The 202,511-nt window shown below is 35.3% G+C and overlaps 1 protein-coding gene across 1 annotated transcript; it reads left to right on the plus strand.

Annotated features, from left to right (window-relative positions):
- The first annotated feature begins 26,626 nt into the window (after nucleotides 1–26,626).
- On the plus strand, nucleotides 26,627–155,007 carry LOC106663840. The gene is made up of 5 exons (XM_014388995.2): nucleotides 26,627–26,763; nucleotides 76,674–76,705; nucleotides 108,786–108,812; nucleotides 116,297–116,367; nucleotides 153,925–155,007. Exons 4-5 carry the CDS (start codon nucleotides 116,332–116,334, stop codon nucleotides 154,468–154,470), a joined length of 582 nt encoding a protein of 193 aa, XP_014244481.1. The 5' UTR covers nucleotides 26,627–26,763; nucleotides 76,674–76,705; nucleotides 108,786–108,812; nucleotides 116,297–116,331; the 3' UTR covers nucleotides 154,471–155,007.
- The last annotated feature ends 47,504 nt before the right edge of the window (nucleotides 155,008–202,511 follow it).

The following is a 202,511-nucleotide window of genomic DNA, read 5'->3' on the forward strand; positions in this document are numbered from 1 at the left end:
GTGGAAAGGTTTTTGTACTGTTTGGTTTCACCTCGAAATGAGAAATTTTTTTACGATTAATATCTCCGGGTAATTTTATTGGTTTGCTCGGGTCCGGTGGGTGAAATAACAGGGACGCGACGCCGTGGACTCATACGTGACCGGCACACTTAAACTCTGGAAGAATGGACAGAACATTCGCTATTTTTTATCGTACACACAAACTCATTCATTCGCACGCTGGAGTGAGAGGTGTAAGAAGCGAGATGGGACGGAATAAGACGGAGAGAGAGAGAGAGAGAGAGAGAGAGAGAGAGAGAGAGAGAGAGCGTGAGGATGCTAGTGAGAGATGAGAGATAAGAGGGGGAGATATATACATAGAGATCGGAAGAGACATAGAGCCCAAGCGAGAAAGAGAAAGTTATACGGGATAATAGTGAGTGAGTGTGTGTGTGTGTGTGTGTGTGTGTGTGTGTGTGTGTGTGTGTGTGTGCGCGCGCGCGCGCGTGCGTGCGTGAGAGAGAGAGAGAAAGAGGGAGGGAGCGAGGGCGAGTTAGATATATAAATAAATAGAGAGACAGAGCTGGATAGGTTAGTAGATATATAGAGAAAAAGTGAGAAAAAATGATAGACAGATTGATAAAGAGTGAGAAATGGAAATATAGATAGATAGATAGATGGAGAGAGAGAGAGAGAGAGAGAGAGAGAGAGAGAGAGAGAGAGAGAGAGAGAGAGAGTGCGAGAGGGAGGGAGCGAGGGCGAGTTAGATATATAAATAAATAGAGAGATAGAGCTAGATAGGTTAATAGATATATAGAGAAAAAGTGAAAAAAATGATAGACAAATTGATAAAGAGTGAGAGAAAGAAAGAGAGAGAGATAGATTGAAGAGAGAGAGAGAGAGAGAGAGAGAGAGAGAGAGAGAGAGAAAGAGTATCATAAAGAGAGAGAGTGAGGGAGAGAGAAAAAATAGTATGGAAAAGAGAAAGCAAGTGGGAGTGAAAGAAAGTGAGAAAGGGAAAGAGAGAGAAAGAGAAAAAAGAGTATGATAAAGCGAGAGCAAGTGAGGAGCGAGAGAGAGAGAGAGAGAGAGAGATATAAGAGAAAAAATATGAGGATATGAAGAGAGAATAAAGGAGAGAGTTTTTAAAAAAAAATTTAAAATAATGGAATTGAATGCTCCATTTTTTTTTGGGGGGGGGCTCGCAACACAAGTGTGAATTTGAGCCCCCGGTGTGCCAGTGTTCTTCCGTCTCATTTTTGAAGGGGGTTGGGACCAAATTCAGGGTCGCTGAGATCGACCCCGCTCCTTCCATTGATGAGTGCAGTGTCAATTTCTTTCAATTGCGGCCACCGGTCCCCTTAGGCGTCAGACAAAGTCCAGAGGCGACGATGGGGATCGAACCCACGACCGCGGGATCTACTATCCGAGCGTGATCCTTAACCACTCGGCTACCGCGGACCCCGCTGGGAGAGGGTTAAGAGAGGACGAGACAGAAATCAGGAATTGCAGTGAGAGGGTGAAAGAGAGGTTGAAAAGAAGAGAGAATGGTAGAGGGATATAAAGAGAAAATGATGAAAGAGAGAGCGAAAGAGAGAGAGTGAGAGAGAGGGATTTCATTTTCATTTATTTAGTCAAGCATTGTAAGGTCTCGCTCCTATCATTTAACGTAAAAGGGGAAGAGTGTGATAAATATTAAATTATCCCTGTTTTATCCACATATTTACGTATACTTCTTTCTGGGAATTTCATTATCATCTTCCTTGTTGCCAATCGTTAGCACATCAGCAAAATTGACGCCTTTGCGATGTCATGGAGAAAAATCTTCACGAGTACAAAATCACTTAGAAATTGGCCGCATCTGGTTACAGTTAAGACTGAGTATTTTACAGAAATCGTTACAGCACTTATAATAATTAGCACCAATTAGCGCTTATTACTGTGAAGTAGTTCAAGAATGGGATATCAATTCAGTAAAACGCTTGTTTTTATATTGGATGTATCCATCTCAGAGCGGTCAACGTAGTTTCACTTGGTCTTTTTTTCCGCACTTACTGTAGAAATTTCACATTTCGTCTACTGACACGAATCGTTTAATGGGTCGTTATTATTTGCACTTGGAAAGGAGATAAAATAGAGAAATTCGGTCAGTTAATTTTCTTTCATCCAATTATTAAATATAGGGGGTATAAAAGTTAAGTAAATGACATTTACGGTTTCAAGCTATTTCCACCTCTCCTGGGAGAACACATTAGCCTTTATTTTCTTTTTCAGGAATCTAAGCCGTTTCTTCCAAATGTATGGGTCTGAAGATCAAGCAAGTACATCAATTAAATCAATTTTAAATCTGAGCGATTTATTTTCTAATTAAAGTTATTTACATCGACTGTTTATGATATTGATTCTTAAGAATTTTCCTCCCTGCTTTTAGGAAGCGGGAAAAAGTTTTTTTCTACGAATATTCTATTCCACGTAAATTATAGAATGTATTGATAAAATTTGTGATGAGGATATTTATTTTAATCAAATGTTAACTCTAGACGAAATTTTTTAAAAATTTACTTCTTACCTATAAATGATAGTATACTATACAAATATGGACACATGATTAGTGTATCACACAGCACAACATTAGCTCTAATGCCAGCTCTACACCGATAGAACACATGCTTTGAGAAGTCAGTCATTGATGGCACTCAATGTGTTTTAGATGTAAAGGAGGTCCCGAGGTGGTGGATTGTCAGGATGGGAATGAGAGGAGAGGGCTTGAGCAGTATGGTTAGAATGGGTCGAAAGGTTGGTGTGGAAGGTTTGGCATCTGGACCGGATCAGTTCGTCGACAAAAGGAATTTGAGGTCTTGATGGATAGTGAGGTTAGGATTTAATAAGGTGCTTTGACAATTTGTCTATGGACTTTAGATTAGAAGAATGCGCTGGATATTGGAGGCTTGGCAGTGCCCCACAGTTCCACTCCGTATGTCCATAATGGTCTTAGTAAAGTTTTGTACAGTAAATTCACTAATTTCGTGGTCCGATTGAACAAATTAATACATTACAATTAATTAAGTGAGTTTAATGATTTAAAAATGAAGTATACTTCACTAAAGCTCTCCGTGGCCATTTCATTTGTCGTCGAGAATCCAATCCGATTACACGACATTTGAAAAATGGCAAAAAAGGAGGGAAAATTCAAAAGGTGGGGTTGAGATGGGAAGTTAGTGTCCGAGTGGATCGAGGTCACGATAGCTCAGGTGGTAGAGCAGCGGCGTATCTAGCCGANGATAAAAAAGTCAGTGTCACGAGCGGTATTCGAACCCACGACCCTTGGCTATAACGCCGCTGCTCTACCACCTGAGCTATCGTGACTAATCCACTCGGACACTAATCACCATCTCAACCCACCTTTTGAATTTTCCCTCCTTTTTGCCATTTTTTTATCTTAACCAATACCTTGGGGGCCGCGGTAGCCGAGTGGTTAGCATGAGAGACACTCACGCCGCGGGTCGTGGGTTCGATTCCCACCGTCGCCTCTGGCCCTTTTTTCACGACCCCCCCTCCATTTGAACACACATATAAGAATTCGTCGTCATGGCTAATATGCATAGATCATAACGCCAAAAAAAATATATATATATTTATCAGGGGGAATAGATACGTAGATGTTCTTGTGAGTAGCTCCTTGAAATACTTATAAAATAAGGCAACTTTGGTGAAATCCCAGCCAATTTTGATGGAAAAGTCATTGCACGAGCCACAATTTAGTATTTCTAAAAGAAACTTGGGTTTTGCCATTTGTTATTCTTTGAGCGGCTACTGTCTATTCGGAAGCGCAAATTTTTCAATGGAAATTTTATGTTGTGGAAAATTTATTATAATTTGCGAAATAAATAAGAAATTACGATTTTATGTTAAAAAATCTGATTTTAGACTAAACTCGCAAAAATGTTTTTATCTGGAGGAAGAGTAACAATAGAAACCTCGTTCTGGTTGCATGGAACTAAGTTTTATATAGTAAATCCACTATTGCAGTGTTGACTCTGTAACACCCTGTATATTTAGCGGCCAAAAGTTAAAAATAATATAAATAACAAATTGACCATTTTTAATTTTCTTCATGCTTTTAATTTGGGGTGTGTTAACGATTTACACCGTCACAGGAAACAAATTTTTAATTTGATGTCAGTAAAATAAGAAATCTTCTAGAAAATGGGGAAGAGCTTAGTGTCTAATAAGAGGATTAAAAAAATCACCTTAAAATTATAGGAGTTGAATAAAATTCATTGCTCCCTTCTGAGATTATCCAGCCCAAGATCGTGGGTTCGAATCCCGCTCGTGCCATTGACTTTTTTATCTCAACTAAAAACCTTAATTAATTGTCTTGTAGTGTTACCTTTGTCTTATTGTGAAAGTCGATTTCGGTCTTAGAAGTCTTCGTAGTTGTCCAAGTCTTGTTTTTTAAGTCTTGTGTGGGGATTCCATACAGTCCCAGGTATTTGACTTGAGCGGAAACTGGTATCTCTTTTTTGTTGATGTACAGTGGAGGGTAAGACTGTTTTTTTCAATTTAAAAGTACATTGCATTTTTCTTCGTTCAGTCTAGTCCTCCATTGTTTACACCAATCCTCGATAAGCTCAAGGTGTACCTGGATGTTCGAGGATAAGATTTTCTGTTTAAAAGTGCCTAAATAGTTTTGACCTTTCTACTTTTATGAATGTAAAAGACCACTAAACTTTAAATTTTTAAATTTCTTGAATTTGGCACTAAGCTGTGCGATATTGTGTTGAGGTTTGAATCGACATGTAATGTTTAATGGTCCTAGTATTTCCACATCTTGACTAGTTGATCGGTGTGACATTCCGTTAATTTAATCCTTTTTACAAGTGTAAAAACCATTGCACTTTAGATTTCTACCTTTCTAGGATTTCAACTATCTAAGATGTACGAAATTGTGCTGAAGTTTGTCATTGTCTATTATCGACAAGTAGTTTCCGATCGTCCTGTACCTTCGACGCTTTGAGTGGTTGGACTGCGTGTTTTCCGATCAATCCTGTCCTTTTTTCAAGTTTATATCATCACTGCAAACTCCGACCTAATTTTTCAAACAAAACTTTATCAAATAATTGAATAATTTCAAATAGGGTTGTTTGATGCTTGGAATATAGTTATTAAAAGATAATTACATTTTGTTCGACTATTTCGGAATGAATAAACGCAGTCAGCTAATAATAAAGAGAATATAAGAATAGGATGTTCCAACAACAGAATTCTTGAAAGGGTTAAAATTGAATTGAATGAAAAGTCATGCGGCGTGATGTGTAGAGAAAACCCGAAAATAAAAACCATATCTCATTCAATTTTTAACTATCGGCAAAACTGGGTTACCGAAACGTGACATTAAAAATAAATAAATCTTTTGGCTATACAAACAACGACAAAGGGGACAAAAGGAGACACGGAGAAACTCAAAGAAATCTACTCGTTTTCAGGACTGTTCCTTTTCATTACAGGAAGCTCGGAGGGGCGTCGTTAAAAAATTCCAAAACTGAAATTGTCGACGGACTGACGGAGTAAGAGCTACCAAATCGGAATAGTTTTAGCAAAAACAAGCATTTCCGATAAAAAAAAACCATTAATGGTTTATTTCAATTATTAAAAGACTGGGACGTGTGCTCTAAGTGTATAACCGAAAGGTCAGCTTTAATTACGAAAAAATACCCGAGGCAAATTGAACCACGAGGAGAATTTTAACAAACTCTCTCCTAATTGTTTATCGTTTAGTTTTATATTAACAAATAACAAATCGAACATACCAATTAATTAAACCGGCCCCCTTTCACTGAAAAAGAAGGTTACTCAAATGATTCCGTTTTTTTAAACTAAGTGCAAAATAAAACGAAAATTCCATCGACATTTTCACTTGAGGTGCCATCAAAAAATTGGGTTAAATTTTAGAAAAAGTGATCTAATCTCTTGTTGAGATTTATAGTTGGAAGAGTTTAGTTCGAGTTGGTGATCGTAGCCAGATCAGCTTTGACGATTGAGTTTAATTACATTTAATTACATATATTTTTAAAATTACGGGTTGCTTTCGTGTGTTGACGTTCATAAACCTATACATCCTGGAACTATTATCCTATTTCTTACATCGACAAGTGCGTTCGTTTTCTTTCGAAAACTGTAATTTTCAACTCGGATTTTTATTACGCTTATGATATTTAAAAAAAGTCACATATGCCAATTTGTTTTCACAGTGAATTTCAAAAGTCTAATTATTACTGCTCATCCCAGGGTCCGCATGTTCTCGCTGTTTGCACTATAAACACTTCGTAGTTTTCTATGATGTTGAAACCTGTCTAATGTTTTATTTCTTTTAGTATTAACCTATATAGTGATAACTATGTGACTTTGTTTTATATTCTATTTATTTATTTGTTATTACAATTTGTTATATGTATAACGGCATTATGTTTAATTTCTCTCAAAAGCCGTTCAATTTGATTGTATAACATGCTAACGATTACAGAATCCATTTGTTTGCTCTATCAAAATCCTTGAGTTAAAATTGAATTTAAAAAAAAATTGTTTTGTCTCAAATTTTTCAATTTCAATTTAAAAAAAAGACCGATTTACAGGAAACTTTACAAGGCTTTATATTATAAATTTCATGTAAATGCTAAAACGACGTCTCTGTGAATTATTGTTGATGTCATCCTTACTTTTCTTGCTTATAATGTCATAAAATTTTTAAGATAAAGTCGAATTTGGATAAAATCCAAAGGAGTTATGAATTTTTAAGTAAACACTGTACGTCATCGAGAAAAAAATTGGCCTCGAAAATTTGAAATTTGAGAACTCAGGGTCGAGATTGCCCAACAAAGCTATTTGAAAGTGTGAGGAAGTTGATACGAGTAGCAGGGAATATATTGAACGTAATGCAGGGTTCTGTATTTGAGCCGATCTTATTTTTACTTTATATAAATGACATGTAGGCATCATAATTTTAAGGGATCATTAACTTATGTTGTTTGCAGCTTCACTTCTTATTCGTCCTTAAAACCTTAGAACTTTTAGATTCCAGGATAGGCAAACAACAGCGTTAGAAATCATGCGGTCCAAGGCTTCCTGGTATGCTGGGTATCTCTATTTCTAAGTACTCCCGAACTGCCCCAACCGTTGATAACCTAATAAATGACCAGATATCTTTCCAGTTTTGTTGCCTGCACTAAAAGAGCAGAATAGAACCGGATGCTTACGTCGTGCTTAATCCTCAGTTAATTTCTCGTTGTTTAAATATCTATCTCATCCATGAAGTTTATTTAATTTGAAAAAAAAAATCATCGGACTTAATTTATCTGAGTTGCGTTGGTTTCTAAAACTTCGTTGAAGTTGAAGCTTCCCCATTTGAACTTTTTGGATTAGAGGGAGGAATGGGATCTGTTCTATTTGCAACTCGCTGTCAATCGAATCAGTTATTTACTTCTTAGTTCAGTTTTCGATTTTATGAGAGATCTTTCGAACCTCGATTCTTCTCTTTTAGGGTCCAAATCATTGAGCTGTTGAATGGTTCTCCTAGCTCTCATACTGTATGCTCGCCACTCTTGGAATAAAGATTCAATTTAATCAAGAAATTTAATTTTTAATTTTGTATATACAATTCCTTTTTGAAATAGTACAATTTAAACGATTTAGAAGACAAAACACATTATTTTTCGGTGTATTTATTTTTGATTATTTTATGCTCTATCCAGGGTTCTATGTTTAATTTTGAGTTTTTTTTAACGATTTATTAAATTACAACATCCGGCGACATACATTGTACTAATATTTATGTTGTAATTAATTTAAATAAATTATTTGGAGGTCGTGAGATGCGGTCTGGTGTGATGTAGGTTTTAGAAAAACATTTTCTTTATCGTGCCAACGTTTCGATCTTTACTGACATCATCTTCAGGGCCCGGGGTTTATAAACATTGTTTAAATTTTACAAATACATGTTGGATGTGGAAAAAAATGAATCTATACAATATTAGAAATTTTCTTAGATTAAACAAAGAATCTATACAATGCTAGAAAATTTTAGATTAAAAAAAATGAATTTCTACAATGCTAGAATGTTTTTAAATTTTCTAGCATTGTATAAATTTTTTTTTTAATCTGCATACATTGCAAACATTTATATCTTTAATCTAACATATTTAATCTTATACATTTATAAATGTATGAATTCATAAGTATAAACATTGTTTAAATTTTACAAATACATGTTGGATGTGGAAAAAATGAATCTATACAATACTAGAAATTTTCTTAGATTAAACAAAGAATCTATACAATGCTAGAAAATTTTAGATTAAAAAAATAAATTTATACAATGCTAGAAAATTTAAAAAATTCTAGCATTGTATAAATTCATTTTTTTAATCTAAAATTTTCTAGCATTGCATACATTTATATCTTTAATCTAAAATTTTCTAGCATTGTATAAATTCATTTTGTTTTAATCTAAAATTTTCTAGCATTGTGTAAATTAATTTTTTTTCCACATTCTACATATATTTGTAAAATTTAAACAATGTTTATAAATCCCAGGCCCTGAAGATGATCGCAATAAAGATCGAAACGTTGGTACGATTAAGAAAATATTTTTCCTAAAACCTACGTAAAAAAAAACACAAATAAAAGAAAGTGGCAGCGTCGGTGGATTGGATCAGCATCTCGCATATCAAGGGCAATGGTGATAAGTGGCCCTCGGAGGACTCGTTGAAGAAGGGCCATCCTCACCCGATTAAGTTTAGGCCATACAAGATTGACACACGAACACTTTTGAACGAAAGCCGGCGTTTTGTCCCAATTAATTGAAGAGTGCAATTCCTTGGGTCTATATAGTAATGATAGTTTGGCCTCCCTAGTGTTGAGAGCGAATATATATTTATAAGCGTGAATGTATATTGTGAGAGGCTCGATGTTATACGATTATACAGATATTTCACTATAATAGACAAACGTTGCTCGATGCTCGATTGAAGAGTGTGATTCCTTTGCTCCATGTAGAAAGCGAGTAGGAATTGTGAGAAATTGTGCTTGAGTATGACAGCGAACAATTTGCCCTACTGTTCCGATTATCGGAGGAAACAGGGCTGTATTTTGAATATTGAATACTGCTAGTGAATGTATTTCTTAGCGTAAGTGTGTACTGTGAGAGAGTACTCAACATCCTTTTACAATAGAGAAAGGTTGATCGCTGTGCCACACGAGAAAGGTTGCTGTGCTCCATTTAATTAAAGAGTATCATTCCATGGCTCCATATAGGGAACTTAAATTGTGCTTGGTGGAGCATGTCAGACAGAATTTGGGTCTCTTGTTCCAACATCTCGGTTTATTTATTGAGATGGAATGTGTTCATTAGCTTGAATGTGTAATGTGAAAAGCTCCTGGCGGTTTATTGAGTATTCCATAGATCTTCAATTAAAATGGTCATGTAAGATGTGTAAAGGGTGATGGGGTAATATCGAGCACTCCACCTTGAGTGAGTGGTATGTAAATGGGAAAGTATGTATTTAAGGGTGAGTGAATACATTTAGCAACTGATTTCGGAGGCTGAAATGACTTAGGTGTTGATAGTACCCCAAGGCCGAGCTTTGACCCCGGATTGTCAACACTCCGGGTGGGTGAATCTCGAGGCCTGTCGGTAATTCATTGTAAATTTAAAAAAAACTGGAATTTCTGGTGGACTGCGAGAACTGATAGGCTCAACTAAACGCGTGTATGTAACGATTTGAGCTTAAATCGGTAATCAGTAATCAGAATTCGTGTTTAGCATAAATGTCATAGCTTTGAGCGTTTGTCGGTGCTCTTTGAATGTGATAATCTATGCCAGCAATGCGTCTGAATACGGACGGAGAAAATAAAAAATGCATTATTTGCATAAGTATTGGAATATTTAAAGACTCGGTAGAGATGTTGAATGGAGGGGAATGGTTTGTTAAATATATTACACGATTTCTCAAATTTGTCATGGTGGATACATCTTTGACAACATTATAATGCTTGAAAGTACTTAAAAATTCGGAGATTTATTCCCGGGATATCTCTCTTTGCGAATCAAGTTTAATTTGAAATGCATACTCTCCAAGATTGTTCAAATTGAACCGAATTATCGTCTTAAAAAGGAATTCACACTGATTTAAAAAAAAGTGGTGTTCATTGTTGGATCCCTGACGTATTCGATTAGAAAGTTCAGGCGCGAGACTTTTTTTTTACCTGTTTGCAAATAACCTTTGAACCCCTTTCGCGGGGCTCGTAACAGTTTTGCCAGGTTTCCCGGTCTCATCTGTCTCCAGCTGGAAACGCATTTACATATCTGATTAAATCCGAAACGAGCCTGATGCCTCAATTAAACTCGTCGATCACGTATTTACCGAAAGCGGTGAGATTTCAAAAAGATTTCTAAATAATTCATCAAGTAGTTTGCTTAACTAAGTCCTTCCCTTGCACAAAACCATCATCAGGGGATTCCTGAAGAATATTGATTAAGAAGTAATATAACTGCATACTAAGTAATTGTACCTTAATTAATTTACATTGATGAACAAAATAGAAATTGAATAAGGCTTCAGCACCTGACCCTGGCGTGGGTCAGCCGGGCATAGAGGCAAAGACGGGGCAATATGGACTCTTTAGGTTCTGAACCTTACTGTGGCTTAGCATCCTGCCACAAAAGAGGATACATCTTAAAGTCAATCCTTAATGAGTCCAAAACCTAGTGGAACAGTACCACAGGGCCATCCGAAAAACATACAAAGGCAACCGCGACCGAACCAGGATTCTTTTTGGACTCCTGACAGGGCAGATGTTCCCATCTTTACTCATGGATGTTGAGACCCATGAAGATTTTTAATGTCCGGACTTCTCCCCGAAGGGACTTCTCAGACGACTAGTGTTCTCAAGGAGAACCCCAGGAAGATTTTACATGCATGGACATGTCACATTCCTTGGATAGCGAGTTGGTTGAATGCTAACCAAGTTCAGAAGTGCCCTGAAAAGGTCATTCATACAAATACATATGCCTTGAAAAGTAGTTTTGTGGTTTCTGGCACAGCCTTTGAGCCGTGCCTTTCACCGCCTTCTGAGAGCTAGGAAAGGCACTCTATCTCCGGTTTCGGTAAGCCAGTACCCTCCAGCTAAGGTACATGTTTTTGCATACCACGACCACCACGAATCCATCCTTTAGTAGTGCTGCTTGGATACTCAACTCCCGTGGTTCAGTATTATTTTTACGGTGGGACCCATCGCCCACCCGTGAGTTCGAACGTACCTCCTACTGCTGCACCCGTTGCCTGAGGAGTGCGGGTTCAGCAACCCAGGAAACCTCTGCCAAAGCAGAGAGTGTAAATAAGAGAAAGGAAAATTGGGAAAGGAAGGGTATAGGAAAGTAAGGGAAATTGCCTCCATCATTACCCCCAGGCACCATGGTTTATGGTAGGACATATTGCCTGGGCTCACAAAGAAAGTGTCTAAGAGAACACCAGGAAGATTTTACATGCATGGATTTGTTATATTCCTTGGCTAAGGAGGTAGTGCAATGCTAGCCAAGTTCAGAAGTGCCCTATAAGGGGCATATCCTTACATGTGCTTTGAAAAAGGCAGATTTTGCTTTCACCACCCCCTGAGAGTAGAGAAGGCACTCTATCTCTGGCTCCGGTTGGCCGGTACCCTCCAGCTAAGGTACACTTTGTGTGCAACCTCAATTAATAGAGACGCTTAGATACTCTACTCCAGTGTTTCAGGATTATTTGTAAGGTGAAACTGATCGCTCACACGGGAGTTCATAAACCCCGTACTGATGCACCCTGAGGAATGCGGTTTCAGCAACCCAGGAAACTTCTGCCAAAGCAGAGGGTGAAAAGAAGAGAAAGAGAAAATTGGGAAAGTGTATAGGAAGGTAAGGGGGAAATTACCTCCATCATTGGTAACCCCCAGGTACCAGAGTTGTGAGGTCGGACTTTGCCTGGGTCCATAGTGAAGCGCCCCTATAGGCGAACTCCTGACAGAACGCTGCTACATAAGAAAGCACATGCGCCGGATAAAAGTACAGACAGAAGAAAAATTGTGCAAGTACTGTCAGGAAGAGGAAGAGACCGCAGAACACATTTTATGTTTCTTTGAAGGTAGGTATCTTGCAACTATCCAGGAAAAACCACAAACAAGATCCTACACTTAGGAGCCGCCGGCAAAGTTATGGAGGTTGATTAAACCTGAAGCTGGCCAATGAGTTATAAAACAGGGGAGCACAATAGATCCATTCAGGTCGAGATATAGAAGGCCTTGTGGCCGCCTCTTTTATCCCTATCCATAGGCTTCACCAGAACTACTGATATCCAAACAACCTGCAAATTTTATTTATGTACAAAAATAACAATCAAACAGGTTAAGGTGTCTAAAACTGATCATTCAATATTGCATTATATCTTCTTGACGGTGAAGTTAGAAAACTCTTTTTTGATGCATTCTACTACATTTACAGTCTACTATCGCCCAATTTTTTATATCTGTTGGCTGCAGTTGTGGTAAATTTTATTTTTATTAATTTTAAGAATTTATGTATTGTCAATACACAGATTTTTGTTTAATATCAATGATTGTTATTACGCGTTATGTTTATCATTATGCAAACAATTAATCACATAACGTGCAATTTTTATACCGTTAGTGACTTCAGCTAGGATAATTTTGTAATTTTTACCTATTTCTATAGTACGTTACATAGGAAAAAAAGGTCTCATTGCAGAGTCTTCTATAGCGACCGCAATATGGCAAAAGCAGTACATTCTTTCGTTTCACTGGCACGACAATAGGAATCACACAATGGCCTTAACATATAAGTTTCTCCTAAGTCCAAAGTGTAAAAAACCAATCTGCCCCTCTTGGGCTCCAGGATATAAATATTTCAATTTTTATTCAAGAGAATTTTTTTAACACCCTGAAACAATGTTGTAAACGAAGTTCTGAAGAAACCATCTAAAAGGTAGTTGGTTTATTGTGGTTCTACTATAACTGAAATTACTGTTTTTCATTGACGGGATTGGTACTTAATAACATCATTTTCTCTCCAAGCTGACAAAATAAAAAATTTTCGGCAAACTTTACTTCTGCAAGATCTATGCGCATTTTGGTCGTGGTGCAGGCGTTATAGCCTAAAATGAAAGAATTTTTTAGGTTTTATTTATTTATTTGTTTAAAGGCTGTGAATGATAATAATAGGGGGTTGGTTGGCAAGGAGGGTAACATGGAATGTTCACGGATGTAGATGTAGATGTAAAATTGATTTGAGTAATATATCGCGCCTTTTGAGAACTATTGCATCCCCCGTTCTGTACCTATACAGTTCCTAGATTCACAAGAAAGTAAGAATTAATAGTACACTAATCGAGCTATTTTTACGAGGGTACTTCAACTTTTATGAACCCTCGGGGTGCCGGTCTTTTTGAAAAAATATCCCATTAGTAAGTATGTCGATGTCAACGGCTCTATCCTTGGTTAACATTTTGGCTAACTTGGCACTTCACAACCGTAGAGAGAGAGGTCTTATCATTGTCTAATAAATTAAAAGCTTGTTTTCAATGTCAAATTTTTATCGTGAGCCAAGTATTCTTTTTAATAATTTATAACGTCGGTTTGTTTTTTTTGCGTGGGATACCAAGTCAGTCGTTTATCGACGAAAAGTCCCTGATAACGAACAAAGACAACGGTAGGTGATGTGGCTCCATTTACTCACTGGGAGACAGATACTTTAGTCCGAATTACGTGTAAGAATCGGTGTACTATATGTGTTGAGTTTGAGTTTGAGTTTATTTATTAGATACTTTTACTTAGACAAGGGGAAATGTCTAAGACATTATACATCCTTGTGGCAGAGGGTTTAAGTAGATTTACAATATTTGTTGATTTGGTCTAGAGAAATAAGAACAGTGGTGAAAATTATACTAAAAACCACTTGCAGAAAGAATACATTAATAAATAGGGAAGTTAAAAATAATTACATATATTACAAATTATAAATCATAAGTCATTGACTACATATGTACAATAGATAAGTTTGATAAACAACACATTTTTTTAGTATTAGCTAATTTCATAAATAAACAAGTTAATAAATAATTACTAATTATTATGAGTTAAAATCATTGAATAGACTTGTACAATACATAGTCTGACATTTACTAATTTGGTAAATAAATAAATACATATATAAACAGTAAAATTAACAATTTAATAAATAATTTCACAGTGAATAAATATACAAAGCAGTCATACTAAAATGTGTTTGATCCTCCTGTGTTTCCAATTTTTGTTGAGGTTATAGTTTCCTACATTCTTTACTGTCATATTTGTACTCTCAGCGCTACGTTCATAAAAGGAGCTAGTGATCCTTTTGATATCATCCTTAATGTATGGGATGTTTAAAATTTCGTGCATATAATTTATACGAACACTTCTTTTAGAGGATGTAATTAACCTTAAAAATTTATTTTGAATTGTTTTTAGGCACTTTATATTGGTGTTACTTGTGTAGCTCCATACCTGACAGGCGTATAACAGCATTGGTCTGACTATATATGTGTTGAAATGTTAACATGTGTAGGAATATCTACGGTGTATATTGAAAATAGAAATAGACCAAATATGCTTCCCTGAGAAACACCTGCCCTAATGCGTACAAAGTGGAAATTCAATTCCCTGGCGGACTCGGCAAAATCCATCTGATATGATCTCATTATGAGTCAGTCCGCAAGAGGGAGGACATTCTTCAGTTTCAAACCAAGTCTGGGTGACTCGATTGAAGGCCTGTCCTAAATCTAGAAAACACCCAAGCAATAAAGTTTTTTTTTGCAAGGGAAGGAAGAAGATAGGTAAGCAACACGATCAGTTTGAATTCAGCTCATTTCACTCGACAAAATGTTATCAATTTACTTAAGCGCACAATTGCCGGAGGTATAAATTGAATAAAAAAAGTTTTTAAAAATATATCATGATTTTATATTTTCTAGATTAATTAAATGATCTAAAATTGTATTGAATTTCAAATATACATTTTTACAACTGTATTTTTTCACGATCCTGACGTGAATCGATGGTTTTCATGTCTCCTCTCATATCAGAAAATGGATCATTTGCGAACATCCATTTCCCGATGAAATCAAGATTTAAAATTCTAAGGAAAAATCGTGTTTTTCTATTTTTCTAGATTAATTAAATGACCTACTATTGCATTGTATTTCAAATATACATTTTAACCACCGTATTTTTTTTTCCACGATTCTGATGTGAAACGATGGTTTTCATGTCTCCAACCATTTCCAGATGAAATCAAGATTTAAAATTTTAAGGAGAAATCGTGATTTTTTAATGTTTCTAGATTAATTAAATGAACTAATATTGTATTGCATTTCAAATATACATTTTTACAACCGCGTTTTTCCATGATTCTGATGTGAAACGATGCTTTTCATGTTTCCAGCCATTTCCGATGAAAACAAGATTTAAATTCTAAGGAGAAATCGTGATTTTCTATTTTTCTAGACTAATTAAATGATCTAATATTGTATTGCATTTCAAATATACATTTTTACAACCGTATTTTTTCTCGATTCTGATGTGAAACGATGGTTTTCTTGTCTGTAGCCATTTCCCGATGAAATCAAGATTTAAAATTCCAAGGAGAAAGTGAAACCGACTGAATTTTAATTATTTTTTTGGGCAGAATCCCCAATTAGTTGTCAGTATGAAACAGAGCAAGGCGGAAAATAATAAGACAATTTTAATTTCAAGAGTGAAGAAATAAGCGGGCCGTATATTTACCGACCTTGTAAAGGTCAGGAATTGTAGAATTTACTGATTTCGTTAACTGATCGGACGTCACTATTTCTATAAGCGGGAACGAAGAAGGAGAAAAAAGTCAGAGCTTTCCGTGAAGAAAGTGTGGAACGAGATTGAGGCCGTCAATTACACATTTATACGAACAGATCACGTAAATATTTTTAAAGATATTAGGTTTGCTAAAATCAAGGATTTCAGGTTCTGACCCCTGAAAGAAAGTTAAAGGGGAGAAAATAAGTTTTTCCCATCCGACTGGAGATAACCTCAATTTGACCCAACGTATTTTAAAATAGGGGTAACGTCATCTGATAGGTTCTATCAACCGTGAATTAATTTCTCAATTGAATTTTATAAGGCAATTAAAACTCTATCTGTCCGTATCTCTAACAGGAAAATTTTCAGATCCTTAGTTTATTAATTGAACCTTTTAAATTACTACGTTAGTAGAACAAATATTTTACGACTTCCTCGTACCTTCAAATAAATGAAACAACTCGTAAAAGATTGGTCATATCAAATTTAGCTTTGTGGCAAGAGTGACAAAATGAAAAATATGCTTTTATTTTTTCTATTTTGTGTCCCAGATTTTTTAACATTTTGTCCACATGGCTTGATTAAAATCAAAACTTTAATAAAGATATCAAGTTATTAAAATTAAGAACTCTAGGTCAAATTGACGTCGATAAAAGGACTTTTTAAAAATAAATTCTATTGTTTTATGTCATTTTTATTGTTATTTTTAAGAGGGTTCGCAACAGCAGAGGTCATTAAATCCTCAGGGAGCCGGTGTTTTTGAAAAAAAAGCTAATTGGTAAGTATGTCGGATTCGAACCCGGGACCTTTACCTTAGAGTGATGAGCGCCGTGTCAACGACTAAACCGTTGCGTCCACCGACGCTCCCTTATATGTACCTAGGTATCCCTTATACCTAGCCTTATATGGCTAATTCATGTTTTTATAACTCAGCAGCTCTCTGGAAAACCTAACACCAAATAAAATGACGGATGACTAGAAATGGAAAGCTACCAAAAAATTAAAAGACCTTTTACATCATTATTACATCAAAAGAAGTGGGTCATGCAATAAAATGAAATCTTTCAATCAATTAATTTTTCCATGTAAGGTTTTGATCGAAATGAAAGTGAATGTCAAGAGCGGGATTCGAACCCACGACCTTCGGCTCAATACGCCGCTGCTCTAACCACTAGATCTATCGTGATCGATCCACTCGGTCACCAACTCCCCATCTGAATCATTGGAATGGATCGAAGTCACGATAGCTCAAGTGGTAGAGAGCGGCGTATTTAGCCGATGGTCGTAGGTTCGAATCCCGCTCGTGACACTGACTTTTTCCTTTCGACCAAAACCTTACATGAAAAGATTAATTCATTGAAAGAATTAATTTGGTCAATAGACCACTAAATATAATGGATTTAATAAAATTAAAGATAAATCCACGAAAAACCCCAACATTTGATCTCATCTCTTTAAAAAAAAAAATAAGGAAAAAATGAAATTTATTTATTTGCGTGATTCTAGAATTATACTTAACCGTCAAAGATGATTGGTTGGTCTACTAATTTTCTATTTGTGAAGTTAGCAAGTCTTTTATTTTGGATCTTCAAACCATCAGTCCAGTCATGTGACTGTCATCTGCAGACGGTTCTTAGAAGTCTCACTCTGTCATTCGCAAATGCGATGGGTATTTTTTCCATCTATAGTTGATTACTTGTGTACAGCTATCAAATTACGGGGCTTAGGATGCTACCTCGTGATACGCCTTGTTGTGTAACGTGCTGTGACAAATGGTCCCTTTTAAACCAGGGTTAAATAATACTTTAAATACCTTTTTTTACCATTTAATATTTATTAAATAAAATTTAACGTTTATTAAAATTATTTTATTTTAGCATATATTTTTTTGAATGAATGAATTCCTTTGAAAGGAGGCAAAGATAATGAGCAACCTAAAAATATGGAGAGCCAATAAATACCTTAATCAATGAATGGTCTTTTCTAGAAGAATGTCCAGTTTACTCTATCGCTGTTTGTGTTTTTCCCTTGAAAAATCCGTGTAGGGCATCAGTGATAAGGGAGAATGTCAGGGATTAGTGAGTCAATGAATCAATCCTTGACATCACCTCCAAATGAATACGCTATCCTCCAAGGTTTGTATGGACTCAGCTAATGTAAAACATTTTTCGCTACTACTTCGTAGTTGGACTTGTAAGACCAGGATAGAAAATCTTCTCGGGATTGCCTCTTCTAGGTTCTCTTGGTAGAGTGAACGAAGAAACCTCGTCAACATGGTAAGTTGATTTGAGCTCTGTCAAATCGCATAAGAACGCGAGTCCTGGCTGGTGCTGGAGGTCTTCATGGGAGATGACCCTTTCTGTCACGATATCAGTGTACCTGAGGACAGTGTGGGTTGTCTTGTCCTTGTGGCGAACCAGGTTCTACTTCCACTTCTGGAGCCAGACATGCAGCTGAATGACTCCTCATTCTTTTTGTTCTTCGCTGCGGGATGCTGAGTGACGTCGCAGAACTATGTAGAACAGAGATTTTCCGTGGACGATGCTGGATCCTCGGTGTGGATACTTGTTAAGACCTTGGGGTTCCTTTAATGAATTGTGTATTACGCAAGTTTAGCTCTATCTTTACCTCCTTATTATAAAAAATCAAGTAATTAAACATACATTAATTAAAAATAGTTTAAGCCTTGTTACCTTGTTATGCGTCAATCCTGCAAAAATCATTCTTGAACTCAAGAGGGCAAAAGTTCAACACATCGTATTGAGAATGTTGTCTATAGGTTTACTATGATGTCTTGTTCAATGTTTATTAATTAATATTGAAACAACCTCATCATAAGGGGATGTCTGGTAAACGAAACGTACTTTTCCAAAGACTGCCCCTGCTCACAAGATTACCCCGTCAAACTGGATCACACTCGACAGTTCGTTTTCGACGATACATTCTACCTAACTGTCTCTTGAATCTCTGTTGTCTGAAAATTACAGGATCTCTCAGTTTTCCGTAATTTAGACCGACATGTTGGGACGTGCTTCCGTTTTTCCATCGGCTCGTTGCCGCAACGTCAACCTGTCAGAACGCTTCTGATGATGGCCTGTTTTAACGATAGTTGTCCTTTCCTCGTGAAGGTTTTTGGAAAATAATTTACTTACGGATTGCTTACTTGTATTATTGATAACAAAAGGGATAATTGGTTTAACCGATAAGGTAACATTTTGGTTCCTTTTTTGTTTGAAAAATTATGATTAATTAAGATGATGATGCTTATTTTCGTTTCTACCTACTCAGAAAGCTTTATATTTTTCTTACAAATACATATAATGTCTATGTAATCATTAATATGATTGATCATGGAAATGAGTTCACATTGTATATTTATTTCAGATAGATCTGTTTAACCCAACACAATTACTCAAAATATTAAGTCAAACGTTTTTGTCATAAATATTTTGAAATCGGACCTAGGAATACTTTTTCGATAAGAAGGTTGGTTGTTGTATATGTGTACTTTCCAAATAACCAGGGCGATCTGGGCGTAATCGCTTGTTGGAGGTGAAACGAGCAACAGTTGTTATATCACGTGCCGGCACTCTCGTGGTACCAATTACTCCTCTCCTTTTACAATCTGATAGGACTATAATTCATGAAATTTATCACCTTCGGGTTTAAATCAATACAGTTTCAAAATCTCAGGGAGTTCTAGGACAAAAGATAACCGACAGACTAGGCACATAATAAAAACCGGCAGGTACAACTTTGATAAAGGTAATAGGTTCAAATATCTAGAGACAGTGGTAACGGCAGATATGATATAAAATAGAAAGTAACGCTAAACTCATCTCTGCGAATTAATGCTGAAATACAATACAAAATAAATGAACTGAGATACAAGAAGAGCTGTCCCTCTATAAAGTTCTCATACGACTTGTCTTGAATTAAGCATCGGACGATGACTAAGGTCATAGAAAGGAAACTATTAAGCTGGGCGCACACTAGGTGCGGCGGCGCGGAAGCGACCCCCAGGAATAATACATGGAAATGAATGTAACCCCGCACACTAGGCCGGTAGGGCGGCGCGGCTCGGAGCCGAAGGAAGTTGCCCGACTTCTGGAACCCGGCTCCGAGCCGCGCCGCGCTCCAGCCTAGTGTGCGCCCGGACAGTCGGAAATCGTTGAGTTCGGGTACATTTGGCTGCCCTCGGACGCCATATTTGTAAAGACGAAGTCAACGATTGTGACGTGGGGACTCCTGGAAATGCAAAATCAACACTAAACCGCAGCTCTAGTCAGGTGGATTGGAAAATTCGACCAACGCGGCTGAAAACAGTTCCTACGTAGTGTGCGGACCTTCACAATTCCGCGCCGCGCCGCCCCACCGACCTAGTTTGCGCCCAGCTGTAGTGTTTGAGAGAAGAGTAGTAAGGAAGAACTACGGTCCAGTTAAAGAGAATAAAATAACTATGAACTCATTAACTTCTGTAGAGAGTTGGACGTCGTGACATCATGGGCGGGACAAGTCTTATTGATGTTGAAGAAGAAAGTATCCATCAAACCGGAAGGAGGAAAACAAACAAAGCTAAGGTCGATGGATTATGAATGCGATGCTACCAGAACTCTGGGCATGCGAAACTGGTGGGCAGTTGCTCGTGACAGAGAGCAATGGAGGAAGATGCTTGAGACAGCCAGAACTAAGTAATGGATTTTAGCGCTAGGGATGGTGATGAAGATGATAAGGTTGGCAAGGAGAAAATATTGTAATTAACAGTCCCCAACTTCTTCAGGTTCAGGACGAAATATACTTTGTATCCTAGAAGTTTTTAAAATTCTCCTTCTTCACTAGTTACCAGTCTCCTAAAAGTCCTAAAAGATTCATTGTAGAATTGACCCTTCTTTATTTCCAGATCTCGAAAAGTGCACTACTCTTGAGGTAGTTTTAGACGTTACAGGGTTTCCTCTTTGCTCATTTCTTAACGTTTCTGAAGTATACTGTTTGCAGTTACATAAGACGTGGTTCGATGTTTCTGCCTCTTCATGACAAAGCCGGAAAGTTTCTGTCTCGGTTTTACCATTGTTTGGAGTTGTTTATGGCTAGTATAAAAGGTTACTATTTTCCTTAATTCTTGCCAACTGAGAGAGAGAGGTAAATAGTTGTTTTTCTACTTAAGAATTTGAGGAACATATTTAATTGTCTTGGACTCAGTAAATTCATCCAGTACTTGGTCATTTCTTTTCCATCCATTTGTTCAGTTCTGTCCAAAGAGTGTGAGTATCCTGGTACATGTACCGATTTCACTGGAGCTGGAAATTTGGCATTCCCATTGAGTTGAGGATGGAAGTGTCTAAAGCCTTAAGTGCTTCTTGGTTGTCTGGGAACAAATACATATAAGCACCTTTTAATCCTTTCTCAAGTATTACTTGTGCTCAGAGTTTTATTGCGTGAATATGGGCTAGGTCAAAATAGGGGCCTTTAACTTCTGCCTCTACTCCATTTTTCCATTTTAGATCCATCTGTACATCATAATGAGGCTTTATTAGTTCAGTGCTGTGATTTCAGTGTGTGATTCATTTAATCATCTCATGTTGTTCTTTTTATTGAAAAGGCTATACCAAAATTACATTCTGTCATACATTTTGTACCCATTTCATTTATTTAAAAAAATCTTTTTTACGATTTTATGATGGCTTACTCTTAGGTCTGAAATAGGCCAAGTATGCATTGCCCGTTATCTTACGACATATCAGTGTTTGTAATTTGTTTAATAGATCGTATGTCTTCTTTTCTAAGGTTTTAGGTACCAGATTTGTCCTTAAATTTTGCTTGCTAAAGGTGGAAGAGTTTAAAACCTTCAATGCTGCTGGCTGTCTGAGAGTAAATGCACATTTTACGCGCTATTTGAGTATACCTTCTGCACAGTATATTGCATAAATTTCAGCTTGAACAATTTATGGTGTGTGGCATAGAGATTCAACTTGCGAAAATGTTGGCATTTAACTCCTACCCTCACTCCATGTTCCACTTTGGATGTTTGCATGCAATCGTACCAATCCCACTTCCATCGGTGATGTTAGGCATTTGCCCCTGTAATGTTAAGACATGGCAATCTTTGTATTTTTTTTTTAAATTCATTTTATAACTTCTTTTACCAGATTTTTATTTAACATAGGGCTCCATATGTCTCCAGAGGTCTAACTATGTTGTATTCAGGCAGTAGGATATTTTTGGATTTATACCTCATGTTGTACTAAAAATCATTTGGCCCATAGTTGTATTGTTGTGTCTACTTGTTCTTCCATAAAATACTTTTATATTAAGTTTAAATAAAATTTCCTTCTCTTTGTGAATGGTACTAGTGTTGTTTTCATGCTCAACCGGCATTGGGCCCGTCTTCATTCGCGGATTTGGTTGTTGCATTTGCATGTTGATTTGGGGTATTAACCCCACCATTATCATTGAATTAGGGGAAAGATGTTTATTGTTGTTTTTTTAAACGGGTTTTTGGTAGGATCTCTTCCTCTTTGTGTGATTTTGGCTTTGTATAAATAGTAAATTTTTTAAAATGTTTTGTCATGATCAACTGTAGCGTTGCATTTGTCTGCTTTTGTAATAATGAAGTAATTGTTAGTTGTTTCTTTATTCGTTTTATTAGTTTTTCTTCTGAGTTAGATTAGAATGGAGAATGTTGCGAAATATTTTTATTATGGGGGCTGCAAGGTGTCTTGTTCGGTCTTGTAATGTCCATAAGTAAGAAACCAATTGATGTTTCTGTGTCTATTATGGAGTGTGTTTTGCTACGTTCTGTGTTAATGGATTTTATATACCATAAAACTATACAATAAGTTCACTACTTTTGTGGTCCGCTTGACCAATTAATACATTACAATTAATTAAGGTTTTTAGTTGAGATGAAAAAAAGTTAATGGCACGAGCGGGATTCGAACCCACGATCTTCGGCTAGATACGCCGCTGCTCTACCACTTGAGCTATCGTGACCTCGATCCACTCGGACATCAAGTTCCTATCTCAACCAAACCTTATGCGTTTTCCCTCCTTTTTTCCATTTTCCAAATGTCGTGTAATCGGATTGGATTCTCGACGACAAATGAAATGGCCACGGAGAGCTTTAGTGAAGTGTACTTCATGTTAATCATTAAATTCACTAATTTCCTGGTCCGCTTGACCAATTAATACATTACAATTAGTTAAGGTTTTTAGTTGAGATGAAAGGTCACGGTAGCTTAAGTAGTAGAGCAGCGGCGTATCTAGCCGGAGAACGTGGGTTCGAATCCCGCTCGTGCCATTAACTTTTTTTCATTTCAACTAAAAACCTTAATTAATTGTACTATACAATAAGGTTATTTTCATTCATCAGCCTATGAAAGTTTGAGGGTGAGAAGTATTTTTTTTATCTTGTCCATCCTGTCTACAAACGAATTTTAATTTTCACCATAGAATCATTTGTCACATTAGCGTTTTACAACTTAATATTTGTTTTTTTAATGATTTAGATAGTTATATTTTTTTGATACCTGACGAAGAGCTTGGTCACGCAGAGCCATCGGATAAAATAGTTAAATGTCGGACCTCGTAAATTCCGGTCCGAGACCTAGATCTAAGGCAGTCCGCTTTAGTTTGAAATATTCTTCTTTCCAGACTTCACGATTTGTGGGAGCCGAGGAGTTTAAAATGCTAAAAGGCCCAGGAATGCCCCTATCTGCCGTCCAGGAGCTTATGAAGACGATGGGTATCGTGTTCTTCCCTCTTTCGTCACACCGAGCTTGCTTAATCTCCTCCCTCGTCCATTTCCATCCTTCTTACAATGCCCGTATCGGCAGTTTTATCATACTTACCCGGCTATTCTCATTTGGCAGATTCTGCATGAAAAACGTCCTTACAGGGGGATTTTCCCACCTTCATTTTTATCCCTATTGGCAAATCGTAAATTTTAATGTGTCAAATGATGCTAGTTATTTAGCCTGGTCGTTTCCGATCATCCTTGTCCGCCTATACATGTTTGTTCGGTCAGTCGTGTTCCAGAATTTCAACATCACCTTGAGATTCGTGCATATGTTGTCGGTTCTTTTCTTTTTATTGTTCTAGTTATTTACACATATATACACATATAAATAAAATAATCTTTTAAGCAAAATTACCATTTACAGATCACGTTTCTTACTATCTTAGTTTAGTCTCTTAGACTCGTTTTAGTATTTCACGACATTGTGCCATTAGTCCATAAAATTGCACGCATTTACGTATTTATTCTGGAGGACTGCGGGGTGGTAAAGTTTATGAATGCATTGGCCAGTCAGTCTCGTTTTTACGTTTATATCAATGTTTTTTTGGAAATTGACCTGAATCCCCCCAAAAAGCTTTACTTTTACTTGAAATTGGCGAAAGACTTTCTTTACATTTGTGAAATACTTCCATTTGAATCTGGTCTATTTCTCGGTATATGTTTTTTTAAATTGACCAAACTTCCCCCCGCAAAAAAAACTTTGCTTTCATTTGAAATTGACGAAAGACCTTCTTTATATTTGTGAAATATTTCCATTTGAATCTGGTCTTATTTTTCGATATATCAATGTTCTTTTTGAGAAATGACCTAAATCCCATAAAAACGCTTAATTTTACTTAAAATTGAGGAAAGACTATCTTTATATTTGTGAAATACTTCCATTTGAATCTGGTATTATTTTTCGGCAATTTTTTTTTTGAAAATGACCTAACTGCCCCCCAAAAAATCTTTACTTTTATTTGAAATTGAAAAAGGACTTTCTTTACATTTGTGAAATGTTCCTATTTCAATCTGGTCTTATTTTTCGATATATCAATGTTCTTTTTGGGAATTGACCTAAATCCCATAAAAACGCTTAATTTTACTTAAAATTGACGAAAGACTATCTTTATATTTGTGAAATACTTCCATTTGAATCTGGTCTTATTTTTCGGCAATTTTTTTTTAAATGACCTAACTGCCCCCCAAAAAATCTTTACTTTTATTTGAAATTGAAAAAGGACTTTCTTTACATTTGTGAAACGTTCCTATTTGAATCTGGTCTTATTTCTCGATATGTCAATGTTCTTTTTGGAAATTGACCTGAATCCCCCCAAAAAGCTTTACTTTTACTTGAAATTGGCGAAAGGCTTTCTTTATATTTGTGAAATGTTTCATTTGTACTTGGTATTATTTTTCGGAAATGTTTTTTTTTTTAAATGACCTACCTGCCCCCCCAAAACTCTTTACTTTTATTTTAAATTGACCAAAGACTTTCTTTACATTTGTGAAATGTTTCCATTTGAATCTGGTTTTATTTCTCTATATGTGGATGTTCTTTTTGGAAATTGACCTGAATCCCCCCAAAAAGCTTTACTTTTACTTGAAATTGGCGAAAGACTTTCTTTATATTTGTGAAATACTTCCATTTGAATCTGGTCTATTTCTCTGTATATGTGTTTTTTTAATGAACTAACCCCTCCCCCCCCCAAAAAAATAGCCTTACTTTTATTTGAAATTGACGAAAGACTTTCTTTATATTTGTGAAATATTTCCAATTGAATCTGGTCTTATTTCCCGTATGTTTTTTTTTTAATTGACCTAACTTCCCCCCGCAAAAAAAGCTTTACTTTTATTTGAAATTGACGAAAGACTTTCTTTATATTTGTGAAATATTTCCAATTGAATCTGGTCTTATTTCTCGGTGTTTTTTTTTTAATTGAGTTAACTTCCAGTTCTATGTTTTTTAAAATGACCTAAAACCCCCCCCCCCCCAAAAAAAAGTTTTCCTTTTATTTGAAATTGACGAAAGACTTCCTTTTTTATTTGTGAAATGTTTCCATTTGAACATGGTCTTATTTCTCAGTATATCTATGTTCTTTTTGGAAATTGGCCTAAATCCCCCAAAAAGCTTTACTTTTGCTTGAAATTGGCGAAAGTGTCAAATGATGTTAGATATTTAGCCTGGTCCGCCTATACTCGCTTGTTCGGTTAGTCTTGTTCCAGAATTTACCAAACCATTTACAGATCACGTTTTTTTACTATCTTAGTTTAGTCTCTTGGAATCGTTTTAGCATTTCGCTAAATTGTGCCAATAGCCGTAGCATGTGCACCAATTTACTTATTTATTCTGGAGGACTGCGGGGTGATGAAGTTTACAAATGTCAGTCTATCAGCCTCGTTTTTACATTTCGCTTCATTGGTTCACCTGTGCTTTATTTTGCTAGTATTATCATTTACGTGCTTAATTTTTTTCAGTATACATTGAATTTAGACTAGATTTGCAGAGTACCCAATATAAAATTTAGCCTGAACGTCTGTTCCAAATTAGGTCTATTTTAAAGGGTGAGAAAAAGAAAGGGTCCTCACGGTGGAACAGGTTTTAAAGATTAGTTTGAAATCCACAAACATATAAAGTTTTTTATTTATTATACTTAAGACAAATTTAAAGGTTAACCTTTTTTATGACTTTTTACTACTCTTGCCAGAGCCGACGATGCCGACTTTTTTTTATTTCGGATCGTCCGTTTTAAAAAGCCAAATCGCAAGGGGAAAGTGAGTTAACACCATAAACGACAAGCTAGAGACACCAATAAAGAGTCTAATTAATTCAAATAAAGTAAAAGTAAGATGTGGCCGGTCGGTTTCGGGGGCGTCTGCGGGGGTGGGGGCTCACGGCGGGCGGGGAGAGAGGAGACTACTAAAGCCCCCGGCCGCCAAACTCGTACCATTCCCAACTGAAACTCGGTTGTGCGCTGTGTGGAATTATTTTTCTTTTTTTTTTCTTTTCACAATTTCTTCCGACACCTAAGACATCGTTCGACGCCATCGCCTTCACCCACATACCACCAATTTTGATATACAATCAAGGAAAAATTACTGTGAGTACACTTCAAAAAAATTTACAAATCATGATTTTTAACAAAAAATTAATTTGAATAGTGATATTTAAATTTTCTGTATTTTTAATATAGAAAATTTCCGGTTATACAAATTTTATTGCTAAATTTACAAAATTGTCCCAATGCACTCGCCTTTCAAAAGTCAAAAATCTATATTAGACATCATTAAATATAAAATTTGGATAATTAAAAGCAATTACATTATTACAAAAACACAAAAATAATATTCTGTATTATATATCGTCAAAGTCGACCAAATTCTTCCTCAAAAATTTTCTTATTTTAATTCTCCACAATATGTCATAATAATAATTTTAATTTAATTTAATAATTTGTACCGAGGAACGTAGCAAAGTACGTTAAGAAAATTTCCTAAGGAAAAAGTGGTTAAAAGTTTAATGAAAATCGATGATCCCATGTCCGTAGCCATCCCCTTCAAAAATTTTTAGCTTAATTTTATTGAAAATAGGTGAACACGTTATTTACAATTTTGAATCATTCCATTTGCCTTTATATCAATGACAATATATTTTTTCAACATTTAAACAAAATTGACGTATTAAGATTACACCAAAATTTTCCAACCGAGTTTTTCTTATTTAAATATTTGAAAATCGACGAAGGTTATTTTTATATTCATCGTTTTAATCGAAATTTATTAAAAAAAATTTTGTGAGAAGAAAATACAAAATTGGATTTTTTAAATTTCCCTACAATGTTTAAAAATTTTCCCACCAAGGTTTTTACTTTTAAGTTAATGATAATTGGTCAAATACTTTTTTATATTCGTGAAAATTTTGAATCGGAATAAAGACTTATTTCATAGTATATTTTTTACAATTATTTTTTTTTAATTCTCAGTTTTGGCCTAAATTTCCGTGGCCTGTTTTGCCAAAAATATTTTTTAATTTAATATTAAATAATTATTTATGAAAGACTTTCTCTTTTGGTGAATCTTTTAAATTAAAATCAAATTTTATTTGTCATCTTGGGAAAAATAGGCATTTTGTTATTCTTGATGTTTTGACGTAAATTTTTCCAAAATGTTTTTTTTTTGCTTTGATTTAACTGACAATTTGTGAAATACTTTGTTTACAGTCGAAATGCTTGAATCAGAAACTAGACTTGTTTTATAGTATTTTATTTCCAATAAATACCAAAAAATAATGTTTACCTTAATTTGAAAGTCCTATTTAACATTGGTGAATAATTCAAATCAGAATTTCGTTTTATTTATTTATTTAATTTTGGAAAAAAATACGAAACATTTTTTATTTTTCAATGTTTTGGTATAAATTTTTTCCCAAAATTCATTTTTTATTTTGATGTGATTTTAAATTGGCGAAGGGCTGGCTATGAGTCATGTAGTTTGCCGGCCCTAAAACTAAGAAATAAAATTGTGAAAGACTTTCTTTATATTTTTGAAAAGTTTCCATTTGAATCTGGTCTTATTTCTCGGTGTATTTTTTTGTGGGAAATTTCCCTAACTCCCCCCCCCCAAAAAAAAGTTTTACTTTTATTTGAAATTGACGAAAGACTTGCTATCTATTGACTATTCGTGAATCTTTTGATTTGCAATCTAGATTTTTTTTCATGACAAGTCGACATCGAATTACATTAATTTGCTTTCAAAACATCAATTTTTAGGCAATTTTTATAGGTTTTATTCCAAGTTTGATTGAATTTGTCTTAACAAGGTTTTCTAGCTTGTATCCATGAAAATAAGTGAAACATTTATTTTTATATTGATGCGTCTTTTGAATTGGAATTTAGACTTATTTTTCAGTATGGGTTTTCCAGTTTTGTTCTAGAAAACATACGCCTAGCGCTTTTTGATAATTGTTTAAACTTGTCCAACTGTTAAGAAGTTAAATTGAAAAAAATTAACTTTTAAAATTCACACCTACGTCTTCGGCCCAAATTCATTGGAGTTCGTCCTTTTCAGTCGTTTCACAAGTTCCGGTTTCCCTTGTATCCAGCTCGTTTCGATATTTGGTTTTCTTTTGGGTTTTTGGGCACATCGTGATATATATGATAACTATTGTGAATGAAAAGATTTTTTTCTGTATTAAAAAATTGGATTTTCTTCCCAAAAACCAGTACAGACTATATTGCAGAGCCAGTTCTATTATTTTATTAATTAAAATAATTATTTTAATTGTGAGTTCTCTATTCTAGTTTAGAATTTTTCCGTTTATATTATACTACTGTGATTTTTCCGTTTGTAAACATGAGTATAAGCATCGAATCTTTTATCTATTTGTCAATCCTATTGCTCATTTTTTGCACTTTCGTTGTTGATACTTAAATATTATTTTTCCACAGACGAATCTGCATTGTAAACCGCGAACGTTGCTATAGTGTCAATGTCACAAGTAAAAAGAAAATAAAGGATTGGTCCCTAGGACGTTTCTTTCAGTCCATCAGCTTTTATTTTAAAAAGTTTGCAGTATTTTTTATACTTGGAAGTTGGAATAGTATCTAAGAGAGGTATGTGGAGAGAATTACGTTCTGGGTTGGGATGATTTTTTGGAAAAAGTTTAAACCTTCAGGCTTTATCAAGGCTTGAGATTCGCCGGGAAAAATGGCCGAATCTCCTCTAAAGCTACCTCTATTATATCAGTAATTCTGTATTGAGCTAATGTAAAGTGCTTTATTCAAGACTTAAATTGATGATTTTGTATGAGGATCTTTCTTTACAAGAGTTTTCTCGAAGAGTCTTAAAATCACGCATTCTCATCCGCGTGCGTTGCTATAAAATGTCAGTATGGAAAGTCACCGGTGTAAAGCATATAGAGGATCGGTCTTAGGATGCCCCCTTGGTGAACACCAGCTTTTATTTTAAGAAGTTCGGAGTAATCGTTCTTTTGCTTTATTGGGAATATTATTTCTGAGCGGTAGAAGGTGTGAATTCAGTTCTGGATAGGGGGGATTTTTTGAAAAAGTTTAAATCTTCGTACTTTAATCTAATGCTTGAGATTCACCTGGAAACATGGCGAAAAAGTCAATCTCTTCTAAATTTGTCTCTATTATATGAAAAATTGTGCCAACTTGGCCTAGTTTTCAGGAGCTAAATTGTTTGTTTGGTATGAGGATCTTTTTTTACTAGAGTTTTTTTCGAAGATTCTTAAAATCATGTTGTCATCTTTGCTATAAAATGTCAATATTGCATCTCACAGGTATAAAAGAGATAGAGGATTTGTCTTAAGATGCCCCATTGTGGAACACCAGCTTTTATTTTAAAATGTTCGGAGTAATCGTTCTTTTATTATTATTATTATTATTTTTTCTGGGGTTGGGGGATTTTTTTTAAATTTTAAACGTTAAGACTGTATAAGGCTTGAGATTCGCCTGGAAACATGGCGGAACGGATAATCTCTTCTAAAGCTTTCTCTAATTCATCAGTAGTTCTGTCAACTTGACCTATTGTTGCATGTATTTTTCTGGATCTAAATTGTTCGTTTGATATGAGGTTATTTTTTTACGGGTTTTCTCGAAGTGTCCTAAATTCACTGGAAGTGTTCGTCTACCAGGGTTCGTTATTGTGATTTCGACCACGTTCCAGATTTCAGGAAAATGTTTCTAAACTTATTGCCTCATTAAATAAACAGGTTAATTTTACAATTCGTTTTTTGGAAGTGAGAGTTTAGCAAATAATTATATTTAAGTTCATTTTCAAAAATGGTGACTTAAATTTGTGCAGGTTTTACAGTTTAACATCGTTGAAATTTGGCGTTTTAATATATTTTTATGAAAAAAAATTCTTGGGATTCAAAATTTAATTTTTTGTTTGTTATCGTGTTGTTTGTAGACACAGCTACGATATTGCTTAGAGCTTCTTAGTTGCTATCGCGAATCTCGATTTCCTCAATGCATGAAACGATGTATTTATTAAAATCTGAAGACAGTATCAATTTGAAATCGACGAAATGGGCCGAGGAAGCGCGCATCTTGCATTATTAGCGTGGCCTTTAACCTTCCGTCAGCGCGTCGTGTCACACTCCAGTTGTAGCATTAATGACGCCTTCCGCTCCTGTGTTACATCCTAGAGTGAATTCAATTAAAAAATCACACCCGTGCATCTAGTACATCAAAGAGATAACATTTATAATCTCGTCGCTAACGTTATTCTATAATTTTCCAACAATCGGTAGTTTCTCTCGTTGAAAAAAAAAACAACATCCGTCATAATTCCGGGTTGTCTAGAAAAGTGCAAAAAGGGAACACTGGGAAATAATAAGCCGTCTTGGATAAAGTAATGGTTGGAATTATCTGCTCTTGCGGAAAGCCTGGTTGGTGGTCGCATCATTTCCTTTATGAAATATGGGCCATCCCGGTTCTTTGAGACAGCTAAAATGTCCTCCCTCGGTTTCTCCTTCCCGGTTCTAACTGCTGAAGCTAATCCTATTACAAATTAACCGAAAAAAAACTTCTTTTGCACATAGATTTAAAGTAAAATTACATTATTACAAGTTAAATCATCATGAATATGTTAACCAAAAAGAAGATACATTTTTATATTTTCCGACTAGTCCAGAATTCGGATTATCTGCTAAGTTCCGCCTTAAATTCTCGTGGTACTATCTCAGCCCTTGATTTATTGATATCTTCGAACGAACATGTCAATATTACCATGCCATTCCAGGAAAAGGGTGGGTCTTGTGGCCCGAGAACGTTTATCGTAAAAGCTTTTAACCAGTATAAAAAAATTCAGAATTTCGTTCAGATAAACATGACGGAGAATCTAATAAAACATTGGTAAAACATTTTTAACTTTTTTTTTAGCAGCGGTGCGGTACGCTTTTGATCAAAACGTTTAACAAGAAAAGCAAATTAAGTAAAATAAATTAATTAAGTACATGATTTAAAATTGACTACAGAACATAAAAATAATTTAAAATGAATTATTGAATTAATATTTATAATATTTGACATAGAATTCTTGCCAATGGATCGTAGGAGCTAAAAAAATATATTTTAGCTAACATAAATAATATTTAAAAACATTTTTTCTGCATTTGTTGTGCATCTGTTTCTAGATTAACTGTAGTTATATATCATTCCATTTTTTTAGCTAATTAATTTAAAATAGAAAAGTAGCTAATTGAAAAATGTTTCTGCTTATTTAAGTAGCTAATTTAAGTACTATTTTGAAAGTTACAAATACAAAATGATGTTTACAATAAAATGAAGGCCAAAAAGTTTTTTTTTAATTAAAGCACCATTTGAAGACCACAACCACCCGTTTTTTAGGCAAACAAAAATAGACTTTTTGGGCAGTATTAGCTTCAAAATATTCTAGCTAACTACAGCATTTTTATTCAGAAATCGTGAGGTGTGGTCTGGTGTGATGTAGGTTTCAGAAAAACATTTTCTTTATCGTGCCAACGTTTCGATCTTTATTGAGATCATCTTCAGGGCTCAAAGTGTTNTTCGTTTTGTTAAGATAACAAAATAACAAGAAAGATTGCGTTAAAAGAGAATGAAAATAGAAAAAGTTACATAAACCAAAAGACGCTGCAGGTAAAGAAAATTAAAAATATATTTTTTTGAAAAAAAAAAAATATAGAATTCGTGTTAAGCACCCTGTAACACCCTTAAACACGAATTTTCAGAGGGTGATACTTGATGTTCTATGAACTACTTAAAAATTCATAACTTCTCAACATTTTATCCAAATTGGAAGTTTATACAACCGCTAGAAAGCAGAATGTCTCTTCTTTTAGGGTATGCCAATGTTTAAATATAATTTCATTATAAGCGATAGAAATGAGGAAGAAATAAACACAAACTGCTCAAATTTTATTTCTCCGGTTCTAATTTATTACCGGAGGCGCGTTTATACCTACACGTATAGTTTATAAGTTTCTTAAATCCTTTAGATTTATCGGTAAATCATAAATTTTTTTAATTTTGAAAAAAAATTCGGTAACATTTGGAATGCAAATTTATTGGTTCTAAAAAGTATGTACAATATTCAAAGATAATGAATATCAACTGCTTTTCTTGCTATAAAAAATATTTTAATGTACTATGTTAAAAGTAGGTATTAAAATACATAATTTTTGAACTTGCAACGTAACACTGTATGTTAAAATGTTTTGTTCATAAGAAACAATGATGGTAGATTTTACTCTCCCTAAAATCCCGGATCTCCAATTTTTGGCAAAACCAACAATTTTCTCCTCTCAAAAAATCCGTATATATTTTCCTCGGAAGTAACAAGAATGTCGATAAATTTAAAACAACATTAACGATCTACCGTAAACTTTAAATTGATTTAAGGCCCTATAAACTACACGTAATGAGACAATTTTCACCTCAGTAAATAACCTAGAACCGGAGATATAAAATAAAACCTTTCGGGTGTTTTTATTGATTTCATCTTCATTTTATTCACTTATAATCCTATAAATTAAACATTTTTGACATAAGCTGGAAGTAGAACAACCCAACTTTCCAGCGGTTGTCATAAACCTTGAAGTTGGATTAAATCCAGACACAGGAATTTTTAAGTGGAAAAATAGGACACAGGAAGAACAAATGCATATTTCTATATTTGTCGTTTACCATAAAATATGTATTTATATACTTTAAAGGTGATAAAGATAATTGCGGTTTAGTTTTTGAATTTTTTTGACCTATTTTATTGTAAAATTCTTTTTTATTTTATTTAACTTTTATATATCTATCCTTATTAGTTCCTCATCCTAGAAAACAAATCGAATGATATAATATCTTTGAAATACATGCTAAAATATCTTTCAAAAAATTGTAAATTACTTAAAATATTTTTTTTTCTCGGTCTCTAAGGCTAATTGGCAAGCGCTCTCGGACCAGTGTATAATATTTTTAGAGCTAGTGTCACCCAAAAAAGAGTAATGAAAATCGGTTATCCCACGTCCATAGCATTCAAAAAGTTTATGACATCTCAGGTATAAAATATCTTAAAACTTTCTCACAAGAAATCAATAAGAAAACCATTTTAATAGGAATGAAAACAAGAAAAACTATTGAGAAAAGTGAAACGTTGAACTCATTGGAATTTTAACTATTATTTGACTAGACTCAGTAATAAAGAAACCCTTAGCCTTTCTGCATCCGTCTAAGCAGGCCTTTAAGCTATTAGTTTCTAAACAAGGTGCTAAATTTGAATAATAAAATTACAAAAAAAAAAACAATATTCAAAAAGTTAAAAATGGTTAGCATCAACTAAACTAGTTAAGTCTCTTAAACTTACAAAAATGAATCACCTTTACCAATTTTTTTCTCTAATAAAATATTTCCAACCATCTGTATAAAATAATACATTCTCTAATTTTATAATACATATTTACAATTCACTAGACAGATCATGTTAGACATGGATTGGGCTAGTGGCTTGGGGCGAGTGGAGATTTTGCTATGGAGCTTAGAAAATTTGGTGGGGGTTAATTTATTTGCAAAGGGTATTTTGAGGTCGTTGGGAGGGTTGACTAAGATTCTGAAGACGGTGGATTGGATGGACTGAATTCGTTAATAGTAATAGGTTTACCGTTGTAGTCCATATGACCAAATCGGTTTGAGTAGTGTTTTGTAGAGTCTGTTTTTGTCGATTTGCTAGATTTGCGTGCAAGTTTATAAAGAAGTCCGAGTAGTTTGTACAGTTTCTGTCTTTTCATTTGTAGGTGTTAAGAGCGAGTCAAGATAGATCCCAACGTATGCCGTCCGTTTTAGGGATAGGGATGTTGTTGAGTAAAAATGTGTGATGGTTTCTCCTTCGGAGGGTAAAGGTAAAATGGGTGCATTTTTCGTTAATATTTATCCTCCAAGCCCATGCTATTCGTTGGACGTGTGCCTGGACATCCTCCGAGGTAAGTGCAGGAACGGGATCAGAGGAAAACACAGCTGTGTCAAATTGTGAAAAGAGGTTGTATTGCAAGGTGTGTTGGGAGTCTGAGTTGTACAAGAGGTACAGGAGTGGTCCGAGCACTCTGCTCTGTGGTATTCCCGCTCCAGCAGGACAGTTGTAAGAATATTCGACCCTTGACGAACGCGGAACAATCGTTGGTTTGTACAGAAGACCCAAAACCACACTCGGCCGAACGCTTGCGACACCTCTAGGATGGTCTTCATACAGTATTCCAAACTAAGACCATATTTTTGAAGGATGCAATCCTATGTAAATTATTTAAAATCTTTTTAAATTTATGTGGGGACCATCTGTAGTTATATTCTCTACTAGGTGTCACTACTGCTTAAACAATGGCTTTACCATCCTGCAGGCAATGAGCTTGCAGTAATTCTGTAAATAAGCAGCGGCCCTATCTGCTTATTTCAGACTCGTCGACGAGGTCTCAAGATTCACGAATGTAGCAAACAGTCGGCATTAGCTACAGCAACGGGTACTCGCCCTATCAACAGCCGACGTGTCTGCCTGCTGCACGAGTCCATTCGCCCTTTACTCTCACTGCATCGACTCGGCTCATAAACATCAGTCCAGTTCGATAATCGGCTCCACCCATAACACCGGCCTTTTTCAGGGCCACAAAAAACTCCGGTCACTACATATGGCAATTTTCTTCTTAATGTTAGGGAGAGGATCGACCAGTTTGTTCATTGCTGAAGAGGATCAGGTTTATGGTCTTGAATGAAGTTACAAATTTATGCAAACAATTCACCGAGCTTTCGCGACTTATAGTCGCATCATCAGGGCCTGCATCGATTTTTTGATCAGTTGATGTTTTGATAATTGTTCGCATAAATTTGTAACTTCATTCAAGACCATAAACCTGATCCTCTTCCACTTCTTAATCTGTCTCAAAAGAAAAGTTTCTGTATCTTTTTATAAAGTCGTAAAAATTAACACATTTTGTACCAAGAACACAATTTTAAAAACTTTAAAGTTAGTGTGACTACAGTGCAACTGTCAAGTTTTGCCGCAAAATTTAGAAACCGAATAACTTAAATAATATAAAAAAGCGAAAACATATTTTTCGTCTAAGCGTGCGTAAAATGTAGAAAAAACCGCGAATAAAACGCATTGAGAATGCAATAAAAGTTGATTATTATTGTCTGAAACAATAAACTCCCCATCTTTGTGGGAACGCCGGGAACGCAAAAAATACGCGGAATTTCCCTCTATCTGTCTTTTTTTTTCAAATTTGACTTGTCGTGGAAATGTCTATTTTATAAGACTTTTATGTCCGCCCCGGCCGATTATCTTAAGCGGCGATCATTAGTCACCTTCTCCGTCATTAAACGGGCGAAGCTGTTCAAGCCTTCAGATGGAATTATACGCCATATGTAATTATATGTTCTTCCTAAACGAATTCACCGTCTGACCGACGTTACAACTCAACTTTTCCTATCGAATATATAATCAAAATAAATCACAAAACAAACATATATTTTTGAAAAAAAATCTTCTTTAACCTTTCTCTCGTATAAGACGTGACAACTTTCTTGCTCTCTATTTCTTCTTTTTTTCCTTTTTGTAATATCAATGATGACATCGAGTTACAACGTGATTATTGGGGATATGGGGCGAAATGTATTCTTAAGCTTTTGTCTTAACGAGAGGGAATTTCGATGACACAACTGATGATGGTGAGGATAGGTTGGCCAGCTTTCAACTGCTTTCCTACAGGGTGTTAACAATACCGAATTTTCTTATTTAACTTTGGTTAATTTCTAAGTTTAGGAAATCTCCAATGATAATTATAACTGATTGCAAGGTTTTGTACATGAGGAGTTAAAGTAACTGTCCATTGGATAAACCGTAGAGAAAGCCATATTCTTTACACGATGCTTATAAAAACTATAAACTCTGACTACAAAATTATTAACTAGCAAACGAATAAAAATTTAGAGACTATACAGTGTAACAAGAATAAAGTCTCACTTTGGTATTCTACAAAAACATTCAACCTAACTAACATTTAGGCAATTTCCCACAAATAAGTTGATGTGCCAAATTTATAGCCATACTCCCACCAAATTATGCCATGGTCAGTACTATTATAAATTTAACAGATTCAGATTTATGCGAGCGTTGCATAGAACTATATTCACGTTTAATTTTTGTTTATCCAAGATATGGGGAAGAAAACAAAAAATTTTAGATTGCTGAAAAAAATCTCTATTGCCGATGACTCATTCTCACAATAATAGTGGAAAGTTTCATGTGGTTCAAGATGTCTTTGCACGGCTAAAGAGAATACAACTGGATTAAATTGGAGAAAAAACGAGTGTCTATTTGCAAAATGAGTAATCTCCAGGTTTTCTCTTCTTAAGTAAATCCGTTATTAAAAATGTGGATTAACAATGGTTTCTTTTTGGTTTATATTTTCTATTTTGTTTTGTCCAAATAACAAGAATATTTCGATTAATTTAATTAAAATTAATAGAATAAGAATAAATTCGAAATATCCCTATTCATTTTTGTGCAGTTTACATAGCATTGGACAGTTTTTGCTGATTGATTTTAGGTAATAAACCTCTTTATTGATTTATCACATTATTTTTTATTTGGAAAAATTTGTTTATAGCCACTGGATACTCGCCAAAACTGGGAGTCACATCGAATACCAAGTTGGCGGAAAAGGAATTTTTTTATAAGCTACTTCTTTATTTAATGAAATTGACAGTAATGAAAGTATCGACCTGATTTCTCTTTTATTTTTGACATCCAATCACATCAGTGAAATTAGATTTTTGCAAGGGGGACCCAAATATTTCGGAGATCAAGGCTGTCGAATCTTTAACTGTTATTTATTTAATTATAGCAGTTCAGAATTTAACAGTAAAGGTTCAATTTTATTACGAGTAAGTTAATTAATTAAGTGATCTGTAAAACTGAAAGTTTGTGGTTTACTACAATAATATTCTACTCTATTCTGTTCAATTACGTCCGTCTGTCATTAAGTCGAACTTTCTCTCAACATGCATAATGCTCTTTCCTGGACATATTCTTTTGATAACACCTCATATAAATTATTAAAACAGCAAGGAAGGGTATAGACCCTCTACGGATAATCATTGTATCTGATGTAGTGGAATGTGGCCAAATAGTTCTTTTTTGTTTTTGTTTGCCTTTCCACGATTTCGATCTGTGTAAAATAGATTTATGATTTTTTTAATAAAATAAGTGAATATTGTAAGTTGTGATTTATCTATAATAGAACAATTTTATTAGCGTGTTTTTTTTAAATATAGGGAATAAACTATCTTCGGGATGGCCTTTATATGCTAGGATAATGTTTGGGTGTAAACATGAACGCTGATAATTTGTGATCACCATTTTCTAAACCTAGTTGTATAGATCTAGGGTGTTCGAAATAAACAATTTGCATAAAATGTAGGACAAAAGTTTCGTGATCGCATGACGGGCCTTTTTCCCAAGCCGTGGATCCCCGGGCAGACTGGGAACTCGCGGTCCTCCGAGGAAAACACCCGACAAAGTCCGTCCTAATAGTTTAGAAAGTCCCCGCCCGTTTCGGAATACAATTAATTTCTAGGGCCGGCCGTTTCTGGACCTTGAGAAGAAAAAAGTGAAAAGGCGCGCTTATTAGTGAAATGGGAATGTTAATTTTTCGACGAAAGCATTCGAGAACGCGGCTTCAAGGACACGATCATTTTTATCGTAATGATTACCGTTTAAATTGGATTGTACTGCATTCCAGTTCTAGAGAAATTAAAAATTATTATCAACTAAAATTGCTAGCAAGTAGGATTTCAATGCCTGCTACTGTTCTAGTCGTCTTTCATACCCACCCGTTGAAATCTTCGGTGCCTTTTCAAAAAACAATTGAATAGTTTACATTTTTCTCATCCCAAACAAAAATGAACAATTATTATTATTACTAATTATTTATTAATATTGATTAAAAATGAATAATTATAATATATTTTGAGGTTGGGGGTTGAATAAGGATTTTAAAATTCCTTTCCTCCACTGCGATTTGTATAGATCTATTGTGGAACCCTTATCAATTATAGTCATACCATGGAAAGAGCACTTTTTCCTATGAGCTAAAGAACTTTCCTCTTCCATCTTAGTGCATCACTTTTGGTGTGAGAATTGCCTTAAAATGACCGTACGGACGGGCTATTGCTTTCACGACGTGTATGTGCTAATATCTATGGTTCCTCCTTACAAAGTCGGCATGTTTCTGCCTCTTTGGTCTCTTTCTTTAGGTGGTAGTTAATATGACACTGGCCGTTATAATTTTCCTCAAATCCTGCCTGTCGAGAGAGAAAAGTTTGTTCGCTTACCTTTTTTTTGAGACATTTATAAATCTCTTAGTTTGCCTCATATCTTTGCTTTTGCCCAGTGCTTGAGTTTTTCTTTTCCAGCAATTTTTCTAGTTCCAAGTTAAGCACACACTCAGTTGCACGTAGTTGTGGCTGTGAACTCATGGATGAGACGGCTGCCACATTTTTGGCTTGTGTCAGACAGTTCGTTTCCTCCTATACCTTCATGTCTTGGAATCCACCTGAAGAAAACCTAGGATCATTAGGCAATTAGACCAGTTTGGAACATAAATTTAGTGCCTTTCATATTTTTCCTTATTAATTTCTGTTCTCAGAGTTGGATTGTATACCTAAGCTTGTATGATTGATGATATTAGTCAAGGGGCTAGGGCTTCTTTGGCTCCTTGAATCCTCATATCTGATGCTTTTGTTGCTGCACACTTTCCTGTGCACCAGCAGCGGTTCATTATTGGTTGGTTAGTTGGTCAGCTTGTTCATTTCCTTCTTTACCTTCATATCCTGCTTAAGGTAATCGTGTTGTTTCCTAGGCAATTTAAGCACTTCCAGCCAAGGCTGGAATTGAAAGCCTGAGCATTTAGTGCTTTTATATCGACCTGAGTGTCTGGCATAAATCTGTGCACCATTAATATTTTTCTTTAACTCATGTACGCAGAGTTGGAACTTGAGTACTTCAGCTTGGAAAAATTGTTGAGATTAGTCCAAGTAGCTTTGCTAGAGTTTAGTTCCTTTGTATACCTCCACCTACTCCACGTTCCATTTTCGATACAACTGTATACTATATTAGAGCCTCTTCCTGAAACATTATACTACCTTTCTGCCACTGGTCTCTGGTATCTATGACCCCTTGGAAGTATCTGTCAAATTTTTTTCTTTAATGTTGTTTTATCTCAATTATTTTAATTCTCTTCAGAATGTTGTGATGGATCCTTCTTAGATCTGGCTTTATTTCATGTTTCTCTCCGTTGGAGCTCTTAAGCCACATTTTGTACATAAATATGTAAGGACGGAAGGTTGAGCGCGGTTTCCAATGTTGTAGTGGAACAGGTATGCGTTGCCCCTGTTATGTTAAGACATAATAATTCTATACTTTTTAACTTTTCTCTTCTCATGTAGAAATAAGAGAAAAAGCGTCTTTTCAATTATTTTCTATTGGTCATGGTCAGAAAAGTTCTTCCCGTGAAAAGGCAGATGTGACGGAGAGTTCTATACGGATCGTTACTTTCCTTGTCAAGATAGGAGAAACTAGGTGTATAGGAGTGTGAGTGTATTACCCTCATTTCTCATTAGGAAAACTACTCTTTGTTATTCTGTAAACTTCTTTCATTACAAGAAATCCGCTATTTTTAATCAACAGGCAACGTTTTTCTCTTAACGTTCAAACCGTTCTACTTCGAACGTTAATCCTTTTTTTACAGGTGTAGTTATATCTAATTACCAATCTTGGCCCCTTCGGTTCTGAACAAAAATTGATTGTGTTGTTACTTTATATTACAAAAGTTATTAAATTTATAAAACTGTTGTACATTTTAAATAAGGCACAATACAGCTGGAATTTTATAATATCGACAGGTTTATTTTGAAAATTTAAAAAATGAAAAACACCTTAATAATTTACATAGTTGATTTCGTTAGCTTAGTTCATTTTGACTGTTATTATCCGAAATTGGATTTCTGTCTTTTCCCCCATTAAAAGTTTCCCCTTGAACAGAAGAATCGGTTAATAAATCGTGCAAGATTAGAAAAGTGGAGTGAATGTAGAAAGACTAATCAAAAGCCCATTAAATAAGCTTTCGAAAATCGTTGATCATCTTCCAATCCCTATTTCGCCTTTACGGCCCGAGACGAATAGCTGATGCCACCGTTTTTTCTTCCATTACAAAGAATATTCTGCCTATACAGCCTAATCAACCATATTTTACATAATTCATTACGGTGGCAGACAAATTATTACCCGGGACTAATTGAAATTAAAAAAGACAGAAAACCTTTTAAGCTTATCAGACGGGAAACCATCCTGAAACCGCCAAAGACTTATCAGGATTATGCCATTACTTAACCATAATGAATCTTCGGTGATTTTCTCTACCATCATTCATACACTCCTTACCATATGTTTAATATCCAGGACACTATGCATAAACATCCACTGTCTTTAACCAACTCCGATAACAATAACTAGGTTTTATCGATATCATGATCATCTCAGCTCTACGTTTCTGCTTGAACCATCTGCTTCACTCGAAGAATGTGTGATTGGCATATTTTAGTGAATCACGATTTTTAGCTGGGCCTCCTACTTCGCCTATGCTATATAGATAGAAATTAAAGCACGTCCCGCTAAAAACGGGGTGAGGCACCAACCTCTGGTGTACCCAATTATTCAGTTTAGATTCCACTGTACATTTTCCACTCGGAAAGGTATTCCATTCCTATTGCTAGGGCATAATGATCCAGCACCCCTGTCTCCTTCACGGTTCTTTCCATTCTATTTAATCAAATAATAACAACTGACGACAATATTAGGAACAATAATAGTTAAAGAGAAAGACAACATAATACAGGCAGACTCAAACGTCCTACCCAATCGTCCAGAACTTCCCACATAAGGATAATTGCAGAACGGTATTTAATGTCTACTGAAAAGTACAAACCATACTCTGAAAAAACGAACGGAAAACCTTAGAGGATGCGGAGGACCTCAGTGGCCGAGTAGCTAAGGCGTTCGACTCGTCTTTGCCATGGTAGAGGTTCTGAGTTCAAATCTCGTCGCAGCCTTTGGGATTTGATTGCGTATTAATTTAGAGAAAACGTTTCTGACACTTCTTTTGCTATACCCAACAGAGATATCATAAAACCGTTCAGAGGGATCAAAAGAACTAACAGCCAACACTTTTTACACATTTATCAAACAACACGACTGACAAAATACCACACAGAAGATGGCAAGATGCTAAAACGCGTCAGCAGACCAAACGAGCGCACGACGGCAGACCTTTGATAAAAATGGAACAAACTACCATACAAAATAACATAAACAAGAAAAGGAGACAAACTGGCATTAAACATTTAAGTTAAACAGAAAAACCAACAGGAAAGTAAAAATATCATATGACTTGTGAGGTGCCGGCAGACAGCAAGTGGTTAGAGCGTCTACTCATATTTGCCAAGCTAGAGGTTCTGGGTTCAACTCCCCGTATAGCCTATAGAATTAATTTGAGATTAATTAGGTAAAAGTGTTTTAGCTGGTTCCAACCATTCGTCCACAACACCCAACCGGTAGATATATGTTAGACCCTTTGTACGCCAGGAATTAATTCATTTAACAGTATCAGGCACAAGTAAATATAGAAAAAAACATCATCAATGAGATCAAAAGAACCGAAAGGTTGTACAAATTAAAAAAAAATTGACAAAATACCAAGCAGGCAAGACTTGCCAGACAGACCAAGCCAGAAAGATTGGATATGGCTTAATTAAGCCAAAACTCACACTCCAAACAATATTACGATTATTTCACTTGGTCTTTCCGTTCAAAACATATACCAGTCCCTTTTTGTCTTTATCGACTTTAACATGGCATATGACCTCGTCAACTGTGTTTATTGTAGTCAGCACCCAGGCAAACTGATCGTTTTAGTTAGATCTCTGGACAGTCTAGATCTCTGGAAGATTGTCTCCATGGGTTTCCAGATCAAGACTGTCCTTAGGTCGTTGACATGTTTTTTAACATTTTCGATATATAGTGATGGTGAGGCATTATTGGACCAAAACTTTATCTCTCAATCACTTTTTCTGATAGCTGGTTGTAACGCTTCAGTCTGACAGATATTACTTTATTTTACTTAAAAATAACCGATAGAAACAGCTATCGAAAAATGTGACCAATGTGATCAATGAAGCCAAAAGGTACAGCCCTACAATGTTTGCACATTTAAAAAACACCCAGAAGATGCCAAAATGGCCAGATAGAGCAAATGGAGGATAGTCAGACCAGAATGATCCGAAACGACCTGACTAACCCCGGAAACCTCAACGAGAAATCTCACGCTATGCACTCCGACTCTCCTTGATACGTCTGGATTTATTTTTGATCTCAAGCCCGTTTCTATCTTAACCATGTATCTCGGGATGTTCAACATTGTGGAAAACATACGTCTTTATGTCGGCAGTATCAGATATTCAAGTTTTATCGCGTCAATCACCGAAGGGCGAACACGAAAGTCAAGTTCAAGGCCGTCTCCAACGGGCCAGAGATAGCCTTTTGACCCCCAGGACGTGAGGATCACGCGTGCTTCCCCTTGGGTGCGGGTTTGATTGCGGGAAAAATGAAAGTCATTTGCTCGAAGGGGAAACATTGTCATTAGACACGAGATCGAATGAGAGCCGGGATAATTGTCGTTTTGCGATCGGGATCAAACTGCCTTCGATTGAAATCGAGAATTGATATGTCGGGTGTCACTTCTGAGAAACCCGTCCGAACCGCGTGATGCTATTCCAAAAAGTTTTTGAATTGAGGGGCGACACAAGTGGCCCATCAAATAGGGAAATAACCTGAATCGAATGGTAAGATATAATTAATGACTACCTGATTATTTTCAAGAAAATCACATGGAAACCACAAGTATCGTGTAGGGAGGTTAGGATATTCCTGTATGGCAGGAATTTCTTTACCTGACTTACATTAACATTAAGAGAGATAAAAAAATGAATGTAAGAAAAAAAACCCGACACGTTTAATAAAACAACACGATTGACAAAATCCCACGCAGAAGATGGCGAGAAGTCGAAACTCGCCAGCCAAAACAAACCGGCGACGATAGGCAGAACAAAATGATAGAAAACGACCAAATTACCAAACCAAATCACATAAAAGAAAAGGACGAACTAATTAAACATTTAAATTAGGCATAAAAACTACAAAGAAAAGAACAAATATCTTATGAAAAACTGAGGAACAGACCATAACAGACAGAACAGAATGACCTCCAGTGGTTAACACGTTTGACGCGAATTTGCCACGCTAGTGGTTCTTGGTTCAAATCACGGCTTTGTCTTTGGAATTTTATCTGAAATTAATTTAACAAAAGTATTTTAAATTGGCGTCGGTCGCCTCATCACTGCACGGTAAAGGTCCCGAGTTCGAATTCACGGACGCTGGACATACTTACATATGGGATTTTTCACCGGCATTCCGATGGTTTATAGAACCTTGTAGTTGATATATCCTCGTAAAAAAGTGGTTCTACCTGTTTTTCTGCAAAACTCAATGGTAGTTCGACATTAGGTCATGCTGTATGACAGGTATTACTTTTACTTATCAATAACAGACAAAAATAAATATCAAAAAACCTAATCAATAGGACCAAAAGAACAAACAGCCAACAGTTTTTACACATTTTTAAAACCATACGACTGACAAAATACGACGCAGAAGATGACGAGAAGCTGAAACGGGCCTGGCAGACCGACCGAGCGCAAATAAGACAATTAATAAAAATCGAACAAACTATCATACCAAATCTCATATAAAAAAAGGCAAAGAGTTAATTAAAAATTTAAATTAATCATAAAAGGCACACTGGAAAGTACAAGTATCATAAAACCTCTGAGGAACAGGGGGACCTTGGCAGAAAGAGGAAATACGATGCAGAGGATGGTGAGAAGCCGAAACGTTTGGCAGACCAAACCACGCAGACAGGCAGACCAAAATGATAGGAATCGGCCACATTACCATACTCTTCTGTCTGTCTGATTGTAATCGAGAAGATTTAATAACGTCAGGAGCGTCTTTTCTGAAAAACCCTTCCATTTTTTATGGGCCACAAGCAGTGATTAGCAATTATCTGAATCTGATGCCCGAAAAATTCATGTTTTCAGCATTAGAAGCATCGACCCCCCCTCCACTAACGAACACTCTGGATCAAGTAGATTAATGGTGTTGAAGAAGAAGAAAGCAAATTTCGTCGCTAATGCCAAGATTTCGACCTATTTTAAGGTCATCATCAGTGCCTATACTAATTTCACATTATGAAAAACATATTTGTACAATTAATCTAACAAGCAATATAACTATATAGAACTTACAAAACAACCTTAAATATGCCTACAGATTGACATATTTCAGGTTTTTTTTTTTATAGGCGATCTCAAATTTCCTTGAAGGCCGATTCAGTCCAAACATTGCCAAGGACTGTAACAGTATTATCAAAAAAACGTAAATATGTCAATCTGTAGATATATTTAAAGTTGTTTTGTAAGTTCTATATAGTTATATTGATTATTAGAACAGTTGTACAAATATGGTTTTCATAATTAATAAGGCACTGATGATGACCTTAAAATAGGTCGAAAGCTTGGCATTAGCAACTGAATTTGCTTTTTTCTTCTTCAAGACTATACCTTGATCCAGAATGTTCGTGAAAAAAATTCATAGTTATTTAGAAAAACACATTGACATCCTCAAAGTATAGAAAATTTCACTATCCTCAATAATAAGTAGCTGGAATATGCTCAAAACCAATCCGTTTTAAGAAAATGTCTTCAGTTTATTTTTATATCTTACATTAAACTTTTGACCTTTTTTTATACCTGGAGAATGTTCACATATAGTTTTTATTTCGTATGTACTTCGTTCTCAGATGAGAAAAAACCCATCAAAATATTCGGTTTTAAATTTGTTTTGAAAAAAAGAGACCATAAGTTTATCACGAATTAAGACCTCCCCTTTTTTTTCAACAAATAACACACTTTACTGTAATTATGTATGATTCTTTAAAAAGGTTAGAGGCCTAATCGTGACTCCCTACCGACTTTTAATGGTTTTAGAATTATTTCCAAAATATCGTACTTTATTAAACTATTATATTTGTTCAAATAAACGATATCGGTGAGATCTTTTTATAGAAAATTAAGAAAATGGCGTCACAAGATAAAACGGTCGAATTATAAAAGAAGTTGATGTCGATGAGGACAAGTTTAGAATGTTGTTAGGTAGCAATTTAGTAGTTAAAAAAGTGCTTTTCTCTAAAAGATTTCGTTCGAAAGCTACGCTGAAATCGCGGACTGGTAGCGGTTGGATAGTATTTTCTCTCGAGCACGTACAATTGTAAGTACAAGTGTTTCAAGATGGGCCGACGTTTCAAGTCGCAACTTAATAATACAACGGTTTTTGACGAATGTAATCTAAGGAAAAGAGTGGCGTCGAGAAAACAACCGTTGAGACAGAATGAGAAGTCGGAGCATTTGCAAGTGATCCTTTTATTGATGAGCGTTACGAAGCGTGATGTCATGTAAGCCACGGCGGCCTTCTGAATATAAATGCACCTGTTGGAAAAAGGTTCCCAGGATCTTTAATTTTTCGACTTGTGATGTACGAAGATAATGTGGGTTTGGTCTAAGGATAGGCCACAAGACCTTCTCCACTCGTCCTGAGAGGATCTATTGCGTTCTAATTTTATAAATCACTTGCTAGCGTCAGGTTGTAAATTAATCTCTATAGCCTTGCCACGGCTTGTCTCCTAGTTGCAAGAATCTACACCTACCTAGACCCTAACAAAAATGTAAAATGTATTCTGCCGTCTACTCTTCTTCCTTGCATCTGTGTTTCCTTCTGTCTGTACTCCTATCCGGTGCATGTGCCTTCTTAGCCGGTAGTGCTATGTCAGGAATCCAACCAGAATCCGAGTTCTGTTGCTGTTACTCTCATGTAATTCCTTTATAAGTCTTGCAGATGGCCCTTCTATGAATCTCTTCGCATGTATCATACCAGGAGCATTGTTCCACCAGTTTTTGGACTCATTAGATATTTTTGGACGTATACTTTTTTGTGGCGGGTTGCAAGGGCACAATAAGGTTCGGAGTCTAGGGAATTCATATTTTGTCCGACATCTGCGTCCTAGCCTCTATGCCCGAATGCCCAGGGACCCATGCTAGGGATTTCATACTCTTTTTCCCCGTCTTTTTCTTAATTCTCGCCTAACGGTGTTCCTAGCAGTTTTTTTTTTCTAGTGGAGTGTTGAATTTCTATGATCACAAACTGGAAAACTGTACATATTTACCTTAGTCTAAAGTCCGTTCGATCTTCGGATTTATCTCGAGGACTCCGGCTCCCGTACCTCTATCCTTTTCTAAGCTGTCAATATTGGCATTCACAGGTATTCCTCTCTTACCTTCTTATCTGTATCTTGTACTTGTTGGCGAGGTTATATTTTGGAGTAGTGTTGTATTGTTCGTTGACATGGCTTATCCTTGCAGACGATTGAGCCGTTTATGAGTCTGTGAGCTGCTTCTCTGGCTTCTTGGGTTAGGATATGCAACAGTGGAAGGTTTAACTACATCTCCAAAGCCGCAGTTCGCGTTGAACTGATAGCTCCAGTGACACTGATGCAAGCCTGATGCCTTAGCTTGAAAAGTCTTGGTCCACCACACTGCGTTTTGTCTAGCACGATGAGCAGGTGGCCGGCGAAGAATCAAAACTCCTAAATCATACCTGCAAACACTTCCAATATTTTAATACCACACGGTAGCATAAATTACATTTATAATTAAAAGTTAACATCTAAGATCATTTATAAAGGTGTTTACTACCAGAAATCCAGAATCGCTTTTAGGCTTTATCGTATGACGGAATAATTGGAACTGCATATTCCATTTAATGGTTAAGATAAACTTTTCCGTTACTCGTTTATAGTAGGAAACGAAATAGTTATCTTGTTAGCCTGTTTACGACTTTTTCGGAGGCTGAAATATATTTCAAGTATAACGACTAGTAATGATACCGGGCAACATTTAATACGGTATTTTATTGGAGTACTGTGTTAACAATAAATTGTTGTTTGTTCCAAGATATCTGAAAACAGGAAGGAGGCATTTTATTATAGCCGTAACATAAATTTAATGTTAGAACATGGTCATGACTCATTGAGGAGTCTGGAAAGTCACGCAAACAGACTAGAGCCTCATTTTTAAATTTTTGACTGCTTGTCTATGCCAAATACAAATAAATAAACAATCGCAATCATAATATTTCCATGATAAATTGAATTTAAAGTATTGTGACCAAGGTAGGAATTATTTTACATAAAAATGTTTAAGCTAAAAAATATTATATTAAATAATTTATGGCTATTATGTTGTATACGTCATGCTCCTTGAGCCGAACGTGCGATTACTTCGGCCCGCTGTTCTTCCAAATTTCGGAAGTTGTCAAACCGCAGAACCGCAAGCTATTTATATCAGAATTCTTGTCCATGGTCCTCTTTTTCCTAGGCGAAAGAGAGTGAGAGAAAGAGAGAAAAAAAAGAAACTGTATCATGCATCCTCCTGACCCGCATTGCCTCGCATCATTTAACACGGCGTCGGTCACACGAGAAATCACGGAACCAGATTGTCCGGCAACGGTGTTCATTGACGCAACAAGAGCCGGGTCGGGCCGTTGGAATTCGAATTTTGGTCAAGAGTGAAAATTATCTTAAGGTGGCACCTTCGACTATGAGGTTCAATGAACCATATGGGTTTTTTCTTTTTCTTCCAGTTCAAAAACTTTTTGAATTGATATTGAAATACAGTTTCTTTACAAAACTTTCGTTTTCAATAAGATAAAGCGATAAATTTAATGGCGTACAACCAAAATTTGAAATTGCATTTTAAATACATACAAAATTTTGCCTTTAAATTGACCGGAATTTTGCACTGGCCCAAAAGCTCAACGCATGTATTTTCGCTAAACTAAATTTTGTCGTTATAAAAGAGGAATTTTAATCATGCCTCTTCCTGCTTATAGGCCTGACATATCGTCACCTGATTGTAGCCCTCCAGGTCTATTTCATAATATTTTAGGATTTAGGAAATATAAGATAATCGGAGAAACTTTTGTCCCACTTGAAACAAGGAGGGTTATAAATCTTCCGACAGAAAAGTAAACGTGTATTTATATAGGCAAATAGATAGATATATACACTGCACATTAAAAAAAAACATAAAAAATAAAATAAAAAACCTAGTTTTTGCATGAAAAAATGGCCAACTTTGAAAAACGCATATTTTCTCAGCCTTTTAAGTCACAGACCCGCGCTAGGTCTCAATTTTTAGAAACTTTTACGATGAACAAGATGGCGTTTTAAAATGTTTTCCTAGCTTCAGTCCTTCATCAATATATTCAAAAATTCGGGAACATGTTAATTTTTGCACCTTTTACGAAAACTGGAAAATGGGCTGTGGAGCCAGGAAATTTTCCTGGGTGGCACTCTATGGCAATCGATAGGAAATTTTAATGAGCTTTCAATTGGTTCCACTTTGCTCTATGTCTCAACCGTTTTCGAGTTATTCGCGATTTTTGGGCAAAAACGGTTTTTTTTAGCGCTCTGGAAAAAAACTTATCACTCTTTCTCCCGATTTTCAAGAATGCATAAATTTTGAACCGTCATGTTTTCGCAAATTTTACGCTCTTCAACTTTTGTTCCGAGGTTTTAAAAAAAGTGAACAAGGGAAGAACACAGGGAAGAGACAATTCTTACTTTGATCTTTTGAGATGTGTAATGCTTCTGCTGTATATAACCACATTACCTAATCATTTGTTTCATCAATCAATAATTTTCCTTCCAGGTGTGTGGCAGTTTGGCTTCGAGTAATGTATTGAAACTATAGGTTCATATATAGCGAGAGAGTGGTCGGTTTTTGTCCATTAGCAAGTAAACAACCACGTTTTTTGTCCAAAAATCGTGAATAACTTGAAATCGGCCGAGAAATCGGGAAAAATGGAAAATACCCACTTTATTTATTAGCTTATTAGAATTTCCTATCAATTGCGCCCCTCCAGGATGATTTCCTAGCTCCACACATTCATGGCTCCATTTGAAGATTGCGTAAAAACTGCAAAAATTATTATGTTCCCGAATTTTTAATTTACTGATGAGTGACGGAAGCTAGGAAAAAAAAGCTGTCTTGTTCAGAGTAAAATTTTCAAAACAATAAGACTTAGGTCTGTGACTTAAAAGGCTGCCAAAATATGCATTACCGAATTTGGAAATTTTTTCGTGCTAAAACAAGGTGCTCTGTTGTTTTGATGGGCAATGTACATAGAAAAAAATATATATAAATAGATAAATTAAATAAATAGATAGGGAGAGAGAGAGAGAGAAAGAGAGANGAGAGAGAAATGACTAGATATAAAAATAGGTAGCAAGAGTGGGAGAGAATGTGAGAGAGAAATAGAAAGAGGAGTGAGTGAGTGAGAGAGAAAGAAGAGAGAGTGAGAGGGAGAGAGAGAGAGAGAGAGAGAGAGAGAGAGAGAGAGAGAGGGTGAGAGAGTGAAAGGGAGAGTGAGAGAGTGAGAGGGAGAGAGAGAGAGAGAGAGGGAGAGGGAGAGTGAGAGGGAGAGGGAGAGAGTGAGTGAGAGGGAGAGAGTGAGTGAGAGGGAGAGAGTGAGTGAGTGAGTGAGTAAGAGAGAGAGTGAGAGGGAGAGAGGGAGAGAGAGTAACGCAGCGATAAATAGAGAGCAATAAGTACAAAATGGTAGACAGAGTGCGCGAGAGAGAGAAAGAAATAGAAAGAGAGTGACTGAAAGTGAGAGAGAGAAAGGGGAAAGGAATATAGATAGATACGAACATAGATAGATATAGAGAGAGGAGAAGAAAAGGGGAGAGAGTGAGAGAGAAAGGGTGAGAGAGAGGGTGAGAGTCGCATCTGAAATATTACATGTAGTTATTTTGTGATCAGCCTTCTCACATTCTAACACATTCTAGGATTTGTCCTCATCCTCGATCCTTTTTCAATCAACGTTAGAATCTGATTAGAATATTGTTTGTATGCTCCAGAGGAAACGAGGCTGCTTCGAAATCTTATAAGAAAAAACAATCGGTTGTAACTGTTCTCAAAAAAATTAACGTACAAGATTGATAATAATGAGTGGAGGGAGAGAGAGAGTGAGAGAGAGAGAGAGAGAGGAAAGAAGGGAAAGACTGTGTAAGAGAGAGAGAGAGAGTGCGAGAGATTTGTGTGAAAGAGAGAGAAAAGGTGAGAAAGAGAGAGATAGAAGGAGAATGTAAACAAGCGAGAAGGAGCAAGATTGTCTAAATTGTGTGTGGTTGTTTCATGTAAACTCAAATTATTTCAAAACGTTTACACGACAAAACAGCGTTGCGTGTGTTAAATCGATTCAAACCCTGTACACCAGAAAAGATCAACTCTTTCTTAATTACCCCTGGTAAAAGTCAGTTTTGAGAAAGTGAAAAAGAACAAACGGAGCGTACTAATTGACTAAATCGCCAGCCGTTTATCGTAGAAAAAAAATCTATGAAAATCCAACCCGGAGTTTCATTCATTCCAGGATTAGTATTTTATAAAAGTGTCCCATTTACCTGTTGAGCGTATCCGGCCAAGACTTTTCGCTTCGCTTCAACCGATCTCAACGTAGAATTATGTTTATACATTTTTTTCATTCAGTGGGTTAGATAGTAGTCCTTGGCATATTGTGATAGTAACACATATATTTCCGAGTCCTCATCGTGTAGTGGTTTAGTTTTAAGAGCGATTTCATGAAGTTTTTTTGACTCGAAACTTGACTTTTAGTTATGCATTTCCCTCTGATGTTTGTTTATCGATTTTAACTTAGTCATTAAATTTGTACATACTTTGTTACTTTGTTTGGATTTGTACATATTTTCTACGGGCTGATGAACCTGAATTTTGGTTGTTATCGATCACTTACTTGGACAACCTTCAAGGAGAGACACACTAAAATGATTGGTAACGATCCAAAATTTGGAGGTATTGTTAAGCCAAATCTTTCGCCCTCTTGCTACCATTTTTCTCATTCTCTCCCCCTCTTATTTTCTTTTACTCTTTTTCACTAAGAGATTATCAATTCCGAATTGTTTCTTACTCCTCTCTCCCTTTCTAGAGACCTGATAAGAAGAGACTTAATTTTTGCGTGTATTTTAATAAATAATCATTCTCTCTTTCTACCCTATTTTTCACTCTCTGACTCAGTTTCTGCTTTTTACATCTTTCTCCTCATTTCTCACTCTTTTCTATTGTTTTCTGTTATCTCATTCATTCTCTGTTTTACATACTTCCTCTTTTTCATCTCTTTTCTTCATCTTCCTTTTCCTTGATCCGCCATACTTAGATTCTTGGTTTCTAATTTTATTCTCTTGTCCTCTTTATCCCTGTTTCTCATGATTTATATTTTTCTGCCTGTATCCCTTTCTTGAAGGCGCTTTCTGTTATTTTTAATACTTTTTTTTCACCTTTTTACCTTTTCCTTTCTTTCACTTTCTCTTTATAATTTTTTCTCTCTGACTAAGTTTCTTATTTTTGATCATCTCTCTGTTTCTCACTTTTTATAGACATTGTGTCAATCACACTCTTTTTTATTATTTTTTGTTATGTTGTTCTTATCACTATCTCTTTTTTTCTTACTTTGTCTCGTTCAGATTCTCATTTCCTGACTTTTTTCTATCATCTTCTTTATCCCAAATTCTTATTATTAAGAGTTTTTGCCTCTCTGTTTTTTTGGACATCTTTTTGTCATTAATTCTCTCTTTTTTACATTCTCTCACTACTCACGCACACTCTTCCTCCTCATTTTTTCTCATCTTCCCTTGTTATCTGTATATTTCTTACCTTCTCTTCTTAGATTCTCATTTCGTATATCGTCTTTTGATACTGTTCTGTCCCTCACAATTGTTTTTCATAGATTTCTGTTAATCTCTTTTATTTTGTCTGTTTTACATTCTCATTCTTTCTCCCTTATTACCTTTATTTTTTTAAATCTCTCACTCAGTTTCTTATTTTTTTTGTCTTTCTCTCCTTTATTTCTCTCCCTGCTTCTGATTATCAATATTACTCACTCTCAACACGACAGACGAGAATAACACATCTACGCGAAAACAAACACATTGAGCCCTGAAGATGATGTCAATAAAGATTGAAACGTTGCCACGATAAAGAAAATGTTTTTTTAAAACCCATCTACGCGAAAACAAACACTTTGAGCCCTGAAGATGATCTTAATAAAGTTTGAAACGTGGCACGATAAAGAAAATGTTTTTCTAAAACCTACGTCACACCGCATCTTACGATCTCCGAATAATTATCAATATTTTTATGTTTTTACTTTTTCTAAATCGCTTTCTGTTGTATTTCATTTGCTTTCATTCTTTAGGTTTTAGTTGAGCTCGAAATGTAATTTTTACATTTATGAAACAACTACGTGTGAAATTTTCTTAGTGATCTCTGATTTAAGCATGTTTATTGTGGATTTAATCTTACATTATGATTTATGAATTCGAGATATTTTGGTTGAAAATTTTTGCTGCAACGGTATGAAAATTGCCATGCCATGCCTTCTTCAGAAGGCTCTAATCTCGATCGCCAACCTTCCGATTTGCTCATTTTAAGATTAAGCCTTTACAGTCTATAATAGATGTAGATCGGTAGTTGGGAAATTATTCGATGCAAGTTGTAAAAGTCAATCTGCAAGGCAATGATTTATTTCCTCCCCGAGGCGGATATGCCAAGGTAATGGAAGGTCGGGACGTACGTGATATGCTCTCCCTCGACCACATTAAGACCTGGGAATTAATATTGCATCTGTTGCACATAATCCAATACATTTTATCCCCGATATCATACGTTTTAATCCATTTGCTAATATGATTGTAATTTATTTAGCTGGAGGATGGAAATAAATAAATAGGAGAGTATATTCATGGCTGCGGATTTATCACGTGGAATTTATCTCAGTATTTCTTGTAGTAACAATTTGCATTTTTTTAAAGATAAAGTTTTCTGTTTTTTATTAACCCTTTTTGGCCTAACGTTGTATTAGAGAATGACGAACATTTGTTAAAAGCTTAGAAGACAATCCGGTAAGTTTAATGAAAAAGTTTAGTTTGGCGGTAAATAAATCAGTGTTAGCAATACACGCACAGGACAACACTGCGCCCGCCCTAACTTCACGGACCTAACCTCAAACAAAATTTTTAAAGTTGGCATTGCTCTAAAGAAAACTTTGGTCAAGAAAGGGTTAAATTATAAATGAATATGAAAAAATTTATGTTTTGCAAATATAATAATCGATACAAGTGGTGGGGTGAAGAGCCATTTCAAGAAGGATATTTAGATTGGCGCCAAAAAAATCAGTGTTGCCAATAAAACGGGATAAATATTGAAGGAAATACATTGCAAACTAAACTCATGGTGTTAGCTAAGCCTTAGTAAATTTGCTAAATTTGGTTTTGTTGGGCAAAAAAGGGTTAACGAATTGTCGCAGGAAAAAAAATAATTGCTCAGAGATTAGATTATTGAGGAATCAGGTTAGATGACCTATTTGATACTAGCTTTTCCACTAATTACGCGCATAAAAAAACCGTCTGTTTTCTCGAAGATCTCTGCTCACCTTCGCAATCTCCAAGATCTCGCGGGGCAATTAAATTTTCTCATTAGGTCTTTAACAATCCGCCTATGTCCGGCGCAAACAAAGCACCTTTTCACGGAACGACGCGCGCTTTTACAGCCGGTAAAGCGAGGATTGTACGTTTTATCACGGCACGCTTTGGAAAACAGGTAAACGAATTACAATCCGACCACGTCTTCTGGTTTATAAACTGAAGAAATCAAAGTAAAAATGTGTTGAAAGTTATAAGCTAAATTGTTATCAAGCACGCTTTAATCGGCTCTTAAATCGTGGGCAATAGCTTATCGAAATTATACGAAACGAGACCGAACATCGTTCCCGGTTGTTATGCACGGTCGGGAAGGATGAACCGGGTGAGGTGGGATTAGTAAAAGTAAGAGAGTTGCGGACGCTCACGACCTTGTACGGCCTTGGGCTGGATAATCTCAGAAGGGGGCAATGAATTTTATTCAACTCCTATAATTTTAAGGTGATTTTTTTAATCCTCATATTAGACACTAAGCTGTTCCCCATTTTCTAGAAGATTTCTTATTTTACTGACGTCAAATTAAAAATTTGTTTCCTGTGACGGTGAAAATCGTTAACACACCCCAAATTAAAGCATGAAGAAAATTAAAAATGGTCAATTTGTTATTTATATTTATTTTTAACTTTTAGCCGCTAAATATACAGGGTGTTACAGAGTCAACACTGCCATAGTGGATTTACTAAATAAAACTTAGTTCCATGCAACCAGAACGAGGTTTCTGTCTTGACTTTTCCTCCAGATAATAACGTTTTTGCGAGTTTAGTCTAAAATCAGATTTTTTTTACATAAAATCGTAATTTCTTATTTATTTCGCAAATTATAATAAATTTTCCACAACATAAAATTTCCATTGAAAAATTTGCGCTTCCGAATAGACAGTAGCCGCTCAAAGAATAACAAATGGCAAAACCAAGTTTTTTTTTTTAGAAATACTAAATTGTGGCTCGTGCAATGACTTTTCCATCAAAATTGGCTGGGATTTCACCAAAGTTGCCTTATTTTATAAGTATTTCAAGGAGCTACTNATAAAATATAAAATTTTCACCTTAATTAAGTTACCTTATTTTATAAGTATTCCAAAGACATACTCACTTTTACAATTTTTTTGTGAAATCTCCTTTGTAAGGTTGAAAGACATATCGAACCCAAGGAGAGCAACAACACAAGAATATCATAGATGGCATATTTCCCCTGATAAATAAAAAATATTTAATAAATATATATTATATATTAAATATATAATATAGTTTTTTATTTTTTTTATTTTACGAGGGTTCGCAACAGCAGAGGTCATATAAACCCTCGGGGTGCCGGTGTTTTTGAAATAAAGCCCATTTGTAAGTATGTCGATTTCGAATGCGGGCCACTGGATTCGAACCCGGGACCTTTACCTTACTGTGTCAACCCTTGCGGCCACCGACGCCCCAATATATATAATGTACATTATCTATACATTATTTAATAGTATATATTAATATATATATATCATAATATAATTTTATAAAATATTTTAAATATAAAAATGAAATATAAAATTTTCACTTTAATTAAGTTTCCTTATTTTATAAGTATTCCAAAGACATACTCACTTTTACATGTTTTAGAACTTTTTAGTAAAATTTCTTTGTAAGGTTGAAAAACGTGCTATCGAACCAAAGGAGAGCAACAACCCAAGAATATTGAACTTGTCATATTTTTATTAAAAACATTTATTATTTGGTAACAAAAATCAGAAAAATTACAAAGAAAACGAAATTTATTAAATTATGCATTTTTTGCAAAATTAACTGATGAATTGTTCGAAATGTTTTCTTTCGTATTGGATTCATAAGTGCGAACTTCGAGCAACCGACGTGACTGCATGGAGGACTTCTTCTCTTTTTTCCCTCATGTCATTTCACGTGATTTCAATTTTCCCTGAGAGCTGTTCCTTCGTTTCGATGGGTGTGCTGTACACTGCATTTTTTAGATTTCCCCGCATATATTTGCTGAAAGGATAATTTACAAAATCTAAATATCCAATTCTCACTCTTCGAATTAATTTTATTGCCAAAAACTATTTAGAAAATTCCTCTTTAATCCTGAAATAAATGTCAGTAGGAAATAAAAAAAATCATTTATTAACGGTCGGGTTGCAGACTCGTAAAAAGGCCGAAGAACAAGAGCACAAGAACGACCAATGGCCGTGGTTAAAGGGCCATAATAAATAATGGCAGTCGAACCATTAGAATGATTAAACTAAACGATGTAATACCCAAGGAGCAGGAGAAGATAATGATGGTAATATTACTTAAGCCACTATTGACCGGATCGTCTAACAACACTATTAAAAGTGACAGCTTTGCACAATGTTTTAAGCGTGCTGTTACTATGTAAGAAAATCTATTTTCCAATGGTAAAGTTTTTTAGCACTAGAATTCGACAATAAAATTTGATAATTGTTTCAAGAACAATAGAAAGCTTAAAGTTCTTGCAACTTAGTTTCATATATGTACATTTCTATAGGTATATTTTTAGTTAGAAAAGTGTTTTGTATTCGAAATAGAAACTAGATCTAGGATGGAATAGCTTCAGGGTAAATGCAACTGCGTGTTGGTAACGTTTGACCGTCGATAGTTACGGCTAGAAAACTTTGCGCCCGGGGCTTAAATGCACTGTTACTAAAATTGCTAGAAGTCCGTTAATCCAAATAACAGAACAGCCGGTGGAAAAAAATAGACATTGAAACTTTATATTTGACGATACATTTTCAAGGTTAGCTGTTAACAAATATCATAAGTTACAAAATCATGCAGTGATGAATAAGAATAATCCGATTGAGTGAAAACGCTATGGACAGAAAAACAGCAATAAAAACTAGTCTAAAGTCCAAAAATTTTTACACAAAAAGATTACAAGAAAATAGAAGGATCCAAAGACGAGTGTTACTTACAAAATTTTATAGTTAATTTTTGTTAACATAAACTGTCAACAAAAGAAACCATAAAATGAAATCAAACAGACAACAGTTGGACAAATTAATCAATTGAAATACTGAAAAAATAAACACAGTAAAGAAATATATTGGAAATTTATATCAATCAAAAGAATTTTAACAATTATTTTGTAGCAAAACTGAAAGTGAAAAAAGTGCTGTGCAATGAACTATTGACATGAAATAATAAACGGGTCTGAAAAAAGAAAAATAGCCAAATAAAGCAGACCAAGACTCACTCTGGAGAGGCCATTAGTCGTATAATTTTTGAAAAAATTATTCATAGAAGACTTTATTCTTAATTTTTTTGTACAATTTTTTTATATATATATAGTATTAGTAATTTCACGTCAGCCGGTTGAGGCTGGAAAAGAGTCAAAGGAAAGATCAAAATGGGCTGATCCAAAGATCGTTTTTCCCCAAATTATTATGAAAATTGTTATTTTATTTTAAACGTTAATGGGAAAAATACTAGAAATTCATTAACAGAAATTTGACGACAGCTGGACAAGGTTGAAAAAAGCCAGTCTAAAGAAGATTTGTGAACTGAAAAGCGGACAGAACGAAACATAACAGACCCAAAGATCATTTGTCGCAAAGTTTTTGTATAAATTGTTCATAGAAGATTTATGTGTATTTAATGCTTTTTAAATGTTGGAAAAACCGCAAAAAATTCGTTTTTAGGAATTTGACGACAGCTGGTCAAACAGAGCTGGAAAAGATCAAAATTGGAAGGGCTCAAAGATCACTTATCCAAAATTATATTGAAATGACTCTTTAAATGTTATAATTTTAATTTTTTCTTTTAAAGTTAGAAAATAATGCAAGCAAAACGTTGTTCGAAATTTTGGAACGACTGGATTATCAGGGCCGAGAAACAGGAATAGAAAATTGAGAAAAAAGGAAAGAACGAAACTGTCCGGACCCACAGACCATTCCTGAATTTGTTGAATAAAATAAAAATCCTTCTTAGGAAATTTTAGAATATTTTTACTTTATTTTTGTTTTAAGAACTGCCGCTCAATTAATTAGAAATGCGTTATTATTAATTTCAGAACAAAAGGACAAAAGAGGCTAAAATGAAGCGCGAAACAGAGCGGAGCACAGACGATACGAAAATAATCCATTTGTTTTTAAGTGTAATTACTATGGGCAAAATTTACAGAAATTCAATTTCTACCAAAAATTCTAGAATTGTTGGACAAACGAGACTGAAAAAAGGCCAAAGAAAAGTGCTATAATGAAGTTAGAAAAGAAAAGGGCGATACAGAGCGGACCCCTCAGCCTATTCATTACAAACTGTTTGAGGAAAGGTTTTTAGACGATTATTCATTTTACTTTCTAACAATAAGTTTAAATTCCTGTCGGCAAAATGTCTAAAATTTCAATATTTATTAGAATTTTAAATCAGTTAGACAAACGAGGCTGAGAAAAGGAAAACAATATATGAGGTGAGGGATGAAAGGAGCGAAACAAGGCGGACCCATATAACTTTAATCACTACAGAAATAAAATTCGAGAAAGGCAATATTAGAAATTATATATCAACTGGACAATTGAGGCTGAATAAAAGACTAAGTAAAGAAAAATAATGAAGTAAGAAATGAAAAGAGCGAAACAGAGCGGACCAACAGAGCCTTCATTGCAAAGTAATTTGAGAAATAAAAAGTAAAAGCAAATATACAATCTTCTTTGCATTTGTTCTTGAGTTGTAATTACTATGGGAAAAATGCCTCATAATTCATTATTTATTAGAAATTCTAGTATAAATGCCAATGTAAAAAAAGTAATGGAGTGAGAGAAGAAAATAACGAAACAAAGCGGACCCACATAATTTTTATCATTGTAGCCAAAAAAAATCGAGAAAGCCAATATGACAAACTGACTGATATGCGAAAAGAACAAGCCTAATGAAAGACATAAAAGATGGAAATAAGCGGGTCCAAGACCATTGCAAAGTTCTTAAAGAAATATTCTAAATAAATTAAATTTTCAATCTGTTGTAAATTAGGGGGACCGCGGTAGCCGAGTGGTTAGCGTGAGAGACTCTCGGCTCATAGACGCCGCGGTCGTGGGTTCGATTCCCACCGTCGCCTCTGGCCCTTTTTTCACGATACCCCCTCAAAAATATGAACACACATACAAGAATTCGTCATGGTTAATATCCATAGATCATAAGGCAAAAAAAAAAAAAATCTGTTGTAAATTTATAATTACTGCTTAATTAAATGAAAATATTGGCTGTTAGTGAATAAATTAAAAAACGTTAGATTTTTGAAAAGATTTAGTTTTTAATTAGAGAACGAATTTATAAATTCAAGAAGCTTGAATGATACAACTACGTACAAATTGTTACATAAATTCCATCCGGGGGGCAAAGTGCGACAATGTGGTTCTCTTTTTGTGGTTTCTTTCGAATTGACCACTAGCAAATTCGTTTTTTTTATTGAGGTGCAGCGTTAATGGTCCGCCCGAACAATCGGATTAGGTGCATGCGGTCGGCTGGAATGGTCGAAGGATTCACCAAAAAATGTCTGCGGTTCACGTGTAACGATCTGTCTAACAGGCGTATGTTAAAAAATTGGATTTACAACGTCGATCTCGATAATTACCGAGGTGCGAAAAGGAAGCGTGTATTTAATTACAACTTTCCTACCATTGATCATCACTTCCCCCACTCAAATTTACCTTACAGATTGCACTGTTAACATAAATATGAATATTTATACCCGTCCCTGTGAGTAACGACTCTTGCTGAAATACATATTAGCAAAAAATTTGTTATTTTGGCCGAAAACTCATTCATGCCGTGTAATGATAGTCTTCGATCGGTAACTGCCAACCAGTTGATTAACTGGGGGCCCTGAAGACTATAATTTGACTGTTGATCTATAAAGACGTGAAAGAATATGCGATTCTGTTGACGAAACACGATGGGCTGAACGTTCCAAAAAAAACCTGAAACTTATTTTACTTTGGGATTAAAAAAATACATACATTACATTATTTACAACTGTAATTAAGCGTTAAAACAATTAAATTAAATTGAAGTTTAGCTGTGCTGTCTTGGAAGCGTCTATTGTCAGCTAAGACGATTTAAATTTTTCTTCCAAGACTAGAATGTCGTCCTGAGGATAGGATGTCTGACAAGAGTATTGTGCTACTAGGTCTTGGACTATTGGAATCGTTATTTGTGAGGATGGTGAGGTTACATGATAGGTTAGGAACTTAACGCGACTTCACTCATCGTGACCGATATTCCTCTGGCGGCGGCCTCATCATTATATAAGGCTCTTCGTTGAGCTATTGTATTTTTAACTCCCAAAAATTTAGGGAGATTCGTGAAGTTTCTGCCCCTTTGCTAATATCCAGGTGTAGGAATCGCAAACTTTGCTCCTCCGACTCCACACACAGACTTTTGGAGTTTGATGTGTCCAGTCAACAATTTTACTGTCATTCTAGTCATAAGTCAGATTCTGGCATGCTTCTATGAATTTTTTCGCCTCTGTCCTGACTCATTATAACCCAGTGTCTAATGGATCTGTGTTTTTGATAATTGGTATTCCACAAAGAGTTCAGGGTCAATAGATGTCCTGAAGGAACTTTATTACCATTCAATTTGGAAGATTCTTACATTTGGTTGAACCCCAGGGCGGAAGTTGATTAGTTTTCATTTTGCTTTGCATGTCGGTTAATATTTTAAAGTATAGTTCATCGGCCACGAAGAGGAAAGGAATAAAAGAGGCGACCACAAGGTCTTCTGCATCTCGACCTGAATAAATATTGTGCTCCCCTGTTTTTACAACTCACTGGCTAGCTTCAGTAGTCAATCAGCGGCTCCTTACTGTATGATCTTGCTTGCACTTTTTCTTGTCCTGTTTGCAAGAACCCACACCTACATAGACCTTCACAGAAACATAAAATGTGTCCTGCGGTCTCCTCCACTTCCTGGCAGGATCTGCACAATGTTTCTTCTGTCTGTACTCCTGCTGTAATCCGCTGCATGTGCCTTTTTAAGTGGCAGTGCTCTGTCAGGAGCCCAACCAGAATCCTGGTTCGGCTGCGGTTGCTTTGCAGTAATTCTTTTGTAAGTTTGGGATGGTCCTTCTATGAATCTCTTCGCGTGCCTCATACCTATGGTTTTGTTCTACCAGGTTCTTGGCTCATTAAGGATACTAAGCGACAGTAGGGTTCAGGACCCAGAGAGTCCATGTTGGCCCCTTCTTTGGTCAATATCAATATCCGTCAATCCAATACTCAGTCCCCAGGGACCCACGCCAGGGTCAGGTCATTAGTGTTACTGACTTCCGTCAGGGATTACATGCAGTTCCAAACACTCTTTGCCTTCACCTTCGCAGATGCTAGGGCCTTTAGTGCTGCCTGAGTGCCAGAGGAGATGGCTATCTTCCGGGAATGTGTTCCTAGCATTTTTATTTCCTTGGGCCCAAGTCGGCCACGTAACACGACGTTGTCTCTTTTTTATGAAACATCCCAGGTAGCAAATACTGCTCATCAATAAATATCACCTATTTGTTTATTGATTTCCACAATGGATGAATTTCCCTTTTATGGAAGCAATCTAAAGTAAGGGAAAGAGGAATAACCCAGGTCATCATGGTAAGGTGCAATACGGCTGTGAAATTGGGTAGTTGAACAGACAGTGAAAAAACCTGACGCTCAAGATTAGAAGAGGTCTCAAATGAACAAATAAAATAAGAAATAAAGGAGAAAGGGAAAATTGGTGAAAGAAACAGTAGATCCACTAAAAAGTATGCCAAAATTATCGTCGACCAAAACAAACCATCTGGCTTCTGGCGTCAAGAAAAAGAGGACGATAAAAAACTCATGCTTCCGTTTAACTCCTGATCATAATGAAAGTGCAAATGGCTGTGTTTATACGTAAATGAACGGCACATTAAACTTAAAAAATTACAGTCGCACTTCATAAAAGTGATTTGCAATTCAACTTCAGATCAGCCATAACAAACCAATGATGATGATGGATACTAGGATGTGTTTTTTGTTTCCTAAGCACTGCATCCTTCTGGCTTATTTTACTCTCCTAGTTCCTTAGTTCAATGCAATCAACTCGATCCTTCTCTTAAGAAGTACTAGGTTGTTGCTACATTTCCTGCCCCTGGGTCTTTGTACCTCACGTTATGTCTCTATTGAGCTGTTGCTTCGCATTCGAAGTCGATATGGGTGGCTTTCTTCCTCTACATTGCATAACCTACAAATAGGTTCATCGTTGAATACTCATATTATGCACCTCTGAGTTTATCCTTGTCTAAATGTAACAGTGAAGTATCCAGTTTTGGTGAAGGGTGTTTTAGCATAAGCTTTTTGTGTCTACCATCTCTAAGTTTATCCACTTCTCATTTTTTTAATCCATTCAGTGATGGAGGGTTCTATGTTGTTTTCATTATCCCATGGATAGGTTCAGGTTTATCCTCCTCTGGCTAGTGTATCTGTCTTTTCGTCACCAAACTTCCCTTATATTCTGGTGCCCAAGATAACAACAGGCCAATGTTTTTCTTCAGGTTTTAGAGATTTTGGATACATCTACAGACCAATTTAGATGTGATTTTGATATATAATAATATTTTAATAGCTTATTGGGGTTATCCGATCTTACGACTTCTAATAATGTTTTTTCGGTCTAACCTCTTTTAACATTTTCCGGCATTGATGGCATGTATTTCAGCTTGAAAGACAGAGGTGCACTTCACTAATGAGTTTAACTGCTCATGTTTTTGGCTTGTACAGGTTCCTTGATGTGTTTTGGAGTCATCTGTATGACATATCACTGTATTTATTTAGAAATCGTGAGATGCGGTCTGGTGAGATGTAGGTTTCAGAAAAACATTTTCTTTATCGTGCCAACGTTTCGATCTTTATTGAGGTCATCTTCAGGGCCTGGGATACAAAAATGTCTTTTTTATACCGACATCCTTCCCCACCCCTTCAAATTCCAACGTATATATACACAAAATAGCAAAATCTCACTGGCACTCTCGACACGACCCGCAAGAATGGTACAATTACACAGAAGACAAACACTTTGAGTGAGTAGAAATACTTTGATTGAATATATAAAAAAATCTATTTTGCATTGTATAAATTCACTTTTTCACATCCAAAATGTAATTGTTATATGTAAACAATGTTTGTAAATCCCAGGCCCTGAAGATGATCTCAATAAAGATCGAAACGTTGGCACGATAAAGAAAATGTTTTTCTGAAACCTACGTCACACCAGACCGCATCTCATGATTTCTAAATAAATATCGATTAACGGTCACTAATCACCACACATATCACTCTATGATTTCCTCCTGCATTCTTCTTCTTTGTAGTCTGTTGAGACTTTATAGGATGTGGTAAGGAGTGTTTCCGAGTTGACGTAGAAGTCCTCATTTCTAGGTTTTAAGTCTAGATTTTCTGATTTATTATTATTGTATGGCCGAAGTGTTTAGTTCCCGTCCATTTTAATTTTGTCTTTAGGATAAATAAGCTTTTTTCCTTTCTCCTTGCATAAATATTTCAAATGAAGTTTAGCAGTGTTTCTAGTGGCATATGTTCGCCGGTCTTAATGTTTGGGTAGCTTATTTTTGCTGAGCTTCGGTTCACTAGAGGGAATTTTGAGTCTTATAACTGCCGTACACAATAATCGACCAATAATACAGTCTACTCGTTTAAATGTTCAAAATAAATTTCCAACCTAAAGAAACTCTAGTTTTATTTTAAAAACTTCTTGAATGAGTTTCCTCTTGGAATAGCATTCAACTTTAAAAGTTCAATTGAGTAATTATGGATCCACGCCTAAGGGGCCAACAAAGTGTAAAAAGAAATATTAATTGTCTTAAATGGAGTTTTTTTTAAGCAGTTCGTCCTTAAAAAAACGGAAAAACGTTACTTGCGAAGCTTTTGTACAATGAAACAAAATACATCATAGATCCATTTTGCGACATAACATTGTTTTGTTTTCAGTACAAAATCAATTCTAACATACACTATGTTATAATTATAAACACTCGAATTACAAATTTTGAGTTTATTATTGAGAAAAATATATTTTATGGAGAGAAAAATTTTTCCGTTACTCGATATCAGACGTCCTAGAGGCGACCTTGTCGGACGAGACAAAGAAGGGAGAAAGCAGACGTTTTCTAGGTGACTTTTTCTGTGTCATTTGAGGTCTATTTTCCTGATAGTCTTTCTTATATAGAGAATAAATATGACAGTGCGAAAAAAAATACGAATATGTAGTCGAATCAATGCGAAATGGTTGAAGAAAGATTATCACAACAATGAACAACCGTAGTGTGAGAAACTTGGAGAAAATGAACAAAACAAAAATAAATGTGTGAAAGTTAGGAAATGAATTTTCTCCAGAGGCTTGATTTTAATGTAGTAAAAATTCAAATTGTGGAAAAAAAAAGTTTTTTTGTGTTAATATTTACACAATTAAAACAAGAATGGACAAGTTTGTCATTAAAACTTGAAAGTGCTCGGTATCGTGTAATAATCTCTTGTCGTTTCATCGGTGTGAGATTCCATGCTGTTCACTCAGTCCTAAGTACCGTACTTTATGCACAATTGGTGGAGGGATGGTATGGTAATAAGGATACGTAGCGTACGATGCAACTGAGCAAGCGAGAGCCCAAAAAATCCTGAATAAACAAATGCTAATTAAGCTTTTGATTCTGAGAGGTGATGGACTTGTAGTTTTGTAAGTTCCGATTATTTTAGACCTATCCTTGCTGTTTTGGTAGTCAAGTTTTTTTATAAGAATACTAGGAAGCGGGGCTTGTACCTTCCTAGTTCTCTTGTTCAGTGCAATATACTCAATCCTTTTTTTTAGAAGTATCAGGTCATTGACTGTTACTGCTACAATTTCATTCTCTGATTTTTATTTGTATGTTAGGTTAAATCTCCTTTGAGCTGTTGCTTAGCATTCGATGATGACATGGGTGGCTGTTTCCTTCTCTTCAGTGCGTAATCTGCAGATGGGGTCATCGTTGTATATCCCCATGTTGTGCAGATGTTTTCTTAGATGCTAGTGACCAGTTAGAAGTCCTATCACTCCTCTGAGTCTAGCCCTCTCCGTTTGCAGCAGTGAGTTTGTCAGTCTTGGTGAGGGTTGTTTCATCATAAGTTTACTACGTCTAGCACCGTTGTCCGCCAGTACCGTACCTTGTCCGCAGTGGGGAGAGGGATATTTTTTCCTAGAGTGAAGATGTGAGAGTGGAATTTTATTATCTTCTTTTCATACCATGTTTCCAGTAAGGTGTGATGTTTTTGAAGGTTCCGAATGGAAATGACTGAAACAGAGTTACTTTGGAGAATGGCTGTATCGTCTGCAAAAGTTAGGGTGGTGGCTCGAGGATGAGGAGGTCAGCTGGGCACACCAGGTGGGGACCAGAACACCTCCCTGAGGAAATACAGTGAGGTTAATTTAACCTATTTAACCTTTAATTCGGAAGGTTAATTTAAAATCAATGATAGTACTTTTTTCAATTTAAAATATTAAAACGCGCCAAACTAAGAAATAATAATAGTAAACAGCCTTTATTAGTTCCTGGGTAAATGTCCTCGACCCATTGAAATGGTTTGTTTTTTCTGTGTATGTCTTTTTGTTTTCTTTACTATTTGTTTTCTCATGTATTCGAAATCCTGACATTCTGCTTATCTGAAATAGAACTTGACATCACTTACAGGATATCCAAAACAACTTGGTCAACCGCAAAACGAGACTCTTAATTTGTTCCTTCTATCTTTAACTCAGAAGGCTTTCTCACAGTCTACAAATGATAAGTAGATGTTTAAATTATATTAAATAAATGAATAAATATTAAATACTTCAAAGAATTACACAAACACACAGAAGAAAGTAAGTTGGTCCGTCTGACAGACAAATCCAGCAAAGATAGGCAAACCAAACACAAAATTGCTTCATCCCTCTGCAGGCGACATGAAATATCAGAAATTTATTTTGTTATACGATAGAGGTCAAAATTCGGAAAACTGTAGTGTAATTTGTCCAAGATTTATTCCTAGTCATACCATGATGAAATCAAGTCAGTGAATAGTGAGCAATCATCACAATCAAAACCTGTTTTCGTTTACCTCTCTGTGTGGGCTTATTTGTTTATTTATCTCGTTTTGATTCAACAAAACCAAGTGGAATCAGCAAATAAAACTGTGACAGTTCCACCCACCTCCATAGAATTTTTCACCAGTCAAAAAACCTTCATGCAAGTCTTTTATACATTTAAATTGTGCCTTTACTTTCATGATGTAAGAATTTGCTATATATTAGATCGTCGATGCTGAAATTGTGAAAAAAAATCGAACCTGAGGAATTTTTCAATAATTGTACAGTAAAAGTTATATTTTTGAGGAAAATGTTCTTATTTTGCAAAGGCAATTGAAGGCAATTTCACTTTTAACATTTTGAAGATCTGCATCCGGGAAAATCTAGAACGAAACGATAACCAGATACGACGATTGAACTTGCTTTACATAAAAATCGTTCGGTTGGAAAATGATCGCTGATTCGAGGTCCGAGGATGAACTGGCTCGATAACTATCGTCGTGCGCCTTCTCGGTCAGGATGCACTGTCGATGATAACAGTCGGCCCATTGTATTCAATTTAAAGCATTTAACAGACGAGACAGGACAGCAAAAAAGAGGTAACTGGACCAGAAACGTCTGCATCTGGGAAAAGCCCCAACCGTTAGTGACTCTGGGTCATTCCTGTAAAACTTTGGAATGACAAATTTAAAAATTTAAAAAAAATTCTATCACACATACTACTATTAGTAATAAAATGTAAAGAACTATAGCCCTGAGGGAAGGTTAATTAATTTAATTCGACCTACTACTAATGACGCTAATTTTAATTGGCCAATTTTCCCGGTGAGTTAACAAAGTGACTAATGATGATCATCACTAATTCGTTTAAAATGGCATAAAACAGTTCATTTCTTTCCTGCGAGCAGACACTGGATTCCAGTGGGCCTGAAAAATTTAAATTTAACCCTGAACTGCCTCTAATTTATGCAAATAAAATTTGCCTACCTCCGATAGCCGAAAACAGAGAAATAAGTCGGATTCCAAAGGTGAACGTATTTTTATTAAGGCGAATAACTTAAAAAGCTTTCTCGTCTTGGCTTTTAATAAGACACCCCAAGATTCCTCGCTTCCTTCCTTGCTAAAACAAAAACGCCAATCTGAACGTCGAAATCGTGACATACCTGTTGTAAAGTAGGTTGAATTTTTCAAAAATGGGCGCGGTTGATGTTGAAACGTTGGGACAAAGTATTCTTTATGACAATCCGCAAATCATTGCTATAACAATGATTTGAACATTCCTACTTGTTTTGTTCTCCATTGAGTGTTTACCTCGTTCCGGATGGAACTCGTTGTAAATTATACACATGATGCTCCAGAAAATGGTGACAGCTAACATGGAATTTAAAGGCAAAATTCAATGCAAATATGTTCGCAAATAAGTACAGATTAATTTGGCATTTTCACACAGTAAGCGTGTGAGATCTGTTAAAAACGTGGGGGTTTCTGTGAGTGTGTCTGTGAGAGAGAGAGAGACAGACAGACAGAAGGGGGAAAAGAGAGAGAGAGAGCGAGAGAGAGAGAGAGAGAAATATGTAGTTGTTTAGAGAAAGAAGAAGAAAAAGAGCGAGACGTAGAGAAACAAATAAAAATAAATATATAGCTATATAGAGGAAGAGGAACAAGGAGAGAGAGAGAGAGAGAGAGAGATAATATATGGAGAAAGAAGGAGAAGAAAATGAGAGAGAGAGAAACACATAATATCGGGTTGTCCGGAAAATAATGCAGGATTTTAAGTTTTCATTAAAAAAAATCTATATAAAATATTCTGTTTACGTTTACAGGATTACTCATTTGTATGAATGTCAACACTNGAAAGAAGGAGAATAAAAAGAAGAAGAAGAGAGAGAGAGAGAGAGAGAGAGAGAGATTGAAAAGAAGAGGAGTGAGAGAGATACGCTTATTAAGAGTTATTATATTCAGATTATCAGAGAAAGTGTAAGGAAAAAAGTAAGTGAGAGAAAGAGCGCAGAGAAAGTGAGTAAAAGTGGAAGGAGAATAAGAGAACGAGTGAGAGGGATATGTAGGTAACGAAAGAGAGAAAGAGAGAATGAGAGAGAGATAATATATGGAGAAAGAAGGAGAATAAAAAGAAGAAGAAGAGAGAGAGAGAGAGAGAGAGAGAGAGATTGAAAAGAAGAGGAGTGAGAGAGATACGCTTATTAAGAGTTATTATATTCAGATTATCAGAGAAAGTGTAAGGAAAAAAGTAAGTGAGAGAAAGAGCGCAGAGAAAGTGAGTAAAAGTGGAAGGAGAATAAGAGAACGAGTGAGAGGGATATGTAAGTAACGAAAGAGAGAATGAGAGAGAGATAATATATGGAGAAAGAAGGAGAATAAAAAGAAGAAGAGAGAGAGAGATTGAAAAGAAGAGGAGTGAGAGAGGATACGCTTATTGAGAGATAATATATACAGATTATCAGAAAGAGTGTAAGGAAGACAGAAAGTGAGAGACAGAGAAGAGAAAGTGACTGAAAGGGAAAAGAGAATAAGTAAAGAAGGGAAGGGATATGTAGATAAATAAAGAGAAAGAGTGAGAGCGTGAGAGCCAGAGAGAGAGAGAAAGGGAGAGGAGTGAGAGGGGATACGCTTATTGAGATAGTCAGCGAAAGGGAGAAAGAGATACAAAATGAGAGTGAGTGAAAGGGGAACAGGGATATGTAGTTAAAGGAAGAGAAAGAGTGAGAGCCAGAAAGAGATAAAGAGAGAGAGAGAAATAGTGAGAGAGGGAGAAAGAGAGACGGAAAGAGTGTGGCGTAGAGATATGGAGGATGAGTGTTTGTGAGTGGAAAATAATTTTAACAGATTTTGTAGACTAAATGCTTGGAGATTATTTTGTCTTCTGTCCATATAATTTATTATATTCGGAATTTTGTTTTTAACAGGGCAACATAAAACATAAATAGAAGTTTCAACTTGAAGACAACGCCATATTAGGTTGTTCTGAAAGAAATGGAAACAGGTTTCCACTTTCTTAAACCAACATTTGACAGATTTAGCATTTCGTTTGCAAAAAAAAGGTGAGAAAGTTCCAGAGGATGAAATATGTTGAGTTTGTGGGCCATGAACCCGACGGTCCGGTCGTGTGAAACGGGATAAGCTACTCGACTGCTGAAGGCGATTTGGACTGAGTAGACTGCATCCAGGATTGCTGCAAAGCACTTCATCTCCTGCTCGACGACGCGTAGCGAAAATAACCGATTCGCGAAAAACCGGTCCTTTTGCCATGATTTAACCTGTCAGTTTCCAGAGCCACCATTTCGCGGCCGGTATCTTCATTTCATCTCGGGTCGACTTTTTTCCCTTGCCCTCGGCTTTCACCGGCCGCCTCCGGAAACACGATAATCCGCCACAATAGATTCGCAAAACATGAATGCAAATTTTGGAACGGGATCTCGCAACCCCACTTGGATTATGTTAGTTTCCAGGCTGTCACTTTTAAATATCAACACGTGAAAGTGTAATTGCAATTACCTGTTCCGATTTTCCTCTACCCTCTTCTCCTTTGTCGAAATTACTGTTCTATTTGCTCTACGATTTTCACTAATTATTTCCATTCCCACGGTATCATCAAAAGAAAGGCTTTTGTTGAAGGCTAATAGATTGTCAAGAATTTTGATCAAACAATGCATAAAAGGAATAGCAAAAATCTCTTGGTACTACAAACTTTCAATGTCCTGTTCTTAATCATATATACAAACAAGGTCAAAAATGGTTCGTCTCATTTTTGTTAACGTTTTACAGTCAAAAACATGTTTTTCCTCTACATCTTTCTAAATTTTACACTATTAACAATCATGAAAAAAAAGGAAATGTTGTAGATTTATTAAATAAACTAAAACATGAGCTCTTTTAAATATTTCTAGGCTTGGGTACATGCTGATCATGTAGTCATAAACTACCCATTTGTTTTTGTACTTTCTGATGAAGTCGTAGTGTTTCCTGGAAGTCCAAACAGTTTCCTGGAAAAAGTGTTTTTCATAATCTTTTTATACTGCAAGGCCTATTAACTCTCTGAAGTCATTGTCGACATTAGTCATCTGTTGATAGTCTCATTTTTTAAGTAGTATTTTACTAGAGCACGCCCTGTTTTTTCAGGTTTTTATTCCTTTCTGCTGAGCAGGATTTGCATTTCTTCTATTGGGTTGGTTTTGCATGTAGTCTTTTTGTATGCCTGGCATATATTTGCCAGTATCTGTTCTATTGTCTAGAAGCCAAATTTTCATGTTCATTATTGTTCCTCCTGTTTATGACACAAAATCATATTTGTGTATATGTATTTCACGGTTCTCTTTTTAACATTGGTTGCATTTTTATCTTTCCCTCAAGTCCAGAACGCACTGTAGTGTTAAATATTTATGGATCCTAATTTTTTGAAGGAGGCGACTTTTATTGAACTGATCTTGTAGGATTGAAAAGCCTCAAGTCCTGCCTGACGATCTGATAATATTATTATAATCGCACCCTTGAGTTTTTGTTATTTATTTCATGTGAAATGTTTCTAGGAGTAAGTAATTGGGCTTGAAAGTTGGTGTTGAATACCTGAGCCCATTGGTGCTCATACTGAAACCCCTTTATGCCATTTTTTTCCATTTTTTATCTTTGATCAGCCATAGAATTAGAATTAGAATATACCGTAGAAGAGCTCCAAATGTTTTTCCTTTACATTATGTTCTTGTTCCAATCTTTTCGTGTTTACAAATAGTACCAAATTGTCATTAAAATTTGTTCTTTTTAGTAAAATAAATTGTTACCAGCAAGTCAATCATCGATTGAATCAATGATCGAAAGAACTGTTGCTGTGATGGCCACTTCAGAATTCAAAACCCGGTGCCATAAGCTTACCCCTCTGCAATTCATGGAGGTTTTAAAAAAAATTTAATTCCTGTCAAGTTTTATTTCGTCACCTTTTTTTACTAAAGTGAAGAGTTTTTGAGATATTTGCTGAACAACAGACAAAAACATTTTACTAACCACTTGAATTACTGTAAGTTCTCAAAGCTTAGTTAGAATTTTCGGGAACATCCTGCATATACAATTTCAAAAAATCTCTGTACAGACAGATTTGTAATTAAAAAGAACTGATAAAAAAATCTGAGAGAAAAACAAAACAACTATATATTATGATAAAAAAACATGGTCTATCTGCTACAATCGTTTTTTCCGTCTAATTAAACCTTATTATTTTCAAATTAACATTTTCTTTACTTTAAGTTCATTCCTTTTAACTTTTTACCATTTTTAATTTCGAATTTGCTCTTTCTTACTATTAAAATAACTGTTTATTTATAACATAAAAACCTAGAAGACTGTATGAAATGTAAGCATGTAAAGTAAAATTCCTACGTTTGAAAAAACAAAACAAAAAACAATTGGGCTCTTAAAAACTATTTGAAAATTAATTTCAAATAAAATTAAAAATTATAGAAAAGAAAATATAAAAATAAAAAAAATTCCTTTTATTTTTTTAAATATATAATAATTTTTCACATTTCTTAAATTAAGGTTAAAAATTATAATTTAAAAAAAATTGAAGAAAAGAAAAAAGAAAATTAATAACTTTATTTTATATAATTTTAAATTTTAATTGAAGTTAATTTTCATGTAGTTTTTAAGAGCCCAATTAATTTATATTTAAAAAAACTCAAATTAAAAAAAAAGAATTGTAATTAATTTTTATATGGTTTTCTAAACAACCTTTTTCTATTAAAAAAATCTCAACGATACGAAAATTTTAGATTACATGCATCTATGTATTTTATACCATACCAGGGTTAATTTGAAGTAAAAAAATGAAAATTTTGAGAAATAGTTTACGTTTTAATAGCCGTATTATATATATTTTATAAAATATATTTAAAAAAAATTCAAATTAAAAGAAAAATTCTTTATTTTCTATATTTTATAATTTCAATTAGTTTTAATTGCATATCGTTTTAAAAGCTCAATTATTTTTATTTTAATGTTTTTGCAAATATAGAACTTTTGCTTTACGTGCTTACATTTCACACCTCCTATTAATTTGGAATAAAACTCGTAAATATGAAGGTAAATGGTTAATTTAAAAGTTTAAAGTAAAGAAAAAGATAATTTGAAATTAAAAAAATGGTCAATTTGAAATTTTAAAGGGTGAATTGGACGGAAATATCCTACAGCGAAAAAAAAATTTATCAAAATTTTTTTCCTATCCAAATTTTACTTGACTCAATACCAGGCTTGTTTTGTAAAGTTAAAACGTTCCAATAATATTTGAAACAGTTCAATTTGATCATTGAACTAACAAAACCATGTAATAAGATTCGATTTTTGAGTAATTTCAGTAATTAATCGTGACGGACGTATAAATTTAATTAATTGCCAAAGCTGATTAAGGTATTAGAAAGTCCACAATAATATAATACATAATGATCAGATTATAAATCTAAATAATTATAATCAATCTTTTATTAAAGAAAAAGACTAATCGTGGGGCGTAAATTTTATGCATTTTAAAGTTATGATAAATTACGTTTCAATGTAAATTATACAGCTATATATTTTTTTATTTTGGTGTTCAAAAACTCATCAAACACAATTTTAATTTGATTTTAGGGTTGTATGTATTTTGTTTCAAGGCTGCTTAATTATTTGTAATTGATGAAGAAACCATCCAACCCTAGTGCTCCCCTTTTCCAGAAACCGCGTAAACGGACACTTCCATAACTCAAAACCGACTTCTGGCAAATCACTCATCCATGCCGGGTAACGGCGAGGCGATGATGTAAAAAGCGGCATACCTTTACGTCCGAGTTGTCACATTTCTAGGTTTGGGATCAGACAAGAAAGATCTGGGTGAGCCTTCGTGCGAGCCTAATCGGACCGACTCGCTCAACATTATCTCCGCCACCCCCGTGACCCGTTTAAAATCCCAAAGAACCCCAAGAACCCAGGGAACCCGACCTGGTGCACTCGGGAACAAAGAATCATCGCCGGCTTTCAGCACACATGCATATCCGGCCTGATGGAATCCGGTCTTACCCATACTTGGGTACGAGTAGAAAACTAGCAATTTTGAATTACGATAATGTTTGGCAACCTCAATGTCAACTGCGTTAAGCTAATAACAACGCTATTAATAAGTAATTAAATGTTTCGAAAGAAAAATTATTGTAAAGCACTACAGAAATCCGATATATTGTAATTACTGTCAAAATTGTAATTAAATGCTAAAAAACGATCAGGGATGAGGCTTGTTATTAAGAAAACACAATTTGATAACACGCAGCCTTTTTCCAGCTAGGCTTAAATTAATAATTTAAAAGGTCAACAAATATGACCATCTATTAACAAATTTGAAACAATGGTTGTCATAAAAAAATTAGTTCACCTATACACACATTTTCTACTACGATAAGCTAATTCGAACAAAGTAACTGAAATACCTTGTAATAAGGCGGGGTACTAAGATGAAGTTGTGGTAGCAGATAAGCGCAGTTTATGAGAGAAAAGCGGAAATAGGTATAGAAAGAGCACCAAAGGAGAGCTGAGCATAAAACACTGGCAAGAGCATCGATCTGAGAGCACGGACAAACTGATCAGTAAATAGAATGAATGGTTAGATCGGAGTTAGCTAGGGGATATGTCACACTCTATTTTTAACTGGACAGGGATGCTTCAATTATTTATACAAGATGGTCAATGTAGATGATGATGATGATAAGGAAGCTTGGGTTTGGTATTCTCCATGTCAGCCATCAAAGCACTAAGCTCAAATATCATTAGTTCAACGATGGTGTTGAACTGCAAAACCAAATTAAACTTATTAGGTACGCAGTACAACGACAGAACAAATTCAGTCTCTGCTGGGTCCCAGACACATGGGAGTAGAAGGCAACGAGAAAACGGACCCCCTTGTAAAGAAAGGGACTGCTATACCGCTAACCCGAACCCTTTTGTGGCATAAGAACCCACACTATTAATGAGTACCTAAGACTAAAGGACAAAAAGAAAACGAAGGAACAATGGAATTCACTCATTGAACACAGACAATCCAAGAAACTGCTAACAAATTTTGGAAGAAAAGAAGTTACGGAATGTGTCAAAGGAAGAAGGAACAAACTACGAATCCTATCGGGATTCTTAACAGGACACTGCAAGCTAAATTTACACTTAAAGAAGATTGGAATAATCCAAGACAGCACATTCAGATTCTGCAAAGAGGAAGAGGAGACACCAACATACCTAGTAACAAACTGTGGTTGCCCGCAAGAGGAAGTGTAACCATTGTGGGATGTACAATGTGACATGTCAATTTCCTCGATGAAATAGGACGCATCGGTGTGCTTTAGGTAGAGAACGGGGAAACAATACAATCTTAAAGGGCGCAGTATATTACACCCCGACTAATACATCTACAACTACAACTTGGTATTCAAGTACCGCAACCGTTTGGCTCATTGCAGTTTTTCTAGTTCAGCTCAATTACTCCTTCCTTCTTCTATTCTATTCTTTTATCTTTAGTTCGTTTTATAACCTAAAAATGGGACCGTTGAATATACATATCCATGTGGTGAAGGTATCAGATGCCGTTGACTAGTATAGCTCTATCACTCCCTCAGTTTTACCTTGATTAACTGTACCAATACGTTTGCCAGTTTTGATGAGAGTCCTTAAATCGTGAGTTCAGTCAGTCTGGCACCACTGCAGCCCATCCACTGTTCCTATTAATTTTTATGGACCCATCACCTTAATCTTGTAATTTGATTCAATGTTACGTACTGTGCATGTAGATAGTTTTGCAGATTTTCCTCTGGCCAGTTTGTCTGCTTGGTCATTACCCCTTTTCTGCCCTGGCAAGGTTTTGCCGACCTTTGTAGCAATGTATTTGTCAGTTTTTGTGAGGGTTCTTTTATCATCAGTATACTTTGTCAGGGACCTCCTCAATTACTCCTTTTGTGCTTTGTGAACCCATTCTTAATTTGAGGAGTCTATGTTTATAATGTTTAAATTGTTATTCAAATTATATGTTCTGGGCCTTGCTCTTACATATCCTCTGGCCAGTTTGCTTCTCAGGTTTTGGATGTATTCACTGATTATTTTGGGTGTGAATTTTCTGTATGCGAATGCTTTTAGAGCTGCTTGCCTGTCTGATCTTATACTATTTTTTTTGTCAGTGTAACCTCTATTGAGGTTTTCTAGGGCATTCTGCTTGAAAAATCGAGGTGTGCTTCCTTATTGATTTTGATTGAACCTGACCCAGTTCCTTCATTGGTTTTGGAGTGTGTGTACCATGAAATTATATTTGATTCTGATTTCTTCTTCTCTGCAGACTGTTAATACTAAATGGGATGTTACAGAGGAAGTTTCCGGGCTGATTAATCAGCCTCCATTTCTGGCAATAGGTGGGATATTTTTGGTTATTGTTGAATGCTCGAAATATTTATGTGCTCGTTCAATTTATTTGTTTTTGGGGTTTTTCTTTCTTTTCCTCGCTTCTTCATGTTAGCTTAGGCTTGCATAGGATATATCTGACCCGGTTTTTCATTTGATTTTTGGTTTTTCTTTTTTGACCCGGTTTTTCATTTTGATCTAAAGATCAAAATAATTTAGATTAAGTTGCCAATTTTTTTCTAAAGTAGTCATGAAACGAAAAGAAGAAATCGCCAAGAAATAAGGTAAAAGGGAAATTTAAAAGCAATTATTGTTCCACATTAAGAACCGTCGTATATGCCAAACCTTTATCCTATCTCTATTACTGAAATGTCTGGCAGTCCCAAAAGAAGACGATTTTTTCGAATTCGATCCAAGATGAAGTGAAAACTTCACCTGGAAAAGTTCCAGGTTAAAAGTCTTATAGTGAAAAGAGAAAGTCAAATAGAAAAATGCTTAGTTTAGCCTCATGTTTTAATCATTCCAAAGCCACGACTTTTTGGATGACTAATTTTTACTGTTTTTCTACTTTAAAAAACAGTTCTTGACCTGCTTATTCCTAAAGACTTCTCGAATTTTAATATTTTTATCAAACCAACTAAAAACACCACATTTTGCACAAGACTATTTTTTTTATTTATGTAAACTTATATATTTTTTATTGTTTCAGATATATCAGGAAAGGCCGATCTACAAGTAAAAGTAAGTACCGATAAAAATTACTTTTAAGATATCAAGGCAAGAAAGATTGTATGTACATTCCTAGGTATAATAAAATCGTACAACCGGTAGGATTAGTTTAATTAAAAAGCAATAATTCGTAGGGTTATAAATCTCTATAAAATAATGGATTATTAATTACTGTTTCGTCATGAATTTTAAAATATCCAAACGTTTCTTAAAAAAATTAAATTGACTCTTAATTGATAACTAAATGACTTGATTTACCACTTAAGCCTCAGATTTTTCTTTATCCTTTATCCAGATCAGCTGTTTTTATGAGCGGGTTTCCGTTCCTCCGAAGTGGACTTTCTTAGGCAACGCGTTCGCCTAGGCCATCATTTACACACTTAGAGAAAACGTGTTCGTCCCAGTCCCGAGGACTTAATAATACGATAAAAAACAAGCTTATTATGCCATCTAAGTTTGAAATACGCCTAATTTTATGTGTCTAGATCCCCCGTTAAAGGAAATCCGAGCGATTTATTTAAACAACATTGCCATTATGTCGTGTTTATTAGCATAAATCTTGATATCAGAGTACAAACAACACCTTCCAACGTCTGTGCCTGATTTGTTGCTGTTCCTGTTTTTCTATTCGATTCTTTACTACAGCATGTGTTAATTTGTCATGTGTCTTTTTTGATATGCTTTTTACGGGGAATTAAATTATTTTTAAACCTTAAACACCAGCTTGATGAAGATGATACAATGTCCAATTTTTTATTTTGATAGGCCATAAAAATACAATAATTTCTGAGATTTCTTATTGGGATTAGCGAGGTGATCAGGTAGGTAGTTCGCAAGTTCATCCTGGTCCGTCAATCCTCTATGTTTGTCTGTCAAACGCGTTTCTGAATTTGGCAGTCTTCAGAGGTGAGTTTTTGCATTTTCCCAATCTTGTCCTGTTTGAACAATCTTGGATTTTTTTTCGTATTCTGCGGAGTGATAATCATGTAATTGAATCGTTCCCAGTCATCGTGGTCCGCCTATCCTCGCCGTATATCCCTGTCTTACGCATTTCGGTTTCTCACCAACTTTACTAGTAGGTTTGTGCGCTATTTTTACAAAAGTGTGTCGTATTATTTTATATATTTTTCTAAAATTGAGAAATCTAGATTCAGCGAATGTAATTATATATAAATAAGGCTACGGGCATATAAATATTTACTACAATTAATATCTGATAATTCACTGTTGTTAATTAATTTACATTATATTGCATTTTTAAGAGTGAGTTTTTTTGCAATGAAAACTTTGGCTAAATTCACTTACTTTGTTTAGTAAGTTATATCAACTGAACAGGCACTGTTTGATGGTGTTAACAATATTTCAAATGAAGTGGGTAAAGGTTATCATGTTTTGGGGATCTTTCTAAGGCTGGGATTGAAAAAAGGCTTTTGACTCGTCGATCATCGATTGCTATTTAAAAAAAAATTAAAATTAATAGGACTTGTTGAGGTTCCACTTAAACTTAATGAGACTTATTTAGTGGGTAGTACTCAGACAACAAAAGTTGGAACAGTGTAGCAATCCATTGCCTATCGTCTCTGGCGTCCCTCATGGGACGGTTTTAGGTCCCCTGTTTTTCCTTTTATATAATAATGATATTTTAAAATTGAAAATATCCCGTAAAGTTTAAAGTTATGCTGATGATACGTGCTTGATTTTTTTTCTGGAAGGTTAACTGGATAAAATTTGTTTGTACCTATTGTTTGCTTGTTACAACATGGTTATCCCCTAACTGTTTATTTTTAAACAATGATAAATCATTGTTACATTTTTTATTAAGTACATTTCATTTTTCATTAAGTAAAAGATTATTTTTAAATAGCTTTAAATTTTGTTTCCATGCGTGTATTAATCCCATTCCAATTACAAACAATAATAAATATTTGGGAGTTATATTGCTATTTGCAATGGTTTTTTTTCTAAATAAGCTGAAAGTCGCTACCGTGTCCGAGAACCATTCTTAAATCCGGCAGCATGCCTACACGCTCTCTGTATGGAGCCAAGGCATGCCACGCCTCTGTTATGTAGGACACATCGACCAATCTTTCTCTGCGTAAGGGGCACGGCTTTTTTTTTAGATTCAACACCAATAAACTATGATATTTTTCAGGTTCTAAAATTTATACAGTTTTTAAAATGGTCTTGGTTGTATGTAGTTAAAAATAACCTTTTTTGCTGAACCACACAATGACTATCGAACAAGACAAAAAGTAATTACTAATACATTTATATTCAAAGTAAATACTAATTTTTACTTTAATTTTTCATTAAACGTTGTTTTTAGGATTCTTTACAATCATAAAATTAATTTTAACAAATTTAATACTCATTATGATTTCAAAAAATTTATTATTGTAAAAATTTTAAATTTATAATTTGAACTTTCTTTGTTGTATATTTGGCATCATTTGGCGATCATTGTATTATTTAATTTTTATTTTATCTTGAATTTATTGCATTTTATTTTATTTTTCTCTCTTCGTTATTTTTCTTTTTTCTTTTATTTATTTTGTCTTATACACCTTCTAAATTCTTTTTGATTGAATTTTTAGCAATTTTGTTGACTGACATTATTCTTGCCACCTGTTAAAAACGCTGCTTTTATGTCACAGGCGAAATTGTGCAGATTGGTTAAATGACTTAATTTTTAGTTATTCTTTTGTTATTTTATCCTTCAATTTTTTCTCTTTTTATGTTTTATCTTACTATACTACTGTACTTTTTGCAAATAAAATTATTATTATTATTAATTATTATTGAGATCGTTAGATGCGGTCTGGTGGGTGTGACGTAGGTTTATAAAAACATTTTCTTTATTGTGCCAACGTTTCGATCTTTATTGAGATCATCTTCAGGGCTCAAAGTGATCGTTTCTGTGTAGATGTGTCATTCTTGTGTATCGTGTTGCCAGTGCCCTTATTAATATACAACTTTAACTATGCAATTAATTGACAAATAATTTAAATAGAAGGCAATTAAATAATTAATCTTAAATGTAGTTAGTCATCCCTGGAAGTCCAATAGCACAGTAGAATTTCCAACAAAACGAGCACTCCTACCAACCATTATTTAAAGGCACCAACCTTCATCCAGACAAATGGATTCCACAAATTTTAGAAAATCTTCCTGGATCCTGTAGATCAGTATTTTTTCACTTGTAGTGGCCAAATGTTTCTCCTTCATGAACAACTTTTATATCAGAGTACGCATGCTTCGGAACATTTCACATCTATAAATGATTCCATTTTGCTGTTGATGAGAGGGTTGTTAATTTTCCAGAATCTTTTGAGATATGCTCTGTCTTTTTAGCATTCTGGAGGAAATTGTTGGAAAAACCTTTTTTCCTGCTGAGCCTTTTTCTGGATTAGTACATGTTCCCATTGGGTTTCTTCCTTATCTCTTTTTTCCGTATACAATTGGCACTTGGGTGAATGAACCTAGCAATTTTTCATCAAGGGCTGTGTTTTTTGCATATCTATCATAGGTCGTTCCCAAGGATACCATTATGAGCTTTTACCCAATCTCTTGTACTTAATTTGTATTATTTAAAGTATATTTGTTTGACGTACTTATTATTCGTAAAATGAGAAACTAGGGAATGTTCATACTTTGGATGGAGCTTAACTCGAAACGGCACCTAATCCCAGGTGTATGTATTTTGTAACCCGGCTGAAAGAACTCGCGGCAAACTGTGATTATCGGCCCCAGAGCAAGTTTCACTCATATAACTGTAATGGGAAAGGGAAAGAGAGAATTTTTTCCCCGTATCGCGAGCCCGTCCAGTATCGGGCCGGTTCTATTCGGCCGGGCGCCTCGAACCTGGAGATTCAGTAGGTTAAAAGGATGTTGTTATTAAACGGCCCATTTTCCATCCCAAAACCTTTCTCAAAGGGGATCTAGCAGGGCCGGCGGAAGGACGTGGGCAAATTGAAAAAAAAAAATTACGTTTAAGTAGTCTCGACCCCATTATGCTCCTGGTTCCGGTCAAAACGCACCACTTTGTGCTTTAATGACGGCCTACGGCATAATTGAATTTATTTTCCGATCGAAAAATCATTATTACCGATTGAAAATTTTACATTTCCTTATTGGTACCACAGGCTTTCTGCTTATTGATCGATGGGATGCTTAATCGATGGAAAAAATTTTGTCTCTTGCAATTACGTCTTATTACTCCTTTTAGGGTAAAATAATTCATTCCTAGCACGTGGTAGCGTTCCTATTGTGATTTTTACCCTCACTCTGACCATTGCCAACACTGTATCGAGGACACATGTGGCTGTAAGGAAACGCTGTCACCCAAGAAGAGGATGAAGGACAGGATGTAATTCGGGAGCTCTTAAACCAGCTATGTGACTTTTTTTACGCGGGTTAGCAACATCAGAGGTCATATAAACCCTCAGGGTGCCGCTGTTTTTGAAAAAACGTATGTCCGGTTGGAATGAAGGGCCGCTGGATTCGAACCCGGGACCTTACAGTTATGAGCGCCGTGTCAAAGCCTAAACCGTTGCGGCCACCGACGCCCCTGTTACAATTTAAAAAAATGGATATGTCACGTTTAAAAATTGATATAATCGGTTGATTATAAAATAAATAATCAATCGTAAAAAATGTTTAAGATAATAATTAATTTCAATAGGTAAATAATTTTGTTACTATGCTAAATAGGAGTTATTCCCTTTATTACACGTTTTTGCACGATTTTGAGGCGTTTTTACCCGTGACTGCACATTTCGAGGTTTTCAATGCACGAAAATCCGGTCTTTACTGACGACTAAGGGAATTGGGGTTTCGATTAAAGAGATTTACGTTAATTTCGTTGGAAAATTTTGTCATCTTTCACGATAGGACTATTAAGGTCGTTATGAATTGGACAAGCGTGAGGGTTTATCATTTTTCGGAAGATTTTGCTTTGAGATATGCGGAAGCGCTTCTGGTTCTCGCGTTTTTTCATCGCAGGTTTCAGTGATATATTTCCAGTCGTGTTCCTTTTATACGATTTTAAGATTTTATCTCGAGTCCTGCAAAATGATGAACTAGCAGTTGGGCAGTTTTAGGTCATCCTGGTCCACATATGAACCGTTTTGGTTTTTCAGACGCGCTACAGCATTTCACTAATTGAATCATTTGCAGACCTTGGTCCATCTTTCATCTCTGGTGTTATCTGTCAAAAGCGTTTCTGCATCTCACCTTCTTCGAGGTGAGTTTCTGTATCATTTTTGTACAATCTTGGGCTTTTTCTTGAGTTTTGCGAAATCATAAACCTATCATTGGGTCGTTTCAAGACATCCTGATTCACCTATCCTCGGTGCTTTGGCTTGTCAGAAGTGTTTCTGGTTCTCGCCATTTTTTTTCATTTCAAGGTATTTCAACTAAGAGGTTATATGAACCCTCATGATGCCGGTGTTTTTTGAAAAAAGCCCATGTGTAAGTATATCAAGTTTGAATTCTGGGCCGTTGTGTTCGAACCCAAGATCTTTACCTTACAGAGATGAGCGCCGTGTCATCGCCTTAACCTTTGCGGCTACCGACGCCACTAACTCTCCAGTCGTAAATTTCTGTACACTTTTCACAACTATGTATTTTTTTATACAGTTGTGAGATCTGTACCTGAGGTTTGGGAAGTAATAAACATGTAGTAGTTCATCCTGGACCTCCTATCCTCGCTGTTTTGGTCTGTCAGATGCGTTTCTGAATCTCGCAGTCTTCAGAATTAATATTTTGTATAATTTTTTTATTTTCTCCGGTCCACCTTTCCTCGCTGTATTTGCCTGTCAGACGCATTTCGTTTTTTTTTTCTCGCAAACTTTACTAGTAGTCCTTTTTGTAAAATTGAGATATTTAAATTCATCGAAGTGATTAGTCCGTAGTTAAGCCTCTTATGGTCATCCTGGCCTGGTCCTATTATCCTCGCTATTTTGGTCAATCAAATGCGTTTTTGAATCTCGCAGTCTTCAGAAATGAGATTTTGTGTAATTTTTCCATCTTGTCCTCTTTTAACAATCGTAGATTGTTGAGTTCTGCGAAAGTGATAATTCCGTTCTTGTGTCGTTTCCAGCATCTTGGTCCTCCTTTCCTCACTGTATTTGCCTGTCAGACGCATTACGGTTTTTTCACAAACGTTAATAGTAGGTGTCCTTTTTGTAAAATTGAGATATTTAAATTCATCGAAGTGATTAGTCCGTAGTTAAGCCTCTTCAAGTCGTCCTGGTCCGCCTATCCTCGCTGTTTTGCTCTTTCCGACTCTGTTTTGTCGGTATATACCTAAAGTACTTCCAATTGGGCTTATTCTTCGGAAAAGATTGATATATAAACTAAATAACAAAAAGATAAACTAATGAAGATGACGGGAATTTGAAACGCTTGGAAACAACCTAACTACATGTTATACATTATTATCTACAGACCAGCAAGCCTTTTTCGTCATTTTTAAAAATTTTAATATGATATTCATCAAAATATTTTCTCATAAATATTAACTTTATTACGCAATGCAATTAAATGTTGCATAAGAAAAGATTACAGGCTATATAATTCTATACAATTAAAAGTCATCTTCAATATAATTATCTATTTCTTGCAGGTTTTAGCATAATTATGTATAAATGTGACATAGATAGGGGGACAACGATGTGATTTCGGGTTTATTAGTTGTTTAGACTAAAAAGGCAACAGAATGTGTGCCAGGCAAATTTACAAATTTTTAATAAAACAGTTCATGAATCTAAATTTTTCAGTAAATCGACATACTTTCAGGTCGTCTTATAATTGGAGAAAAGGGTACCAAGTTAGCAAGTGGATACATCTTAAAATGATCCCTCCCTTATAAATATTATTATCCGACGATAAATCCCGTCCAATAAATCACTCTTGAGTGTTTTCGTGGCGGAGAAAGTGGAAAAATAAAGGATGCCGATTGCCAGTGTTGGCTCCTGGGAGTGACTGGAGTTACACGCGGCGCCGATTGAATTGAAATAAGTATAGCCTGGGATAACCATCGATTCGATGGGGTAAATTGAATGCAAATTGCTTTCATGCGACTCTCTTTGCATTTAGAACTGACTTCAACACTGATGGCCGGGGAAAAAACCCACGGTAAATTTCGACTAAAAAGGTAAAAATATTCTCAGAAAACGAAAGTGTGCTAAAAAGAACCTCTGACACAGAAATTTTTCTCAGTCCCACTTGATTCACACAAGAGTTACCTCTTAAAGACAAAAGATTTACAATTTTTAAGATAGGTCGTTGGATCATTTTATATGTTGATGACAAATAACAAAAAACTTGAACCTCGCAGGAAAGTTGATCAAAATATATAACCTCAACTTTTTAAGTTAGTGATGCATTTTATATTAATTGTTAAAATGGAGATTTCCTTTTATTCCCTGTAGCTTTTAGTTCCTTCATAGATTTTTAAGTAACCGCTAATTAGTTTAGACTAAAGAGGTTTCGCATAACGTTTCCGCTATTTCAAGTTCAACGTTATATTTAACCATTTATGTCTATTTAGGTCTAGGGTGAAATGAAAAAGTTAGTGTCACGAGCGGGACTCGAACCAACGACCTTCGGTTATATTTAACGGATTTTACCGCTAACACTAAGTTTACTGGGGATTTTGCAGTAATTAGCCTATAGGCTTGCAAGCATTTGTGTTACAGAACAAAGGGAGCGTGCTAAGGATTTTCGCTTGATTGCTAGCAAAATTTAGCAAATGCTAAGGACCTGATAGTAGTAAAAGCTCTAATAAAAAATTTTATTAACCATTAATTACCTGGCGATTTTTAGTTTTGAAATATCACCATGATACAAACCATTACATAAATTTTAATGAAGTTAAGGTTGTTGAGATGGAAAAAATTTTGGGAAGGAGACTAATAAAGGAAATGCTTAACATTAAAGCAGATGTTAATTCATCGAATCTAAGAAGCGACATTAATAATCTTAGCGTCATCTACAGTGATTTGATTTAGTCTTCTTTTAATGTTAACTATGTTAATTCTGATTCTGGTTATCATTGGTTACCTTCCTATATTATTTTTCAAAAAATTAGTCATGCTTTTTCATTTTAATTTTATAAATAACTTCATTAAAGCTTTTAATTATTGTTATCTATTGTGTTTTTTTAAGTTTTTTAGAGGTTTAAAAATGTTTTATTGAAATCAAATTTATCTATGACGATGTAACGTGTAAGTTGACTTCTCTTTATTGATGAATTGTATGCCCAATTGTTTTGTAAGCCTAAATTGTTGTAATTGTCTGTACAGCCCCCGAAGAAGACTGTATTAAAGGTCGAAAGATTGGCGTAAAGTTACAATTACAAAACTTCTTTGCGAACGCAACCTTGATCCGCAACAAATTGATAAAAATTTTTATTATATTTCTACATAAATATTACTTTGTTTTTAAAAATGGCAATGTCTTCGACAAAAACCACTTTGTTGACTACAGAAATCCTTAACAAGCACGGTATTTCAGATAGCGTTCCATTAAATCTGCTTACGCCCAATTCAATCAAGTTTGCGTTACCGTTCACGCTAACGTTATGCAAAATCTCTCAAATAACCTTAGCTCTTCCCTGATTTCTGACTTTCGTCACTATACCGTTTTTCCGTGTTTATCTGACATCAAAAGCGTACTCCATCTGTTGAAATTTTAATTAATAAAAACCACTTTGTTGACTTTACCGAAATCCTTAACAAGCACGGTATTTCAGATAGCGTTCCGTTAAATTTGCTTATGCTCAATTCAATCAAGTTTGCGTTACCGTACACGCTAACGTTATGCAAAATCTCTCTAATATCCTCGCTCTTCCGTGATTTCTGACTCTCGTCGCTATAACGTTCCGTGTTTATCTGACATTAAAAGCGTACTCCATCGTCTTGCAATTTTAAATCATAAAAACCACTTCCTACCCATTTTCAAGATTTTCCTCACGGATTGCCGGCTATAATTAAAAACAATTCTGTCCCCTTGCCAGTTTCTCACGATCTTTCAATGGAAAGCCGTCTGATCTCGGCTTAGCCATATTAATTGCGACCTAGATTAGCGAGTTTGTCAGTTTTGATTCGATACCATCTGCGTAGAAGGGGCAGGTTTTTATAATTTCCGTGAGAAAGAAAGCCGTATCGACAATGCTTCGCGTGAGCCCCTCGTCCTTTCCCAACATCTAGGCTAATTCGACTTGCCGATTTGTATATAATACACCTTTTTATAAAACTTAATTACATTAATTTACGAATTAGGCTGCCATCGTGGCTTATTTATTGAACGGAAATGCCAAATAATATTTTTAGCATTTAGAACAAATAATAACATATTTCAAAGAGAAAGGGAATTTAAATAATTATTGTTATTTTACACATAGTAATTTTTTATAATTAAGTCTTATCACTTTCTAAACAACAAATTATATACAGAAATATTTATGTACGCATACTTTCTGTAGAAAACATTGGGCTAATTAGGGACTTTAGCAGTTCTCTTCGATTGCTCATGATCAAACGCATTTTCCCATTACACATCACCTTATAGGTCCAATCTTATCAAGCTGCTTAATTAAGCTCGTTAATTTAGTGTTTTCATTCTATGTCTTGCCTCATGACGCGCATTTGCACTAAGCAGTATGAACTTTAACGAAAGGAACTTCAGTCTGATATAAAAGATTTTCTTTGTATTTCTTGGTCGGTCCGTTTTATCTCGTATTCGAGCTTTCACGAGATAGACTACTTAGCAGTTAAAAAATTATGGCGATCGTTTTCAATAAGATTCATTGCTACAATGGTCCCAGGAATGTTTGAGATTTCCTTGGTACCTTTTTGTTTCTAGTGTAGGTTTGTTTTCTTTATAGTCTCGAATATTAAATAAGCATTATAAGCCGATTGACTTTCTTTGGCTCCTAACACAAGTGCATTGACAAATCTTCAGTAAGATTCACTACAAGGGTTCCAGCATGGAAGGGATTTTGGTTTCAGACATTTTTACCATCCTTTGGTTTATGTTTTTACTTCTTTTTTCTTTATTCAAGGCTCTAAGCTTAATATACCGTTGCAAAAAGAACTTTTCTTAGTCAATGAAAACATGCAGTAAAGCATCTTCAGAAAGATTCACATCAACCTAGGTAGGTCCTAGGATAGAAGGAATTTCGGATTCAATTAATTCTTGGTAGTTTTTCACTTAATACTGTGCATCTTTTTTTGGTAATTTTCATTTTCTTGGTACTATGCCTTATCAACTTTCTTGAGAAAGACTAGACCTAGCTGTTAAAAAATGCAGTAAAACATCTTCAGAAAGATTCACTACAACCAAATCCTACATGCATTTGTTAAATATAAACAATGTTTGTAAATCCCAGGCCCTGAAGATGATCTCAATAAAGATCGAAACGTTGGCACGATAAAGGAAATGTTTTTCTGAAACCTACATCACACCAGACCGCATCTCACGATTTCTGAATAATTAATTCACCACAACACTGGTCCTAGGATAGAAGGAATTTTGGATTAAATAAATTCTTGGTAGTTTTTCAGTTAAGCCTGTGCAATTTTTTTCGAAATTTTCATTTTCTCGGTTCTATGCCTTATCAACTTTCTTGAAAAAGACTTGACCTAGCTGTTAAAAAAATGCAGTAAAGCATCTTCAGAAAGATTCAATACAACACTGGTCCTAGCCTGGAGAGTATTTCGGTTTGAGACTTTCTTCGCATATGTTTTGTTTAAGTTTTTGCTTCTTGTTTTGGAATTTCATTTCGTCGGCTCTAAGCCAAATAAACTTTAGATAGAAGAAACTTCGCTGCTAAAAAAAGGTCCTGGGTAGCCTCTTCAGGAAGAAACACTCCGACAGAGATCCCACGATGGATGGGATTTCAGTTTTAAATTAACTTAACATCGTTTGTTTAATGGTGTGCTTCTATTTTTTATTCCATTTTCTCGGCTTTAAGCCTTATAAACTTTAACAAGAAGGACATTACTTAGTACAATGAAATATCTTCAGAATCCTTTGAAGCAACGCAACAACACTGGTCACAGTAAAGAAGGAATTTCTGTTTTTGGACTTTTTTTGGCATCTTTTTGACATTGATGTTTCTTTCAGCGTTATACCATCTCCTATTTTGGTCAAGTAAAATTAACTTTATCTGCATAAAAGTGTGAACCATTTTTAAGAAACATCACTACATCACTGCTTTCACCATTGAACAAAATTGTCTTCTTGGAAATGGAATTTTTTAGAATTTTATGTAGCCACGTAGCTTTATGTTTCGTATTTGCCCTGATCCTGAATTTACCAAAAGTACGATTGATTTTTGGCACAGACAAGAAAGTAATTTAGACTTTTTTGGGATCTTTTCGGTTTTGACGTTTTTTCATGGACATATAACCAAGTATTTAAGCCAAATCTTATGAACGATCAGATTTTAAAATGTACATATTGATTTATAGAAAAATGTACGTATGTACTTTTTCGAAAAAACTCACAGCAAAATTGGTCGCTACTGAAAAGAATTTGTTATCTTTCTTGTTATATTTTAGGTTTAGGTGTCTGTTTCTTTCATCGTCACATATTTTTCCGTCTCGTATTTGCCATGAACATTTTGAACTTGAGTTCACCATAGGAACATTGATTTTTAGGACCAGACAAGAAAGTTATTCAGGGTTGTTTGTGTACTTGAATGTCTACTTCCTTCAATGATATAACTTCGTAATTAGATCAAACATTATGAACTTTATAGGAAAAACTTTACTTAACTGATTAAAAACATGCAGACAAACATGTTCATTCTTTTTCATCGTAAGGACGGTACTCTGGTCTCAGTAACGATTAAATTGTTCTTTGTTTTTTCATTTGATATCTTGCAATTATGGTTTGTTTTGTCAGTATTTTAAAATAATTGTAAGATAATTGATGATTACCCGGATCTCCTGGTGTTTCCATCCTTTTTGGTTTCCCTTTTACTCATAAAAAATTCGAACTCTAGGACTTTTTGTTCTTTTGGCGCTAAGTCTGGCCTGTTGAATATGACAATGAAGGTTTCAAAGGACCCACTTCAGTATTTACTTTTCGAGACGGGAGGATGGGAGAGGAGCGAATAGGACTGTTGAATTTTCCGTGGAAAGACAATAAAAACGGAATGAGCTCATCGGCCATTGTTTTACAACCGGAATCACCTTGCAAAGAAGACCTTGGTAGACGAATTTGACAAAAAAAGTGTAGAGAAAACAAGAAAATCGGGAACCGAGCCGAGACAGATTTGGGAGGAGCGGAACGTCCTTCCTTCTCCAAGGGTGTCCTAGTACCATCAGTCATCATCATAAAGAACGTTCACGTCATTCGAAAAAACACTAAGTAATATATTTCTGAACAATTAGAGCTGTTTATTCAAGCAATTGCATATTTTTGCAAGGGAAAAATCAATGGTACATCTTTCAATCGGCTCTCTTTTCTTACCTAGAAAGAATTTAGGTTTGAGAGATTTTTTGTAGATGGAAAAAAGATATAAATTTCGACGCGGTACGATACCGTATGTGCAGACCGTATAGGTTTATTTATGATATAATAGACCGAAAACGGGAGGAAGTACGTGCAGGAAAATCTGAAACGGTCTGGTCGCGTTTAAACGGTAGGCGTGAACATATAAAAAAAGTAAACGCGTTTCTATTTTTTAAAGTCAGCAAATAACAGGTTCAATCCACAATTGCTTGGCCTTACAATGGTTAACTGGTTATTTTTTTAAAAGACGGTTTAGGAAGGCACCATAGCGTTGAAATTATAACGTCCTTGCCCTAGAATCGCTTAGAAAAAGGAATCAAACGCGAGTTTTCTTTCGGGACACATGCTTCGCGATGAAAGTAAGAAGAAAAGATAGCTCCTTTATGAACGGCTGTATCAAAACTTCGTTGACCTCCAATCCCACGAAACTCACGACTGTCAGCATGCCCGAGAAAGTACAATGCGATTATCCGTTCGATTTAAGGCGGGGACCCTCGCAGTACTCAATCCCCTAGTCATAATTCCCTTGGATAATGAACTTGAAAAAAAAAATTGCATGCTCTAATAAAGAATACACGAGTGATTCAGGCTGATAAGTATCTTTTTTTTCTGAAAAAAACGGTCTTCTTATCATGATGAAACTGGATGTCAGATTCGGAACATAGTTGTAAAATTAATTTCGCAGAGAGCGTTGTTTTAAAACAGAAATCATTTTAATTTTCACTGATAAAATTTTTATATGGTCTATTAATATTTCATATACAATGGCAATAGTTTTCACTTTGGAATAAATTATACCTTCCTCAATTTTTTCTATATTTACACATATATACTGTTTTATTACACCTATAGCATAGCTTTGTACCTATACCTTCTAAGAAAAAAATGTACAGAGTGTCCCCTGAACAGAAGTCAATCTTAGGCTATCCTACATGTCAAATTGATTTAAAAAAAACCCTATTGTCCACAATCGGATTTTCGTCTTTTTTCCATTATTTTTCCCCAAAGAAATAAAATACAAAATCAGTTGGAAGATAAACTTTTACGAATAAAGTTGCGAATTTTTTAAAAATTTCCAAATTAACCCTTTTTAACTTCAAAATCACCCTTTCTTTGACGCATGAAAAACTGAAAGAGATGGTATGAAATATAATGATGAAAGCAAAAAAAAAAAGAAAAAAGAAAGTAAATAATTGGGTTCTTACAAGACCATACGAAAATAAATAATAATTAAAATTAGTACATTATACAAAATTAAAAATGGTTATTCTTTTACCGTTTAATTTGAGATTTTAATATAAAATATAAAATAATTTGGCTTTTAAAATTCTTATGAAAATTAATTAAAATTAAAATTATTACATTTTACAAAATTAAAAATAATACAAATTATTTTTCTTTTAATTTGAGATTTTTATCAACATAAAATAATTTGGCTTTAAAATTCTTATGAAAATTAATTACAATTAAAATTAGTACATTTTACAAAATTAAAACTAATAGAAATGATTGTCCTTGTAAATTGAGATTTTTGTCAATATAAAATAATTTGGGTTTTAAAATTCTTATGAAAATTAATTACAATTAAAATTAGTACATTTTACAAAATTAAAAATAATACAAATGATTGTTCTTTTAATTTGAGATTTTTATAAACATAAAATAATTTGGCTTTTAAAATTCTTTTGAAAATAAATTACAATTATTATTAAAAATTATATAAAATTAAATATAAAACTAATGAATTTTTGTTTCTTATTGGCAAATGAAAAATAATAAAAATTAATTAAATTAAATTAGTTTATAAAATAATTATTTTATATTTTAAAAAGTTTCGAATAATTAGAAGCACCATGTATTTTTAAATTTAATTTGATCTATAAGTTTTCTGTTAAAATTAATATTTCTTAATTTCAAATTAACCCTTATTGTAGCATAAGTAAATAACGAAGGCGTACATTTCTTTAATGTCAAATTAATAAAAGAGTCATTTGTTTTTATATTTAATTTATGCTAATTTTCAATTAAAAACGTTAATTGGATATTAAAAGGGGCTATTTAGACTAAAAAAGCTATAATTTTTAATTGTAATTGTAATTAATTTTAGTATGGTATTATAAGTGCCTAATCATTTTATATTTTAAAAAATCGCAATTAAAAGGCATTTTACTTTACATACTTTTATTTCATACCACGTTCTACGTTTTTGCATTGCATTCTACGTTTGCAAATATACTATATACAAGAATTTTACTTTACATGTTTATATTTCATAATATCTCCAATGTTTTTTATGCTTAAAATAATGGGTTCAATACAAATTAAAAAAGGGTTAATTTTTACCTAAAAGTGATTAATTTGACGGAAATAGGTCATAGTTTTTAATTTTATATGTAATTAATTTTTTATATGGCCCTATTAGAATAAAACAAGAATTCAATTATTTTGTACTAAAAAATCGCGAATACATAAAAAAGAATTTTACATTACATGTTTGTATTTCATAGCATCTTCTTTGTTTTCAGTACTTTTAAGAAAGAATTAGTTTCAAATTAAAAAAAGTTCATTTGAAGTTACAACGGGTTAATTTGCCGACAAATATTGTATATAAACAAAAATGGTCGATTGGTTGATATCTTTTATTTGCTAGGCCGTTGCGAGTTCTTGGTTCGAATCCTGGCACAGCCCATGGAATGATTTGCCCAAAGTATTGTCATTATTTGTCTCAACATTCGCGACGACTAATAGTTGAACGTTAAGTATGAGAGAAATTATTTTTTGTTTAATTTACTTTTAATACATAAATATTAATTTTACATGGTTCTCTCGAATTTTTTTTACACCGTGAACGCGTGAACAATTCAGGCCAGGAATTCTTATTGCTTGTTCTCCAGTTCAACGTTTTAATATGTTCTAATAAATTGTAACTTATCATGCTTACATTAGTTTCATACCTAATGGCGAAGAGAGTTTATGTTAATATGTAAGGAGTCGAATAAATTACCACATTAAATTAGTAGCTTGCATGTTTTATTTACCGTCACGTTGTACATTGAAATGGCAAGGAGAATAGTACAAACAGTGAAATGTCCTTTGAAAAAATTCTCTATTCCCTGACCGATCACGAAAAACATCAAATTCCGGATTTATCGTATATTGAATTTTTAAGTGTTATATCTTTTTCCATCTACTTTTTCAAGGTTTTACTCATTATTTTGAACAATAGATCAACACTGTTCGGAACTGTTCGTTGAAGGAAAGATATTGATCAACCTGATCGGGAAGTTAATAGAATTTATGTTTTTTCATAGTACAAAAGGAAGTTGAAATATTGAAAATTGTATATGAAGAAAGCTCATGGAATTTCGTAGAGTCATAAATAAGCAAATAGGACGTACATAAATTCAATAATATAGTAGCATAATAGGAATTAATCAAAATAATCCAAACTTCGGCGAATACCAATTTAAAAAAAAGAACCGACGATCACAAATATAGACCACAAACAAAGATAACCTCGACGTACTCGCCACACACATCATGACCTTATAAAAGAGACTTAAGGGAATTTGCCCAGACCCAACGATGAAAATAGCCGAGACGCGTCTGATAGACTAACAGCGAGGATAGGCGGACCAGAACGACTGAAAACAACCATGCCGGTCATTATTTGGCAGACCTCAGGGAGAAATCTGATAATTCCGTAAAAAGGACACGACTGGAAAAATTAAAAATAACCCACAAACCAACAATAAAGACGGCAAGCTGAAGTTGGAACGCGTTTAACAGGCCAAACCAGCAGTTTTGGAGGACCAGGATGACCAGTAGCGACCAAACTACAGATTCATCACTTCGTAGAATCAACATAAACTGTACAACTTATAACAACAAATTATGTCCGGGCTCTCCCCTCCATGCTAGAGGGAGGAAAGCGAGAACGGATAGTTCAGTCTAGCCTAGGCAATGGAAGAAAAACAATAAGAAAAAAATCCAGCCGAAAGCCAGTCAAATCAGATTTGTATCCGCTTTGATTTTTATTAATATAAATTATTTCTTTTGTGTGGCCCATTTTCAATTATGGTTTTTTGTTTGGTATTTTCCATTTTGGTTATCAAGGTTGATTATTTTAATTTTGCCCCTCAGGCCCATATTATTCCCATAGTATCTAATTATTCTTATATTGTTAGTTTGTAAGCAAAGGTTCATGTTTTTTTGTTTTATATTTTTTATATAACGTATCTTGATTCATAAGGAAATACATTTTTTGTTTTAAAAGAAACAAAATAGAGGTGTCCCTCGGCAATTCTGTTCATAATTTATTTCAAATCAAAATTCCTTTGATTTTGAGGCAGATCACCGGCCTCAAGGGGGTTAATCAAACCTTAAAAGACGGAATATGCTCATTCCTTAAAGGACCCACAATAAATAGTGGTAGCAGAGTAAAAGAAAAAACTCGTCACAGGAATTTTAATTCGGAAAAACAGAATTGCATTCAATTAACAAATTTGTTCTTAATCCCTTTAAATTTATATAATTATTTTGTCACGCTCATTGAACAAATAATAGAAAAAAAATCGTTAAAAAAGCAAGCATAATACGCATCACACTCCTACATGTTCACGCCACATTTTGCAGGAAGAAACCACTGCAACGCATGTTTTTTCCCCAGACCAGCTTCAAATCGAACGTGCGATATGTGAAAGCATTTTTCAACGCCAGAAAGACTTAATTAAAAGTAACATTGACACTTTAGCACAAAACCTAACAGAACAATTTAAAAAATCTTGGCCCGACTTAGAAGCATCAAATAAATTACCTCAATTCAGCTCGACAATTGCCGAAATAGATCACAAAACATTCTATACAAATTCAAATTTAGATGAAATTATGTCAAGTCCCCCAAATGTACAGAAAAAAATTGAAGACGATTTGCAGACAACAAACCTAAAACTTGCCTTGACTGAAGCAAATTTAGATAAAGATAACATACAAAAAATAATATCATCTTTCAATAAGAAATATAAAGGACACAAACACGATATTGATGAAGAAATGTTTGAAATCGCAGAGAAACCCAATAAAAAAACTCAAAAAGGGATTACTCTTATAGGCTCAACATTTCTAGACAAACCTCAGTCTAGCTACCCAGATTTTACAACCGATTTCGGGTGCATAGCTGAAGATTCAGATACCTCATCCTCAACATCTAATTCGCATAAATCAGATAAAACTAACTGTTCAGGTAAGAAACATTTTCCGAAATATATGTCCAGGCTCTCCCCTCCAATGCCTAGGACTACTGAACTATCCGTTCTCGCTTTCCTGCCTCTAGCATGGAGGGGAGAGCCTGGACATACTTTGTTGTTATAAATTTTATAAAAAGGACCGGAAAAATAATACAAAACCAACCACTGACGATGGCTTACTGCCGAAATGCATTTTCAGAAACTTTTGTTAGTTTGAAGTATTAGCTTCAAGGCTATGCAAGCTACGCAAAGGACGTTTAGGACTTTATGCACTATGCTAATCTCCTCAGAAGTCATGATTTCCTTACCAAACATGTAAAGCCAGCAAGGGTCAGTTTTAACAATTTTTTTTATAGTCGGTTCAATGACACCTATGAGGTTATGAGCCTTCTCGGTCCTTCCTCGGGGAGAAATACATTTTGGCATTCTTCATCACAATTCCTATGTCACTTTTTTTTTAAACTTTAAAAGTGGTATGTCTATTAATTTCCCATCATAAGACCTGTACGAATTTCAGAGATTTGGAGTACTAAATTGGTAAGACTCCGGGCTCCTTTCGCACTTCATCAGTTAGCTCTTTTCCCTTAGCACCCATACTACAAGCACTGGTTCCTTTTAGTGTATTTTTGATCAATTCTTATGCATGGAGTTCAATTTCATGAATTTTTATTGTGAGAATCTCATAGTATTCATCCTAGGGATGGTTTAGATGTTCCTCTTTCCTTCCCAAATTATTTAGTGATCACTGCGACTTTATCGTTTGTATTTAAATACTGATACAAATTTATCCAGGGCTTTGATCTAAGGTAGAATGTTCGGTGTAAACTAGGCTAATTGGTTTGTTGTGGTGAAAAATTGACTCATTGTCACGTAGCCATGGTAAATCGTTGATAAAATATCATCCGTGATATCTCGGTGGTTCGTTTTTAAAAGGACGTCAGCGGTGATTTTTCACGAATTTAGCCGCGGCCTCTTTCTAGAGACGGATTACGATAAGATTTATTGCCATCCCTGGATTGTGTCTGCCATGAAACGGCTTGAAATAAAAATGTCTGATGTCATGGTTTCATTTGAGGACCAAATAACTTTAAGGAGGATTCGCCCGGTCCCATCCGAGCGGAGGAGAAAAGCGCCGATTCGTCAAGCTCAGTTTTTGGGACTCCTTTTGTTTTGCAAAACTATTACGTGCTCAATAAACCACGAAGTCGTCAAAAACAGGGACCGCCAGTTTCTACCATTTTTGAACTAGCCAAGAAGCTATCATGATGTACTTATAATTTTTTTAAAATTTTTTTTCTTCATATTCATTTAATAATCTGGATATTTTAGAAAGTTGATAGAAATTTTTTTTGAAATCTAAAAGTTTGAAGGCTATTGCATAGTTCTTAGTTTTGCTAACAAAACATGAGCACAACGCCAACTGCGGCCCTGGAAGTGTTGTTAAACCTCCCACCACTTCATATTTTAATCCAAGGGGAAGCCAGAGCAGACCAAAGGCTCATAAATGGACAACCATCTGCAAGGATAGGCCATGTAAATAAACAAAGGAGGGAGGAGATATAGGCAGATGCCAATACTAGGCATGCTAACCTATGCCACTAGTCCAAAATACAATTATACTAAAAAGTACAAATACTGATACCAAAACGGGCCAAACGAACACAGCTAAAAGCAAACTTCTACTGGAGCACACACCAAAACCGACAAGAGCAGGGTAGCTGCAGTCTAAGGGATGAACCCAAGACCGAACTGACGGTAAACTTAGGTAAATAAGCTACGGTTTTCCAGTCTGAAATCACAGCGATTAAACACCTCGCCAGAGAAATAAAAAGGCTAGGAATACATTACCGGAATATAGCCATCTCCTCTGACAGTCTGGCACCTCATGTGAGGTGAAGGCAAAGAGTGTTTGGACTGCATGGAGGCCCTGACGGAAGTCAGTGACACTAATGACCTGACCCTGTCATGGGTCCCTGTGCACTCGGGGCATATAAGCAACGAAAAGTTTGACATGTTGGCCAAAGAGGTAACCTACATGGACTCTGGGTCCTGAACCCTACTGTGGCTTAGCATCCTACTACAAACTAGGATCTTTACTGAGTCTAAAACTAATGGAACTACACCACAGGTATGAGGCACGCCACGAAATTCATAGAAGAACCCGGATCGTATCTGATGAGCGAAAAATGAGGTCGTCCCAAATGCTTATTCCATAAACTATGTTAAATACATCATTGCGAGGTGAAGGAAAAGAGTGTTTGGAACTGCATGGAGGCGCTGACGGAAATCAGTATCACTAAAGACCTGGCATGTCCCTGGGCACTCGTCGTACAGAGGCAACGAAAAGGTTGACATGTTGGCCAAAGAGGTAACCTACATGGACTATCTGGGTCCTGAACCCTACTGTGGCTTAGCATACTGCCACAAAGAGGATATGCATTAAAATGGATCCTTAATGAGTCCAAAATTTGGTGGAACAATACCAGAGGTATGAGGCACGCAAAGAGATTCAAATAAGGACCATCCGCAAAACTTACAAAAGAATTACTGGAAGGCAACCACAACCGAACCAGGATTCTGGTTGTGCTCCTGACAGGACCTTGCCACTTAAGAAAGCACATGCACCGGATAGGAGTACAGACAGAAGAAGCACTGTGCAGATACTGCCAGGAAGAGGAGGAGACTTCAGAACACATTTTATGTTTCTGCAAAGGTTTTTGTAGGTGCAGGTTCTTGCAACTAGGACAAGAAAAACCAAGGCCAAAAACAGAAGGCCTTGTAGCCGCCTCTTTTATCCCTATCCCTATCCCTTGCTAAGAATTTTATGAATGAGAATTGCTCAAGTGCTTTGAACACATTTAAAACGGTAAAAAGGAAGAAACGATTCAAGAGGCACAGTTTTAAAAACGGGATTGACATGAAAGTCCTTTTTTTCTTTTTTCCAGCCGTCAGGCCGTCGACGCGGGGAAGCGCGTCCTTGTGGTGAAAAAATCTGTGCCGAAGAACATCTACCGACCTTGCTAAATTATATCCTTTTGTTGCGGAGTGAAAAACTATTCCGGGAACGTCAGAGTGTAGTAGGTCTTCTATTACCAATCCCGGTCTGGTTATTGCCCGATCGAGATGATTTCAAACTGTTAAAAAAAAATAAGTGAGGCTAATAACCAAGCTAGCGGCTTATATTATTGTTTCCTCTTGTTAAGAATGCTTCTTTCGCTTGATCAAAAAGGGTTTCTTTTTACACGTCATAAAATTCTGCATTTCTTCATCATAAAGATAAAATTTTGAACATTCCTATCTTATTTAAAAAGATGGAAATAAATACACACCCAGAAGTTATCATCTGGGCTAGTTTTAAGCCTCCAATTGTCTAAATAAATGTATTTTACCTAAAGAAAATGTCCACTTATTATATATTATAAATTACATGTTATTAAACCGTTACGGAGACATATGATGGATTTATCGTTGGAAACAGCGACAATTGGCGGACCAAAATGAACGATATAATTGGTGACACATGAAATGGCCACGGAGAGCTTAGTGAAGTATACTTCATTTTGCTTATTACATTTTATTAGATTTCGTGGTCCGCTTGACCAAATAAATTCTTTTCAATTATTTAAGGTTTTCGTTGAGATAAATATCCATTTGTCGCAGAGAATCAAATAGATTACATGACATTTGAAAAATGGCAAAAAGGAGGGAAAATTCAAAAGGTGGGGTTGAGATAGGAAGTTGGTGTCCGAGTGGATCGAAGTCACGTTGGCTCAAGTGGTAGAGCAGCGGCGTATTTAGCCAAAGGTCGTGGGTTCGAATCCCGCTTGTGACACTGACTTTTTTATCTCAACCAAAACCTTAATCAATTGAAAATGATTTATTTGCTCAAACCACGGACCACGAAACCTAATAAAATTAGAATTTTGGCTGAACCCTTCAGTTCAAGAAAGAAGGCTCCATTCACTATGGTTTTGTTTAAGGTACGGTAATAATAATCGTAGTGATTGTACAATGTAAGCTAATTTTGTAATATAGTTAAATTAAGAAGTTTTCTATAAACGCTAGCAAATGAGCGGATAAAGGAAGTTTCAGGATGGCTAATAAAAAACTAGATATAGGACTATAAACTATACGAAGGAAGAACAATAGCCATATTTGATGGACGCTGTGCATACTTTTCTTTAGTTCACATCAAAAAACAAAAATTCTATATAGTTTAATATTATTATTAGTCAAAAGCGCAAGACAGTATGTTATAACGTTTTCCGATCTTCATGAATATGGAGGGAATATCTCAAAGGTAGTTATTTCTGACCATCCGTTGAACGTTACGTGATCCACCCCTAGGGGCGAATAGAATAATCCGATCCGGCCTGAGAAGGTCACTGGGCCAAAAAAAAGACAGGTCGCCCCCGGACGGTAGATCACACTGACCCAGATTCCCGGGGTGCCAAGGGGCCAGGAAAGTATCCACAAATTATCTCCTGCGTCCTGTGCACGCCATTTCGAAAACTAACGGTTAAACGGAGGAATGATTCGATTTTGGGATTTGTCTTTATTTTTGGTTTATTCAAAACGAGGCATCCGCGCTGGATCTATTTTTCTAATAACATCTCCTTAAAGTCGTGGTTATTTTAATTTTTTCTATTTTCTAGTCTAGGATCATGGGGGTTCTTTCTAGACAATTTTCTATTATTATTTCTATTATTTAAATATTACTTTAATAAGAAAATAAATAAGGTTTTAGATTAATAATGAACCAGTCTTATATTAGGTTGACTAATTTGGTCCTCATTTTAAAAAGGATTAAAATATAAATCCTGTTTTGCAAAATTTGCTCTAAGTCGTAAAACGATTTACAATTTTTAACATTGGCCATGAACTTTAATTGTTATGCAAAGTATGGTTGAGTTGAAAAATTGATTTTACGAGCGGGACTCGAACCCACGACCTCCGGAATAGTACTGATCCAGAGGTCGTGGTTTCGAGCCCCGCTCGTGACACTAATTTTTTAACTCGACCATACCTTGCATAATGAAAGTAATTACTTTGGTTAATTAAACCAACTAAAAGCGTATAATAGACTAATAGGCTAAGGATTTTATGACTCATTTAGGCTATAAATAAAAAAAGACTAACCCAGCGAGGCAGATCAAAATTATCTATAACTATCACACTTTAGATTCATTTTTAAAAATTATTTGTGCTCAAACTTTGTCTTTTGTAATTTCTTTTAATAATTGCATCATATGGAAGTTTATAGGGTTTAGAAATTATGGAAGTTTATATGATGTCAATATAACATTTTAACTATCTGTCTAAATTGTTTTTTGATAATTATTCAGAAACGGTCACTAATCACCACACATTGTTTTTTGAGTAAAGTTTTTAGAGGTTTGACACAGCTTGGTACAACAAAGAATATATTTTTCTACGGGCTTTATACAGGTCAGTTAGTACTCATAATAATAATTGCAGGAAATCGGTATTCAAACTCCCGCTATTAGATAATACGAGAAAAGTATTTCTCGCATTAATCGAGCCCATTTAGAAAAGAAAAAAACAAGACTTGCTCTGCATAATAGAAAAAATGAAAAGACAAAGTACATAAATGTCTCCGGCTTCTGAAGTTAACACATCATCCTTCTTGAATGCCGGCCGACGTGAAAGTAAAGCATGCTGACGGCCAGCCCACGTCTACGAGGAAACTAACATCATTTGCCTTTCTAATCATTATGTCTGTTTAGCACTGAATTTTAAAAAAGTGTTCGTTCAACTAAACATACAGTGCAAATTCCTAGTTAGATGTGATTTTTTTTCCACATCCCTGATAACAACCAAGAGAACATTATCTGCATAAGTTGGCCGATAAATTAACAAAATTTTTGAATTAAATCCATTTTATTTAGTGGTCTGATTGATCAAATTACTTCTTTCAATTAATTATTCTTTGTATGAAAGGTCTTGGTTGAAATGAAAAAGTCACGAGCGGGATTCGAACCCACGACCTTCGGCTCAATACGCCGCTGCTCTTATCACTTGAGCTATCGTGACTTCGATCCACTCAGACACCAACACCCCATCTCAACCTAAAACCTTTTTCATATGTCGCCGAGAATCGAATCCTGTTTACGCGACATTTGAAAAATAGCAAAAAGTAGGAAAAATTCGAAAGGTTGTACGTCGAGGTCGTGGGAACGACGAAGAATTCCGCTCGTGACACTAACTTTTTCATTTCAACCAAAACCTTGCACCCTTAGGTATGTCGGGGAAGGAAGAGGGTTAAAAAAATCGAAGTCTTTCAATGCTGGCTAGATATGGCATGAGACCAAATTGAAGATTCTGCTGAAACTCGAATCGTTATAGTATCATCAACATTTTTGTCCACTGGTTTTTTTGTTTAACTAGGCCTTTCTTTTAAAAAAATAGCCGAATCAACAGGTCAAATTTTATAGATATTTTATCCAGAACGTTTTAAATTCCAATAGTGTTTTTCAAGTCAAGAAGTTGAAAATGCGTGTGTATAGTCGATTTACGACCACTGACCCAAAAAAACTCGTTTAATACGCCAACGCATTACGATCATTTATTTATCACACATGTCTCCGTTATGCGTGTAATTTTTTTGTCTCACCGTCCCTTATATAGGTTGTTGTTCCGAGCAGGAGTTATTACCAAAATAAAAAGTTGTTCTCTATTTATGGTTTCAAAACACGAATACGAGCTCATAATGTAAACCGTAAAATGTCGGGGGCACTTCGAGGACTGGATCAACAGATCGTTCATGCTCTGACTTTACGCTCGGCACGTGGTCTCCAGAACGGGATCGTTAATCCCGATGAGAATGTGAAGCTTGTTTCCAAATCTACGGATTCTACAACCCATAAAAAACGGGATGATACGAAGCAGAACGGAATTCGTTATCCTGATTAATCCGATTAACGTGTCCGTGGCCTCCGTGAAGATGTAATCCGTCCTAATCGGGATTTACGGGATTATTCAATATTGTTAGATATTTATTATACTAGGCTTTATTTAGGCCAATTTTAGGTGTAAATGGAGAATAGTGAACGCCCGTTAATCATGATCAAGTCTACACAGAGACCGCGGAATTTCTTTCTGGCACCTTGGATACACAAATAAAAATAACTCATCTGTGTTTGCTGATTTCGGTTCTAATGTTACAAATTACTTTGAATACTACTTTACTACTCCTTTGCTATAGGAAAAAATGGTTCAATGGATATCAATACATGAATATTTAAGAGAAAATAAGGGGACCGCGGTAGCCTAGTGGTTAGCATGAGAGACTCTCACGCCGCGGTCGTGGGTTCGATTCCCACCGTCGCCTCTGGTCCTTTTTTCCCGATAACCCCCAATTTGGACAACATATATAAGAATTCGTCATGGCTAATATGCAAGAACATAAGGCCAAAAAAAACACGAGTAATGGTAAACTAATGAAAAAAGTAATTAATTAAAGCCTGAATTAAGTGAAGAAAAAACACAACATATATGCTTATCCGTTTCTGTTGTATTAAGTTGTAAAATGTAAACAGAGATAACCCAGGAGTACCCCACTCCTTTGGGATTCTTTTGTAGAGTCAGTTTTAATAAATGCAGGTTCGAGACAAGTATATGAATTGTCCCCATAATAAAACATGGCGCAGTCGATAATGAGAAATCACATGTGAGGACTATCAGTGATACGCGCTGTTAGTAAGTTTGGAAGTACTGAATCTATAGTTCAAATCTCCCTGGCCCGACTTCTCTCACTTTACTGGCCTGTAAGAATCTTTTCTGCCTCTCGCCATCCTCACGACGATCTTTTAATTTTTGCGAAGTCGAAGGAGGAACATAATAACATTTTAAAAAGAGTAATTAAAAGAGCGAGAGAAAATAATATAAAATTTAACAAAACAAAAATTCAATTTAGAGTGAATGAAGTAACATATTTTGGCCATATTTTTAATGAAGAGGGAATCAGACCGAGTAATGATCATATTCAAACCATTCAGTGCATTAGGGAGCCTAAAAACGTTAAAGAACTTCAAAAAGTATTAGGGATGATTACCTAGTCAGAAAATTTATTCCGAATTTGGCGAGTCTAACTAGGCCTCTCAGAGATTTACTGAAAAAGGATACACTTTGGCAGTGGTTGCCGGTGCACACGGAAGCACTCAATAATATTAAAAAATTAATATTAAATACACCAACATTAAAAAATTTTGAGGAAAAAACCCGGTAACAATACAATGTGACGCTTCACAATTAGGTTGCTGCCTAATGCAATCTGGGAAGCCGATATATTATGCATCAAAAGCTTTGTCTGATGCAGAAACCAAATTCTCACAAATAGAAAAAGAACTTTTGGCGATTGTTTTCGCAGTTAAAAAATTCCATCATTATATCTTTGGTAAAAAAGTCACAGAAATTTGGACTGATCATAAACCGCTTGTTGCTTTACTGGAAAAATCCATAACTATTGTACTATCCCGTCCCCTCGTCTTCAACGTATGAGACTGAAGCTAATAAAATATAAAATTCGATTAAAATTTGTACCAGGAAAATACATCTATGTATCTGACATGTTATCGCGTTTCAGCTTACAACATCCGGAAGCTGATGAAGATTTTATAAATGAGTTAGTACACACACTCACTGTAAAAACAGATATTGGCTTCACAAACAAAAAAATGAAAGAAGATGTGGATGCAACAGACAATGATAAATTTTAGTAAAAGTAAAAGAATCCCAAAGGAGTGGGGAACTCTCGGGGTTATCTCTGTTTACATTTTACAACTTAATACACCTTCCCCTTTTACAATTTTAGATACATTTGTTTAAATAATTTTATCATTAATAATTTTACCAACAAAATTAACAATTATACAAACTTCTCATATATTGCGGTATATTTTCTTAAGAGCTGAGAAGTGCTGAACCTATAGTTGGGCCGTTTCAGATCTCCCTGGCCTGACTTCTCTCACTTTACTGGCCTGTAAGAATCTTTTCTGCCTCTCGCCATCCTCAGAGTTTCTGTGCTATTTCGTCAATCGTGTCCTTTTCATAGGTTGCTCCATAGGTTGCTTTTCATAGGTTCATAGGTCCTCCTATAGGTTCTTAAGAGCTGAGGAGCCATGAACCTATAGTTGGGCCGTTTCAGATCAACCTGGCCCGACTTCTTTCACTTTATTGACCTGCCAAAATAGTTTCTGCTTCTCGACGTCTTCAGAGGGGTGTTTCCTTCCTATTTGTCTCCCAAATCCTTTCTATACAGTTGTGAGATATTGAGTTTTTCGAAGTGGCGAGTCTGTAATGAGGCCGTTGTTAGTTCATCCTGGTCCGCCTGTCCTGTACGTTTTGATTTGTCAGAATCTTTTCGGCTTCTCGCCATCCTCAGAGTTTCTGTGCTATTTCGCCAATCATGTCCTTTTCATAGATTGCGGTATATTTTCTTAAGAGCTGAAGAGCCATGAACCTATTGTTGGGCCGTTTCAGATCAACCTGGCCCGACTTTTCTTACTTTATTGGCCTGTCAGAATCTTTTCTGCTTCTCGCCATCCTCAGAGTTTCAGCAGTTGTGAGATATTGAATTTTTTAAGGGGCGAGTCTGAAGTGGGGTCGTGTCGGTTCACCTTGGTCCGCCTGTCCTGTACGTTTTGATTTGTCAGACGCGTTTCTGCTTCTCGCCATCTTCAGAGGTGGGTTATGTTATTTTACCGATCATTCCTTTTCATACAATTGGGAAATTTCTTCTTGAGTTAGACGAAGTGATGAACCTGTAATTGGACTGTTTTAGGTCATATGGGTCCGCTTATGTTCGCTCTTTTGGCCTGTCAAAACAGATTCTGCTTGTCACCATCTTCAGACGTTGATTTGTGTACTACGTTTCCAGTCGAGTTCTTTTATGTATTTGTTAGATATATTCTTGATATGTGAGATGTAGTGGGACCATTTCTTGCCGTCTTGGTCCGCCTTTTCTATTCTAAATTGTCAGATACATTTCGGACTTCTCGCCGTCTTCAGTAGTTCGTTTGGGTATTATTTTGCCAGTTGTATCGGTTTTATACAATCGTGATTTTTTTTTGCGAAGTAGTGATCCTTTAATTGGACTGCGTTTTGGTCTCTCAGACGAGTTTCGGCTTCTCGCCGTCTTCAGTAGGGTTGGGTGTTATTTTCCTAATCGTGTCCTTTCTTACAGAGACAGGAGATTTCTTCTTGATTTAGGCAAAGTGATAAATGTAGTTGGGCCGTTTCAAATCAGCCTTGTCTCTTAATCTTCGCTGTTTTGGTCTTTCCGACACGTTTCTTCTTCTCGCCATGTTCATTGGTGGGTTTCTGTGCTATTTTGCTATTTTTCCAACCTTCTCCTAGTTGTACAATCGTGAGAACTTTCCTTGAGTTCAAAGATGTAATGAACCAGTAGCATGGACGTTTCCAGTTATCCTGGTCCGCCAATTCTCGCTATTTTGGCCTGTTAGACGTGTTTCTGCTTCTTGCCATCTTCACTAGTGGGTTTTTGTGCTTTCTTTTCAGTCGTTTCTTTTTTGCACAATTACGAGATTTCTTCTTAAGAACTAGGAAGTCACGACCTTTGGCTTACTAGCTATAGGTCGTCCTGGTCCATCTATCCTCGCTTTTTTGGTCTCTCAGACTTTTGCTTTATTTCCTTATTAGAGATAGATTTAGCTGAATTAAAAATGCTTTGAAATGATCGATCGAAGATGACATGAAGCCAAACTTTACGCGAGAATTGACGGAATCAGTGAAGTGATTATCTTAATATGTGCTCGTCCATTCGTAGACCAACTTAGGAAATAAAAGTGATACAGTTTTGTTCCCCCCTTCACAAACAATAATTGCAACCGTTGTGCAAAACCGGTGGAAAGGGCGATTCGCAATAAAGCAAATTGCTAATCCTCTTTGTCTTGGATTAAGAGAGAGTATGAAATCCCGGGGTTCGTGCAGGAAAAATCGTCTGATAGACGGTGTCTCCCGTCCCGGTTGCGGTGAGCCAGCAAGGTCAGGGCGTCTTCTCCCTCGCCCAGCGGATCCCCGGGAGTCGGTGCCTAATTCATTCCGATCCGGTTTCTCTTTCAAGAGATTTACAAGCGTCTCCGGTAATAAAACCATTGTCCGAATGTAATCCACGGCGTATCGACCACCGGCAAATTTAAGGGACTTTCTAGCGAAAGGGAAAAACACACGTGTGCCGCCGTCCCTCACTGGGAGACATCGGCCTGGTCTCATATTACATCCGACGTATGAATATATATTTCCCGGTTGGCATTTCGTTGTCCTGTTTCAGCTGTTTTTTTATGCCGAATGGATTATAATGCGTAGCATAAACTGTTAAACTTACAACATTATACATATAATCCAGGAATGCATGGTAAAAATTATGGTTTATGCTCCGGAACGATTATCAATTCTGTGAGCCTTGGGAATTTTTAAAGCCCTAAGGACTAAAACAAAGCAATTTCTGTCATTTGCAAAAGTACTGAAATACCCTGAAGCTTCGGAAGGACATAAATACTGTTTTACACTGGGTTTGGATCAGCGTGAAAAATTTGTTTCTATGGAACTTCATGGAAAATTGAGTAGTATGGCGAAAGAGCGAGTATGCTATCCTTGTTCAATACGGAGTTACGATAGTTATTGTGTTTTTTGAAAAAATCGCGTTTTGCCAAGTTTTACTTAATTTATTCGAAGTTTTATCTGTTTTTTTTTCGGAAAGAGCGATAAATTTCCTGTAGGTCTACACCATTTTCATTTCTTTGCGACACGCTTAAATGTCATTAATAACAGAGAAAATGTAAAATTGATCAAAAATCCGAAATTTTCCAAGGAATTCCAAAATTTGCCACTCTTTTAAAAATAATCTTAGACTATGTCGATCCACACAAAAATTTCTTCATTTAATAAATTTTCTAATAATTATTTGGAAGTCGTGAGGTGCGGTCTGGTATGACGTTTTAGAAAAACATTTTCTTTTCGTGCCAACGTTTTGATCTTTATTGAGATCATCTTCAGGGCCACGACACACAAGAATGACACATCTACACGGAAAACAAACACTTTGAGCCCTGAAGATGATCTCAATAAAGATCGAAACATTGTCACGATAAAGAAAATGTTTTTATAAAATCTACGTCACACCAGACCGCATCTCACGACTTCAAAATAATCATCAAGTAACGGTCAATAAGCACCACACTTTTCTACTAATGTATGAGTTACTGTGAAAGGTTGATATGAACAGGATGTTTGAATTTAACCAAAAATTCCGAATACATCTGGGCACCAAAAAGGAATGGGAAGGAAAGGGAAATAACTCCTTTAAAAATGGCACCATCCTTTGGTACACAGATGGATCTAGAATACAAGAAGGTACGGGAGCAGGACCCGGCACCAAATACTCAGAACCCATGGGAAAACACACCAGTATCTTCGAAGTTGAGATTCACGCAATTGAAAGATGTATCCAATTCAATCTAAGTAAAGGATACAAAAACAAGAATATAGCCATCAAAGCACTAAGCTCAAATACCATTAGTTCAAGGATGGTGCTGAACTGCAAAACCAAACTAAATATATTAGGTATGCAGAATAAAGTCAGCCTCTGCTGGGTCCCAGGACACATGGGGGTAGAAGGCAACGAGAAAGCGGACACCCTTGCAAGGAAAGGGGCTGCCACACCGCTGATAGGTCCCGAACCCTTCTGTGGCATAAGAATCCACACTATTAACCTCTCAGAATATCTCAGACAGAAGGACAAAAAGAAAATGAGGGAACTTTGGAATTCACTTATTGGACATAGACAATCCAAGAATCTTCTAACCAATTTTGGTAGGAAAGAAATCACAGAAAGTGTCAAAGGAAGCAGGAACAGACTGCGAATCCTAACAGGACACTGTAGATTAAATGGACACCTAAAGAAAATTGGAACAATCCAAGATGGCACATGTAGATGCTGCAAGGAAGCAGAAGAGACACCAACACACTTACTAACAAACTGTGCTACATTAGCCCGCAGGAGGAAATGTTTTGGGATGTATAATGTGGCCATAGAAGATCTTCAACCATTAAAACCGGGCCTATTAATCAAGTTTCTTGATGAAATAGGACTCACCGATGTGCTTTAGGCAGAGAACGGGGGATACAATAGCTCTCAACGGGCGCAGTATACCACAACCTGAAATATCACATCTACATCTACATCTACTGTGAAAGATACTTCTTTGGGAGCTTAAAAAGTAAAAACGTAGTCTCGGTTCAGGAAAGAGGGTGGTAGTAGCTTATCATGTTTCATTGTCATTATAGAAAAAATGAAATGATAAAAAAATAACGTATTGAAAATAAAATCTGTTCGAACAGCCTTCCCCTGCTCCCGATGAGCATGAACTTTGCTTGTTTCCGAACAGCTCCCATAGTAGAGAGAGTTAAGTTTTTGTGCTGCAGCAATTATTCTCTTCAACTCTTCTTTGCTGTTGACCTGTTCCCTATAGACTTCTTGTTTGGGAAAACTCCAAAGGAATAAGTCCGAACGGTTCCCTGAGTGGATAGGGCGAGATGGTATACATTGCAAGTCCTCTGATCTCAACCCTATGGACTTCTGCGTTCCTTAGACAAGGACTGATTAAAGCTTGATTTCTCCTCCCAAGGTATCAGTCACTGTAATGCACGTATCGTTAGAAAGTATATTAATCGTATACATTTTTGAGTGATTCTACATCTAAGATTATTTTTAAAAGAGAGGCAAATTTTTGAACTCTTTTGAAAATTCCGGATTTTTGATAAATTTTACATTTCCTCTGTTCTAAATGACATTTAAGCGTGTCGCAAAGAAATGAAAACATGGTGTAATCTAGGAAATTTATCGCTCTTTCCGAAAAACGAGTTCAAACTGTGAATAATTTAAGTAAAAGTTGGTAAAACCCGATTTAACGACGTAAAGTCCGGTTTTTTCGAAAAACACAAGAACTATCGGAACTCCGTATACAACAGAGATGGCACACCCGCTCTTGCGGCATTCTACTCCATTTTCCATGCAGTCGAACCCCCCCCCCCCAAAAAAAAAAAAAATCACAGTTTTTTTTTGCCTTATGATCTATGCATATTAGCCACTGTGTTAAAACTTGTTTTTTAAAGAAATTAAGAAGAAAATTCCAACGGCAAAGAACAAAAAATAACGCTACCCGCAAAGAAAAATTGAAGTAATTGGTCAAAAAACATAAGATACATTCTTTATGTAAATATGTGTTTTACTCTATCATATTAAAATAATACTAATTTTATTCATTTATTTTTTGTTACAGGAAAAAGGACAATAGAAAAAGAAAGCTGTAAGTACAAAAATTAACTTTTATATATGAAAAATTTGAAATTATCCAATAAATTTTTTTTTGAGTAGACAGCCTTCCTCAGAGTACGAAATATCTTCTCATTGATCGAGACGCGCCTGCATTATTGACAAGACATTTTGTACGATGACGAATGGGCTGCAGTGCAAATAAAATTTGTTGATGAGTATTGGTTCTATTAGAATAAAAGGAAAACTTCAAAGTATTTTCAATCATTAAGCTGCACAGATAACAGTGAGATCTTGCGTGATTAAATCGAGTGGTGACGCTATCCAGTTATAGCACTCCATAAACGAACAACAAGTCTTCAAGGGGTATTCTTTAGAAATGATCAAATGGAAAGTTGTAAGGGTTAGAGTGGGAATGGAAGTTAGTGTGGATTTTTTTTTACTGGGTCTTGGAACGTTTTGAACATGAAAGAAATATTAACTAGTCTTCTGAAGTAAAATTCTATATTTACAAGTCCCCAAGTAAAAAGTCTCCCAGAAGATCTTATAATGCCTATCATTCTTTGAAACTTCCCACAAAAAGCCGTAGCTTTTTGACTAACATTTACAATTCAATCTTACGACCCTCTCATTTTTCCCTACAATGAAAATATTCCATAATCACCCTCATACCTAAACCCTACAAACCTCCGAGCCGCATATCCTCTTCAGACCTATCAACCATCTCCAGTAATGTCCAAAGTCTTGGAAACGTTTAATACCTACCTTAGATAACATAACATCATTATTTCACACTAATTTGGTTTCTGTCCTCATCCTTCCACGATTCGGCAATGTTTCGGGGTTGTTGACATTTCCCTCTGCTTTACAGAACAAAGAGTACTGCCCGGATGCATTCCTGGACATGTCCCAAACTTTTGACAGTCTGGTACCCGGGAGTTTTCTTCGAACTAAAGCAGTTCCTACCCATTCCTTATTACTAAATACTAAAAACCTATTTAAACGCTGCTTCAGAGTGAGATATGGCAACGAGTTTTCAGTCAGACCGATCCAGGCCGGCGTCCCACTAGGGAGCATTCTTGGTCCCATCCTATGTACAATTTACACTGCTGATACGTCCCAACAACCACACAACCTACACGGACGATACTATTTTATTTCTCGACTCCTTCTCAAAGCCACCTCCGATATCCCGAAACATCTTGAGCTCATTGAAGAAGGTTGCTAAACGAGGAAAACGAAGCTGAACGAGGACTAATGCACCCACGTTCACGTTAAACAAACATCCTTGCCCGACTACATACAGTAACCGTAAAGGACTACCGACGTCCACACAAGTAAAATACTTAGAAAATACACTTAGGACTATACCTAGCCAGGAGACTAGAATCCTCTCACAAGAGGACAAGAACTAAACAGACGATTTGGACAACTACGAAGACTTATAGAAGTGAAATCAGGCAAGTAAAGAAAAAACTAACTCTGTACAAAATATTACTTCGACCTGTTTGGACAAACGGAGCGGAACTGTGGGGTACGACCAATCCATCTAATATCCAACGAATCCTTTCCAAACACAAGTCCTCAGAAGAATTCTCCAAACTCCTTACTATGTCTCCAATCTCACTGATCCTTTCCCGCTTCCTCAAGTTTCACTCTAATATTACAATTAATTAAGGTTTTTAGTTGAGATAAAAAAATAAATGGCACGAGCGGGATTCGAACTCACGATCTTCGGCTAAAAACGCTGCTGCTCTACCACTTGAGCTATCGTGACCTCGATCCACTCGGACACTAACTTCCCATCTCAACCCCACCTTTTGAATTTTCCCTCCTTTTTTTTATCTCAACTAAAAACCTTAATTAATTGTAATATATTAATTGGTCAAGCGGACCACGAAATTAGTGAATTTCACTCTAATCTTTCAGCCCATAACCTACTGCTAAAATCCTCTCCATTACTTCCTAACCCAAAAACACTCCACGTCGCCTGAACCCGATGACAAACTGATCCTGTCCTGCTCCGTGTGATCCTCACTCCACGTGTCCTCCGTGTGCAGTACAGGTTAGTTAGTGTTTTTCCATGGATTTTTATATCATTAGAAAAATATGTATAATGCAGTCCTATGAATATAGGAAACAAATAAATATTATTTAAACAATTTTTTTAATACGTGGAGAATATCAAATTCACTAAAGTTATATACACCCGGTTAATTAGCCATTAAAAAATAATTATTGTAATTAATCTGTATAAAACTATTTTTTCAAGCAGAGTTAATGAGATGTGGAAAAGGATTCGTTATAGAGTCATTAGTGTTTTTTAACCCGTTCCGTGATTTCAAGGAACAAAGTCGAGCTTTTTGACAGGATAAGTTAAGTCAAATTCCAGGGGATTGACGTGTTTGCTTTTCAGGGTCGAAAGGTTAACGAATTGGCGAAAGATTACGGTACGGACTCAAGGATTTTCATCAATCAAAGCCGGTCCTTCTTTTATTTAATTTTACCGGAACTCCTGTTCAATTTTTACCGTTTTTCAATTTCAGCTTAAATTCGAGTCGATTTATCAGGGATGTTTTCACGAGCGTGCGCGCCGTCGTAAACTTACAGCCGAAGGTGAACAGCGCAACGAGGAAAATCGCCTAGCGACAAATCGCTTTTTAAAGAGGGAAACCGTTTTAGACGTCGCCCCGGAACACATCCCGTCCCATCCGCCGTCTGCCGTGTTCGACGAGGTGTGAACAACGTCCAGTTTTCCGTAATTGATTTCACTCGAGTGGGACCGTTAAAAAGCTTTATGATTTTTGACGTTTTACCACTTCATAAGTCTGCGGATGTCCCATTACATGGTAATTTGGTGAATTTTAAACAGTAAAGCTGTAGAAGTACTTTCTGCATCGTTTCAATACACTTCGATCCTAATGAATAATTTATGTGTTTCGTTTTTAACCCATTTACATTTTATCCTCTTAGTAAAAGTAATCATGAAGTCACAACATGTTAGCAAATTTAAATGGAAAACACATACACAAACCCATAGACTGACTACTCGTGTTATTAGAACTTTCAAAACTCCCTAACCGCTTGCATATTAGCAAATTTGATGCCTATTGAAATAAAAATAAAAGAATTTATTACCCTTGTTATGGTCAAAAACACGGAATTTGACCGGGACCTGTGGTAGTCCTGAGAAGCCGGTGTTGCGAGGAGCTGCGGAGAACTGCGAATCTTGTCGTGGGTGTCATTAAACCCGATGATGTCTTTAGAGGAGTACTGTATGGATATCCCTAGGGCCTTGGGTAGCTATCATGTGGGCTGTCTAAGTGAAAACCAGTCGGCGAGGTCTGAGAAATGTGTATTTATCGGCTGCTGTTGGGAAGGAGGAAGAATTGATAAAGCGATGATGCCTAGTAGAAATTTGAGTAAGCCACAGGCACTACATTACAAAAACAAAGACTCCTACGTCAGCTACTTAGGTACCTACGTCTGTCCGGAAATTCGCCAAAGAAGGGTTAAAATCGGCCATCTTGCCATGTACACAATGTAGTTAAGGCTTTCTTCTACTGCTCTGGATTTCCAGAGTGGATGTGACGTGGCATAGATGATTGCTATTATCAAGGAGGAACTAACACACCAGGGTAGTAAAGACATAGCTATTGCAAGTTTTGGCCGCTGACAAAAGTTTTTTTCCGTTTTATTGATATATAGAGCAATTTGTTGATTCTCGGAGGTTACAAATTTTCCACCTTTCTAGATAGAAGGCAGAGATAGCCGGCGAGACAATGGGCAATTCAATTTGCATGAGCAAATGATAGGTGTGCGAACTTAATGATTAGGCGTTGTTAGGCGGTGGCAGAAATAGTAGCCTTTCGGCACCTTTAAAGCTACACTTCTATTTTCACTTAGAAATTTCAGTACGATTTATGAATGATAGCATTTCATCAATTAAAAAATATATAAATACATATATAACTAACTATTTAACATCGATAAGTACAAAACAATAAAAAGATACATATACAATCTTATAAGTTATAAAACAATTTTTTAATAAAAACAAATACTATGATAATTTAATTATTATAAAAAAATTGCTTGAAACGTGGGGCATAATTTAGACAGTAATATATAACAAGAAGTACATGCGTACTCTCAAGACCTATTTTACAATACTGTCATGGATCGTAATTTTCTTTTTTTCTACCACATACACTATTCGAAAATTGAAATAAATTTATCATCTCGAAATTAGGTCGGTTCTAGTTTTTAGGGTTAATTTTTTTCTCTGAGAAGAATTCTACTCAGCCGGGTAGCACGTACATCCGTTTCGTTTTTGTATACGGCGAGAATACGCTGAACGATTTCAATGTTTTTTATATTTTCGTTTGTGATGCTAACGGTCGTGACAATTTTAAAAAAGAAAAAAAATAACTCGGACAGTTACTCATCTAGTAATAGCGCCATATAAGTTTTCATTTTATTCTGCATTTTTAACTTCATATCATCTTTACTGGTAATTATTGAATATTTCCTATTTATTACATTTTATGTCGTGCAATAAATTTATTTTCATACTATTTTTACTCGTTTTTTTTTAAATTGTAATTCTTTCGAAGGAAAAATAGTTGTCGTTAGGCACTGTCGGTTAAGTCCAAAACGCACGACGGGTATGTAATGCGGGTTAGTATCTTGAGAAGACTAGGCGATTTTCTTCGTTTACTTCAAAGCAGTTTGGTTACATTGACAAATTGCTATTTTAAATTGCTTTAAGCGACATTTTTTTAAATGACTTTTAGGCTTCATTAGTTTAAAAAGTTAATGAATTTACTTAACAAATTAAGAACAACAACGATATTTCTTAAATTTTTGTCACGTTTATAGCAGGCTGGTTCTATATTTTTAAAAATTCATTTATTTATATCCACGATTGTGTAATTAAAATTCGAGTTCCAATTAGCTCTCATAAGCTTTAAAAGGATTATATAATGCCTCAGCAGTAGGAATATTAATTACCATATTATATAGTATAGAGAGCCTGATTCAGATTGTATAATCAGAGAAAAGGCTGGATTAAAATTAATTTCAATTTGAATCCCTCATGCTATAGTTTGTCGAACATCTTAGAAATATTTAAAAACGCTCGAGTCCCGTACATTTTTTTGTCTGGACAGAAGATATGTATTTTATAACTCGGTGAAGTTGATGAGCTCGAAAGCCGAAATGATAGTCTGGTAAGATTCTGAAAGAAGTAACAGTCGAAATTATTTTTTTGTACATTAATTTTTCGAATAGTTTATAAGAAACGGATTAAAAGCTAATGTGTTTACGTTACATTTTAATTGAATGTGAAGAAAGTCATATTAAACCTTCATAACTGTAAAATGTAGTAGAAGGCTAGTATCGAAGAATGAAATTATCAAATTGGACAAAGTACCACGAAGAACGAACTGTCTCTTAAAATTTATTATAATTAATTAAAGTCATTAAATGAGTAAAGTAATTAGGATTTTCCTTAAAGCCGATACTTTGATAAGAATGTTGGATGCTACAGCCAATTAATGCGAATTATGTCATATGTCAAAATTAAATCCAAACTGCTGGTTGTATAAATACATATGTAGTTGTAAATATAAATAAATAAAGTTAAAGATATATGTATATATTTCTAAAACACGAACATTTTCCTTTTAAAAATGTTGAATAGTTCAAATTTTAAAAAAGCACTACTGATGTGCAAGCCGGGTTAGTATCAAAGAACAAACCGGGCGAACTTTCACGGCTAAGTTCACATCTCCAAAGCATCCTTTTGAAGTATTTGCTATAATTTTTAATTAAAACTTGCTGCAGCTTCTCAGTATATTGTATAGACATAGTAACTTCTACATTGAAATCTTTTTCTAATTAATAATCTAATAACAATTAACTATGATATTGGTTTATGATATATATAAAATTGTTAATTAGCAAATTATTTCAATTATTTATATTAAATTTTATTTTAAAAAATATTGTTTCAAATGGGATGAATTCCACTCATAAACGGAATTAATCAAACCAACACTACAGACATGTAATGCGGGCTTGTTTATCGGAAAAAACTCAGCGAACTTACACCACAAATTTCTCATTACTAAAACATATTTTTGATATGTTGATTATAATTTCCAATTAACTAGTTGAAAATATTTAAAAAGAATTTTGTTTCTATTTATATAAAATTAAAATTATTCTTTAAGCAAATTTTCATCCCTTGCAAAAAATGCCAAATTTACATTTTCAACAAAGCTAATTGTGGTTTTTTGGTTTTTTCTAGATAGAAAATTTGAATTGCTTTTAGCTGTAACATGTTTCATGTATATGTTTAATATCTTATTCGAAGAGCTTTGAATAAAAGGAGGCACTTTTTCTGAAAAAAAAGCTTGATCATTGAGTACTCACCCTTGCCAAAAGAAAAACTGAGTTATATCATTGCAAATTATTATAAGATTATTAAATAGCATAAAATCTCAATTATTTATATTTTTTGTTAAAACAATTGTTTCAAAAGGAATATTTTGAATTCCACTTAAATGGTTCGAAGGAAACCAGCATTACTCACCTGCAATGCGGATTAGTATCTAAGATCATACAAGGCTAACTTTTAGAGCCAAGTTGTTTTAACTGCAGCATCCGTTTAAAATATTTATTATAATTAATAATTAACTTGTTAAGTTAACTGATTAAATTGTTTGTTTTTTAAATACTTTTATATTTGAAAATCTACCTTCAAAAATTTGCTAAACTTGCCAAATTTGTATTTTCAACCAGTCTATTTTTTGTTGTTTTTTTGCAACATATTAAAATTTGTTTGTATTTTTCGCTGCTACTTTTCAATCGGAGAGCTTTGAGTAAAAGGAGGCGCTCTCTCTGATCGGAGAAAGCTCTCTATTGAGTACGCGCCCTTGCCAACAGAGAGACTGAGTTCTTTCATTTTCCCATCAAACTTTATCCACCCTTGACTTAATTGAACATGACGAAAGTTGCAGTCACGAAACTCGATCGACCTATCATTAATTATTAATAAATGCTTTAACTTATTTCGTAAACTTTCAATACTAGTTTTTTCATTTTTATATTAATAAACTAGTTTTAGATGTATTCAAATTTAACAAAGTAGATAAGAAATCGTTTAAAGGTTTTATGGTCGTCTTGATTATATTATATGCAATTAAATCTTTTAAAAAAATTATTTCTATTTTAGCAACGCCACTTATGGAATAAACTTCTTTCGTAATAGATTTCCTTGGTGATTGTTTTTTGAAATTATAGGCAAGTCGTAAAAGTTTGAACGCTTGGACTTTAAGTCAAAAGGATAAGGGGACTCACAATCTAAGAATAAGCCTTCCATTATATAAAATTTTTATGATATGCAATTTCACTCTTGTTTCTATGCAATTTAGCAGGCTATAAACAAAGGCGATTACCTTCAAGCGAAGGTCCTACTAATTTCACTACAACAGTTTGTTTTTGTTGTTTCAGGAAAATAAAAGAAAAGGTTTCGAAGAGCAAATTCAATGGGCTGCACGGTTTTCGAAAAGACCATCTTGACGGTAAGAACACTTGTAAATCATTGGTATTTTGTTTTTTTAGAAGAAATGATTTCTTAAATTTTCTTCTATTTGATAATAAATAATAAATTTTGAAATGTGCCCGATTCGTTTAGGCAAGAAAAAATTACTCGGCCTATAAAAACTGACAAATTAATTAATTAAACCCAATAAAAAATTGACAATTGGGAAAATATCCAGGTTTTGGGAATTTTTACTCTGCTTGTTTCTTTTGCCCAATCTATTTCTATATACCTACTTTTTATTTGTTAAAGATACGATTAATTTGAAATTAAAAGCAGTTCATTTGAAGTTAAAGTGCCAGTTAATTGGAAAAACTACAGATATAACTTTTATTACATAAGTGGCCTATAAAAACCGACGAATTAATTGCCTTCTTAAAAACATTATGAATTGGGAAAACATACGGATTTTGGGAATTTTCGTTGTGTTTGTTTCATCCTTCTTATATATAATATATGTTATATATTGATGTATATATATATATAATATATATCTAATTATTTATACATAAAAAATGGAAAATTGAAGAAAGGGTTAATTTAAAATTAAAAAAAGGATTATTTGAAACTAAAAACAGTTCATTTAAAGTTAAAGTACCAGTTAATACCAAAACAGTAATACGTATAAATTTTTATTGCATACGTGAGCTATAAAACCGACAAATTATTATTTTAGGAAAAATTGACAATAGGGAAAAAGCAGGGTTATTTGAAGTTAAAAATAGGGTAATTTGAAAATAAAAAGGGCTAATTTATTGGAAAAAGTACAGACATAACTTTTATTACTTATGTGGCCTGTAAAAACCGACGAATTAATTGCCTAATAAAAAATTGAAAATTGAAGAAAAGATTAACTTAAAATTAAAAAAAGGCTTATTTGAAATTAAAACAGTTCCTTTGAAGGTACAGTACAGTTAATTTCAAAACGGTAATATGTATAAATTTTATTGCATAAGTGAGCTATAAAAACTGACAAATTATTATTTTAGGGAAAAATTGACAATAGGGAAAAATCAGGGTTATTTGAAGTTTAAAATAGGGTAATTTGAAAACAAAAAGGGCGCAATTATCGAAAAAGTACAGACATAACTTTTATTACTTCCGTGGCCTGTAAAAACCGACGAATTAATTGCCTAATAAAAAATTGAAAATTGAAGAAAAGATTAATTTAAAATTAAAAAAGGCTTAGTTGAAATTAAAACAGTTCATTTGAAGGTACAGTACACTTAATTTCAAAACGGTAATGTGTATAAATTTTTATTGCATAAGTTAGCTATAAAAACGGACAAATTATTATTTTAGGGAAAAAGCAGGGTTTTTTGAAGTTAAAAATAGGGTAATTTGAAAATAAAAATGGCGAATTTATCGGAAAAACTACAGACATAACTTTTATTACTTATGTTGCCTGTAAAAACCGACGAACTACAATAATTACCTAATAAAAAATTGAAAATTTAGAAAATTTACGGATTTTGGGAATTTTCGTTGTGTTTGTTTCTTCCTTCCAAATATATATATGTTATATATTGATATATACAATATGCGTTATATATTTATGTTTTAAAGAAAGGGTTAATTTAAAACTCAAAAAAGCTTATTTGAAATTAAAAACAGTTCATTTGAAATAAATCAAAAAACGGTTAATTTGAAATTAGAAAGGGTTAATTTGACGGGAGAAAGCTATATAAATTTTTTATTACATAAGTGGTCTATAAAAGTCAATGAATTAATAAGGACTAATAAAAAATTGAGAATTGGGAAAACTTTTTTTTTTGTTGCTTATTTCGCCCAAATCTATAGGAATTTTATTTCTATAAATAAAGCTGTTCAAAAACTAATTTTTTCCAAAAGTTATACGTTACGTACTAATCCGTGACCACCGGAGCTTTTCTTCCTTCTGTCAAACGAGTCTATATTTGACTTTTCCCTCTCGAAAATGTGACCGCTCCAAAGTAATTAAGTTTTTTTTTTCATCTCTTTTTCGACAAAGCAGCCGGCTCGGCTTAATTGCGGCTTGCGGCTGCCGGGGCGACGATGGGTACAAATGAACTTTGCGGTCAAAGGTTAGAAAGAGAGGATACAGCTACCGCAAGAGAGTCAGATGATGAATCTTCGACCGGGGCCTATTTTAATCCTAGGAAATTCATTTATTTTGTCAGCGGGTTTTTCTAATTCGGGAACCCTCGCCTGTCACCCCCTCGGATTATACTTTGACGTGAAGTTTAACAGATCTCATTCGACACAGTGAAAGAGATTTAATGGAAGTCCCTTCAGAGTTCGAGGGGGGGGGGGTAAATAGACAACACAAACAGCTAAAAAAAGTTAGTTTTATTTTGTGATTTTCAATTATTTCTGTATCTCTTTAAACATTACCAAATAATAAATAAAAAGGAGACCATACTTACTGTCAGACATGTTGATGAGAAAATAAAATGAGAATTTTATGAGTATATGACAGAATAAGAAAAATGACGTAAAAGTCATAAAAAAAGTATCAACCATTGAACAAAACTTACATTTACCCAGACTTGAAGTTATGCCTTGTAATATTCATTTTACCAGCTAAACTTAGATTTTTTCCTTATGTAAATATCCAAGCAACCGGTAAATGAGTAATTTACTAAAAACCCTTTCGAATTTATGAATTTACTGTTAGTATTAACAAAAGGGAACACGAACCACATTAGTACAGTCAAACACCCAAGTTTTCTCCGAAAAACGAATCAGAAGACCTGAAGACTTGATACTTATTCAAGCAAAATTCTCATACCTGGTGGCATTCCACGCTCTCTATATGGAGCCAAGGAAAGACAACCTTCAATTAAACCCTTTATTCATCATTTCTGAATGGTAATCAGAAGTGGACTAATTTAACAATGAAACTATCTATTTGTCTATGGTACACTCCAGGAAGATTTTCAAGCCTGACCTATTACCTAGGATAAATTTATTTCCTGACAATCTACATCCGATCTTTTTGCCGGGTTTCCTCTAGTTAAATAAAACTTTATTCGAAAGTAATTTATTTAATAGCAACAAATTGAAAATCTGTCTGGGAAATTTTTGTTGTGATCTTGTTTCTTAACTTGGAAGACCTTCATCGATATCTTTTTGCTGTAGATACTTTTGTCTTATTCTGCGTGTTTTAATTCCCGCAGGGTCCAAGTCCTTCGTTCTTCTTTCATTTGGGCTATAAATTTCTTTGTCGGGTTTTTTAAATCTTGGTTCAATCCGTTTCCTCATTAGGTAGTTCCTTCTCGTGCTCCATAACATTTATGAGTACTGTTTTGTAGTTTTTCCTAGAATTTTTATTTAAAATTTTAGATAATCAAGTTTATACCCATGGAAATTGGTGTTACTTTATTCCTTGTTGGTGTTACTTAGAGGACACTCACGTTATACTATATTGTAGGTGATCTTCCGCAAGTAGGCCAATGCTTTGAGTGCAGCTTGGTTGTCTGGATAGATAGCAAGCTTGCCTTCTGTTATCAGGCTTTTTTATCTTTTAGATTTTCTTTACCCTTCAATGGAGCGTTCACTTGAGAGGTATTCACAGTAGCATATAATATATAATAAGGTTTCCTTTTTGTTGGCAGAAACGTTGGTGCAACAGGTCTGTAGTACGTTTAAGCGAGCTCTCTGATGGTGTGTTGTTTCACCAGATATGAGTTTTTAACATGATCCATTCAGCAATTGCGTTTTTTTTCTTTTTGCAGATCAAAATTTACGAGATACCGACAAGATATTGTAATGATAAGACCTTGGTGAAACAGAGCTGTAGTATGTTTAAACGACTTTAAGTGCATCCCTCTGATGGTGTGTTGTTTCACCAGATATAAGAAATTTTAACATGATCCATTAGAATTGCTCAATTTTCTTTTTTCAAATCGAAATTTTCAGTACTGGTCTTACTGGAGTACTGAGGAATCCTCCCTGACTAGTCCATCAGCTTCTTCGTTACTCTTCCGTTTTATGTGACTCAGATAGGAATAGTTCCCTCAAAACATTCATATATTACCATTCCATGATTGACTTGTTTGGTTTATCAGCCACCCGTGTACCAAATAGAGTCATAGTCACTGGTAGTCTTTTCTCCTATGGAGCTCTTAGGTAGTTCCTTGGCGTGCTCCAAAACATTAATGGTAGGTTTTCGTAGTTTATTCCTACTTCTTAGAGCACACTCACTTATACCATATTGTACGTGATTTACCAGAAGTAAGGCCAATGCTTTGAGCGCAGCTTGGTTGTCTGAATAGATAGCAAGTTTGCCTTCAGTTATCACCCATATTATCTCTTAGCTTGTCTTTGCTCTAGAGTAGCATGTTTAAGCGACTTTTTGTTATGGTGTGTTGATAACTAATGAGTTTTTATCATTATCCATTCGGTAATTGCTCGTTTTTATGGTAGTTAGGAATTTACAATACTGTTTGTCCTGGCGCGCTGAGGATACCTCCCTGGCTAGTCTATTAGCCTCTTCGTTACCTTTCTGTCTTGTGTGATTTACACGAGAGTTGTTCTCTATTTCTACTTCTCCCAGGACATTCACGCAGTACTATACCATTTACATGATCTTACCTCATGTAACGCCAATGAAGCTTATCTGTCTGATTAAATAGCAACCTTGTCTTCTATGACTGTGATTCTGCCGAGCCTTGTTATCACTTTACATTAAATGGCAGTTAGGAATTTACAGTACTGGTCCTACTGGAGTGCTGAGGACACCTCCCTGGCTAGTCTATTAGCTTCTCCGTTACCCTTTTGTTTTCTGCAATTCAAATAGTTCTGCTTTTACATCTCCCAAAACATTCATGTAGTACCATTCAGTACAAGATTGGCTTGTTTGGTTTATCAGCCACCCAAGTTCCAAATAGTCACCAGTCACTGGTAGACCTTTCTCCTATGTTGCTCTTTTTAATATTATATTTCGGTTGTTTGGAAAGTACAACCTAGAAGTCATCGCGTATTACTTTTTGAAAATAATCCCTCTTCGCTGACTCCAAAGCCAAGAGTGTAAGCCGGAACATTCGTCAGCTAAAGAGGTGTTATTGAAATGGCCCAAAATGCATTTATTTTAATAAAGAGAAAATAATTCTAGAGTTTGTCAACACCTATGTCTATGGATGAATACAAACCAGTAAAGAAAATAAATCTGGAAATCATGTTTATATGTGACCTCCGTGTATTCCTCAAAAAATTCAATGAAGTGACGGCTTTGGATTACCATAATGCTCATGTATTCAATTAAGATGATGTCTTTTAATAACTGAACTAAGATAGTTTTTGTAATCAATAGTTTCTGTTATTTTGGCAACTAAGCCGTTTGTATTGATTAGTAGAACATCGAGAGAAAATGCCTTAAGAGAACGTTAGAAATCTTGAGCCAAATGATGTGATTAGGGATAGGGATAGGAATAAAAGAGGCGGCCACATAGCCTTCGGCACATATACTTGAGTGTGTATATTGTTCTCCCCTGTTTTTTATAACTACCGGCCAACTTCAGGTAGTTAATCATCTTCCATAGCTTTGCCAGCGGCTCCTTGGTGTAGGATCTTGCTTGCGGTTTTTCTTGTCCTAGTTGCAAGAACCTGCACCAACATAGACCTTCACAGAATCATAAAATGTGTTCTGCGTTTTCACTCTCTTCCTGGCAGTATCAGTGTTTCTTCTGTCTGTACTCCTATCCGGTGCATGTGCTTTCTTAAGTGGCAAGGTCCTGTCAGGAGCACAACCAGAATCCTGGTTCGGTTGTGGTTGCCTTCCAGTAATTCATTTGTAAGTTTTGCGGATGGTCCTTATATGGTCCTTATATGCGGATGGTCCTCTTTGCGTGCGTCATACCTCTGGTATTGTTCCACCAGGTTTTGGACTCATTGAGGATCCATTTTAATGCATATCCTCTTTGTGGCAGTATGCTAAGCCACAGTAGGGTTCAGGACACAGATAGTCCACGTAGGCTACCTCTTTGGCCAACGTGTCAACTTTTTCGTTGCCTCTGTACGACGAGTGCCCAGGGACATGCCAGGTCTTTAGTGATGCTGATTTCCGTCAGCGCCTCCATGCAGTTCCAAACACTCTTTGCCTTCACCTCGCAATGATGTATTTAACATATTTTATGGAATAAGCATTTGGGGCGACCTCATTTTTCGCTCATCAGGTACGATCCGGGTTATTTTGAAAATTTCACTTTTTCCCGTTTAAACCGAATCCATTTGGAATGTCTAAACATAGAGTTTAATGTTTTCGGAGGGGAATCGTGTTGGAACACGCGATCCCAAATCGAGTGACTGGTTAAACCTTGTGATTACCCGTAATAATAAAGTGGCAAATTCACTTCTGAGTCCGGTTATCATTTTTCAACTAATGGAAGCCCCTTTCCTCGCGGGCACGAGAGCTCACACGCATTTTTTTCTCCTCTGGCAAACAAGCCTCACAAGTCACATCCGCTCCATTTATTCGAATTAAAATTTTTAGAACCAACAAGTTTTTCGTCTCTATAAATCATTTGGTTTTTCTCCTCCCAGCCGTATTTCAAAAAACTCGACTCGCCTGACAGTAAAAACGGCTTGTTTCATAAACCTGTAATGTCAACATCCCCCATAATAAATACAGAATATTTCATTCAATATTTATTTTATCTTTGTCTCCGACTGTTAGAACTGAACATGTTTTGAAGATTTATGAGTGAGGAGAGAAGAAATGGGGATGCCCACTATCTCAGGACTCATCAGATATTTTTTTTAATAATTATATAGCCATATTATGCCGTCTATATTTTCTTTATGAGATATAAAAAGGTATATTTAATTACTTCATTTCACTCAAAAGAAAGATTTATTAAAGAAATTACGGCTTTCCATTAAAAGAAGAACATTCTTAAAGATCCGTAGTAAAATTCTTCTTCAAAGTAGTAAAAAAGGCACACAAATTTATTCAACGTCGATGATTGTTTATTTAGTATCGGGTTCCAATCCAGAATACCAAAATGTCAAATTCAGGGCTTTTTCTGCTATCTTAGGGAACCATCCAAACCACTAATACAACCCCATTACTTAATCCAACTTCTATTTTTGCATAGTGTGATCACCCCGATCACGCCGGACTTCAATGACCAAGTTCCTTGTAGGCATATACTTTCCTGGCCTGGAGTCACATTAAATACCATCCAAAGAAGGCTGGAATAATGCTGAGACTACATGGTTCGAGAATACTCTGTGTACAACTGAAAAGTAAAAGGGAAACATGCAAAAATAATACTGGCCATACTGCATACGCCATGACTTCTAGGTATAACATTACAAAGTACCAAAAAAGAGCAGCAAAGGTAAAAGTATTCCCAGTGACTGGTGACTCTATATGGTACATGGGTGGTTAAAACCCAAACCAGTCACTAAAGCAAGTATTTATGGTAGAAAATTATAAGTCAAAATACCAATTTTTAGCGGAAAATTTGCAATGGTTCTTTTTCAATTGAGTCTAAAATGACAACAAGGCTCGGAAAACTCATAGTCATAGAAGACAAGGTTCTATATAATCAGACAGCCAAGCTTCATTGGCATTACCTGAGGTAAGATCGTGTAATAGTATGATACTGCGTGAGTGGCCTGGGAGAAGTAGAAGCAGAACTATGCTTTCTGGATTGCATAAAATAGAAGGGTAACGAAGAAGCTAATAGACTAGCCGGGGAGGTGTCCTCAACACTCCAGTAGGACCAGTACTGTAAATTCCTAACTGCCATTGAATCTAAACTGATAACAAGGCTCGGCAGACTAATAGTCATAGAAGACAAGGTTGCTACTTAATCAGACAGACAAGCTTCATTGGCCTTACATGAGGTAAGATCGTGTAATAGTATGATACTGCGTGAGTGTCCTGGGAGAAGTAGGAATAGAGAACAACTCTTGCGTGAATCACACAAGACGGAAGGGTAACAAAGAGGCTAATAGACTAGCCAGGGAGGTGTCCTCAGCGCACCAGTAGGAACAGTAGTGTAAATTCCCAATTGCCATAAAAACGAGCAATTGCCGAATGGATACTAACAAAAACTCATATCTAGTGGAACAGCATACCAAACCAAACAGTCGCTCAAATATGCCAAGGAGAAAAGGATGTCCAGGTTAAGGTTGCTGTCAAGCTTCCCAAAAACAAAGACAAGCTAAGAGAAAAAAGGGTTGAGTATATAAGGCAGTTTGCGCTCTGTTCTGACAACCAGGCTGCGCCTAAAACCTGAGTTCAAATCACATGCATATAGGAAAGCGAGAGTACCCTGGGAGAAATAGGGAAAACAAACTTTTTTCTGATTCCAAAGTACACAGGAAAGAACAGTAATCCATAACTGCCATAAAAAAGGACCAATTGGTGGAATAACTCCCCAGGAGAGAGTCGGACCTAAAGTTGATAAAACAAGACCTGCCGCATCAAGACTGAACAAAGCTCAGAACTGCAGGTCTGCTAATTGTACATTTCTGACGCAATGGACGCATGAAACTATTGGGTGTGACAGTAAACAGCCTGTGTAGATTCTCCCAAATATATGCTAGTGAATGCTTGACAAGGAAAAAGGTTTTTACTCACGGGCCAAAAAAATAAGCTGTGACCTATACATAGAGGACCAAAGTAGTACTTTGATTAGGTTTTTATTGTTGTATTTTTTTACAAGAGTATTTCATATACGAGGCTACTTAACCCTCGGAGTGCGAGTGTTTCTGAAAAAAGCCCATTTGTAACTTTGGTTAGAATGCTGGGCCGCAGGATTCGAACCGGTGCTTGATATCCTCCTTATAAAAACCTAACCTAGCCAAGATCATTTTCAGTCCACATACAATGCCAGGATGTTTCATAAAGAAAGTAGAAGTATGTCGCAAGGTCAATAAAAATATGGTTCAAATACACCAATATCTTTAGCCGAAGTCAGAACCAGTTGATATATTCGAGAAGAACAATAAGAAATAAAGAGACAGCTATCGTGCCAGATAGACAAGCAGCCATTCTGATAAGTAGATAGATGATTTCCGATGCCACCAGCACCAACACAATTCAAACTACCATATCAATTGTAACCTGAATCCTTCTGATGGATATGGGTTCATACTATCATGGAATATTTTAGACGAGAGTGAGTAGGCATTGGGTACCATTCACTGGACACAAGCATTCCGAGATTACCGTTGGGAGATTTAAAAAGGAAATTGCAACGATGAAAGAGGAAGCGTCTCAAAATCTCAACAAGTTTCGGTAAAGAACATTGTTGGCCCAATGGGCATCTGAGGACGAACCTGCTGTTGGACTAGTACTTTTGAGACCGAAAATACAACCGATGGAGTATTTGAGACTATCAAACCCTCATCATCATCAACATCAATGGCTGAGGTCTAACCTGACCCGGAAATCCAAATTAATCAATTAAATCAATCACCCTAATCTGCTTGTTTTTAGGGTAAAAGGAATATTCTATTTTTTTATGATTTTTTATTCTATTTTCAACAAAATCTTGTTTCACAAAAAAATGAACGAAAACCGAAAATCCTTTTGGCCTACATTCTTGTAATGAGTTTGCCCGTTAAAACGTCAAAAACTGGGTACCTTCCCTCTCAAAGATGACGATGACAACCCAATTAAAAGTACATCAACACCGACAGATGTTACAATAATGGATTTTCTCTTTAAATTGCATGTTATCCAGGCCCGTCGCACCCCGCCTTGCAGGAGGATCCGGGGAGGATGGGGCACACTCGATTAACCCCGTAGCTCGTTAGTGGGATGTTCGATTGCCGTTGAAAATCAAATGGGACCATATTTTCAACGGAGATAATTCTGTCGCCCTAAGTACCTATCTGAAATTTCCTATTTCAAGCTTTAGTCACACCGTGGTGCACTAGATTGGGGACGAACATAATGGGATTTATTTATGAGGAAGTGGTGAAGGCAAGAACAATAATTTAAACATCAGGTAAATAGGCATTTGTTTATTAATTAAAACCGTTTGTAAAATGAAAAATGTGAACTGTACGTTAAACTCACCATCATAGTGAACCAGAAAGCAGGTTGTTGAATAAGGCTTAGTGTTTAACTTCATTTTAGAAACTATGAGGATCAACTTAACATAAAAAATACGAATAGACCAGGTCGAAAAAAAGCTAGATACCTAAGTCAATGTTTCAACCAGAAAGGAAAATTAATTTTAAGCATGTTAACTATATTGGAGACCTCAAAAAGCACTAAAAAACTTCAGTTCTCTGACAACATAATGAAACGTCAACAAAAAAACCAAACATGCTTATTTATGCTAATCTGATCCAAAAAGTACAATTAATTATTTAAATAAAAGATTTAATTATGCTATTCACGTTGTCCTGCTTTTTTAGCTTTCTCTGTTAAAATTAATAACACGGTTTGCTAACATTTCCGGTCGAATTTGGGGTTAGACAGGGCTGCGTCCTAAGCCCCTTGCTGTTTTTGTTCTTTATTCATGACCTCACGATTGCTCTCTATGTTGGCAATATAGCCAATTTTAAACAAAAACATCATCAAATAAATGAAAAAACGTATCTATTCCATTTTCGTTCGGAATTTCCCTTTTTGAGAGTTACGGAAAGTTGGAGATTTGATTTCCAAGCTCGATTTCCCTAATTTTTCAATTTTGGTTAGTTTTTTTAAGAGAGCACCGGACTGCCACAGGTAGCTTGTTAAGCTTAAATTTTTGAGTTTAAACTGAAAAGCTCTAATTGTTTTTATATTATATATTTTATAATACTATTATTAATGAACACAATATTTTCTATTAGAACGGATTCCCTCCCACTTTTCACTACCTCCCTTTACTCTCTCTCTCTCTCTTTCCCTCTCTCACTTTCTTTCACTCTCACTTGCTTTCTCTTTCTCATACTAATTTCTCTCTCTCTCACTCTCTCACTTGCTCTTTCTTTATCATATTCTTTGTTTTTCTCTCTCTTTCTTTCTCTCACTTTCTTTCACTCTCACTTGCTTTCTCTTTCACATACTATTTTCCCTCTCTCTCACTTTCTCTCTCTTTACGATACACTTTTTTCTCTCTCTCCCTCTCTCTCTCTCTCTCTCTCTCTCTCTCTCTCTCTTTCTCTCTTTCTCTCTCTTTCTCTCTCTTTCTCTCTCTTTCTCTCTCTATCTCTATCTATCTATTTCTCTCGCATTAGCTTTGGTTCACTAACATTGTCTCTATTTCCATTTTTACTTAAACCAGAATATTTCTTGGAATACCAATGTCCTACGGAATTTGTTTAATGTATAAATTTCATATTCTATGTATGTATTTTAAGTATTCAAAGCATTTATTTATTCTAAAAACCTACTATAAAAAGTATTAAAAGTAATATATAAAAAAAAGAAAATACGCCAAAACAACGGAGAATCATTTAATCATAAATTAAATTACCTGCCAATTTATTAGGCATTTATAAATTGTTAATTTCAATTTTAATCTATCATTAAATGATTTTCCGGTGTTTTGGTGAATAAAATATAAAAATAAGTATGTTGTAATTAAGTTAACGATAAAAATACATATAGTTTGAAATAAATAACAAAATACGAGGATCCTTTTTTTCCCATCTTTCAGTATATAAAAAATGTGAAATTTGATCCGGAATCATTTGATGCCGTAAGAAAATTCACGTGTTTTTTATATACTATCATCTTGGGTATAAATTAGTGCGATAATTAACAACTGGTCGCTTTGTGAAACCGCGAAAGAACTTTAAATGCTGCTCCCAGTAGCTATACAGGGTGAATTGCTACTCGTGCTACAAACTTCTCCAGTAGATTCTTCACCCTAAAATGAACAAAAAAGTTCATATTGTCCATGGTCCGATTCTNAATCGGACCATGGACAATATGAACTTTTTTGTTCATTTTAGGGTGAAGAATCTACTGGAGAAGTTTGTAGCACGAGTAGCAATTCACCCTGTATATCTTTTTAAAAAAATGCGTGACCCAAAAATCCAACGCCGCTTCGACACCGAAGCTCCAATTGTGGATGATAAACTGCCAATACAAAAACTGATGAATAGGCAAGCTTAGACGCTTTATGAACATGTCGGATCATAATTTATGAACGGCGACGGTCAGAATATGTTTGAATCCATGAGAGAACGCCTACAGGAATATTCCATGAAGTTCCATTGTTCGGGCATAAAAGCACTTCAGTGGTTTGGTGGTTTGTCCATAATTACAAAAAAAAAATATGGACCTAAAGGAGTTTAACGGCCGGAGCGGGTGAGATTTTCAAAATACTTTCTTTTATCTCTCACGATCACGGAAAACGCGCAAAACATAAATTTCTAATACACAACCTGAAATACTTCGTTGAACCATGAATTTTTGGATTTACTGTTTTGATTATGATTTTATGTGTTTGGGTGGGTATCCTAATACAAAAGTGATTCATGTTATAGGGTTCATGTTCAGGGTGGTATGTCGTGTTGAAAAAAAATTGATGACAGTACGTAGAATGCCGTTATCATGGTTTTTAATCTCAATCCGTTCGAAAGTTACGATTTTTCAGTGTTTATTTAAGAAAAGCACGTTTCCTTACATAAAACCTGAATTTTCTCCACGATAACGTAACTTTTCTCTACTTTTTGTTAGGCGAGTTTTTTTTAATTAGAAACAATGGAGGGCATTTAGAAAACTAAATAAAATAGCAAGTCTTATTTTTTAATTATATTTATTTGATATTTAAACACTACAATTATGGTGTTAAGTAAACATAAGTTGAATTTGTCATTTGAGTCTATTTTGTAGGAGAAGTTGCCGAGTGCCGGCAAATCAACTTTTTTAAAAATCAATTTATGTTTGGTAGTTTAATTGAACAAATTACTTATTTCAATTAATTATTCTTTTTATGTAAGGTATTTTGAAGAAGGATTTTTTTTACTAATAAATTATATCAGAGAATTTGCTAATTATTAATTTACATGCCCGATCAACTCTTGGACAATGAATTTAATTGCCCGCATCACGTTTTCTCTTTTTTTCCAACTGAAATTTCCCATCAAAGAATCAAAATAATCTAGGTTTCGAATGTTAGAAAACTGTTGAAGTTTTTAGTTGGTAGGGCGTTGTTTAAAAAATGTAAAGCAGCTACTGTTTAAAGATCCAAAATTACTATTTTGAAAATTTTGTGATATTTGTACTGTTATTTCAGTAAATAGACTGGCATTTTTTAGGAACAAAATTGGACTAATATAAAGGAAATTCGGTGCTAAATCTAAAACTGTCAAAATTAGCGAGCATCCATTTATGTTTAGCGGCCTAATTGACCAAATTATTTAAGTAAAGTCTAGTTGAGATGAAAAAGTTAGTGTCACGAGCGGGATTCGAACCCAGCGGAAGGTCGAACTAACTTTTTTTAGTGTTTGTCTCACTTTCTTCTTAAAATTTAGTTCTGTTAAAATGTGTTAACTTTTTATTCTGAAGAACAATGTTTTTCTTTACTAATAAATTATTTCAGAGAATTTGCTAATTATCAATTTATATGCTCGATCAACTCTTGGACCATGAATTTAATTGCCAGGATACGTCCCGGACCAGGTTTTATCTTTTTTCCAGATGAAATTGCCGACCAAAAACCAAAACATTCAAAGTTTCGAAGGTTAAAAAGCTCATAAAAGGTTGACGTTTTTAGCTGGTAGGGCGTTTAAAAAAATGTAAAGCAGCTACTGTTTAAAGATCCAAAATTACAATTTTGCAAATTTCACGATATTTGTACAGTTATTTTTGTAAATAGACTGGCAATTTTTGGAACAAAATTGGACTAATATAAAGAAAATTCGGTGATAAATCTAAAACTATGAAAATAAGCGAGTTTCCATTTATGTTTATTGGCCTGATTGAACAAAATGCTTATTTCAATTAATTATTCTTTTTATGTAAAGTCTTGGTTGAGGTGAAAACGTTAGTGTCACGAGCGGGTTTCGAACCCAGCGGAAGATCTAACTAACTTTTTTTTAGTGTTTGTCTCACTTTCTTCTTAAAAGTGAGTTCTGTTAAAAAGTGTTAATTTTTTATTCTGAAGAACAATTTTTTTCTTTACTAATAAATTATTTCAGAGAATTTGCTAATTATTAATTTATATGCTCGATCAACTCTTGGACCATGAATTTAATTGCCAGGATACGTCCCGGACCAGGTTTTATCTTTTTTCCAGATGAAATTGTCTATCAAAAAACCAAAACATTCGAAGTTTCGAAGGTTAAAAAGCTCATAAAAGGTTGACGTTTTTAGCTGGTAAGGCGTTTAAAAAAATGTAAAGCAGCTTCTGTTTAAAGATCCAAAATTACTGTTTTGCAAATTTCACGATATTTGTACAGTTATTTTTGTAAATAGACTGGCAATTTTTGGAACAAAATTGGACTAATATAAAGAAAATTTAGTGCTAAATCTAAAACTATGAAAATAAGCGAGTTTCCATTTATGTTTATTGGCCTGATTGAACAAAATGCTTATTTCAATTAATTATTCTTTTTATGTAAGGTATTCTGAAGAAGGATTTTTTTTACTAATAAATTATATCAGAGAATTTGCTAATTATTAATTTACATGCCCGATCAACTCTTGGACCATGAATTTAATTGGCCGCATCACGTTTTCTCTTTTTTTCCAACTGAAATTTCCCATCAAAGAATCAAAATAATCTAGGTTTCGAATGTTAGAAAACTCGTAAAATGTTGAAGTTTCTAGCTGGTAGGGCGTTTAAAAAAATGTAAAGCAGCTACTGTTTAAAGATCCAAAATTACTATTTTGGAAATTTTGTGATATTTGTGCAGTTATTTCAGTAAATAGACGCAATTTTTAGAACAAAAGTGGACTAATATAAAGGAAATGCGGTGCTAAATCTAAAACTGTCAAAATTAGCGAGCATCCATTTATGTTTAGCGGCCTAATTGACCAAATTATTTAAGTAAAGTCTAGTTGAGGTGAAAAAGTTAGTGTCACGAGCGGATTTCGAACCCAGCGGAAGGTCTAACTAACTTTTTTTTTAGTGTTTGTCTCACTTTCTTCTTAAAAGTGAGTTCTGTTAAAATGTGTTAATTTTTTATTCTCAAGAACAAATTTTTCTTTACTAATAAATTATTTCACAGAATTTGCTAATTATTAATTCATATGCTCGATCAACTCTTGGACCATAAATTTAATTGCCAGCATACGTCCCTGACCAGGTTTTATCATTTTTCCAACTGAAATTGCCAATCAAAAAATCAAATAGTCGAGCTTTCAAATGTTAGAAAATTCAAAAATGTTGTAGTTTTTAGCTCGTACGACTTTTAAAAAAAAATGTAAGGTAGCTACTGTTTGAAGAAATAGATCCAAAATTACTATTTTGCAAATTTCATGTTGTTTGTACATTTTTGTAAATAGACTGTCCAATTTTTAAAACAAAATAGACTAATATAAAGGAAATTTGGTGCTGAATCTAAAACTGTCAAAATTAGCGAGTATCCATTTATGTTTAGTTGCCTAATTGACCAAATTACTTATTTCAATTAATTATTCTTTTTATGTAAGGTCTTGGTAGAGATTAAAAAGTTTGTTCTGTTAAAATGTGTTAATTTTATATTCTGAAGGACGAGTTTTTCCTTTGCTAATAAATTATATCAGAGAATTTGCTAATTATTAATTTACACACTGTCAAAATTAGCGAATATCCATTTATGTCTAGTAGCCTAGTTCACCAAATTACTTATTTCAATTAATTATTCTTTTTATGTAAGGTCTTGGCAGAGACGAAAAAGTTAGTGTCACATGCTGGGTTCGAACTAGCAAGTATTTTTTTTAGCGGTTTTATCGGAGAGTAGATCGCTAAATTGTTTATTTTCTGGCAGATGAAAATGATGAGTGGGTGCGTACGGAACAAAAAAATCTCTTCTGTCGGCCCATCAAGCAAACTAATGAATTGGCCACGTCTATTTGCTTTCAAATATCCTCAGAAAGGCTGACATCGCACTTTCTCTCCGGCACGATTTCGATCTGCATCTTCTGCCGGCACCGTGTCCCGAGTGTGAATAAATGACCGAATAATCAGTATAATGTAGGAATGGATCGTGAAAGAGGAACCTTGTAGGTAACAAAGCGGCTTTGAAGAAGCGTGTAACGCTGGAAAATGGAAGGTTTAAACATTAATTTGCCGTCTTTTGCGGCCAGGACACCGTTATTCTCTTTATTCAGATTTGTACTAATTGCTTTTGAAAAGATTCCGACAGGCATGGCCACTGGCATTCATCAAGCCTTGTACGAAACGAATTTCGACTGACCCAGTCGTTTATGATCAAACCGCTTGCAATAATTCATCCACATGCGCCTGTTCGGCTTAGTCGACATGAGCAGATTGGCAAATGGAAATCTGCTATGCTCTAAATATACGACAGTTGTCGGAACACGAGACAGAATCTATTTCCCTAGCCTAGTAATCCGGGCAAACAAAAGGAATTTAATTAAGCGAAAACTCCATACGGAGTGTTCACCGCCTCACTCTCTCGCTCCCTCTCCCTCTCTTGCTCTCCGGCGAATGTGGAAACGAGATTGAAAGGAACAGCTTCCGAGAGGCTTTTGTAAACCTTATTTATTCCTTTCCCCCGGCGAACATGCACAATGCCATCCGCCGACTCTATTTATCTCTCCCTCGTACATCACCGGCTATTATGTCCCGGGCAACATTTCCTTTTTCCTAAACTTGACACGTTTTCAGAACTTCTTCTCTCCTCCGGGTTGTCTCGCTTTAAACGATTTTTGCACCTTATGCGGGATCCAAGCGTTCCATATGGGAACATTATGCAAAACTCGTCGGGTCAAAACCCTATAACAATTTGTGGATATAAACATTTCCTTACATGGGTTGTTGGGTTGTATGATATTATTTTGCAACGGCTCGCAGGAGCGCGAGGGAGGGAGGGAACACGAAAGAGATAAAAGGACAGAAAACGATAAATACAACAGAGAGAGAGATGGAGAGAGAGAAAGAGAGATAGAGAGGAGAGAGGGTGAGTGAGTAAAGGGAGGTAGTGAAAAGGTGAAGAGAAAGATTAATTAATAGATAAATAAATGATAACAGGAAAGAAAGAGAAAAACAGATAGGCAAACTAGAGACAATGACAGAAAGAGAAAAGAGATTAAAAGTTATACATAAAATGAAACGATAAATCAGTTAATTAATTAATTTACTAGATAGATAAATAAAGAGTGTCAGAGAGATTAATAGAGAGGAAGCGATAGTTAGGGAAAGAGAAAAAAAGATAGTGAGTAGAGAAACAAATACAGGCAAAGAAAGAGTAAAACGGACAGAAAACAGCAAATAGAGGAGAGAGAGAGAGAGAGTGGGAGAGAGGGTGAGTGAGTAAAGGGAGATAGTGAAAAGGTGAAGAGAAAGATTATTTAATATATAAATAATAACAGGAAAGAAAGAGAGAAAAACAGATAGGCAAAGGAGAGAATGACAGAAAGAGAAAAGAGATAAAAAGTTATACGTGCAATGAAACGATAAATCAGTTAATTAATTAATTAATTTACTAGATAGATAAATAAAGAGTGTCAGAGAGATTAATAGAGAGGAAGCGATAGTTAGGGAAAGAGAGAAAAAGAGAGTGAATAGAGAAACAAATACAGGCAACGAGAGACAGAAAGAAAGAGAGATAAGAAGGACAGAAAACGATAAATAGAACAATATTATTATTTTGAAAATAGGGTTCAATTTTCTTGTTGGCTTGATAGACACATAGGAGCAGAGAGAGAGAGAGAGAATGAGAGGGAGAAGGAGAGTGAGAAGAAAAGATAGAGAGAGAGAATCCAAAATAAGTATAGATAAATAGAAATAGACCTTTCACGCACACACAAATAAATACAGACAGACACACACACACACACACACACACACACACACACAATACTAACTTGAAAACTTGTTTTTCTGGCTATAAACGTCTTGTAAAATTAGTAATATATGTGTAGAGATTAGTGACCGTTAATCGATAGTTATTCAGATATATTCGACCGCTTCTCACGATATCTGAATAATTAGTAATATATAATAACAAAATATCAGTTTGTGTGTTTCCAAATATTTTTATATTAATTGTTCTGAACTATTTTTTGTTTATAAAGTAGTATCAATAGCTCTCTATTCTAGCTCTTTTGAATTTTTTTATATTTACTTTTTTATGAGTGTTCTTTCTGACGAATCCATTAGATTTCGTGGTCCGATTGACCAAATAACGTATTTCATTTAATAATCTTTACATTAAGGTTTTTAGTTGAGATAAAAAAGTCAATGGCACGAGCGGGATTCGAACCCACGATCTTCGGCTAGATACGCCGCTGCTCTACCACTTGAGCTATCGTGACCTCGATCCACTCGGACACCAACTTCCCATCTCAACCCCACCTTTTGAATTTTCCCTCCTTTTTGCCATTTTTCAAATGTCGTGTAATCAGATTGGATTCTCGGCGATAAATGAAATGGCCACGGAGAGCTTTAGTGAAGTATGCTGTTCAAGCGGACCACGAAATTAGTGAATTTAATTAATCTTTATGTAAGGTATTGGTTGTGATAAAAAAAAGTTTCTGATGAATATTAAAACAAGAAGGTACAACACTAACACTTCACAATGTCCAGATCGGGCAGAAAAATTCAGCAGATGTCCCTCCAAAAAGGAGGCTAACACTTAGACTGGTAGCAGTAAAGTATTCCTGTTCACTATCCTTATTAATAGCCGTCTTTACCCAGCCTGGAAAAGGCAGTGCCACAAGGAAATGTGCAAGGTCTGAAAAATGTTTCAACGGCGCCTAAGAAGATTAAAACGGACAAGTCAAATTATACCAGACACTATATACATTCTAAATCAATTTATTTCCAACCGAGATCAACAAATAAATGAGCCCGGTTTAAGGTGGGAGTGCTGTTATTATTCCAGATTAGCCTTATTGTATTTGACGCCCCTGGTGCAATTCTGTTGGAAATAAGAAAAGGCAATTACGCCCTGGGAATGAAATATCAGATGCAACATTTTCATTTAATTGATCAAAGCATAAAACTGTACGTTCTTTACGAATAGAAAAATAATCAGTGTCTGAATAAACCAAGGGAAATTAATCAATGTCGATCAGTTTAACATGTGTTCATTCGCAGAGGAATGCAATAAAGCATTAAATTCTCTATTCAATAAAACAAAAACCAACTCTTTATAGACCGTTCCAGCAGTTTAAGTGCTTCTAAAATTCGATTGTAAAATGTTTACTCGGGAAGAAGGAAACAATTGGCCGTTGCCAATTTCCGTTCCTCCGAGTGGGAAAGTGGTCGGAAGAAGCGAAGAAGGATGATCGGCGGTAGGCAAGGTCGCGGGCAAGGGCGGTCATTCCACTCACCAAAACACAGGCGAACACCAATCACTTAAGAATGCAGAAACCGTCTCACCTACGACGCCTCTAATAGGCCAATTTCTTTTTTGTCCAGACGGAAAAACTCATAGAACTTGGATTATTTTTGTGGAAATAGGTACCGCGTAAAGATCGACTTTATCTATCGTGATGTTGGTTTGACAAGCAAGCTGTTCCATCACTTTAATTTGATGACTTGGAAAAAATATGACAAATTTATCACAGACATCATCCGAAAAAGAGGTTCATGGTACATCATTTGTTTTGGTAAAATGAATATTGATGACGATGAAGATACTAGGACGTGGTGTTTTGCTCCCAGGCACTGGTCAGAGTGTTCTTTTTCATTGCTCTATAGCTATTAGTAATAATAATAATAATAATAATAATAATAATAAGTTTATTGCACACAAGAAGAAAAAAGAAAAATTACATATAATTCAAACAAGAAAATAAACTTAATACGGCAAGGTAACCGTCTGCCGGGGCTTGGATTAATTATTGACTAATCCTGTAAAATAAACGTACAAATGCATTAAACTAAGTCTATGCTAAGTNATTGAGCGTGAGACCGCGTTAAAGATATGCAGCTTAGCCTTTAGCGGGATCTGGGGCTGCATCATTGCTCCTCTCCAAACAGAATTAAGGGCAAACTTGGCCGAACTCGATTTCTCCGAGAAGTGGGGTTTCCAAGAAAGTTGAGAAGTCAGTTGTACTCCTAGGTATGTATAACGATTTACCACTTCTATATCCTGACCTTTGTATTATATAGCTATTAGTCATATTAATATCTTCTTTTAGTTTGACATTATTAATTTTATTATCATAAAAGACATATTTTATTTCATACAATATGAGCTTTTTTCATGTAAATTTGTATTCACATTTTACCTAATTTTATAAATTTAATTCTGCCCTCGTTATTACCAAATTCTTATACAGTTTATGTTAAAATTTTATTACAGTTATTAAGTTTCGTGGTCAGCTTGACCAAATAAACTCTTTTCAATTAAATAAGGTTTTGGCTGAGATAAAAAAATCGGTGTCACAAGTGGGATTCGAACCCACGACCTTCGGCTAAATACGACGCTGCTCTATCACTTGAGCTATCGTCACTTCGACTTCGACATTCGAGATATGGTAAAAAGGAGGGAAAATTCAAAAGGTGGAATTGAAATGGGAAGTTAGTGTCCGAGTGGATCGAGGTCACGATAGCTCAAGTGGTAGAGCAGCGTCGTATCTAGCCGAAGATAGTGGGTTCGAATCCCGCTCGTGCCATTGACTTTTTTATCTCAACTAAAAACCTTAATATAAAGATTAATTAAATGAAATAAGTTATTTGGTCAATCGGACTAATAAGTTAAATGAAGTATATCTTCACTAAAGCTCTCCGTGGCCGTTTCATTTGTCGCCGAGAATCAAATAGATTCACGACATTTGAAAAATGGCAAAAAGGAGGGAAAATTCAAAAGGTGCGGTTGAGATGGGAAGTTAGTGTCCGAGTGGATCGAAGTCTGAATAGTTCAAGTGGTAGAGCAGCGGCGTATTTAACCAAAGGTCGTGGGTTCGATTCCCGCTTGTGACACCGACTTTTTTACCTTAACCAAAACCTTAATTAATACTTTATGTTAACTTCATTAATTGGTTTATATGAAGACATCATACCGCCTTCCTTCAGTGTGAGGGGGCTATTCGTGGAAAACCGGTAATAATACATTAAAGTTAAGGATATCCTAAATTTTGTGGAGCTCTGATTCGCAACAGCAATTACTTTACTTTTTAGTGGATGGTATGGTAATAAGGATACTAGGAAGCAGGGTTTGTGCTTCCGAGGCACTGCAGCCTTCTGGCTTTTTGTACCTTCGTAGTTCTCTAGTTCAGTGCAATCAACTCCATCCTTTTCTTAAGAAGGACTAAGGTCATTGACGTTATTGCTACAATTACTTTCCCTGGGTTTTCTTTTTGTCCCAAATTATGTCTCCATTGCGCTGTTACTTCACATTCAAAGATGATATGGATGGGATTTTCTTCCTTATCATCTCACTTATCTATAACCTACAAATGGGGTCACGATGAGGTTTTCCCAGATGCCAGTGACCGGTGGGTCCTATGAATCCTCTGAGTTTAACCCTTTCTGTCGCATAGTGTTTGCCTGTCAGTCTTGGTGAGGGTTGTTTTCTAGTCTATGGACGACACCGCTACAGACGCCCTGGATGGTTCATGAAAATATACCCATCCCAGGGAAAAGAACTATATTAGTTTATTAAGACAAAGAATAATATACAGGTTGTATCTATATGTCTATAGTACACCCGTTTAATGCGGAAACGATTACCTTCAGCAAAAAATAATCTTATTCAAACCCCAAATTAATTTTGGCTAGGAATCGCCTGGTGATAGCTGATTTAACAAAACTATGTCATACACCTGGGAAATGACACAAACATTGTAATTTTAAAACAGAATTCCTCATTTTATTGTACAATTCGATTTACAGGTTATTTCATGCCACTTTTACTAAAAGGAAAATTTTGATAAGATCGACCATTTATGAGTTATGCCTAACAAGATAGGTCTCCCAGTTTATGTTGGATTTACTTTAGTAAAAATTGTATTATATAAAACCGCAAGTTAATTTTTTGTTAGCTTTTGTTACAAAAAGCGACCCTCACACGTCTTCCGGCATCTCAGAAATGGTCGATCCTATCGAAATTTTCCTCTCAGTAAAAGTGGTAAAAAATAAGCACTAGAATCGAATGACACAATAAAAATATGGGATTCTCGTTTAAAATAACAAAATTAGAGTCATTTCCCAGCTAGATGAGAAAGTTATTAAATCTGTTACCACCCTGCGATTCCTAGCCAAAATTAACCTGGATTTATATAAAACAATTTTTTGCTAAAGTCAATCGCTTCGGAATTAAATGGGTGGATTCTAGAACTTGATACACCCTGCACAATAGAATTTGACTAGAAATTATGCAAGGTCTAAAACATAGGGTTCAGATGGAGAGATTTTATGCAAAGGAATGTATGCTTCTTACTATACGGAGTGCTTTGGTCTGAAAGGAATGTTTCCGAGGATAAAGAGCTTTTTTCACCCTTAAGTTCTAGTCCAAGTCCAGGTGTAACAGTAAGTGTTTAATCATTATTTATCGAACAAAAGTAAATAATCTGAACGTTTGCATATCCAGCTTAACGTCTGATTAAGTCCAGTAAAACCACGGTTCGTCCTTTTGTATGGAATGTTGTTAGAGTTGTATGGGAATGTTAAGTGTGATTTTCTTGGTTTTCTGTTTGTGGAGGCGCAAAGTGTCTGAATAAATTGAAAGTAACTCGTACTCGGATCACTTCATGACTCAGGACCACCCAGCATTACAAGACTTGTGCCTATTTCGCGGTGGATTCTCGTCCGGATGCAGCTCGCCTTCCATAATTTGCACGTTGGCAGCATATTTGACTAATAACTTTTCGCAAAACGTCTGTCATGGACTATCGGCTCACGCACGGCCGGGAGAATTACCGAAGTAATCGGTCGTTCATTTTTCATTTGGAGAACCACTGGGAGAAAGAGAGTTTTTGTTCCGACTTGCGGTCTTTTGAAGCCCGCCCTCCCAAATCCAGGAATGGGCGTAAATCGGAGTAAAATTAGGTTATAAGTGAAGTGAGGTGACTGGCCCGAATGTCAGATGAGGATGACTGCGGCAGACCGCACCGGATCCGCCTCGATTACTTTTCAGTTTCTTTCTTCTTTTTGATGACCTACATATGCAATCGGGATGAGCACCGTGGACACGAATGATCGACCGCAAAGTCCACACCTGGGAGAATCCTATTTGTTCCAAACAAAACAATGAGACCTTTCACCTATGAACTAATAATGATTATGATAAATTTACAAAATATATAAACTTTTAGACGCAAATTCAAGTTGAAACAGTGAATGAAGACCCACATCCCAAGATGTGTTATAGTGACAAAGTATGATCCGTTAAAAAAAAGGGCCAAACCACCAATTGAAATCCCTGGCTAACAGAATTTTCGTTCATCGTTCTTTCCTATAATTTGTCAGGTATTTAAAACTCTACTGTGTTTATAAACCATGTCCGAAGTTTTTGACGTTTTAAAGAAATGCGACTAAGGGTTAATCCCTACTTAAAAAGCTTAAAAAGGGTTAATTTCTTACTTATTTCGAACCTTGCAACACAGTCGAAAGAGATGGTTAAAAGTCGAATAAGTACTTTTGAGATGTTTTCTTACATGATCTGTAAGACATTTCGGCCATATTCAGTGGTTGGTCTGTGTGTTATTTACCCAACTTGTCTTTTTCATATGCAGAACGAATTATAATTTGTTAATAAGAAAGTGGCGGCAATGAACGTCTATTTCTAGTCGAACAGTTATGTGGTCACCGGAAACAAAGAAAAAAAGTTTTTTCCATATTTTCTTTCTGATGACCATGTGGTAACCTGACCCAATATCCAGATTATGTTCTTCCTAAGGTTTCTATCTAAGCAGATAGGCTTATCCCCTGATCCATATGTACATGTCCTGTACAGAGTGAGAGAGAAAAAAAGAGAGAGAGAGAGAGAGAGAGAGAGTGAGTGAGAGAGAGAGAGAATGCAGAGAGAAATGCAAAATATAAAAAAAAGAAATTATAGTAGCAATAATAAGAATTCAGAGAAAAAATAGTAACAATGAAAGATTTCCCAGTATTGTGCGAACAATGAGTTCTCGGAGGACTAGTCAGATACAAGCCGGCGTACCGCAAGGGAGTATCTTTGGTCCCATCTTTTATATCGTTTATACTGCTGACCTACCAATACATCCTGACAGTATTACACCACCTACCCGGACGACACGGCAATTCTGTCCTCTAACTCGAATCCTATCCAAGCTACCTTCAACATCCAGAAACAGCTTGAGTTTATCGAAGACTGGTGTAAACAACGGAGGACTAGAGTGAACGAAGAAATATGCAATGTACTTTTACGCTGAAAAAGCAGTCTTGCCCTACACTGTACATCAACAACAACAGTTTACAATCGAGTCAAATACCTGGGACTGTATCTCGGCAGCAGACTGACGTGGAATCCCCACACAAGAATTAAAAAGTAACAACTTAATACAAGACTTGGACTACTACGAAGACTTCTAAGACCGAAATCGCCTGACAATTTAGACAAAGCCAGACTGTACAAGACTTTATTAAGACCAATATGAACATATAGAGAGGAACTGTTGGGTACTGCCAAGCCATCCTATATCCAGCGCATCCTTCCAAAGTCCTTAGACAAATTGTGAAAGCACCTTTTTATGTCACTAACCACACTATCCACCAAGCCCTCAACTTCCTTTTGTCGACGAACTGATCCGGTCCAGGTCCAAACCTTCCACAACAACCTTTCGAATCATCCTAACCATACTGCTCGAGCCCTCTTTACTCCTTCTCATCTTGAAAACCCGCCACGTCGCCTCAACCGACGGTTCGGGACCTCCTTGCCACCTAACCATACACCTTGATTGCCAGCAATGGCTGACTTCTCAAAGCGTGTTCTACCGGTGCAGGCATAGGTGCTAGTGTTGTGCTGTGTGATACATTAATCATGTGTACATATTTGTATAGTATAAGCTAATGTATAGATAACAAATAAATTTTTAAAACAGTTGAAAAAAGGAAGGAAAAAAGCTTACTTGTGTAGCAAAAGGACCTAATAGTCTTGTTAGACTATATTTGGATAGAGATGAGGTGCTGGTATAGAAAGGATTTAAAAGAGGTAAGTGAAACGGCTTTGCGGATTGTCAAAGGAAGAGATTTCCAGAGATTTGTGGCTCGAGCTAGTATAGACTACTCAAATGTGGAGTTTTTATGACAAGGAAGATATAGATCATTGGGAAACCAGCGGGTGTAAGAGAGTGGATGGAAGATTTGAACTGAAATAGGTAGAAAATATAGTCAGGTAGACGAGAGTTTATTGATTAGTGAAAGAAGGTGCCTAAGAAATACTTCTTATTGAAGGAGAGATATCGGGACATCGGGGTTTACGAAAATAAATCTTGCAAACAATTCATCAGTTTTATCTAGATCTTCCGAATGTCCACCATAACTGACAACGTAGTCAAAGAGAGGAAAAATGTGGGAAGAGACAAACAAGGTGCTTAAGAGTGCGAAAGCTAGAAAGAGCCAGGGCCGGAAGAAAATTTTGGAAATGTTTGTTTTCCAGAAAAGGTTTTGGTTGAAGTTTTGTAACAGTGGAGCAGAAGTAAATGGGCTGGTTGTTGGTGGAGAAAGGAGAGAATGGAGGAGGGATTTGAGGATGTGGCTGGTTCCTGTAATATATTAGAGCCCTGATGAAATTATATAACACATCCCAACATTGGCCACAATCCCAATACTAAAAAAAAATTAACTTCCGTTAGTCGTTACTTCCAATACATCCTAGATGATGAACAATATTAAACCCTCGACGCACAATTTCTAATAATGATATATATTGCCTTAAGATTACGTCATTCACATCATGATGCATATTTGCTTTTATTGTTTATAGTCAGAAATCAATGATTAAAAAAATACTCAGGTCAATGACTTCTTTATTGATATCATGATATCACTCCCCAAAGTTGTACAAGAGCAATCGACTCACGCATTCCATTTATAATAGAAAACGGGCTCGATTCAATCATACTAAGTGGATTCTCTTGTATTTGAATGGTTTACTTTGTCGTTCTTTGTTCATATTGTAAAAACCTGAATGCAGATTTTTAACATCGACTCGGAAAAAGGGTTTCTAAATGATTTTTTTTTAAATAAAGTCCTATAGAAAAGGCACATCATCGGCAGAGTGTTTTTCAATTTGTTCTAACAACAGTCGACGTGATAAATAACAGATACCATTAATAGTATATTTTAGTTTATTGTTTAACAATAGTTCTCTCATAAAAATGTATGTTTTAAATTGTCCGCTCGTTTTCAATGTTTAACTGCAAACTACGTGTTTATCTCAAATCCTACTCTAAAACCGTATTCAGATAATAAAATAGAAAAAAGTAGGATCGATACTTAGTCTATGGCAGATAAGCCCCTCACAGTATGGAAGTTAGAAATCCTTCGATATCCTACTCGATGAGTTTAATTTTCAAAACTAGATGGATTTTTCTGTTTATTATTGATAAAGTTCGGTAGATTATGCCATATAGAGGGATGACATCGACCTCCAAAATACAGCAAGATGTCCGCCGGCTTAAAGACAAAAAAACAGCCTGATTGAGGAATACATGCGTTCCCGATTTATTCATCGTCAACAAGACAAGAGGATCTTTAACGTCCGCACCTAGCCTATTTGGCCTTATCGGACGTTTTGATTCTCAAGATGAGAGCTGACGCACCTCNTTATACCACCCGTCGTCGCCGTGGTTCCACATAGAGTGGGCCATGACTCCCAGGGTGGGTGATTGAGGAATATACCAAAAAAACTCCAGGCATTCGACAAACCATGTCAGATTAGATGGGACAACAGCAAAGAAGACACATGAGTTTAAAACATCAAAGGCCATATTGTTAGAAGTGTTAAGACAGAAATTTCAATTTTGGATTAATGAAATTCTGACGGGACGGGTAACTTCATGTAGCTACACCGTTTCAAAATGGCAGTTCATTGCGAATATGCACTTTGACTGCAAGGTTTTTCATCCTTCAAAAAAGCTCTAATAGGCTTAGCTTAGTGGCCGATGTCCACCCGTATAGGGTACTTAGGAATGGCGGGTAAAAGAATATGAAAAGAAATCAGAGAGATAAAATTAATAATTATGTTGAAGTCTGCTTGTATATGCAGACATCTACCACGCTTTATCATTGATGACGTTGACACGACTTGACCAAATAACTCTGACTGACCACTGAAGATGTAATGCTGACATGGGTCTGAGAAACCAATAGTCGAGTTGTTAGGTTCAACAGTCGAAGGAAATCTGTGTGAATCGAGATTTTACAAATATCTAGAGTTGGAGTTGTTTGTTCAAGTTATATGTGCAATTATTTCTAAGGATAAGGAACTAAATCTATGGTTTTAAGCTCATAATTGGGATAGTCTTGATTATGGACGGGGCAAAAATGTTTTGAGAACGTTCGTTGTGGTGATGCACTTAGCATTCAGTATTCTCTCAAAGCCTTATCACATTGTGCAAAAAGACAAAACGAAAATAAACAAAACACAGGACAATCAATGAACCTGGTGAAATGCTGAAATCTGACAGACCAACAGTGTTTGGTGCAACAATCCTTGAAAGTCTGTGAGAATCGAACTTTTGGAAATATGCAGGGTTGAGATTGTTCGTTTATTTTTTATGTGAAAGAATTTCAAGGATACGAAACTGTGTTTATCTAAGATTTTAAGTTCACATTTGAAACGGACTTAATTTTGTATTTCGAGATCGGTAATTGTGCTGATGCCCTAAATATTTAGAAGGTCTCAACTCATATTACTTACATTGTATAAAACGTACATGACCGGACGAAATAACGCATTTGTACAACCATTGAATATGATCTATGCTGACTTGGGTCTGGCAGTTAACTGTTATGCTGTTCGTTCAACAGTCAATGAAAATTTGTAAAAATCAAACTTTTGTAAACGTGCAAGGTTGAAATCTTTAGTTGATGTTCAATACTTTTTAAAAGGATAGTTCCTACTCACAGTAAGTTGTTTTGAAACGACCGGATTTCGAGCCTTTTAGCTCATCATCAGGTTGAAGGACTTCTGTAACCACGTCTCTCGACATGAATTGCCAAAGTGAACCGCTGATACCTCCTCCAACGCGACGTTCCAATTACCAGCTGATTTTTTTAATGACGCTCAATTTGAACGTGCGAAACGCGGAAATTATAACACAAATAAATATTAGAATAATAAATACTTAATATTACTATAAATTACTATAAAAATAATAACAATTAAAATAATTAGATTAATTATTTGGATGTTTGATATTATTTATGTACATATTTAAAATGGGAGGTAGATCAAAATCTGTTATATTATTAATGCATTTATCACCATGTTCAATTTTACATTTTTTAATTTCAAATTTCTCAAACCAATCTAGTTCTTTCCCTTTGTTGAAACTATGTAACACTCTTGTATTTAAATTTGAATTGAAATTATGTTTTGTTTCTTTTAGATGGTCCTTAAATTCCGAAAATTTGCTCGATTTAGGCAAGTGTTCTTTTACTCTTGTTTTTATTTCTCTACCGCTTTGTCCTATATATTTAATATCACAATCATTACAATTGAGTTGGTAAACCCCGCTTTTTGCCAAGTTGTCTACTTTGTCTTTAGGTTTTGAGAGGATGTTTTTAAGTGAACCCGTACTTCTAAAAGCTATTCTAAAACCTTCTTGTTTAAAAATTTTACTAACTTTTTCCGATAATTCACCAATGTATGGCAAACAACGGAAACCTAATGATTCATTTGTGGTGGGGTGGCTGAGTCCTATTGTTGATTCGTTTAAAGTTAATTTTTTTATTCTTTTAACTAGCAACCTATCAATAAATATTTCTTGATACCCGTTGTTTTTTGCTAAGGTTTTAATAGTTTTTAATTCTTTTTTATAGTTATCAGGTGTTAGCGGAAGTTTTAACATCCGGTCTATGAGCCAAATGAAACCAGCAGCCTTTTGGGACCATGGGTGGGAAGAATCCGCTGGTATCATAGTGTCTGTAGTTGTGGGTTTTCTATATACGTCTATTTCTATTAGGTTGTTTATTATGGACAGTTTTAGGTCTAAAAAGTTCAAACAACCATTCTAATATTTATTTGTGTTATAATTTCCGCGTTTCGCACGTTCAAATTGAGCGTCATTAAAAAAATCAGCTGATAATTGGAACGTCGCGTTGGCGGAGGTATCAGCGGTTCACTTTGGCAATTCATGTCGAGAAACGTGGTTGTAGAAGTCCTTCAACCTGATGATGAGCTAAAAGGCTCGAAATCCGGATCGTTGCAAAACAACTTACTGTGAGTAGGAACTTTTAAAAAGTATTGAACACCACACTCACTCCATCATTTATCATTTCTATTAGTTGATGGTTTTCGTGGAAGGATTTTTAAGGATAAACAGCTCTGTTTAAAGTTTTGAGTTCATAATTGTGATTGGCTTGATTTTACGGTGGCCAAAAATGTTTTAACAATGTTCAGAATGTTATGATTAGGCAAAATACGTGCAGAACAACCACTGAATCCGGCATAATGCTAAAATTGGTCTGACAAATCAACAGTCATGTTGTTAGGTTCTTGAAAATCTGTGAAAATCAAACTTCTCCAAAGATGCAGGGCTGAAATTGTTAGTTAAATTTTTATATGAAAGCATTTTTAAGATAAGCAATTGTGTTAGTCTATGATTTTGAGTTCATAATTAAGACGGGCATAATTTTATACTGGCCAAAAATATTTTGGCAATGTTAATTGTTTTGATGCCTTTAATATTTAGAAGGTTATTCCCAAGCCGTATAACAATGTATAAAAAAAGAAATAAAAAGAACAAGACTAGACAAAATAACATAACTGAAGTTCACAGCGAGTCCACGGATGCTCGCAGATGGTCAAAGTACTATCAAATGTGAATGATGTGTGAGTCTAAATTATCTCTTTTTCTCCTTAAACGAGACTTAAAGCCGATAAGTGAACAACTATCGATGAATTTTTTCTATTTTTGCAACTAAACACTGTATTATTTTTCATGAAGTGAATCACGAGGAAAAAATCTACCTGTTCAAGGAGTCGTTGAACCGTTGATACTGGTTTGATCAAACTTGGACATAAGCCCATGTCACATAAGGTTTAAAGATCGGACCTTTTTCAGTTATTCGATTAAGATCTTTCAATTAAATGTGCTATTTTATAGTGTAAAGCATTTTTTTAAATTTCTTGAATTGAAATTTGTTAATTTGGCAGCCAATTTGGTCACTCAGAAATCACTATGTTTGTTTTTGTAGTGCGAAATACAATGTTAAGGATTAAGGAACAAAATAATAATAATTTATCATATTTGTATGGATAGTCTGACTCCATTATTATTATTATTTATTTATTTTTTATTTTTATTTTTTATTTTTTTATTTTTTATTTTTTTTTTTAACGAAGGTTCGCAACAGCAGAGATCATGTAAACCCTCAGAGTGCCGGTGTTTTTGAAAAAAAAAATTTTAATTAATTTATATATGCTTTTTATTTGTACGAATATAACAATGATTCAAGAAGTCTTTTCAGAGGATCTTCGGAAGAGGTCAAAACAGAGAAAACTTCCTTACGGTTTTCGCCGAGATTTCGACAGTTTTATACTGTCATCTTCAGGGCCTGTTTTATTATCATATAAACAAACAATTAAAACATGAAAAAACAATAATTACAACAATAATTGGATATCTTACTTTAAAACCTAATAGGAAATTAAACAACATGGTGTTTTGGGCACAGACACCTCTTTTCTCGACCACGTTTTTTAACTTTATTTTTACTGTAATTTTAGCTATAATTTTTAATTGTTAATGTATTCTATTTAAATCAATATTTAGATGCTGAGCCGAAAAAAACATAATGTACTTCTGTGCCCAAAACACCATGTTGTTTAATTTCCTATTAGGTTTTAAAGTAAGATATCCAATTATTGTTGTAATTATTGTTTTTTCATGTTTTAATTGTTTGTTTATATGATAATAAAACAGGCCCTGAAGATGACAGTATAAAACTGTCGAAATCTCGGCGAAAACCGTAAGGAAGTTTTCTCTGTTTTGACCTCTTCCGAAGATCCTCTGAAAAGACTTCTTGTATCCAGCAGGTCGATAATCTAGTTCATCGTTACATAACAATGATTAGTAGCAAAGCATAGTACAGTCATGGATCACAATCCCTCTGCCGAAAAAAGCCCATGTGTAAGTATGTCGGGATTCGAACCCAGGACCTTTACCTTACAGTGATGAGCGCCATGTCAACGCCTAAACCGTTGCGGCCACCGACGCTCCCTTACTCCATTATTATTATTATTGACTATTCAAGCCTATGGGAAATCTTTAAATTATGGGAAAAAATCTACATTTTTTATTAAAGAACAGGAATAAATTTTATAATTTAAATTTAAAGTCAGAACTTCATATCTCAGAAGGGATATCACTCACCTAAGATAGAAGGTTTTAATGTTAGGACGTGAAATGAACTTAGCTGTTCAAATCCCCATAAAAATTAATAATAATAACAATAAATCATTATTTGAAAGAATGTACATTACTGCACTCTCAACACGACTCTCAATGACACATCTACCCGGAAAACAAACACTTTGAGCCCTGATGATGATCTCAATAAAGATCGAAACGTTGGCACGATAAAGGAAATGTTTTTCTAAAACCTACGTCACACCAGACCGCATCTCACGATCTCCAAATAATTAATGTACATTACATATAAATTTACAACAAAAAATAATATTTTGGTAAAAAGCAAATCTTGTACTAGACAGCAGGAGGTTTTGGAGATCCTCAGAGAAATAAACAGAATAAACTACAATTTAAAATTTTTGAAATTATAGATTTTTTGCCTTCTTTGTAGTGTTGGAAAAATTTTTTTAGCCAATGAATTATGTCTTGTGTTATATTCACTAATTTAACTAGTTACAAGATTATTTTTATATATACATGCAAACATGAACATTTAAGAAAGATTTTATATAGATTCATTACTTTAAATTCCAAGTATAAGTTTTTCGTATTATATCTACATGGTTTATGTAAAATGATTTGAAGAAGTGAGTTTATAGTTACATCCAAAGTCTTAGTGTAGCATTTATTAGTAATTATGGATTGTGTAAGAGAAAAATATATTGCCCTTAAAAGATTAATTTTCATAAAGTGGGTAAAATTCTAAATTTATAAAAGAGCTTCCTCAAACGGAAAACCAAAGAATCAATGTGTAAATTAAATCTCAAATTCGAGCGCAATGTCACACCAAGATATCTAACACTGCAAGCAAAAAGGATAGGCAAGCATGAACACTCATCATTATCATTACAAGTATGAAAAACAAATTTTAAATTATGAATATTTATTTTCTTTTTTAATGAAAAGTGTAATACATTGCATTGTTTTGTGTTTAAAAGTAGAAAGTTTGATTTTAACCAAAAATTAATAATTTTCATATCATTATTAAATTATCACCTGAGAAAATGATACACGGATCGTAACTAAATATTTTCCAGAAAATTTAATTTTCAAAAAGTGATTAATACATAAAAAAACAAAATTGGGCCTAAGACTGTACCTTGGTACTCCCGTTCAACGTGTATTAGATAGTTGTTAAGTTACTTTTCTTACGCTTCCCTTGCATGGCTTATTCAAAGCTAGGTAATTACTTAAAATGAGAGAAAAAAACGTGTTGGTCTTGTCAATGTGCCTTAGATTGTGTCCTATAATTCTGTTCTTTCTTAGTTTTTTAATCTAATTTATGCAGTGTATTAGATAGTTTGTATGTTACTTTTCCTACGCATGCCTTGTATGGCCCATTCAAAGGGAGGTAATTACTTAAAAAGAAGAGAAAAAAGTGGGTTTGTCTTATCAATGTGCCTTAGATTTTGTCCTATAATATTATTCTTTTTATGTTTTTTTTTTAAATTTTTTAATTTAATTTGTTTAGTATATCAGATCATTTTTAAGTTACTTTTCTTACTCATATCTTGTATGGCTCATTCAAAGGGAGGTAAATACTTAAAATAAGAAAAAAATGTGTTGGTCTTGTCAATGTGCCTTAGATTGTGTGCTATAATAATGTTCTTTCTTAGTTTTTTAATCTAATTTATGCAGTGTATTAGATAGTTTGTATGTTACTTTTCCTACGCATACCTTGTATGGCCCATTCAAAGGGAGGTAATTATTTAAAAATAAGAGAAAACAGTGGGTTTGTCTTATCAATGTGCCTTAGATTTTGTCGTATAATATTATTCTTTTTTATGTTTTTTTTTAAGTTTTTTAATCTAATTTGTTTAGTGTATTAGATCATTTTTAAGTTGCTTTTTTTACTATGTCTTGTATGGCTCTTTCAAAGGGAGGTAATTACTTAAAATGAGAGAAAAAAGTGGGTTTGTCTTATCAATGTGCCTTAGATTTTGTCCTATAATACCGTACCTACAATATTTTCCAGAGAATTTAATTTTTAGAAAATCATTAATATATAAAAGAAACAAAATCGGGCCTAAGAATGTACCTTGCAATACTCCCGTTCAACTTGTAATGAAGAACTATAAACTGCTCCAACCTTTGTGACTACATTTCTGTCCGATAAATTGGATTCAAGGATTTTAAGGAGAATATTAGAGATACCACTACACTCATGTTTTTTAGCATCAACTTATGATCAACAGAGTCGAAAGCTTTTTTAAGATCCGATAACGTAATTAACTTTATCAATTTCTTGTGAAATCAAATTACTAACATCAAAGCCTGCTCAGTGGAACCGCCCGGAAGAAAACCATAATGTTTTGGTGAAATTATTCTACTTTCAATAAAGAAGTAATCTATTTTTAATTGTTTTTTTTTCTAGCATTTTTGATATGGATAAAGTGACATTTAATGAGATAGGCCTATAGTTTTGAACCATATTTAAATAATGGATTACTAGGTTTTTTTTAAATCCCTAACATAACCTGTTTTTCGGTTTACACGGTTTATTTTAGCATTGCACTTCTAACCTTGACATATTTTATAAATTTTAACCGGTTCTTTCTCTCTTTGGAAGTATCTCTCTCCTCGTGGCATAAAATCACCCACTGGACCCGGGAAAAGTTGCGTTGCGACCCAGGAACCTACTCAGGTTCAACACGTAGAACAAATGAGAAACAAAAGAATTACAATGATTATTAGTTTCGGCAATGGATACCAACAGATGTCTGGTATGAGTCAGAGAATGGTCGAAGTCGTGAGAGTGAAATCTTTGAGAGGGCGTATTTTCCTCAGGCAAATCTTCTAATCTGTAAGCCTTTTTTTAACTAATAAGTTAAACCATTTCTATTAACATCTGACCGAAAACTTGTAAATTCCGTTGTATTTTTAACTAAAAAAACAAAAAATATACAGTCGATCGATTTGCTTAAACGACTGGAACAGTATCGGGTCGAGGCGAACTCCATCATCACGATATTTTTGCGGTCCCGCGGCGCGTTCTCAACAATGGACTTAATGTACCAGCGCAGCGGCAATTCTAAATGGAAATGAACCGAGTCAGTCGTCGTGGTATGTTTGCACCACTCGACCATTATCCTCCGTCGCGACACGTACACCGTATCGAATCGGGACATTTTTTCCTTTCCGAGCCTTTGTTTTGGCATGTATTTAAATATCCAACATTATTCATCACACCGTCCAACTCGAAGGGTGCTTCGTCGCCCTCATCTCATGCCAGAAGACAAGGGTGTTGGGACGAGGCTTGAGATAATGTCAGCATAATTTATTGACCTCTTAACGAGCTAGAAAATAAACAATAACCGAATAAAGGGTGCTGTACATGTTTCACAAATAGCACAAAAACGTTCCTTATTACAATAAGAAATTGTTTACCTTTCAATTACCTACAATAATCGCGAAAAACTATCTACAATGACCTACTACTTTTTATGATTTTTTCATACAAGCAGTTAAATCGCTTTATCTTATTGAGTAAATAAAAGAAGGGCTAGACTAGTTCGAAAAAAAAATTAAAAACTATCCATACACTTAATAAATTAGCTTAAATTTGTTATTATTTTACCTAAGATGTTTTCCCACGGTATTATTTTTTTAGTGCGTCTCGTATGCCCTATTCAAAGGGGAGTAATTACGTAAAATATGAAGAAATGTCGGCTGGCCTCGTCAATGTTGCCCAATTTTTTTACTATAATACTATTCTTTTGACCTAATTTATTAACAGAATTAAATTTATATTTTAAACTTATTTTCGTATGTGTGTCTTGCATGACCTTTTCAAAGGGAGGCAATTACTTAAAAAAAGAGAAAACGTGTGCTTGTCTAGGCAATTTGCCTTAGATTTTGTCCTATAATAATGTACTTTTTAGTGAGGTTTATTATCTAATTTATTCAGTGTATTAGATAGTTTTTTAAGTTACTTTTCTTACGCATACTTTGTATGGCTCATTCAAAGGGAGGTAATTACTTAAAAAGAGAAAAAAAATTGAGTTTGACTTGTCAATGTGTCTTGATTTTTTCTTTCAATACTGATCATTTTAGTGAGATTTATTATCTAATTTATTCATTGTATTAGTTGTTAAGTACTTTTCTTACGCATGTCTTGTATGGTTCATTCAAAGTGAGGTAATTACTTAAAAGGAGAGAAAAAATTGTGTTTGTCTTGTCAATCTGCGTTAGATTTTTTCTAACAATACTGATCTTTGGTTTATTATCTAATTTATTCAGTGTATTAGGTGGTTTTTAAGTTACTTGTCTTTCGCATGTCTTGTATGCCTCATTCAAAGGGAGGTAATTACTTAAAAAGAGAGAAAAAATTGTGTTTGTCTTGTCAATGTGCCTTAGATTTCTTCTAACAATACTGATCTTTTAGTGAGGTTCATTATCTAATTTATTACGTCTATTAGATAGTTTTTAAGGTACTTTTCTTACGCGTACTTTGTATGGCTCATTCAAAGGGAGGTAATTACTTAAAAAGAGAGAAAAATTGTGTTTGTCTTGTCAATGTGTCTTAGATTTTTTCTTACAATAGTTATCATTTTAGTGAGATTTATTATCTAATTTATTCATCGCATTAGTTGTTAAGTTAGTTTTCTTACGCATGTCTTGTATGGTTCATCCAAAGTGAGGTAATTACTTAAAAGGAGAGAAAAAAATTGTATTTGTCTTGTCAATGTGCCTTAGATTTTTTCTAACAATACTGATCTTTTAGTGAGGTTTATTATCTAATTTATTCAGTGTGTTAGATAGTTTTTAAGGTACTTTTCTTAGGATGCCTTGTATGACTCATTCAAAGGGAGGTAATTACTTGAAAGAAGAGAAAAAATTGTGTTTGTCTTGTCAATGTACATTAGATATTTTCTAACAATATTGATCTTTTTGGTGATAGTTTTTAAGTTACTTTTCTTCCGCATGTCTTGTAAGCCTCACTCAAATGGTAAATAATTACGCTGAAAGGTTCAACAAGTTGGCCAGTCTTGTCAGTGTTACATAAGATTTTTTTCTTATGATATTTTCCTTTTGGGTGCGGTTTTGAACTAATTTAACAACTGTATTAGATAGTTTATAAGCTTTTTTCTTGTGTATGTCTTGTATGGCTCATCCAATTCTAGGTAATAACTTTAAAAATAGAACAAAACATTGGCTAATCTTGCCAGTCACTTAAGAAAATTTCTTATGCTATTGTGTTCTTCAGTGCGGTTTTTGTATCTAATTTATTAAGTGACTTAGATGGTTTTTAAGCTTCTTTTAAAATGTGCGTCTTCTATGGCTCATTCAATGGAGATAATTACGTGAAAAAGAGATTAAACCTTGTCAAGTTACTTGTGATGGTTTCTTATATTTTTGTCAATTTTTTATTGTAGTTTTTATTAAATATGTTAAGTTTATTAGATAGTTTATAATATTTTTCTTATGTGTGTCTTTTGTAGCCTATTAAAAGGGAGGAAAAATGCGGGATAGACTTGCCAATGCTATTTAAGATGTTTTATTATGATATTGTTCTTTTTATTATGAGATTTTTAACCTAAATTTATTAAGATTATTAGATAGTCTTTAAGTTTGTTTTCTTATTTTTGCCTTCTATGTCCCATTCAACAAGGGTAATTACGTAGAAAAGAGAAAAAACATATAAACTAAGAAATGTTTTGATTGTATTGTTTTTCCTGATAATTAATCCTGATAAATTTCCTGATATCTGTTCTTTAAGTAGTGTATGTTCAAACGGGTTGAATGGGGGGCTGGAATGCAAGGGTGCTGCATTCGAACCCGGGACTTTTACTTTGTTATGAGCTCCGTGTCAACGACTAAACCGTTGTGGCCACTGACCCCTTTGGAACATAATTTTATGTTAATGCAATTAGATTTAAGGTTTTGTTTACACGCCTGATCGGATTTTACCATACATATCGGTTGTTTCAGATGAGGTTGATCGTCGCTCTCGTCTTTCTGTCAGGAGTAAACAGCGCAGAGGAATCAGGAGGTCGTCAAGCTAAGTCTCTCTCCTACTTCACCGACTCTTACCTGGACGGACCTCCAGTCGTGTTGGACGGCGTCGCCGACGAGTACAGCGACTACTCGGACCAGCTGGCCTCATACGCCGATGGGAACGAACTCTCGAGCAGAGCTCGACCCGGCAGACCCAAGCCCGATTCTCCCGTCTATTACATCCGCCTTCCACCCAGTCCGTACATGCTCGTTCCAGGTCTGGGGTACGTGAGCCGTCCTCCGACCCTCAGGCCTCCGCCGGTCGTCCAGCCGAGACCGCCTTCCCAGTTCATCAACCTGCCGCTGGAATTCATCTCCAACGGAAAACCGACCGGGGTGTACACCTTTCCTCAGGACTCTCCCGTCGTCAACCTCAACAAAGGGCCTTACCTCTACAACGGAAGGCCTTCGGACATCTTCCTCCTGAGGAACACCTACAACGCCCTTTACGAAGACGCCTTGCAAAACTTTTATCCCTGAAACGAAGAGATGTAGAGAAGAAATCGCAATCAAACCCCATTTGTAGAAATATTCTACACCCTCTTTTAAAATTTTTGATATAATTAAAAAAACGCGTGTATAATGTCAAAAATGAAATAATAATCGTATTTCTAAAACTGTATAAATGAAAAAAATGAGTCAGGAAAATATTACTTATTCTAAATCACACGCCAAAGCACTTTCTGCATCGTTCCTGCCTATTGAGAAAAACTCAACAACTAAAACAACCATGTACATCAAAAATAAAATAATTTTATCATAAACTAAATGAGAAACGCCTACTTTAAGCGGCATATTGAACAAATTTTATTCAAAATTAACATGCACTAGTCACTTTTTCAATTAGAACTACGGCCACACATCAAAGTGGAGGAAGTTCCTTCAAAATGTCAATTGCACTACACTCAAATTTTATTAACTTCCTATAGAAAAAAGCCCAGAAGTTTGCTTCATTTCAGAAAAATACAAATGATCGAAAAATATAATTTATTATTGACTTTGAAAAAATTTGGTAATTGTGTTCAATCGTAAAATTTTTTGTTGGTTTTATCCAAAATTTTTTCCCTGTACATATAACTAATTTTATCTATATTGTTAATGTTTTTAAACCCTTTCAAATTATCTGTATATAATATAATCCTCATATTTATAAAATGTACATTCCGATTTTGACAATCGTGTAGTTTTGGTGTTTTTTAAAATGTCAAATTTTCCTTCATTGGTTAACTTTCTAAGTCAACAACGGAAGTTAACGTGGTTCAATCATAATCCTGGGACGCGCTCATGGCTGTGGCCGCCTATCAAATGATGAAATGTGATGAATTACAATGGCAGAGAAACTATGTATGAGATATATTAAATACAAGTGGACTTGTATTAGAAATATATCTAGTCTGACTTATTTATTTGTGTAAAAACTACGAGTATATTATTTTGTAAAATAAAACTTAAATTATTTACATAATTTATTTTAATTTAATTGTAAATATTAAATGAATTTTTAAGACATTATTTAAATAAATAAACGCTCAGTTTTTATTATTTCTTTTTTTATCCAAACGAACAAAAATAAACTCTTTAATTAAGTAAAAGATTTATTATTAGATAGATTAATGAAGGAAAGATGAATCGACCGTCAGGATATCAAAAAACAAGTAAGTTTTGTAACTTATGCCAAGCTTTCAATCTTTACTGAGGTCTTCATCAAAGCTCAACAAGGAATAATAATGTTTATAATTGATAAATAATAAGTAACACAATAATTCTCAGATAACAATGGATAACTTGCTCGTCACAATGTTAAAAGTAAATATAATGATAGCGGTAAAAAACAACAGTATATATACATTCTAATAAAAAAGCACGAAAAAATAAAATATATCATCGCAATTTGGTTGAACACAATGTTTATTGTGTTTTTTTATGTTGTTTTGTTTTCACGTTGAAATTTTCTTTTTTGTGCTTTTTTATTATTGGGTTGTCCGGAAAATAATGCAGGATTTTAAGTTTTCATTAAAAAAAATCTATATAAAATATTCTGTTTACGTTTACAGGATTACTCATTNTTACCAACACGTTGGGAGAAATGTATTGAGAGTATGGGAAATTATTTTGATTAAAGAACATTGCTTTAAAGTAACTAGTTTCTTTTTTTTTTGTTTAATACCAAAATCCTGCATTATTTTCCGGACAACCCAATAGTTTTGTTGTCTGTGTTTAGTGCAGATATTTTGTCCAATTTTCTCCTTTGGTTGTTTGCTATGTTTACTGACTCGTTTTTTATGTTGCTTCCTTTTTACTTTGAAATTTTCTTTTTTGTGTTTTTTTATTAGTTTTGTTGTCTGTGTTTATTTTGTCCAATTTTTTTCTCGTGCCTTTTTTATTTGTTTCATTTTATTTTCTTTCTTTTATTGTCTTTTAATTGACTTAAAGTTGGGAAATAATTTTAGGCCAGGGCAAAAAATAATTCTAGATTAACATTTTTCACACACAAAATAATTTTTCACACAGTCACCACTTTTTTCCCATTTAGCTTAAAATTTCTGAATTTTGGGTAATGTAATTAAAGAAAAGGGGAGCTTACTAAACCAGAAGTTGTTATGAAATTTGCCAAGTTCTAATGTGAATTTTTCTAAAGAGGTTGCAAATTTAGTTATTCTTTACCAATTTTAAATTTAGCAGTTTTTGAAAGATTTAAGGGATCGTTTTCTTTCTATAACTAAGCTTAAAGCTCTATAAGGGTGCCTTCAATAAAGTATATTTGACGTTCTTTCCCATGTTTTTCCTGTATATCCCCAAAAACGAATAGTTTCGGAGCTATGAGTAGATTTATGACGAAAACCGATAGCTGAAAATAGATAGTTGAAAAAAATTTAACATCTGCGAAAAGGACCTTTTTTTTGTTGAATTTAAGGTGTAAAAGCACTTGTCGAACTTTGTCGTATGATTATTCAGAAATCGTGAGATGCGGTCTGGTGTGATGTAGGTTTCAGAAAAACATTTTCTTTATCGTGCCAACGTTTCGATCTTTATTGCGATCATCTTCAGGGCCTGGAATTTACAAACATTGTTTACAATTAGCTAATACATTTAGGATATGGAAAAGAGAATTTATACAATGCAAAATATATTTTTTATATTCAATCATGATTCATCATATTTTTCGTATGAGTAGCTAATCACCCTAAATTTATGCTTTTGACTGCTGGTCACCTATGCACCGTTTGAGCTGTAAGAAATAAAATAAAAATACTATTTGCTGTTATTTATAATGAATTCACTCCAGTAAATATTACAAATTCGCCTTGGGATGAATGTGAATCTTGGGTAAGGTAGACAATTAGAATAGCTGTAATCCGAATGGTTTTAAACAGAATAAATCCATTCAAGTAATAGTTCTTTCATGAACATAACAGTATTTCCTGTTTGCTACTGTAAAATGTTTTTAATCTTTAAAAAACTTTTACACTAAAATAAATAATTTAAAAAAATTAACGTAATGACAGTATTAATAGTAAGTTCGAGAGACTTAACATTAGAACTTGACAAATTTCATAACAACTTCTTGTTTAATAAGCTGTCTGGTGAAAACCCTTTGCTTTAATTCATGGAACCCAAAGTTCACAAATTTTATGCTAAATCGGAAAAAAAAGTGGTGTGAAAAAGAGCAATGGGGTTAATCTAGAATTCAACTTTTTGTCCTGGCCAAAATTTATTTCCCAACATTAACTCAATTGAAAGACAATAAAAGAAAGAAAATGAAATGAAACACATAAAAAAGACACAATAAATATAGCGAACAACCAAAGGAAAAATTGGACAAAATATCTGTACTAAACACAAACAAAAAACAAATAAAAAAGCACAAAACAAAGAAAAATTCGACGTAAAAAGGAAACAACATAAAACAGAAACAGTAAACATAGTGACCAGTTTTTGAAAGAAAACGATCCCTTAAATCTTTCAAAAATTGCTAAATTTAAAATTGGAAAAAGAAAAACTAAATTTGCAACCTCGTTGGAAAAATTCACATTAGAACTTGGCAAATTTCATAACAACTTCTTGTTTAATAAGATATCTGGCCCCCCTTTTCTTTTTTTATTTTATTTTATTTTTTTAGGAGGGTTCGCAACAGCAGAGATCATATAAACTCCTTTTCTTTAATTACATGGAACCCAAAATTCAGAAATTTTATGCTAAATGGGAAAAAAGTGGTGACTGTGTGAAAAAGAGCTCTGGGGTTAATCTAGAATTCAACATTTTGCCCTGGCCTAAAATTATTTCACAACTTTAAGTCAATTAAAAGAGAATAAAAGAAAGAAAATGAAATTAAACAAATAAAAAAGACACAATAAATATAGCGAACAACCAAAGGAGAAAATTGGATAAAATATCTACTCTAAACACAGACAACAAAACTAATAAAAAATCACAAAAAGAAAATTTCAACGTAAAAAGGAAACAACATAAAAAAGACACAATAAACATACCGAACAACCAAAGAAGAAAATTGGACAAAATATCAGCTCTAAACACAGACAACAAAACTAATAAAAAAGCACAAAAAAGAAAATTTCAACATAAAAAGGAAACTACATAAAACAAAAACAGTAAACATAGTGACCAACCAAATTGCGTTGATTTTTTTCGTGTTTTTTTTATTTTATTTTTTTTAATTAGGTCAGAGATGGGTGTTACAACGACTATACTGTTGTAAAATGTAAAGAGCACACAAAAATTCAACATAATTTTGTCAGTCACTATGTTTGTTGTCTCTGTTTTATGTTTTGTTTAATTTTTACTTTATATTTAGACTTCTTTTGGGGCTTTTTTGTTAGGTTAATGGAAATCAATTTTACCCAGGATAACAAGTTGAATTACTAGATTAACCTCACTCCCCCATTTCACATATTCACCACTTTTTTCACTTTTGGCATAACATTTCTACATTTTGGTTCAATGTAATTTAAAAAAACGGTATATCACATCTTATTAAATGACTTAGATGTTATAAAATTTGCCAAGATCTACCGTGAATTTTTCCAACGAGATTTCGAATTTACTTTTTCTTTTACAAATTTTAAAATTAACAGTTTTTTTAACATTTAGTGTTCGTTTTCGTACAAAATTTAAAGTTAAAACAAAATTTAACGCTTTTCTCCAAGCTTTTTTTCGTTTCCCTAAAAATGAATAGTTTAGGAGCTAATGGTTGATTTATGACGAAAACGATAGATGAAAAAAGCGTAAAATGTTGAATATCTTCGGAAGGATTGAGAATCGGACCATGGTCCATACTAAATTTTTTGTTGCGTTTGAGGTGTAGAAGCACCTGACGAACTTTGTCGTACGAATATATCACCCTATATAAATATAAATAATTATAAAAAAAGTTAAAATAAGGCATGCATCTAGGAGAAAAACACCGATTTGCATTTCCTCATGATCGAGCTGAAGCCATGGAGAAAAACGTCAGTCAATAAGGTCATAAGCCAAACATTTGTCAACCCTGTAGGAAGTCCGGTGAAAATCCATATTGAAAAGTGGTCCATTTATCAGGGATGATCACCTTCCAACCGAAGGATAAGAAGCTAATTGTCCTTCGAAGCTGGAGAGAGTCAAACTTGAAATTTGTGCTAAAGGAAAAATAGTAATCATACAATGATCTAAATTTAAAATATGGATGAAATAAATTTAAAAGCTCGGTCCAGAATCCTTTCCAGACGTCTGATGTCGCCTTTGTTAGAGAAGCCAAACTAAAAAAAATCATATCACATATACAGGGTGAATTGCTACTCGTGCTACAAACTTCTCCAGTAGATTCTTCACCCTAAAATGAACAAAAAAGTTCATATTGTCCATGGTCCGATTCTCAACCATTTCAGAGTAATTTCGCTTTTTATCGATTTTGAAAGATATCACGTCCTGGCGTCGGAAAATCGTGATATCTTTTAATCTAAACATTTCTCTGAAAATCTAATAGCACCGTTGAAATTCCCGTTAATTTTTCAATAAGAAGATGACGGTGGCAAAATGTTTGGGCTAATTTTTTGTGTTTTATTTCAGCCAGAACTACAAAAAGAGTGGAAAATTGTGTAAATCGGAAAGTGTATAAAGTAATCCAGAGTTTCTAATTTTAGTCTCAGAAGGCAGCAAATTTGAGGAAAACTACCTGATTTAATAACGCTTCCAACGCACTCGTCATTTTCTTATTTAGTGGTTGTGAGACCAAGATGTTGATGACAAAAAGAGAAAAAATGGTGGTTCAAGGATTGCTAATGTTTGAGAGTGACTTGCTACTCGTGCTACAAACTTCACCAGTAGATTCTTGACCCTAAAATGAACAAAAAAGTTCATATTGACCATGGTCCGATTCTCAACCATTTCAGAGTAATTTCGCTTTTTATCGATTTTGAAAGATATCACGTCCTGGCGTCGGAAAATCGTGATATCTTTTAATCTAAACATTTCTCTTAAAATCTATAAGCACCGTTGAAATCCCCGTTAATTTTTCAATAAGAAGATGAAGGTGGCAAAACGTTTGGGTCTTTCTTCCTTGACCTTCTAGCTGTTTGTAAACTTCTTAAGCATTACATACTAAATGGGCATTAAATTAAATTAAAAAATTTCAATGGAATTATGATTTTGATTCTCTCTAAAAATTAACGGGGATTTCAACGGTGCTTATAGATTTTAAGAGAAATGTTTAGATTAAAAGATATCACGATTTTCCGACGCCAGGACGTGATATCTTTCAAAATCGATAAAAAGCGAAATTACTCTGAAATGGTTGAGAATCGGACCATGGTCAATATGAACTTTTTTGTTCATTTTAGGGTCAAGAATCTACTGGTGAAGTTTGTAGCACGAGTAGCAATTCACCCTGTATATTAAATGAGGTTTACAAGGATTATTATAATTAACAAATTAGACCCAAAAACCGTAATCGGTTTGTGGTGACTGTCTTTGGTTTACCCGAACTTTCCAACAGGCGCACTGCTGGCCCTAAGTACACAAGCTTCCACTTTTCAAACATCATCAAACTTTAACCTAACAGTGATGGTACATCGGACAAGGAGGCCGAAAAAATACGGTATAGAAATGAATACATAATGAATACCGAAAATTCAACAACTCAGCATACCTCACCCAAAACTAACAAAAAACGTTGAGCAATACAGACAAGTATGTACAGTGCACAAAAAGAAAACTGGCGTACACAATCATCGAATAGAAAATGCAAAGACACCAAAAGAGCGTGTTCTTTTAAGTTTTAATAAAAAGCTAAAAGGTCTTTTGTTCAACCGGTTCTTCTTGATGAACATGTCGTAATGATCACGTAGACCTTATCAAAACTTCGAGTTCTTTGCTCACTTTTATAACTTCCTTTTCCGTACAAAGATCAATTATTGGTTTCCCTAAATTAAAATTGTACAACAGAGGTAAAACTCTACGTGTCTAGTGATTCGCGCCCCTTCGACCGTTCTTCGCGTTCACAATCTCGAGCAATTTCGCCTTTGGGAAATCATCGGGGCTTGAAACGTCTCACAAAGGCGATTTCGATGCTCCTCACGGGAGAGATAACACTTATAACGCACGAGCAATATCAATAATGAGAAGTGTTGATATGTCTCTTGTTGTATTATTGTGTGTATTTTTTTTATTTCTTCAAAACGTTATACCTGATGTCTCTTGATTGTCTTCAATTTCTCTTGAACCAATGTCCCTATCAAAACAAAAAATATACATATTTAATATTTTTTAGTATAGATTCAAATATTTAATTTTATTTGGAGAAAAATTATAGTGTACCGCAGGCCCAGTTCAAATTCAAAATTTCAAATACAACCCTATATATCCTGACCCATTTTTTTAAATGAATTTTTGACGCTGAAAACAATGGTACATTTGGATTTTAAATTGCTCAAAAATGACAAGGTTATGGCAAAAAGTTTGCTATTTTTTAATGACATTTCATCACTCTCCCCAGGATTGACCTGCTATGGTTTTTGAGTGGCTCAAATTCGCGGCCCTTAATTCGATACGCTAGGATGCATGGAATTACAGATGTGAATTAATTAATGAGTTTAATTTTTGATTTCTTTTGTATAACCTGTTTTTTTTCTCTTGTTTGTCTTCTCGCAGTTGTTGTTTCTCCTTTTTTTCTTTTTATTGCGTAGGCTAAAACTAAAATTTTATTGTGTATTTTTTCGTTTTTGACTGTTTAATCAACGACCTCTGGCAGACGGATCCAACATCCATGGCCTTAAATGCATTAAAATCTAAATTGTCTTTTTTCCTTTTTTTTATGTTTAATATAGCATTATTATTATTATTATTATTAATGACATTTCATCGAACTGCCTCCCTTGCGTAAAATGCAAAGATTTGCTCTTTTTAACCACTCTTCACCGGTGCTCAGAGTGAAAGAGTCAGGGGAGATGGATTGACAAGCATTTTCTATCCTTTGCCGAAGTTCTTCAACTCAGGTTGCTAGGTTGTGATTGGCATAAGAAACCGTTTTTTAAATGGCTCCCATAGAAAATAATCAAGTGGTGTTGAATCGGATGACCGATGAGACCAACAGAACGGGCCATGAGGTCCACCTATACGTTTCAAATACCGTCTTACCTGCGAAGAATTGTATCGGGGCATCCATAGAGCTGGAGGATCATCTTTGTCGTTGTTGCACAGGAACATCATCTAATAATGTTAATAAAACCTCTTTTTTAGGGATGTTGATCGATAAGTAAAATAAATTAGTACAATTATGGAACTTTTTCGGGCCGAAGCGATAAGCCGGGTTTGCTACAGATTAACTTGAATTACACAGAAACATTTCTATTAATAAATTTCTAAACCTTCTGTACAACTTTCATCTGCAATTAAATTTATATTAACAAGATTGTTTTCAGCTTTTGCAAATATTAACACACAACGAAATCTTCGAAAACCGCGACAATTAAAACCAGGAGTAAAACAAACAATTTGATATATTTAATGAAGTTTTATTTCATCTCCGTTGGAAATAGTGACTAATGACCGGCCGGCTCAAGGGAAACCCGACGACCAAGAAAGGATCATCGACCGTTATGCGAATATCTCTCTGATAATTCATCTGTTTATATTCATTCTCTTCCCTTCCATCTCGTTACCTCCGAGGAATAAATATCGCAATAGGATGAAAGGTGTTGATTTGTGTTTCTCATTCACTTGGTGAAGTGAAAAATTCCGATTGAACTGCATCTGAATGAACTCACGTACCTCCAGGTCGTTACAACTTTTTTTGACCATATCCCATCTCCACTGCGGTGTCTAACTGTTGTTTTCAAAAGCAAAGAACGACTACATTAATTTTGTTTTTACTACTACTATTATTAATTAGAGTTTTATTATAAAAAACGTATTGAGATGTTCCACATGAAACGTCCTTTTTTGTTATTACAATGCTTCAAAGGCGATAACAAAAACACCCATTGATTTTCTTCAAAATATCTACCATCGGAAATAAACAATTGTTAATAAAAGAGTTCGTTTAAAATGATGATTCTTTCTCATTCACACTTTTTCTTTCTTTTTTTCTCTCACCCTCTCCCCCTCTCGATCTCTTTCTATCTTTCTCTTTCTCTGTCTCTCTCTCTTTCTCTGTCTCTCCCTCTTTCTCTCGCTCTCTCTTTCATTCTTTCTCTTTTTCTTTCTCTTTCTCCCTCTCTTTTTCTTTCTTTTTCTTTTTCTTTCTCTATCTCTTTCTCTCTCTGCTCTCACTCTTTCTCTTTCTCCCCCCTCTCACTCACTCTCTCTTTCATTCTTTCTCTCTTTCTTTCTCTCTCTCACTCTCTCTCTCTCTTTCATTCTTTCTATTTTTCTTTCTCTCTCTCCCCCCTCTCTCTTTTTCTCTCTTTCTCTCTCTCCCTCTCTCTTTCTTTCTTTTTCTTTTTATTTCTCTCTTTTTCTCTCTCCTCTCACTCTTTCTCTCTCTCCCTCCCCCTCACTCACTCTCTCTCTTTCTTTCTTTTTCTTTTTCTTTCATTCTCTCTCTCTCTCTCTCTCTCTCTCTCATTATTTCTCTTTTTCTTTCTCTCTCTCCCCCTCTCAATCTGACGAAATACTGTTTCTCAATCAATTATTTCCCTCTTTTTAACCCTCTCACTCTCTCTCCTCTCCCTATTTCTCTCTCTCTCTCTCTCTCTCTTTCATTCTTTCTCTTTTTCTTTCTCTCTCTCTCCCTCTCTCTTTTTTTCTCTCTTTCTTTCTCTCTCTCACACACTCTCTCTCTCTCTTTCATTATTTCTCTTTTTCTTTCTCTCTCACCCCCTCTCTCTCTTTTTTCTCTCTTTCTTTCTCTCTTTCTTTCTCTCTTTCCCTCCCTCTCTCTTTCCTTTTCTTTTTCTTTCTCTCTCTCTCTCTCTCTCTCTCTCTCTCTCTCTCTCTCTCTCTCTCTCTCTCCCTCTAATAAAAGAATATGGCGTTAAAACAAATAATTATTTGCACAAACTAAACAATCTATTTATCAATTATCTAATATGTTTCTTTATAAATCTTAATATTTACCTTATTATTTACTAAATTCACTAGTTTCGTGGTCCCCTTGACCAATTAATATCTTACAATTAATTTGGGTTTTCAGTTGAGATAAAAAAGTCAATGGCACGAGCGGGATTCGAACTCACGATCTTCGACTAGATACGCCTCTGCTCTACCACTTGAGCTATCGTGACCTAGATCCACTCGGACACTAACTTTCCATCTCAACCCCACCTTTTGAATTTTCCCTCCTTTTTGCCATTTTTCAAATGTCGTGTAATCGGATTGGATTCTCGGCGACAATTGAAATGGCCACGAGGTCGAGGTGGAAAGTTAGTGTCCGCGTGGATCGAGGTCACGATAGCTCAAGTGGTAGAGCAGCGGCGTATTTAGCCGAGATCGTGGGTTCGAATCCCGCTCGTGCCATTGATTTTTTATCTTAACTGAAAACCTTAATTAATTGTCCCTAGTACTCTCGATACTAGATAGAATTTAATTGTTATTGTTGCGAGTATTACTTTAAAGCTTTGATGATGAATTTGGGTTTATTTACTGAAACAAATAGAAATCAGTGGTTATTTACTTATGAATTCACGTATATCTTACATCTATTATTTAAGTTGCTTGTTAAAATGAAGTGTTTTTTTTTTAAATTTTGTACTCACATTATAGTAATACATTCCCCTCATTATTATATTTGCTGTACTCCACTGAATTTAATTTTTTGTATTATTAATATTTAAATTGAACTACCAAGAGATAATATGTATTTAAATAATTAGCGGTGGAAGCAGGAAGAAAGGACATACATGTCCTATGCTGTAACACTTAAATGAATGTATCAAGTCTCTCTCTCTCCCACCCCCTGTTTCTCTCTCTTTCCCTTTCTCATCCATCAACTTTCTGTCTATTTATCTCTGACCTTCTAGTTCGTTTGATGAAATTGAATGAAAACTTCATAATTTTCGTGACCCAAATATTTTAAATAAAGGTTGTCAATAATGTACCGATAAAAGAAAATAAATAAAGTTGCAATTATAATTGATAAAAGACCTGTTACAACTGTACATTTTGTTCTAAAACGACCTAAATATTATTTTTTCATAATGAGAATTACATATTGTTACATATTTTCCAATATAAATATATACAACTAAAAATTCCCAACTAAATAAACTTAAATATTCGAGGATGATTAGTTGAATGAAAATGGATTAACTTAAAAAGGAAGGAATTGAGAAGAACCAAGAATTAAACGAAACCTGAGTTCAGAAGAATGGTTGCTTACATGTGGTCACATGATTTATATTGATTTTTATTCTTTGAATTACCGTGAAACATATTAATTCTGTGAAATTACACCAATACATGATATCATAAGAACATACACGTGTTCGTATAATGTTACGTAAATCGGGCGTCTCTTATTGAATGGAACTAGTGGTACCTGTAATAAAGAAGTTATTTCAAAAACGTATATCCGGTGTTCTCTGATGTCCTGGGCTTTCTTGTTAGTCATCACGGAGGAATGAGCGAACCCTTCCGAATTACCCTTTGCGGTTCTTCCCTCGTGAAACGGCTCAAATAGCATCCCTGGAATTCTGTCAGCAGCAGTTGTCCCCTGCAGCTGATCTCCCCCACATGGAAAAATCCCTGTAGGGGGGTGGGTTATAAAATTATAATACACCGGTGCAAATTTAATCCAAACGCCGGAAGAAGATTGCTCCTTATTTTTCAGGTTCGATTCTAGACGTTGTTATCCGATTTAAATTAATTCCTGTGGTTACACCACCTAGTCGAGTTATGAAAATTGAATGATGAAATTTTGCTAGACCTTACACTTGAGGTTTAACCTTGTGAAATTCTGATCGTCGGCAAAATTGTTGACATCAGTTTGATCAAAATTGATAGTCTGTTTATTCTAGCTGCTCGCCTCGTCACGTTCCAGCTTAAAATTTTCTTCGTGATGACAGACTTTAGTTAACAATTTGCGGCCGGTTCGGATCCAATACATTTTCAATATATAATTTTTTGTCGGCTTAAACAGAAACTAGAATTTTAATTATCATTGTGCGCTAAAAACATATATTTTAAATGAAAAATTGAACAATTAACAATTTTATGTTCTGGGCTTTGTGCTTTATCAAATATCCTTATTTAGCAGAATTCAAGCTTTCAGTACGCTAAATCGGTTTTGACAAGAAGATTAGCCGGGTAGAGTTATTGCTTCATCTCGGTGTTAAATAATGTCCATTTAACACTCGCCTAACGATCCGTTAAAAATTGCCTAAAATCTCTCAAAAAGCCTCTTAGATCCGACGTTCAAAATTGTCCCTTTCCGGTCTTCTCTGTCAAATTGGGGAAGTTTTTCATTTCTTGACAGTACAGCTTATTCACGGATTCTCGGTTCACCAAACCCGAGTTAATCAGTACAGATAAGCCAAAATGTCAAAATGGACATGTTAAAAAAAAAAACTTTGGTCTCAATAAGGAGAGGAAAATTCGAATGTATTTCCCTATTTGTTTTACGAAATGAAAAAAAAAATATGGCCTGAAACCAGTCGAACAGTAGAAAAAGCGAAAAACAGTCAAACCAGGATAATGGGAGATGATCAATCTGCTACATAATTAACCTCTGGTGAATCTGATGTTTTATAAGTAATTTTATTATATCGATTGTTTCACATGAAATGTCCGTTTCGGTAAAGGTTTTTTTAATAAAATTACTATATAAAACAAACCATTTTATTCGAAGTATTTACCTTCATTTTCTATGTTTTTCCCAACGCGTGACCAACCTTTCTTTCTGCCGGAACTGCAGAATGCTTTGAAATGAGACAAAATCTGAAAATGTTTTTTGGATTTGAACACCATTTTCAAAAAATTTTCTTTTGATCAAGTTGTCTAAATTCCTAAACAAATGAAAATCTTTTGGAGATAGGTCTGGAGAATAAGTTAGATGCTAAGAAGTTCGTAGCCAAGCAATTTCAATTTGTTCACAGTAAGTTTTGAAACAAGAGGCCTTGCCTTATCGTGAAGGACATGGGACCTTTCCGATTTACCAATGCAAGTTGTTTTTTGAGTAATTTTTTATGCATTTTGTCAATTTCCTTGCAGTAAGGAGGTAATGGTCTCACCTCTAGGCAAAAAGGAGTAGTGAATAATTCCAGCCTTAGACCAGGTGGTCACCATCTTTTTTTTGTGTAAAGTTGGTTTTGGCATATGCCCTGGTCTTTCGTCGATGTTTAACCACTGCCCTGACCGACGCTGATTGTCATATGCAATCCATTTTTCATCGCAAGTGATTATTCCTTCCTCCCTCTAAAATCTGGGGTGCCCCAAGGATCTAGCATCTCTCCTATCCTATTTTCCATTTATATCAATGATCTGCCCCATCCAGTCCTGTAACTGTCACCTATATGCCGATGACTCCCAAATATACATATCTTTCCACCCTTCCGATCTTCACTCGGCCACTCTCATGATCCAAAAAGACCTAAACTCCATCAACGAATGGGCCCATAAAAATTCTCTAGTTCTCAATCCGTCCAAATCCACCGCCATAATTATCGGTTCCAGGCAACTCCTCAATTCCCTCCCAAGCATCCCACCTCTCATGCTAAATAACCATCCCATCCCTTCTGCTCTTCGGTTAAAAACTTAGGAGTAGTCTTTGACCAAAACCTTTCCTGGCATTCTCACATTTCCCAAATTTCCCGCCATTCCATTGCCTCCCTCAGCCTGTTTCGTCGGTCCTGGCTTCTCTTACCTTTCTCCACCCGCAAACTCCTTGTATCTTCCCTTATACTTCCCTTCTTCGATTATAGCTGTTTGGCATACGGTGGTCTCTCGGAGGGGGAGAACGCGCGATTGAAGCGTATTATGAATTGTTGCGTAAGATTTGTGTACGGCACCCCACGGGGATCCCGGGTGTCGGGGTTGTATTCCCAACTTTCCTGGCTATTCCCCTCCTTCCGTGCACAGTATTTCCTAGGTTGCTTTCTTTTCCAGTCCATCCACACTCGTCGTCCTCCTTACATCATCCAATCCCTCCAATTCAACTCCTCACATCTCACTCGTAAGACCCGCTCATCCCCAATCGACCTTATCCTTCCGCAACATACAACCCATACCTTCGAAAGATCATTTCTGATCCGAGCCCCTAAACTCTGGAACGCCCTTCCCCTTTCTATTCGTCACGCTGCCTCCTTTTTCTCATTTAAATCCCACCTGTATAATCACCTCCTCTTCCTCCAAGCAGAGACCTCACGTTAATATTTGTTATTTTTGTTTAATATTCTCGTAATTTTTTCTTCTGTCCTGCCTTATTGGTATACATTGTGCCAAGATTTCTATTTTTTTTTTTTTTTTACTTTTAACTTCATAGAAGGAACTTCCTTCATTTATTTCATGTAAATTATTCTTAATGGACACCAGTCCCAGAATAAAGTTATTTTTCTTCTTCTTCTTCTTCGTTATTATTCTTTGAAGAAACGGCTCGGTTTTTTGCCAGTCGAGCAACGAAAGGCATGTCTCAAGTCGCTTTAACTGCTATTGCTCGGTGAGTTCATTAGTGACACATAGATCAAGCTTTTTGACTTTCCTACGTTCAATTGCCTTGACACGTTAGACTCATTTGCGTTTAGTTGTGCTGCGAGTCCTCTGACTGTTTGATAGTGGTTTTCTTCCACCTGATTCTTAAGAACATCGTCATCAATTAAAACCGTGTAATAAATTGCTCCAATTTTAGTATATGTACCGCCGAAGCGAGTACAATAAATTGTTAGTTAAATTCATTATATCAAAAAATCGTATCCGGTGTTTTGATTAATTTTCTACCAAACCATTAAAATTAATTTTTTAAATAAAAAGTAATTAATTTTTAATCACAGTTAATTTGGTTTAAATTAAAATAAGTATTATGTAATTAATATAACGACAATAATACATGTAGTTTGAATAAAAATATGAGTCCCGGTTCTTTTGTCTTGGACTGTACTCGATGCGACCCGACGCAAATCTGGACAGTGGGGATCGCAGAGCGTCGGGTAGGTTAGCGTGGCATAGCATCGGGTAGATGTGCACGGGGGTAATGCAACCTTATGGAAAATCGGAGTTTTGATTTGCGTCGGGTAGCATCGGGTAGCGTCGCATGGCGTAGCATCGGGTAAGTGTGTTTCTGGCTTTACTGATGTTTCTTGCAGCCTGAGCTGCCGAATGACCGCGTTTTATTTATTTATGTACGGATCGAAATCCACTATAAAAAATACATTTTACAATAACAAAAAATATAAATAATATATGTAAAAATACAAATAATATATATAAAAAAAATAAGGACGTATATACATGGTAAATATAAATGATAAAGCGGATTCCAGGGTAGACAGAATTCGGAGGAAGACTGAGTTTGTAGGAAAGTTTTTTTAAAAATTTGTTTTGTACAGATTGAAGAATTTGTTGATAATTTAGATAGAATGGGTTCCAAACAGGTGTAGCATATTCTTGTATGGGTTATACAAAAGCTTTATAAAGATGGACAAAACATAGAGGAGTTTTAAATTCATAGGTGTTCCGGATGATGAAACCTAGCATCTTCATAGATCTATTTTTATTGAAGAAATATGTTCTTTAAACTTGAGCTTTTGATCAAAAAGTACACCAAGATCCTTTACGACCTCAACTCGCGTTAAAAGAGCATCATGGAGAGTATAGAGATAAATAAAAGGTTGTTTCTTATGAGAGAATGTAATTGTGTAGCATTTGGAAACATTAAGAGCAAGTTTGTTATTAGAGCACCAGGTTAGCACATTATTGATAGAATTTTGTAATTGTAAGCAATCGGAAGGAGAAGTGATTATGGAATAGATTTTCAGATCATCAGCAAATAATAAAAATTGAGCAGAAGGAAGAGCAAGATGGATATCATTAATAAATAAGAGAAACAAAACTGGTCCAAGATGAGACCCTTGCGGGACTCCCGAGGAAGCCGCAAAGGGACATGATTTAAATGATTTTATTTTGACTATTTGTTTTCTGTCGGAGAGAAAGCTGGATAACCAATTCAAGATAGTTCCGGTGAAACCATAATCCATTAGTTTCCTTAACAGTATTGTGTGATTTACTTTATCGAAAGCTTTAGAAAAATCAGTATACACGTCTACTTGGTGTCCAGAGTTTATTGCATCTAAGATGTAATTTTGAAATGTGAGCAGGTTAGTAACAGTTGATCTATTAGAGCAGAAACCATGTTGCTGAGGTATAATAAAAGATTTAATGTCGTTTTTAAGTTCATTACAAATAATAGAATCAAATATCTTGGAGAACATGGATTCAATATATATTGGTTTAAGCTCGAAAAGGAATATTACACAAAAATCACATGTTTCCATGTTGTACCATTTTGAGGTATGCTACAAAGTGTATAATAGATTAGTGAGCTTATCATTATAAACAAAAGCGGAGGATTAATTCAACTAATATAATAACTAAATAACTAATAACTAAATAATAACTGATTCATTATAATATGTAAATAATTGGAAGTAAACAACAGAAAACCTCTCTGAATTTCTGAAACAATAAAATGGGACATTTCACGTGAACCAACCCAATGTAAGAATTACGAATTTATAATCGGACGAGATAAAAATATGTCAGACTAACCAATGAATGGTAGAATTACGAACCATTTCAAAACCAACTTTTTTCTGTATTTTCTTTGTTATCGTTTGTTGCATTTTCTATGATAAAGTATTATCAATATTCAATATCAATTTTCAAAGCCAGGACAAATTTATAAATTAAAATATAAGTCTTACAATGATGCTGATAAAGTTGGATAATAAATTGCGATTTAATTAAAGAGAAAGTAGACTCAATTTGATCATATAAAAAAGCAATTTTTTAAAATTAAGTTTACAATTTCTCTTTGAAATTATATACTCTATAATATCTACTTAACTTCATTACTTTAATATTCAGATTAAAATAATAATACCCGAGTGGGTTTAAGGGCGCAAATACCAATTATATACAGCTTGAGTATGTTTAGTGATGTCCATTTATTTCTAAAACGACTGGAGGAATCCTGCTCGACGACAGAATTAATCTGTAATTGAAATAATTGTTCTTACCGGGGAATCCGCGGCTTCTTGTTTTCATCGGTGAATTCCGGCTCGGTTGGCGATTATTATTTTGAGGCTGCTACCTAGGACATAGAATTAGGAAAAAATAATAAATTTTTCTTTATTTCGCTTTATAAACACTTAAAGAAGTGGCATAAAGCCCGTGGTCGACCGATTTTTTTTAAGTCGGTGGCAGTGTTGGATATTATAAAGAGAAATACAGAACAAACGGTCTTAAAGTAGGAAGTTTGAAATAAATAAATTGCACGTTTTATCAAGATTAGACTGAATTTTGGTTTTATCGGTGACAAATTTTGTCGAATTATTATAATTTGACAGATGAAGTTTGACGGTTGTAGTGAACTCTGCGAGATGATCTGGGCGTTGATCGTTAAAGTCACTGACACAACAGAAAGCCGAAAAATCGACTAGGATGATGAGAAATGATCAATATACAGTTTCATAACCTTCCAGACCTCGTCAGAACATTGCACAATTCAAATTATGTTTATCCAGTATTTTCTGAATCTATAAATCGGACAAGATTGACAAAACAACACACTGACTAATATTTCTGAAGTAAAAATCAGTTACAAAAAATCTACGTGAATCAGACATGATCTCTTTGTTCCTGTGAGGTCTGTTGTCTATTGTCCTCTCTATAATACATTGACAAGTAGCATAGACCGACCACTGATGATGATAAAATGGCAAACTCTGTAAAAGTATAAAACAGTCAGAACCAGATGATCAAGCTGCTAAGATGTATCACAATACAAATTCTTCCAATCTTTTTGGTAAATATGTTGCTGTTTTATAGGTTATTTACAAATTTTTATGAACGTTTTTTACAGACCGCCTAGGTATACTGGCGAAATATGTCTTTCAGGCAAAATTAGCTACAAATATATAGGATAGTTATGGCAATAAATTACTTTATTATATATTAATTGGTCCACTTTTACACCAATACGTGACAATCAGGCACGAAACACAATTTTGTCTAAGATCTTCAATTGGTCTCGGAGCTATTGTGGATATTAAATTGTATTGTAAATTTTTCATGTTTAATCCGGCCCGGAGGACCATTTTTTTCGATGAACTCTCAACCAGGACCAGAAATACAAAAACACATATTTACAAATGGTTAATGATACTATTATTACATTTTTAATTAAAGTTAAGTATTTAACGAATTTATTTAGGCTCGTTCCTTGAATGTTTAGGGAAATGAGCCGACATTTAGGCCGGTTGGCACGTCTTCAACCGTTGCGGTCCACGTTTCAGATTAATCGCAATTACGTACGTCTGCTCTTTGTCCACCTGTGGAAATTACGTGGGGCACGAAGCCTGGCCATTGTGCTGTCAACCGCTGGCCACTTTCACAGTTGCTAATTTAAAGCTGGAAGCTCTGCCGGTAGCGAGCTATTCGTTACCACCACCAGGACCGGATTTATGTGTACAATCAACGCCTAATGTTAGCCCAAGAAGCAAAACGTATCCCATTTATATCAACTTAAATCAGCTTAAAAGTTTTTTCTAAGAATTATAAATTTTATTTACACACTAAAGGTAAAATACTATGAAATTAGTAATATAGTGTTGCACGTAACACTTCGGGCCTTTATTATTAACGATGGTAGAGGAGTGTAGTATGTTGGTATGTTTTCTTCTACGACTATTCGATGTTGTTCACTGCCGTTATGAATCTTTTTGGCAGTCTTGTTTAGTCTAAAGAGTGAGGTCGCAGTACAGCTAGAAATTGCTGATACCAATTTACACCTGAGAGAGTAGGGTCTTTTCTGAGAGTCAAGTTTGTCGTTATTTTAGTATCTATGATGATGGCTTGACGAAGAGAATCATTAGCTGAGTATCATCAAGCTTTTCATTTCTTAACCGATTGATATCCACTGTAACTAGCGACCGCGGCGGAATGGTTAGCAAAAGAGAATTAATAGGTCAGCCAGATTCCTGTAGCAGTCCTGAACAATCTTAAGGGTGAAGTAGTGGAAAGCCAGAAAAAAATTTACATTTTCCATTAAAATCAGGCGTGCTGGGTAAGATTTATCTCCAAAAAATCATATCCCTTACATTTCTTTACAAATGTATATTTTGTCCTTGTCCAAGATCTTCAGTTGTTCCTGGAGCTATTGTGGATATTAACTTGTGTGTAAATTTTCCAAGTTGAATCCGGCCCGGAGGACCATTTTTTCAATGAACTTTCAATCAGGACCAGAAATACAAAAAGCCGATACCTAAACATTTGCAGTTACTGAGTATTCTTAAGAGTACGATCGCAGTGTAGTTGAAAAATGCGGACTCCACTGTTCAAGTAGTGGAGAGCCAGAAAAGTGCAATTCCGGAGATAGTTGTCGTTTTGTCGCTAGACGAATTGTTGTTAGGTTTGTTTGCAACTACTTGATCTCTACTACGACTCGCGTCTTTGCTGCGAATTGATGGAAGCAACATAACAAATTTCATTGAGCGATTAGCAATATTAGATGGAATGGCTAGCACAAGAGAATTATTACGGTCAGCCAAAGTACAGGACATTGGCAGTTCAAGACTGAAGTCGCAACCCGGAAATTGAGGGCATACACCTGTGTTCAGCCATAATACTCCTTTCTGGAGGGACTCTTTTGGCCTTTGAGTGTTTTCTCCAGTCGGTCATTTTTCCTGGTTCTAAGATTCTTTACCGACTACTTGATCCAAACTGTGATTAGTGGCCTCGCCGAGGAATAATGACCAATTGATTTCATCATTGAGCAAATGACTCTTCGCAGGACGGTTACTAGGAGATAATTATAATCTTCCAAATTCCAAAACATTTACCGATGTGAATCTTTTTTATTATTTTTTGACAGTCTTAAGGTGAGGTCGCATAATAGATGAAAATTGCGGACGTACAACTGTACACCTCAATCAGGCTCAATACTCTTTCTGAAAGGTCTGAATCCAAGGTTTGAAGCTGACATGATGTACTACTGATAATGTATTACCAAAAAAGGTTTAATTATGTACAATAGTGGTCGTTTCGTGTCTCGACTAATGGGTTGACTATCTTCTGGGAAGTACCTGAAGCTTTTGTACCATAGTTATTTGCGATCAGCATCTGAGAGAGTTTACAGTCTTTTTACAGTCCGCCTCAATATTCTTCTCTGGAGGGCCTAGACAAATTTGGCTTGAGAGTTTGGCAATGACCATCCGCGAAACTTACAAAAGAATTACTGGAAGGCAACCGCAACCGAACCAGGATTTTGGTTGGACTCCTGAGAGGACTTCGCCACTTAAGAAAGCACATCCAACGGATAGGAGAACAGACAGAAGAAACCCTGTGCAAATACTGCCAGGAAGAGGAGGAGACCGCAGAACACATTGTATGTTGTTGTGAAGGTCTAAGTTGGTGCAGGTTCTTGCAACTTTGACAAGAAAAAAGCAAGCAAGATCCTACACTATGGATCCGCTAGAAAGCTGATTAACAAGCTGAAGTTGGCCAATCAGTTATAAAAAAAAGGGGGAGCACAATAGATCTATTCAGGTCGAGATGCAAAAAGCCTTCTGGCAGACTATCCCTATCCCTTGGCACTGACTAATCATATGTCGCATGTTAATAAAACAACTGCAATCTGTAAAACATCATGTTTATTTTTTTCACCTTCATTTCGTTTTTCTGTCGCTAAGCTTCTTCTTTATAATAGGCTATGCGTGTTTTTGGTCAATTACAAGTCGTGTTCTTGTCTTATAGGACGTGAAACAATTCCACGTAGTTTAGGATTAACATGCGAGGACACGTCCGATCCCTCGTGCATAAAGTCCCTGGAGCGAAACTGGCTCCTGTCTGAAGGTAGGCTACTTTTAATTAAATTGTTTTCTTCTGTTCCTTTCGGAAGAACGCGTCCAAAAAAGGGAAGTCACTTGACCAACCCTTAATCAAAGTGGCGATCGATCAAAACCGTTAATCGCAAAAAGAAATTTAGGCTCAATAATTAAGCTTTTTTTACTTATTTTTTCCTTAAACTTATCAATTTTAAACTCTATTTAACATCTATTTAATATGGGTGACTTGAAGATAGTAGTTATTACTATTAAAAAGCACGGTTGTAACAACAAGGAACAATTTTATATTTTCTTTAAATATTTATAATTTTCGAGAATTTTTTAAGCAGCATAAACCAAGATTCATTAAATTCACTAATTTTTGAAAAACCCACCTTTTGAAAAATGGCAAAAAGGAGGGAAAATTCGAAAGGTGTGATTGAGATGAGAAGTTAGTGTCCGAGTGGATCGAGGTCACGATAGCTCAAGTGGTAGAGCAGCTGCGTATCTAGACGAAGATCGTGAGTTCGAATCCCGCTCGTGCCATTGACTTTTATCTCAACTAAAAGCCTTAATTAATTGTAATAAACCAAGATGTTTATGAACCGTTCGCTTCGTTTATCGGTTCAATAAACATTTTTATCATAACTACACCGTTATTGAATATAATGTTGCAGAATATTGAACATAGATCAGGTAGAAGTTTTCACCTGATCCACTTACGAATTTCTATAAAATTACTAAATTAAATCATGACGAAATAAATAATTACAACCCTTTATAACCGTACACATTGTAAAATTAAATTTACTATGTAAGAAATTATTCTTCGTATAATTATTTTCGTTGAAATTAAATTTAAGAAACAGATAAAAGTTAACATTTTTGTTAAATAAATCATTGCATATAGTTTTTCTATTAATTAATCTTTTTATGTAAGAATGTGTGGTGATTAGTGACCGTTAGTCCATGATTATTCGGTGTAATGTAGGTTTTAGAAAAACATTTTCTTTATCGTGCCAACGTTTCGATCTTTATTTACATCATCTTCAGGGCCTGGAATTAACAAACATTGTTTAAATTGAACAAATACATGTAGGCTGTGGAAAAAATGAATTTATACAACGCAAAAAAATATTTTTTATATTCAATCAAAGTATTTCTACTCACTCAAAGCGTTTTTTTTTTCTGCGTAATTGTGCCATTCTTGTGTGTCGTGTTGAGAGTGCCAGTGAGATATTTTTATGTAAGGTTATGTAAGGTTTTACTTGAAACGAAAAATGACAAAAAGGAGGGAAAACTCGAAAGGTTGTTGGTAGAAATGGGGAGTTGGTGTCCGAGTGGATCTAAGTCACGATAGCTCAAGTGGTACAGCAGCGGCGCATTGAGCCGAAGGTCGTGGGTTCAAGTCCCGCTCGTCACACTAGCTTTTTCGTTCAACCAAAACCTTACATAAAAAGATTAATTAATTGAAATATGGCTTAACCTTGCGAGTGATTTAAAGGAGTTACTTGGTCCCCAGTGTTTGTTACGAAGGGCGCTTTTCAGCTTTCTTAAATTTATTAGACTTTACAATGAGATTTAAACATTTTACCAAACTTTTAAACCTTTAAATATTTGTCTGCTAGTGTTTGTTGAATGAGAGTTCCGTGTGGAAGTTTACTTTTTTTACAGGAATTTTTGAGCCTGCCGGAAAAATGAAATAAAAGAAAATACAAATTGCGGGATAATAAAATACAATGCTCAAAATCGCAATTTAAATACGGAAAGATAGCTCCCTACAAAAAAAAGAGGATAAAGAAAAAGAAGTTTTTAATATTATTGTTAAGTAGCATTAGTTTATTTATAGTATTTGAATGGAAGAATAAAAGGATAACGATGAGCGTTTACTTATGCTGTAAACGAATAATAAATAAAAATATACTTCGGTTTAACTCATGAAAGAAATTATGTAATCAGTACAATGTTAGCATAAATGTAATCGAAAATGTAGAAAACACTGGGTAATCAAATTTAAGTAAATTAATTTTAAATATAAGTTTAGAAGAAAATCGAAATGCCGAAAAAAAGCTAGAAATGGGATTTTTCATGGAATGTACCCCAAGCTAAATTATAATATCACTTATTTACCCTCTAGATCATTTACTGAAGTTAAACTAATAATGAAAGTTATAAAGAGCAGCTGAATTTAAATTTTAGACCACCGAGTGGATCGAAGTGACGATAGCTCAAATGGTAGAGCAACGGCGTATTTAGCCGAAGGTCGTCGGTTCGAATCCCGCTCGTGACACTGACTTTTTTATCTCAACCAAAACCTTACATAAAGATTAATTATTTGAAAGATGTTATTTAGTCAATCGGACCACGAAATCTAATGAATTATGTAAGAAAGAAGGTTTACGTGTTAGGGCGTGAAATGACCTTAGCCGTAAAAACGTCCTTAATTTTTTTTTTTAGGGTTAGTAACAGCAAAGGTCATATCAACCCTTAGGGTGCCGGTGTTTTTAAAAACAAAGGCCATTGTCGCTGGATTCGAACCCGAGACCTTTACCTTACAGTGATGAGCGCCGTGTCAACACCTAAACCGTTACGGCCACCGACACCCCGTCCTTAAAAATTAATAATAATAATTTTATATACAGCATCAATAGCCATTACGGTGAAAGTTTAACGTTGTAATAAAACACCATTTATTAAACAAAGCAACAAAGAACAACTTTTAAATTACACAACATTTGTCCTAGTTTTACAAATTAATAAGGCACCGAACTTTTAAAGGTGCATTGTTATAATGAAGTCGGGCCGTTTTCATTGAGATAATGAAATATTAAATATAATAATGCTGTACTCCAAATGAAACCCCAGCCGCTCCTCTACAGTTCAACAAAGGCTGTATTATGTTAATAAAAAGGGTCTCGGTTTCTTTTTTGAAACAGTTTTTAATTAAAACCGTGTTGGCCAAGGCAAAATAAGCTCTGCACCTTGACCCTTCGAGTCTGTCCTCCCTTCGTCATTTTTTGGGGCAAATTTCGATTTTTCTGAGTCTCAGGAAGGGTCTATTTTGACCAAAAAACTTCTTATAGAGTTCACCTCTCTCTCTCCCGTTTTACAATCTCTCCCGTGAGCACCTCTCACTTTCCCCTTCAATTTTCCAAAATTGTGTTTATTTCCTAGCCTATTTTTCACTTTTTGGTCTATAGGCCGTGCTAGAGCATTACAGCAGGGTCTCCAACCTCGCGAGACCTCCAGGGAGTAGTTCCTTTTTTTATACAGTCCACTCCAAACCGTTAGTTTTTTATCTTCCCTTTATTTTAACTTTTACTTTAGTATCCACCCGAAACAGCGAGCTTACATTGATTTTTCAACGACAATAGTCAAATTTCTGAACGGGATTGGACTGGGCATTCCAAGTGAAACTTCCAAAACAAAAAGAAACTTTTTCAAAAAGTTGTTGATTAATGAACAAAAGTTCATTTCATCATGTATCATCTATGCTTTATCCACTACCGAATAACAATTAAAAAAAGGAACCACCAGCCCGTTGAAAGGAAGCCGTGTGGTTTTAAATTTCGGCGTCTTTGAACTAGTGACGATAGATCAATGTTCAGCTTGTTCTCAGCTCCCTTTTAAAGGATTTTCGAACATAAACAGAATATTCTAATAGGATTAGGAGATGAAGGGAATATAAATTATTAAAAGGGATTTCCTCACCTCTTTTTTAATCAAATCCACTGGTACGCCCTGCCTGTTTTTATTAGTGCCTCCTTTTAACGGATCAACTCAAACACTGTAGAATAACATGCATTAAGTATAATTAATTCTGAAGTTGTTTAAATTTATAGTTAACTGTCAAAAACTAGCTGAGATATGTTTTATTATTTTTTTCTAGTTCCTGTTTTACTGACCTTACTTTTTTCAATTACTTTCACGGTTAAATAATGAGCCTGAAAATTTGGTTGAATTTAAAAAATAATGATTGGTAAAATATCAGCATTAGCAATTGTTGTTTTCAGCATATGGAATGCCCTAGATGATATGAAAAAATGATACTATGTTTTATGTTCTAATAAATCTAAATAAATAATCTTATGTTTTAATACAACGATACTTAGTTCTAACTTAGAATGGTACTACGAAATAGTTCAAACAAAGAATAATAAAATGTTCTACATTCTAACGTAGTAAATTCATTAGTTTCGTGGTTCGCTTGATCAATTAATATCTTTCAATTAATTAAGGTTTTCAGTTGAAATAAAAAAGTCAATGGCACGAGCGGGATTCGAACCCACGATCTTCGGCTTGATACGCCGCTGCTCTACCACTTGACCTATCGTGACCTCGATCCACTCGGACACTAACTTCCCATCTCAACCACACCTTTCGTGGTCCTTTGAACTTGAACGACATTTGAAAAACGGCAAAAAGGAGGGAAAATTCAAAAGGTGTGGCTGAGATGGGAAGTTGGTGTCCGAGTAGTTCGAGGTCACGATAGCTCAAGTGGTAGAGCAGCGGCGTATCAAGCCGAAGTTCGTGGGTTCGAATCCCGGTCGTGCCATTGACTTTTTTATCTCAACTGAAAACCTTAATTAATTGTAAGATTCTAACGTAGAATAATAATAATATGTTTTATATTCTAACATGTTATGTTCAATGTTTACAAACAATGGTTTTAGGTTCAAATAGAATGTTACTAAGCACTAACAAAGAATTCTACTATGTTTTATCATAAAATGGTACTATGTTCTACGTTCTTACATAGAATGGTTCTAATTTTCAACAAAGAATGGTATTATGTTGTAATAAAATGAACTTATGTTTTAACATAGTTTTTACAAATAAAAAAATTAACTATTGTTTACAATCATTAGAATTTAGCAGTTTTGGGTCCACTCTCTCTACCATGTAACCAGCAGAATGAAACTTTGTTCTAACAAAGAATGGTATTATGTTCTAATAGAATGGTACTGTGCTTTATATTCTAACTTGTAATGTTACTATGTTCTATCAAAGAATAGTACTATGTTCTACCTAAGAATAATAATAGGTTCCAATAGAATAGTACTATCCTTTCTAGTTCTAATATATAATGGTACTAAGTTCTAACATAGAATGATTCTATGTTGTAACTTTGTTTGATACTATGTTCTACATTCTAACAAAGAATGGTGTTATGTTTTAATAAAAAAGACACTATGTTCTATGTTCTAATAAAGAATTGCATTATGTTCCATTAGAACGGTACTATGTTCTAAGTTCTTACATAGAATGGTTATATGTTCTAACATATAATGGTACTATGTTCTACGGTAACATAGAATGGTACTGTGTTCTAACATAGAATGATACTACGTTCTAGATATGATGGTTACAGGGCTTTAACCTTAAAATTTGGTATTAAAAGTCAAGGCTAAGACCAATTTATAAGTGTTATTAATAATTCTTAAGTCTTGATTAAAAGGATATTATTCCTCGAAAGATTATCAAAGGAACTGGGTATTTTCTTTCCATTTTAAATTAGCCTTACGGCTTATTTATTGACGGATATTTATGTTTTACCTAATATAAAACGATAAAAAGTTTTATGTTTTAAGATATCTTGTGTTTTATTTTGTAGGACAGTTAATAGGCTTAACCATGTCTAATTTGCTCGTTGTAAAAATTCCCGTACTTTATGGGCAAATTTGAATTTTACGGAAAAAGAAGAAATGCCAAAACTTACGGCAAAAATAGATAAAGTAATGATAAACCTTTCTCTTGGTCTTCTTTGATAGTTTTATAAATATCTTCTGATCAAAGTTAGTCAAACGAAATTATATAAACTAATCTTTTCATCTGACTTACTGACAGCAATTGGCTAGCGTTAACATTTGACCGGTTTAAACAAAACCGAAGCGCCGCTTAGCCTTACAGTAATTTGGCCAAATTTCCAGCCGAGACGGACAATAGAAAGTGGAACAATTTTAGAAATTTCCGTAGTGCTTGCAAAAGCCTTTTGTTCCTTACTACGTTCAAGTTCAATCGGATGGAAATAACCAACAACGTGGGATTGACCATGCGACAAACTGGTCCCTTTTCATGCCGACTTACGATTACTTCAAACTTCGCCCTTAAATAAGTCTTGGGTATGTGAAACAATAATGAGTTCAGGAATCCATAAAATACCTTCCGTTTACATCTGATGATAAACAACATATATAAAACTTTAGTAAAACTTAAATTAATTGAATAATTAAATTGATTAATCTTCTATATATTCTATATATATAGATATATAGATTCTATATATATTCTACTTTCTATTTTCCATCTCGGAAGTAATATTTTTATCTATTTATCCCACTAGGAGTTTATCACAATTTGAAAGAAAAATTTCTTGGTTTAAGCTTTTACTGCGAAAGTTTTGTTTGGCTTTTGTTTTCACAATTGGTTCAATTTAGGAAGGGATAACGAAGGAACCCCTAGCCTGGAAAAACAACCCCCTAGAAATGCGTGACCCTTGCAGATCGGGCGGTGAAAAGCCGCTTCCTCCTTGGTTATGATTTATGAAAATAAGTGCTATGCAGAAACCGATAAGATCGAAAAATTTGCATGGAAGGTAGGTTTTTTCAATATAATGAGATGATTAAACCCTAATTTGAACATAGAATACAGACAATCCTGAACATTTGATCTTCATTGTTTTGTTAACTCTCACAAATAAAAAGAGCAGAGCTGACACAATAATATACTGACCAAAATTGAATATATTAAAGGTCTGATAGAGTCAAACAGCATAGGCAGCCAAACTACAAAAACAAATTTACTTGAAATTGCAGTTGTTTTTGTAGAAAACGGTTTAATTTAAAGGGGCGTACGTGATATGGACAGGTCTTTTATCCAAATGGCCATTCAATTACTCCTGCTTTCCACTTTCCCGGAAAGACCCGGTTAAAAAGAGAGTCGGTACAGTTTTAATAGGCCGACGATGCCGTAGCAACACGGGGTATATTAATAAAGCCGGGATAATTGATGTGTAATCACAGGGGGCCAAACCACCTGGGTGTTTCAGACCCCGGACACTTTCTTCCTTTGCTATGGGAAGTATCTAGGTCAGTTTTTGCCTTCAATTACCCCAAGCCGGAGACAAGGGGGAGCTGCGTATGGCCATCTGGAATTAAACCTTGATTACCGCCTATTAAAACGCCTCGACTACGGTCGTTATTGCGCTTTCCCTCTTCCCATCATTTCCAGCCCCTGGCAAATTGAATAATTCCAGGTGTTATTTTTTTTTACAAAATCACATTTGACAGTACGTGACAGGAAAGGAATATTTTAATATTTAGGACTTTTCGCGTGACTTCTTTCTATCCACCTGGGAGGTCAAGTCTGCTCTCGATTCCTGATCCTCTTTCCTTTAAGGTCGTTGGGATAAATTACACAATGATAGGCTAATACTTGGCCCATGATAAGAGAAGTCATCAAGCACTTGAGTCCATTGAGGCAAAAAAAAACTGTTGACACTTAGATGTTATGGCTAGCTAGAGAAGGCTCAAGATTGGATGATGGCTAGGTCGTCAGGTAATCTATTGTGAGCAGGAAAGACCCTAGAATCCTCCCTTGGGATACACCTACCTTAATGAGAACGTAAGAAAAAAATCCAGTCTACAGAAAGATGCATGAACCGATCATATAGAATTTAAACATTACAAAGTGAAAGTAAAGAAGAGCTTGAGCTTCAACAGCAAACCAGGGTGCCATACATACGATCGAACCACATCGAAAAAGACACCCGTTCAATTTTTTTTTTGCTTTGCTTTGATGCATACAACCAGTGTTCCGGACATCACCAAATCACTCCCCGAGATAAAATGGTCCAAAATCTTGACGTTTGTGAACAAGTCCAAGAGGTTTATGCAGGACACGTGAGCCGAACAAGTCCCGGACCTTTTAGGGATGGGGTACGAGTCTACCCAGGCATTTAACCCCTCGGGACCTGGTATATATATATATATATTGTCCCGTGTTGCCAGCGACACCACCCGCCCGACCCGCACGAGCCGACCAAAGCCACCCCCAGGAAGAGACCTAGAGCGCCCCCTCTTTAGACTTATTTTTGTACATTTGGGAACTCCGCCCTCTCTTACGGGTGCATTGGGAGGATATAGATCCCACCACTTACATCGCTTTACAGTGCTGTGGAAAAGTCCACATCCTTCCCCCAGCCCGTGGCAAAAGGTGCCCTGAGCATTCCAGCATCGATTATTGTTTTGAATAGTTGGTTCTCTCTTTCTGTCTCATATTCAGGACAGAAAAAGACAATATGCTTCATGTTCTCTGGCTCATCACATGTGGAGCAATTTGGCGACGGCCTAAAACCAATTCGTTGCAAGTAAGATCCACAAATGCCGTGATTTATTCTTAAGCGTGTTGAGGCAGAAAAAATTTTTTGCTTCCGTACTCTGTCGAAAACCATGGAGCGATATTTATTATCAATTATTTATCTGCTCAAGAGATAGTGATGTTGTCCACGCGATGTAGCTAGGACCAAGTTTCAGTTTTCGGTATCAATCTTTTTAGGAGGAGCTCTTCAAAGATTTTTCCCAGGGGAAAATTTCCTCACGTAGGTTTAGGGAGTTTTGGCATCATTTTAACTTCGGAGCATTTCCACTGTATTGGCATGAATGTAGACAGTACGTGACAGAAAATGGCGTATATTAACGCTTTTAGCGTTCTGACCTTTCTTTTTCCATCTGGGAGGTCGATCTTGAACGAGAATTTCGTTATATTTTTATGTGAGAATGAGCCATCGATGTCACCGTCAAGTGGATATTGCAGAGGCCGTTGGCGTTTCTCAGATTGAGGTCTCCCAGACTGTGGCCTGATACCGAGAGACTGGGGGTGCCAATAGGAGGCCTGGTAGTGGATCTCAGCGCATTACGAAGACGAAGGGAGGACAGAAAGGTCACAGAATGTCAAAAATGAAAATTGCTGGAAGACCGAACCCTTTGTTTGAGACGACCTGCAACAACTGCCCGCCACCAGCAACTCAAGAGAATAAGGTGCAGCGAGCGCCTAGAAGAGAACACCAATCGGAATGTTTTTATGCTTACTGGTCAGTCGCGTTTCTATCTGTATAGTGATAACAGGCGCCGATGAGCTACCGAGAACATGGGATGCGTATAATGCCAAAGTTCGTGCTCCCTTCAGTGCAGCTTGAAGCGGTATGATGTTCTAAAGCTGGGATTTACCCTGGAGGACGAACTAGACTTCATATTGTTGAAGGCAACCTCAACGCAGTCCGTTATGTCCATGATATTATCGAGGAATACACCCCTCAAACCAGGGATTTCATTGACACAGATTTTCGCTTTCTGAATGACAGTGCCAGACCTCATAAAGACAGACTCATCAATGTTTAGAAAAACCTGGCAATTTCCCATCTGCCCCTTCTCCCATTGTCTCCAGACCTCAATCCCATTGCGCACATGTGGGATTCGTGGCAGAGGAGGCTTTTCGATCACCATCCCCAGCCAGTTGACCTGCAAAAACTGAGTGCAGCGTTGCAACATCTATGAAGTGAAATTCCTTATGAAATTAGTGGCCATATTATTAACAATATGCCTAGCAGGTGGCCTAACAGACATTGATTGTTTAAAAAAATTATTCTATCCAATAAACAAAATTATGGAATTAAAACCTTTTATTTTGGTATTTTTCAAATTGCCTTAATTAAATTTTCCTACAGTAAAAAACAATAATTTCAAATAAAATTTATAACAAAAATAAAATAAAAATGCTAGGGAAAGTACAAACCCCCCCAATTAATTTTTGAGCGTTTTTTATAGATAAACGTAATTACTACGAGAAAGTCACTAACGGGTCAATAAACCCATTTTTCTAAGTCAATAGATCTCTAAAAATTAATCAGCAAATTATAAAAACTTATAAAAAAAATTATACATCCTGTTAATGTTTTTCAATCGCCCCTATAAAATTATAAGTATATTTAATAAGACAGCCAAAACACTTAAGGCGTATTTTTTTAATTACATATTTTTCTGATTTAATTACATGTTCTTATCCCGCAGCTGTTATTATTTCCAGGTTTTCAAATTTCAGGTATGTGGAACTCCCACGGCTTCCCATTTATCGGTCAAACTGTCTTTCCCCCCGATATCTTGCAAGTTCCATCGAATCATTTTTACCATGGTACTACTCAGGCCATGGGCCAGAGCGCAGAAGGACGGTCTTCAGCCTGACACAAATTACAGGAGGAAAATATTTTTTAAAAATTGAACGTAGAATATTCAGTAGCTAAAATTATGTTTTGCTAAATTAATAGTTTATTTACATGTTAAATAACTCCTGCATTTAGCTTTATACATTTAACCTCAAATTAGAGCATTTAATTATTAAATAGTGCTCACAATATAGAGAATTTTGATTTATTGTACTATAGGATCCAACATTATGAATTTTACTATAAGGATTTTTATTTTCAACGAGAAAAACATTGAAATAAAAATGTTAGTAAAGATCACTTTATCGTTTTACTAAACAAACTTGCCAGAAACCATCCATACAAAATTAAATCCGATTTCTCTATTTAATGTGTTTTATTTATATATAAAATTCCAGCCGGTCTAAAAGAAAAACCAGATAAGGAGTACCTGGAGAGGCAGAGGCGGCCTGCCAAGTTTGGTGAAGGGGATTTTTTTTCAGCACCGAACGAACGAAAGCTCGGCGAATCCGACAACTAACTAAAACCATTAATCGAAATAATCTGCGGTATACCACCCGTGAGATAGCAAAGATGCCTGCCGAATCGCACGAGTACTTTCCAATTTATGGAAACGACTTCTGCATCAGAATTTACATTTGCGATTTGCTTTTAAAGAAGGCAAAATGCCGATTTCTCAGTTTGTTTACTGTCAGGATGAATGCATACCCATCAGGTTGCCCTACATGATATGACCGTTTTTGTGATAGTCATAGGACATAAAAGATGGAAATAATCAACCAACTTAAAATATTTGAAGACCCAAAACTCAGATCAAACCGTAAGATCGGGTTCACACCTGAGCGGTAAGATATTTACTGCAGAAACATTACATACAGGATTTTTATCTTAAGATAAGTGAGGTTCATACCGAAGCTATAAGATATGAGCCAGCAAGTCACAACGCCAATGTCCCACACTTTGAATTTGTCATCTTCACCTTTCGCAAGATCGTACGACACGGAAGCAGTGTCTCTTGATACACACATCTTACGACACGTGTCTCAATCGTACAGGTGTGAACCAATTTTGCCGTTCCTTCACGTTTTTTATAAGACTGAACGTCTTAGAAGACAATTATCGTATATCGCTTACGACCTAAAGATAAATGTCTTATCGCTCTAGTGTGAAACCGACCTTAGAGCAAATGCGGAAAAGTCTTGAAATAGACATAAGTAGCCGTTCAAATTTAAGTAAAGAAAACGGCAGATTTTTGAAAACCTTTTTTCTCGAATTCAATCTCGATCGTTTTGCTGCCCATGTTGAACTTTGATTTAAGTAGGAGGAAAAGTGTTTGGAAGTAAAAGAACTATTTGTCGTCGGTTTGGAAAGTTTCCTTCATAAGAGACCAGCTGTGAAAATCAATAGAAGAAACCATCTCTTACAGAATCTGAGGAAGAAAATCCCCATAAAACCTACAGCATACCAGCTTCACGGCTGATGGTAGTAAAACGACAGTTTCCTGAGACAAAAAAATCAATTGAATAAATTAGCATTTTCTAATCGGTGGGTTCACATGAGACTAATAATCCTGAAAGGTCAAGAGATTTGTGTTTTTCTGCTTACTCGTCAAAACTTTAGTCATTTTTCCATGGCATTTTCCAAATTTGTTCTCCTGTTCATGCTGCACACTATTGTAATCTGATTTTTGGTAGGGAAAGTTGAACAAAAAGTTAAAAGAATTATTCTTTGTTAGTTTTCTTCGGAACATACAATCCTGTCAAAACGAACCCTGTAGAAGAAACCATCCATGACGTCCCGCTTACGAAATGTGAGGAAGAAAATTCCAACTATAACCCAAAACTTGCATTATATATTGCCCCTAGTTAAAAAAAAGTTTTCCTTAACTTAAAATTGATACTTGGTCTTCCATAAGCTGTATGCAATTCACCATCCGAAACATCAATAAAATGTGATTTTCTACTTACACGTCAAAAGTTTACATTTCTCCATGGAATTTTTCAAAGTTGTTCTGCTGTTCATGCTTCCCAGTATCGTAATCTGATTTTTTGTAAAGGAAGTTGAAATAAAAGAACTATTTTTTCTTGGTTTTCTTCAGAACGTACCAACCTGTCAAAACTAACCCTATAGAAGAAACCATCTATGACGTCCCGCTTCGGGAATGTGAGGAAGAAAATCCCAATTACACACCAAAACTTGCGTCACATCTTGACCCTAGTTTTAAAAAAGTTTTCCCAACTTAAAATTAATACGTTGGTTTTCCCTAAGCTGAATGCAAACCAGCATCCGAAACAATAAAATGTGTTTCTCTGCTGGAACATCAAAAATTAGCTGTTTCTTGGCCCATAAGCACATAATTACATGCGGCAATCATGTATGAAAATCAACAAAACATTAGATAGATATCGATCAGCCAAAAACAGAAAATACTGAACAATGGTTACTTCTGCCCCATCATGACACTTGTACCACGCCCAACCAGGCGTTCAATTCGGCTATCAAAGCTGAACCACTGTTGAGATGAACCATTGATCATATCAATCACGTTTTGGTAAAGGGTATTTTAATGAAAGAACTAATTCTTGTTGGACTTCAATGTTTCTTTCTGGGTAAATTATAAAAGCCAGTAATATGGAAGACACCCTAGATGCATCTAAATGAAGCAGTGGGGGAAAATCCTCATCAAAATGTCAGAAGTATGAGTACTTGACCCCACTAAAACGATAGTTTTCTGTCATAAGAAATCAATAGAGCTGGCGTTATTTGCTGCGCTATTCTTTTAATAATTTTTATCTCTTTCTTAGTGTTGGGGGGAAGGGCAGATCTTAATTGACCCTGCAAACCTCCGTACCCGTTTCAAGTAGTACAATTAAATTTTGTTTTTTTTTTTTTCTTTTTTAAAAAAGGTGGCAACTATGTATTATACTTAAGAGGTTTTGGAAAAAAGAAAGGGGTGATTGATAATACTTTAAAGTAAAAATTTAATATTTACAATTTATTTACACTAAGCAAAAAATTAAAAGAAATTTCTTTAATTATCCAAAATAATTCATAATCAAACCTATTGGCCAGGGTTTTACAAAAAAAAGGTACTTGGTGGGATGACTCCTCGCTTCTTCCAGCAATCGAAATAAGCGGTGTTGAGCTGGAGGTTACTGCTGGGTTGCACGTCGACGAAGGTGCCTGTAGAGCCGGATGACGAAACAGTTGTCGTAGTCCGTAAGGTCGGTGATGTGACGAAAAGGTGTTGAACAGAAGAAATCGATGGTGAAGGTCCAAAGAAAATCGATATTAGGTTCGATACTCGATTCAGTAAACGGTGCGTCTTGTGATGACCCAGGCAAGCGAGAGACTAATTTACTCCCGTGCAAAGGCCGAAGATACCGGCGTTATCGCTTGCCAAAATAAAAACAATAGGGCCCTCAGCGATTTACCCAAACAAGGGTGGTTTTGTTGTTTTACTCCTTGTCCGTCAGATCCTTGATGCAACGGTTCAAATGGCTCTTACTTATAGAACCATTTACGCTGTTGCTTTTGTGCCTCCTTTGGATCTCCTTGGCACAGAGTTCAACTGTGACAGTGCCTGGATATAGTTGATATAGTGCCCAAGGTTTTTATGAATTCTACTCCTTGGTTTATCTTACGACACGTGTCGCAATCGTTGAAACAGTTTTGTCGTTCCTTCACCTTATTTATAGGACTGAGCGATGCGTATCTTAAAAGACAATTATCGTATATCGCTTACGACCTAAAGATGAAAATTGTATCGCTCTGGTGTGAACTCGACTTTGGTTTATCTTACGACACGTGTCGAAATCGTTGAACCAGTTTTGTCGTTCCTTCACGTTTTTTTATAGGACTACGTATCTTACAAGACAATTATCGTATATCGCTTACGACCTAAAGATGAAAATTGTATCGCTCTGGTATGAACTCGACCTTGGAGTTATTTCATAGATACAAACTCCTGACCCATACTCGGTCTTTGAGCCATCTGCTCACTAGATATAATCGGCATTAACGGGGATGCCTTTCTCCTAGTCTGCAGTATAACCTATTTGGGATATAAAAAAATCTTATCAAAACAAAATTGTGGGAGTTCCTCGGCAGTTTATATGCGGGTTGGCTGTTGAACCCTGTCCCTCCTTTAGCTTATAAATAGTGTCTCTAGCTTCTCCGTGGATGAAGATTATGTAGTGATGGTAGATTTAGGAGAACGTCCAGAGATCGTTCTCATTCTTCCAGTAATTCCAAGACACGCACCGTTTCGGGCAGAAACGTGGATCGTGATCTCAGCAATATCTACGGATCGTAGGATATCATGGGTCCAATAAACTCTGTATGCAATCTTGGAAATATTTTGGGATTTAGTCGTAGCGTTTCCCCCAAGGCGTATAGATCTACAAATGTAAGGTTTTTTTTCTTTGAGTGATTCTAACCAAAGCAATTAAAGGCTCATCAAACAGAAATTGAAGATCATGTCTTGTCGTTTGGGCGTGTATGTTAATTCAGTTTCAGTACAGTACTATGTCAAGAGAAACAGCACCAATCGTCCAACAGGATTTGGTTGAGAAGAGAGGATAGCTATAGCAGTCGCGTTGCTGTATATGGCCGAGGGTGTACGTTAAAGTAAGACATTGCATCAACATGGTCGGCAGTGTACTTTGTAAAAAGAATTGGTCAAAGTATACTTCCATGTAGCACTTAAGATTTTATTAAAATATAAAGGAAAAGGGATGTGACGGACAGACTGATAGTGAATTGTAAGATTTCACGGTTAGGAAATAGCTGCTAAGAACAATCCACAGTAAGCCCAACAAAAATGATATGGATTATGCTCAATTTGAATTGATCATTGTTACAACAATTTAAGTTTTTAATTAATTACATAGTCATTATGAATCTTAAATAATTTTCAAGAGAATAGATTTTACAAAAGGCCATTTGAGTCTCTTCAGCAATTAAAAGGATGAAAGAGGCATCGAGAAATGAGTCGGTTACGACCAATTTTAAAAGGAGCGATTCCCACCCTTTCCAGCTTCCTCGATTTCAACCCAAGGTCTAAATAGATATTTTTCTCAAATGAAATTTCTCTTCCGTGTAATAGCTTTACTAATAACTTGATAGGACGAAAAAACTGGATTTCATTCCTTTTCACAGATGTTGGCTGATGTAGCTCAAGCCGAGGCACGGAGTCGTTGCTCATTATCTCGTCCTTTTGTCGTTAGTCCTTTAAAAAGATTTTTCGAGACATGGCTCAGGTATTTTAGTGGACAGTTCTTCAATTACTACGAGAGAAAAAGATTCGTTATTTGAGTTCAACCGGTAGCCGGTTTCATTAACTATGCTTCACAAAACCTAGACCATTGGAAAATGCCTATGCTCAAGAGCGATTGCCTTTTTCCTTGTTCACAAAATGGCAGCACTTGCCTACATGACATATAGAGTCATATTGAGACTGAACTGAACCAGAAATCCATTTAGCTGATCTTTTTCACCGAAGGAAGATAAGATAATCGGATGACCCCAGCTAATGATGACTTAATCGTTTAGGTCTTTCTATTTTATCATGTAAATAATGTCAAACAAATCATAGGACGAGTCAAATATCGTTTTGTTATTTTAATGATGGTAATTTTTGTATAGTTCATCGGATGAATAGTATTGTCATTGCTAAGCCCTACCATGGAAGGATTTTTCTAAGTCAATGACTCGGGTTTACTCTGAACGCCCGCAAAAGGAACAAGCTGTCCATAATTGTGAAATTATCCAGCACACCCGCATGTACGACGTAAGGGAAACCGTTTATTTATTGACAGGAAATCAGTTGAACTTTCCCATTATTTATTTATTTTTATATTCAAAGCAAATACAAATCGGTTGAACGCTGATCCGAGCTAGAGTGATGGCGGAGGTCACTAGTTTTTCCGGTTTGGCTCGGCCGGCGGCGAATCTAATTTTGCATAATTAAAAACCATTTTCAAAACGTGTCTCCAGTCTCTATTCTATCATTATCACTGGCCATATGAAAAAAAACTACATTTCAAACTCTAAGAAAGATTTGGAAAGAATAAAAAATTATTTAAGAAACAATAGATACATAATTTAGCATTAAAAAATTAGCACCAACTGAATGATATGCCTGATTTAATTTGGCGGTCCTAGCAGACAAAGCTGATTTTAAGGTAAAACATCGACTTATTGAATATCTAAAGATGGAAGCATAGGTGTGAACTTATCAAAATCTAACATAAAGATTTTTCAGAGGGGTGGACGACGTGAGTCCTCGGAGAAGTGGTCAATGGTGCAGAAAATATCGAGGTCTTGAATGAATTCACGTAGGGGGTAGATGTAGATGTATTAGTCAGAGTATAATATACTGCGCCCTTTAAGAGCTATTGTATCCCCCGTTTTCTGCCTAAAGCAGACATGTCCAATCCTACTTCATCAAGGAACTTGACATGTCACATTGTACATCCCAAAGCACTTCCTCTTGCTGGCAAGCACAGTTTGTTAGTAGGTGTGTTGGTGTCCCCTCTGCCTCTTTATAGAATCAGCATGTATCGTCTTGGATTATTCCAATCTTCTTTGAGTGTCCACTTAGTTTGCAGTGTCCTGTTAAGCATCCTGTTAGGATTCGCAGTTTATACCTGCTTCCTTTGACACATTCTGTAACTTCTTTCCTACCGAAATTTGTTAGGAGATTATTGGATTATCTGTGTCCAATGAGTGAATTCCATAGTTCCTTCTGTCTGAGGTATTGATGTGTGAGTTCCTATGCCACAGAAGTGTCCTAGGGATACCATTAACGCCTAAATTGTCATTTGGGAAACATCTGCGTAGGATGTCCGATTCGGCTAAATTTGCAATGAACTTAGCATGAGGAAAAGCCTTTTCTAACTCGGACATCCCGTAGAAATTCAAAACGCGACTATTGCCGAGGTACTTCCCCCAGTAAGTCACGCACTTCGAGACGGAGCCACTCTCAACATTTGCTTTAGTTATGCATATAAATAATATTATAAAAGTAGCCGATATGCCGGATTCACGTATACCTAAAAAACTAGACGTAAGATAAAATTAAGGAAGGACGTACTGATATAAAAATTATCATTGCTGTCAGAAAAGTACGGATTCTAGCTTGATTCTCTTGATGGTAATCCATGGTCCAAAAGCAAACTACGCGTAATTCAGCTGGAGGGTTGTGATGTCGCCAAAATTCAGGCTTTACCGAGAACTTGATCGAGAAACTAAATGCGCTAGTTTAGTCAAGGACATGACACACAACTAGACTACTGCATCTTAATTCTAAACCAAACGGTGTTGAAAAAGACGGGGAAAGTTCATGCAGTAAATGCTTCTAAATAATCTAAATAAGTGCGAGGACACCTATCACTTTATGTGCGTTTGCCTCATATTAAAAGAATTGAGACTAACAGCGTTTATCTCGACGTGGAATCCCCACCCACGACTTAAAAAACAACAACTTAATACAAGACTTGGATTACTACGAAGACGTCTAAGACCAAAATCGACTTTGACAACTAAGGCAAAGCTAACACTGTACAAGACTTTACTAAGACCAATACGGAGTCGAACTGTGGGGTTCTGCGAAGATATCCAATATCCAGCGCATCCTTCCAATTGAAAGTCCGTAGACAAATTATCAAAGCACCTTATTATGTCACCAACCTCACAATCTATGAAGATTCACTGTAAATCAACAACAAAGAGATACCAGTTTCCAATAAAGACAAATTCCTGGGTCCACAGCAGACTGACGTGGAATCCCCACCCAAGACTTAAAAAAAACTTAATACAAGAAATTCACTAATTTCGTGGTCCGCTTGACCAATTAATATATTACAAATAATTAAGGTGTTTAGTTGAGATAAAAAAGTCAATGGCACGAGCGGGATTCGAACCCACGATCTTCGGCTAGATACGCCGCTGCTCTACCACTTGAGCTATCGTGACNTCCGAGTGGATCGAGGTCACGATAGCTCAAGTGGTAGAGCAGCGGCGTATCTTGCCGAAGATCGTGGGTTCGAATCCCGCTCGTGCCATTAACTTTTTTATCTCAACTAAACACCTTAATTAATCTTAATACAAGAGTTGGATTACTACGAAGACTTCTATGACCGAAAACGACTGTGACAACTAAGACAAAGCTAACACTTTACAAGACTATACTAAGACCAATGTGAACATACGCAGTGTTGGGTACTGCCAAGCCATCGAATATCCAGCGCATCCTTCCGAAGTACTTAGACAAATTGTGAAAGCACCTTATTATGTCACCAACCTCACTATTAACTAAGACCTCAACTTCCTATTGTCGACGAACTGATCCGGTTCTGATTCCAAACCTTCCACGACAACCTTTCGAACCATCCCAACCATACCGCTCGATCCCTCTCCTCTCATTCCCATCCTCACAACCCTCCAGGTCGCATCAACCGACGGTGGGCTCGGGACCTTCTTGACACCTAATCACACACATTGAGTGCCAGCAATGGCTGACTCCTCAAAGCATGTGTTCTACCGGTCAGTGCTGGCATTAGTGCTAGTGTTGTATTGTGCGATACATTAATCATGTGTACATATTTGTATAGGTAACAAATTTTTCTAAGTTGTAATTGATTTACAAAAATAGCGTTCAGTTTCCCTTACCTAACGAAAGACGAAGCAATCATACTGCTTAATGGTAATGGCTGGAATTGGCCCTATCCGTTAAAAAAGCTCATAAATACAGATAGTTATATCTTAAAGAACCTGAGCTCTCGATCTAAATAAACCAAGCCGTAATTTTTTTTTAATATGTAACATATTAATACACATTGTACTTAAATTGGATAATAAACCATTTTTCTTCTCTCTTCTTCTTCTTCATGCTTAATATAAAGTTAATTTATTCAGGTGGAATAAATATACACCCACGTCTTAAAAACAGACACTCGTGAATGAATGAATGAATAAATAATAGTATTTATTAACATAGAATTCAAAAAAATCAAAATACTTTACGTCATGGACAACAGTCCATAACCCGGAGTTGATAACAGTAAATTCAGAATAATAAAAAAAAAAGAATACATGGAATAATTAAATTAATATATGAAAGTACTATAAAAACTAAAATTAAATTAAACAAGAAATAAATAAATAAATAAAAAATAAAGCAATATTAGATAAGAAAAAAGAAGGAAATGGAAGAAATTGGAAAAATAAAAGCTAACAAACTAGATAGATAAAAAAGAAAACAGAAGTACTAATAATTAAAATAAGAAAATGAAAGCATGATTATAATACACTAGTATAATTTATTTATTTATTTTTTAACGAGGGTTCGCAACAGCAGAGGTCGTATAAACCCTAAGGGTGTCGGAGTTTTTGAAAAACAGCCCATTTGTAAGTATGTCGGGTTCGAATGCAGGGCCGCTGGATTCGAACCCGGGACCTTTACCTTACAGAGATGAGCGCCGTGTCAACGCCTAAACCGTTGCGGCTACCGACGCCCCAGTATTTTTTATTATCGTTATATTAATTACAACCTACTTATTTTAATGTAAACCAAATTTAAGATCAGAAATTTGTGAGTTTCAATGAAAATTATTTAATTACGATGGTTTGAAATCAAATAGATTAGATAGATTAAAATTAACTAACAATTTATTACCTAGATTTTATAACGCTTTTTACTGCCTCCTTAATTCTCCTAGGCATCGAGTAAAAATGTGATCACATTTTCTTTTGAAACAGAATCCAATTCTTCTAAAAGAGCGGTTTGAACGATTTCTACCCCGCCTCTTTACCATAAGTGTTTTGGTCCATGTCCGAAGGATATGCTGGCCAATTCATTGCGCTAATCCCTACATCCTCCAAGTATCGGGTGACAACTCGAGCTACATGCGGTCAAGAATTATCATGCATTGAAACGAAGCTGTCCCCGATAAATTCAGCGAGTAGGACCACAGGTTTCAGAACCACCTCAGTGTACCTTAGAGCAGCCAAAGACCCATTCTGTATGATAATCAGTACGGGCAATGATTCCACCTCGTAACATAACTGACTGTCATTGAAAAGGCCGTGGGGCACATGAAGCGAAGCGTTCTTGTAAATTTTTCCACGACAAAGAAAGCCTGTTTACATTTTAAAACCCGTATTCAGCTGTATCAGCCGGATTTTCCATCTCTTCCATCCAGGAAATATCAGTTACGACACGCAAAAAAATATGTATACATATATTTCCCATATAAAAAAAGCAAAATCACGCGGAAGAATTTTCCAATTTCTTAACTAAAGATTATGCAATATTCTTTATGAAAGAAACAATGATCCAGATAATTTGGTTCAGAAAGATTTTCAGCCTGGATATACGACAGGGTTTGTTGCAAGGGTTGTGAACCAATGTATATAAAATCAAGGAGAGAAACTTTTGAAAACTATTTAAGGTAAATTATTCCATAGCGTTTAGCTTTATATTTTTTTATTGGCAAATAATAATTATGAAAATACGTCCATCAATAGATTTATGATTCAGCATTAAGGAAACAAATTTATTGTCTCGTTTTCTTTTTTCTTGATTATTCTGTATAGTACATTGTTTATAGATAATGCATGCCTTGTGCCAATTGGGTAAAGGGGTGGAAGGTGACACCAGGTAAGATCTCCTCAGATCATTGTTTAATAGATTTTTGGATCTCAGGTGAAGTTGAAAAAATAAGGTTTAGGAATCCAAAACAGACAAATTGGGATTCCTACATCAATAATATTAATAATAATATTACAGGTACACCTGCTCCTACCAATATAACAGAGCTGGAGCAGGCTGCTAACAAAATCATACAGGTCATTAACTCTGCATATACGGAGGCATGCCCTGAAAAAATACTACGCCAGAATCGACATCATTGGTGGAACAGAGCTCTGGCTAGTGCGAGGAAAAGGGTCAGAGTCTTACACAAGAAAGCCCTGCAGGAGAACTCTGAACTGTCTTGGAGAGAATATCTCTCCAAGAAAAAAGAATACAAAAAAGAGTTGAGGAAAACCAAACGAAAGGCCTGGAGGGAATATTGTCTGAAGACAGAGAATATTAAGGAAAGTGCTCGAATTTTTAAACTTTTGGAAAAGGATTATATTAATCCACTAGGTCTATTGCAGGACGAAAACGGGGTGTACTGCACAACAAGCGAGGAGACACTGAACCTAATGGCAAGGGCCCACTTCCCAAGTTCAGGCTCCTCCGACACCCAAACCATGAATAATACACCTATGCCGAATTGGAGGAAGGCATATGAAGTGATCTCTTGGGACGCATACAAATGGGCGGTATGGTCCTTCAAGAAGTTCAAGGCTGCAGGGATGGATGGAATATTTCCTGCCCTCTTACAACAGGATACACCTGGTTTATCCAGTGCTGTATGGGATCTCTTAAGGAGTAGTCTGGCGTTGGGGTACATACCAAAACGCTGGAAGGAAACAAGGGTAATTTTCTTACCCAAACCAGGTAAGGTCTCTTATCAATTACCTAAATCATACAGACCTATAAGTATATCTTCTATTTTCATTAAAATAATAGAGAAAATTTTAGATAAATATATTAGACATGACTGTGGTATCAATACCTTGATACATCCTAATCAGCATGCCTATTTACCAGGAAGATCAGTGGAAACTGCTCTGCATACACTTGTAGGAAGGATTGAAAAATCATTATACAATAATGAGTACACCTTAGGATGCTTCTTTGATATCCAAGGAGCNATATATTATAGATAATGCACTTTGGTTACATTTAAGCATTTAAATATTAAAATAGGTTTATAATAAATTCTAGCCACAAAATGTTTCTCGATCTTCATTATGTAGTCACAAAAGTGAACAATCTTGAATTATTCTTGACTCTTAATTAACGCATTCTATAAATGCTATAAACATAACTCCTGAAACCCAAACCTTTATGAGAAATTTCCCTGAATTAAACCGGTCTTCATACTAATTAGTATGAAAACTTGAGAAAAGGAACAATAAAATGGGTAAATCAATTTAAAAAACGTGAGTACATTTTGTTTGCCTTTAAAGTGAAATACAAACAATGCTGACTGCTAGTTACAAATAACAATATGTACACATCTTATGGCAAGGCATTACTACATCAATAAACTAGAATGTATTGTTAACTGGCTCATTCATTCTGTTATAAAAGTATATACATTAATTTTCAATTAATTAAGGTTTTGGTTGAGATAAAAAAGTTAGTGTCACGAGAGGGATTCGAACCCACGACCTTCGGATACGCCGCTGCTCTACCACTTGAGCTATCGTGACTTCGATCCACTCAGACACTAACTTTCCATCTCAACCGGATCGTGGAAGTCATGATAGCTCAAGTGGTAGAGCAGCGGCGTATCAAACCGAAGTTGTGGGTTCGAATCCCTATTGTGGCATTTACTTTTTTATCTCAACCTAAAACTTAATTAATTCAAAAGAATTTATTTGGTCAAGCTGACATACACATGATATATACAATGACAGAAAAAAAATTCTACCGACATTCATTTTCTCGATAAAAGTAAATTCTACCCTTAATTTGTCTCATTGCTTTTAATAATAAATATTTGTTTATGCTATGTTTTAAATGTTTTAAATTTGGAATAAAGGATGGACCGACGTCGGTACTACATGCTGGCTACACCAAACCCAATTGAAGCCCGTTCCAGGTAGACACCGATCTATGTGAGCATAAGCATAAAACCGCCGCCAATTAGTCTTATATAAGGAACGACTTCTTCTAGTAATACATCTTCGAAGTATCAGACAACTGTTAGGGGATCCTCGATGAAGATCATGTGCGAACTTCCATAGAAATGCCAGCCCAAACCGTAACACCACCACCTCCAATCCTCTCTCGGCCCTCAGAAGACCTCAAAAAAAACCTTGACCCATCCCAAAACAAGATTTTAGTCCGATCTTTCCCAGACAATATGTGATTTCTTGCGAAACTTAACCGAGCTGTTTTAAACCTTGTCAGACCAGTGGCAGGCGTTCTCGAGCGTTATCCAACTTCTGAAAGTTTTCGCTTACAGTGTATAACCTGACATTAACATTTTTAACTTGTTAAAGTCTTGCTTGATCTCAACAGCGGTCGAATGTCGATTACGGAGTACTTTCCAGAAATAAAACTATAGTATACAGAACAATAGGTAATAAGCACTTTGAGGTATGACACGATGGCGACCTGATCCATGCCTTCTTAAGTAACCTCAGAATCTTGGTAGCAATGGAAGATCCTTCGGACAGTTGTTCTGGGACTGGAAAGCACGCTAGACACATACGCTTGATTTCTTCCACCTTCCAACAATGCTATGATTCTACCAGAATCTGTATCACTTAAAATCACTTTACAAACATATTTGTAACTTAAAAATTGTGCAGTTGAAAAAAGTCAAGCCACGGGAACGTTAGAAAGAAGCTTTACAGAAAAACCAACAAAGAAGAGGGTAACTATTCAAAGATTTATTTACAAAATCCAAAATTTTAAACAAAAGTGATAGATTTTATCTGTGTTTTATTACCTTTAATCCTTTAAAACGGACCAAATATTGTTGTCAGATAATCAATAGAGGATTATCTAAGATATAATTAAAAATATTAAGGGTGCCCACTTTTGTTGCCTCTCAGTGTATATAACCACTTTAAATGATTTTTTCCCGCCGGATAGCTTTAAAAAAAATTACGAACCAGAGAAAAGTAATCAAAGAAAAGTAACCGAAATCTCAGGTTTTATGGGCGTTTCCTGGAACAATTAAATAGTTTTATGACGGTTTTTTCGGTCAATTTGCCGCTCGATCGATCCTAATCGACTCCAAACTTTACTGCCGCTTCCGTCGGACGTTTAAGGAGTTTAAAATTTTCTAAATTGTTTTCTCGCCGGCTTTATTGCCTGCAGTGCTTAAGACAAGAATGTCGTCCTTCCCAGGACCCTTTCCCGAAGTGTTTCCAACACATTTTCTACATTTCTGAGTTGATAATCTTATTTGAAAGTATTTTTATCATAAAGATATGATGTTTGTTGTTCGACCTGCAGATAATCTATGTGGAGTTTCAATCTTCGTAGAGGTCATTAGATAGGTGAAAAATCACTAATCGTAGCAGTCTCTCTCATTAATTTTAATCCTTTGTACCCAGTTCCAGTAAATAGCTGTAATTCTAGTTTGAAATGTATTCTCTGTGATCACAAATGTTACCTGTAAGAAATTGCTAGTCAGAACAAAAAACTGTTGGGCCTGTAGTCATATTTATTTATATTTTGTTTAACTTTGTTATAAATTCACTAATTTCGTGGTCCACTTGACCAATTAATATATTACAATTAATTAATGTTTTTAGTTGAGATAAAAAAGTCAACGGCATGAGCGGGATTCGATTGAAAATTGGAAAAAAGGAGGGAAAATTCAAAAGGTGGAGTTGAGATGGGAAGTTAGTGTCCGAGTGGATCGAAGTCACGATAGCCCAAGTGGTAGAGCAGCGGCGTATCTAGCCGAAGATCGTGGGTTCGAATCCCGCTCGTGCCATTGACTTTTTTATCCCAACTAAAAACCTTAATTAATTGTAATTTATTATAAATTATTATTTTCATTGTCAAATATAAATATTGTATGCTAATAATTACTTATAATTTTATATAGATGTATATTTTCAACGACAAAAATGCAATATGCTGGCCATGTGCTCCATAACCTTAAACCCAAAAAGCTTTTACAATTGTTTTCCATGTTAATCGTTTTTCTCCATTCTTGGAAAAATATATATAAGGCATTTTATTACATTAATTTTTAATTTTATTTTACTGTGTATTTATTTTAATTTGTAATAAAATAGGCCCTGATGATGGCATTATAAGGTGCCGAAAGCTCGGCAGTAATTAATACCCAGTAATTAGTCTTCTTTTTTTCACTTGTCTAATGACCTCTACGATGATTGGAACCCTACATAGATGTATTCTTATCAATTTGTCCCTTTATATAAAAAATATGCAAATCAGGTCTGCAACACCTACTTGATATTATATTGATAGTAGTGTGTTTAACAGCCATGCTTTTTATGTTTTTATTAATTACAAATACAATTGATTTATTAGGTATCGTGGACCGCTTAACCAAAAAATTTATTTCAATTAATTAAGGTTTTGGTTGAGATAAAAAAGTCAGTGTTACGAGAGGGATTCGAACCCACGACCTTCGTCTAAATACGCCGCTGCTCTACCTCTTGAGCTATCGTGACTTCGATCCACTCGGACACTAACGTCCCATCTCAACCCCACCTTTTTTTTTAATTTTCCCTCCTTTTATCTCAACGAAAACGTTAATTAAAGATTAATTAATTGAAAAAAAATATTTTGTCAAGCGGTCCTCGAAACCTAATAAATGTATACTTCACTAAAGCTCGCCGTGGGCATTTCATTTGTCGCCGAGAATCAAATAGATTAAACGACATTTGAAAAATGGCAAAAAGGAGGGAAAATTTAAAAAAAGGTGTGGTTAAGGTGGGAAGTTAGTGTCCGAGTGGATCGAAGTCACTATAGCTCAAGTGGTAGAGCAGCGGAGAATTTAGCCAAAGATCGTGGGTTCGAATCCTGCTCGTGACACTGAATTTTCATCTCAATCAAAGCCTTAATTAATTGAAAAGAAAATACAATAAGATTCAAATATGCCCTATGCAACTTAAGACAGTATTTTTAGCTTTATAAAGCCGTCAAGAGGAGTCCTTTTTTTAAACAAATTAAATTATATTAATAGTAACGGAGATAAATAAAGGAAATGGAAGTTATATAAGCTATATAGAGCAGGTCAAAGGAAGGAAAGAAAGAGAATTGAATAAACGGATCCACGGCCGGCTGAGTATGGTCCTGGGCGGACCAAACGGGCATCTGTCACTGGAATGTAACAGTACTACTTTTGTGTATGTATAAAGTGCAGATAACGGTGACTACCGTGACAAGAGACGTTCTGTACTCGTAGGTATAGTTTACGACAAACGAATTTTTTTTTCTGGTCCTAATTTAGACCCAGGTGAACTGGCCGGCGAGTTTCTTAAGATTTTGACAACCTTTGAAAACCTGCCTGGTCCCGCATAACGTCAATTCGGTTGTGGATTAGCGCTCGGACAAGCGAAAACGCCCGGATCTCAAAAGGGATATCAAGACTTAATTTAAATACCATTATAAGTCACAAAGGAAATTGTACAGAAGATTGAGCTATCGGTTATTATTTAAGCAATTTAATAGTTTACTGGGCAATCATCGTTATAAGAAAACTACTCTCATTAGTGGAAGTAAAAACAAAACACTCGATGAAATTTCCTATTATCCCAATTGATCTAAAAACCTGTTTTATGGTAGAGTACATGAAATTACAAGAAGATCTATTTCGACATACTTTCTTTATTATTTTGTGATTAATCGGTTATTAAAAAATAGGAAAAAACACTAAAATTATAAAATACAATTATATGATAGTTTTTTCTCTGAAGACATCAGTATCTTAAGGAAAAAGGAGGAAAATTCCCAAACTGTCGGAAAAGCTGCGAAAAGTCTTAAATTAAAAGGAAAAGTTAAAAAGCATTAAATAAGTTCCCATGTGCTGAAGTCTACAGCTGACAGATGAACAGTCGTTTGATCGTTTCGTATCCCTGTGCGCAATCCGTTTTAGTTTCACGACATGATCAATAATGATCTCATTTGTTATGCAAAGAGGAAGAAACCGCGTCGCACATTGACTTCGAATTCGAACATGGAGACATAACCAAGGGTACAAGATGACCCATCATGGCTATCA

This window comes from Cimex lectularius, unplaced genomic scaffold (genome assembly GCF_000648675.2).
Source record: "Cimex lectularius strain Harlan isolate CLEC.00 unplaced genomic scaffold, Clec_2.1 scaffold1, whole genome shotgun sequence".
Lineage (NCBI taxonomy): Eukaryota > Metazoa > Arthropoda > Insecta > Hemiptera > Cimicidae > Cimex > Cimex lectularius.

Bases quoted from the DNA above. Each gene is read 5' to 3' on its own strand.
- LOC106663840 (XM_014388995.2), top strand. From the start codon at position 116,332: ATGGGCTGCACGGTTTTCGAAAAGACCATCTTGACG. The intron at 116,368-153,924 runs GTAAGAACACTT...CGGTTGTTTCAG, and splicing joins TCGAAAAGACCATCTTGACG to ATGAGGTTGATCGTCGCTCT.